Source organism: Haematobia irritans, chromosome 4 (assembly GCF_050003625.1).
Source record: "Haematobia irritans isolate KBUSLIRL chromosome 4, ASM5000362v1, whole genome shotgun sequence".
Taxonomy (NCBI): domain Eukaryota; kingdom Metazoa; phylum Arthropoda; class Insecta; order Diptera; family Muscidae; genus Haematobia; species Haematobia irritans.
In genome coordinates, this window is record NC_134400.1 from 202,028,202 (window position 1) to 202,316,559 (window position 288,358).

Sequence of the window (288,358 nt, forward strand, 5' to 3'; positions counted from 1 at the left end):
TCACACCCGATACGGTGATATACGAGCCATATCTTTTTTACTAAAAATATTATTAAATTTCCTTGTATGTCAGTTGACTACAATTAAATGTATCTACTTAAATCACTCTTTATGAATTGTTGTTATAAATTAAATATACCAAAATAAAGAAGATAGTTAGTAACAATGTCACACCCGCTCCGTTGGAATCACCCATAATTAACTTAATGTTTCCAACTAACTTGATTAAAAAGTTAATTGTATCAATTAATTTATTAATATTATAATCAATCATTATATATAATAATCATTCATTGACATAATTAAGTTAATGTTTCCCACTAACTTGATTAAAAAGTTAATTGTATCAATTAATTTATTAATAGAAAAAAATTCAACTTCAATCAATTTTTTAATTGGATATTTTTTGGTGATAATTTTTTCTGTGTGTATTAGAGGTGTGCACGTGAGTAATATTGGTATTCGTGACTCACGAAAAACTTCGTGACTCACGAATAATTTTATGAGTGATTTACCTATAGAACCTGACTGAAAACATGAGTATGGTTAAAATCGAGTGCGTTATAAAACTCTTACCACGTAGGATGTTACTAAAATTATAAATGAATTCAACTCGTAAGCATTTTATATTCGTAAGCGGGATTATTTTCGTGAGCGTGTTTTTCCGAAATTCGTTACTCACGCACACTCACGAAGATATTATTTTCGTGACTCACGCTCACGCACGACATTTGGTTGGTTAATCACGCTCACGCACACTCACGCCGTTGCCGTCAGCGTGACTCACGACTCACGCGTGAGTCACGAAAATGTTCGTGAGTCACGACACTTTCGTGTCACGTGCACACCTCTAGTGTGTATGGAAAAGTTCCAACGCATTAATTGAGTAAATTGTTGGCTTTTGAAAATAATTATTTCGAAATTTATGTTTTATTTATATTTCATTTACCTATCAATGGTAAAATATCAATAATATAAATATGGTCCCAAACTGAAAACCTATGTTGAGATTGTTATGAAATCTATGCTACCCCAACAAAAATAAAATTGCCAAAACAAAGGTATTGACACTAATGTTGGCAACACAGCAAGAAAACTCAAAAGAAGTCGAATATTTTATTTTGTTGCCTTTTGGTGTTTTTGTCGGTCGGTTGATCGTCGGGTTAGTTTTGTTTTCATTTATTTGTTTTTTTTTTTTGCAAATTTTTTCATATTTTATTGTTTTTATGCTGGTTGTTGTTTTTATGTGTGTACTTCTATAAATATTTGTCATGCCTTACTGGCTGCCGACTCTCGCTATGCTGGATATTGCTTGTTGTTGTTGCTGTTGTTCACTGCTCCAATGTGCTCATCATTTCAATTGCAAACAAAAGCAACAAAAACAGAAAGTTGTATGCTGTGGTGCGGTAGTTTGTTCGTGTATGATGATAATGATGACGATGTTGATTATTACCTAGAAAAAGAATGACCATGAAAATGTTTGCCAAAAATCTACAAAAATCAATATATATACGAACCAACTCATATACAAAAACAACAAGAAATAATACAATAACAAAACTAAGAGAATTATACTTTTACTAATTATTTAATAAAAAAGAATATAACAAACAACAACAATAGTGGCCACTAAAACCAACCTGTATTGGAAAAACTGAAATAATTAACAACAACAACAACAAAAATATATGCAAAATATCAAAACAACTTAAGTGATTATTGCTTGGGCTGGTGGTATTGCGCTGCTGCTACTGCTGCCACGCATCCAAGTCAACCGTCAATACTCAAAGAAATTATAGGGAAACTAGTAGAATCTAATAAAGAACCACAACGTGTATGCATCGCTTGTGATGTGGTGTGGGTTGCACAAATAAATATTGCCGTATGGATATATTCAACTTATTAAATTTGTATGACCACACCAACAACAATAGTTGCTAGCAAAGAAAAACAAAAATCAATAAAAGTGAATCGAAGAACAACAAAAATTATTCTACAAATCATAGAGCAGAAGACGAAACATACAAAAGTCATTATTACGACGTCAAGATGGACGGGCAACGCGCTCGCGACATTCTTACATTGTTGCAGGAGCGCGTCGTCTTCCTTACCGGCGGTAGGGATAGGCGTGGTGGTCCGATCCTATGTTTTCCAGCAACACCACGACGTGATCGTTTGAAACCAGATGATTTGAGGCGACTACTCAGCTATCTGATAATGATACCGAGGTAAGTTTTTGAGACGTTGTTGTTTCAGCGAAACTGAATTGCAATTCTTTGCATTGTTAAGATTCCAGTAAGATAGTTGATGTATTATGTAATCTTTTAGTTTTAAAATCACGTAGAGAATGAAAAGCCAAACCATGTATTGTAATCAACTGATCAGCATACTTCAATTGATTGTTTAAATTTTTAATTACTTCCCAATTGAGGTGGCTGCACTTGGCTGAGCTTAGTTGGGCCAAAACTACTTTGACCTACCGGGTGAGGTTACTTTTCTGCATGTCTATGAGTGGTGGTAGGGCATGATTAACTTTGAAGCTTCTCACTCCTTCCGCTACATTAAACTAATGAATCCTGCTCAGACTTGTCCGATATAGACGATCTCTTTTGTAACACCGCTGGATGTCGTACTCTTGAAAAATAAGATCAATCCTCACATTCCTTGATGGTTTTTTATCCACAAGATGGTTATTAGAATAACAATACTTTGACAATATGTAATTATGTCTATCCACGGAGAGGATCCTAATCTCCACATAAAAATAATCCAAAGCTGCGACAACCAGTCGCAGTTCTAAGGTCAGCTTTCGGACAGATCTTTATGTTCGCCCATATTCGGAATCACAAATCGCAAAATTTTCCTTTGCCGATATTTCCTTATCCCGAAAAAAACTATATTAGCTTAAAATTCCGCAAAATAGTTCTTTTTAAAGAGAAGATTGAATTGAAATCGAATTGAAGTCACGGCCACAGTCAGTGTTGCCAGTATTTTTCGGGCAGAGAATGAAGCCGACCCATTTTTGTCGGCGGCGGCTGACACTAAAGTTTTACCTCTGGCGGCGGCGGCTTGACGGCTAAGCCGCTATAAATTTGTCCATTCGGCGGCGCACAATCATCCATTATAAAATCAATTTGAAGTTATTCGAATGGTAATGAGATTAGTTGTACAACCAATCTTACAATCAAATTTACATTTAGTTAAAATTTTCTGAGCTAAATATTTGCAAAAATGTTATAGCCATTTGAAATTGATTGATTGTAGATGGAAGGTTCAACATTTTGCCAAAAATACTACAATTATTATTATATTTGTCTGATTTAAATCGATATTTTTGATTAATTGGCGGCTTAATTTGAGTCGAGATAAGTCGACATATTTGGAGGCGGCGTCGACTGGCCAAAAATGGTCGGCGGCGACTGAAATCAGCGGCGCGACTCGGCGGCTTCATTCTCTGTTTCCGGGCTCTTGTCCCCAAAATGGAACGCCTTCACCCCCAAAAATCCCCAATTTTATTTAAAATTCCACACAAAAATCCCCAATAAATTTTTGGCCAGTTTTTGAAAAAAGGCAAAGAAATCTACTCTGCTGTAGAAAATCCGTAAAAAATTAAAAATTGGAAAAATATGCAATTTTTGATATACCAGTTTTCGAGTTATAAAAAGATGAAGATTTCACAATACAAAACCAGGAGGCGGGTGCTCAAAATATCCGATACAAGTCCTCATCAGAGATATTTATGGGTATAGAGTCATCGAATGCAAATCATCTTCTAAATACTCGAGAAATAAAAATGGGAGTTCAGTCAACATGTGCAATTTATGAATCAAATCGTAGTTCTAAATAGTCAAAAAATAAAATTAGGTGATCGATCAAAAAAAGTTTTTGTACCGATATGAACTCTATTCTATATGTATGGGATATATTTTCCAAATCTGTGATGTACGCAGATGAGTCCTTAGGAAATAATTTCACAATAGTAAAAAACAAAACCTGTAGACTGGTCGACTGGCGGTGACACTTTGGCAAGTCGAACCTTTTCTTTCTTTCTCGAAAGAGATTCAAACGCTTTGTTTATCCTAAAGAAATTAGGATCAGTCGACCCAAGCACGTTGTCGGCTAAGCAAAGCGATTCCTTAAAATGGGCTCAAGGAATTCTTGAAGCTTGAAAAAGGGAACGATCACCGGATTAGCTGCCATCCTCTAAACGGGATCAAAGATCGTTTGCCTCAGTTGCAAAAGACAGCCTTTCGATGGCTATTATTAATAAAGGAGCATTGGACGGTATGATTCCAAGGCAAAAATGGGGGGAAATTGAGAACGCGATGTCTGGTGTCTACTCAGAGGTGCGGAAAAAGTTTCCCGGACCAAGTCCTCGACGGCAAGATGCTGGATGGTATCAAGGACGATATAAGTTAATAGCTTTTGCGGACCAGAGGTCTATGGATTGCTTTAAAGCTGCATTGATGCTAATTGGTGAAGTTTGGGAAGGAGCCGCTTTGGAGTTAGTCGATAAAAAAGACATACCGGCTAAACCTAGAGCACATGCATGGATACCGGCAAACCCTCCTGATCCTGAGTCAATACTAGAGAGACTAAAAGAATGTAACCCAGATCTTCCAACCGCCGATTGGAAGGTTGGTCGTTTGGATGAGGTGGATGGACCAAGACGACATGCGGTGTTTATATTAAACATAGAGTCGCTGCCACATCTAGCCCAGATCCAAGGACGTGTAAATTATGGCTTTCATGATATCCATATGAAGGTATACAAAAGCGATCAGCCAAAGGATTCCGAAACAGACAAGCCTCCGGTAGAGTCAGCAGTGAAAAAATCTCCCAGCGAAGCCGAAGGAGACATAAAACCTGCAGACTATGGCTCAAACCTCACCAAAGCTGAACCGCGGATTGTGCGAGAGTCACCGAGATCTGTGAAGAGGAAGCCCTTGATGACTCAATTGAAACGGCTGATATGACGGTGGTTGAAAATTTGGATGGTTCTACGGTTCCTCCAGATAAATCTTCACCATTGTAAGGCCGCTTGTGCTGCCTTAAAAGTTCTCCTGATGAAAGGAGACATAGATATAGTTCTTATTCAAGAACCATACATATATAAGAACAAGATCTGTGAATTAAGCACTCCGGGTTTCAAATTTTTGCATAATACCGGTAAAGATATAAATCGAGCATGTATACTTGCTAAAAACGAACTAAACTTGTTTCTGCTTCCTTCATTGAGCAATGCAGACACTGTCGTAGCCAGTCTAGAGATATCCAAATGTAAATATTGGGTATCTTCGGTCTACATGGGACATGATAGGGAGATGCCACCCTGTGCCGTTAAGACCTTAGTTGAGGAGTCACTAAAACCAAAGACAAAACTCATGGGATGCGATGCAAATGCACATCATAGTATTTGGGGAAGTAGTGATACTAATGCAAGGGGAGAGTCGCTAATAGAGTTTATTTTGCGTACTAACCTGGTAGTTTGCAATAAGGGAAATGCACCAACCTTCGTCACCAGAAACAGGCAAGAGGTTTTGGACGTCACGTTGACCTCTCCGGAACTGAATGATAAGATATCTGAGTGGCAAGTTTTGAGGGAACATAGCTTCTCAGATCATCGCTACATAAGTTTCAGATTGGCTGTTCGTACTTCAAAGACCATATTTCCGCCAAATGTTAGGAAAGCTGATTGGAATAGGTATAGGGAATCGTTCAATTTGATGATACCGGAAATGCCAGAGACAAATATGAGCACTGTGCAAGATATCGAACACGCAGTGGAGCGGATTACTAAGGCCTTCAACATGTCACTGAAAGCTGCTTGCCCTAGAGGAAAGCCAAGGGGAAAAAATCTGCCGCCATGGTGGACTACGGAGTTAAGTAATATGAGGAAATCCTGCAGGAAGCTCTTTAACAAAGCAAAGTCCACAAGAGCTCCGGAGGATTGGGACATTTACAAGATGAATCTGAGAGCATATAAACGAGAACTGAGAAGGTCTCAACAAAACTCTTGGGATGATTACTGTAGCAGCATTGAGAATACGTCAGAGGCTTCCAGACTACGGAAGGTACTAGTATCCACTAACACCGCTCCAGGTTTCATTAAAACATCGGAGGGAAATTGGACAACGTCCAGTGAGAAGACGTTGGAGGTACTTTTGGATACACACTTCCCTGGAAATCAGACGGTTGAACCGTGTTCTGGCGGTGTAACAGAGGCTCAGCGGTCGTTTCCTATCGAGGAAATTGTGTCGGAATCTAGAATAAAATGGGCTTTAAATAGCTTTGGACCATTCAAATCCCCCGGACCTGATGAAATTACTCCGGCGGAATTACAAACAGTGGCTGAAAGAATTGTCCCCTGGTTGACGGTGATATATAAACGATGTGTAAACTTAGCATATATTCCAGAAAAGTGGAGGGAAACAAAAGTCGTCTTCATACCTAGAGGTCAGTATTAAGTTCGAGTTTATCCGCTAAAATCGCTAAAGTGAAAACTAAATCAGTAAGAAAAATGCATGAAATTTTCCATATTTGTTGCAACTTTTATTATAACTTAATGGGGAATAGCCCAAAGCAAATTTTCACAAAGTTTGTATTCCTTAAAATGGATTATTAAAGAAAAGTAATCGTGCAAAAATTACGTTTTTAGCGGCTAAACTCGAACTTAATACCCACCTTAAAGCAGGAAAAGCCTCTCACTCGAGTGCGAAGGATTTCCGACCAATCAGCTTATCCTCATTCCTACTTAAGACCCTGGAGAGGATGATAGACATGTATCTTAGAACTAGCGTGGATTCAGGTTTGCTCTCGAAACGACAGCATGCATACTCGAAGGGCAGGTCTACTGAGACCGCATTACATGAACTAGTCAGCTTTATTGAAAGCTCACTATCTGTCAACACACAATCGTGGCGTTTCTAGACATCGATATTAAATGGACTGACAACTCTGAATGTTGATCCAGGTATACTTAGGCTGTTAGACGAACTTCTAATAAAGAGACGTATTTCAGCCACAGTAGGACAAACAAACATACAAAGGTATGTGTACAGAGGCACTCCCCAAGGAGGAGTTCTATCACCTCTTCTTTGGAATGTTGCTATAAACAACCTTCTGGTTTCCCTAAAAAAAGAAAGGATAAAAGTGGTGGCATACACAGATGATGTGGCACTAGCAGTCAGGGGAAAATTCCCATCCACAATCAGAGTAGAATACAGAGAGCTCTCCGGATGACTGAGAAATGGGCGAAAGATAATGGTCTTTCATTTTCTATGGAAATAAAATTTTGTATTCCTATAGGAATACAATTTTTAGAAAATTTTCTATAGAAAAAAATTATTTTTGAAATAAAATTTTGAGAAAACTTTCAGTAGAAAAAAAATTTTAGAAAATTTTCTTTAGAAATTAAAGAAAAAATTTTCTGTACAAAGAATTATATGAAAATTTTCTATAGAAATAAAATAAAATAAAATTTTGCGAAAATTTTCTATAGAAATAAAATTTTGAGAAAATTTTTCTATAGAAATAAAAATTTTCTATAGAAATAATTTTATATAGAAATAAAAATTTTACGAAATTTTCTATAGAAATAAAATTTTGACAAAACTTTCTATAGAAATAAAATTTTGACAAAATTTTCTATAGAAATAAAATTTTTAAAAAAAATTTGACAAAAAATTCAATAGAAATAAAATTTTGACAAAATTTTCTATAGAAAAAAAAATTTGACAAAATTTTCTATAGAAATAAAATTTTCTATAGAAAAAAAATTGACAAACTTTTCTATAGAAATAAAATTTTGACAAAATTTTCTATAGAAATAAAATTTTGACGAAATTTTCTATAGAAATAAAATTTTGACGAAATTTCAATAGAAATAAAATTTTGACGAAATTTTCAATAGATATAAAATTCTGACAAAATTTTCTATAGATATAAAATTTGGACAAAATTTTCTATAGAAATAAAATGTTGACAAAATTTTCTATAGATATAAAATTTTAACAAAATTTTCTATAGAAATAAAATTTTGAAAAATTGAATTTCTTTGATGATTTTAATATTCGTATTATTTCATACGATCCATTCTCGCTTTTTGTGGATGTTGTTCCGTCCAACCTAAAATCGTTAAAACTTTTAAAATTCGACTCAATTACAATTCGAAGAAAAAATTTTTAACTAAGCAGAAAAATTTGAACAAAAACTTAAAAAACAAAGATTTTTCTATGTTTGGTAGATTTGTGGTATAATTTTGGTGGATTATTTTTAGAACGAGTGGCAATCGTGGTAGCTAGTCGCCGCTTCAGCTGCAGTATCCTTATAAATCCTATGCAGACCAGCCAAAATCTCGATTTAATTCATATTCTCATTTTATTTATTTTTTTAATTTCTTTCATTGTAGTTATATTTATTGTTAAATGTTGATTTAAATTTAATTAAAACAAATTCGAGTATAAATCATATTTAGGTCGGTTTACCACAACTGGTACGTCTTTACTTGCTTATTTTATTTCGCATACATTTTTATTCATTCCTCCATAATTCATTGGGGGTATATTGCAATACATTAATACACGAATATATTAAAAAGGTAAATGACATGAATAGTCGATGATGAAGACCGGTTTAGTGAATATTCTAAAATCTACGTTAACAATACCTCCCCCTCATAGGGGAGTAGTGTTGAAACAAAGCATTTCTATTTGTTTGATATAACGTGTCCGAACAAAACAAAATACATTTATATTTTATGATTTGACCCAATTAAAATGTTTGTCTTAAGCTCTGAAAATCCATTCTTAAGGTTAGAGACACCAAGAAATTTAAAACCAAATATTATGATCTGATAGAATTTAATAAGATGGTTTTGGGAAAAAAGAGAATCGACTTCTGATTTGTTTTAAATGACGACTAATCGAATTTCCATGTGGCATAAAATCGAATAAACGGCGTTTGATAATGACTAAAATCAATGACTAGTCAACTGGCATTTGCTCAATTCATCAAGAATGATTTCCCAGATATAGTGTCCAAAACCGGGCTATAAAGCCGATATTGGTGACGCTATAGCTCAAATACGGTAAATGAGACTTTTGAAGTTATTTAAGAATCTTATTTTTGTACTTATTAGATGTTTTCATTTTTGCAGTTTACTTACTGAGATCCATTTGGGATATATTGAAACTTTTATATGACTGTGGAGTTACTAGCGGTTGTCATTTATGGCTCAATTATCGGCGATATAAACCCACGAGTGTTTGGTATGCCCACATATAAAATAATTGACGCCATTTATCCACCACTAAATTTTTCTCTTTTTAAGAAAAAAATTTGTTTCTTTGGAATGCGTCCCACAGGTTAACTTGTTTCCACAAATTTCAATTTTGATTAGCCGAGACACAAACCACACTCAAATTTATCGTGGAGGGTTCTCTGTCACTGGTGCCACAGTTGGTAGAATTCTACCAAAATGGTAATATAGATTTATTTCTGTTTGGTAGATTGGCAGAATTTCTCATGTTTTGATAGATGTCCATTGTCCATAGAAATAAAATGTTGAAAAAAATTTCTATAGAAGTAAAATTTTGACAAAATTTTCTATAGAAAAAAATTTGAAGAAAAACATTTTTGTAGAAAAATAGAAATAAACTTTTGACAAAATCTTCTATAGACATAACATTTTGAAAAAAATTTTCTATAGAAATAAAATTTTGACAATATTTTCTATAGAAATAACATTTTGACAAAATTTTGTATAGAAATAAAACTTTGACACAATTTTCTATAGAAATAAAATTTTGAAAAAATGTTCTATATAAAAAAAAAATTCTATATAAAAAATTTTCTTTTAGCTGTTGTATAGTTGACCTTTTAGTATAATTATTTGTAGAGTTTGTAAGGCTTGAGGACATGTACTAATAAAACAAAATAAAATCTGATTTTTTTATAGTGTTTTATTTTTGTTTTCTTCAAGGAAATTCAATTTTGAATCTGGATGTCCTGTTGTGACTTGCTCGCCACTACGTTTGAATTTACACTCAATACACAATTTTTTATAGAAATAAAATTTTGACAAAATTTTCTATAGAAATAAAATTTTGACAAAATTTTCTCTAGAAATAAAATTTTGACAAAATTTTCTATAGAAATAAAATTTTGACAAAATTTTCTATAGAAATAAAATTTTGACAAAATTTTCTATAGAAAAAAAATTTTGACAAAATTTTGTATAGAAATAAAATTTTGACAAAAATTTCTATAGAAATAAAATTTTGACAAAATTTTCTATAGAGATAAAATTTTGACAAAATTTTCTATAGAAATAAAATTTTGACAAAATTTTCTATAGAAATAAAATTTTGACAAAATTTTCTATAGAAATAAAATTTTAAAAAAATTTTCTATAGAAATAAAATTTTGAAAAAAAATTCTATAGAAATAAAATTTTGACAAAATTTTCTATAGAAATAAAATTTAGACAAAATTTTCTATAGAAATAAAATTTTGACAAAATTTTTTATAGAAATAAATTTTGACAAAATTTTCTATTGAAATAAAGTTTTGACATTTTCTATAAAAAAAATTTTTTGACAAAATTTTCTATAGAAATAACGTTTTGACAAAATTTTGTATAGAAATAAAATTTTGACAAAATTTTCTATAGAAATAAAATTTTGACAAAATTTTCTATAGAAATAAAATTTTGACAAAATATTCGATAGAAATACAATTATGACAAAAGTGACTATAGAAATAAAATTTTGACAACATTTTCTATAGAAATAAAATTTTGACAAAATATTCTATAGAAATAAAATTTTGACAACATTTTCTATAAATTTTTTTTTGACAAAATTTAGAAAAATTTTCAATTTTTTTTGTAGTTTTTTTTGCTTGAATTTTCTAATTTTTTGTTTTGTAGTTTTTGCTTACATTTTCTCCAAATTTTGATAGAATATTCTTGGTTCGAGCGGCAACCGTGCTCTCTGCACCATTTTGACACCATGGATCCAGCTCATCGGCCAGCGTCTGTAACATCAGTGTACGTGATGTTGTGGTCCTGAGGTTGATCAATTTGCTAAGGGGAATGTATGTATCCCTTATAATCCCAGGATTTTCCATCATTTTCCCCAATGTCCAATGTCGACATTTCCGTTAAAATTCGGCTAGTCGATTTTGGTCAGCATCAAAAGCCGCATTTCTAATCGATACGACCTTGCAATATGTGCCTGTGTTTTCGTTCTTTAGGGTCTGTTAAATCTATTCTACATAAAGGCCGGTATTCACCTCTAGCGAAAAATATCATTCCCATAAGAAATGCATTGCTATTTATGCTAACGAAATTTTCGGTAGCGTTCAATTTCGTAAGCTAGTAAGCACCTCTAATGAAAATAACAAGGTTGTCAAATGCATATTTTGGCAGCAAACATTTAATTTATTACAATCACTGTGTGCGTAAAAGTTTTAAAAGGTCTGTAAATAATAAACAATTTGTTTGAGGAATATTTGGAACATATATTAACAATTTTTAAAGGCGATTAGCTGGTTTAAAATTTGTGTACACAGTCCTGTGTTCTTTTGTTGTAGACAAACAAATTTTTGCTACCGAAAATTTCGCTAGAGGTGCATACCGGCCTTAACTTCGGAAAATGTTTATGCTTGGCTTTCTCTAATTTAAAAAAAAAAAATACTTTACCCCCTTTAAATTTGGTATGATTTTTGTATGACCTTGATATCGTATAATTTTTTCGCCAAATTTTGAAATCACAGCAACCAGGAGATGTTTCACTCCTTCTGTTTTTTTGGCATTGTTACCAAACACCAAAAACAATTTATTTGTTATTGAATATAGTCCTCTTATTCATGGTTCCACATTTGGAAATGGTTATTCCTTTGTTGCATTTATTTCCATTAAAAAAAAAAGAAAATTATACAACTTTGTTGTCATTGTTGTTTGTTTTAAACCCTGCCTTACGCACGCTCCATAATGTGCCATAGGTTGTTTTGTTTTGTTTTTTTTTGTACTTTGTTCGTACTTTTGCAATGGAGAAAAACATAAACAAAAAAAATGTATTCTTCCATATATTGGATTTTGCTTGAGCCATTCATTCGTATACGTATTTGGTGTGGTTGGCAAGGAACTGCATGAAACTTATTTAAATTCTGGGAATGCGACAACAACAACAAAAGCATAAAAACAAAATTCATACACCGAGAGAATTTTTGAACTGATATTGACGAATGAGTGTGACGAATGTCCATGGGAGATTGAGTTTAGAGGGTTATCGAACAAACATTTTGTATGCCTGGTGTCCATAACGAGACAATGTACTGTGGGTCCAACAAATTTTAAAATGTTTCTATTATTATGTTATGTTATTTCGTTTTCTCAAAATTTTATTTCTATAGGAAATTTTTGCAATTTTTTTTTTGTTTTATAGAAAAGTTGTGCAAAATTGTATTTCTATAGAAAATTTTTGCAAAATATTATTTCTATCAAAAATTTTTGCAAAATTTTATTTCAATAGAAAATTTTTCCAAATTTTTATTACTATAGAAAATTTTTGCAAAATTTTATTTCTATAGAAAATTTTTGCAAAATTTTATTTATATAGAACATTTTTGCAAAATTTTATTTCTATAGAAAATTTTTGTAAAATTTTATTTCTATAGAAAATTTTGCTAAATTTAATTTTTACAGAAAATTATGTCAAAATTTTATTTTTACAGAAAATTATGTCAAAATTTTATTTTTACAGAAAATTATGTCAAAATTTTATTTCTGTAGAAAATTTTGTGAAAAATTTTATTTCTATAGAAATTTTGTGAAAAAGTTAATTATTTGTAGAGTTTATAAGGCTTGAGGTCATGTTGTAATAAAACAAAATAAAATCGTAGTTTTTTTTATAGTGTTTTATTTTTATTTTCTTTCCAATATTTCGAACGCCATCGTTGTCCGTCTTCAGGGAAATTCACTTTAACAAAAGAAGAAAATTTAACACAAATTAACCAAACAGACAAATGTATTTTAAAATATTACAAAAATTAATATAATTAATATATTGGTTAAATTGTGTTAAATTTTCTTCTGTTGTTAATGTGTTAAATTTTGTTAAATTTCCCTGAAGACGGACAACGATGGTGTTCGAAATATTGGAAAGAAAATAAAAATAAAACACTATACAAAAAAACTAAGATTTTTTTGTTTTATTACAAAATGACCTCAAGCCTTACAAACTCTACAAATAATTATACTAAAAGGTCAACTAACTATACAACAACTACAAGAAAATTTATTTTTTATAGACAATTTTCGTCAAAATTTTATTTCTATAGGAAATGTTCTTAAAAATTTTATTTCTATGGAAAATTTTTGCAAAATTTTATTTTTATGGAAAATTTTGTCAACATTTTATTTTTATAGAAAATTTTGTTAAAATTTTATTTTTTTTAGATTTTTTTTTTAAATTTTATTTCTATAGAAAACTTTCTCAAAATTTTATTTCTATAGAAAATTCTGTAAAAATTTTATTTCTACAGAAAATTCAGTAAAAATTTTGTTTCTATAAAAAATTTTGTAAAAAGTTTATTTCTAAAGAAAATTTTGTCCAAACTTTATTTCTACAATAAATTTTTGTAAAATTGCATTTTTATAGAAACTTTTTGCAAAATTTTATTTCTATAGAAAATTTTTGCAAAACCTTATTTCTTTAGAAAATTTTGTCAATATTTTATTTGTAACGAAAATATTGTCAAAATTTTATTTCTGTAGAAAATTTTCTCAACATTTTATTTTTTTACATTTTTTTTTTTCAAAATTTTATTTCTATGGAAAATTTTCTCAAAATTTTATTTCTATACAAAATTATTGTAAAATTTTATTTCTAATGAAAACGTTGTCAACATTTTATTTCTATGAAAAATTTTGTCAAAATATTATTTTTATAGAAAATTTTGTTAAAATTTTATTTTTTTAGATTTTTTTTTCAAAATTTGATTTCTATAGAAAACTTTCTCAAAATTTTATTTCTATAGAAAATTTTCTCAAAATTTTATTTCTATACAAAATTATTGTAAAATTTTATTTCTAATGAAAACGTTGTCAAAATTTTATTTCTATGGAAAATTTGATCAAAATTTAATTTTATAGAAAATTTTGTCAAAATTTTATTTTCATTCGGTTTGTTTTGTTATTTTCGTTTTTTTTCTTTAATCATTGTTGTTGTTTTTGATTTCAGCTTAAAGCCATGCATTGACTAAATTACAAGTGTAGCCTGACCAACAGAGAAAAATACAGTTTGTCAAATTGATTTGGGCAAAGCCCTATAGACTGCAAGATTGGGCAAGATTGGTTGGATGGACGCACGTTTCGGAATTACCCCATTCCTCATCAGCATCCTCTACTTGCAGCAAAACTATCAACCAATTTTCAAAATAAATTCAGGCAGTTCACTAAACCCAAAAGTGAACCACACTTGAATCTTCCGAAAAAAGGTTTTACATAATAGCCGGCTTATGCCGAAATAAATTCGTACACACATACCTCTTTTCCTTTGCCACCGTCAAATCATCGATTTGAGTGCAGTTGGCTGGGTTTATTTTGAGCGTGCTTCCTCTTTTTTTCCATTCGTTTTGTTTTGTTATTGTTTTTTATAGAAAATGTTATTTCTGTAGAACATTTTTGTAAAAATTTTATTTCAATAGAAAATGTTTGCAAAATTTTATTTTTATAGAAAATTTTGTCAATATTTCATTTCTATTAAAAATATTTGCAAAATTTTATTTCTATAGAAAATTTTGTCAGAAAATCTTAACCCTTTCACTACCGAAATAATACTAATGTTAAAAACTTTATTTCTTCTGTTTTTACTTGCACTAATAGCATGAAGAACAAAAATTGTAATTTTGAGGACCTACCTCAATTATTTCAAGAGCTATATGAGTTTGTTCTGAAAACATTTTGTTTCTATAAAATATTTTTGCAATTTTTTTTTTTCTATAGAAAATGTTTACAAAATTTTATTTCTATTAAAAATTTTTGTAAAATTTTATTTCTATTAAAAATTTTTCCAAAATTTTATTTCTATAGAAAATTTTGTCAGAAAATGTTAACGTACATTATAATCGTCTAAAATTATGAATTTAAAAAGGGATGCCATACAGAGGTTAATGGGTTCAATCCCAGTTTCGACCAAATAACAAAAGGGTTTTCAGCGATGGTTTATCTCATCTCAATAATAATGCTGGTGACATTCCTGAGTATTTCCAAGATTTTTCCTCTAAGTGGTTTCAACCTAATGTGAAACTCCGTTCGGACTCGGCTATAAAATGGATGCCTCTTGTCATTGGGCTAAATATAGAATCAGGCAGCACACGTTGATAAGAAAGGTCAATATCTGTGGTACCACAATGAATTGACCTTAAATAACTGGCAACCACAATACCTAACCTAACCTAAGATTTATTTCGGATTTTATTTTGGTGTTCTAGGACCACTGTTCAACGTTGGTGGATAAGTTTTAAATTCTATTTGCTTGAAATGATTCATCATCACCCAAACAAAAAAAAAAAAACAATGTTGTTGGTGTGTGCAGTTTAATGATCCTTTCCTTTTCGATTTGTTTTTCCCTCTTCTTCTTCTTCCTTTCTTTCGTCATTTTCGTGGGGGGCATTTGGTAGATATAACAAAGAGTCGAGCAAGAAGAATTCTTGCTTTATATGGTAACCAGTGCGAAACGAACAAAGATGTGGAAGTGATTCCCTACATCTTATTCTTCCAATATAGCTCTACTTTCATTAAGAGCTGACTTAAGAATTTCCATAATTTTTTTTTGTTTTGCAAAAAAATTCAACCCCAAAACATAAAATTAAGAATTGGTTTTCGTCAAGACACAGCACAATTGGGCACACATAATATGGATGAAATGATGTTGGTGCCTGTGTATTGGGGCAGTGACAAATGATTTTTCCAAGATCATCTGTCTCTCTGTCTGCTTGCATTTACAGATGCCTATAGAGGGGATGACAACTGGTACAAGGAAATGTTTTCAGATTACAAGAAAAAATTTAAAAAAAACAAAATCTGTAGCCACAATATGTCAACACGTCACACTTGGTCGGAAGATGTATTTTTGGTGGGTGAGTTGCATGAATGGATTTCAGGCCTATGCATATTAGGATCGATAGATTGATTTAGATATGGAGCATAATGGTTGCCACCCGAAATATAAAACAAAAAATATAAAAATACGATTTTAAATGCCCATATTGTTTCCCTTGGTTTAGTGTTGCACAAAAAAAAACTTTTTGTTGTATGATTCAATCACGAAATTATTTTTTATAAATCCCAAATTATTACATTATAAATTTTGACAAAAATTTCTATAGAAATAAAATTTTGCAAAAATTTTCTATAGAAATAAAATTTTGCAAACATTTTCTATAGAAATAAAATTTTGACAAAATTTTCTATAGAAATAAAATTTTGCAAAAAATTTCTATAGAAATAAATTTTTGACAAAATTTTCTATAGAAATAAAATTTTGACAAAATTTTCTATAGAAATAAAATTTTGACAAGATTTTCTATAGAAATAAAATTTTGACAAAATTTTCTATAGAAATAACATTTTGACAAAATTTTCTATAGAAATAAAATTTTGACAAGATTTTCTATAGAAATAAAATTTTGACAAAATTTTCTATAGAAATAACATTTTGACAAAATTTTCTATAGAATAACATTTTGACAAAATTTTCTATACAAATAACATTTTGACCAAATTTTCTATAGAAATAACATTTTGACCAAATTTTCTATAGAAATTAAATTTTGACAAAATTTTCTATAGAAATAAAATTTTTACAAAATTTTCTATAGCAATAAAATTTTTTAAAAATTTTGACAAAATTTTCTATAGAAATAAAATTTGACAAAATTTTCTATAGAAATAAAATTTTGACAAAATTTTCTATAGAAATAAAATTTTGACAAAATTTTCTACAGAAATAAAATTTTGACAAAATTTTCTATAGAAATAAAATTTGACAAAATTTTCTATAGAAATAAAATTTTGACAAAATTTTCTATAGAAATAAAATTGTGACAAAATTTTCTATAGAAATAAAATTTTGACAAAATTTTCTGTAGTAATAAAATTTTGACAAAATTTTCTGTAGAAATAAAATTTTGACAAAATTTTCTGTAGAAATAAAATTTTGACCAAATTTTCTATAGAAATAAAATTTGACAAAATGTTCTATAGAAATAAAATTTGACAAAATGTTCTATAGAAATAAAATGTTGACAAAAAAAATGTTGACCATTCTTCGCACTGGAATGGTGATATTTTTGTAATGGGATTTGACAACAATCAGAATTATATCAATATTCTTATCGGAACTTAATGGGAAAAGTTTACACCAGTCTCCTCTGATATCGATTTCACCCTCTTCAATGGAACATTTTTATGATTCGCTTTGAAACTCCAATCACTAAAAGACATTCTTTGTTTTCCTTCGTTGAAAGATAAAGACACATTGTTCTAGGGTTCAACAGTCAGCTCTATATCTCTCTACGAATGTAAGCTCCCCTAGATTTTATATGGCATTTTTAAAATTCCTTTTCAATTTCCCCTTTCTGAGTTTTTTTTTTGCTTTTCTTCTCCTAGGCCAACCTTAAGTAAAGCTTGGGGCTGTTAAAAGGGTGGAAGGGGAGGGTAGGATAGGGGGAAATGCAAGTAGTTCCCATTTTTGGCTCCACTTCTCGTTGCGCCTTTTTTTTATCAGTCTCCAGCAATGGGCACACAAGTCTTTTGTCAAAACTTTTTTTTTTTTTAATTTCCTTATATACATTCAGAAGCAGCGCGTGACTCTTAGTGCATTTTCAGTTTCTTTTTTTATGTCTGTTCATACCCTGCCACACTGCGTGGAATAGCTTATTATAAATTTGGTCATATGTTTGCAACTTCCACAAGAAGAAGAAATAGACTGATTTCGGTGTCTTCTTGAGTTTTAGTCTAATTCACTTCAAATTTGGTAATTGTGGCAAGTATGTGTTTTCGCTTAGAACCATTTTGTCAAAATTTTATTTCTATAGAAAATTTTTGCAAAGATTTATTTCTATAAAAAATGTTTGCAAAATTTTTTTTCTATAGAAAGTTTTTCAAAATTTTTATTTCTATAGAATACTTTCTGCAAAATTGTATTTCTATAGAAAACTTTTGCAAAATTTTATTTCTATAGACAATTTTGTTAAAATTTACTTCTATAGAAGATTTTGTCAAAATTTTATTTCTATCGAAAATTTTTTGAAAAATTTATTTCTTTAGAAAATTTTTGCAAAATTTTATGTCTATACAACATTTTTGCAAAATTTCAATACTATAGCAAATTTTGGCAAAATTTTATTTCTACAAAAAATTTTTGCAAAATTTTATTTCTATAGAAAATTATTGCCAAATTTTATTTCTATAGAAATTTGTGCAAAATTTTATTACTACCCACATTTTTTGCAAAATTTTATTTCTATATAAAATTTTTGCAAAATTTTATTTCCATAGAATATTTGTGCAAAATTTTATTTCCATAGAATATTTGTGACAAATTTTATTCCCATAGAATATTTATGCAAAATTTTATTTCTGTAGAAAATTTTGTCAAAATTTTATTTCTGTAGAAAATTTTGTCAAAATTTTATTTCTGTAGAAAATTTTGTCAAAAATTTATTTCTGTAGAAAATTTTTTCAAAATTTTATTTCTAAATGAAATTTTCGTCAAAATTTTATTTCTATAGAAAGTTTTTGCAAAATTTTATTTCTATAGAATTTTTTTTACAAAAATTTATTACTTTCGTTTTGTTTGTTGTTGTTGGTTTCTCTCCAATCATTATTGTTGTTTTTTATCTCAGCTTAAAACCATGCATTGACTAAACTACAACTGTAGCTTAACCAACAGAGGAAAAATATGCTTGTCAAATTTATTTGGGCAAAGCCCTATAGACTGCAAGATGGTTGGATGTACAGCTGTTTCGGAATTACCACATTCCTCATCAGCATCCTCTACTTGCTGAAATCAAAAACAACAATAATGATTGAAGAGAAAACCAACAGTAACAAACAAAACGAGTGAAGATAGAGAAAGCACGCTCAAAAACAAACCCAGCCAACTACATTCAAATCGATGATTTGTGTTTGGCAAAGGAAAAGAGATATGCTTGCAAATTTGTTTAGGCAGTAGCCGACTATCAAACCTTTTTTCGGAAGGTTCAAGTGTAGTTCACTTTGGGTTGAGTGAATTACCCGAATTTATTCTGATAATTGGTTGATAGTTTTGCTGCAAGAAGAGGATGCTGATGAAGAATGTGGTAATTCCGAAACAGCTGTACATCCAACCATCTTGCACTCTATAGGGCTTTGCCCAAATAAATTTTCCTCTGTTGGTTAAGCTATACTTGTAGTTTAGTCAATGCATGGTTTTAAGCTGAAATCAAAAACAACAATAAAAATTTATTACTATAGAATATTTTGTCAAATTTTATTTCCATAGAAAATTTTCGCAAAATTTTATTTCTATAGAAAATTTTTGCAAAATTTTATTTCTATAGAAAATTTTTGCAAAATTTTATTTCTATAGAATTTTTTTGCAAAATTGTACTCTATAGAAAATTTTAGTAAAATTGCATTTCTACAGAAAATTTTGTCAAAATTTTAATTCCATAGAAAATTTTGTGCAAATTTTTATTTCCATAGAAAATTTTTGCAAAATTTTATTTCCATAGAAAATTTTATCAAAATTTTATTTCTATAGAAATTTGTTGTTCTAGATCTAGAAAATTGTGTATAATTCATATACTGGTCTATATTCTACGGAAAAGATGTCATTGATTAAGTGTAAATGGGCTCTTAGTTATAGGCATAGGGTGAACTGCATTTTAGACATAGTCAATACCACCATCCTACCACTTAGAACTATCTCCCTTTGAATTAAATTCTGTGGAAATTTCTTATCTGCTGCCCTCCTCAAACACTTCAAGGCATTTAGCTTTGGTGGATGACATACACTGACTGCAATTACTATTACTCTGGTTTGTGTTTTTTGCCTTCCCTATACACCCTCCCTTAACTTATATCTCATGTGCACTTGTGCTTGTCTCTAGCCATAATAATGGTTCCCATTTTTTTATTTGTGTCTTGGTATTTCAATTTTCAATTTCTTCCCTTTTGCAGTGATTCGGCAAAAAATCTGGGTTTTACTGTCATCATTGATATGCGCGGCAATGGAAATTGCTCAACGAATGTCAAGGCCATATTGAAAGTTTTGCAGGAGCATTTTAGTGCCAACATCCATAATGTTGTCATCATAAAACCCGATAACTTTTGGCAAAAACAACGTGCCTCCATATCCTCACACAAATACAAATTCGAGACATCGACCATATCGATTGAGGCCCTTAATAAAATAGCCGAGCCGAGTCAATTGACCAGTGATTTTGATGGCAATCAAATGTACGATCATCAACAGTGGACCGATGCCCGTTTGGCCATAGAGGATTTTTTTTGGCAGGCCAGTGATTTGGCAGATCGCATTGATGATTTGCAAGAGGATTTGCAACGCAATGATTTTGCCGAAGATGTAAATGGGGCTCGCCATGCTCTCGATCATCATAATGAGATGAAGAAGAAGATACTCAAGTTGCCCATAGAGGATTTGGATGTCCAGGGTAAAAAGCTATTGGCCAAAATTAATATGAGTGGTGGTGGCAGTGGTGGAGCGGTAAGTTAGTCAATGGAGTAATTTCAAGAAAGATGGCCATTTAATTTGTCTCTCTTTTTTTCCCCTAGGGAGCTGCTGGTGGTGTTGGTGAATGTGGTGGCAGTGATTCCGGTACATCGTCTCAATCCCAAAATGCCTCGCAAACATTTCGTGTACCCACAAATAATCCCGATATGTCTGCTGCCATTAGTAAGGCCTTACGACAAATTGACCTCATACATTCGGGCCAACAACGTTTACTTACCCTATGGCAACATAAGAAAGTGAAATTGGATCAATGTTTCCAGTGGCGTCTCTTCGAACAGGATTGTGAGAAAATGTTCGATTGGATTCTACACAATAGGGATGTCTTTCAAATGTCCTATGTGGAAATTGGTCACAACTATTCGGTGGCCAAGTCATTGCAAGATGAACATCAAAAATTTGCTGTGGCCTCCATGAATGTTTCGGTTAACATTGATCGCATATTGGCTGTGGCCTCACGGCTCATTGAGTCTCAGCATTATGCAGCACAAAATATTAAGACCCTCGCCACTCGTCTAGATCGAACCTGGAAAGATTTTGCCGCTGGACTAGATGAGCGAACAGCAGTATTACAACTGAGTGTTCTATTCCATCACAAGGCCGAGCAATATTGTAATAGTGTGGCCTCGTGGGCGGCGGCATGTCAGGCCTCACAACCCCTACCCTCAGATATACAGAGTCTCGAAACGGCCATACGGACACATCAGTCTTTATACGAGGCCATGTGTCAGGCCTATACGGAGGTCCACTCCACCAGCAAAAAATTACTTTATCAATTGGATCATCTGGTCCAGGTGTGCAATCAACCACCCCCGCCCGGGGTGCCTGATCATCGAAAGAATAGCAGCTACAATAAATATGGGCGGCAAAATCCTGCGGCCGATTATAGTGAAGGAGCCTCCCATGTACTAGCTGTCATCCATCAGATTCTGGGCCACCATCGTTCCCTGGAATCAAAGTGGCACCAAGAAAAGATTCGTTTGCATCAGACTCTTGCTTTGCGTCTCTTCCAAGAGGATGTCAAACAGGTCTTGGACTGGCTGAAAAATCATGGCGAAGTATTTGTACGCAAGAATACCGGCATAGGCAGGAATCTCCAGAAGGCCAGAGTCTATCAGAAGTCGCATGAGCATTTCGAGAATGTGGCCCAAAACACCTACAGCAATGCAGAGAAACTTTTGGCAGCCGCCGATGAATTGGCCCGCAGTGGAGAGGCGGACCCAAATGAAATTTATTCGGTGGCCCATGAACTGGAGATTCAGGTGGCCAGTTTTGCGGAGCGTGTGGAACAAAGACGGAGACGCCTTGACATGGCTGTAATTTTTTACACCCATGAAAAGGAGGTCACCGCCTGGATTGATCAGCTAAGAGCCGATGTTTCCACCGATGAAACGATGTTGTCTCAGGAGAATCTCGAAGGTATTGAACGCCTTCTGCAGCAGTACAGGGAGCAGCAGGATAATACTCTTAAGGGTTGTATGCAGACCATAGCCCAAGGCGAGGCTCTACTACAGGAGATGCGTTCTCTGGAATATGCCGATACCACTGGATCTCTATCAGCCTTGGAGGCTGCATTGGAGAAATTGTCCAAGCAAAAGGTGGAACTGGAAGAATTGTGGTCGGCCCGTAAATTTCGTGCTGATTTGATTTTACGCCTGCGTTACTTTGAACGCGATGCCATGGAATTGTCATCGCAATTGGAAATATGGTCGGAAGAGTTGCAACACGCTGACCTATCTAGGGATTATCAAAAGGCTGAACAATTGATCCGTATGCACAACGAATCTGTGAGTGATATACAAAATGCCACCTATGAGGTGCTCGAACAGGGCCAAGAGCTACTGCAGATGTTTGAGTCGGCTGGCTTTATTTCCATGGCCGATGCAACGCATACAGCTCAGGCTCGCATTGAGTATTTGCTTAACTTCTTGCGTGAAAGAGAAATTGACTTGGAGGAGCTGTCAGAAGCTAAGAGAGCCAAATTGGAACAAGCTGTTCAGCTTTGTCAGTTCCAGAATGATGCCAACCAAGTAATATCGTGGATTAGAAATGGCGAGGCCATGTTAGTTGCCAGTTTTGTAACGCCAAATAGCCTTCAAGAAGCCGAGCAATTGCGCAAAGAGCATGAGCAGTTTCAGGTGGCCATTGAGAAGACTCATACCTCTGCAGTGCAGGTAAAATATCGGGCCGATGCTTTGATCAATGCCAATCACTATGATCCCCAATCGATACGTGAGATAAGTGATGATGTAACCAAAAAATGGCAACAACTGGTCACCTATGCTGAGGAGCGTCACAAATTGGTGACAGCCTCGATCAATTTCTATAAGACGGCAGAGCAAGTATGCTCTGTCTTGGATAGTTTGGAGCGTGAGTATCGACGCGAGGATGATTGGTGTGGAGGTGGAGGATCCAGTGATAAAGCCCAAACCATTGTCCAGCTAATCTCAAAGCATCAAGAACAAAAAGAGGCTTTCCTCAAAGCCTGTACCCTGGCCCGTCGTACAGCGGAAACTTTTCTCAAATATGCCAATCGATCACAACAGTACTACGAATATCAATCTCAAGGCAATTGTGAAAATCGCGTCAAAACCATTTTGGACAAACTACTCACCCAGGAAAATCAAGTCCTCGAGTTCTGGACTCAGCGTAAAAAATCGCTGGATCAATGTCAACAATTTGTATTGTTCGAGCGTAGCGCCAAACAAGCCATTGAATGGATACACAATACTGGCGAAGCCTATCTATCCTCACGAACAAATCTTGTGGGTAAAACTCGCGAAGAAACCGAAGGTTTGCTCAAAGAGCACAATGAATTTAGGGGAACAGCCAAAGAGACAAGGGAACGTGTTAAGCTGCTAATACAATTGGCCGATAGTCTGGTGGAGAAGGGCCACGCCCATGCCAGTTCAATAAAACAATGGGTGGCATCGGTCGATCAACGATATAAGGATTTCAGCAATCGCATGGATTCCTATCGGGAACAATTGGAGAAGTCGTTGGGCATGATTGGGGAATCGGATGCCAATACCTCAATGAGTTCAGGCATAGGTAAGATGATCTTTGATAAGGCTTTCTTCGTGTAGAGATTATTAAGAGAAACGTACAAAATCGAATATTTTTGGAAATTGGGAAAAGGTCGACTTTTGGATTTTTTAAATGTAAAAAATAAACTTTTTTCATATTTAGAAAATTCGAAAAGTAGGGTTTTTTACAATGATTTTTCGATTTAAAATTATAGAAAATACAGGCCTTTGACTTTTTACAAATTGAAGAAATCAACTTTGAAGAGACTTTCACACCCACTTTTCCAAATTTTGAAAGAAAAAAAATTGACAAGGCGAAATTTTCAAATGTCGAAGATTCGACCTTTTGAAACATTTTGACTTTTCAAAATTTGGTTATTTCCAAGTTAAAAAAGAAACTTTGAAATGTCAAATATTCCAATTAAATTGAAATCAATATTTCCCCTTTTGGAAAAGTCGATATTATAACTTTTCGAATTTGGATAAAATCGTCTATTGCCAAAACAGAAGGGTCGACTTGTCTTGGAGAGGTCGATATTCGGACATTATAAATTTTCGACCTTTAACGTTTCAATATTTTTTTGTTTTCAAAATTTAGGAATGTGGACTTTCAACCTTTTCAAGGTGAATTCCAAAGTTTTTGAAAAATAAAATAAAAGTCTAAAGCAAAATTTTGCAATTTTTTTTAATATTTCAATATTTTTTTTCAAATTTGGAAATGTGAACTTTCAAACTTCGTAAGTTTTTGAAAAATTAAATGAAAGTCTAAAGCAAAAATTTTCAAATGTGAACTTTCAAACTTTGTAAGCTTTTGAAAAATGAAATGAAAGTCTAAGCAAAATTTTTCAAAATTTTCAAAATTTTCAAATCGAAAATTTAACTTTTCCTAATTTGAAAAAAAAATCGACTTGAAAAGTTGAAAGCTTGCTTTTTTAAATTTTAAAAAAGTCATAAAATCGACTTTTATAATTTTGGAATTGGTTGAAAGCTGGCGTTTTCAATTTTTTTTTTAAATAGTTTAAATAGTCTTCTATAAAAAAAAAATTTAAAAGCCGAAACTCAACTTTTCAAATTTTGTTTAAAAATCTATCCACTGGAAAACTTAAACTTTGAAAATTTAAAAATCTACTTTTGCAAAAGTTGACTTTCCCAAATTTGGAGAGTATATTTTTGAATTTTTAAAATTTTGAAAAATGGACTTTTCGATCATTTAAAAATTCTAATGTGGCTTTTTTATCTTTTCGATTATAAGAAATTGAGATTTGACTTTTCCAAATCGAAAAATCGTGTCTTTTAAATTGTAAAAATCTACAGTCAAGTTGACTTCGTTCCTTTTGAAAACAAAAAAAAACAAATTAAAACTCTAACCCCAATTTTCATGAAGCTCCGTTAGTGCTAGGTTAGCTAACGAACTTTTAAACCGTACTATGGACATATCACCACGGGAGCCACCGTGGTGCAATGGTTAGCATGCCCGCCTTGCATACACAAGGTCGTGGGTTCGATTCCTGCTACGACCGAACACCAAAAAGTTTTTCAGCGGTGGATTATCCCACCTCCGTAATGCTGGTGACATTTCTGAGGGTTTCAAAGCTTCTCTAAGTGGTTTCACTGGAATGTGGAACGCCGTTCGGACTCGGCTGTAAAAAGGAGGTCCCTTGTCATTGAGCTTAACATGGAATCGGGCAGCACTCAGTGATAAGAGAGAAGTTCACCACTGTGGTATCACAATGGACTGAATAGTCTAAGTGAGCCTGATACATTGGGCTGCCACATAACCTAACCTAACCTAACCTAACCATCATCTTGCCTATATATTCTATATGCCAGTTAGGAGCTTAACTGCTAAAAAAATTTTCAGTTAAAGTAAATCGGATAGAAGATATTTCCATTTTACTTTCTGTTAACTGGGAGTTAAAGTCTAACGGAGCTAAATGAAAATATTTCTTCAAAATACCGAAAACTTGACTTTTCTCGATTTGAAAAAGTATACTTGAAAAGTTGGAAGTGAGTTAATTTTAAAAAATCTACAGTCGACTTTGATTATAGGAACTTTTTACTTCCTTATACACAAAAAAATTTCACGAACATTTTTCCAATTAAAATTTTAATTGAGTTTTAAAAAATATTCAATTAAAAATTTAATTGATTCAACAAATTTTTTAATTGAAACAAAAATCAATCACAAAAATAATAGTATCAATTAAGTTTTTAATTGGATCAATTAACTGTTTAATTGACCTTCAATTAATTTTTTAATTGATACTATCATTTCTGTGATTGAAGACATTTCAATTAAAAATTAATTGGATCAATTAATTTCGTGATTGAATCAGAAAAAAATTTTTTGTGTGTAGTTTTTGAAAATGAAAACTCGTAAAGTTAACTTTTTCAATATTTTAATTTCAAAAAATTAACTTTTCCTGATTTGAAAAAGTCAATTGGAAAATTTGAAAGCCTGCCTTTTCAATTTTCTTTTAAATATCGAATTTTCTAATTTTGGAAAGTCTAGTTTTTCAAAATTTTAAAAAGCCGAAAATCTTTTTTTTTTAATTTTGAAAAATTTCTATAATTTAAAAAAAAACTACTTCTAAATTTGAAAAACTTAAATTTTGGAAAATTTCTTAAAAGCAAAAAAAAAATTTTTTTTTGAGAATAAAAAAAATGTTTGCAAAAGTCGAATTTCCCAATTTTGGAAAGTAGATTTTTGACTTATTAAAATTTGGAAAATCCTTTTTTATACCCTGCTCCACACTGTGGAACAGGGTATTATAAGTTAGTGCATATGTTTGCAACACCCAAAAGGAGATGAGATAGACACATGGTGTCTTTGGCAAAAATGCTCAGGGTGGGCTCCTGAGTCGATATAGCGATGTCCGTCTGTCCGTGAACACATTTTGTAATCAAAGTCTAGGTCGCAGTTTCAGTCCAATCAACTTCAAATTTGGCACAAGTATGTGTTTTGGCTCAGAATAGATCCCTATTGATTTTGGAAGAAATCGGTTCAGATTTAGATATAGCTCCCATATATATCTTTCGCCCGATATGCTCTTATACGGCCCTAGAAGCCTGAGTATTACCCCAATTCGGTTGAAATTTTGCACAGGGAGTACAATTGGTAGTATAGTCAAATGTGTAAAATTTTATTGAAATCGGTTCAGATTTAGATATAGCTCCCATATATATCTTTCGCCCAATATGGACTAATACGGTCCCAGAAGCCAGAGTTTTACCCCAATTTGGTTTAAATTTCGCACAGGAAGTAGAATTAGCATTGTAGCTATGCGTGCCAAATTTGGTTGAAATCGGTTCAGATTTAGATATAGCTCCCATATATAGCTTTCCCCCGATTTACACTCATATGACCACAGAGGCCAATTTTTTGCTCCGATTTGGTTAAAATTTTGCACAGGGAGTAGAATTAGCATTGTAGCTATGCGTGCCAAATTTGGTTGAAATCGGTTCAGATTTAGATATAGCTCCCATATATAGCTTTCGCCCGATTTACACTCATATGACCAAAGAGGCCAACTTTTTGCTCCGATTTAGTTGAAATTTTGCACAGGGAGTAGAATTAGCATTGTAGCTATGCGTGCCAAATTTGGTTGAAATCGGTTCAGATTTAGATATATCTCCCATATATAGCTTTCCCCCGATTTACACTTATATGACCACAGAGGCCAATTTTTTGCTCCGATTTAGTTGAAATTTTGCACATGGAGTAGAATAAGCATTGTTGCTATGCGTGCCAAATTAGGTTGAAATCGGTTCAGATTTAGATATAGCTCCCATATATATGTATTTCTGATTTGGACAAAAAATTTCAAAATACCAACATTTTCCTTATAAAATCGCCACTGCTTAGTCGAAAAGTTGTAAAAATGACTCTAATTTTCCTAAACTTCTAATACATATATATCGAGCAATAAATCATAAATAAACTTTTGCGAAGTTTCCTTAAAATTGCTTCAGATTTCAATGTTTCCCATATTTTTTTACTAACATTGTGTTCCACCCTAGTCCATTAGCCGATTTTGTAGAAGTCTATCAAATTCTGTCCAGATCGAGTGATATTTAAATGTATGTATTTGGGACAAACCTTTATATATAGCCCCCAACACATTTGACGGATGTGATATGGTATCGAAAATTTAGATCTACAAAGTGGTGCAGGGTATAATATAGTCGGCCCCGCCCGACTTTAGACTTTCCTTACTTGTTAGTTTTGAAAAAGTGGACTTTAGACTTTTCGATTATTTATTTTGAATACACAGACTTTCCACCTTACACAATTTTATTTTTCCACATTTAAAAGTGGCTTTTTCATTTTTTCGATTATAAGTAATGAAAATTCGACTTTTCCAAATATGAAAAAAATTGAGATTTTCCAAAATTGAAAAATTCGATACTTTTTTAATTTTTTTGCCTTCCAATTTTTTAAATTTTTCAAAAGCTCGAAAAAACAGAAAAACTTTTATTTCGACAGTGGATTTTATAAAATTTAAAAAAAATCGATATTTAAATATTTAGATTTTTAAACGTTTTGAGAAGTCGATGTTTGCGATCATTTGAATTAATTAAAAAAAAACAACAAATGTGTTTTAGTCGATTTTGATGATTACAAAAAGTCGACTTCGTCTTTTCTTTTCAAACAATGAAAAAAAAAATAACTTTCTTCTTCTGTTTAGGTTCCTCTACATCCTCAAACGATCGTCATTCAGATCCTACTTTAGAAGCAAAGCTGACTACCTCAACTACCGTCGCCAATAAGGAAATCAATGAAGAAAAACGAAAATCTGCCCGCCGAAAAGAGTTCATTATGGCCGAACTAATGCAAACCGAAAGAGCTTATGTCAAAGATCTGGAAACGTGTATCAAATGTTTCCTCGAAGAATTCCGTTTCGGTCAAGGTGTACCCCAGGCTCTCACCGGCAAGGAGGATATTATTTTTGGTAACATACGCGAAATCTATAATTTCCATCATAAAATCTTTTTGCGTGAATTGGAAAAATATGAGACAATGCCCGAAGATGTGGGCCATTGTTTTGTCACCTGGGCGTGTAAATTTGATATGTATGTGCACTATTGCAAAAACAAACCCACATCGAATAATCTCTTGGTGCAGCATGCTGGCACATACTTTGATGATTTGCAACACAAACATAAAGTTGAACATCCCCTACCAGCATTCCTAATTAAACCGGTGCAACGTATAACAAAATACCAATTGTTACTCAAAGATTTACTATCGTGCTGTGAAGAGAGCCATGGTGAAATCAAAGAAGGTCTTGAGGTCATGTTAAATGTACCCAAGAAGGCGAATGATGCCATGCATTTGTCGCTGTTGGAAAACTGTGATGTCTCCATAGATGGTTTGGGTGAAGTTGTTTTGCAAGATGCATTCCAAGCATGGGATACCAAACAATTGATACGTAAGGGTCGTGAACGTAGGGTATTTCTATTCGAAATGTATTTGCTATTCGCCAAAGAAGTCAAGGACTCTAATGGTTCGGTGAAATATCAATTTAAGAGTAAACTAATGACCACAGGTAAGGAGCCGAGGGGGAGTGGGGACCTTGAGTAATTATCTAAATGAGTTTTTTTTTCTTTAGATCTTGGTATTACCGAACACATTGAAGGCGATGAAACCAAATTTGCTGTGTGGACTGGTCGTTCACCCATGTTGTCCGATTGTCGTATTGTACTTAAGGCCAATAGCTTGGAAACTAAACAGGTAAATATGTTAGAAAACATCTCCATTAAAGTTCCTACAACAGTGAACGTAAACAGTGAAACCTCTCAGAAGTGAACATTCACGATCGCCTAAATTTGGTCCACATTTGGGAGGTGTCCGGTTTTCAGAGCGTCCAAATTATCGCATCAATGTTTTTGTTGGTCTTCTAACAGGTAGATATCGCAAAGCAATGCTTAGCATGCCCGTCTTGCATATCGAGGGTCAAATTTAGAGGTATGCACGTGATACGAAATTGTCGTGATACGTAAGACACGTATGTCGAGTTTTTCAAGTTTTAAATAAAAACGTTAACTGTTCCAAATTTTCGAATATTCGACAAATTCCAAATTTTATAAAATCAAAAATTGAAGACTCGAATCGTTCACTTTTCCAAATTTTAAAAAAGTCGAATACGACCCATGCGAATAAGCTCCTAAGAGCATTTTAGAAAGATAAGTGTTCTTAGATGATGTTCTCCTACAATCACGGTTGCCACTCGAGCCACAAATAATCTTCCAAAATTTTGAGAAACTCTACCAACCAAACAAAAAAAGTCTTCTGTAGAAAACTTTGTCAAAAATTACATTCTAGAGAACATTTTGTCAAAATTTTATTTCTATAGAAAATTTTGTCAAAATTTTATTTCTATAGAAAATTTTGTCAAAATTTTATTTCTATAGAAAATTTTGTAAAAATTGTATTTCTATAGAAAATTTTGTCAAAATTTTATTTCTATAGAAAATTTTGTCAAAATTTTATTTCTATAGAAAATGTTGTCAAAATTTTATTTCTATAGAAAATTTTATTTTTATAGAAAATTTTGTGAAAATTTTATTTCTATAGAAAATTTTGTCAAAATTTCATTTCTATAGAAAATTTTGTCAAAATTTTATTTCTATAGAAATTTTGGTCAAAATTGTATTCCCATAGAATATTTATGCAAAATTTTATTTATATAGAAAATTTTGTCAATTTTTTTTCTATAGAAAATTTTTATCAATTTTTTTTTATAAAAAATTTTATCAAAATTTTATTTCTATAGAAAATTTTGTCAAAATTTACATTCTATAGAAAATTTTGCGAAAATGTACATTCTGTACAAAATTTTGTGAAAATTTTATTTCTATAGAAACTTTTGTCAAAGTCTTATTTCTAATTTTATTTATTTATATAGAAAATTTTGTCATTTTTTTTCTATAAGAAATTTTGTCAAAATTGTATTTCTATAGAAAATTTTGTCAAAATTTTATCTCTATAGAAAAATTTGTGAAAATGTCGAAATTTTATTTCTATAGAAAATTTTGTGAAAATTTCATTTCTATAGAAATTTTGGTCAAAATTGTATTCCCATAGAATATTTATGCAAATTTTTATTTATACAGAAAATTTTGTCAATTTTTTTCTATAGAACATTTTTATCAATTTTTTTCTATAAAAAATTTTATCAAAATTTTATTTCTATAGAAAATTTTGTCAAAATTTACATTCTATAGAAAATTTTGCGAAAATGTACATTCTATAGAAAACTTTATTTCTATAGAAAATTTTATTTCTATAGAAAATTTTGTCAAAATTTTATTTCTATAAAAAATTTTGTCAAAATTTTATTTCTATAGAAAATTTTGTCAAAATTTTATTTCTATAGAACATTTTGTCAAAATTTTATTTCTATAGAAAATTTTGTCAAAATTTTATTTCTATAGAAAATTTTGTCAAAATTTTATTTCTATAGAAAATTTTGTCAAAATTTTATTTCTATAGAAAATTTTGTCAAAATTTTATTTCTATAGAAAATTTTGTCAAAATTTTATTTCTATAGAAAATTTTGTCAAAATTTTATTTCTATAGAAAATGTTGTCAAAATTTTATTTCTATAGAAAATTTTGTCAAAATTTTATTTCTATAGAAATTTTGTCAAAATTTTATTTCTATAGAAAAATTTGTGAAAATTTCATTTCTATAGAAATTGTTGTCAAAATTTTATTTCTATAGAAAATTTTGTCAAAATTTTATTTCTATAGAAATTTTGTCAAAATTTTATTTCTATAGAAATTTTTCTCAAAATTTTATTTCCATAGAATATTTATGCAAAATTTTATTTCTATAGCAAATTTTGTGAAAATTTTATTTCTATAGAAAATTTTGTCAAAATTTTATTTCTATAGAAAATTTTGTCAACATTTTATTTCTATAGAAAATTTTGTCAAAATTTTATTTCTAAAGAAATTTTTTTCAAAATTTTATTTCCATAGAATATTTATGCAAAATTTTATTTCTATAGGAAATTTTGTCAAAATTTTAATTCTATAGAAAATTTAGTGAAAATTTTATTTCTATAAAAAATTTTGTCAAAATTTTATTTCTATAGAAAATTTTGTCAACAGTTTATTTCTATAGAAAATTATGTAAAATTTTTATTTCTATAGAAAATTTTGCCAAAATCTTATTTGCATGGAAAATTTTGACAAAATTTTATTTCTACATGCATTTATCATCTGTGATGCGCATTTAGACTGATTGTCTGTACGAAGTACACATTGTCTGTACGAAGTACTCATATTTTTAAATGATAAATGCATTTAAAAATAAAAACGACTGTACGAAAACAACAAAAACAAAATTTTATTTCTATAGAAAATTTTGTCGAAATTTTATTTTTGGAGAGGAATACGTTAAAAAATTTACCAAAACATCAAGAATTCTACCAATCTATCAAAGAGTACAAAATCTAACAGTTTTGGTAGAATTCTACCAACTGTGGCAACCGTGCCTATAATCCGACCTAAGCAAATAATACCAAGGAGAGAGATTACCGGAGAATCACCAGAGGTAGAGAAATAATCACTCCTCTCCCTGATTGTTTGTTTTCGCTTTGCTTTTCCTTATGATTTAAATTTTTTTTTGTATATTCCCAATACATGGAAGAAAAATTATTCGTATATTCCGACTGAATAGTCTTTAACTGAATTGTTTGCTTGTGTATACAAAAATTTGTAATTTCGTCTATTTTTGTTTTTTTTTCAGGTTTGGGCCAAAAAATTACGTGAAGTCATGCAAGAAACATGTTTCTCAGGCACCTCACTTACCCTGCCCAAATCACCAGCCAAGAATTCTGGTTCATCACAACGTTCCTCTCGTGATCTAGATGATCCATTGACTGAAAACGATCACGATAGATGTTCCCTAGCCAGTTTTGGATCTGGCAATACAACAGATAGTGATAACAAAGTGAGTACAATTGCATTTGCATTTTTAATCGCCAGGATAACAATGAAAATAAACATTCCAACAGTCCGTTATCGAACAAAGTACGTATGGTATTGGATATTTAATGCATCTATCTAATGAACAGAAGGATTTTAGATACTCTAAGCCAAGCATATATTCAAAAATAGGAAGTTTCAGTGCCATTAATCTAAGATCAATAATGTCAATTTTAAATGTTGATCAAGGAATACACGGCATAACATAAGAGAGAAATCCCAACGCCTACACTAGGTCACAAATAATATGCTAGAAACAAATCTGTGATTTGTTTCTAGCATACTTTTTCCCATTGATTTTGACCTACTAAACACGAAAATGAGTTTTAAAAAATTTTCTGTCGATTGGTTTTCGAGATACAAATTTTTAAACTTTTTTTTTAATTTTTAGAGGTACACTTACAATTTTGAGCATATCTTTCGTCTTATTTGACCTATTTGATCCTAGTGCTACTCAAATCAAAGAAAATTGAGCCGTCTACAACTCATTCTTAGAAAATTTTCAAATCGGGTAATTAGTTTGGATTTTGGCGGCTTAAAAAAGTTAAAAAACGGCGTTTTTTTAGTAAAAATATGGCAGAAAAAAACATATAAAAATTCATATAAAATAAAAAACACGATGCTAACAGCATCGATTAGTGAGTGGATAGAAAACGACAACGACATCGACATCGACGACAATGCACGGCTTTCTGAATAAAATGATCAAGTCTGACATCAAATAATTAAACTGAAGATGAAGTCAAGCGATGCGAATTGAAAGTGGAAAGTTTATTGAAATAGGCTAGGGATGACGATCATGCAGACACCATTATGATATATGGCTGAGTAAACTCAATACCTTAAAACATGTGGATACCTATAAGAGGAGAGTATATTTTGGTCACACATTTATCAATTCCCAGCAAAGAAAAATGGAAATTGTTCCACAAACATAAGCGCATCACGGAATCCCCCATCAAATTTTTCCCGCTTCCGATGCAGTCCTTTTGGACATGTCCTATGACAAGCCTATGATTGCAACAAAAAAAGTTAAAATTACCCATTAAAAATGTGAAAAAATCGAGTTTTAAAAAATTTAATACAAAGTCCTTCCTGTGTAGTAAAAATAAAGAAAATCTTTGGGAAGACATTTTTGGAAGTGCTTGTGCCTTTAGAACCACTTCCAGGGCTCCAATACTGTCTTTAGGACATTTTCCCCGTTATATGTGGGGATCATCGGCAGTTACGCCAACCCACACGATTACCAACGACGGCGCATGAGAGTTAAATTTTTGGCTGACCTATTTGGCACGTGAACGCGATCATTTGGTTCTTTCCTGCCTAACTTTTATTGTGCATTGACGAGCTTTTGCACTTTTTTGGAACTTCGATGGCTTAAGATCAAGCTCATTTTTAATATGTGTTGCATCTTTCCTCGCGTCATCTTGAGGCCACCAGCAAGTTTTCTACCACTTCGAGAGGGATTTCGATCAACACCAGTGGATCGAATGATATCTGGTGTTGCTAGCGATTTTTTGTCGGTCGATTTTTTTGATGCGATGCAACACTGCAATTGTCACAGTAATCGTCACTATCATGCTTGAATCTTTTTTTTTTATTTTATTTATTTCAACTTTATTAGTAACATAGCCTCATAGAGGCCCTATTCGTTACAAAATATATTATTGGTTAAACTTCAAATATTTCTTAAACACTAATAATAATAATAATTAAAAATTAAATAAATATGATATCTATAACGTATCTCTATATCCTACTGACAAATCAATTTTAACTTAAAAAAAAAATTTAATGAGACCGTTAATGTGAATTTCATCAAAAAGGACTTTATTTCTGAAAGCCAGAGATCAAAATGATTTTGCCTTTTTTGTAAGCAATAAAATTAACTGTCACTACACAGAAAAAAAAAACTTTTTTGTCTTCAATCACGAAATTAATTGATCCAATTAATTTTTAATTGTAATGTCTTCAATTACAGAAATCAATTATCAATTAAAAAATTATCAATTAAAAAATTAATTGATCCAATTAAAAAATGTATTTGTACTATTAGTGATTATTGTGATTGATTTTTGCATCAATAAAACTTTTAATTGAATATTTGTTTAAAAATCAAATTAAAATTTAATTGAAAAATCTTTGGTGAATTTTTTATCTGCGTAGAATAAATCTGTCTGGATGAAAAATACAATTTTTAAGAAAGTACAAAAAAGGTATTTTTTGAGCGAAAAAGTACTTTTTACTAAATTTCAACAAAAGATTATTTGAATTTAAAAGAAAATAAAATTTTGTTTGTCAACTCCTCCATTTTAAATATTTTTTTTAGTTTTATATCTGCTTACCAGAGCTGGAAGAATTCCACCAAACATGGTATTTTTTTACTGTTTTGTAGATTGGTAGAATTCATGGGACTTCATAAATTTTCTATAGATAAATAAAAATAAATTTTTGGCCAATGTTATATAGAAATAAAATGTTCACAAAATTTTCTGTAGAAATAAAATTTTCGGTAGAAATAAAATTTTCACAAAATTTTCTATAGAAATAAAATTTTAACAAAAAAATTTATAGAAATAAAATTTTGGTAAAATTTTCTATAGAAATAAAATTTTTACAAAATTTTCTATAGAAATAAAATTTTGGTAAAATTTTCTATAGAAATAAAATTTTGGTAAAATTTTCTATAGAAATAAAATTTTGACAAAAAAATTTATAGAAATAAAATTTTGTATAGAAAATTTCCTTTCTATACAAAATTTTTGCAAAATTTTATTTCTATAGAAAATTTTGTCAAAATTTTATTTTTATAGAAAATGTTGTCAAAATTTTATTTCTATAGAAAACTTTTGCAAAATTTTATTTCTATAGAAAAATTTTGCAAAATTTTATTTCTATAGAAAATTTTGTCAACATTTTATTTCTATAGAAAATTTTGTCAAAATTTTATTTCTATAGAAAATTTTGTCAAAATTATATTTCTATAGAAAATTTTGTTAAAATTTAATTTCTATAGAAAATTTTGTAAAATTTCATTTCTATAGAAGATTTTGTTAAAATGTCATTTCTATAGAAAATTTTGTTAAAATTTTATTTCTATAGAAAATGTTGTTAAAATTTTATTTCTATAGAAAATTTTGTTAAAATTTTATTTCTATAGAAAATTTTGTTAAAATTTTATTTCTATAGAAAATTTTGTTAAAATTTCATTTCTATAGAAAATTTTGTTAAAATTTCATTTCTATAGAAAATGTTGTTAAAATTTTATTTCTATAGAAAATTTTGTTAAAATTTTATTTCTATAGAAAATTATGTTAAAATTTCATTTCTATAGAAAATTTTGTTAAAATTTCATTTCTATAGAAAATTTTGTTAAAATGTAATTTCTATAGAAAATTTTGTTAAAATGTCATTTCTATAGAAAATTTTGTTAAAATTTAATTTTTATGGAAAATTTTGTCAAAATTTTATTTCTATAGCAAATTTTATTTTTACAGAAAATTTTATTTTTATAGAAAATGTTGTTATCTCATTTCTATAGAAAATTTGGTCAAAATTTCATTTCTATAGAAAATTTTGTTAAAATTTCATTTCTATAGAAACTTTTGTCAAAATATTATTTCTATAGAAAATTTTGGCCAAATTATATTAAATTTTAACAATTATATAAAATTTTAACAAAAAAATTTATAGAAATAAAATTTTGACAAAATTTTCTATAGAAATAAAATTTTTACAAAATTTTCTATAGAAATAAAATTTTGGTAAAGTTTTCTATAGAAATAAAATTTTGGTAAAATTTTCTATAGAAATAAAATTTTGACAAAAAAAATTTATAGAAATAAAATTTTGTATAGAAAATTTCCTTTCTATACAAAATTTTTGCAAAATTTTATTTCTATAGAAAATTTGTTAAAATTTTATTTTTATAGAAAATGTTGTCAAAATTTTATTTCTATAGAAAACTTTTGCAAAATTTTATTTCTATAGAAAAATTTTGCAAAATTTTATTTCTATAGAAAATTTTGTCAACATTTTATTTCTATAGAAAATTTTGTCAAAATTTTATTTCTATAGAAAATTTTGTCAAAATTATATTTCTATAGAAAATTTTGTTAAAATTTAATTTCTATAGAAAATTTTGTAAAATTTCATTTCTATAGAAGATTTTGTTAAAATGTCATTTCTATAGAAAATTTTGTTAAAATTTTATTTCTATAGAAAATGTTGTTAAAATTTTATTTCTATAGAAAATTTTGTTAAAATTTTATTTCTATAGAAAATTTTGTTAAAATTTTATTTCTATAGAAAATTTTGTTAAAATTTCATTTCTATAGAAAATTTTGTTAAAATTTCATTTCTATAGAAAATGTTGTTAAAATTTTATTTCTATAGAAAATTTTGTTAAAATTTTATTTCTATAGAAAATTTTGTTAAAATTTCATTTCTATAGAAAATTTTGTTAAAATTTCATTTCTATAGAAAATTTTGTTAAAATGTAATTTCTATAGAAAATTTTGTTAAAATGTCATTTCTATAGAAAATTTTGTTAAAATTTAATTTTTATGGAAAATTTTGTCAAAATTTATTTTTACAGAAAATTTTATTTTTATAGAAAATGTTGTTATCTCATTTCTATAGAAAATTTGGTCAAAATTTCATTTCTATAGAAAATTTTGTTAAAATTTCATTTCTATAGAAACTTTTGTCAAAATATTATTTCTATAGAAAATTTTGGCCAAATTATATTAAATTTTAACAATTATATAAAATTTTAACAAAAAAATTTATAGAAATAAAATTTTGACAAAATTTTCTATAGAAATAAAATTTTTACAAAATTTTCTATAGAAATAAAATTTTGGTAAAATTTTCTATAGAAATAAAATTTTGGTAAAATTTTCTATAGAAATAAAATTTTGACAAAAAAAATTTATAGAAATAAAATTTTGTATAGAAAATTTCCTTTCTATACAAAATTTTTGCAAAATTTTATTTCTATAGAAAATTTGTCAAAATTTTATTTTTATAGAAAATGTTGTCAAAATTTTATTTCTATAGAAAACTTTTGCAAAATTTTATTTCTATAGAAAAATTTTGCAAAATTTTATTTCTATAGAAAATTTTGTCAACATTTTATTTCTATAGAAAATTTTGTCAAAATTTTATTTCTATAGAAAATTTTGTCAAAATTTTATTTCTATAGAAAATTTTGTTAAAATTTAATTTCTATAGAAAATTTTGTAAAATTTCATTTCTATAGAAGATTTTGTTAAAATGTCATTTCTATAGAAAATTTTGTTAAAATTTTATTTCTATAGAAAATGTTGTTAAAATTTTATTTCTATAGAAAATTTTGTTAAAATTTCATTTCTATAGAAAATTTTGTTAAAATTTCATTTCTATAGAAAATGTTGTTAAAATTTTATTTCTATAGAAAATTTTGTTAAAATTTTATTTCTATAGAAAATTTTGTTAAAATTTCATTTCTATAGAAAATTTTGTTAAAATTTCATTTCTATAGAAACTTTTGTCAAAATAAAGGGTGATTCTTTTGAGGTTAGGATTTTCATGCATTAGTATTTGACAGATCACGTGGGATTTCAGACATGGTGTCAAAGAGAAAGATGCTCAGTATGCTTTGACATTTCATCATGAATAGACTTACTAACGAGCAACGCTTTCAAATCATTGAATTTTATTACCAAAATCAGTGTTCGGTTCGAAATGTGTTTATCGACAAATTTTGTTCAGCGATGAGGCTCATTTCTGGTTGAATGGCTACGTAAATAAGCAAAATTGCCGCATTTGGAGTGAAGAGCAACCAGAAGCCGTTCAAGAACTGCCCATGCATCCCGAAAAATGCACTGTTTGGTGTGGTTTGTACGCTGGTGGAATCATTGGACCGTATTTTTTCAAAGATGCTGTTGGACGCAACGTTACGGTGAATGGCGATCGCTATCGTTCGATGCTAACAAACTTTTTGTTGCCAAAAATGGAAGAACTGAACTTGGTTGACATGTGGTTTCAACAAGATGGCGCTACATGCCACACAGCTCGCGATTCTATGGCCATTTTGAGGGAAAACTTCGGAGAACAATTCATCTCAAGAAATGGACCGGTAAGTTGGCCACCAAGATCATGCGATTTGACGCCTTTAGACTATTTTTTGTGGGGCTACGTCAAGTCTAAAGTCTACAGAAATAAGCCAGCAACTATTCCAGCTTTGGAAGACAACATTTCCGAAGAAATTCGGGCTATTCCGGCCGAAATGCTCGAAAAAGTTGCCCAAAATTGGACTTTCCGAATGGACCACCTAAGACGCAGCCGCGGTCAACATTTAAATGAAATTATCTTCAAAAAGTAAATGTCATGGACCAATCTAACGTTTCAAATAAAGAACCGATGAGATTTTGCAAATTTTATGCGTTTTTTTTAAAAAAAAGTTATCAAGCTCTTAACAAATCACCCTTTATTATTTCTATAAAAAATTTTGGCAAAATTATATTAAATTTTTACTATACACTAAACTTCAAAATGTGTCTTATTAAAGACTTAAACAACAGTACTTGATATAGACGAAATGGACTGTGTTTTTAGATCAAAAATTATTATTTTTATTGCAAAAATAAAAGATTTGTAACAAAAAAATTTTGTGATAACATTTTAACATTTTCGAAGAAATTCAAAAAACTCTAGTCTGCAACAAGGTATCATAAAACTTCTTAGCATTGACTTATAATTCGTATGTTAGTCCATATGGACCAAAGACAATATACTTTCCTCAGGAACGAAATTTTAGACAAACGAAATTCCCCTTTCTTATAAAATATTTTCTTTTAGGACAAACACACCCAAATTTATGATATGCGATTCAACTATTGTCTCTAATAAAAAAAGGCAGATTCAATAGCTATATATAAACCACATTCGTTTTTGATCAGTTTATATAGATCGAATGAAAATTATTTCTTCATGAGGCGAAGATGCCAAATCTGGGGACCGGTTTATAAACATGGTCCAACATGAACCAATTTTTATACCCTCCACCATAGGATAGGTATATTAACTTTGTCATTCCGTTTGTAACACATTTAAATATTGCTCGACTTAAAACTTGGCACAAGTAGTTGTTATTAATGTAGGTCGGATGGTATTGCAAATGGGCCATATCGGTCCACTTTTACGTATAGCCTCCATATAAACGGACCCCCAAATTTGGCTTGCGATTGCTCTAAGAGAAGCAAATTTCATCCGAATCGCCTGAAATTTGGTACATTGTGTTAGTATATGGTCTCCAACAACCATGCAAAAATTGGTCCACATCGGTCCATAATTACATATAACCACCATATAAACCGATCCCCTGATTTGCCTTGCGGAGCCTCTAAGAGAAGCAAATTTCATCCGATCCGCTTGAAATTTGGTACATGATGTTAGTATATGGTGTCTAAGAACCACGCAAAAATTGGTCCACATCGGTCCATAATTATATAATAGCCCCCATATAAACCGATCCCCCGATTTGGCTTGCGGGGCTTCTAAGAGAAGCAAATTTCATCCGATCCAGCTGAAATTTGGTACATGGTGTTAGTATATGGTCTCTAATGACCACGCAAAAATTGGTCCACATCGGTCCATAATTATATATAGCCCCTATATAAACCGATCGCCAGATTTGACCTCCGGAGCCTCTTGGAAGACCAAAATTCATCTGATTCAGTTGAAATTTGGTACGTGATGTTAATATATGGCCTCAAACACCCACGCAAAAATTGGTGGAAATCGGTCAATAATTATATATAGCCCTCGATCCCCCGATTTGGCTTGCGGAGCCTTTAAGAGAAGCAAATTTCATCCGATCCAGCTGAAATTTGGTTCATGGTGTTAGTCTTTAACAACCATGCAAAAATTGGTTGGAAATCGATCCATAATTATATATAGCCCCCATATAAACCGATCCCCAGATTTGACCTCCGGAGCCCCTTGAAAGAGCAAAATTCATCCGATTCGGTTGAAATTTGGTACGTGATGTTAGTATATGGTATCCAACAACCATGCAGGAATTGGTTCATATCAGTCCATAATATTTCAATTCTGGCTCTCTACGTATCGTGAAAAAAGTCCATCTCGATTCGTAATTATTTGTAGAGTTACCTATAACAGGTTGGCTGATAAGTCCCCGGTCTGAGTTAACAGCTGCAAACACCGCTCAGAATCATCAACACTTTGTTGTGTTTGGTCAAATGTGAGCTGGCGCGTCACCCATTTTGCACAGAGCTTCCGCATATCCAAATATTGATGAATGATATGACCAACACGTTCCTTTGTTATCTTTAAGGCATCTGCTATCTCGATCAACTTCATTTTACGGTCATCCAAAATCATTTTGTGATTTTTTTGATGTTTTCGTCGGTAACCACCTCTTTCGGGCATCCACTGCGTTCACCGCCCTCCGTGCTCATTTCAACACACTTGAATTTTGCATACCAATCAATTATTGTTGATTTCCCTGGGACAGAGTCAGGAAACTCATTATCAAGCCAAGTTTTTGCTTCCACCGTATTTTTTCCCTACAGAAAACAGTATTTTATCAAAACACGAAATTTCTTTTTTTCCATTTTTTTCACAATAACAAAAGTTGCTTCACAAAAGACGCTCTATCTCACAAAATAATATGCATTTAATACTAGCAACGCCATCTATGTGTCAGACCGGGGACTTATCAGCCAACCTGTTACATAACTTTTTTGTCTAATATATACCACGTATAGACTAACTCACAATTTAGTAAACGATGTTAAGAAGTTTTAAGATACCACAACCCAAGTAATTCGATTGTGGATGACAGTCATTGGTAGAAGTTTCTACGTAATCCATGGTGGAGGGTACATAAGATTCGGCCTGGCCGAACTTACGGCCGTATATACTTGTTTTTTTTTTTATGAATTTGTCTCTTTTATTGACTCTTCCAAAAAAGTCAGCGACAACGCTGGTTACAAATAGCCCTCTTATCAGTTATTTCACTGCAAGAAATTTGAGGATATCTCCCACCAAATCCTCATATTTGACACAATTCACTACATGGACGGCGGAAGTACACAGGCAGTTGAATGTCAGAGTCGACGGCGAAAGAATTCCGACCACAAATTACCCCACGATTCTCGGGGTCACATTCGACAGCCTCTTTAAGTCGTCCGCCCATGCAACTGCAATTTGTGATAAGCTTCGCGGTAGAAACAAGGTCCTCAAGTCGCTTGCCGGCAGCACTTGGGGTGCGGACAAAGAAACCTTTTTGACTTCATATAAGTCAATTGGCCGGTCAGTGGTAAACTATGCAGCGCCAGTGTGGACACCTCAAACGAGCGAAACGCAGTGGAATAACATACAAACCTGTCAGAATGCTGCCTACCGTCTCTCCAGCACTCAGCAAAAAAATTTGGAAGTTCTTCCAAAGGCACAACTTTAAAAGCACTTCCGGAAGATGCACTCCCAATGATGTTCTTTATTTTAATTACCCCGGAAGTTCTTTTAATTCAATTTTTTATAACTTGGTTTTTTTTTTCATACTTTTAATGGGTAATTTTAACTTTGTTTGTTTCAAATAGGTTAAAAACACAGTAAGAATTCAAAAAATTTTTTCGAAAAAAATGCTAAATGCAATCTGAAAAAATTGTGAATTGTTGAAAATATTTGTCAGAATGCTGCCTACCGTCTCTCCACCACCCAGCAAAAAAATTTGGAAGTTCTTCCAAAGGCACAACTTTAAAAGCACTTCCAGAAGATGCACTCCCAATGATGTTCTTTATTTTAATTACCCCGGAAGTTCTTTTAATTCAATTTTTTATAACTTGGTTTTTTTGTTTCAAATAGGTTAAAAACACAGTAAGAATCATTGGTACAAATCATTTAAATTTTGTCAAAAAAAATGCTAAATCCAATCTAACAAAAATGTTAATTGTTGAAAATATTTGATGTCAAACGTTTCCGACAAGCGTTAGAACCCATTAAAAATTATAAAAATTATTTATTTGACAAAAATATCACAGAATTTTTTAATTTACATCCAAAACATTGAATTCGTATCACACCTAAAGAAGTGATGCAAATTCAGTGCAACGGCGGCTGTTGAAATGGAGGACTTCCGTCCTATGAAATTCATCGCTTCTGCGTCAATTTCGCACCACTTCCGGATCCAAAAAGAACATTTTCATTACTTTTTTGGCGACGCTTTTTTTTTGCTGGGCAGATCACTCTGGACACACCCCATCTTTGTCGCAGAGTTCCTTGATCTGACTACTAATTGAACTACATAAGCATAGAACAAAATGGATAAAACTACACGCAAAGAAATAATTCTTTCCTCCCAAACGAAATTTTAGACAAAGTTCGTTTCTCATTTGCTTTTCGTTGAAAGGAAGTGTATTTGGAAGAAAAGTATATACTTTTTGTGATAAACGTTTATTCTTTTCCAGGATGCAAAAACAATTTCATAAAGACTACCTCAAAAATTTTTTTTCTAGCTAATTGCATTTTCCCTCACATCTTTCTCACTTCCACGAAGTTTTTTAGTTAGGTTAGGTTAGGTTAGGTTAAAGTGGCAGCCCGATTAAGATTCAGGCTCACTTAGACTATTCAGTCCATTGTGATACCACATTAACTAAAAGTACCTATTACATATGGGCACTTCTAGTTTTAACCGCTGAACCTTCTTGATTATTTTTCTTTGTTGAACCAACCAGATTGTTCCAAAAACATTAGCAGACTGCTTAAGTTAACGTTTTCCAGATCCGCCAGTAATCTGAAGCTATATGCTCCTAAAAGTTGCTTGCGCTTTACACAAAATGCAGGACACTCACACAAGAGGTGTTTAATTGATTCTTTTTCCTCCGCATCATGACAGCTAATACAATAGTCATTACACTTCGCGCCAATAGTTTTTGCAAAATCGCCTATCAGGCAGCGACCCGTTATAGCAGATATCAGGAGTGATATCTGACGTCTCGAGAACATTAGCATATCTAGTGTGCGGTTTAAGTTGAAATGGGGCCATATTTGCTTGGTGTCGTTACAACCCTTGCAATTCTCCCATCGAACATTTGCCATCCTAACAGCCTTCTCACGCAGCATGAGCTTGCAGGTAGCTAGGGGCATACCAACAAATTCCAGTTCCCCTGGAATATGTAAGGTAGTCCCTAGCCTTGCCAACTCATCCGCTTCGCAGTTCCCCGGTATGTTCCTATGGCCAGGCACCCATATTAGGTGAATATTGTACTGCTCAGCCATCTCATTGAGAGATTTGCGGCAGTCGATGGCCGTTTTCGAGTTGAGGAACACAGAGTCCAAGGATTTTATTGCAGGTTGACTGTCTGAGTATATATTAATGCCAATATTTGTTGGAACATTACTTCTCAGCCAATTCGCCACCTCTCTTATTGCTAATATTTCAGCCTGAAAAACACTACAGTGATTAGGTAATCTTTTCGCTATTCGAATTTCCAGATCTTTAGAATATACTCCGAACCCCACTTGTCCATTCAATTTGGAGCCATCAGTATAGAAATCTATATATCTTTTATTCCCCGGGGTCTGTGTACACCACGCCTCACTGTTGGGAATTAGAGTTTCAAACTTTTTGTCGAAAAGTGGTTTTGCCAGGGTATAATCCACTACGTTAGGCACATCTGGCATTATTTTGAGGACCGAACTATGACCGTACATTTTTTCCGACCACAGCGATAGCTCGCGCAACCGCACAGCCGTTGTTGCAGCTGACTGTTTGGCCAAAATGTCTAAAGGCAATAGATGTAGCATGACATTAAGGGAGTCTGTTCCTGTCTTACTAAATGCGCCTGAGATACATAAGCTCGCCATACGCTGAACTTTATCTAAACAAGTCGGTTTCTGAAGTGCCGGCCACCAGACTACAACACCATATAGCATTATAGGTCTAACTACTGCCGTGTATAGCCAATGCACAATTTTTGGTTTTAGTCCCCACTTTTTCCCTATTGCCTTTTTGCACGAGTACAAAGCTACCGTGGCTTTTCTCGCCCTCTCTTCAATATTAAGCCTAAAATTCAGCTTCCTGTCCAAAATAACGCCAAGGTATTTTGCACACTCACCAAAGGGAATTTCAGTACCCCCTAAGGAAATGGGCCTAACCGTGGGAGTTTTACGATCTTTGCAGTACATGACTAGTTCTGTCTTTGCTGGATTTACACCAAGACCATTATCTTTCGCCCATTTCTCAGTCATCCGAAGAGCTCTCTGTATAATATCTCTGATTGTGGATGGGAATTTTCCCCTGACTGCTAGAGCCACATCATCTGCGTATGCCACCACTTTTATCCTTTCTTTTTCTAGGGAAACCAGAAGGTTGTTTATAGCAACATTCCAAAGAAGAGGTGATAGAACTCCTCCTTGGGGAGTGCCTCTGTTCACATACCTTTGTATGTTTGCTTGCCCTAGTGTGGCTGAAATACGTCTCTTTATTAGAAGTTCGTCTAACCGCCTAAGTATACCTGGATCAACATTCAGAGTTGTCAGTCCATTTAATATCGAGCTCGGATGGACATTATTGAACGCCCCTTCGATGTCTAGAAACGCCACGATTGTGTATTCTTTGACAGATAGTGAGCTTTCAATAAAGCTGACTAGTTCATGCAATGCGGTCTCAGTAGACCTGCCCTTCGAGTATGCATGCTGTCGTTTCGAGAGCAAACTTGAATCCACGCTAGTTCTAAGATACATGTCTATCATCCTCTCCAGGGTCTTAAGTAGGAATGAGGATAAGCTGATTGGTCGGAAATCCTTCGCACTCGAGTGAGAGGCTTTTCCTGCTTTAGGTATGAAGACGACTTTTGTTTCCCTCCACTTTTCTGGAATATATGCTAAGTTTACACATCGTTTATATATCACCGTCAACCAGGGGATAACTCTTTCAGCCACTGCCTGTAACTCCGCCGGAGTAATTCCATCAGGTCCGGGGGATTTGAATGGTCCAAAGCTATTTAAAGCCCATTTTATTCTAGATTCCGACACAATTTCCTCGATAGGAAATGATCGCTGAGCCTCTGTTACACCGCCGGAACATGGTTCAACCGTCTGATTTCCAGGGAAGTGTGTGTCCAAAAGTACCTCCAACGTCTCCTCACTGGACGTTGTCCAATTTCCCTCCGATGTTTTAATGAAACCTGGAGCGGTGTTAGTGGATGCTAGTACCTTCCGTAGTCTGGAAGCCTCTGACGTATTCTCAATACTGCTACAGTAATCATCCCAAGAGTTTTGTTGAGACCTTCTCAGTTCTCGTTTATATTCTCTCAGATTCATCTTGTAAGTGTCCCAATCCTCCGGAGCTCTTGTGGACTTTGCTTTGTTAAAGAGCTTCCTGCAGGATTTCCTCATATTACTTAACTCCGTAGTCCACCATGGCGGCCGATTTTTTCCCCTTGGCTTTCCTCTAGGGCAAGCAGCTTTCAGTGAAATGTTGAAGGCCTTAGTAATCCGCTCCACTGCGTGTTCGATATCTTGCACAGTGCTCATATTTGTCTCCGGCATTTCCGGTATCATCGAATTGAACGATTCCCTATACCTATTCCAATCAGCTTTCCTAACATTTGGCGGAAATATGGTCTTTGAAGTACGAACAGCCAATCTGAAACTGATGTAGCGATGATCTGAGAAGCTATGTTCCCTCAAAACTTGCCACTCAGATATCTTATCATTCAGTTCCGGAGAGGTCAACGTTACGTCCAAAACCTCTTGTCTGTTCCTGGTGACGAAGGTTGGTGCATCTCCCTTATTGCAAACTACCAGGTTAGTACGCAAAATAAACTCTATTAGCGACTCTCCCCTTGCATTAGTATCACTACTTCCCCAAATACTATGATGTGCATTTGCATCGCATCCCATAATGAGTTTTGTCTTTGTTTTTAGTGACTCCTCAACTAAGGTCTTAACGGCACAGGGTGGCATCTCCCTATCATGTCCCATGTAGACCGAAGATACCCAATATTTGCATGTGGATATCTCTAGACTGGCTACGACAGTGTCTGCATTGCTCAATGAAGGAAGCAGAAACAAGTTTAGTTCGTTTTTAGCAATTATACATGCTCGATTTATATCGGTACCGGTATTATGCAAAAGTTTGAAACCCGGAGTGCTTAATTCACAGATCTTGTTCTTATATATGTATGGTTCTTGAATAAGAACTATATCTATGTCTCCTTTCATCAGGAGAACTTTTAAGGCAGCACAAGCGGCCTTACAATGGTGAAGATTTATCTGGAGGAACCGTAGAACCATCCAAATTTTCAACCACCGTCACATCAGCCGCTTCAATTGAGTCATCAAGGGCTTCCTCTTCACAGATCTCGGTGACTCTCGCAACAATCCGCGGTTCAGTTTTGGTGAGGCTTGAGCCTGTAGAAACTTCCCGCATATGATTTTCGCCATAGTCTGCAGGTTTTATGTCTCCTTCGGCTTCGCTAGGAGATTTTTCCACTGCTGACTCTACCGGAGGCTTGTCCGTTTCGGAATCCTTTGGCTGATCGCTTTTGTATACCTTCATATGGATATCATGAAAGCCATAACTTACGCGTCCTTGGGTCTGGGCTAGATGTGGCAGCGACTCTATGTTTAATATAAACACCGCATGCCGTCTTGGTCCATCCACCTCATCCAAACGACCAACCTTCCAATCGGCGGTTGGAAGATCTGGGTTACATTCTATTAGTCTCTCTAGTATTGACTCAGGATCAGGAGGGTTTGCCGGTTTTTTAGTTATTAGCACCTTTTTCTGTAATACAAACAATGTAGAAGAAATTATACGATTTTATAAATTTTAAAATTTTTTTTTACCTTTCGCCTGGACGGAGAATCGAACCGCGGACCATGCAATTTGTAAGCCAACACACTATCCACTGAGCTATGTAGCCGTTATTGTCATCAATAGACAATTACCCATATAAGTTATATTTATATAGCATAGCTTGCGGCGCCCACGAGCCGATTAAACAAAGTTTATTTAACAGAAAAATACATTTAGTTGGGCACCGCGGAGCAGTGTTTGCTACGTCCGACTTGCATGCCAAGGGTCGTGGGTTCGATCCCTGCTTTGACCAAAGTTTTTTTTTTTACATATATTCCAGATATGTCCTGAAGACTCCGAAAAAATGTTCAACATTACATTGTAGCATATTAAATTTTGAACTGTAAAATGTGTCTTATTAAAGACCTACAGTCAGAAAAGAACAGTGTTTGATATACGAAAACGAAATGGACTGTGTTGTTGGTTCAAAAATAACTTTTTTTTATTGAAAAAATAAAAATTTTGTAACAAACGAATTTTTTTGGTGATAAAAGTGTATACTTTTCGAAGCAATTCAAAAAACTCTAACAAAAGAAAAACGTTTTCGGTACACGTTTTCCAAACGTTTTTTTCTTTGCGTGTACATTAAAAACTGTTACAACAAATAGCCCTCATGCTAAGATAGACAATAATATCGAAAAAGGACCGCAATTGATATTCGAAAGGATTGGATGTATCTCTAACTCTTACATGGAGATAGCCATTTAAAGTTAAACAATTTAGCCTTAGCAATTTAATGCTGCTAAACAAAATTCTCTCACCACAAACATCTATCCTTCATATAAAACTTTCCTTTTAAACAATGTAAGTAAGGACATTGTCCAGTGCATTAGATATTTCCGTTGTTGCCATAAAAGCCTGTGTATTTTATGGGCCTAACTTTGTTTCAAACAAAACTACGAGTAATCTAATTCTAGAGTACATCCTTCTTTAATGCAAAAATTAAATAGATGATTTTTTTTTCTCTCTCTCTCTGTTAACCTCTCACTTTCTCACACCACAACTCCCACACCAGATTTATGTCATAGTACAGCAAAAACAACAACAACAACAACAACTATACATCCTAGACAAAAAACAAAACACAGAAGTGTATAGAGCCAGCATGTAATGGAATTCGAAATTTGAATACTCCATAATATTGCGACCAACAAACGCGAGATTATGCAGCAGCAGGAGTACATGAAACTGACATACCTCACTTTGTAATGCGTTGAGAAAAGAAGCCAAAGCTTAGCCCTAGAATTTTTAGATGTTTGTATGCAGTAAAAGCATTTTAATGCTCTCTCACTATCTCTCTCTTTTTAGTGAGGCATTAATTTCATATTCTCTTAATGGAATTTTGAAAATTTCTCTTAATGGTCTTAATCTATTGTTCTCTTTGAAAATGTTGTTGTGGTTGTGGTTTTGTTTTGTTTTTTGTTTACTTTGTATGGGGGAATTTGTAAAACTTCCCCAAAGTCAAATATGTTTCTAAAGAACAAAGGGGTGGTTGGGGTTATTGGTAGAACGGTTTGAAGTGTTTGCCGGATATACACGTTTATTAATATTTCATTAGAAATCAAAACCACCTAAGGCGGCAATGTGAATGAGGGTATCATTTTACTACACTCACTCATTGTGTCTTCCTACCCGCACTTTAATTCCCTACCCCTTCTTCGAATCATAGAAATTTATGTGGATTATAATAGATAGTATTTATTAGATACATGGATATAAACTCATACCCTCCTAGCAATACTCATTTCCAGTGGGAGAAAAAAGTATGAGATTGTTATGCCTTGTAGAAGGCCTTGATAAATTTTCATTTTTTTTTTAATATTTGGAAGTGGAATATTTGCTACTTTTGTAGAGACAAAACAATAAAAAAAAAACGTAATACAAACCAATATTCCCAAGGGACTACGGTAAACTTCTTTTATTCAAAAATTAATAAAAGCGTCCTACATATAAAAAAAATAAAATAAGAACTGTTATAAAATTACAAGAAAATGATTTAATATAAAGTTAAACTAATTATAAATAAACCAATAAGAAAAATTTTAATCGGGCCCGGGGTCCCGATTCATCTCGTCCAAAAAGTGAAATTAAATCGTTTGTGTGATTGTTTTTCACAATTTTCGACATGGATTAATTCAATACCAGTGCTTCGATAAACTTAATTCAATTATTGGCGATGAAACTCCGTCCAGGACCAGTGTTTATCGATGCTATGGCAAATTCAACCGATGTAGTAGTTCAATCCAAGACGACTTTCGTGAAGATAAAAAAAAAATGGTTTGCGTTGGATCATATAAAATTTGTGAATCGCTCAAAACAAGGCTTGTGACTATTGGTCTACTAAAGAAATACTCCAAAAATACGATCGCGGTGCTTCGAAACAAGTCTAAGACATCATGACAGGTAATGAACCGTGGATTTACGCGTATTAGGCCGAAATTAATGGGGAATATTTGGAAAACTATATCAAATTTGGTCACTCTGAAAACCGGACACCTCTTAAAAGTGGACATATATTGTGAGACGTTTGCTATATTAACACATTAAAATAAATCTTTTATATCTGGACAATTCCCAACTGTGGGAGTTGACTTCTAAGGGGTTTGAACTTTATTTTAAATGTCAAACAATAACAATATTTTCGTCGTAATTTTTGGTACAAAAATTATTTAGCGTTTTCTCTGGCTTTTTTAGCCTTTTGTTTGGATCATTTTCGATAGAAATAAAATTTTGATAAAATTTTAACAAAATTTCCTATAGAAATAAAATGTTGACAAAATGTTCTATAGAAATAAAATTTTGACAAAATGTTCTATAGAAATAAAATTTTGACAAAATGTTTTATAGAAATAAAATTCTGAAAAAATGTTCTATAGAATAAAATTTTGACAAAATGTTTTATAGAAATTTGACAAAATTTTCTATTGAAATAAAATTTTTCTATAGAACTTTTCTATAGAAATAAAATATTCACAAAATTTTCTATAGAAATAAAATTGTGATAAAAATTTTCTATAGAAATAAAATTTTGACAAAATATTCTATAGAAATAAAATTTGGCAAAATTTTCTATAGAAATAAAATTTTGATAAAATTTTTCTATAGAAATAAAATTATGATCAAAATATTCTATAGAAATAAAATTTTGACAAAATTTTCAATAGAAATAACATTTTGCAAAAATGTTCTATAGAAATAACATTTTGGCAAAATTTTCTATAGAAATAAAATTATGCAAAAATTTTCTATAGAAATAAAATTTTGACAAAATTTTCTATAGAAATAAAATTTTGACAAAAATTTTTATAGAAATAAAATTTTGACAAAAACTTCTTCAAATTGGATATCTTAAAAATTTTTAATTTTCGTGTTAGGTCATAACTGTGAAAGTTCCATGGTGATTAAGTTCTCCTTTTTTCCAGAAGTGGTAACTTTCCCTTGTTAGCACAAGCTAAAATTGTTAAAGCATTAAAAAACATAATTGTTTTTTTAGATTTGATAGAGTTTCGTTAAAAAAAATTTAATAAAATTTCGGAAAAATTTTTAATAGAAATAAAATTTTTGCAATAATTGTTTATAGAAATAAAATTTTGCAAAAATTTTCTGTAGAAATACAGTATTGCAAACATTTTCTATAGAATTAAAATTTTGTAAAAATTTTCTATAGAAATAAAATTTTGACAAAATTTCAAAATTTTGTATAGAAATAACATTTTGATAAAATTTTTATAGAAATAAAATTTTGACAAAATTTTCTATAGAAATAAAATTTTGACAAAATTTTCGATATAAATAAAATTTTGACAAAATGTTCCATAGAAATAAAGTTTTGACAAAATGTTTTATAGAAATAAAGTTTTGACAACATGTTTTATAGAAATAAAATTCTGAAAAAATGTTCTATAGAATAAAATTTTGACAAAATGTTTTATAGAAATTTGACAAAATTTTCTATAGAAATAAAATTTTGACAAAATTTTCTATAGAAATAAAATTTTGACAAAATTTTCTATAGAAATAAAATTTTGGCAACATTTTCTATAGAAATAAAATTTTGACAAAATTTTCTATAGAAATAAAATTTTGACAAAATTTTCTATAGAAATAAAATTTTGACAAAATTTTCGAAAGAAATAAAATTTTGACAAAAATTTCTATAGATATAAAATTGTGACAAAATTTTCTATAGAAATAAAATTTTGACAAAATTTTTTATAGAAATAAAATTTTGACAAAAACTTCTTCAAATTGGATATCTTAAAAATTTTTAATTTTCGTGTTAGGTCATAACTGTGAAAGTTCCATGGTGATTAAGTTCTCCTTTTTTCCAGAAGTGGTAACTTTCCCTTGTTAGCACAAGCTAAAATTGTTAAAGCATTAAAAAACATAATTTTTTTTTTAGATTTGATAGAGTTTTGTTAAAAAAATTTAATAAAATTTCGGAAAAATTTTTAATAGAAATAAAATTTTTGCAATAATTGTTTATAGAAATAAAATTTTGCAAAAATTTTCTGTAGAAATACAGTATTGCAAACATTTTCTATAGAATTAAAATTTTGTAAAAATTTTCTATAGAAATAAAATTTTGACAAAATTTCAAAATTTTGTATAGAAATAACATTTTGATAAACTTTTTATAGAAATAAAATTTTGACAAAATTTTCTATAGAAATAAAATTTTGACAAAATTTTCGATATAAATAAAATTTTGACAAAATGTTCCATAGAAATAAAGTTTTGACAAAATGTTTTATAGAAATAAAGTTTTGACAACATGTTTTATAGAAATAAAATTCTGAAAAAATGTTCTATAGAATAAAATTTTGACAAAATGTTTTATAGAAATTTGACAAAATTTTCTATAGAAATAAAATTTTGACAAAATTTTCTATAGAAATAAAATTTTGACAAAATTTTCTATAGAAATAAAATTTTGGCAACATTTTCTATAGAAATAAAATTTTGACAAAATTTTCTATAGAAATAAAATTTTGACAAAATTTTCTATAGAAATAAAATTTTGACAAAATTTTCGAAAGAAATAAAATTTTGACAAAAATTTCTATAGATATAAAATTGTGACAAAATTTTCTATAGAAATAAAATGGTGACAAAATTTTCTATAGAAATAAAATTTTGACAAAAATTTCTTCAAATTGGATATCTTAAAAATTTTTAATTTTCGTGTTAGGTCATAACTGTGAAAGTTCCATGGTGATTAAGTTCTTCTTTTTTCTAGAAGTAGTAAGTTGTTAGCGCAAGCTAAAATTGTTAAAGCGTTAAAAAACAATATTTTTTAGATTTGATAGAGTTTGTAACTTTTGGTAAAAAAATTTTAATAAAATTTTGGAAAAATAAAATTTTTGCAATAATTGTTTATAGAAATAACATTTTGCAAAAATTTTGTATAGAAATACAATTTTTCAAAAATTTTCTGTAGAATTAAAATTTTGTACAAATTTTCTATAGAAATAAAATTTTGATAAAATTTTTATAGAAATAAAATTTTGATAAAATTTTGACAAAATTTTCTATAGAAATAAAATGTTGACAAAATTTTCTATAGAAATAAAATTTTGACAAAATTTTCGATAGAAATAAAATTTTGACAAAATGTTCTATAGAAATAAAATTTTGACAAAATGTTCTATAGAAATAAAATTTTGACAAAATGTTTTATAGAAATAAAATTCTGAAAAAAATGTTCTATAGAAATTTGACAAAATTTTCTATTGAAATAAAATTTTTCTATAGAAATTTTCTATAGAAATAAAATTTTGACAAAATTTTCTATAGAAATAAAATTTTCCTATAGAAATAAAATTGTGATAAAATTTTTCTATAGAAACAAAATTTTTCTATAGAAATAAAATTTTGACAAAATTTTCTATAGAAATAAAATATTCATAAAATTTTCCTATAGAAATAAAATTGTGATAAAATTTTTCTATAGAAACAAAATTTTGACAAAATATTCTATAGAAATAAAATTTTGACAAAATCTTCTATAGAAATAATATTTTGGCAAAATTTTCTATAGAAATAAAAATATGCAAAAATTTTCTATAGAAATAAAATTTTGCAAAAGGTTTCTATAGAAATAAAATTTTTACAAAAATTTGCTATGGACGAAATTTGTTCATATGTTTTGTTCTATAGAAACATATCGAACAAAGGAAATTTTTCCCCTTTTCGAGTTATAAGGAAAGACTGCATTATCGAAAGCAGCCTTAATGAAAAGCCTCACTTCAAAACGCCTAATTGTAATTCCCCTCATTATATTTTTAAACATCCATACGAATTGATGAGTGTGTATGTATGTGTCTCTGTGTGTGAGTGTGTGTGTGTGTGACGGGAGTATAGCCATCAATTTGTATTTCATTACTAGCAAAAACGACGATAGAAAAAATCCGTATGGATAAGAGGTACTTGGAATAATTTATGCCATAATTCTGTAGAAAAGTAAATTCAATAATCGAAATGGCTTGTGATTGTTTGTTATTCTGAACGTTGTATACTCTAGAGTAAATTTGCCTAATTAGATTAGGTTGTAGAGTTGCAAAGAAACAATAGTAACAACAACAAAAACTATGGCTAAGGACTTCTTTTTGTTCTTTTGTTTCTTTCCAAGCTGTTGATATTAGCTGGATTAGAATGAGAGCAATCATTATGCGTGTGTGTGTGATGTTACGACCTGCTGTTGCCCTATGGCTGATACTCATCCTTGGGAATAGTTTTTTTTCTAGATTACAATTTTGTAAATTAAAAATAAAAAAACAAAAGAATTTGAAAGATGTGTTGAATACACATGGGGCTAAGCCAACCTCTGGTTCCATCAAAACAAAAGTTTCTTAAAAAAATTTGTCAAAATTTTATTTCTATAGAAAATTTTGTCAAAATTTTATTTCTATGAATTGTTTTTTTTTTTTTTAATTTTATTTCTATAAAAAAATTGTTATCAAAATTTTATTTCTATGGAAAAAAATTGTCAAAATTTTATTTCGATAGAAACTTTTGGCAAAAATTTATTTCTATAGAAAATTTTGTCAAAATTTTATTTCTAAAGAAAATTTTGTCAAAATTGTATTTCTATAGAAAATTTTGTCAAAATTGTATTTCTATAGAAACTTTTGTCAAAATTTTACTTCTATAGAAAATTTTGTCAAAATTTTATTTCTATAGAAAATTTCATCAACATTTTATTTCTATAGAAAACCTTACCAAATTTTCATTTCTATAGAAAATTTTTGCAAATTTTTTTCTTTTGTAGAAAATTTTGTCAAAATTGTATTTCTATATAAGATTTTTATTAAAATTTAATTTCTATAGAAATTTTTATCAAAATTTAATTTCAATAGAAAATTTTGTCAAAATTTTATTTCTATAGAAAATTTTGTCAAAATTTTATTTCTATAGAAAATTGTGTCAAAATTTTATTGCTATGGAAAATTTTGTCAAAAATTTATTTCTATAGAAAAGTTTGTCAAAATTTTATTTCTATAGAAAATTTTGTCTAAATTTTATTTCTATAGAAAATTTTGTGAAAATTTTATTTCTATAGAAAATTTTGTCAAAATTTTATTTCTATTTGGGTCATGATTTGATTTCTATAGAAAATTTTGTCAACATTTTATTTCTATAGGAAATTTTGTCAAAATTTTATTTCTATAGAAAATTTTGTCAAAATTTTATTTCTATAAAAACTTTTGTCAAAATTTTATTTCTATGGAAAATTTTGTCAAAATTTCATTTCTATAGAAAATTTTTGCAAAAATTTTTATCAAAATTTAATTTCTATAGAAAATTTCGTCAAATTTTTATTTCTACAGAAAATTTTGTCAAAATTTTATTTCTATAGAAAATGTTGTTAACATTTTATTTCTATAGAAAGTTGAGTCAAAATTTTATTTCTATGGAAAATTTGGTCAAAATTTTATTTCTACAGAAAATTTTGTCAAAATTTTATTTCTATAGAAAATTGTGTCAAAGTTTTATTTCTATAGACAATTTTGTCAACTTTTTATTTCTATAGAAAATTTTGTCAAAATTTTATTTCTATAGAAAATTTTGTCAAAATTTTATTTCTATAGAAAATTTTATTAAAATTTTATTTCTATAGAAAATTTTGTCATAATTTTATTTGTAGAGAAAATTTTGTCAAAATTTTATTTCTATAAAAAATGTTGTCAAAATTTTATTTCTATAGAAATTTTTTTTTCAAAATTTTATTTCTATAGAAAATTTTGTCATAATTTTATTTGTATAGCAAATTTTGTCAAAATTTTATTTCTATTGAAAATTTTGTCAAAATTTTACTTCTATTGATAGTTTTGTCAAAATTTTATTTCTATAGATTTTTTTTTCAAAATTTTATTTCTATAGAAAATTTTGTCAAAATTTTATTTGTATAGAAAATTTTGTCAAAATTTTATTTGTTTAGAAAATTTTGTCAAAATTTTATTTCTATAAAAAATTTTGTCATGATTTTATTTCTATAGAAAATTTTGTCAAAATTTTATTTCTACAGAAAATTTTGTCAAAATTTTATTTCTATAGAAAATTGTGTCAAAATTCTATTTCTATAGAAAATTTTGTCAAAATTTTATTTCTATAGAAAATTTTGTCAAAATTTTATTTCTATAGAAAATTTTGTCAAAATTTAATTTCTATAGAAAATTTGTGCAAAATTTTATTGTATAGAAATTTATTTGGACAAAGCCCTATAGCCTGCAAGAATCTTGAATCTTCCAAAAAAAGGTTTTGCATGATAGCCGGCTTATGCCGAAATAAATTCGAAACAAACAATTTTTTTTTTAATTTTATTTCTATGAAAAATTTTGATAACAATTTTATTCTATAGAAAGTTTTTATCAAAATTTTTTTTCTATATAAAATGTTCTTGTAATGTGATTTTATTGAACAATTTAATTAATAATGTATTATATATATGGTAACGCGCCAACAAGGCATTATTGGGTCAACTTGGCAAAAATTATTTCATAATGTTCAGATAAAATAAAACCAAAAACTATATATGTATGTATAAGAGATGTTAACAATTATTATTATAACAACAACAATTATTATTATTTACATAGAAAATTTGTATCAAAATTTAATTTCTATAGAAAATTTTGTCGAAATTTTATTTCTATAGAACATTTTGTCAAAATTATATTTCTATAGAAAATTGTGTCAAAATTTTATTTCTATAGAAAATTGTGTCAAAAATTTATTTCTATAGAAAATCTTATCCGTAAATTAAAATTCAAAAGCCACCCAGCAAAAACTAGGTAACCACAGCTCATTACAATTGGCATTACCAGGAGTACAACTGTCATTACACGTTGCATTACATTGCGGTGAGTTATAATGACTAACTTGTAATGACAAAAATAAATACTTCTCGGTAATTTTCGAATTGGTATTCTCAAATTTTTATGCAGTTGGTTGTTAATGACTTAATAAAATAAAATAAATGTTGGTACCATTAGGTATAATTATTCACATAATTGAGTTTTTACTTAAAAAATCAAAAAGAATATGTAATGTAACGGTAATTCTGAACATTTTTCCGTTAAGAAATTTTTATCACAAATATCTCATAATAATTGTGCTTTAAATTAATGCTTTAACATATTATGTTTTAAATAAATGCTTCATTCACATTACACTTCCAAAATGCACTTAAACTAGATTTCAAATGCCATTTGCCTTATAAAAAAGGGACTTAAAATCCATTTTTAGTAGATTTCGAACCTAATGTGAATTGACTATTGGATTTATAACGTAATTCACGAATCCAAATCCCTTAAACAACCTACATTTATTTATATTTTAAGTGTGAAATTAATTTGCGTGTAATCTTATTTAGATGATTTATTAAATTTTTTGTTTATTTATACAATATTCGTTTCTACTCAAGTAGTGCTCCTATTGAAGCCATTACTCGCCATATTTTGATCCATTGTAATCGGCGATAGACATCAATATTTTCGAGATTTGGTTGCCTGAGACAATAAGTGGCTATTTTGCAAATTTTTGTGTATCTACGAATAAGTGATTACATGTTAGGTGATTATATGCTCTATATGCACTACTTATTTCATGGCCGAAAGTATGCCTGGAGAGAAGTACTTTCCTCCTAGGACATGCGTATGTAAATGTAATCCGGAGCGATGCCAATTAATAAGTGGTTAATAATTTTTAAATAGGCTTACATGCAAGATTACCGGGTAATGAGAGTTTTTGGTGGGCAAAGTCGCCTTTATGTATAAATTGTGAAAATTTTAAACCAAAAGCCATCCTTAAGACTTATACTTTTTAACGCTTTTTATTAAAATCAAGTTGATCTCAATTAAACGAAATTTTCTTTTATATAAAGATAACCATTTAAAAGCCGGAATTATGCTAAGCAAAAATGACATTTGTATCTTGAGGACATGAAACTTTTGTGCTTGCGAACATTTTTGTTCAGTGTATAAAACTCTTTAAATTATCATTTTTTTTATTCTCTTCCCAATCAATATAAATTGGCTCTATTAAAAAATTATTGATATCTCAATCAATGCTCTAATTTATTGTCTCATATAATTCCATAATCTTTGATAATATTGTAATTCCCAAGAAATTTATAAATGTATTAGGAATTCCTAATCCATTGTATTAATAAATATTCGCTAAAATTCTTCATAAAATCTCACCCTCCGTCCCCTCACCCCGTGCTAATGCATACATACACTCTCACTCTTCCGTCACTTTCATTGTGACGAGATGGTTGGATAACTTCATGCTTATTATGGAAGGAAATCTTCCATCTGTTTGTTGTAATAAACTGAAGTTATATATTTCTTTTATTCTCTAATTTTAAATTTATGATTAATATAACACCATGAAGTTATCATAGAAGATAAATATATTCTCTTGTCTATTCTCTTATAAGGCATCATGTTTACATTTTCTTCTTCTCTTTGTTGTTCTCTAACAAGGCCTCTCCCTCCCTCACTAAAATAAAAGCTCTCTGTTTTGGTGGTTTAAAGCTTTCTATGATTTGTATATATTGGATGCCTTAGTGTTATTGGTGGGCTTAGTGTTGCCAATGTTTGATATGAAGATTTTCACGTGTTCGATTAAACTCAGAACAAAGATTTCGCAGTTATTCCGTGCAAACGTTTTTTTATATTATAGTTCGAAAAAGTGAACTATAATATAATATACAAAATATACAAAAAAATTTCACGAACATTTTTCCAATTAAAATTTTAATTGAGTTTTAAAAAATATTCAATTAAAAATTTTATTGATTCAACAAATTTTTTTAATTGAAACAAAAATCAATCACAAAAATAAAAGTATCAATGAATTTTTTAATTGGATCAATTAACTTTTTAATTGACCTTCAATTAATTTTTTAATTGATACTATCATATCTGTGATTGAAGACATTTCAATTAAAAATTAATTGGATCAATTAATTTCGTGATTGAATCAGAAAAAAAAATTTTTGTGTGTAGGCTTAAGGTTAGTCTTAGATATTTCACCTTGTGCATTCACATATTTCCGCTCTCCGATTTTACATTTAAATTAGAGGTGCGCGAATGATACGAAATTGATGTGACGCGAGTCACATCAATACAAAACAATACACGTGAATGTCAGACAATGGGACGGAATTAAAATTTTTCGTGCGTTAATGTGCATGAGTACAATTTCCTCAAATAACGATCACGAAAAAAAATCACAATCACAATATAATTCTCACTCACATAAAAAAATTGACTTTCAAGATTTAAGTTAACGCTCACGATAAAATGTATACCAAAGAAGAAATTCATGCTCACCATAAAAATTCACATTCACGATAACATTTTTGCTCACGATAAAAATAGACGATCACGAAGAAATTCAAACTCAACGATTTTAATCATGTTTACTATTTCAATCACGGTTTAAATATTTGTTCTATATATATATATTTTTTTTTATAATCGCTATTGGTTCCTTGGTGAGAAATGAAAATGTCCTTTAGTCATGAAAAACGAGAACTGCCGCGTATCATGAAATTTGTCGTAAATCCCAAGAATTGCCATGTATCAAGAACTGTCGCGAATCGTGAAAATTGTTTTGACTGACGAAAGTTGTAGTGAAAGACGAAAGATGTCGTGAATCGCAAGAATTGCCGTCAGTTGACGAAAGTTACCGTGAATTGTGCGTGAGCGCGAGTCTTTAAAAGTTGTTCGTCTGTGAGCCTGCGTGAATAGAACTTTGCATTTACTACCACACATACCGTGCGTCAATGTACGTGAAGTAAAATTGTTTCTTCGTGAGTGTGTGTTAGCGTAGCCCTGGGCCCAATCATACACTATTCCTCGGTTTCTTACACTGTTTGTCTTTCTTGCAGATCCTCTTAGTCTTCTGCTTTGTTTTCTTTTAAAAACGCTTTTAAAAATCACTCAAATTTCAAATCTCATTAAATTGACAACACTGCTGCTTTAGCCGACCATAGTCAATATTGCCAAAAACTATACACGCTCTCACACATTATATTCCCTCTCCACAACCATATAATAATATGCTCAAATACTCACATATATTTTTGCGTATGCAAAACAAATTTTAAGAGAATATTCCCAAAATATTGAGAAGTTTTAGGAGACTGATAGCAAAATACCAGAGTATATAGCATAGAATACCTACTTCAGTGGGTAGAGAGGTGTTTTGGCATGCGATGAAAGCTAATAACATAGAGAATGAGAGAGAGTGAAGAGTGAAAGAATTGCGACAACAAACGACCATGCGACAACAACGACTGACTACCAGCGACCCATTAACTTCTGTGATAAAACCCCAATTCCAGTTGTCGTCTTACAGTTCATGCATAAAGGTCGAACGAAAGTGACATACGGCGGCTCGAAAGCCAAAAAATTTGCACTACGTGTTTTCCGCTTTAGTCTTAATCTATCTAACGGTCGTCTACTAACACTAATACTATTGTGATTATCTCTTGCTCTTGCTCTCGCTCTCTCTGTCTCTCTCTTGTGGACCATCTCTTCATTAACAAAAAAGTCTTTAGCGTTTTTCTTAGCGTTAATGGTACTATTGGTGCTGCTGATGTTATTGTTAATGGTCAATGTTTAATATATGCGAATCAGTGTGTGTGTGTGTGTGTGTGTATGCACTTATTTGAGAGTTCTTTAGGTTGGTGTGTATACAATATATATATTTTTGAGTGTTTGTGCGTGTGTGCAAAACATTTAAGTGGCGGTCAAACGACGGTCAGTTGTTTGGTCATTTGCAAAACACTTGTCGTTGTTGGTCACAAAATATTTTGTGTTGTCGGTGTCGCTCGTAGTCGGTCGTTTATCGGTAACGGCATTCGGTCATTCTGCCACTTAGTCGGGTATTGTTGTTGTTCTTGTTTTTTTTTTCTTTTTTTTCTCTCAATATACAACGACAATTCCTTAAACATTTGACTATCTTAGCCACACTTCTCGGGTGTGAAATAAATTTTCTATGGTGTTTCCGTTTAATAAATATTCATAATGTCGACATTGTCCCCACGGTGTGCTACACTAGAGATTTCTTATGCACAGATCTAAGTGTCCCGAATTAAGTAAAACGCTGCCAATGATATTTTTCATTATCGCCGTTGCCGTTGACCCCCCCACCCCCTCTACATCACTCACTCACTTGCTCATCATCTTGTGTGCGTATTGATTGCATTATTAAAAGGTGCTTGCTTGTGTCTGGTGGCTTTCCTGACAACAACAACAGCAACAACAACAACAACAAAAATTAAATTTACCCTATGTTGGAAGCGAATAAATGAAAAGTGTAATAATAATAATTAATAAATATGAAAAGAACGGCCAGATAAAAATTGAGACAGACAGACGGACATGGTACTCTCCGTCATGCCAAACACTCGCGGCGACATAATAATAACTATATCTGGCATCTTGAATATGCCTCCGTATCTAATCTAAACGACAAAGCTATAAAGAGGAGGCAAACAAAAAAAATAATAAAAAAATAACGCCAATGAATAAAGAAAAAATTAAAAAAAAACCAAGAGGCAAACGATATACTGGACACATGGATGGGCAGATTTAAAAAAAAAAAAATAAAAATAAATAAACAATAATATGTGGTGGCATACAAAACAAAACATATCTTAATATATATGTACCTTCTCCCTGCCCTCCCTACCCCACAAAAAAAGCATTTGTAAAATAAAGTGGCAATGAACTTTACTCCCTTCTCTAACAGTGAAAGGATTTTTTTGAATTAAACTAAAACAAAATCATCAAATAGGGGATTAAAGCAATTTTTTTTTTTTTTTTTTTAATATTTTATTGCCTTCTTGCAACTTATTTAAGGAAAACATTTCTTGCATTTTTTTTGTTGTTGGTGGTGTAAATCCCATTCCACCTAGAAAACTAACTAAATGCTTTTTCATCCCATCCATGTTTTATGTAATCATTGTAAGAAATTTTCACCATGTAATAGCCGAGAGGAAAACTTATTTCAAAAAAAAAAAAAAAAAACTTCTGGGAAGACAAACCATGTTGAGAGTATGAATATGTTTCTTAAGAAATCACATTCTATAACCTACATTTCCCTTAATGGCAATGGAAGATGACCCTTTCGAATAATATGTTCTTGCTGTTTTTTTTTTGGGCCTTAGTCAAGTTTATGCCTTAATATTTTGACTTTGACCGCTGGCGTTTTGAAGAGGCAAACAATCAAAGTAATGAAAATTTTCGTTTTTTTTTTATTATTCTATTGATGGTTTGCTTGGGAAGTTCATGTACTTCTTTTGTGTACACCAGTTCTTTTTGTTCTCTATGTTTTGTGTTTTTGCTTTGGAACATAAGCCTACCAAAAAGGTTAGTGGCTCAGAGAGTAAATAGAACAAAATATTTATTGAGATAATTTTTATTGAATTAGCATTATTTTAATGCCAAAAATTTGATATAGAACATACAAATTGAGTATATTTTTTTTTCCTGGACGGGGACGAAATTTTTGTGTTGGGGATTTGTTGGGGGAATTTTCATAAATTTTGGGATTATTATTTTGTGGGCTCAAGTGCTAATTTATAATTTAACTCAGCTTGTCTAAGAGATTTTTCTACAATTGAGGAGGACTTGGGGCTAAATATTGTCCCCATCATAAGTGTTCATCATTGATTTGGACAATATAAATGTAATGATGATGATGGGTCATTTTCATATTGATCTACACAGAAAAAAATTTACGAAAATTTTTCCAATTAAAATCTTAATTGAGTTTTAAAAAATATTCAATTAAAAATTTAATTGATTCAACAAATTTTTTAATTGAAAAAATCAATCACACAAATTAATAGTATCAATTAAGTTTTTAATTGGATCAATTAATTTCTTAATTGACTGTCAATTAATTTTTTAAATGATACTATCATTTCTGTGATTGAAGACATTTCAATTAAAAAATTAATTGGATCAATTAATTTCGTGATTGAATCAGAAAAATATTTTTTTGTGTGTACCATTCAATGTCATTGCATGAGTATTTAACCTTATTTTTTTGTACATCCTTATTTTTTTTTTTTTGTGCACTAACGTCATCCTTCGTCATTTTGACTATGGCCTATTTCATTTACAAAAATGAGAACTAAAATTTAGTTAATTTTTTTATTCAGTTCATTTTGATTTAATATTAAACAAAAATTCATAAATTCTTTGAATTAGAATAATATAAATTTTTTCAGTTGCCAATCGTCCAAAATACAGTTAGGATCGAAAATAAAATGAAGCCTCGTCATTTTGACCAAGGATGTCTATCTAGGGTAAAAAGTAAATACGTTCGTTCATAAATACATGGTGACCGATACATGGGTTGTATTTCGAAATCTTGATCTTATTGCTGCACGCTAGCTGGTATGACAAACATTCAATATTTTTTATCTGATTATTATTTTTTTTTCAATTTTTTGGGGATTTTTTAAATTTAAATTTAGGGATTGGGGATAAGAGTCAGAAAAATACTGGCAACACTGCTTACAGTCAATTTCTCATATCCGAAACGAACGCTTTCTTTCGACTTTTCGACGCCAAACCACATGATTTTTATACCCACCACCATAGAATGGTGACGGGGGTATAATAAGTTTGTCATTCCGTTTGTAACACATCGAAATATCGATTTCCGACTATATAAAGTATATATATTCTTGATCAGGGAGAAATTCTAAGACGATATAACCATGTCTGTCTGTCTGTCTGTCGCTACAGTCAATGAAGCAATCGTGCTGAAATTTTGCACAAACTCGTCTTTTGTCTGCAGGCTGATCAAGTTCGAAGATGGGCTATATCGGTCCAGGTTTTGATATAGTCCCCATATAAATCGACCTCCCGATTTGGGGTCTTGGGCTTATAGAAATCGAAGTTTTTATCCAATTTGCCTGAAATTGGAAATCTAGAGGTATGTTATGACAATAAAGAGGTATGCGAAAAATTGTGAGTATCGGGTCATGTTTTGGTATAGCCCCCATATAGACCGATCTCCCGATTTTACTTCTTGGACTTCTAGAATCCGCAGTTTTTATTTAATGTAACAGAAATTGGAAATCTAGAGGTATTTTAGAACCATAAAGAGGTGTGCCAAAAATGGTGAGCATCGGTCCATGTTTTGATATGGTCCCCATATAGACCGATCTCCCGATTTTACTTCTTGGGCTTATAGAAACCGCAGTTTTTATTCAATTTACCTGAAATTTGAAATCTAAAGGTATTGTAAGACCACAAATACGTGTGCCAAAAATTGTGAGTATCAATCCATATTTTGGTATAGCCCCCATATAGACCGATCTCCCGATTTCACTTCTTGGGCTTATAGAAAACGCAGTTTTTATTCAATTTACTTGAAATTGGAAATCTAGAGGTATTGCATGACCACAAATACGTGTGCCAAAAATGGTGAGTATCGGTCCATATTTTGGTATAGCCCCCATATAGACCGATCTCCCGATTTTACTTCTTGTGCTTATAGAAACCGCAGTTTTTATTCAATTTACCTGAATTTGGAAATCTAGAGGTATTTTAGAACCATAAAGAGGTGTGCCAAAAATGGTGAGCATCGGTCCATGTTTTGGTATGGTCCCCATATAGACCGATCTCCCGATTTTACTTCTGGGGCTTATAGAAACCGCAGTTTTTATTGAATTTACCTGAATTTGGAAATCTAGAGGTATTATAGGACCATAAATACGTGTGCCAAAAATTGTGAGTATCGATTCATATCTTGGTATAGCCCCCATATAGACAGATTTCCCGATTTTACTTCTTGGGCTTCTAGAATCCGAAGTTTTTATACAATTTGCCTGAAATTGGAAATCTAGAGATATTTTCGGGCCATAAAGAGGTGTGCTGAAAACAGTGAGTATAGGTCCATATTTTAGTGTAGCCCCCATAAGAACGATCTCCCGAATTAACTCCTTGAGTTTTTAGAAACCGTAGTTTTTATCCGATTTGCCTGAAATTGTAAATATTCTGGTATTTTAGGCTCACAAAAACGTGTATCGGATTAAGTTTTTATCGGTTCATTTGATATTGCCTCCATATAGACCGATTTCACTTCTTGAGGGTATAGAAGGCGCACTGATCATGAACATTGCTTGAAACTCTATGTAAAATTTCCACATTTTACTTTTCGGGTGAAAATCTACAGATTTAAGATTTCAAATCAAGACGTTATTTTATAATTTTCTTGCACACTTACAAGAGATGTTAATGATTCCTCTAAAACTCAAACAAAAATGGTACTTATCGAGAATCTGATATAGTCTTCATAGGTAAAAACTTTAAATTTATCTTCAGGAAGTGTACTGGTTGAAGTGCTCTGCTTGATCTGTCCTCAAACCCCCTGAAATTTCAAAGGAAACCCTAATATTTGATTCATGGTGGTGGGTATTTAAGATTCGGCCCGGCCGAACTTACGGACGTATATACTTGTTCTTAATAAATTCAGTTGTTTTGTATGTCCTAATCAAAAGAAAACATTCGTTAGGGATATGAGAATTTCGCTATTAAATTACATCAATCCCTCGATTTATGTCGCCTCGGTTTACGTTGTTTCGATTTACGTCGTCAAATTTTTTGTTCCATCCAACTTCGACCTACGTCGCCATTCGATTTACGTTGTCGATTTTTTTTTCCAACTTTATCAGAAATGCCTTCCAGAAGTGAAATAAGTACCAACGATAATGACATCGAAACATTTATTTCTGAAAATTTTACCGGAAATTCGTCAAATTCTCAATATGAATATAAATGAATAAAAGACTGAATTTTTGATTATATTTGATTATGTACACACGCATACATACATAATTAAATGCACTTGTAAAAGTTTTAGTTTATCGACGGTAAAAGGGGAATTTTCTTTGACGCATTGAAGATATTCCCCCATGACTCAACTGAACGCCCCAAGGCAGAGACTTCAGAAGATGTTGGTACAGGAAGGCGTATGAATTATAAAGATAGATAATGCAGCAGTGCGTATGAATAATATTAAATGTCTGGACTACAGAAGGTATGAAGAATTTTAATGCATAGGACTGTGGTGCGTATGAAGAATGTTTTTTGTTTGTTTGTTAGGACTAGGGTACGTATGATCATTTTAATAGCTAGAACCAATAGGAATAACATAGGGAGCGGACATGGACATAAGCAGGAGGCCCGTTTTCATTGAAATCGAAACAGAATAGGTCTGAATTAATATCTCGACTAAACTACCCAATTAAACCAGATGTTTATATAGGAGTAATTCCGAATTCCGGAACCAATCACGACGTAAATCGAGGCATTACTGTATACCCTGCACCACTCTGTGGAAGAGGGTATTATAAGTTAGTGCCTATATTTGCAACATGCAGAGGGAGAAGGATGTATTTGGCAATTATGCTGAGGACCGCCCCCCCCCCCCCCTGAGTCTGTCCCTGAACACATTATTGCAATTTTTTTGTGTGCAATCGACTTCAACCGAAGAAAACGGTATTTATCTCATTTTTATATCTTTCGCCCGATATACACTTATGGCTCTCATTTTGGCAATATATTCTTGGTTCTTGTACCCAAATCGGGACTCTATCGGCCTCCTAAAAATACCCAGATTAAATTAAAATTCCTTACGAAAATCCCCAAAAAAGGAAAAACCAAAAAATACAAGAATAATAGAGGAAATCCGTAATAATCCCTCGAGAAATATAAATGGGAGTATTTATCAACCAAAATTTACTTCCCATCAAAAAAGAGCTTCCAAAAAAGTAGTTTGGTTCCCCTATTTGTAATTCGGAAGTAGTGTAAATTTGGATCATCTCCAATGAATTTTAAATGGGCTTGTCATAGGAAGGACGTACTCCGTTTTTTTATCCTTTGCATTGCTTTAGAAGTTGGTTGGTTGGAAGTTCATTTGGATAAAGCAATTTAAAAAACTACAAATTTGTTTCCAATTTCGATTTTTTTATTTTTATCAGTAGTTTTGTGTTTGAAAAACTTCTTCGCTTCCACCGGGGTGATTCGCTTCAATCACGACCTTAATTGATCCATTTAATTTTTTAATCACAGTTGTAATTGATCATAAAAAAATACTTGATTTCATTAGCAAATTTCAATTAAAATTTTTATTTGATACAAGTGCAAAACTCAATATATTTTTGATTAAAAACGTTTCAATTACTTTCATAGTTGACTTTTTGTTTTTAGTTTGATTAAAAGAACAATGGTTTGAAATAAGTTTTTAATTAAAAATATTTCCACCACTTTTTTAACTGACTTAGTCTTCCGAGTTTAATTAAAAAGTTAATTGTATCAATTAATTTTTACTTAAATTTTTAAATACATATAGACCAAGCAACTGTTAATATTTCAACGCGAAAATCGAAAATATTGCCGACCTTAAGCTAACATTCATTTTATTTTCATTTTATTTGAAAATTTTCGCTTGATTGAAAAAAAAAAGAAATTCATTCGAAGCTATAAAATGAATTACAAATACCCCGTGTATCGTAAATGTTATATTTGGTATGACGCCGGATAATTTACTATCTTCCAATGTTTGAATTGAAATGTATTCAATATTTAAGGTGCTGTATAAATATTATCATGGCAAAAAAAAAATCAGCTTTAATATCTCTTTCACATTACACTTGCAAAATCCACTTATAATAGATTTCGAGCCTAATGTGTATGAGGTATAAGGTTACATTTATATTTAATGTTTGTACTCTGTGAGCCACTGTATGGTACATTCAAAGATATGAGGCTTGATATTTTTTGCGTCATTTCAATGTCAACATCTCGCTACCGCTGCTGTTCTTGTTCTTGGATGTTTGTTTTTAATGTTGTGTGGACGTCTACGACCACGATGACGACGACGACGAAGTCGTCAGCATTGACAAATACTACTAAGTATCATCCCGCTGTCATATGCCTCTATTCTTGGGATATAGTTTTTTTTTTTTGTGCAACTTATAAACGAAATATCCACATCTATACATTTATACATCCTTCGTCCCAATTTACAATGAGATACAACAGTCGACCTGTTTTCTATTTCTCACACAATGTGATTACGTATACACAATACGAGGGTAGTTTTAAAAATTTTAGTTTATCGACGGTAAAAACGGGAATTTTCTTTGACGCATTGAAGATATTCCCCCATGACTCAACTGAACGCCCCAGGATAGAGACTTCTGAAGATGTTGGTACAGGAAGGCGTATGAATTATAAAGATAGATAATGCAATAGGGCGTATGAATAATATTAAAAGTGTGGACTACAGAGGGTATGAAGAATTTTAATGCGTAGGACTGTGGTGCGTATGAAGAATGCTATTTTTTTTTTTTTTGTTAGGACTAGGGTACGTATGATCATTTTAATAGCTAGAACCAATAGGAATAACATACGTAGCGGACATGGACATAAGCAGTAGGCCCGTTTTCATTGAAATCGAAACAGAATAGGTCTGAATTAATATCTCGACTGAACTACCCAATTAAAACCAGATGTTTAAATACCAGTATTGATATTTCGTCACGGACCAGCCAACTTGGGGGCCCTGGCGCCGCTCATGACCTGTATAAATGTCAATCAGTGCTGGCCTCAGATGGAGTTTATTTATCATTGAAATGAAAATAGCATAGGTCTCAATTAATACCTCAACTGAACTCCCCGAGGCAGACGCTTCTAAAGGTAACATAAATACTGCTAGCATGGTTGCCAATCATGTCAAAAATAATCTACCAACATTTGAAGAAAATTTTACCACAATCTACCAAAGTAAAAAAAAAAACTATTTTGAGGTTTTTTATCAAATCTTTGTTGTTAGCGTGCACCAACAAGTGAAAATTGCTACTTCTACAAAAAGGGAGAACTTACAATGGATTTTGACAGTATGAAATAACAAGAACCTTTTTAAAGATATTGAATTATACGAAGTTTTGTCAAAATTTTATTTCAACAGAAAATTTTCTCAAAATTTTATTTCTATAGAAATTTTTCTCAAAATTTTATTTCTTTCAAAAATGTTCTCAAAATTTTATTTCTATAGAAAATTTTCTCAATATTTTATTTCTACAGAACATTTTCTTCTATTGCTTTTTTTTAAATTTTATTTCTATAGAAAGTTTTCTCAAAATTTTATTTCAACAGAAAAATTTCTCAAAATTTTATTTCTTTCAAAAATTTTCTCAATATTTCATTTATACAGAACATTTTCTTCTATTGCAATTTTTTTTTTCAAATTTTATTTCTATAGAAAATTTTCTCAAAATTTTATTTCTATAAAAAATTTTCCTAAAATTTTATTTCTACAAAAATTAACTTAAAATTTTATTTCAATAGAAATTTTTCTCAAAATTCTATTTCTATTCAATTATATTTTTTCAAAATTTTATTTCTATGGAAAATTTTGTCAAAATTTTAGTTCTATAGAAAATTTGGTCAAAATTTCATTTCTATTGATTTTTTTCTCAGAATTCTATTTCTTTAGAAATTTTGTCAAAATTTTATTTCTATAGAAAGTTTTGTCAAAATTTTATTTCTATAGAAAATTTTGTCAAAATTTTATTTCGATAGAAAATTTTGTCAAGATTTTGTTTCAATTGATTTTTTTTTTTTTAATTTTATTTGTATGTAATTTGTATGTATTGTAATTTACATAAATTGGCCGCTATGTGGCTTCAAATTACATAATGAAAATAAAATAAAAAAAAAAAAAAAATTTGGTGAACATTTTATTTCTATGGAAAATTTGACCAAAATTTTAGTTTTATAATAAATTGGCCAAAATTTTATTTCTATAGAAAATGTTGTCAAAATTTTATTTCTATAGAAAATTTTGTCAAAACTTTAGTTCTATAGAAAATTTGGTCAAAATTTCATTTCTATTGATTTTTTCTCAGAATTTTATTTCTTTAGAAATTTTATCAAAATTTTATTTCTATAGAAAATTTTGTCAAAATTTTATTTCTATAGAAAATTTTGTCAAAATTTTATTTCTATAGAAAATTTTGTCAAAATTTTATTTCTATAGAAAATTTTGCCAAAATTTTATTTCTATAGAAAATTTTGTCAAAATTTTATTTCGATGGAAAATTTTGTCAAGATTTTGTTTCAATTGATTTTTTTTTTTAATTTTATTTGTATGGAAAATTTGGTGAACATTTTATTTCTATCGAAAATTTGACCAACATTTTAGCTCTATAAAAAAATTGGCCAAAATTTTATTTCCATAGAAAATTTTTTAAAAATCTTATTTCTATAGATTTTTTTTTTTCAAAATACAGATTTTTTCAAAAAAAGAATACAGTAGAGCGTATGAATGGTTTTAAAAGTTTGGACTGCGGTGGGTATGATGGATTTTAATGCGTAAGACTGTGGTACATTTGAAGATATTTTTTATAAGACTATGGTGCGTATGAGGAATTTTAATGTGTAGGTCTGTGGTACGTATGAACAATTTTAATAGTTAGAAACTCGCTGATTAATCCAGCTGTTTTACCATCTTTGTTGACAATGATTCTGGAAATTTCCTATAATAATGGGACGTTGCTTGTAATATTCTCTGAATTTTCCAAACTTCCCCTCTTAATCGTTTAGTGCCGCTGTCGGTATGGTCGTAATAGCTCTTCCTATCGTCTCTAGTATACATGTGTGAAAAATCTCATGCACCAAATGGCTTTAGGCATTTATTGCCTTCCTGTCTGTTGGCTACCAAGTGATATATTCTCCAAGATGATGAGGTGTTTTTGTTTTATGGGAGGTTGTATTCATCGCTTTTCTTTGGTGTAGTCGTAGTAGTAGTAGTGGATTTGCATGTTTTTTTGGAAACAATTTTCAATTCCACTTAAAATCTACTTGTACATATATAGATTCTAATGGTTGCTGGATAACAGGAAACATATTGTATGGTATAGTTCAATGATAGACATATTATGGTGAGATATCAATATTTGCAAGGGAAAAGTAAAGATAGAGTAGTAGGATGAAGAATATTCATGAACCATCATTTCTCACTGGTGTGACCTTTGTTGAAGAGGAAATACTCAATAATGTTTGAAGAGGGCAAGGTTACTAATAGTTGTTATATTTATCATCCCCCCTCTCATAATCTATTGTTCTTTTTCATATGAAGGCGTGTGATTAATATTAATAAGAAATATCAGATGCAGATGTTACTGGGAAATTAGTTTTATTGGAAATGAAAAAGAATTGGCGATTATTGGAAAATTTTGATACCATAGAAGCGAAATATTTTGTATTGAACATTTTATATTTGAACATGAAATAAAATTTAACCTAGAAAACGACAACTCTATAGTGTAACAAGAATAAGAAAAAGGTTGGTAGAGGACAGTAGTCGGGATGGTTGGACTGTGGGGCGTATGAGGAATTTTAGAAGTTAGGACTACAGTGCGTATGAAGTTTTTTTTTTTACAGTAAGGACTATGGTGCGTATGATGAATGTTATTAAAAACTTCATCGTTTGTTTGTTCTTTAATGCGATAAATTTTGTATTTTCTAATTGTTTCTCAACAAAATTTTCTATAGAAATAAAAATTTGACAAAATTTTATTTAGAAATCAAATTAAAAAAAAAAATTATAGAAATACAATTTTGACATAATTTTCTACAGAAATAAAATTTTGACAAAATTTTCTATAGAAATAAAATTTTGACAAAATTTTCTATTGAAATAAAATTTTGACAACATTTTCTATAGAAATAAAATTGTGACAAAATTTTCTATAGAAATAAAATTTTGACAAAATTTTCTATAGAAATGAAATTTTAACAAAATAGAAATAAAATGTTGACAAAATTTTCTATAGAAATAAAATTTTCACAAAACTTTCTATAGAAATAAAATTTTGACAACATTTTCTATAAAAATAAAATTTGACAAAATTTTCTATAGAAATAAAATGTTGACAAAATGAAATAAAAATTTGACAAAATTTTATTTAGAAATAAAATTAAAAAAAAAATTTTTATAGAAATAAAATTGTGACAAAATTTTCTATAGAAATAAATTTTTGACAAAATTTTCTATAGAAATGAAATTTAACAAAATTTTCTATAAAAATAAAATTTGACAATTTTCTATAGAAATAAAATGTTGACAAAATTTTCTATAGAAATAAAATTTTCACAAAACTTTCTATAGAAATAAAATTTTGACAACATTTTCTATAAAAATAAAATTTGACAAAATTTTCTATAGAAATAAAATGTCGACAAAATTTTCTATGGAAATAAAATTTTCACAAAACTTTCTATAGAAATAAAATTTTGACAAAATTTTATATAGAAATAAAATTTTGACAAAATTTTATATAGAAATAAAATTTTGACAAAATTTTCTATAGAAATAAAATTTGACAAAATTTTCTATAGAAATAAAATTTTGGCAAAATTTTGCATTGAAATAAAATTTGTGCAAAATTTTCTATAGAAATAAAATTTTGGAAAAATTTTCTATAGAAATAAAATTTTGGCAAAATTTTCTATAGAAATAAAATTTTGGCAAAATTTTTCCATTGAAATAAAATTTGGCAAAATTTTCTATAGAAATAAAATTTTGGAAAAATTTTCTATAGAAATAAAATTTTGACAAAATTTTCTATAGAAATAAAAATTTGAAAAACTTTTCTATAAAAATAATATTTTTAACAAAATTTTCTATTGAAATAAATTTTTGACAAACTTTTCTCTATAGAAATAAAATTTTGACAAACATTTCTCTATAGAAATGAAATTTTGACAAAATTTTCTATTGAAATAAAATTTTGACAAAATTTTTTATAAAAATAAAATTTTGACAAAACTTTCTATAGAAATAAAATTTTGACAAAACTGTCTATAGAAATAAAATTTTTAACAAAATTTTCTATTGAAATAAATTTTTGACAAACTTTTCTCTATAGAAATAAAATTTTGACAAACTTTTCTCTATAGAAATGAAATTTTGACAAAATTTTCTATAAAAATAAAATTTTGACAAAACTTTCTATAAAAATAAAATTTTGACAAAACTTTCTATAGAAATAAAATTTTGACAAAATTTTATATAGAAATAAAATTTTGAGAAAATTTTCTATGGAAATAAAATTTTGACAAAATTTTCTATTGAAATAAAATGTTGGAATTTGTAAAATTTTTCTATAGAAATAAAATTTTGAAAAAAATTTTCTCTATTGAACTAAAATTTTCTCTATAGAAATAAAATTTTGACAAATTTTCTATAGAAATAAAATTTTGACAACATTTTCAATAGAAATAAAATTTTGACAAATTTCTCTATAGAAATAAAATTTTGAAAAATTTTTCTATAGAAATGAAATTTTGACAAATATTTCTATAGAAATAAAATTTTGACAAAATTTTCTGTTGAAATAAAAGTTTGGCAAAATTTTCTATTGAAATAAAATTTGGCAAAATTTTCTATAGAAATAAAATTTTGGAAAAATTTTCTATAGAAGTAAAATGTTGGCAAACTTTTCTATAGAAATAAAATGTTGGCAAGATTTTTTATAGAAATAAAATGTTGGCAAAATTTTCTATAGAAATAAAATGTTGACCAATTTTTCTCTATAGAAATAAAATTTTGGCAAAGTTTTCTATAGAAATAAAATTTTGACAAAATTTTCTCTATAGAAATAAAATGTTGACAAAATTTTCTATAGAAATAAAATTTTAACAAAATTCTCAATAGAAGTAAATATTTGACAAAATTTTCTATAGAAATAAAGTTTTGACAAAATTTCCTATAGGAATAAAATTTTGGCAAAATTTTCTATATAAATAAAATTTTGACAAAATTTTCTCTATACAAATAAAAATTGTGACAAAATTTTCTCTATAGAAATAAAATTTTGACAAAATTTTCTCTATAGAAATAAAGTTTTGACAAAATGTTCTCTATAGAAATAAAATTTTGGCAAATACTTAAGACTGCGGATGAAGATTTTTAATAGTTACGTATTTGGTGCATATAGTGAATTTTAATAACTAGGGTGTATGATAATCAACATTAACCCCATTTTCATGTAGCTCCGTTAGGCTTTAACTGGCAGTTAACAGAAAGAAAAATGGAAATATTTTTTCTCCGGTTAACTTTAACTGAAAAAATTTCAGCAGCTAAGTTTATAACTGGCATATGGAATATATACGCAAGATGACAAATATGTAGATATCACGGTTTAAAAGTTCGTTAGCTAACGTAGCACTAACGGAGCTTCATGAAAATGGGGGTAAGAATGTCATAGAAATATAGATTTATCAGTTAATTTCTTTCAAAACCTAGTGTCTTTTAGATATTATGTTATTTTTTATTATTTTTATTGTAATATGTAAACATTTCCGTTAAATAAAAAAATTTCTGTGCTGGATGTGTCTTCGTAAAATTCGTATCAATGGTTCTTTTTATTATTATTAGAATACACCTGTTTCCATGAACCATCGCACGGGTGACCCTAACTAGCCTCTGCATACATTTTAATAAATTTATTAAATATTATATGCGAATGTCTTATTATTATTTTTTTTGTATACAACTTATGAACTTATACACACTTGCGTAATGTTTTTACCCTCAAAATGGTCAGTGTGTACATGGTGCACCTGGTGGTGATGGTGATATAGCAACCCGCATCAGATTTGATTTTGTTTAAATTTTTAATTATTCTGAGAAAATAATTGGTTATTAAAGATTTGCTTTGATCATTGTACTTTGAATAATCAAAGAACAGAAAAAATTAATTTATTTACAATTAACAAATAATTGGACATATTTAAGATGATCAAAAATTTTAGAATAAAATGACGCATGTGAAAATATTTCTACTTTGGAAAATTTCGTGAAAATGTGAATTTTAACATAAAGATTTTAGTACTTGGTTACGTATGAGTTATAACGATAGAGAAGCCATTAGTGCGTATGATGAACGTTATTAATTAAGACCCCCATACCCCCATTCAGCTAGCCTTTGACATTTTTATTTCTACGTGGTGCACACAAAACAATATCACTAAAATTTTTATAATGCCCATCACCAAAAAAATTTATTTGAAATATTTTAATCGTTTTTATTTTTTCAATTTAATTTTAAGATAATATACCTATATACATATGTCGAATATTGAAAGAAAATTTTTTCAAAAATTTATTTCTATAGAAAATTTTGTCAAAATTTTATTTCTAAAGAAAATTTTAACAAAATTTTATTTCCAAAGAAAATTTTATTTCTATAGAAAATTTTGTCAAAATTGTATTTCTAAAGAAAATTTTAACAACATTTTATTTCTATAGAAAATTTTGTCAAAAAAATTTTTTCTATAGAAAATTTTGTCAAAATTTTATTTCTATAAAAAGTTTTTTCAAAATTTTATTTCTATGGACAATTTTGTCAACATTTTATTTCTATAGAAGGTGTTTTCAAAATTTTATTCTATAGAAAATTTTGTCAAAATTTTATTTCTATAGAAATTTTTGTAAAAATTTTATTTCTAAAAAAATTTTGTCAACATTTTATTTCAATAGAAAATTTTGCAAACTTTTATTTCTATAGAAAATTTTGCAAGCTTTTATTTTTATAGAAAACTTCGCAAAATTTTATTTCTATATAGAATTGCAAAATTTAATTTCTATAGAAAATTTTGCAAAATTTTATTTCTATAGAAAATTTTGCAAAATTTTATTTCTATTGATAATTTTTTTCAAAAAATTATTTCTGTAGAAAATTTTGTCAAAATTTTATTTCTATAGAAAAGTTTGCAAAGTTTGATATCTATAGAAAGTTTTGTTAAAGTTTTATTTCTATAAAACAATTTGTCAAAATTTTATTTCTATATAAAATTTTGCTAAATTTTATTTCTATATAAAATTTTGCTACATTTTATTTCTATAGAGAATATTGCAAAATTTTATTTCTATAGAAAATTTTGCAATAATTTATTCCTATAGAAAATTTTGTTAAAATTTAATGTCTATGGAAAATTTTGTCAAAATTTTATTTCTATAGATATTTTGGTCATAATTTTATTTCTACAGAAAATTTTCTCAAAATTTGAAGTATTTGAGATTTTATCGAAATGTAGATCTAAATACTAAGGGCGTTTTCGATTCGCAAAAAATATGTTGCCTTGGTGTTACACTACTTTTTCCCTCATTGTATTTTCGCCCAAATGATAGTGTCATTCCAAAGTTATTGTTAATTCGTAATATTATGAGGGATACAGGATCCAAAATCTAAGACAGATTTCTTGAAATTTTGCAAAAATTTTCGAGAATGTTGCACTTTTTTACCCAATCGAAGTCGCCATAAGTTGTGCAGAGTATATTATAGTCGGCCGTCCAACTTCAGGCTTTCTTTATTTATTTTTTACTAAAATTGTGTTTCGTCCCATAACGTTAGATTTAAATTTTAAGTATATAGATTTTGTTCAAGTGTATACAATTTCGTCTAAATCGGTTCAGGTTCAAATTCATGAATATGGGAATATAAACCTTTATATAGCTCGCATTTACGGTACGCCCCCCAATAGAACTACAAATTAGTGGTATTAAAATGAGATTTAGTTATATTACTCGGAGTCGGAGTCGAGGCTGATGAAAAATGCTGGAGTCGGAGTCGAGCAAAATTAGCTCGACTCCACAGCCCTGGTTAATACATCAAAATTTCGTCACTGTCATAAACATATTGTGCAAATGTTTACTTTATTAGATTTTCTTGGTTTATACGATTTTTTTTTTTTTGCGGAATTATTATCATAAAATTTGCGAAATTATTCTTTTAAAATTGTATTGTTCCTTTACATTGTGACGTATGATATATTTTAATTATTATAATAACACTCATACGTCACAATGACCAACATGTCCATAAATATGAAATAAAGTGTCCAAGAGATAAAAATCATTTTTTTGCTTATTTGTGATTGATAAACCCAAAGTGTTAAGTTTGAGATAGAATTTGATTTTTATCTCAATTTTTACCAAAGTCCTCCAATTATTAATTTTACAATACTTAAAAATTATCCACAAAAAATTTAAAAATCACGGCAAAACTTATTTGGTATGCTGATGCGTAATAATTAAATAATATTACTCATCCAACATTAAAAAAAGGCCAATAAAAACCACGTAGCCTAAAAGGCCATAATGGATCCGGAAGTGTGGTGCAAAATAGACTCAGAAGCAATGAATTTTACATGGTGTTGTCTTATGGCGAAAGTAATTCCGCTGCATACATTTTGCATTAGTTTCTTCAGATGTGATTCTATTTCAGTATTTCATGAACCAATTTTTGTTTTTAATTTGCTACTTTTTCTAATTTTATAAGATTTTTTTTTGCGGAATTATTTTCATAAAATTTGCGAAATTATTCTCTTAAAATTTTATTGTTCCTGGACATTGTGGCTTATGAGATATTTTAATTATTATTATAACACTCATACGATACAGTGACCAACATGTCCATAAAGATGAAGATGAAGAGTCCAAATGAGAAAAATCAAATTTTTTACTTATTTGTTAAAAAAAAACAAAATTTTTCACTATCATAAAAATATTTTACAAATTTTTTATTTTACTAGATTTTCCAGATTTACAAGATTTTGTTGTTGCGGAATTATTTTCATAAAATTTGTGAAATTATTCTCTTAAAATTTTATTGTTCCTGGACATTGTGGCGTATGAGATATTTCGATTATTTTAATATTACTTATACGACACAGTGACCGACTTGTCCATAAACATCAAATTAAGTGTCCAAAAGATAAAAATTAATTTTATTACTTATTCGTGATTGATGAACCCAAAGTATTTGAGCTTGCCATACAATATGTCTAATAGTGCGTATAATTTATATTAATAATAGTTATTATCACTCTTCAAACACAATGGCCAAACCACCATTACCACTGATATTCAATTCTATAAATGAAAATACATTTGATTTGAGCAAATGTTAAATTTATTCTTCAAATAATTTTTTATTGGTTTCATTCCCCTTTTAATAGTATATTGTAATAGTTGACACTTATAGACAAGAGTCAATGAACTCTTCACAATAATCATCCCTACTACATATATAGACAAGTGTTTTTGTTTTTATTGCTTGGTAAATTCTGTAAAAAATATAAAGCCATCATAAAAACAATTTAATATCCTAATAGGTTATGGGAATTATCCTTTTGTGTGTTGAAAAATATATGTGCTCTATACTTATAGAGGAATTTATCTTTCTCGTGTAGATATTCTTTTAATATTTTATTCCAGATTTTATAAATATCTCTTGAAGATATTCTTCAGATTTTTTTTATATACTTTCAGATGTTTTTTAATTTAATTTTTGTTTTATAAGATTTCTATTGAGTTATTCTATTAAAATTGAATGAAATACGGCATAGTGACCTAATTGCCTACGTATGATATATTTTAATTATTATAATAACACTCATACGTCACATTGACCAACATATCCATAAATATGAATTAAAATGTTCAAGAGATAAAAATCAATTTTATTACCTATTTTTTTACTATTATGCACAAATTTTTTCTTTTCTGGGTTTACAAGATTTTTTGCGGAATTATTCTCATGAAAGATGCGAAATTATTCTCTTAAAATGTTAGTGTTCCTGGACATTGTGGCGTATGAGGTATTTTGATTAAAGGGTGATACGGTCAAAATTTGGTCAATATAAACTTGACGTATTTCTTTCAATTTTGCATTTAAAAAACCTGAACACCCCTCATTGTGAAGGTGTGTGTGTGTAGAATGTTGCTCCTATTTTGATTTTGGAATTCACTCTTCAGTTGTCAAAATGCCGTCCAAGCAAGAAGAGCAGCGTATCAAAATTTTGCTCGCGCATCGCGAAAATCCGAGCTACTCGCACGCAAAGCTGGCAAAATCGCTAAAAGTTGCCAAATCAACCGTTACAAATGTAATAAGAGTGTTTGGGGAACGTTTGTCGACAGCCAGGACGTCTGGATCGGGGGGAAATCGAAAACCGGAAGCCGCTGAGACGACAAAGAGAGTTGCCGGTAGTTTCAAGCGAAACCCTAACCTCTCTCTCCGAGATGCCGCAAATAAGCTGGGTGTATCGTCTACAACCGTGCATCGAACCAAAAAACGAGCCGGACTATCGACTTACAAGAAGGTAGTGACTCCAAATCGCGATGATAAACAAAATACGACGGCCAAAGCGCGATCCCGACGATGCTGACGAAGTTTGACAGCGTGGTAATGGACGACGAAACCTACGTCAAAGGCGACTACAAGCAGCTTCCGGGACAGGAGTTTTATACGGCAAAAGGAAGGGGAAAGGTAGCAGATATTTTCAAGCACATAAAACTGTCAAAGTTCGCAAACAAATATCTGGTTTGGCAAGCTATCTATCTGTACCTGTGGCTTGAAAAACAGCATTTTCATAGCTTCCGGGACTGTCAACCAAGAAATTTACGTGAAAGAGTGTTTGAATAAACGTCTGCTGCCTTTCCTGAAGAAACACGGTTGTTCCGTACTGTTTTGGCCGGATTTGGCATCTTGCCATTACGGTAAAAAGGCCATGGAGTGATACGCCGCCAACAACGTGCAGGTGGTTCCCAAGGACAAGAACCCTCCCAACATGCCAGAGCTCCGCCCAATTGAGAAATACTGGGCTATTGTCAAGCGGAACCTAAAGAAGACCAAAAAACTGCTAAGGACGAGCAGCAGTTCATGGCAAACTGGCTTTCTGCGGCGAAGAATGTGGACAAGGTGTCTGTACAAAATCTGATGGCAGGTGTCAAGCGTGAGGCCCGGCAATTCGGAATTCGGAATTGGGGAAGCGAAAGTCTAACTGAATATTTTTCCTGAATTTTATACTAATCGAACTTGAAAAAGAAATTTAATTTGATTTTTTAAATAAACGATTTCACCGATTTACAGGCTTTTTCCCTTGTCCAAATTTTGACCGTATCACCCTTTATTAGTATAACACTCATACCACACAGTGACCAACATTTTCACAAACATCAAATTTAGTGTTAGAGATATCAAAAATCACTTCAATGTGTTTGATAAACCTAAAGTGTTAAGTTTGATATACTATTTGATTTATATCTCTTATTGAAAATGAAAACAAAATTGTTTCAAAGTACCTCTATTAAGAATTTTATTTACCCAAAAAACTTCTTTGAATTTAGAAATCACTGCAAAATTTAGTTTTGTATGCTGATGCGTATAAGTAATAATAATTAAATAATATTACTCATACAACATATAATGAATCTTCTGAAAGATGGACACCCACAGTCGCCAAAATTTTTTTCACATTTGAGAGGTGTTCAGGTATGAGAGGTTAATTTTAATGTGTTAATATAACAATCGTCCCCAGACAACTGTCCACGTTTGGGAGATTTCAATTTTATTTCCCCAAAAAATACTACCCAATAAAAAAACCCACTTAACCAAAAAGGCCATGATGGACCCAAATAAAATTAGTCAACATATCTTATGAACTCTAGAGTCTTCGAATTGTATTTCCTTTCCTTTCTCTCCCTCTCTCTCTTGTAGATATTTAAATTTTTGATTTCAGATTTTATAAATTTCTCTTAAAGATATTCTTCAGATTATTATTACGGTGTGTATATATATTTATCTGCCTTCAGAGTTTGGTTATTTTATTGGATTCTTTAAGATTTCTGTTGAATTATTCTCTTACAATTGCAATGTGCCATTACATTGTGTCGTATGATTTATTCTAATTGTAATAGCAGCACTCATACGTCACCGTAATCTAATTGTCCATAAAAATCAAAGAAAATTTTGTAGGAGCTAAACATATCAGATTTATTATTTCCTTTGGGCTAAGTAACCAAAAATATGAAGCCAATAAGTCACAATATTTACTAAACATTTTTATGGGATTTTTGTTTTTCAATGTAGAAGCATACCGTTCATTACGAATTTATACGATGGCAATTTTAATATTTGATGAGCTTCATTTTCGAACGGAAATGAGTTAATAAATTTTTAGTGGATATTAGGTAGATCGAAGAAAGAAAATTGTTCTGAACTTTAAAAATAACTATTGCTTATTACCAAGGAAATTGATTTCATAATACCCTTGGTTAGCAAAACAATTAGGAGAATGATATTTTTTGTTCCAGATTAATGTTAAATAATCTTATTGGAGATAAAACCAAAACAATTTCTAGCAATCTTCATTTCTGGTTATTGATAAATATAATTTAAAATTTAAAATTATTATTTAAAAAATATAAAAAAATGCTTATGTTTATAAATAACTCTAAACAATTAATTTCGTAGGCGGTGTCATAACATATGAGTAATATTAATTAAATAATAAATTTATAAAATTATAAAAAAAAATCCTAGAATTTCGAAATTGTCCAAAACAATTCATTGTGTTCGCGGTTGCGTATAAGTAATATTAATTAATTGATAATAATCATACAACATAGTTGATTTGTGGGTAATTTTCCTTTTCTGTGTTAGCAAAACTTTAATAAAAATGAAACTCAAATAACACAAAAAAAAAAACGAAAACAAACCAAAAAATATTAACAACGAAATTTTTGTTTGACGATGTTTTTTTTTTTTTGTTTGAAATTTGAGTTTCATTTTTATTAAAGTTTTGCTCTCACAGAAAAGAATTTTTGTTTTCCAAGAAATATTTAGAATTTTCGTTCGTTTCACTGGCATTTGATTTTTAACTCATGTTTCCATTGATAATTAATACATAAATTTAATTTTCGCAGTAATGAACTAACAAAGTATCGACAACAAACTTGTGCAGAAAGTATAACCTCAGAGTCTTTGAGTCTTAAAAGTTTTGAAATAAATGCGATGAATGAATTACTTGGAGAAATTATTTTCTAATTAGATTATTAAGAGATTTTCATAAATATTTCAAGTAGCTTTGGTATATGGTGACGTATGATTTATATAAATTAGATTGTTAACACTTATACGCTATGGTGGCCTAAATGATTGACTTGAATATATTAGAGTAATAAAAAAAAAAAAAACAAACAAATATAATTTTAAAATATATTATTGTATAGGGACGACGACATAATTTTGTAGTTTAAACTCCCACATTTTGTTGATTGTGCCTATATGGGGTGACGTATGATTTATAATAATTAAATTACTAACACTTAAACGATAGTATGACCCTTAGGGCTTGACTTGAATCGATTACAATTATAATTAGGAATAAATTACGAGAACAGTTTTTCTTCTTTGAGGGAATTAAATGTTTTTAAAATGTGCGAAATTGTTTTATTGTTGCAATATTTGTTGTCATAGAGAATTAATTCAAAAACAATTAGTCTCTAGAGTATATTCAACTTATTATATTTTTAATTTATTATTTATTGTTATACATTCATAAAAAAATATATATTACCGATGGGTAAGAGCAAACTTTATTTGATATGAATAAAATATACACTAAAGATATTAAAACTTGTTAAATTAATTTCTAAAATATTTTGTTTTTGCACATTACTCTGATATTTGGTTTTGTAAATTCCAAGAATATTTGATTTTGCTTTGGTATAGGGTGGCGTATGATTTATATTAATTGAATTGTTAACACTTAGGCAACAGGGTGGACACAGGGTCATGAATAAATAATGAGAATAATTTTGGAATAAATAATTTCTAGGTAATTAACATATTTTTTGTGGAGTCTGCATTTTGATAACAACGTAAATATTTTGTAAAAATTTAAATCTGTAACTACACCATTTTCCATTTTCTAAATTTCAAAGTGTTTTACTTCACAACCACACTCCCAGCCACCATGGAGTATGAGTAATTTTAATTGGAAATTTCAATTAATATAAATCATACGCAACAATTACCAGCCAAGAGCTCATAATAGCCTCTGGAATAATCCACACTAATTAAACATCAATAAAAAGGAAATGAATTCCCATATTAAATTCATATTGCAAATAATTTTTGCGTAAATAATTTATACCATTTGGTTATAGTTTTGAAATTTCCCACTATATATTTATCACTATATATTGATGTTATTTTTTTTTTTACATAGTAAAGCTCAAGCTCAAAACAACTCTCCTCTTTAAATACATGGAAATCATGAAACTAGTCTCTGTATTCCATTATGTAAAATATAATGGCGTGATTTTTATAAAACTAGAATTGCTTTATAACCAATCTGTTGGGGATTTAATTTAGGGAAAATAAAGTTTAAAACAAACCAAAAACAATAATAAAACCACTACAGTATTTAATTCATGTAATTGAAGTGGGTCATTATTCATCTCAGAGTTTGTTAAATTTTCCAATGGTTTAGAATATTCTTAACCATTTTTTTGTTTGTTTTTTCCAATTAAATATTTTCTGAAAAGTGAATTTTTATAGAAAATTTTCTGGAAATTGTATTTCTATAGAAAATTTTCTAAAAATTTTATTTCCATAGAAAATTTTCTATAAAATTTTATTTCTATAGAAAATTTTCTAAAAATTTTATTTCTATAGAAAAAAATGTTTACCAAATTTTATTTCTATAGAGAATTTTCTAAAAATTTTATTTCTATAGAAAATTTTCTACCAAATTTTATTTCTAAAGAAAATTTTCTACTAAATTTTATTTCCATAGAAAATTTTCCGTAAAATTTTATTTCTATAGAAAATTTTCTAAAAATTTTATTTATATAGAAAAATTTCTACCAAATTTTATTTCTATAGAAAATTTTCTACCACTTTTATTTCTATAGAAAATTTTCTACCAAATTTTATTTTTATAGAACATTTTCTAAAAAATTTATTTCTATAGAGAATTTTCTAAAAATTTTATTTCTATAGAGAATTTTCTAAAAATTTTATTTCTATAGAAAATTTTCTACCAAATTTTATTTCTATAGAGAATTTTCTACCAAATTTTATTTCTATAGAGAATTTTCTAAAAATTTTATTTCTATAGAAAATTTTCTACCAAATTTTATTTCTATAGAGAATTTTCGAAAAATTTTATTTCTATAGAGAATTTTCTAAAAATTTTATTTCTATAGAAAAATTTCTACCACTTTTATTTCTATAGAGAATTTTCTAAAAATTTTATTTCTATAGAAAATTTTCTACCAAATTTTATTTCTATAGAACATTTTCTAAAAAATGTATTTCTATAGAAAATATTCTACCATATTTTATTTCTATGGAGAATTTTCTAAAAATTTTATTTCCATAGAAAATTTTCTGTACAATTTTATTTCTATAGAGAATTTTCTAAAAATTTTATTTCTATAGAAAATATTCTACCAAATTTTATTTCTATAGAAAATTTTCTACCACTTTTATTTCTATAGAAAATTTTCTGTAAAATTTTATTTCTATAGAGAATTTTCTAAAAGTTTTATTTCTATAGAACATTTTCTAAAAATTTTATTTCTACAGAATTTTTTTTTTTTTTTTTGAAAATTTTATTTGTCATTATTCATTTCAGATTTTGTTAAATTTTCCAGTGGTTTAGAATATTTTTAGCCATTTTTTTTTTTGTTTTCTCGAGTGAAAATATAAATGTTTTCGCAATTATTTTTTTATACCCTAAACCACATAGTGGTCAGGGTATAATAAGTTTGAACGGCCAAAAAATGTGCCTACCAGAAATATTGATTTTAGACCCCATAAAATATATACCGATCGACTCAGAATCACCTCCTGAGTCGATCTAGCGCTTGGTGTCCGTCCGTCTGTCCATGTATTTGTTGTTCACAGGATTCCGGTCGCAATTATTTACCAATTTTGATGAAATTTGGTACAGGGAGTTTTTCGGGAACAAGGACGAACGCTATTGAATTTGGAAGAAATCGGATCAAATTTAGATATAGCTCCCATATATATGTATCGCACGATTTCGACAAATGGGGTCACGTTGCGTTTGTTCTCAAACGGATCGTCACCAAATTTGGAAAAAAGGTAATCGTTTTCATCGTTCTTCAAGTCTGCAAAATTTCATCTAAATCGGTTCAGATTTAGATATAGCTCCCATATATATGTATCGCCCGATTTTCCCAAATTTGGCCATAAAAACCTTATTTATTAAGCGATCTTACTAAAACTTGGTTTACTCTAATCTTTTATGGTACTGACAATATGTTCCAAAAATAATGGAAATCGGTTCAGATTTAGATATAGCTCCCATATATATGTATCGCCCGATTTTATAAAATTTGGCCGTAAAACCCTTATTTATCAACCGAGAGTGCTCAAAGTTGGCTAAATATTATCTTCTATACCTCTAAATGTATGTGCGCAATTTCATCGAAATCGGTTCAGATTTAGATATAGCTCCCATATATATGTATCGCCCGATTTGGTAAAATTTGGCCGTAAAACCCTTATTTATCAACCGATCGTACTCAAAGTTGGCTAAATATAAAATTTATAAATGTATTATTTAATTAATATTACTCATATGACACCGCCTACGAAATTAATTGTTTAGAATTATTTATAAACATAAGTATTTTTTTATTTATTTTTTAAATATTAATTTTAAATCTAAAATTATATTTATCAATAACCAGAAATGAAGATTGCTAGAAATTGTTTTGGTTTTATCTCCAATAAGATTATTTAACATAAATCTAGAACAAAAAATATCATTCACCTAATTGTTTTGCTAACCAAGGGTATTATGAAATCAATTTCCTTGGTAATAAGCAATAGTTATTTTTAAAGTTCAGAACAATTTTCTTTCTTCGATCTACCTAACATCCACTAAAAATTTATTAACTCATTTCCGTTCGAAAATGAAGCTCATCAAATATTAAAATTGCCATCGTAACATTGAAAAAAAAATCCCATAAAAATGTTTAGTAAATATTGTGACTTATTGGCTTCATATTTTTGGTTACTTAGCCCAAAGGAAATAATAAATCTGATATGTTTAACTCCTACAAATTTTTCTTTGATTTTTATGGACAATTAGATTACGGTGACGTATGAGTGTTGCTATTACAATTAGAATAAATCATACGCCACAATGTAATGGCACATTGCAATTGTAAGAGAATAATTCAACAGAAATCTTAAAGAATCCAATAAAATAACCAAACTCTGAAGGCAGATAAATATATATACACCGTAATAATAATCTGAAGAATATCTTTAAGAGAAATTTATAAAATCTGAAATAAAAAATTTAAAGAATATCTACAAGAGAGAGAGAGGGAGAGAAAGGAAGGGAGATAAAATCCGAAGGCTCCAGAGCTCATAAGATATGTTGACTAATTTTATTTGGATCCATCATGTCCTTTTTGGTTAAGTGGGTTTTTTTTATTGGGTAGTATTTTTTGGGGAAATAAAATTGAAACCTCCGAAACGTGGACAGTTGTCTGGGGACGATTGTTATATTAACACATTAAAATTAACCTCTCATACCTGAACACCTCTCTAATGTGAACAAAATTTTGGCGACTGTGGGTGTCCATCTTTCAGAAGATTCAATAAATGTTGTATGAGTAATATTATTTAATTATTATTACTTATACGCATCAGCATACAAAACTAAATTTTGCAGTGATTTCTAAATTCAAAGAAGTTTTTTGGGTAAATAAAATTCTTAATAGAGGTACTTTGAAACAATTTTGTTTTCATTTTCAATAAGAGATATAAATCAAATAGTATATCAAACTTAACACTTTAGGTTTATCAAACACATTGAAGTGATTTTTGATATCTCTAACACTAAATTTGATGTTTGTGAAGATGAGTGTTATTCTAATAAAGGGCGATACGGTCAAAATTTGGACAAGGGAAAAAGCGTGTAAATCGGTGAAATCGTTTATTTAAAAAATCAAATTAAATTTCTTTTTCAAGTTCGATTAGTATAAAATTCAGGAAAAATATTCAGTTAGACTTTCGCTTTTCCAAATCCGAATTGCCGGGCCTCACGCTTGACACCTGCCATCAGATTTTGTACAGTCACCTTGTCCACCTTCTTCGCCGCAGAAAGCCAGTTTGCCTTGAACTGCTGCTCGTCCTTAGCAGTTTTTTTTGGTCTTCTTTAGGTTCCGCTTGACAATAGCCCAGTATTTCTCAATTGGGTGGAGCTCTGGCGTGTTGGGAGGGTTCTTGTCCTTGGGAACCACCTGCACGTTGTTGGCGGCGTACCACTCTATGGCCTTTTTACCGTAATGGCAAGATGCCAAATCCGGCCAAAACAGTACGGAACAACCGTGTTTCTTCAGGAAAGGCAGCATACGTTTATTCAAACACTCTTTCACGTAAATTTCTTGGTTGACAGTCCCGGAAGCTATGAAAATGCTGCTTTTCAAGCCACAGGTAAAGATGGCTTGCCAAACCAGATATTTCTTTGCGAACTTTGACAGTTTTATGTGCTTGAAAATATCTGCTACCTTTCCTCTTCCTTTTGCCGTATAAAACTCCTGTCCCGGAAGCTGCTTGTAGTCGGCTTTGACGTAGGTTTCGTCGTCCATTACCACGCAGTAGAACGTCGTCAGCATCGTCGTGTACAGCCTCCGGGATCGCGCTTTGGCCGTCGTATTTTGTTTATCATCGCGATTTGGAGTCACTACCTTCTTGTAAGTCGATAGTCCGGCTCGTTTTTTGGCTCGATGCACCGTTATAGACGATACACCCAGCTTATTTGCGGCATCTCGGAGAGGTTAGGATTTCGCTTGAAACTACCGGCAACTCTCTTTGTCGTCTCAGCGGCTTCCGGTTTTCGATTTCCCCCCGATCCAGACTTCCTGGCTGTCGACAAACGTTCCCCAAACACTTTAATTACATTTGTAACGGTTGATTTGGCAAATTTTAGCGATTTTGCCAGCTTTGCGTGCGAGTAGCACGGATTTTCGCGATGCGCGAGCAAAATTTTGATACGCTGCTCTTCTTGCTTGGACGGCATTTTGACAACTGAAGAGTGAATTCCAAAATCAAAATAGGAGCAACATTCTACACACACACACACACCTTCAAAATGAGGGGTGTTCAGGTTTTTTAAATGCAAATTGAAAGAAATACGTCAAGTTTATATTGACCAAATTTTGATCGTATCACCCTTTATTTCAATAGACTTGGTTTATTTAACCACAATCGGTATGGGTTCTTTTTTTTTTTTAATTTAACAAACATCACATTTCTTCTATGAGTATTTCTCAATTTTATTATGTCATTCTAGATTCGAGAATTTCATTTTGTAAACATTGAAATGTTTGACTATCGTTATAATATAAAGTTTTTATATAAGTGTTCAATGTTCTTCGACATAGTCATAATCGGGACCACCGTGAGGTATAAGTAATTTTAATTCAAAGCGACATTGTACGAATATTTCTAGATTTATTGAAGTCAGGACCGAAATTTCATATTGTGGCTATAAATTTTTTATTTTCTAGACCCTGAAATCTTTATGGGGTAACAAAATTAATCATATTACTACATATAGGTTATTTGTAAATTATATAAGATTGAAATGGAAATAAAATTTGCCTTTGTGCAAAAATCAAAATAAAAAAAATTACAATCTGAGCCACCATGAAGTATGAGTAATTTTAATTGAAAATTTCAATTAATATAAATCATACGCAACAATTGCCTTGCCCAAGAACATTCAATATGCCTCTGGAATGCATACGAAAGAAAAGCAAATAAAGAAATGAATTCACATATTAAATTTTTGTTGCAATCCCTTCATTCATATTGTAAACAAGTTATCCCCTTTTAGCTATAGTTTTGATGGAAATTTCCCAGAATTAATTGTAACTATTGAACCATATTGATATTTTCTTGTTTTACATAGAATAGCTAAACCTCAAAACATTTCTCCCCTTTCCTATGAATATGAAAAACTAAAATATTTTCATTGGTTATATGAAAATGAAAACTATGCAGCTATTCTCTACATTCCATTATGTAAGTTCGAATTGTTTGATTGATATTAAATTGTTAATCAAATAGAATTACTACTAAATAACCAATCTTTTGTGGATTTAATTGTGGAAAAAGTAAAGTTTTATGCAAACAGAAAAAAATGTAATAAAACCACTACAGTATTAAATGTAATAAAACCACTGCAGCAATTGAAGTGAGCCAGTTCACGTTTTTGTTAAATTGTCCAATAGTTTTTTTACATTTGTTGATTTTTTGTTTGTTTAAATAAATCTTTCTTTACCAATTAAAATTACTCATTCGCCTGAAAATGAATTTAATATCTTATGCTATTTCAATGTACAAAAAAAAAAAAATAAAACATTGTGTGTCTTCAATCAAGAAATTAATTCATCCAACTAATTTTTTATTGAAATTCCTTCCATCACAGAGATGTTGGAATTAATCACCAACGTTAATTTTAAATTTAAAAATAATTTAATATTTTTAAAATTTTACAAAATTTTAATTTGGTGATAAATGTTTCTGTGTAGTACTCTGATCATAATGTTGTATATAAGAATCTTTTCTTTAACGAAACGATTTGAAAGGATGAACAAACCAAATAAATGACTGATTGTCACAGTCATTTATTTGGTTTACTGTTTACTCATGTATGCAATTTGAAAGCTTTTGAAATAATCCATACAAATATGTCCAAAGGTCATAATAGCAGAATTTTCTTAAAATTAATAAGATATACTGCCTATGCCTAGGGACAGTTAAAGGGTATTCATGTGTGTGTGTGTAATTTGGAACATTTTAACGTCATATGATTGTAATCTTATTTTTGTAGAAAAATTTCTGAAAATTTTATTTCTATAGAAATATTTTATGAAAATTTTATTTCTATGGAACATTTATTTCTATAGAAATATTTTATGAACATTTTATTTCTATAGAACATTTTCTGAAAAGTTTATTTCTATAGAAAATTTTATTTCTATAGAAAATTCTCTGAAATTTTTATTCCTATAGAAAATTTTCTGAAATTTTTATTTCTATAGAAAATTTTCTGAAATTTCTATTTCTATAGAAAATTTTCTGAAAATTTTATTTCTATAGAAAATTTTCCGAAAATTTTATTTCTATAGAAAATTTTCTGAAAATTTTATTTTTATAGAAAATTTTCTGAAAATTTTATTTCTATAGAAAATTTTATTTCTGTAGAAAATTTTCTGAAAATTTTATTTCTATAGAAAATTTTCTGAAAATTTTATTTCTATAGAAAATTTTCTGAAAATTTTATTTCTATAGAAAATTCTCTAAAAACAATTTATTTCTATAGAAAATTTTTAAATTTAAATTTTATTTCTGTAGACAATTAAAAAAAAATAAATATTTCTATAGACAAAATGAAAATTTGAATATTTCTATAGACGAAATGAAAACCTAATTTCTATAGACAATTTTCTGAAAGTCTAATTTCTATAGAAAATTTTCTGAAATATTTTATTTCTATCGAATTTTTTTTTGAAAATTTTATTTCTATAGACAATTTTTTGAAAATTTTATTTCTATAGACAATTTTCTGAAAATTTTATTTCTATGGAAAATTTTCTGAAAATTTTATTTCTATAGAAAATTTTCTGAAAATTTTATTTCTATAGAAAATTCTCTAAAAACAATCTATTTTTTCAGAAAATTTTCTGAACATGTTATTTCTATAAAAAATTCTCTAAAAATAATTTATTTCAATAGAAAATTCTCTAAAAACAATTTATTTCTATAAAAAATTATTAAATTTAAATTCTATTTCTGTAGATAATTTTTTGAAACAAAAAAAAAAAAAAAATTCTATAGACAATTTTCTTAAAACCTAATTTCTATAGACAATTTTCTGAAAATCTAATTTCTATAGAAAATTTTCTGAAATATTTTATTTCTATCGAAAATTTTCTGAAAATTTTATTTCTATAGAAAATTCTCTAAAAACAATTTATTTCTATAGAAAATTTTTAAATTTAAATTTTATTTCTGTAGACAATTAAAAAAAAATTAATATTTCTATAGACAAAATGAAAATTTGAATATTTCTATAGACGAAATGAAAACCTAATTTCTATAGACAATTTTCTGAAAGTCTAATTTCTATAGAAAATTTTCTGAAATATTTTATTTCTATCGAATTTTTTTTTGAAAATTTTATTTCTATAGACAATTTTCTGAAAATTTTATTTCTATGGAAAATTTTCTGAAAATTTTATTTCTATAGAAAATTTTCTGAAAATTTTATTTCTATAGAAAATTCTCTAAAAACAATCTATTTTTTCAGAAAATTTTCTGAACATGTTATTTCTATAAAAAATTCTCTAAAAATAATTTATTTCAATAGAAAATTCTCTAAAAACAATTTATTTCTATAAAAAATTATTAAATTTAAATTCTATTTCTGTAGACAATTTTTTGAAACAAAAAAAAAAAAATTCTATAGACAATTTTCTTAAAACCTAATTTCTATAGACAATTTTCTGAAAATCTAATTTCTATAGAAAATTTTCTGAAATATTTTATTTCTATCGAAACTTTTCTGAAAATTTTATTTTTATATAAAATTTTCTAAAAATTTTATTTCTATAGAAAATTTTCTGAAAATTTTATTTCTATAGAAAATTTTCTAAAAATTTTATTTCTATAGAAAATTCTCTAAAAACAATTTATTTCTATAGAAAATTTTTAAATTTAAATTTTATTTCTGTATACAATTTTTTTGAAAAAAAAAAATATTTCTATAGACAATTTTCTGAAAACCTAATTTCTATAGACAATTTTCTGAAAATCTAATTTCTATAGAAAATTTTCTGTAAATTTTATTTCTATAGAAAATTCTCTAAAAACAATTCATTTCTGTAGAAAATTTTTTTGAAAAAAAAAAATATTTCTTTGAAATAATCCATACAAATGGGTCCAACAAAGGTCATAATAGCAGAATTTTCTTAAAATTAATAAGATATACTGCCTATGCCTAGGGACAATTAAAGGGTATTCATGTGTGTGTGTAATTTGGAACATTTTAACGTCATATGATTGTAATTTTATTTTTGTAGAAAAATTTCTGAAAATGTTATTTCTATAGAAATATTTTATGAACATTTTATTTCTATAGAACATTTTTTGAAAAATTTATTTCTATAGAAATATTTTATGAACATTTTATTTCTATGGAACATTTTCTGAAAAGTTTATTTCTATAGAAAATTTTATTTCTATAGAAATTTTTATTTCTGCAGACAATTCTCTGAAATTTTTATTCCTATAGAAAATTTTCCGAATTTTTTTTTTTGAAAATTTTATTTCTATAGACAATTTTCTGAAAATTTTATTTCTATGGAAAATTTTCTGAAAATTTTATTTCTATAGAAAATTTTCTGAAAATTTTATTTATATAGAAAATTCTCTAAAAACAATCTATTTTTTCAGAAAATTTTCTGAACATGTTATTTCTATAAAAAATTCTCTAAAAATAATTTATTTCAATAGAAAATTCTCTAAAAACAATTTATTTCTATAAAAAATTATTAAATTTAAATTCTATTTCTGTAGACAATTTTTTGAAACAAAAAAAAAAAAATTCTATAGACAATTTTCTTAAAACCTAATTTCTATAGACAATTTTCTGAAAATCTAATTTCTATAGAAAATTTTCTGAAATATTTTATTTCTATCGAAACTTTTCTGAAAATTTTATTTTTATATAAAATTTTCTAAAAATTTTATTTCTATAGAAAATTTTCTGAAAATTTTATTTCTATAGAAAATTTTCTAAAAATTTTATTTCTATAGAAAATTCTCTAAAAACAATTTATTTCTATAGAAAATTTTTAAATTTAAATTTTATTTCTGTATACAATTTTTTTGAAAAAAAAAAATATTTCTATAGACAATTTTCTGAAAACCTAATTTCTATAGACAATTTTCTGAAAATCTAATTTCTATAGAAAATTTTCTGTAAATTTTATTTCTATAGAAAATTCTCTAAAAACAATTCATTTCTGTAGAAAATTTTTTTGAAAAAAAAAAATATTTCTTTGAAATAATCCATACAAATGGGTCCAACAAAGGTCATAATAGCAGAATTTTCTTAAAATTAATAAGATATACTGCCTATGCCTAGGGACAATTAAAGGGTATTCATGTGTGTGTGTAATTTGGAACATTTTAACGTCATATGATTGTAATTTTATTTTTGTAGAAAAATTTCTGAAAATGTTATTTCTATAGAAATATTTTATGAACATTTTATTTCTATAGAACATTTTTTGAAAAATTTATTTCTATAGAAATATTTTATGAACATTTTATTTCTATGGAACATTTTCTGAAAAGTTTATTTCTATAGAAAATTTTATTTCTATAGAAATTTTTATTTCTGCAGACAATTCTCTGAAATTTTTATTCCTATAGAAAATTTTCCGAATTTTTTTTTTTGAAAATTTTATTTCTATAGACAATTTTCTGAAAATTTTATTTCTATGGAAAATTTTCTGAAAATTTTATTTCTATAGAAAATTTTCTGAAAATTTTATTTATATAGAAAATTCTCTAAAAACAATCTATTTTTTCAGAAAATTTTCTGAACATGTTATTTCTATAAAAAATTCTCTAAAAATAATTTATTTCAATAGAAAATTCTCTAAAAACAATTTATTTCTATAAAAAATTATTAAATTTAAATTCTATTTCTGTAGACAATTTTTTGAAACAAAAAAAAAAAAATTCTATAGACAATTTTCTTAAAACCTAATTTCTATAGACAATTTTCTGAAAATCTAATTTCTATAGAAAATTTTCTGAAATATTTTATTTCTATCGAAACTTTTCTGAAAATTTTATTTTTATATAAAATTTTCTAAAAATTTTATTTCTATAGAAAATTTTCTGAAAATTTTATTTCTATAGAAAATTTTCTAAAAATTTTATTTCTATAGAAAATTCTCTAAAAACAATTTATTTCTATAGAAAATTTTTAAATTTAAATTTTATTTCTGTATACAATTTTTTTGAAAAAAAAAAATATTTCTATAGACAATTTTCTGAAAACCTAATTTCTATAGACAATTTTCTGAAAATCTAATTTCTATAGAAAATTTTCTGTAAATTTTATTTCTATAGAAAATTCTCTAAAAACAATTCATTTCTGTAGAAAATTTTTTTGAAAAAAAAATATTTCTTTGAAATAATCCATACAAATGGGTCCAACAAAGGTCATAATAGCAGAATTTTCTTAAAATTAATAAGATATACTGCCTATGCCTAGGGACAATTAAAGGGTATTCATGTGTGTGTGTAATTTGGAACATTTTAACGTCATATGATTGTAATTTTATTTTTGTAGAAAAATTTCTGAAAATGTTATTTCTATAGAAATATTTTATGAACATTTTATTTCTATAGAACATTTTTTGAAAAATTTATTTCTATAGAAATATTTTATGAACATTTTATTTCTATGGAACATTTTCTGAAAAGTTTATTTCTATAGAAAATTTTATTTCTATAGAAATTTTTATTTCTGCAGACAATTCTCTGAAATTTTTATTCCTATAGAAAATTTTCCGAATTTTTTTTTTTGAAAATTTTATTTCTATAGACAATTTTCTGAAAATTTTATTTCTATGGAAAATTTTCTGAAAATTTTATTTCTATAGAAAATTTTCTGAAAATTTTATTTATATAGAAAATTCTCTAAAAACAATCTATTTTTTCAGAAAATTTTCTGAACATGTTATTTCTATAAAAAATTCTCTAAAAATAATTTATTTCAATAGAAAATTCTCTAAAAACAATTTATTTCTATAAAAAATTATTAAATTTAAATTCTATTTCTGTAGACAATTTTTTGAAACAAAAAAAAAAAAATTCTATAGACAATTTTCTTAAAACCTAATTTCTATAGACAATTTTCTGAAAATCTAATTTCTATAGAAAATTTTCTGAAATATTTTATTTCTATCGAAACTTTTCTGAAAATTTTATTTTTATATAAAATTTTCTAAAAATTTTATTTCTATAGAAAATTTTCTGAAAATTTTATTTCTATAGAAAATTTTCTAAAAATTTTATTTCTATAGAAAATTCTCTAAAAACAATTTATTTCTATAGAAAATTTTTAAATTTAAATTTTATTTCTGTATACAATTTTTTTGAAAAAAAAAAATATTTCTATAGACAATTTTCTGAAAACCTAATTTCTATAGACAATTTTCTGAAAATCTAATTTCTATAGAAAATTTTCTGTAAATTTTATTTCTATAGAAAATTCTCTAAAAACAATTCATTTCTGTAGAAAATTTTTTTGAAAAAAAAAATATTTCTTTGAAATAATCCATACAAATGGGTCCAACAAAGGTCATAATAGCAGAATTTTCTTAAAATTAATAAGATATACTGCCTATGCCTAGGGACAATTAAAGGGTATTCATGTGTGTGTGTAATTTGGAACATTTTAACGTCATATGATTGTAATTTTATTTTTGTAGAAAAATTTCTGAAAATGTTATTTCTATAGAAATATTTTATGAACATTTTATTTCTATAGAACATTTTTTGAAAAATTTATTTCTATAGAAATATTTTATGAACATTTTATTTCTATGGAACATTTTCTGAAAAGTTTATTTCTATAGAAAATTTTATTTCTATAGAAATTTTTATTTCTGCAGACAATTCTCTGAAATTTTTATTCCTATAGAAAATTTTCCAAAAATTTTATTTCTATAGAAAATTTTCTGAAAATTTTATTTCTATATAAAATTTTCTATAATTTTTATTTCTATAGAAAATTTTCTGAAAATTTTATTTCTATAGAAAATTTTCTGAAATTTTTATTTCTATAGAAAATTTTTTGAACATTTTATTTCTCTAGAAAATTTTCCGAAAATTTTATTTCTCTAGAAAATTTTCCTCTAGAAAATTTTCTCAATATTTCATTTCTATAGAAAATTTTCTCAATATTTTATTTCTATAGAAAATTTTGTTTTTAGAAAATTTCCTGAAATTTTTATTTCTATAGAAAATGTTGCCCAAATTTTATTTCTATGAGTGTTTCTCAATTTTATTATGTCATTCTAGATTCGAAAATTTCATTTTGTAAACATTTTGTAACATTGATTGACTATCGTTATAATATAAAGTTTTTATATAAGTGTTCAATGTTCTTCGACATAGTCATAATCGGGACCACCGTGAGGTATAAGTAATTTTAATTCAAAGCGACATTGTACGAATATTTCTAGATTTATTGAAGTCAGGACCGAAATTTCATATTGTGGCTATAAATTTTTTATTTTCTAGACCCTGAAATCTTTATGGCTGGGTAACAAAATTAATCATATTACTACATATAGGTTATTTGTAAATTATATAAGATTGAAATGGAAATAAAAATTGCCTTTGTGCAAAAATCAAAATAAAAAAAATTACAATCTGAGCCACCATGAAGTATGAGTAATTTTAATTGAAAATTTCAATTAATATAAATCATACGCAACAAGAACATTCAATATGTCTCTGGAATGCATACGAAAGAAAAGCAAATAAAGAAATGAATTCACATATTAAATTTTTGTTGCAATCCCTTCATTCATATTGTAAACAAGTTATCCCCTTTTAGCTATAGTTTTGATGGAAATTTCCCAGAATTAATTGTAACTATTGAACCATATTGATATTTTCTTGTTTTACATAGAATAGCTAAACCTCAAAACATTTCTCCCCTTTCCTATGAATATGAAAAACTAAAATATTTTCATTGGTTAAAAATTTTATTTCTATATAAAATTTTCTATAATTTTTATTTCTATAGAAAATTTTGTGAAAATTTTATTTCTATAGAAAATTTTCTGAAAATTTTATTTCTATAGAAAATTTTCTGAAAATTTTATTTCTATAGAAAATTTTCTGAAATTTTTATTTCTATAGAAAATTTTTTGAACATTTTATTTCTCTAGAAAATTTTCCGAAAATTTTATTTCTCTAGAAAATTTTCCTCTAGAAAATTTTCCGAAAATTTTATTTCTCTAGAAAATTTTCTCAATATTTTATTTCTATAGAAAATTTTCTCAATATTTTATTTTTATAGAAAATTTTGTTTTTAGAAAATTTCCTCAAAATTTTATTTCTCTAGAAAATTTTCTGAAAATTTTTATTTCTCTAGAAAATTTTCCGAAAATTGTATTTCTCTAGAAAATTTTCCTATAGAAAATTTTCTCAATATTTTATTTCTATAGAAAATTTTCTCAATATTTTATTTCTATAGAAAATTTTGTTTTTAGAAAATTTCCTGAAATTTTTATTTCTATAGAAAATGTTGCCAAAATTTTATTTCTATAGAAAATTTTGTAAAAATTTTATTTCTGTATAAAATTTTCTGAAAATTTTATTTCTGTAGAAAATTGCCTAAACATTTTATTTCTCTACAATATTTTCTCAATATTTTATTTCTATAGATAATTTTGTGAAAACAATTTATATAGAAATAAAAAAAGAAAAAATTCTGAAATTTTCGTTGCTATAGTATGTTGCAATGCGGATTAATTTAATTTATCATAAATAAATTTTGTTTTAACACAAATATTTGATCAAATATTAAATCTTTAAAAGTTCTGGTTTCCTTTCGAAAGTTAAATACCCTCAATTGAGCTTCAATGTACACGAATGAATGAGCAAGTGAGTGGAGTGAGTAGGTAAGCCACTAAATCTCCAGAGGACAAATTTCCTGGTTCTTGGGGCGAATAAATACAAGAAAAAAAATATATGCATAAATAATTTCAAATCCACAATCCCCAACAGCGCTTACACAAACTACTCTCTTATAGAAATGCACAGTAGTCCATGGATGATCGTCATCATCATCATCATGGCAATGAGATAATAACTTATGTGAGATATTCGGTTTTCTTTACAAGTGAATGTGAATTAAGTTAATTGAAATTAAATGAGAACAAACAAATCTTATATGGAATTGGTGCACAAACAGTAAAAGCAACAACCTGAAAACAAATGCTACGGACAGTAGGGCTCTCATTGCTTATGGCAACGGGGACGACGACAACGACATCTTCATTATCATAGTAATCTATACCGCGCGCATTGCAGTAACACAATGAGAGTCCAAGGGTTAGAATAAAATTTATGAAAAAAATTTAAAGTTTTATTTTTATTTTTTATTTATTTTAAAGTGAAGCCAAGGAAACGTGAAGCACAAAGAATAAATACCAAAAAAATAAGCTCTAAGCTTGAAAAAAATAAATACGTACTGTGATTAAGTAATAGCCAATCTAAAGAAGAAAAAACTAAAATCTAAGGAAATCCTAATTTTCAAAAATTAAAACAGAAACAATATTTACTCAAACCGTCCGTATTTTTTGGAAGTTAATTATCTAGAGTAGTTTGTTAAATAAACCCCCACAATGAAGAGCGTGAGAAATTTTTTCGTTGAACGCCTACATAGCATAGATCATTCGGATCCAGCTGGTGGTGGTGGTGATACTAAGACCGATTCCACTGGAAGTTGTAAAAAGAAAGACAAAGAACGAAAACGCTCATCGATGAAACAAAAAAATTGCGATGAAACCTCAACAGGAACTTCAGTATCCGGTGAAGATTCTCCCACCAAACATGAAAGTGATTGTCATACTCCACTACAATCATCGGCTCCTGCCACTGTATCAGCTGATAAATCTTTCACATCCCCCTTTGAATTTTCCACAACCGCCTCCGCAGTGAATAATAAACCAAATAAAACTCGTCGAAAAATATCTTTACCATGGGGCCGACAAAGTAGTGTGGCCAAAAATTTAGGTTTATCTCGACAACATACCATCGATACACCCAACTCGTTTCGTTTATTCTCACGGCAATCCAGCAATCAAATCAAGGTTTGCAATTGAATTTTAAATATTTTTACATGTATATCTGTGTGAGAGTGTATGTGTCTCTGTATGTGTATGTACTTGAATATTTATAAAAAAAACTTAAATAATGACCAAATTGAATTTTGAAAATATTAAAAGTTTGTGACAAACATTTTCTATAAGAATAAAATTTTTACATTATTTTGTATGGAAAACATTTGCAAAAACTTTCTATAGAAATCGTAAAAATTTAACAAAAATTGTCTATAGCAACTTTTACAAAACGTTTCTATAAAAAACTTTCATAAAAAAATTGTGCAAATATGTTTAAAAATTATTTTTTTTTTAATTTTTAGAAAATTTTCTATAGAAATAAAATTTTCTATGGAAATAAAATTTTGCAGCAAATTTTCTATGGAAATACAATTTTCTATAGTAATACAATTTTCAGAAAATTTTAAAATTTTAGAACATTTTCTATAGGAATACATCTTTTCAAAAAAATTCTATAGAAATAAAATTTTCAGAAATTTTTCTATAGAAATAAATATTTTTCTATAGAATAATTTTGCAAAAATTTTCTATAGATATAACATTTTAAGCAAATTTTCAAAAAAAAAAAAAAAAAAACAATTTTCAAAAAAAAAAAAAAAACAAAACAAAACTAAAACAATCTATAGAAATAAAATTTTCAGAAAATTTTCGTTAGAAAGAACATTTTCAGAAAATGTTTATAGAAATCAAATGTTCACACAATTTTCTATAGAAATCAAGTGTTCAGAACATTTTTTTTTTATAGAAATCAAATGTTCTATAGAAATGAAATTTTCAGAAAGTTTTCTATAGAAGTACAATTTTCTATAGAAATAACATTTTGACAACATTTTCTATGGGAATAAAATTTGGACAACATTTTCTAAAGAAATAAAATTTTGACAAAATTTTCTATAGAAATAGAATTTTGACAAAATTTTCTATAGAAACAAAATTCTGAGAAAATTTTCTATAGAAACAAAATACTGGGAAAATTGTGTATAGAATTATAATTTTAAGAAAATTTTCTTATAGAAATAAAATTTCTAGAAAATTTTTTATATAAATAAAATTTTTAGAAAATTATCTATAGAAATAATTTTCTATAGAAATAACATTTTGACAACATTTTCTATGGGAATAAAATTTGGACAACATTTTCTAAAGAAATAAAATTTTGACAAAATTTTCTATAGAAATAGAATTTTGACAAAATTTTCTATAGAAACAAAATTCTGAGAAAATTTTCTATAGAAACAAAATATTGGGAAAATTGTGTATAGAATTATAATTTTAAGAAAATTTTCTTATAGAAATAAAATTTCTAGAAAATTTTTTATATAAATAAAATTTTTAGAAAATTATCTATAGAAATAAAATTTTCAAAAAATTTTCTATGGAAATAAAATTTGCAGCAAATTTTCTATGGAAATAAAATTTTCAGAAAATTTTCTATGGAAATAAAATTTTCAGAAAATTTTCTATAGCAATACAATTTTCAGAAAATTTTAAAATTTTTATAAAATTTTCTATAAGAATAAATCTTTTCAAAAAATTTCTATAGAAGTAAAATTTTCAGAAAATTTTCTCTGGAATTAACCGTTGTTCTATAGAATAATTATGCAAAAAATTTCTATAGATATAAAATTTTAAGCAAATTTTCAGAAAAAAACAATTTTTCAAAAAAATTCTATAGAAATAAAATTTTCAGAAAATTTTCGTTAGAAAGAACATTTTCAGAAAGTGTTTATAGAAATCAAATGTTCAGACAATTTTCTATAGAAATCAAATGTTCAGAACATTTTTTTTTAAAGAAATCTAATGTTCAGAAAATGTTCTATAGAAATAAAATTTTTACAAAATTTTCTATGTGAACAACATTTTCTGTAGAAATAACATTTTCAGGAAGTTTTCTATACAAATAAAATATTCTATAGAAATAAAATTTTGACAAAATTGTCTATGGACAATTTGGACAACATTTTCTAACGAAATACAATTTTGACAAAATTTTCTAAAGAAATAAAATGTTCATTTTTGGTTGAGCAGCTTTTGTATCATTGAATTTGTTAAAACATTCCTACATTTCGAAATGATAATTTATAAACACAGTGAGAAAAGAGTATAAGTTACATGCAATACCATAATTTAGTGTAGGTTCTCCATTATTAGTCGTTCACTACCTTTATTTGCACCCGCCAAAATTCTTGCTAAAATATCCGAAATAGTATCCACTTTTTATACCCTTCACCACTACTGTGGTACAGGGTATAATAAGTTTGTGCATTTGTATGTAACGATCGTCTTAGAATTAAGTTCTGAGTCGATTTAGCGATGTCCGTCTGTCTGTCTGTATATGTAATTTTGTGGGCAAAGTACAGCTCGCAGTTTAAGTCCGATCGTCCTCAAATTTGGCACAGAGTTTTACATTGGCTCAAAGATAATCGCTATTGATTTTGGTATAGCTGTCATATATTTATCACCGATCTGGTCATAATTGACGTATTTATCAACGTATTTTCTCAAAATTTCGGCCAGCCAAATATTTTGGGACTTTCGTAAGATGTGCAAAATATCAGCCAAATCGGTATCGATTTAGATATAGCTCCCATATATATCTTTCGTCCGATTTGAACTTATATGGCCTCAAAAGCCAGAGTTTTGCCCTGATTCGCTTCAAATTTTGCAAGGAGTACGTTTAATAGTGTTGTTAATTGTGCTAAATTTGGTTGAAATCGGTTCTGATTTAGATATAGCTCCCATATATACCTTTCGTCCGATTTCGACTAATATGGCGTCAAAAGCCAGAGTTTTGCCCTGGTTTGCTTAAAATTTTGCACAAGGAGTACGTTTAAGAGTATAAGTCAGTGTGCTAAATTTGGTTAAAATCAGTTCAGATTTAGATATAGCTCCCATATATATTTTTCGCCCGATTTAGACTCATATGGCCTCAAAAGCAAGAGGTTTGCCATGATTTGCTTCAAATTTTGCACAACGAGTATGTATGAGTAGTATCGTTAAGCGTGATAATTTTGGTTGAATAGCTCCCAAATATATCTTTCGGCCGATTTACACCCATATGACCACGGAGGACAAAATTATTCTCCCATTTATGTTTTTTGCTGAGATAGCAGGATTATTATTCTAACTATGCATGCCAAATTTGGTCAAAATCGGTTCATATTTAGATATAGCTCCCATATATATGTACGCCAGAGTGGGGAAAATATGGTAGAATGTTTCATATATTAGACCCATTTTCAACGAGAGTTTCCTCCAATTGATTCGATAGTTTCCACATAGAATACATTTAATATGATATTTAAGTGTGTCATCTTGATCTAATATACCCACATTTTACACAAAATTCTGTGAAATTTCTACAGAAATAAAATTTTGACAACAATTCTCTATAGAAATAAAATTTTGCAAAAGTTTTCTATTGAAATAATATTTTGGAAAAGTAATTCGCAAACGCATATTTTCCTCCTTAAATATATGAAAACATTATTTTCTCTCCGTGTAGCAATAATCTCCCTTAGTAACAATTTCTGCGAAAGTGAAATTGTCTGAAGAGTCATAGATAGTTAGGTTACGATTTTAAATTTCTGATCATAATCTTGACAATGTCAGTTCGTGGTTATGTGGTAATAGAGAATTTAATTTTATTTATTTATTTTTTTTTTTTGAAGTAATGGAATTTAAATATGTCAATTATTAATCAGAAATTGTGTTGCGATAAAAAAACCACACATACATTTATGTTTATCATTTTTTTTTGTGGGATACTAATTCCATATACAAGTTCTTATTAAAAATACAATCTAATGAATTTAAATTATGTGTATAATAGAAAATTAAACAAAATTTATTTTAATTTAAGTAAATGAAAAATATAAATATAACATCATATTTCCTAATTTTCTTTTTATGAAAATTCCTGTTTTCATAGTCTCCAGAAATTTCCTATAGAAATAAAATTTTCAAAAATAAAATTTTGACAAAATTTTCTATAGAAATAAACTTTTTATAAAATTTTCTATAGAAATAAAATTTTGACAAAATTTTCTATAGAAATAAAATTTTGAGAAAATTTTCTATAGAAATAACATTTTGACAAAATTTTCTATAGAAATAAAATTTTGACAAAATTTTCTATAGAAATAAAATTTTGAGAAAATTTTCTATAGAAATAACATTTTGACAAAATTTTCTATAAAAATAAAATTTTGACAAAATTTTCTATGGAAATAAAATTTTGAGAAAATTTTCAATAGAAATAAAATTTTGAGAAAATTTTCTATAGAAAAAAATTTTGACAAAATTTTCTATAGAATTAAAATCTTGAAAAATATATTTCTATGGAAATAAAATTTTCTATAGAAATAAAATTTTAGCAAAATTTTCTATAGAAATAAAATCTTGACAAAATTTTCTAAAGAAACCAAATTTTGACAAAATGTTCTATAGAAATAAAATTTGGAAACATTTTTAATAGAAATCAAATGTTGCTAAAATATTTCTATAGTAATAATGAAAAATTTCAAAAATCTTCTATAGAATTAAAATATTGCAAAAATTTTGTATAGAAGTAAATTTTTGACAAAAATTTCGATATAAATAACATTGTTAGAATAATTCCTATATAATTACATTTTAACAAATTTTCTATAGAAATAAAAAATAAAATACAGAAATAAAAAAATAATTTAGTAATGCATTTTTTTGTTTTTCGGTAGATTTCCCAATATCGATTAAAACCTCATTTTAAATCGCTGTTACTATATTATTCTGTCCCGTCCTCCCACCTAATACTGTTAAATCGTTTGTCAAACGTTCCAAAGCAACGTCCTTGTCGACTTACAATTTTATTAAATTCCATCTTCAATCTACACGTGTCCTTCGCTTCAGATGTTCTTAGTTTCTATTAAAGTCTTTGAGAGCTATTCCATCAATGTGGTTGGAAGGATGTGTGAGTGTGGGATGCATGTTTGAATGAAACCATGGTGGATGTAATGTTCGAGAGAGCAAAGGAAATTTCCTATGTCACTTGTATTAGTAAACCTCAATCTCTTCCAATAAGATGTCATACAAATCTAATGTGTGTAGTTGTTAGTATGTTAAAGTAATATTGGCTTGTGTACCCAAATTTCCTCTAACTTATCAGGTTTTTTATATCTATGGTGGGCATGGCATGGGCTTATTCGAAATAAGGATATCATGTAAACACCATGTTATTGATAATGATGCTCTTCCAGGTATATGTTTCGCCTCATGTTGATATGAATAAGTGGGGGGTTTGTGATATGTTTCTGTTGATGACAGCTCCCGTTTTTTGTCTATGTATATATTTCTTTATTTATAAACTTGAATTCAAAATGAATACCAATATTCGTGTGTTCACTCATATATAGATATTAGATGGGGCTGAATATAAGGAGTCATTTATGCAGAAACATTGTTTGTTGTTGCAAATATTTGAAACTGCTTAAGGCTATTCTATAGAATAGAAATACAATTTCTCTAGACATAAAAAGAAATACAATTTTGGGAAAATTTTCTATTGAAATAAAATTTTGAGAAAATTTTTTATGGAAATAAAATTTTGAGAAATTTTTCTATAGAAATAAAGTTTTGAGATAACATTCTATAGAAATAAAATTTTGACAAAATTTTCTATAGAGATAAAATTTTGACAAAATTTTCTATAGAAAAAAAATTTTGACAAAATTTTCTATAGAAATAAAATTTTGGGTAAATTTTCTATAGAAATAAAATGTTGACACAATTTTTTATAGTAATCAAATTTTGACAAAATTTTTTATAGAAATAAAATATTGCAGAAATGTTCCATAGGAATAAAATTTTGCAAAAATTATCCAGAGAAATAAAACTTTGACAAAATTTTCTGTTGAAATAAAATTTTGACAACATTTTCTATAGAAATAGAATTTTGACAAAATATTCTATAGAACAAAAATTTTGACGAAAATTTTCTATAGGAATAAAATGTTGACAAAATTTTCTATAGAAATAAAATGTTGAAACAATTTTTTATAGTAATCAAATTTTGACAAAATTTTTTATAGAAATAAAATTTTGGGTAAATTTTCTATAGAAATAAAATGTTGACACAATTTTTTATAATAATCAAATTTTGCCAAAATATTTTATAGAAATAAAATTTTTACGAACTTTGCTATAGGAATAAAATTTTGGGTAAATTTTCTATAGAAATAAAATATTGCAAAAATGTTCCATAGAAATAAAATTTTGCAAAAATTATCCATAGAAATAAAACTTTGACAAAATTTTCTATTGAAATAAAATTTTGACAACATTTTCTATAGAAATAAAATTTTGACTAAATATTCTATAGAACAAAAATGTTGACGAAAATTTTCTATTGAAAGAAAATTTTGACAAACTTGTCTATCGAAATAAAATTTTGAGATAACATTCTATAGAAAGAAAATTTTGACAAAATTTTCTATAGAAATAAAATTTTGACAAAATATTCTATAGAAATAAAATTTTGACTAAATTTTCTATAGAAAGAAAATTTTGACAAACTTGTCTATCGAAATAAAATTTTGAGATAACATTCTATAGAAAGAAAATTTTGACAAAATTTTCTATAGAAATAAAATGTTGACAAAATATTCTATAGAAATAAAATTTTGACTAAATTTTCTATAGAAGTAAAATTTTGACAAACTTGTCTATAGAAATAAAATTTTGGGTAAAATTTCTATAAGAATAAAATTTTGAAAAAATTTTCTATAGAAATAAAATTTTGTGTACATTTTCTATAAGAATACAATTTTGAAAAAAATTACTATAGAAATAAAATTTTGACAAAATATTGTATAGAAATAAAATTTTGACAAAATTTTCTATAAGAATAAAATTTTGACGAAAATTTTCTATAGAAATAAAATTTTGACAAAATATTGTATAGAAATAAAATTTTGACAAAATTTTCTATAGGAATAAAATGTTGACGAAAATTTTCTATAGAAATAAAATTTTGACGAAAATTTTCTATAGAAATAAAATTTTGACATAACATTCTATAGAAATAAAATTTTGGGTAAATTTTCTAAAAGAATAAACTTTTGAAAAAATTTTCTATAGAAATAAAATTTTGTGTAAATTTTCTATAAGAATACAATTTTGAAAAAATTGACTATAGAAATAAAATTTTGACAAAATATTGTATAGAAATAAAATTTTGACAAAATTTTCTATAGGAATAAAATTTTGACGAAAATTTTCTATAGAAATAAAATTTTGACAAAATATTGTATAGAAATAAAATTTTGACAAAATTTTCTATAGGAATAAAATGTTGACGAAAATTTTCTATAGAAATAAAATTTTGACATAACATTCTATAGAAATAAAATTTTGGGTAAATTTTCTAAAAGAATAAACTTTTGAAAAAATTTTCTATAGAAATAAAATTTTGTGTAAATTTTCTATAAGAATAACATTTTGAAAAAATTGACTATAGAAATAATATTTTGACAAAATTTTCTATAGAAATAAAATTTTGACAAAATTTTTTATAGAAATAAAATATTTACGAACTTTTCTATAGAAATAAAATATTGCAAAAATGGTCCATAGAAATTAAATTTTGCAAAAATTTTCCATAGAAATAAAATTTTGCAAAAATTATCCATAGAATAAAACTTTGACAAAATTTTCTATTGAAATAAAATTTTGACAACATTTTCTATAGAAATAAAATTTTGACTAAATATTCTATAGAACAAAAATGTTGACGAAAATTTTCTATAGAAATAAAATTTTGACAAAATTTTCTATAGAAATAAAATTTTGACAAAATATTCTATAGAAATAAAATTTTGACTAAATAAAATTTTGAGGAAAATTTTCTATAGAAATAAAATTTTGACGAAACCTTTCTATAGAAGTAAAATTTTGACAAACTTGTTTATAGAAATAAAATTTTGGGTAAATTTTCTATAAGAATAAAATTTTGAAAAAATTTTCTATAGAAATAATATTTTGACAAAATTTTCTATAGAAATAAAATTTTGACAAAATTTTTTATAGAAATAAAATATTTACGAACTTTTCTATAGAAATAAAATATTGCAAAAATGTTCCATAGAAATAAAAATTTGCAAAAATTTTCCATAGAATAAAATTTTGACAAACTTGTCTATAGAAATAAAATTTTGACGAACATTTTCTATAGAAATAAAATTTTGACAAAATATTATATAGAAATAAAATTTTGACAAAATTTTCTATAGAAAAAATTCTTGGCAAACATTTTCTATAGAAATAAAATTTTCTATAGAAATAAAATTTTGACGAAAATTTTCTATAGTAATAAAATTTTGATGAAATTTTTCTAGAGAAATGCAATTTTTTTAATTCGTTTTGTTTTGTTATTGTTGGTTTTTTTTCCTTTAATCATTGTTGTTGTGTGTTTTTTGTTTTTTTTTATTTTAACTTAAAACCATGCATTGACTAAACTACAGGTGTAGCTTAACCAACAGAGGAAAAGAATGTTTGTCAAATTTATTTGGGCAAAGCCCTATAAACTGCAAAATGGTGGGATGGACGTACGTTTCGGAATCACGGAGCCACCGTGGTGCAATGGTTAGCATGCCCGCATTGCATACACAAGGTCGTGGGTTCGATTCCTGCTTCGACCGAACACCAAAAAGTGTTTCAGCGGTGGATTATCCCACCTCAGTAATGCCGGTGACATTTCTGAGGGTTTCAAAGTTTCTCTAAGTGGTTTCACTGCAATGTGGAACGCCGTTCGGACTCGGGTATAAAAAGGAGGTCCCTTGTCATTGAGCTTAACATGGAATCGGGCAGCACTCAGTGATAAGAGAGAAGTTCACCAATGTGGTATCACAATGGACTGAATAGTCTAAGTTAGCCTGATACATCGAGTTGCCACCTAACCTAACCTACCACATTCCTCATCAGCATCCTCTACTTCCAGCAAAACTATCAACCAATTATCAGAATAAATTCAGGCAGTTCACTAACCCAAAAGTAAACCACACTTGAACCTTCCGAAAAAAGGTTTTACATGATAGCCGGCTTATGCCGAAATAAATTCGTACAAACATATATCTTTTCCTTTGCCACCGTCAAATCATCGATTTGAGTGCAGTTGGCTGGGTTTATTTTGAGTGTGCTTCCTCTTTTTTCGGAAGGTTCAAGTGTGGTTTACTTTTGGGTTAGTGAACTGCCTGAATTTATTCTGATAATTGGTTGATAGTTTTGCTGCAAGTAGAGGATGCTGATGAGGAATGTGGTAATTCCGAAACGTGCGTCCATCCAACCATCTTGCAGTCTATAGAGCTTTGCCCAAATAAATTTGACAAACATTCTTTTCCTCTGTTGGTTAAGCTACACCTGTAGTTTAGTCAATGCATGGTTTTAAGCTGAAATAAAAAAATAAAAAAAAAAACAACAACAATAAATAAAATTTTTATAAAATGTTCTATAGAAATAAAATTTTGACAAAATTTTCTATAAAAATAAAATTTTCACAAAATGTTCTATAAAAATAAAATTTTGACAAAATTTTCTATTAAAATAAAATTTTGAGAAAAATTTCTATTGAAATAAAATTTTGAGAAAAAATTCTATTGAAATAAAATTTTGCAAAAATTTCTATTGAAATAAAATTTTGCAAACATTTTCTATAGAAATAAAATTTTGCAAAAATTTTCTATAGAAATAAAATTTTGCAAAAATTTTCGATAGAAATAAAATTTTCAGAAAATTTTCTATAGAAATAAAATTTTCAGCAAATTTTCTATAGAAATAAAATGTTCAGAAAATTTTCTACAGAAATAAAATTTTCAGAAAATTTTCTATAGAAATAAAATGTTCAGAAAATTTTCTACAGAAATAAAATTTTCAGAAAATTTTCTATAGAAATAAGATTTTGACAAAAGGTTCTATAGAAATAAAATTTTCACAAAATGTTCCATGAAAATAAAATTTTTACAAAATTTTCTATTAAAATAAAATTATGAGAAAAATTGCTATTGAAATAAAATTTTGACAAAATTTTCTATAGAAATAAATTTTTGATTATATTTTCTATAGAAATAAAATTTTGACATAATACTTTTAGTTTGAAATCGAACCTGCCTAAGGCATCCACTGCATACATAAATTTCATGCATACAGGTGACTGTTGGAATGTTGTGTTTTTTTATCGTTTTATTCCACTCTCTCATATATGTAGATATATATTTTTGAAGAGTAAAATCATTGGTGCGTGTGATTAAATATAGAATTAATAATTATCGATTTTTTTTTCTCTCTCCTTTTTTCCTCATCTCAAATATATAGATTGGTTCACATGAAGCCACATGGGTAATCGCTGATTACATTGCCACTACGGGTTCAAATGAACTTAGTGTAACCAAAGGACAACAAGTTGAGATTGTTGAAGCACCCACAGCAAATGAACCAGATTTTTGTTTGGTCCGTCTCAATCCCCAATGTGATGATGCAGCAGTGCAAGAGGGTTTGGTGCCCGTATCCATACTTAAGCCACCACCAGGTTCGCATAAATCAAGTTCAACGCGCAAGGATAAGAATGATAGCAACAACCTACAAGATCAAAGTGAGTTTATTGTAATTAATATGCATTTGTTTTTATGAATTATTAATAATAATTATTTATTAATTTATTATTTTATTAATAATAATTATTTATTAATTTATCATTTTATGTTTTTAATTTTCAGCAAATAATCGCAGTAAACCTGATCCTCTTACATCATCAACAAAACGAAGAGGTCTTGGGGGGTAAGTTATCTTGTTATTTTGTATTTTATATTTATTTAAATTTAAAAAATATATGGCCTAAAGATAGGCTTCATGTTTTTATTGCAGTTAACTTGTGCTACATGGAAATTATATTGTGTAATGCCTAAAAGTAGGCAACAATTTTTTCAAATATTTCACAGCGGTTTTTTAGTACTAAATTCATCAGATATCTACGAGTGACACATATTACATGTATCCCATTTATTTTATTGGGATAAAGATCCACTGGATTATTATCTATGTTGCCTCTGATCTATATATGAAATTCAGATCTGTTCCCTTTACTCAAAACAATATTTTATATAAAATTGTTTAAGCTTTATTGCATCGAAGTAGGGAATTGCTCTAGCCTAATACATATCCAGACAATTTTGAATTAGGTTACGTTAAAGGACTCACTTAGACCGACTCGTAAAGGCCTTTTTCTATTATATGAGGATGGTGAGTTTCATCACAGACAATTACTCCGAATTGCTATGTTCAATTGCTATTAAAATTCTTATAACTACATCGTATATGTGAGGTTTGACATTTTAACACCAGTAAGATGATCCTGGAAGAATCAGAGGAAAATAACTGCTACTCCGATGGATCGAAGATAGTACACTGATAGAAAAAGTTTCGTTATATTAACGAAATGTATCATTAAAAGTGAGCCAATGAAACAAATTCGTTAATACAATGAAATTTTTCGTTATTATAACGAATTTTCCATTGATCAACGTAACGTTTCGTACTATTGACGATTTATTTCAAATTTTTCGTTATAACATATCAATCGTTGGCTCAATTTTAATGACATTTTCTTTGTGTGTAGGCTGCATGTGAGAGGGCGGGACTGGGCGTAAATGTAGAGGACTCAGATGCCGAGTTCCCATACCGATTACCAGACTATATAACTATACTGCAGACAGAAGTCCGTGCCATTACGTGTAACGACGTGTTTTCATCCATGCTGGGATAGACTTTCGCGACTCCTCTTAATGTGTGCTAAACTCCTCTTTACCATCCTCTGGGAGCTTAACTCCTTTTAATATCCTGCTCGGAGCTTAACTCCCCTCAATACCCTGCTAGGAATTCAAATCCTCTTAATACACTACTGCGTGCTCAACTCCTTTAAACCCACTCCTGGTTACCTTGGTCGTGTATAGCTCCACTCCAGACCTCTTTCCACATACCAACTGCCCCTTCTCTCCTTTTATAGGCAACAGCTACATTACAAATACGCACACACCCTCACATAATGGATATCAGCTGTCAGTCAGCTGACAACCGAAGCAACCATAGACCAAGGAAGGTATAGACAACGAAAGTGAATCACAGAGCTGTAGTTTGTCTGCACACCGTAGATGGCTCTTTTTCGTCTGCAATTGAGTGATTTTTAAATTTGGCTTCAATTTGTTTTCTTTCGTTTGTTCTTTTGATGAAACACCAAATATTGGAAAACATGTAAAATTCTATACATCCACATCTTTTTTGTGATGCAAATTGACTGATTTGTACGGTAATTCTCGTTTTCGTTTTGAGTCACTTGACTGCGCAATTGAGTGGAATGAATGCGCACTGCAAATAAACAACACCATGGTGAATTATCAAGGTATGTCTCTATTTTAATTGGTCTATGAAGCAACACTGTGTTTACATCTATTATCCTATAGATGGCGTTCACAAGTGTCTGTTAAATTCAAATTTAGGACGGATCAAAATAATCTCTGCTAGATTGTAATATAGGTATAAAATATTATTAAAAGGAATATCTGTGGACATCTTTTACTTTTGTCACAAACGAAATGTGTTAAATGGCTCGGAAATAACACAAGGACACAAAAGTGAATATTTTCACATATTACCAGCGAGCAATGAAGACAATAGCAGACATTCGATCGAGTACCGTATTGGAATGCAAAATCATGATCGGAAAAAGGCAGGATCCCGGGACATCCCGGAATAAAGGGTGATACGGTCAAAATTTGGTCAATATAAACTTGACGTATCAATATTTTGCTCGCGCATCGCGAAAATCCGAGCTACTCGCACGCAAAGCTGGCGACAGCCAGGATGTCTGGATCGGGGGGAAATCGAAAACCGGAAGCCACTGAGACGACAAAGAGAGTTGCCGGTAGTTTCAAGCGAAACCCTAACCTATCTCTCCGAGCTGCCGCAAATAAGCTGGGTGTATCGTCTACAACCGTGCATCGAGCCAAAAAAACGAGCCGGACTATCGACTTACAAGAAGGTAGTGACTCCAAATCGCGATGATAAACAAAATACGACGGCCAAAGCGCGATCCCGGAGGCTGTACACGACGATGTTGACGAAGTTTGACTGCTTGGTAATGGACGACGAAACCTACGTCAAAGCCGACTACAAGCAGCTTCCGGGACAGGAGTTTTATACGGCAAAAGGAAGAGGAAAGGTAGCAGATATTTTCAAGCACATAAAACTGTCAAAGTTCGCAAAGAAATATCTGGTTTGGCAAGCCATCTTTACCTGTGGCTTGAAAAGCAGCAATTTCATAGCTTCCGGGACTGTCAACCAAGAAATTTACGTGAAAGAGTGTTTGAATAAACGTCTGCTGCCTTTCCTGAAGAAACACGGTTGTTCCGTACTGTTTTGGCCGGATTTGGCATCTTGCCATTACGGTAAAAAGGCCATGGAGTGGTACGCCGCCAAAAACGTGCAGGTGGTTCCCAAGGACAAGAACCCTCCCAACACGCCAGAGCTCCGCCCAATTGAGAAGCGGAACCTAAAGAAGACCAAAAAAAACTGCTAAGGACGAGCAGCAGTTCAAGGCAAACTGGCTTCTGCGGCGAAGAAGGTGGACAAGGTGGCTGTACAAAATCTGATGGCAGGAGTCAAGCGTGAGGCCCGGCAATTCGGATTTTGAAAAGCGAAAGCCTAACTGAATATTTTTCCTGAATTTTATACTAATTGAACTTGAAAAAAAATTTAATTTGATTTTTTAAATAAACGAATTCACCGATTTACACGCGTTTTACCTTGACCAAATTTTGACCGTATTACCCTTTAAGAGGAAACGCAAATGAGCTGAAGTTAAGAGCTAGGACACATAGGGAAGTGAAGTTAGAGATGCAAAACCAATAGAGGAAACGCGGGCCAATGCAACGGTCGGAAGAGCGACGAAAATACTATTGGTTGACCCAGATAAGATAAAGACTGGAGAGCTACTCAAGCAGAGTAGGACGACAATCAGGAGGACCAAGGCAATTATGACCGGGTATTGAGAGCACATTTGTGTCGATTACTAGCATCAGAGGATGGTGCATGTAGTATGATAAGACTTTCCCTTAACTGGGCAAAATGTTAGTTAACATGAACGACGAAGTGAGAGCCCAGTATTCGGCTTGATATACTGGCTTAAGTGTGTGGCAACCGACATGAGTCTGGGCGACTTAAGCAACTGGCATAGCACCACTTTGATCTATCTAGACACTCGGCTTGTCAGTAACGAGTCGACCACCAATGGGTAGGAAAAATGGTCATATGAATCGCTTCTATATGCATGTCTCAATGCCACCTTATTCCCTGATTGTCAATTAGGCACGTGATTGATAAGAAATATGGAACGTAAGAGACGAATAAGTATCCTACTAAGAGTATCAGAGGGTACCCTACAAGACATGGCATAATTTGACTGAATAATCCCTCAGCACTATATCAGGTACGAGTAAATACTCATAAAGGGTAAGTACTCTATCCTTGCCAGTGATTGATTAGGAAAACGAAGAGAAAATATAAAAAATATATGTACGAAAAGGACGACTGAATGTGGAGTCTCTGTACGTCAGTTATATCAGACTAGCAGGCGGTTTATCGTATTCACTCACCCTATGATCCATTGCAAAAGTAGGAAAAATCATCTTCCGAATCGCTCAAGCCTTAATTTCCCCAACACTCAAGTTCGCAACCATTCTAGGTTATCCATCAATTATTTCCAACCAGGATGCTTGTAGATTGTTATCACCTGGATTAGGTGAGGTAATTCACTGTATATCCAACCGATCTACTTTCCTACGAAATTCGCCTGTGTTTATGCATCAAAGCCTACTTGCCTATGTTTCTTATGAAAGATAGATTTCGTCACATTGTAGTGCATTGTGTAGGCAGAAGGGAGAGAATTCGGGAACAAAGAAAACCTGACTTCTTTTTTTCGGACAAAAATGTCTAAAAATTCAGGGATATATGATCACTGTACATAATTCAGGAAGTCAAGAGGGGGTCTGGGCGGGGGGCTAAGAATATCCGGTTCATATTTGAGATGAAGAGAATCGCGATTCCACTTTCCAACCTGACCTATTTTACACATAGCAGTCCCTAGTGACAAAGAATCTGGCTCCTCTTTTAGACAAAGAAATTTCAACTCCTCTAAGAATTCATGGATTTATATCCAACGTACACACTCCACGTAGTCGGGAGGGGCCGTTGTGCCAAAGAATACACGATTCATCTTTGAGACTGAGAGAATTCCGATTTCACTTCCAACTTGACCTATTTTACTCACATGGGAGCCACCGTGGTGCAATGGTTAGCATGCCCGCCTAGCATACACAGGGTCGGATTATTCAGCGGTGGATTATTCCACTTCAGTAATTCTGGTGACATTTCTGAGGGTTTAAAAGCTTCTCTAAGTGGTTTCATTGCAATGTGGAACGCCGTTCGGCTGCATAAAGGAGTGGGAGCCACCTCAGTAATGCTGGTGACATTTCTGAGGGTTTCAAAGCTTCTCTAAGTGGTTTCAATGCAATGTGGAACGCCGTTCGGCTGCAAAAAGGAGTGGGAGCCACCGTGGTGTAATGGTTAGCATGCCCGCCTTGCATACACAAGGTCGTGGGTTCGATTCCTGCTTCGACCGAACACCAAAAACTTTTTCAGCGGTGGATTATCCCACCTCAGTAATGCTGGTGAAATTTCTGAGGGTTTCAAAGCTTCTCTAAGTGGTTTCACTGCAATTTGGAATGCCGTTCGGACTCGGCTATAAAAAGTAGGTCGCTTGTCATTGAGCTAAACATAGAATCGGGCAGCACTCAGTGATAAGAGGGAAGTTCACCAATGTGGTATCGCAATGGACTGAATAGTCTAAGTGAGCCTGAAATATCGGGCTGCCGCTGGACCTAACCTAACCTACAAAAAGGAGTTCCCTTGTCATTGAGCTTAACATAGAATCGGGCAGCACTCAGTGATAAGAGAGAAATTAACCACTGTGGTATCACAATGGACTGAATAGTCTAAGTGAGCCTGAAATATCGGGCTGCCGCTGAACCTAACCTAACCTTACTCACAGCATCCAGTATGTTCTGGGATTTATGTCGACCGTAAGTATTGTAGTCATAGCTGCAAAATTGACCAATGCAGACTATGAGTCCAGGGATTTAGGTCCAAGATGCATACTCCACGCCGAGAGAGTGACAAAAAATGGCTTACTTTTTCAGACAAATCTTTGTGCGATACCTCTCTTCAATTTGGCTTATTTTAATCATAGCAGCCTAAGAATTCATGGATTTATATCCACAGTACATACTGCACGTAGACGAGAAGTGGCCAGGGGGGCAAAGAATATAAGGTTCATCTTTGAGAAGAAGAGAATCCCGGTTCCACTTTCCAACCTGACATATTTTATTCATAGCAGCCAGAGAGTTTTATGTCCTCCGTACATACTCCACGTAGTGCAATGGTTACATAGGGTCATGGGTTCGACCCCAGATTCGACCGAACACCAATAAGTTTTTCAGCGTGGGTTATCCCCTCTCAGTAATTCTGGTGACATTTCTGAGTGTTTCAAAGCTTCTCTAAGTGGTTTCACCGCAATTTGGAACGCCGTTCGGACTCGGCTATAAAAAGTAGGTCGCTTGTCATTGAGCTAAACATAGAATCGGGCAGCACTCAGTGATAAGAGGGAAGTTCACCACTGCGGTATCGCAATGGACTGATTAGTCTAAATGAGCCTGAAATATCGGGCTGCCACTGTATCTAATCTAACCTACTCCACGAAAGGGACCCAGTAGACAAAGTTTAGGTTAGGTTAGGCATCTCTTTTTAGACAAAGAAACTTGAAACTCGTCTTTCCAACTTGACGTATTTTAATTATAGTGTACTATGAATTCAGGGGTTTTTGGCTACGAAGCACGCCTCACGATGTTAAAGGGGAGATCGTTTCCTCCTTCCAGTGAATTAATACACCTTGTAAACTTGTGGCCTCTATCACTCTATACTATAACAAGGATATTTGAAGAATCTATTTCAACAAATGTCACTTAAAAGGTTACTATACATGGTACTACAATAACAGAAAACTTAATCTCCATTAACATTGATATAGGAATACCAAAAGCTATAAAATAGAAATACCAGGAAAAAGGTTCATAGTCTAAGTGTGTGTAAGGAAATATATCAAGGATAATTTTATTGTATCTTTCCTAAGGAAAAATAGACACACAGACAGACGGACAAACAACATGAGGGTAATAAAGGAAAAAGGTCAACAGAGAAAATGTGACAATATTTTCCATTCTAGATTTACAAAAAAAAAAAAACCAATTGAGTGATTCCTCCATGACATTGACAATGGATAATAGAGGCAAGACACTTGGTTGGTTATTAAACCATTGACAATTACCCTTTTCGATGGTAACAAGGAGCCATTTTACAATTGCCTGTTTGAGATTTTCAGTTTTTTTATTCGGTATGCAAACTCTTTCTACCTTGAAAAAGTCATGCATACCCAATTTCCATATAGCCTCAGTCACAATAACTAAATAAAAATTTGAAAAAAGCAACTTTTTTGATTGCAAGTCCTTTTTTTGCCATTCTTCATACAAATACGTGAGTATAGTATAGTCACTCAGAACTAACTTTCATGGTACAATGTTCCGTGTATTTGTATGCATTCAGCAACAAAAAAAAACTAATTTCATTAGTTTAACTTAGAATTGCTTTGGCAAACAAGAGAGCAAAAACAAGCAGGAAGCCAGATCTTCTAGTACAAACAAATTCAACAATTCAAATCCTTGTTATAGTTTCCGCACAAGCTGACAAGCACCACCTCCTACCAACGGCCTTCTCTTCCATCTACCACTGGAAGTGATTGCTTTATTTAAGCAAACTATTACTTCCTTTGAGGGTTTTTTCTATTCTGTGAATTTTTTTTTTTATAAGGATTTCTATTTTGTTTGCTAAAGTGTACATGTGTGCTCCTCCAAAGGCACTTGCTTAGTTCTATGGGGGTCCTTAGAAAAGAAATTGAAAAGATTTTGTCTCTCTCTCTGTTCTATTCATTGTGGTTATAAACACGGTTGCCACTCGATCCAAAAACAATCTACCAAAATTTTACCAAAAAAAGTCTTATTTTATAAAAATTTTATTTCTGTAGAAAATTTTGTCAAAATTTTATTTCTATAGAAAATTTTGTCAAAATTTTATTCTATAGAAAATTTTGTCAAAATTTTATTTCTAAGACAATTTTGTCAAAATTTTAATTCTATAGAAAATTTTGTTAAAATTTTATTTCTATAGAAAATTTTGTCAAAATTTTATTTCTATAGAAAATTTTGCCAAAATTTTATTTCTATAGAAAAATTTGTTAAAATTTTATTTCTGTAGGAAATTTTGTCAAAATTTTATTTCTGTAGAAAATTTTGTTAAAATTTTATTTCTGTAGAAAATTTTGTCAACATTTTATTTCTATAAAAAATCTTGTCAAAATTTTATTTCTATAGAAAATTTTGTCAGAATTTTATTTCTATAAAAAATTTTGTCAAAATTTTATTTCTATAGAAAATTTTTGTCAAAATGTTATTTCTATAGAAAATTTTATCAAAACTTTATTTCTGTAGAAATATATTTTTCAAAATTTTATTTCTATAGAAAATTTTGTCAAAATTTTATTTCTATAGAAAATTTTGTCAAAATTTTATTTCTAAAGAAAATTTTGTTAAAAATGTTATTTCTATAGAAAATTTTATCAAAATTTTATTTCTATAGAAAATTTTGTCAAAATTTTATTTCTATAGAAAATTTTGTCAAAATTTTATTTCGATAGAAAATTTTCTCAAAATTTTATTTCGATAGAAAATTTTCTCAAAATTTTATTTCGATAGAAAATTTTGTCAAAATTTTATTTCTATAGAAAATCTTGTCAAAATTTTATTTCTATAGAAAATTTTGTCAAAATTTTATTTCTAAGCAAATTTTGTCAAAATTTTATTTCTATAGAAAATTTTATCAAAATTTTATTTCTATAGAAAATTTTGTCAAAATTTTATTTCTATAGAAAATTTTGTCAAAATTTTATTTCTCTACAAAATTTTGTCAAAATTTTATTTCTATAGAAAATTTTGTCAAAATTTTATTTCTATAGAAAATTTTGTCAAAATTTTATTTCTATAGAAAATTTTGTCAAAATTTTATTTCTATAGAAAATTTTGTCAAAATTTTATTTCATTAGAAAATTTTAAAAAAATTTTTTTCTTTCGAAAATTTTGTCAAAATTTTATTTCTATAGAAAATTTTATCAAAATTTTATTTCTGTAGAAATATATTTTTCAAAATTTTGTTTCTATAGAAAATTTTGTCAAAATTTTATTTCTATAGAAAATTTTGACAAAATTTTATTTCTATAGAAAATCTTGTCAAAATTTTATTTCTATAGAAAATTTTGTCAAAATTTTATTTCTATAAAAAAATTTGTCAAAATTTTATTTCTAAGCAAATTTTGTCAAAATTGTATTTCTATAGAAAATTTTGTCAAAATTTTATTTCTATAGAAAATTTTGTCAAAATTTTATTTCATTAGAAAATTTTAAAAAAATTTTTTTCTTTCGAAAATTTTGTCAAAATTTTATTTCTATAGAAAATTTTATCAAAATTTTATTTCTGTAGAAATATATTTTTCAAAATTTTGTTTCTATAGAAAATTTTGTCAAAATTTTATTTCTATAGAAAATTTTGACAAAATTTTATTTCTATAGAAAATCTTGTCAAAATTTTATTTCTATAGAAAATTTTGTCAAAATTTTATTTCTATAAAAAAATTTGTCAAAATTTTATTTCTAAGCAAATTTTGTCAAAATTGTATTTCTATAGAAAATTTTGTCAAAATTTTATTTCTATAGAAAATTTTGTCAAAATTTTATTTCTATAGAAAATTTTATCAAAATTTTATTTCTATAGAAAATTTTGTCAAAATTTTATTTCTATAGAAAATTTTTTCAACATTTTATTTCTATAGAAAATTTTGTCAAAATGTTATTTCTAAAGAAAATTTTGTCAAAATTTTATTTCTATAGAAAGTTTTGTCAAAATTTTATTTCTATAGAAAATTTTGTCTAAATTTTATTTCTATAGAAAATTTTGTCTAAATTTTATTTCTATACAAAATCTTGTCAAAATTTTATTTCTATAGAAAGTTTGGTCAAAATTTTATTTCTATAGAAAGTTTGGTCAAAATTTTATTTCTATAGAAAATTTTGTCAAAATTTTATTTCTATAGAAAATCTTGTCAAAATTTTATTTCTATAGAAAATTTTGTCAAAATTTTATTTCTAAGCAAATTTTGTCAAAATTTTATTTCTTTCGAAAATTTTGTCAAAATTTTATTTCTTTCGAAAATTTTGTCAAAATTTTATTTCTATAGAAAATTTTGTCAAAATTTTATTTCGATAGAAAATTTTCTCAAAATTTTATTTCTATAGAAAATTTTGTCAAAATTTTATTTCTATAGAAAATTTTGTCAAAATTTTATTTCTATAGAAAATTTTGTCTAAATTTTATTTCTATACAAAATCTTGTCAAAATTTTATTTCTATAGAAAGTTTGGTCAAAATTTTATTTCTATAGAAAATTTTGTCAAAATTTTATTTCTATAGAAAATTTTGTCAAAATTTTATTTCTATAGAAAATTTTGTCAAAATTTTATTTCTATAGAAAATTTTGTCAAAATTTTATTTCTATAGAAAATTTTGTCAAAATTTTATTTCTATAGAAAATTTTGTCAAAATTTTATTTCTATAAAAAAATTTGTCAAAATTTTATTTCTAAGCAAATTTTGTCAAAATTTTAATTCTATAGAAAATTTTGTCAAAATTTTATTTCTATAGAAAATTTTGTCAAAATTTTATTTCTATACAAAATTTTGTCAAAATTTTATTTCTATAGAAAATTTTGTCAAAATTTTATTTCTATACAAAATTTTGTCAAAATTTTATTTCTATAGAAAATTTTATCAAAATTTTATTTCTATAGAAAATTTTGTCAAAATTTTATTTCTATAGAAAATTTTGTCAAAATTTTATTTCTATACAAAATTTTGTCAAAATTTTATTTCTATAGAAAATTTTGTCAAAATTTTATTTCATTAGAAAATTTTATCAAAATTTTATTTCTTTCGAAAATTTTGTCAAAATTTTATTTCTATAGAAAATTTTATCAAAATTTTATTTCTGTAGAAATATATTTTTCAAAATTTTGTTTCTATAGAAAATTTTGTCAAAATTTTATTTCTATAGAAAATTTTGAATCTTGTCAAAATTTTATTTCTATAGAAAATTTTGTCAAAATTTTATTTCTATAAAAAAATTTGTCAAAATTTTATTTCTAAGCTAATTTTGTCAAAATTGTATTTCTATAGATAATTTTGTCAAAATTTTATTTCTATAGAAAATTTTGTCAAAATTTTATTTCTATAGAAAATTTTATCAAAATTTTATCTTGTCAAAATTTATTTCTATAGAAAATTTTGTCAAAATTTTATTTCTATAAAAAAATTTGTCAAAATTTTATTTCTAAGCAAATTTTGTCAAAATTGTATTTCTATAGAAAATTTTGTCAAAATTTTATTTCTATAGAAAATTTTGTCAAAATTTTATTTCTATAGAAAATTTTATCAAAATTTTATTTCTATAGAAAATTTTGTCAAAATTTTATTTCTATAGAAAATTTTGTCAACATTTTATTTCTATAGAAAATTTTGTCAACATTTTATTTCTATAGAAAATTTTGTCAAAGTTTTATTTCTATAGAAAATTTTCTCAAATTTATATTTCTATAGAAAATTTTGTCAAAATCTTATTTCTTTAGAAAATTTTGTCAAAATTTTATTTCTATAGAAAATTTTGTCAAAATTCTTTTTCTATGGAAAATTTTGTCAAAATTTTATTTCTATAGAAAGTTTGGTCAAAATTTTATTTCTATAGAAAGTTTGGTCAAAATTTTATTTCTATAGAAAATTTTGTCAAAATTTTATTTCTATAGAAAATCTTGTCAAAATTTTATTTCTATAGAAAATTTTGTCAAAATTTTATTTCTAAGCAAATTTTGTCAAAATTTTATTTCTTTCGAAAATTTTGTCAAAATTTTATTTCTATAGAAAATTTTGTCAAAATTTTATTTCTATAGAAAATTTGTCAAAATTTTATTTCTATAGAAAATTTTGTCAAAATTTTATTTCTATAGAAAATTTTCTCAAATTTATATTTCTATAGAAAATTTTGTCAAAATCTTATTTCTTTAGAAAATTTTGTCAAAATTTTATTTCTATAGAAAATTTTGTCAAAATTTTATTCCTATAGAAAATTTTGTCAAAATTTTATTCCTATAGAAAATTTTGTCAAAATTTTATTTCTATAGAAAATTTTGTCAAAATTTTATTTCTATAGAAAATTTTTTCAAAATTTTATTTCTTTCGAAAATTTTTATCAAAATTTTATTTCTATAGAAAATTTTGTCAAATTTTTATTTCTATAGAAAATGTTGTTAAAATTTTATTTCTATAAAAATATATTTTTCAAAATTTTATTTCTATAGAAAATTTTGTCAAAATTTTATTTCTATAGAAAATTTTGTCAAAATTCTATTTCTATAGAAAATTTTGTCAAAATTCTTTTTCTATGGAAAATTTAGTCAAAATTTTATTTCTATAGAAAGTTTTGTCAAAATTCTATATCTTTAGAAAATGTTGTCAAAATTTTATTTCTCTAGAAAATTTTGTCAAAATTTTATTTCTTTCGAAAATTTAATTTTGTCAAAATTTTATTTCGATAGAAAATTTTGTCAAAATTTTATTTCGATAGAAAATTTTGTCATAATTTTATTTCTATAGAAAATTTTGTCAAAATTTTATTTCTATAGAAAATTTTGTCAAAATTTTATTTCTATAGAAATTTTTTTCAAAATTTTATTTCTTTCGAAAATTTTTATCAAAATTTTATTTCTATAGAAAATTTTGTCAAATTTTTATTTCTTTCGAAAATTTTATCAAAATTTTATTTCTATAGAAAATTTTGTCAAAATTTTATTTCTATAGAAAATCTTGGCAAAAGTTTAGTTTTTTTATTTCTATAGAAAGTTTGGTCAAAATTTTATTTCTATAGAAAATTTTGTCAAAATTTTATTTCTATAGAAAATCTTGTCAAAATTTTATTTCTATAGAAAATTTTGTCAAAATTTTATTTCTAAGCAAATTTTGTCAAAATTTTATTTCTTTCGAAAATGTTGTCAAAATTTTATTTCTATAGAAAATTTTATCAAAATTTTATTTCTATAGAAAATTTTGTCAAAATTTTATTTCTATAGAAAATTTTGTCAAAATTTTATTTCTATAGAAAATTTTCTCAAATTTATATTTCTATAGAAAATTTTGTCAAAATCTTATTTCTTTAGAAAATTTTGTCAAAATTTTATTTCTATAGAAAATTTTGTCAAAATTTTATTCCTATAGAAAATTTTGTCAAAATTTTATTCCTATAGAAAATTTTATCAAAATTTTATTTCTATAGAAAATTTTGTCAAAATTTTATTTCTATAGAAAATTTTGTCAAAATTTTATTTCTATAGAAAATTTTGTCAAAATGTTATTTCTATAGAAAATTTTGTCAAAATTTTATTTCTATAGAAAGTTTTGTCAAAATTTTATTTCTATAGAAAATTTTGTCTAAATTTTATTTCTATAGAAAATTTTTTCTAAATTTTATTTCTATACAAAATCTTGTCAAAATTTTATTTCTATAGAAAGTTTGGTCAAAATTTTATTTCTATAGAAAGTTTGGTCAAAATTTTATTTCTATAGAAAATTTTGTCAAAATTTTATTTCTATAGAAAATCTTGTCAAAATTTTATTTCTATAGAAAATTTTGTCAAAATTTTATTTCTAAGCAAATTTTGTCAAAATTTTATTTCTTTCGAAAATTTTGTCAAAATTTTATTTCTATAGAAAATTTTGTCAAAATTTTATTTCTATAGAAAATTTGTCAAAATTTTATTTCTATAGAAAATTTTGTCAAAATTTTATTTCTATAGAAAATTTTGTCAAAATTTTATTTCTATAGAAAATTTTCTCAAATTTATATTTCTATAAAAAATTTTGTCAAAATCTTATTTCTTTAGAAAATTTTGTCAAAATTTTATTTCTATAGAAAATTTTGTCAAAATTTTATTCCTATAGAAAATGTTGTCAAAATTTTATTCCTATAGAAAATTTTGTCAAAATTTTATTTCTATAGAAAATTTTGTCAAAATTTTATTTCTATAGAAAATTTTGTCAAAATTTTATTTCTATAGAAAATTTTTTCAAAATTTTATTTCTTTCGAAAATTTTTATCAAAATTTTATTTCTATAGAAAATTTTGTCAAATTTTTATTTCTATAGAAAATGTTGTTGAAATTTTATTTCTATAAAAATATATTTTTCAAAATTTTATTTCTATAGAAAATTTTGTCAAAATTCTATTTCTATAGAAAATTTTGTCAAAATTCTTTTTCTATGGAAAATTTAGTCAAAATTTTATTTCTATAGAAAGTTTTGTCAAAATTCTATATCTTTAGAAAATGTTGTCAAAATTTTATTTCTCTAGAAAATTTTGTCAAAATTTTATTTCTTTCGAAAATTTAATTTTGTCAAAATTTTATTTCGATAGAAAATTTTGTCAAAATTTTATTTCGATAGAAAATTTTGTCATAATTTTATTTCTATAGAAAATTTTGTCAAAATTTTATTTCTATAGAAAATTTTGTCAAAATTTTATTTCTATAGAAATTTTTTTCAAAATTTTATTTCTTTCGAAAATTTTTATCAAAATTTTATTTCTATAGAAAATTTTGTCAAATTTTTATTTCTTTCGAAAATTTTATCAAAATTTTATTTCTATAGAAAATTTTGTCAAAATTTTATTTCTATAGAAAATCTTGGCAAAAGTTTAGTTCGATAGAAAATCTTGGCAAAAGTTTAGTTCGATAGAAATTTTTGTCAAAATTGTATTTCTATAGAAAATTTGTGATGTACCTCTTCGCTGGAGAGTAATACCAAAATATATATACACAGAGAGAGTATTAAGAAAATAAGAGGACGAAAATTTCTCTTCCAAAAAAACAACAAATGTCAACCGTATAGATGTCGCACAAGGCATCGGCAGTTATAATTTCAATTGTCTGCCAAAAAATTTAATAGAATGAAAGGATTTATATAAAATAACATTTGTTACTACAAAGTAGGTTCTAAATCCTATTTTTCTTACGTTTCATAAGGCCGGCAGAGAACTGAACTGGGTGACGCCGACTCAAACTGTATGATATTTGAGAGAAGCGCCGACAAAAAATGAATGACATTAGACAAATTTCCTCATGACTGCCACCTACTGTCGCAGTTTCGTTCTCTTGTTTTCTTAATACTCTCTAGTATACAATTCTACCAACCTACCAAACAGTCAAAAATCTACCATTATGGTAGAATTCTACCAATTGTGGCAACCTTGGTTATAAATGCCAAGCAAGTGGATCTCATGAATATTTTCTGATTTTGTTGTTGTTAAACCCTTAGAAAGTAACCAACTATAGAAACTGAGATTTATATATGGTGAGTGTGATTTCCGTTTCACTCATGTCTTGATTGTGATTAAATTTAAAGCAAAACAATGTTAAATTGAGGAAATGTCAAGCAATATTTAGTTTTTTCTACGGGGGGAAAACAGAATTAAATGAAAATATGGTGGTGGGTATAAAAACATTCTTAAAATCATAATATGATTAGAATACTTTTAGGCACTAATGAATTAACCCCATGAGAAACACATTAAGTGTCAAGTGGCCATTAATTTTTATAATACTAGAAAAAAGCTTAGCATAACCTTAGGCGAAATTTTATCTTTACATTTGAAGCAATGATATGTAAGTAACGAATATGTTGTCCAAGAATTTGGAAATTCTATTTTAAAAAAGATAGTAGTCGACTCAATGAAATGCCACATGCAAGGATGCACAAGCACCCAGTATTGGGGATATTCTCCATGGATGGGGGCGAAATTTTTGTTACTAAATTCAAAAAAGAAAACTATCATCTCTTTTCCACGGCATTTGGGCTAGAAACGGACACAGGTCTTTATTTTGTGATCCTAAGTACTAATTTATAATTTTACTTAGCCAGGCTAAAACAATTCTACAGTTATGAAATCATTTCGTGAGGACTCGGGCCTAAATGTTGCCCACTCATCAGTGTTCCTCACTGCCTTGGACAATATATCCTAGAAATATATATTGATCTACCACCCAATTGTATTACTTTAGTGTTTAGAAGTAAATTTTCGATTATCCAAGTCCCATTATTATTTTACGAGTATTTGGAAGACAATTACTACTATCCTGGACTTTGTTCAATTTTTAAATTATTACCGATATTTTCCGCAAAGCATATTTCTTTATTTTTTTGCATTATAGCTTGTCAAGCATTTATTGGGGATCTATGTGAGGAATTTTAGTTTGGGGATAAAAGTGTCCCTATCGGGGATAAAAGTATCCCAATTGTGGATAAGAGTCAGAAAAATTCTGGCGATATCTTCATAAAATGGCGCTATACTCTCATTTATTATCACATTTTGATGAACGAAGGCTTTCATTCCTTTCAACCTAATAGGTTCAAGTAAAAAAAGAAATAACCTGGCGGAACATAGTTAGCATTTGGGATCGCTCAACAATACATGGCATAACATCCATTAATCCTAATGAAATATATATCTAAAGCCAAATTGAACACAAAAATTTAAAAAATACGATTTTTTTAGTGAAATGTTCGCTAATAGAAACTTTTTAAATTTAGAATTAATTTTGTGGCAATTTAATATTGATTTTAGCATTTTTTAGCATTATTTCAATGTTGATTTAGCAGCAACATTTTTTGAGATGTGATCATACTTTCCACGGCGTCTTCTACAGCCTTGATATTTACTCTCTCTCTTTCTCTCTATAAAAACGAGAGTATAGCTGACACTCTTTGTTCTTGATGGCAAACCCGTTTCGCGTTTCATTTGTAACAAATGATATCCACGACTATCAGTTCTATCTATTGCGTTAAAATTTGTTTTTAATAAAATAGCGGTATGTCTTCACTACGACACGATATATAATATTTTCTCTCCCCCCTTTAACGAGAATATAGCTCACAATTTATTTATTTATTTCTCATTTCCTTAGTAATCAATGGTAGCCATAACTATCAGCACCATTTACAGCCTTAAAATTTATGTTAAATAACATAAGGGCCTGTGTTTAATTTACTGTTATCAGCGTCACCTACAACTTTGATATTTCCTCTCTCTCTATATGAAAGGGAGTATAGCTTACTCTTTGGGCTTGATGACTATTAAATTTCGTTTTTCATGTGTAATCAATGAATGCGACGACTATTAGCGTCATCTACAGCTTTGATATTTGCTCTCTGAACAAAAGGGAGTATAAGTCACTCTCTTTGATCTTCATGACAGAGGCCTGTTTCCTTGTTAATCAATGGTGCCCCACAGCTATCAGCTTTATTTACATTTCGCAGTTCTTTGGTAATGAATGATTCCCGTGGCTATTAGCATCAACTACAGAATTGTTATTTGCTCTCTCTCTCTCTTTTATTAAAAAAGAGTGTAGCTCACTCTTTGGTCTTGATTACCACCGTGTTTCACGTTTCTTTGGTAATCAATGATCCTCACCTTCTCTCTTTTGTCCACGACAATCAGCGTCATCTACATCTTTGACTTTTCCTATAAATAAAACAGAGCTCAGACTTTAGTTCTCTTTTTCGCATATCCATGGTTATCAATGATAAATATAACCAATTTTCCATATCGAAAATAACTGTTGCTACATTTCTTGTTCCAGCGATTGTTTTTTCACATTTCAATTATAATTGCTAAGGAACGTTGAAGTACTATTAACACCTACTGCTACTCCATATCGTTACCTGCCACTTTGATTTATCAATTTACGATGTGTTTGTGGGGTGGTGCGAGGAGAGGAGGGGGCTTGTAAAAAACAAAGATTGACGATGACATTAGTACTTTTGTACGTGTTTTTGGTCGTTGCTATAGGCACTTTTATGGTGGATGATGATGGTGGGTGGCATATGATATATAAATACTTATTGTTATTATTAATATTATTTATAAATGTTTACATTGTTTTTTTCTGTTTTTTTTTTTTTTTTTTTTTGGTAAACAAGATATAATGTAATTTTCATATGCATACACGTGATTTGATTACAAATTTTACACCAACATCAACGACAAGGTAATATTGGTCCTGTCATTGCGAATGATATCAGGTGTGTAGTATAAAGCTATTCACTATTTTTTGCATGAAATGGGAAGGCTTTAATTATTATAGTTAGAATAATGCGATTAAGGTCAAATGTGCACTGTTTTGTTTAATAAATTGTTGCAATTTTAAAAGCTAATTACACCTCATTAGTAGAAGCACAGGTTCTTAGTGCTTTGAGACAGTTGATTTTCACAATTTTCGCTCTACTTTTTTTTTATAGAAATAAAATTTGGACACAATTTTCTATAGAAATAAAATTTGGACAAAATTTTCTATAGAAATAAAATTTGGACAAAATTTTCTATAGAAATAAAATTTTGACAAAATTTTCTATAGAAATAAAATTTTGACAAAATTTTCTATAGAAATAAAATTTTGACAAAATTTTCTATAGAAATAAAATTTTGACAAAATTTTATATAGAAATAAAATTTTGACAAAATTTTATATAGAAATAAAATTTTAACAAAATTTTCTATAGAAATAAAATTTTGACAAACTTTTCTATAGAAATAAAATTTTGACAAACTTTTCGATGGGAATAAAATTTTGACAAAATTTTCTATGGGAATAAAATTGCGACAAAACTTTGTATAGAAATAAAATTTTGACAAAATTTTCTATAGAAATAAAATGTTGACACAATTTTCTATAGAAATAAAATTTTGACAAAAATTTCTGTAGAAATAAAATGTTGATAACATTTTCTATAGAAACAAACATTTTTACAAAATTTTCTATAGAAATAAAATTTTGACAAAATTTTCTATAGAAATAAAATTTTGACAAAATTTTCTATAGAAATAAAAATTGGACGAAATTTTCGATTGAAATAAAATTTTGACAAAATTTTCGATAGAAATAACTTTTTGACAAAATTTTCTACAGAAATAAAATATTGACAAAATTTTTTATAGAAATAAAATTTTGACAAAATTTTTAGAAAATTTTCTATAGAATTAAAATTTTGAGAAAATTTTCTACAGAAATAAAAATTTGAGAAAATTTTCTACAGAAATAAAATTTTGAAAAAATTTTCTAAAGAAATAAAATTTTGACAAAATTTTATATAGAAATAAAATTTTGACCAAATTTTCTATAGAAATAAAATTTTGACCAAATTTTCTATAGAAATAAAATTTGGACAAAATTTTCTATAGAAATAAAATTTGGACAAAATTTTCTATAGAAATAAAAATTGGACGAAATTTTCTATAGAAATAAAATTTTAACAAAATTTTCTATAGAAATAAAATTTTGACAAAATTTTCTATAGAAATACAACTTGGACAACATTTTCTATAGAAATAAAATTTGGACAAAATTTTCTATAGAAACAAAATTTTGAGAACATTTTCTAAGAAATAAAATTTTGACAAAATTTTCTACAGAAATAAAATTTTGACAAAATTTTCTATAGAAATAAAAATTGGACGAAATTTTCTATAGAAATAAAATTTTGACAACATTTTCTAGAGAAATAAAACTTGGACAAAATTTTCTACAGAAATAAAAATTTGAGAAAATTTTCTACAGAAAAAAAATTTTGACAAAATTTTCTATAGAAATAAAATTTTGACAAAATTTTCGATGGGAATAAAATTTTGACAAAATTTTCTATGGGAATATAATTGTGACAAAACTTTGTATAGAAATCAAATTTTGACAAAATTTTCTATAGAAATAAAATGTTGACACAATTTTCTATAGAAATAAAATGTTGACAAAAATTTCTGTAGAAATAAAATGTTGATAACATTTTCTATAGAAACAAATATTTTTACAAAATTTTCTATAGAAATAAAATTTTGACAAAATTTTCTATGGGAATAACATTTTGACAAAATTTTCTATAGAAATAAAATTTTGACAAAATTTTCTATAGAAATAAAATTTGGGAAAATTTTCTATAGAAATTAAAATTTAGAGAAATAAAATTTTGACAAAATTTTCTATAGATATAAAATTTGGACAAAATTTTCTATAGAAATAAAATTTTGAAAAAATTTTCTATAGAAATAAAATTTGGACAAAATTTTTTATAGATACAAAATTTGGACAAAATTTTCTATAGAAATAAAATTTTGAGAAAATTTTCGATAGAAATAAAATTTTGACAAAATTTTCTATACAAATAAAAGTTGGACGAAATTTTCAATAGAAATAAAATTTGGACAAAATTTTGAGAAAATTTTCTACAGAAATAAAAATTTGAGAAAATTTTCTACAGAAATAAAAATTTGAGAAAATTTTCTACAGAAATAAAATTTTAACAAAATTTTCTATAGAAATAAAATTTTGACAAAATTTTCTATAGAAATACAACTTGGACAACATTTTCTATAGAAATAAAATTTGGACAAAATTTTCTATAGAAACAAAATTTTGAGAACATTTTCTAAGAAATAAAATTTTGAGAAAATTTTCTACAGAAATAAAATTTTTACAAAATTTTCTATAGAAATAAAAATTGGACGAAATTTTCTATAGAAATAAAATTTTGACAACATTTTCTAGAGAAATAAAACTTGGACAAAATTTTCTACAGAAATAAAAATTTGAGAAAATTTTCTACAGAAAAAAATTTTGACAAAATTTTCTATAGAAATAAAATTTTGACAAAATTTTCGATGGGAATAAAATTTTGACAAAATTTTCTATGGGAATATAATTGTGACAAAACTTTGTATAGAAATCAAATTTTGACAAAATTTTCTATAGAAATAAAATGTTGACACAATTTTCTATAGAAATAAAATGTTGACAAAAATTTCTGTAGAAATAAAATGTTGATAACATTTTCTATAGAAACAAATATTTTTACAAAATTTTCTATAGAAATAAAATTTTGACAAAATTTTCTATGGGAATAACATTTTGACAAAATTTTCTATAGAAATAAAATTTTGACAAAATTTTCTATAGAAATAAAATTTGGGAAAATTTTCTATAGAAATTAAAATTTAGAGAAATAAAATTTTGACAAAATTTTCTATAGATATAAAATTTGGACAAAATTTTCTATAGAAATAAAATTTTGAAAAAATTTTCTATAGAAATAAAATTTGGACAAAATTTTTTATAGATACAAAATTTGGACAAAATTTTCTATAGAAATAAAATTTTGAGAAAATTTTCGATAGAAATAAAATTTTGACAAAATTTTCTATACAAATAAAAGTTGGACGAAATTTTCAATAGAAATAAAATTTGGACAAAATTTTGAGAAAATTTTCTACAGAAATAAAAATTTGAGAAAATTTTCTACAGAAATAAAAATTTGAGAAAATTTTCTACAGAAATAAAATTTTCTACAGAAATGAACTTTTCTACAGAAATAAAAGTTTGAAAAAATTTTCTATAGAAATAAAATTTTTAGAAAATTTTCTATAGAAATAACATTTTTACAAAATTTTCTACAGAAATAAAATTTTGAGAAAACTTTCTATAAAAATAAAATTTCTATAGAAACAAACATTTTTACAAAATTTTCGATAAAAATAAAATTTTGACAAAATTTTCGATAGAAATAAAATTTTGATAAAATTTTCGATAGACATAAAATTTTGACAAAATTTTCGATAGACATAAAATTTTGACAAAATTTTCTATACAAATAAAATTTTGACAAAATTTTCTATAGAAACAAAAATTTTTACAAAATTTTCTAAAGAAATAATATTTTGACAACATTTTCTATTGAAGTAAAATTTGGACAAAATTTTCTATAGAAATAAATTGTTGAGAAAATTTTCTATAGAAATAAATTGTTCAGAAAATTTTCTATAGATATAAAATTTTGACAAAATTTCCTATGAAATAAAATTTTGACAAAGTTTTTTATAGAAATAATATTTTGACAATTTTTTTTTAGATTTAAAATTTGGAGAAATTTTCTAGAGAAATAAAAACTACTCCAAATGAATTCAAAATAATATCTTCGACATTTGGAGTATATTTTATGCCTTTTAAATATTAACGCCGCTAGTGTGTGAGTAAACAGCCTATGTGATGTAATAAGTTGTAATAAAAATACAAATTATTCTTGAATTTATTTTTTATACAACCCAGCCTAGTTCAAATTCAGATTTGTACGACCTACATGCAATAACGAAATTATCCCCTCCCCTCCTCCCTCACAGGTTATGTTTCACGTTGGCGCAATTTCTAACAATTTGCAAAACCTGTTCATTACTTTATTAAAACATATACTGGTAAAACTTGCATGTGGGAAAGATTGTTCTTTCCGAGCTCTATAATTAAATAGACAGTAAATAACTACCATGATATCCAAGAACCTGGAACAACATCGTCATGTATAGCAAGGTTGCTTCTCTATCTCTGTCCCTCTTGCTTTTGGGCTTTCTTTTCCCATGAATTTTTAAAACATGTATAATTTATTTAGTTCCACTTTTAGTTTTAGTGGCACTTCTCGTTTTAGGTTATAACGCTTAAAAGTTATTTTCATATTAAATTTTTATCCAGGTTATGGAGTAGTATCTTTGTGACTACCTGCCTGCCATGAGTTAGTTTAATAAAAAAATTATAAATGAGGGAAATTTTCAAAATTACTACTCTTGTCAGCGAAATTGCATGAAAGCAATGAAATACAACAATAGCCATTTAAACAAAACACACTGTAAAAAAATCGTTCCAAAACAGTGCTAAACTCACTATACCAAACGATACCTAACAAAAAGTCTCATTATCAAATAGCCTTGGATTTCTATAGAAAAATTTCTCAAAATGTTATTTCTATAGAAAATTTTCTCAACAGTTTTTATTTAACGAAAAATTTCACAAAATTTTATTTCTATAGAAAATTTTGTCAAAATTTTATCTCTACAAAATTTTATTTCTCAAAATTTTATATTTAAAGATAAATTTCAAAAAAAATTATTTCTGTAGAAAATTTTGTCAAAATTTTATTTCTATAGAAAATTTTGTCAAAATTTTCCTTATACAATTTTTTTTCTACATTTTTTCCTAAAGGAAATTTCCTCAAAATTTTATTTCTATATAAAATTTTGTCAATATTTTATGTCTAAAGAAAATTTTGTCAAAATTTTAGATCTATAGAAAATTTTGTCAATATTTTATTTCTATAGAAATTTTCTCAAAATATTATCTCTATGAAAAATTTTGTCAATATTTTATTTCTATAGAAAATTTTGTCAAAATTTTATTTTATTTCTTTATTTCTATAGAAAATTTTGTCAAAATTGTATTTCTATAGAAAAATTTGTCAATTTTTTTTTTCTATAGAAAATTTTGTCAAAATTTTATTTTATTTCTTTATTTCTATAGCAAATTTTGTCAAAATTTTATTTCTGTAAAAAATGTTCTCAAAATATTTCTATGGAAAATTTTGTCATTATTTTATTTCTATAGAAAATTTTGTCATAATTTTATTTCTATAGAAAATTTTGTCAAAATTTTATTTCTATAGAAAATTTTGCAAAATTTTATTTCTATAGAAAATTTTGCAAAATTTTATTTCTATAGAAAATTTTGCAAAATTTTATTTCTATAGAAAATTTTGCAAAATTTTATTTCTATAGAAAATTTTTTTAAAACTTTATTTCTATAGAAAATTTTGTCAAAATTTTATTTCTATAGAACATTTTGTCAAAATTTTATTTCTATAGAAAATTTTGTCAAAATTTTATTTCTATAGAAAATTTTGTCAAAATTTTATTTTATTTCTTTATTTCTATAGAAAATTTTGTCAAAATTTTATTTCTATAAAAAATGTTCTCAAAATATTTCTATGGAAAATTTTGTCAATATTTTATTTCTATATAAAATTTTGTCATAATTTTATTTCTATAGAAAAGTTTGTCAACATTTTATTTCTATAGAAAATTTAGTTAAAATTTTATATCTACAGAAAATTTTGCAAAATTTTATTTCTATAGAAATTTTTTTCAAAATTTTATTTCTATAGAAAATTTTTTCAAAATTTTATTTCTATAGAAAATTTTGTCAAAATTTTATTTTTATAGAAATTTTTGTCAAAATTTTATTTCTATAGAAATTTTTTTTTTGTTTATTCTTAGATCTGCTCTAAACTGGGTTTTCAAGGTTTTCAATGAGATACAACAATAGCCATTTAAACAAAATACACTGTAAAAAAATCGTTGCAAAACAGTGCTAAACTCTCTATACCAAACGATACCCAACAAAAAGTCTCATTATCAAATAGCCTTGGATTTCTATAGAAAAATTTCTCAAAATGTTATTTCTATAGAAAATTTTCTCAACATTTTTTATTTAAAAAAAAATTTCACATATTTTATTTCTATAGAAAATTTTGTCAAAATTTTATCTCTACAAAATTTTTTTTCTCAAAATTTTATATTTAAAGATAAATTTCAAAAAAATATATTTCTATAGAAAATTTTGTCAAAATTGTATTTCTATAGAAAATTTTGTCAAAATTGTATTTCTATAGAAAATTTTGTCAAAATTTTAGATCTATAGAAAATTTTGTCTAAATTTTATTTTATTTCTTTATTTCTATAGAAAATTTTGTCAAAATTTTATTTCTATAGAAAATTTTGTCAAAATTTTATTTCTATAGAAAAGTTTGGCGAAATTTTATTTCTATAGAAAATTTTGTTTAAATTTTATTTTATTTCTTTATTTCTATAGAAAATTTTGTCAAAATTTTATTTCTATAAAAAATTTTTCTCAATATTTTATTTCTATAGAAAATTTTGTCAAAATTTTATTTCTATAGAAAATTTTGTCAAAATTTTATTTCTATAGAAAAGTTTGTCAAAATTTTATTTCTATAGAAAATTTTGTCAAAATTTTATTTCTATAGAAAATTTTGTCAACATTTTATTTTTATAGAAAATTTTGTCAAAATTGTGTTTCTATAGAAATTTTTTTTTATTTTTGTTTATTCTTAAATCTGCTCTAAACTGGGTTTTCAAGGTCTCTGAAAATGCAAAGAAAAGATTTTTTTTTTCATATGTATATCCGGCGTTTCGTTGGTGATTTCCAACCTCTTTTGGAATGAATTTTTATTGAAATATTTAGTCTTTTGTCATAGTTTTTATTAAATTGTAAAAATATTCATTAGGATAATAGTTTTTTTAGTGTAATTTTAAATGACCAAATCGGTTTGCTTTACGTATATCCTGTAATCCGATATTCGTAAACATGACGGGGCAACAATGTGCAGGATATTTTTTTTTAATATTTAATATTAATAATTTCTTAGTGTAATTTTAAATGACCAAATCGGTTTGCTATACGTACATCCTGTAATCCGATATTGTTTAACATGACGGGGGCAACAATATGCAGGATATTTCAAGCATGGACAAAAGTTGATATTAAATTACAATTTAATTAAAGTATAAAATACGCTAAGGGCATATGCGCCATTGTAGTTCAGCAAAAATATTTCAGATAAATTAATTGTAATTTAATAAAGTTTTACAAGTTTTGTTTCGATACGGAATAGGAAAATTCAATTTTGCTTGGATTTACGATTTTATTAGCGTATATTGAAAATATGTTAACTATTTAATTAATATTGGCATGCAATAGGGTAAACTATGGTTAGCAAAATAAATTATTTTGAACAGTAGTTAGGATCAATATATACCAAATACCAATAACTGGTCGATATAAATTCAAATTGATTTCAAATGATTATTCAAATTGATTTCAAATGATAAAGGATTACAAAGATCTCTTATGATTATTTTAACAAATTGCGTTTATTATGTGTATGGGAATATCCCTTTGTTGTGTTCAGTTAAGCATCTTCTACTTGAGATTACAAATATCTCGATATAAATAACTACAATGAATTGTGGTTAGGAGCACATAGAGATTTTCTGCACACTCTCCTATTTATTACATAGCAATGAAATCAAAAAGAAATAGAAATAAATCAATTGTGCTGTGAAATCACACATTTAATAGTGATAATTACAACGATAAATACAATTGTGTACCCAGCAGTAGAATTAGGAGTATATCAGGCGTTTTCTGTTGTCCCCAACACACATACAGTAGACATTCAAGACACATACATAGGTGTTTGCGTTCCGATTTACATATGGAGAGGCATGGAAAGCCCTCTCTCGCCATATGCAGCCATTAAATAATGCAAACAACTGTGTTATTTTGGAATGTGTTTAGAATAAAAAAAATAAAATTATATATGTTTGGTATATATATATTATTATATTAATTAATTTAATTAAACATTAATTAATTGAATTGGCTTGTTTACTTACTCAATTTTCACCGCCACCGATTTCGAACCTGGATCTCTTGTTTGCTAGACTTGTCTTCTCAACACTCTCCTCCATCGCCTGCTATTATAGGTTGATGCAAAACACCCCACATAAGTCTTTATAAAATAAACAACTGCACACTTTCATTTTACTGTTAGTCATGTTATCATCTTTGAGATGAGATTTTACTGAGAAAAAATTTAAAGAGACAAAAAGAGTACATTACACTTGCATTCTACTGTTAGTCATGATGATTACTCTGAGAAAGCAAGTTTACGTGTATTGAGATTTTACTGAGAGTAATTTGAAGAGACAAATGCAGGCAACTTTACAAATTCGTTACTACTCTGAGAAAGCAAGTTTACGTGTAATGATATTTTACTGAGAGTAATTCGAAGAGACAAAAATAACATAACAATTGAATGCTGCTGTTTGCCATGATTACTACTCTGAGAAAAAAAGTGATACATGATTTGTTTGTGCTACTAAACAAATCGATTCAGATTTATGTATATATCCCAGATCTATATACATTTTTCGCCCGATATGGTTTTATCAAGTTCGAGAGGCTAAAAATTTCACATTAATTTTTGGAGTGAATCAATGTGCTGATTCAGAATGCTCTTTATCATCCCTGTTATAGGATCTTTGCAGTGTATATCTATCTCCCTCTATTGGGGAATGGAATGAAGAAGAGAGAATGTCTGTTTTTGTATTCTCATTTGGATTATGGCGTTGTATGTGTGTCAATATAAAACGTAGACTCCAACTCCTCTTTTCAAACTAATCTAAGCTATCGTTTTATTTCCTACTCTAACCTCTCTTACAATTGTTGATGCATCACTTAGGTGCATGTGAATTTCTAGCCCCTTACTCTTTTACCAATACAAAGGACAATTGTAAACGATGGACTTAATTATCAATGGCAAGCAGGAATGCTAACCATTTTATCCTGGCGGATCTCGTTCATAAGCAAAAAAGGTGAAAACCTTTAGAAAACTGTAAAAAAAAAACATTTTGGCTTAAAACAAGTACTTTGTCGAAGCTGATTCAGTACAATTTCAAGAATGCTATTTTTCATCCCATCTCAAATTCCTCTACTGGGGAATGTAATGGAGAAGAGAGAATGCCTGTTTTTTGTATTCTCATTTCAATAGTGTCGCTGTATGTGTGTCCATATAAAGCTTAGACGACTGCGACCGTAGACATTATAACATATAGATGAGCCATGGGTGTCAAACTATGTTTGACAGTTCCGAAGATTACACCCAGAGAAGGAATATGATCACCTCAAACATATTTTAAGAGCAAAATGTTATTTTTGGTTGGTGACCATGTAACATGGTTTTCGCAACCATGTTATTTTCTCGGAAATCATGTATCTGATTTCGGGAAGCAGGTTATATTTGACGAGAAAATGATATTTTAGTGACAAACATGTTACATGGTCACCATACAAAAATAACATTTTGCTCTTGAAACATGTTTGAGGTGATCATATTCCTTCTCTGGGTGTAAGAATAAACGAGAAAAATAAGAGCACGCTTACAATCTCTTTCGTATTCCTTTTTGTAGTTTGCCAATTTTACACAAAATTAGAACGTTTATGATGCACCAGAGGATTTATAAATAAATTAATATATTAAAAGTTCATATTTGAAAAAAAGTTGTGACCAAAACCGCGAAAATACGAAATTTAATTTTGAGCAGCATTGCTCTTTACGAACAACTCAAAAGCAAATGCACGCAAATTAAATGTGTCCGCTATTTATAATTTTTAGAGTTTAGTTGATATCTGAGAAACGTTGACATTTAGGGCAGAATAACTGTATATAGAGTAATTATGATGAAAAAGTACCAAATGGCTCGGGGTCGTGCCACGGTGCTTTTGGCAGTCGAAATGTATAAAAAAAAGTGTCAACTTTATCAACCCTGATCCAACTCAGATTTCTCTAGTGGAGAAAATGGAGAAGAGAGAATGTCTGTTTTTGTATTCTCATTTGAATTGTGGCGCTATATGTGTGTCGATATAAAGTGTAGACTAAAGGTCTGCACAAGTATGCTTGAAAGCGATTTCAAATGGCTTGAATTTTTATAGAACATTCAAAACATCAGCGCTTCGCAAAACAAACCGAACAAATACATCGTTCGACGGCAGCATGGCTTGAAAACACAAGCACAACAAAAGGCAATCGAAACCAAAGCAAGCATAACAAATATCAAATACATGTTGCATAGAACATGTTGCTACTTGGGTTATAAATGTTTTGCGTGGGTTATGCATGTTCTACAGAACCTCAAGCAGCACAGCACATTGGTGTGATTTAATTTTGTTTATTTCTAGAGTCGAACTTTTAGGATAAAAATGAAAATAAATTACATTGACTTTCAATTTTAATTTATTTAATTTATTTTATATATAAACAGGCGGTACTATGCTTCTGTTTCACAAAACCACAAATAAAACTGCAAAAATAATATAAACTTACGAACTTATTTGGAAAATCTAATATAGCTTGAAAGAAAATGGCATCACAAAATAAATGGTAAACTTAGTACCGCCTTTAATGAAAAAAAAACTTACGTTCGGGGAATCCATGGCTTGCAAAATTTTCCTTGCACACACACACACACATTTCAATGACTACGCACCAACTGTCCCAGCATTTAATTTTTTGCTTTCAGCTCTTTTAGAAGATGTTTCAAGCATAACAAAATGTTGCAAACACTTCAGAACATGCATACAGGTTATATAATGCTTGAAACTTTGATGCTTGGTTTCGAATAGAACCTTCAAAACATCGTTCGTTTGCAACCAAATATGGGTAGGTTATGTTCTGATATTTGTTTTATTTGATGTTTGAATGTTTTGCTTATAGCTATGTTTTGAAAGTTCTATTCATGTTGCAGAACATTTTGAAATTTGAAAATTCAAATATGCTTGTGCAGACCTTTAGTGTAGACTCCTACTCCTCTTTACAAACTAATCTCGTTCTCTTTCCTACTCTAACCTCTCACGTAGGAGCATGTGAATTTCTATCCCCTTACTCTTTTTACCAAAATACAAAGGACAATTGAAAACGATGGAATTAATATATCAGCACTGCATGACAATATGTTCTTCTGTATTTCACCTCATATCTTTTGTATTCCACCAAAATGTTGAACTTGTATTATTGGCATTGCAATTAGAGGTAGTTTTTTTCTTTCACATTAAATGTTTTACAAATTGTAAAATGTTCAACAACTAACTACAAAACCAACAACCTCATATCGAAATGTTTAACATCTACTACTGATGAATATTTAATAGCAATAGCAACTGCAAAGAACGGGCAAAGAAACACTAAAGAATGAAATTGGACCAAAAACGGAATTCAGTTATTTAGTCAAAGTTTATAAAATAGAAAGTAATTTTACTCGGTCAACTAATGGATATTAGAAAAATTATTTATATTTTGGTGCTACTACATAATGGATACTACAAAATGGTAAAGGGCAAATTGATGGCTAATAATATAACCCAGGAGAGATATTCGAGACAACTTCAAGAGGATATTTGACAATATATGAAATATATAAAAAATCAAATAGATTATGAATATATGGTAATAAAGAGTGAGAGATCAACACAATGTATATTTGAAGATATGTTAGAAATATTGCAAAACGAAGAAGACGAAGCAAAGCCCTTGATAATATTGGATAAAGAATTAGCTGATGTCTCTAACAATATGGAAAGAAAACATTCACGGAATGGTATTATCCTAAGTTGTTGGTCCAAAAATACAATTCCCCTAAAATTAAGCGAATCATTAATGGGCCATTTCATATGGATTACAAGCGATATGGATATGAAAAAAATTTGTTTACACTTTAAAGATGAAATACAAATAAGCAATTTCATCATGGACATCAACTCTTTGAGAGATCAACATTTAATACATATATGCAATAGACGAAGACCTTTGGAAATTAAATCCTCAATGATAGCAAAATTACATTATATCGGTATAGGAGATCTAACGGGAATAGATATAGTTACAGAATCTGATCAATTACCTCCACGCAGTATTTTATATCGAAATGCTGAAGGACATTTGAAATTGGAAGGTTATATAGGCAATTGTATCGATACATTTGCCTCACGCTATAATGCTACATTGATTATAAGACCGCCCAAAGATATGGGGCTAGCTATATTCTACAATATACTATTGGATAAAATAACTGAGGGCCATTTGGATGTGCCATCTGTTGCAACACCATATCCGCTGGTTATAAATTCTACAACAAATATTGATTATTCTTATCCCATAGAAATATTGGAACTATGTTATATGATTCCATTACCACGTCTCATGGAATTCAATCATGTCTATACCTACATCATAGACAAATATGTTATGCTGATTATTTTCATATTAATCCTCATCTATGGTATACTCTTTACAATGGGAACCACCAAGCGTCATTCTTGGTTTTTATTGGAAATTTTGGTAAATGACAAAAGTATACGTGTTCTTTTGGGTCAATCATTTGTTATGCCTACGAAACCTGGCCCCTTTATGCAATACATATGTTTCCTACTCTGCTATACCAGTCTTATTATTTCTACATCATATCAAGCCTATTTGCAATCGAATCTTATACATCCCGCCTTGGAAAGACGCGTAGAAACCTATGAAGATATTCGTAGAGTAGGTTTGAAAATTGCCATAAGTCCCCAAGAAGCAAATTTCCTAGATCCTTCGATATTGTCAATATATTCGGATATCTTTGAAATCATGGAACCCTATTATAAATTTCTTAAGCTACGTGCCTCTTGGAATACTCATTATGTCTATCCTGTTTCCTATACCCGTTGGTTAGCCTTTAATGAACAACAAAGTATATTCCAAAGGACATTATTTTATTATTCTCAGAAATTGTGTTTGGATAAACAATACCCTCTATCTGTACCGATGCGTCAAGATTTACCATTTAAACCACAATTTGATCAACATATTTTGAGGCTTTGGCAAATGGGTTTTATGCAGCATTGGATTAAAAATAATTTTCTTACACTGGTCCGTATGAATTATACCAAAATGGAAGATTTGAGTACACCCGAAATAAAAGCTGATGCTATAGAATTGAATGATCTCAAATGGTTGGCATTATTTTTTGCTGGATCTTTGGTGTTGGCATTGTTTATTTTTATAGCTGAATTGATAGTCTTTAAAAAAGAAAACAAAAACATTCAAAATAAAGGGATTCGATAATCATTAGATGTTTTTTTGTATCTTGCTGTATAGTTATTGAATTAAATTTATTGTGAATTGTTAATAAATCCAAACTTAACGACATAGGTTTAATAGATAGGACTTTATATTTACGATTCTTTCACTCTTTATATTTTACCCACACTGATAATTGTATTTTTTTTTCTTTGGGTTATTCGCTTTGTATTGCTACTTTGGTAACTTATCCTCATTGTGAATTTTATAGCGTGCTGAATGGATATCAAATGAAAGTTATTGTGAATTGTTTTTAAATCTGTAATTAGCAACGTTGGCTTAATTTACATTTACTATGTTTTCTCTATGTCCACAGTAAGTGAGCATCATCTCTTCTCAAAAAAACTTAAATTGTATATCATTACACACACACACACTACAATTTGTAATTTTTTTTTCTGGGTATCATTTCCTCATTGTGAATTTTGTAATATAGTGAAATGTTATCAATATTAACTTATCGTGAATTGTTAATAGTATGACTACATCAATTCTTTCACTCATTTTCTACATTCTCTATATTCATTATGGTGAGCTTTAACGATTTTGTTCTCTTCTCAATAAAACTTAAATTGTATATCACTACCCATACACTACAATTTGTATTTTTTCTTTAGTCTCTTTGTATTACTTTTTTCGTAATTTTTCCTCATTGTGAATTTTGCATTATGCCGACTATTCGTTCACTCTCACCATCTCTCTCTACACTCATTACCTTTAGCAATAACGATTTTGTTCTCTCTCAATAAAACTGAATTTGTTTATCACTACCCCACACACTCACATTTGTATTTGGTTTTTGGAGTACTCTCTTTGGATTTACATTAATTCTTCCACTCTCTTCTACACCGATTATGGTCAATATCAAAAATTTTGTTCTCCTTAATAAAACTTAATTTTTATATCACTACCCACACATACATTTACTATTCGTTTACTCTTTCTGTACATTCATTATGGTGAGCATCAAAGATTTTGTTCTCTTTTCAATAAAATTGAATTTGCATATCCCTACACCCACACTTGTATTTGGTCTTTGGGTACTCTCTTTGTGTTTCTATTTTGACGATTTTTCCTAATTGTGAATTTTGTATCTTGCTAAATAGTTATCGAATGGAACTTATTACAAATAGTTAATAATAGGACTTTACATTAATTCTTTCATTCATTCTCTACACTCATTACCTTTAGCAATAACGATTTTGTTCTCTCTCAATAAAACTGAATTTGTTTATCACTACCCCCACACTCACATTTGTATTTGGTCTTGGGGGTACTCTCTTTGTATTTCTATTGTGGTAATTTTTCCTTATTGTGAATTTTGAAAATTAACGAATTGAACTTATTGTGAATTGTTAATAAATCCAAACTTAGCAACGTAGGTTTTAATGGATATGACTTTACATTTAATATTTCTTTCATTCTTTCTCTACATTCATTACGGTGAGCATTAACGATTTTGTTCTCTTCTTAATAAAAATGAAATTTTATATCACTACGCACACATCCGCATTGGTATTTGTCTTTTTCTTTGGGCTACTCTCTGAATTAATTCTGTCCACTAATACTAAAAGAAAGATTCAAGACTTGGCGTCTATCAAACTATGCTCTTCTTCATCAAGATCTCATCGTCCCTTGCTAACGCCCATTTAGAAGAAGCCACCCTGTTCAATTACACCCAGAGAAGGAATATGATCACCTCCAACATGTTTCAAGAGCAAAATGTTATTTTTGGATGGTGACCATGTAACATGTTCTCTGCAACCATGTTATTTTCTCGGAAATTATGTATCTGTTTTCGGAAAGCATGTTATGTTTGCCGAGAAAACAACATTTTTGCGACAAACATGTTACATGGTCACCATCCAAAAATAACATTTTGCTCTTGAAATATGTTGGAGGGATCATATTCCTTCTCTGTGTGTACTAATTAGAATATTTCGAAAAATTCCCTATTTTTTATTGCATAACATATTTTATTACAAATAATTATAAATAGTTTATTTTTAGTATTTTATACAAAATAAAATTAATTATAGTGTATTAGTGTTTCACAATTGAAATAATTTATAAAAAAAAATATTATGTGTATCAGGGTTTATCCAACAAAAATTTAAAGCTCGATCGAAGAATCGGATTCGGCATTCAGCCAAAAATCGATAATCGGCCTTCGGAGTCAAGAAGCCGATTAACCGAAACCGAAGCCTTTTCAATAATTTATTTCATATCGAATTGTCCCTGAATTTGTCTCAGTCAAAAAACCCAGTGCAAATAAAACGTAAAAAAAAATATAAAATAAAAATTAAATTAAAAATTATAAAACTCTTTGTTACAAACAAAATATATGTAAAAAATTTTGTTAATAAAGAAAATAAAAAATATAATCCTTGTTTGTCATTATAATATTAAACTACTTAATTTTGAATACTAAACGGTCTGTTAGTGTTTAAAGAATATTATAAGACATGGACTGAATTACCTTTTATTGGTGTTTTTTTATGCCTCTGTTGAATAAAATATGCCAATATTGAACTAAAACATAGCAAATTTCTTTAACCCTTATATTACGTTACGGTCATTTGATGACCCACATCGTATTTTTCATCAGCGCATTTCATACTGTTGGAATATAATTAAAAGTTCTTACTACTCAGCAAGAATTCAGTATATGTCAACAATTCATGCACTTACTAGTAAGAACTTTTATTTATATTCCAAAAGTAAGAAATGAGCTGATGAAAAATACGATGCGGGTCATCAAATGACCCTAACACAATTTTAAGGAGTAATTACAATTTTCAAGGAAATAATCGGCTTCGGCTGGTCATTGTTTTTTGGTCGAACATCGGCTTCTGCCAAAAAAACCGATTCGTTTGAACTCTACAAAAATTAATTATTTGATATTTTCTCGTTTTAAAAAGTTTAGTAGCCCAATTCTAAATATTCGCTGGGCAATGCATTCCTTGGGAATTCATTTTCCCTGGGAATAAAATCCTCCTATTCTAAAACGTAGGGAAAGAACAAGGAAGAATAGGAAAAAAATGCTCAGGGAATTGTAATTCAGAATTGAGCGCTATATGATAAAATTCAAATATTTTGGCCAATTCTCAATTTTTTTAATTTTATTTATAATTATTTGTACTGTAGAAATGTTGCCATTGTGTCCTTTGCACGCTCTCTTTCTCTCGTTTTCAATGCAAAACCGTAAACCATAATAATGAACGATATTTATATGACAGTATCTCCATATACATGTATGGTGTAGTAAACATATGAATTCCTAAAAAATGTATAAACAAAAAAAAATCTAGAAGTTATTGGTAATTTGTAATTTTGTTTTTTCTTTCGCTTTGTTTATTTTCCTTTGATTCGTTATCATTTTATAGTGGATTTTTCATATATTTCGAGTTCGTTATTAAATGCTTCTTCTGTGACTACGACAGCAAAACGATATTACTCAAAAGTCTGATAAGTTTTTTTTTCTCTCTCTCTCGCTATTTTAAATTTATGATTAGTCATAATGGACTGTGGCTGTAAGTTGATGTGACTTACTGACCAATAAACAAAACAAAAACAAGAAAAGAAAAACCAAACAAAATGATCATAGAATATTAGCAAATAAATCAAGGAAAAAAACTCATTTCCATATGCATATGGTTATATTCATGCCATGCGGAAAATCGAAGCTGTAATTTTTAATACAAAACTACTGTTTTTAGGAGGGGTAAAGGGTGTATTTACTTGTATTCTCTATTTGCATAAACAAACAAACCAAACTTTACAATTCTGATAAACTTTTCTCTATTTCCATATGGTTTTGCGGTTTAATAAAGAAATCTTTTTTTTGTTACTAGCTCAAGTAAACAAGAAGTGAAATAGAGAGAGAGAGAGAGAGAGAGTAACAGAGAGGCAGAGAAAGTAAAAGAGTATGTAGAACATAGATGAGGGAAATGCGGTTTGAATATGCTGTTTGTTTACAATGGCGATTTCTGGTGTGTGTGTGTGTGTGCGTGTAGCACACAATTGACTTTGATTCAAAACGATTGGCATCGTTTAAAAATTTTGGTTTACGTTTGACCATGTGGCTAAGGGTAAGTGTTGTGGGTCAAGTGAGCTATCTAACTCGTAAAACGTTTGTACTTATTGTTGTTCCCTCGGTAGTATTTAACACGCAATTTACTTCAATCACCAAAAGGTAATGCTTGTACTATGCTGGTTTTTTTTTTGTTACAAAATAAGTAGAAAAGCATTTTGTGAAGATTGATGGGATAAAACATTTGATTTTTTTTTCGAGTTGGGTTTACTTGCAATGGATCATTTTGTTAATTTTAGGAAATATGAAATAAACGATATCCGATTGGGATAAAATTTGTACTATACACATACAGGCTTACATACAGGATACCCAGCAAAAAATGGAGCACTATTTCAGCAGGATTGTAAGGGAGAGAGGCAGTACCAACTGCTTACAAAACAACCGAATCAGCGCTGATTTTTGTGGGCGATGTCCCGATTTAGAGCAGCTTCTACATAGCGCTGATATAATTGCTCATTTTAATAGAAACGTTGCTCAGAAGTGATATATAATCTTGAGTATATCATTGTTGGCGTGAAGGAAAACATCACTACCTTTCATGCATCTATACTGCATGAATTGATTGCAATAACATAAACGAATGATCATAAACTAGTTTCATTACTCGTTTACGTTATTGCCATCGATTCATGCAGTCTGGATGCACTGCCTACTTTATTGTATACCAAAAAGCGCAACTAAACTCTTACTGCTGAAGTATTTTTGCTGGGTAGAGGTTTACACACACACAATTTGAGCGAGATTGATCATGGACTCTATCCCCCATATTTTGATATTCGGAATGGCAAATCGGAACAATGTATTTGGCAACACTGGTTCAAAAACAGCTGGCGCATGAATCATCTTACAAACGAACGACGCTTGCAATTTATTGAATTTTATTATTAAAATGTGTGTTCTCTTAAGAAAGTTCATCGCACGCGAACTGTGTTCAGCGACGAATTTCATTTTTGGCTTAAGGGGTACGTAAATAAGCAGAACTTGCGATTATGGAGTGAAGATCAGCCAGATGCATTACAAAAGCTACCAATGCACCTAGAAAATGTCACAGTATGGTGCGGTTAATGGACTGATTGCATCATTGGGCCGTAACTGTGAATGAGCTCTACAGTGAGATGATATCCCACTTTTTTTTTTTTGCTCCCAAAATGCAAAAGCTTGACTTGTTCGTTCGGCGACTATTTTATTTCACTTAGATAATTTGATTTGAATATTTGATTTTTTTCTATTTCATTTTATTCCACACTCGGACAATTGGTCAATTGGCCGCCTAGATCGTGCTATATAACGTCTTTTGGGGGCTTAAAATGCTCATGTTAAAGCTCATATCTATACAGAAAAGCCCGCTTCAATTGAAGGTATCGGTTAAACATTTATTCGTGAGATATAGAGCTCGACCGAAGCGGATTTTTTTGTGGTTGAAGTCAATGTTCGGCAAAAATGTAATAATCGGCCAAATCTGTTTATTTTACTGAAATTTTTACTTAAAGTAATTTGGCGTCTTTTAGTTCAATATTAGCATAATTTATTAAACAAAGGCATAAAAAACTACAATAAAAGGTAATTCAGATCATATCTTATAATCTTCTTTTAGAACTTGATATTATGACGAACAAGTTTTTTTTATAAATTTTTTGTTTTAGGATTTATTTGTACTAGGTGTTTTGACTGAGACAAATACAACACTGTGATAATTCGAAATAAAATAAATTATTCAAAAACTTCGTCTTCAGTTAATCGGCCTCTTGACGCCGAAGGCCAATTCTTGGCCGAATGCCGAAGCCGATTCTTTGGTCGAGCTCTAGTGAGATGCCGCACATCTCACAACGATATGGCTGAGCAGTACAAAATTCGCCTAATATGGGTGACTGGCCATAGGAACATACCGGAGAACTGCGAATCGTATGAGTTAGCATGAAAACGTTTCCTTAAGACTTTTTGAAAAAAAATATTTTTTTTTTAATTTCGAATCATTTTTGATTTTTATACCCTTCACCACAACTACTGTGGTACAGGGTATAATAAGTTTGTGCATTTGTATGTAACGCCAAGAAGGAAAAGTCTGAGACCCATCGTTTAGTATACCGATCGTCTTAGAATTAAATTCTGAGTCGATTTAGCGATGTCCGTCTGTCTGTCTGTTGATGTATTTTTGTGTGCAAAGTACAGCTCGCAGTTTTAGTCCGATTGTCCTAAAATTTGGTATAGGGTCCTGTTTCGGCTCAAAGACAATCCCTATTGATTTTGGAAAAAATCGGTTCAGATTTAGATATAGCTGCCATATATATTTTTCACCGATCTGGTCATAATTGGCGTGTATATCAACCGATCTTCCTCAAATTCCGTACATCCGAATATTTTATGAGTCTCGATAAACTTGCAAAATATCATCCAAATCGGTTCAGATTTAAATATAGCTCCCATATATAGCTTTCGCCCGATTTACACTCATATGACCACAGTGTCCAATCTTTTACTCCGATTTAATTGAAATTTTGCACAGGGAGTAGAATTAGCATTGTAGCTATGCGTGCCAAATTTGGTTGAAATCGGTTCAGATTTAGAGATATCTCCCATATATAGCTTTCGCCTGATTTACACTCATATGACCACAGAGGCCAATTTTTTGCTCCGATTTAGTTGAAATTTTGCACAGGGAGTAGAATTAGCATTGTTGCTATGCGTGCCAATTAGGTTGAAATTGGTTCAGATTTAGATATAGCTCCCATATATATGTTTTTCTGATTTGGACAAAAATTGTCAAACTACCAACATTTTCCTTGTAAAATCGCCACTGCTTAGTCGAAAAGTTGTAAAAATGACTCTAATTTTCCTAAACTTCTAATACATATATATCGAGCAATAAATCATAAATAAACTTTTGCGAAGTTTCCTTAAAATTGCTTCAGATTTAAATGTTTCCCATTTTTATACCCTTCACCACTACTGTGGTACAGGGTATAATAAGTTTGTGCATTTGTATGTAACGCTAAGAAGGAAAAGTCTGAGACCCATCGTTTAGTATACCGATCGTCTTAGAATTAAATTCTGAGTCGATTTAGCGATGTCCGTATGTCTGTCTGTCTGTCTGTCTGTCTGTCTGTCTGTCTGTCTGTCTGTCCGTCTGTCTGTTGATGTATTTTTGTGTGCAAAGTACAGCTCGCAGTTTTAGTCCGATTGTCCTAAACTTTGGTATAGGGTCCTGTTTCGGCTCAAAGACGATCCCTATTGATTTTGGAAAAAATCGGTTCAGATTTAGATATAGCTGCCATATATATTTTTCACCGATCTGGTCATAATTGGCGTGTATATCAACCGATCTTCCTCAAATTCCGTACATCCGAATATTTTATGAGTCTCGAAAAACTTGCAAAATATCAGCCAAATCGGTTCAGATTTAGATATAGCTCCCGTATATAGCTTTCGCCCGATTTACACTCATTTGCCCACAGAGGCCAATTTTTTGCTCCGATTTAGTTGAAATTTTGCACAGGGAGTAGAATTAGCATTGTTGCTATGCGTGTCAAATTTGGTTGAAATCGGTTCAGATTTAGATATAGCTCCCATATATATGTTTTTCTGATTTCGGCAAAAATGGTCAAAATACCAACATTTTCCTTGTAAAATCGCCACTGCTTAGTCGAATAGTTGAAAAAATGACCCTAATTTTCTTAAACTTCTAATACATATATATTGAGCGATAAATCATAAATAAACTTTTGCGAAATTTCCTTAAAATTGCTTCAGATTTATATGTTTCCCATATTTTTTTACTAACATTGTGTTCCACCCTAGTGCATTAGCCGACTTAAATTTTAAGTCTATACATTTTGTAGAGTCTATCAAATTCTGTCCAGATCGAGTGATATTTAAATGTATGTATTTGGGACAAACCTTTATATATAGCCCTCAACACATTTGACAGATGTGATATGGTATCGAAAATTTAGATCTACAAAGTGGTGCAGGGTATAATATAGTCGGCCCCGCCCGACTTTAGACTTTCCTTACTTGTTTTTTACTAAAATTGTGTTCTACCCTAGTGCATTAGCCAACTTAAATTTTGAGTCTATAGATTTTGTAAAAGTCTATCAAATTCTGTCCAAATCGAGTGATATTTAAATGTATGTATTTGGGACAAACCTTTATATATGGCCCCCAACACATTTGACGGATGTGATATCGTATCGAAAATTTAGATCTACAAAGTGGTGCAGGGTATAATATAGTCGGCCCCGCCCGAGTTTAGACTTTCCTTACTTGTTTTTTTCAAAAAGGCCCTCTTTTGCTTTTAACAATGTTTTTTTTTTCGAAAAAAGATATAGCGTATTTTCTCTATGCTAGTACCTACATTTTACGCACTATAACAAAACCGAATCTAATTGAACCCGATCGAATTTATACAACACGAAACGTTATAATCTTTTTTTGGCTACACATGATAGATGTTTAATTTTATATTGATCAAAAAAAGTTTTTGTTTTCAGTGTACATCCATAAATCGTATAGATTTACAATTGTTATTAACAATAGTCTCCTTTGTAAACTAAAATATTACTTCATGTCCACTATTTATTGAATGGTTGGCAACAAAAATTTATTGGTTTCTCTCTCTCCCTCTCTCGTTAAATTTTCATTTATAATGATAACAAATGATATGATCAATGACATGTGATTTGTTTGCTATTCTCTATTTTTTGAAGATAATATCAATTTTTCTAAATAGACCATTAACTCTCTATAACCATTAACTCTCGCACATTTGAACACTTGTTTTTTTGTTTTTCTTTCTCTCCGTATCCCATAATAGCTGTTCTCTCATTCTCTCTCACAAAAATCAAGCCTTAAATATTTTGACACATTTTCATTGTATATGGAGGATTACGTCTAATAATATGGCAAATGTTGAAGAAGTAATTGAAATTGTATTTGATTTCCGTTGCTTCTCGTTAATTTAATTGCATTTCATTTGCAACATGCAATGACAATATTTTCAATTGAATTCCTACAACAATGATTTTATTTTATATCTAACATTCTCTATAGCAGCCGAACGGAACAGTGGTTAATGCGTACACAGAAAAAAATATCACCAGAATATTTCCAATTAAAAAGTTAATTGAAGTTGAATGTTTTTTCAATTAAAAAATTAATTGATACAATTAACTTTTTAATCAAGGTAGAAACATTAGGTTAATTAAGTCAATGATTGAACATTTTAAAATTTTTAATTAAAAAATTAATTGATAGAATTAACTTTTTAATCAAATTCAGAAGACTAAGTCAGTTAAAAAAAGTGATGAACATTTCTTGATCAAAATAAAAACTCTAAGCCAATTCAGAAAATAGTTAAAAATAGTTACCTTTTTAAATAAAAAATTAATTGGGGTTTGCATTCAAAATCAATTAAATTTTTAATTGAATCAATTAAAAAATTAATTGAAAATTGCTAATGACATCAATTATTTTTTTAATCAAGGATTTTTTCTATGCCCTATTAAAACTGTGATTGATACTATCATTTTCGTGATTGAAGACATTTCAATTAAAAAATTAATTGGATCAATTAATTTCGTGATTGAATCAGAAAAATATTTTTTTGTGTGTAATAAAACAAGGGATGGTATTTTCTCCATAAAATGAAATCTTTGACAAAAACGGATGTCATTTCAGAGAAATTCCTTTAAGGTAAATTAAGCGAATAAACAACGTAGGTGTGGATGCCATGACATCTTATAATACAGGTCTTTGACTATTTACTCTGTTGGCATAAAAAATTAGTAATTCCTGGATTAATGATACAAATACGTCACCTTTACCGTCAAATTTAAGAATAGTCTAAGAACGATTTATTATGGTGTAGTATATTTTCGTAAAAGGAAATTATTCAAATTTCAGTCACCTGCAACCTGCAACCTGCAACCTGCAACGTCTATAGAAGACTCTCTCTCATCTCTCAAGCTTCTTTGCAAAAGATTATTTCCTTAAGCGTTGGTTCGTTCCAGAATGTTATTGCAGTATTTATCATAACAAATTTCAAAAAAATTATAATATAAATAAAGTTGCCTATCCATCCCACTGTGTTGTAATGATCTATTCTTCTGCTATATATCAATATTAGATTTCAGTTTTTTTTTTTGCTTTATTTCTCTACAAATGACATATTCTCTTTTTAGCTGTCATTGTAATGTTGTCATCATTTCTTCCTTTCATAACGGTCAAGAAAGAAAAAAAAATGGCACTGATGTTTGCATGAGTCGCTAAGAGTTATATGATTGGGGTTCTATATGACCGAGTGTGTGTGTGTGTGCGTACAGAGAGTATATAGGATTTTCTTGAACATGAGGCTATTCACTTGCTTACTCACTTTTTAATCAGTTAGTTGTGTTTTTAACGTGACGAAAAAAACGTTCTACACGGAACTGGAGCAATCGGAGCCGGTGTGATAAACTCAAAGTAAAGTGAAAAAAAACAAACAAAATAGCCATTAAAGCTCTAGCATTGTTGTCGTTGTTCTTATTGGCAAATAAAATTCGAAATGTTTAAATTGTTGTTAACACTTGTGCTATTTAATTGTCAATTGTCATTGTTATGTGTTAACGCATAGCTAGAGAGAGAGATAGCCAAGCCTAGTAACTAACAACCCAGCAGTCTGCCAATCAACCCACTGTGAAATAAACAAATAAAGGCAAATAAAGTGTGATTGTGATACGGTTATTATTATCACCTATTAGTCCATAGGCCGATTGTCTTGGAAATACAAGTTTTTACAAAAAAAAAAAAAGACAAAGAGTGCTACCTGTCTATAGTTCAGTTACAACCTCTCTCTCTCTCTCAAGTTTTTATCTACCACGGTGGTGTAAAAAAGTAGTTTCATTGAATTTGTGCGAATGTGCATGTGTGTGTGTACAGGTGTAGGTGTTTAACTAAAACCACATAATGTACGATAATTCCGGTATAATCAAAAGGCATAACGCAACAATGCAACACAAATCATTGTCAATGCCCTGTGGCGGCTGTAAAACGGATAATTTTTCCTGTTTTTGTTGTTCCGATGATAATCAGACGAATGGCCATCTAGAGGAGCATCGTAAATCATGGTATCAAATGTATGTGAAATTTATTATTCTAATTAGCATAAAACTTTGTTAATGAGATATTAATATCGAAAATAGCCTAAATCAAAATGGGTGAAATTTGTTTACCCAATTTCTAAATAAAAGATGTGTACGAAAAACAGCAATTATTTCATAAACCAGGTAAACAGAAATCCTACAAAAATTTATTTAGATTCCAAAATTCTCTTTTTCATCACCAGCAACGATGCAATGCAAAATTTGTGTTTTGTGGACACAAAATAAAAACTCATTCAGCCTCTTTCGAAATAGACAGTACAGAAAAATTTAAGGCTTAATTGAGCATTGCGGCTATATTCGGTAGTAGTTAGACCTATAATGGAATTATTGGCAATTGACTATTTAGATGGACGATTTAAGAAACGTTTAGCAAGGCAGAAACAGATTTCCTTAATTCCATGTTGCATCTATTGTCCTTAGATAAACTGGCTTCAATTTCTATACAGATAGTAGGGAGTGAGGGGAAGTAGGTATTGGTATCATATACCCCCCCCTGCGGAATCACAATTCATAAGAATATATTTTTATTATAACGAAAAAAACCGAGTTTCCTCCCAATTTCAATTTCAAATTATCCCCTCTCAGTAATGCTGGTGATATTTCCTAGTACTTCAAAGCTTCTCTAAATGATTTCACCGCAATGTGGAACGCCGTTCGGACTAGGCTATAAAAAGGAGGTCCCATGTCATTGAGCTAAACATGGAATCAGTCACCAGTTCACCACTGTGGTATCACAATGGACTGAATAGTCTAATAAGTGAGAAATATCGGGCTGCACTATACCTAACCTATACTAACCTAATCTACAAAACAACCATACTCCGTCCACTCAACCCTCCATAAATTTCTTTGACAGTGTAATCCTCAACTTGAAAACAATAGTTTTCGTTTCGTTTATTAATACAATAATTACATTACATAATTATGTTGTCCACAATAATCATCTTATATGAATCATTCTTTGGATTTTTTTTTGTTATTTATTTTTTGCTCCATATAATCCAAGGGAATTCCGGGAGTAGAGACGATTAAAATGTGAGAACATTAATATCAATATCAATAAAATTTAATTGTAATATTACATTAATGAGAAAAAATTAACTATAAATCTTATTGAAATATTGAATTGGGAATTTGTTTATTCTCCGAATTAATGTAAACTCGATATCTCTAGTATTGTACACTAAAGGCCTACACAAGTCGTCTCAAAACATATATATGTATCAAAATATTTGTCCTTATTGAGAATAATTACTGAAAAGTATTTTCTCCCAAAGACTCATTCCAAACATCTCCTAAAAACTTCAGCATTTGTTCGCTTACTCTACTCTAACCAACCACCACCATTTCATATTTTAAGTTAGTGATGTAAGTAGGTGAGAGATGGAGAATTTAAGAAGCAGAATAGAGTGATCGCATAGCCAAGCCAAGCAAAGAGAATATCAAACAACTTTTCTATGTATGTTTCGTGTCCCGAGTAGAGGTGTGCATGTGAGTAATAGTTTACTCACGCACACTCACGCACGATATTTTTTGGTAGGACTCACGCTCACGCACACTCACGAAAAGAAAAATTGTACTCACACACACTCACGCACGAAAACGTCGTGACTCATGAAAAATACCGTGACTCACGAAAAATATCGTGACTCACGAATAATTTTATGATTAATTTACCTTACCGAAGTGTCTGAAAATATGAGCATTATTAAAATCGAGAGTGTTATTAAACTCTTAACATCCCAGGTGTCACTATAATTGTAATAGAATTTAACTCTTAAGCGTTTTATGTTGGTGTGTAGGAATATTTTCGTGAGTGTAATTCGTTACTCACTCACACTCACGAGGATATTATTTTCGTGACTCACGCTCACGAACGACATTTTGGTTTGTTAATCACGCTCACGCACACTCACGCTGTTGTCATGAGCGTGACTCACGCACGAATCACGAAAATTTTCGTGAGTCACGACAATTTCGTGTCACGTGCACACCTCTAGTCCCGAGTTTTTGTTGTTTGTAATATTTAGAAGAGACGTTTGCCTTTTAGGATGTTGTATTTATTCTAGCGACACGTGTATCAATGAAAGTATTTAGATTGTTTTGGATATGCAAAGAGCAAAGCTTAGGAGTAGTTAGTGCATTTGTGATATTAAAATACACACTCTCTTTGATCATGGTGAATTCCGACTACAGTTACTATTTGTCCTCTCATTTATACTCGCATGTCTTGATCACGGTTGCCACTCGAGCCACAACTAATATACCAAAATTTAAAGAAAATTTTACCAAAGTACTACAAAAAAATATTTTGGTCAAAATTTTATTTATATAGAAAAATTTGTCAATTTTTTTTTTTTTTACTTTGTCAAAATTTTATTTCTATAGAAATTTTTTTAATTTTTTTCTATTTATGTTCCTCTTACTTGGAGAGGAATATTTTACAAAATCTACCAAAACATCAAGTATTCTACCAATCTACCATTTTTGGTAGGATTCTACTAACTGTCGAATAGAAAATTTTTTCCACATTTTAATCTATAGAAAATTTTATCCACATTTTACTTCTATAGAAAATTTGGTCAAAATGTTATTATCATAAAAAAATTTCTAAATTTTCCCATATGATTAAGCTATCAGACCTAAGGTTGATTTCCGCAAATAAAAAGACTTTGCATTGCATTGTTCCCAACGTTTCGACAATTTTTGTTTTCTTCATCAGGGGAATTCGTCTATTAAATAAAAACACACATAATTTTGTACTCTTTACAACACCATAAACATTTCCACTTCTAATATTATTTTAATTTAAATTACAATGAATAATAGTATACACGAAACATATAAAATATAAATTAAAACTAATATCACAGCCGGGGTGGGGTATTGCAACACTGTAAGCAGCACTTATGTTGTCCATATCTTCTTTTAAGTTCATTGTTCGTCTTATATTTTGTTGTATTCTTAAGCTTTCAATTGTCAATCGTCAACCTCAAAATTTTATTATCATAGAAAATTTTTATTTTTATAGAAAATTTTGTCAATATTTTATTACTATGAGAAGTTTGTCAAAATTTTATTTCTACAGAAATTTTTGTCAGAATTTTATTTCTATAAAATTATTATCAAACTTTTATTTCTATAAAACATTTTGTTTGTTTGTTAAAGATGTCATAGAAAATTTTATTTCTGTAGAAATTTTTGTGTAAATTTTATTTCTGTATACAAAAAAAATTATTTCTATAGAAAATTTTGCCAAAATGTTATTTCTATAGAAAATTTTCTCGAAATTTTATTATCATAGAAAATTGTGTCAATTTTTTATTTTTATAGAAAATCATGTCAACATTTTATTTCTAAAGAAAATTTTGTCAAAATGTTATTTCTATAGAAATTTTTTTCAGAATTTTATTTCTATAAAATTTTTATCAAAATTTTATGCCTATAGAAAATTTTGTTCAAATTTTATTTCTATAGAAAATTTTATTCAAATTTTATTTCTATAGAACATTTTGTCAAAATTTTATTTCTATAGAAAATTTTGTCAAAATTTTATTTCTATAGGAAATTTTGTCAAAATTTAGTTGTATAGAAAATTTTAATGCGATAGAAAATTTTGTGAAAATTTTATTGTGATGGAAAATTTTGTCAAAATTTTATTTCCATAGAAAATTTTGTCACAATTTTATTTCTATAGAAAATTTTGTCTAAATTTTATTTCTTTAGAAAAATTTGTCTAAATTTTATTTCTATAGAAAATTTTATCAAAATTTTATTTCTATGGAAAATTTTGTCAATATTTTATTTCTATATAAAATTTTCTCAAAATCTGATTTCTATAGAAAATGATGTCAAAATTTTATTTCTATAGAAAATTTTGTCAAAATTTTACTTCTATAGAAAATTTTGTCAAAATTTTACTTCTATAGAAAATTTTGTCAAAATATTATTTCTATAGAAAATTTTGCCAAAATGTTATTTCTATAGAAAATTTTCTCGAAATTTTATTATCATAGAAAATTGCGTCAATTTTTTATTTTTATAGAAAATTATGTCAACATTTTATTTCTAAAGAAAATTTTGTCAAAATGTTATTTCTATAGAAATTTTTTTCAGAATTTTATTTCTATAAATTTTTTATCAAAATTTTATGTCTATAGAAAATTTTGTTCAAATTTTATTTCTATCGAACATTTTGTCAACATTTTATTTCTATAGGAAATTTTGTGAAAATTTAGTTGTATAGAAAATTTTATTGCGATAGAAAATTTTGTGAAAATTTTATTGTGATGGAAAATTTTGTCAAAATTTTATTTCCATAGAAAATTTTGACAAAATGTTATTTCCATAGAAAATTTTGTCAAAATTTTATTTCTATAGAAAATTTTGTCTAAATTTTATTTCTTTAGAAAAATTTGTCAAAATTTTATTTCTATAGAAAATTTTGTCAAAATTTTATTTCTATGGAAAATTTTGTCAATATTTTATTTCTATATAAAATTTTCTCAAAATCTGATTTCTATAGAAAAAGTTGTCAAAATTTTATTTCTATAGAAAATTTCGTCAAAATTTTACTTCTATAGAAAATTTTGTCAAAATTTTACTTCTATAGAAAATTGTCTCAAAATATTATTTCTATAGAAAATTTTATCAAAATATTATTTCTATGGAAAATTTTGTCGAAATTTTATTTCTAAATTTCATTTCTTTACAAAAATTTGTCAAAATTTTATTTCTATAGAAAATTTTGTCAAAATTTTACTTCTATAGAAAATTTTCTCAAAATATTATTTCTATAGAAAATTTTCTCAAAATATTATTTCTATGGAAAATTTTGTCAAAATTTTATATCTATAGAAATTTTTTTCAAAATATATTATTTTATTGTGATGGAAAATTTTGTCAAAATTTTATATCCATAGAAAATTTTGTCCAAATTTTATTTCTATAGAAAATTTTGTCTGAACTATAGAAAGTAGATGATAATTGATAGCTACTGTGATCTGTGTGAACTTATATCAAATGTAATTTTAACAGGTTGGCTGATAAGTCCCCGGTCTAACAAAGAAAAACACATTTTTTTGTCAAAATTCGTTTTTATTATTCAACATAGTTCCCTTCAAGAGCGATGCAACGATTATAACGACCTTCCAATTTTTTGATACCATTTTGGTAGTACTCCTTCGGTTTTGCCTCAAAATAGGCCTCAGTTTCGGCGGTCACCTCTTCATTGCAGCCAAATTGTTTCCCTGCGAGCATCCTTTTGAGGCCTGAGAAGAAGAAAAAGTCGCTGGGGGCCAGCTCTGGAGAATACGGTGGGTGGGGAAGCAATTCGAAGCCCAATTCATGAATTTTTGCCATCGTTCTCAATGACTTGTGGCACGATGCGTTGTCTTGGTGGAACAACACTTTTTTCTTCTTCATATGGGGCCGTTTTGCCGCGATTTCGACCTTCAAACGCTCCAATAACGCCATATAATAGTCACTGTTGATGGTTTTTCCCTTCTCAAGATAATCGATAAAAATTATTCCATGCGCATCCCAAAAAAACAGAGGCCATTACTTTGCCAGCGGACTTTTGAGTCTTTCCACGCTTCGGAGACGGTTCACCGGTCGCTGTCCACTCAGCCGACTGTCGATTGGACTCAGGAGTGTAGTGATGGAGCCATGTTTCATCCATTGTCACATATCGACGGAAAAACTCGGGTGTATTACGAGTTAACAGCTGCAAACACCGCTCAGAATCATGAACACGTTGTTGTTTTTGGTCAAATGTGAGCTCGCGCGGCACCCATTTTGCACAGAGCTTCCGCATATCCAAATATTGATGAATGATATGACCAACACGTTCCTTTGATATCTTTAAGGCCTCTGCTATCTCGATCAACTTCATTTTACGGTCATTCAAAATCATTTTGTGGATTTTTTTGATGTTTTCGTCAGTAACCACATCTTTCGGGCGTCCACTGCGTTCACCGTCATCCGTGCTCTTTTCACCACGCTTGAATTTTGCATACCAATCAATTATTGTTGATTTCCCTGGGACAGAGTCCGGAAACTTATTATTAACAAGCCAAGTTTTTGCTTCCACCGTATTTTTTTCCCTTCAGAAAACATTATTTTATCAAAACACGAAATTCCTTTTTTCCATTTTTTTCACAATAACAAAAGTTGCTTCACAAAAGACGCTCTATCTCACAAACTAATTAACTTACAGACGTCAAATTTTGACCCGAATCATTTGAAGGTTGGTACTATATAAAAATAATATGCATTTAATACTAGCGACGCCATCTATGTGTCAGACCGGAAACTTATCAGTCAGTTATCCATGCCATTCTCTATTCTTTCCTGTTCTCCCATAAATTTCATTTTATATTTGACCAAGTTGACGTATAAGTAATATTATTAGAATATATATTCATGTAACGTATACGTACTATATACGATTTTGTATTATTATAATGTATACGCAGATTTGTACCCATAGATGGAATATCAACAAAACCCCGTTTTTTACGAAGCAATCCCAATTATAAATTAAAATTGAATAGTTATTACCATGATCGGATTAAAGAAACCTCCTAGAGCCGAAACTATATTTCTCTTTTGAATTTATCTTTATAAAAATACAAATATTATACTTGACACTCTTTGCCGTGTCTTCTTTCTATGAATTTTATGTCTTTTTATATTCCATATATCCGGTTATTGTGTATGTCAGGAAATCGCTTATTTTCCTATTACCCCCTATAGATAACCTTAGTATAGCCTTAGGGTTATACATATTGTGTCATTTCTTAAACGCCTACCATTCATCTATTCTAGTTAATGTTGACAGTTTGTTTTTTTTTTTTTTTACTTTCCTAATTTTCTATGAATCTAGGAAAAAATATGTGTTTGGTATTATGGTTAGAAAAATAAAATATGAGTTTTTCTATTTGTTTGTACAGGGCTTGAGGCAATATTGTCTTGAAATAATGAACCAAAAAAAATATGTAGGTTATATACTGCCAGGCTTTTGTGGATAACCAACTAACTAGCAATGGTGTCAAACGCAGGCAGGCATGCTATGCGAAAATACAAAGAGATATGATGATGGCCATCATGACAACTAGAACCTGGAACTACTATTAAACCATAAATTAGAGCAGTCCGTCAGAGTAAACTAATTCCGTTACCAGAATAATACTCCAAAAAAAGGAAATTAAATATTTTTCATGAATTTCATAATATTCTTTCGGTTCTATTCGTATACACATACATGTACACAGAAAGAAATTGGAATTCAAGCAATATTTCTCTTATTCACTTCGTTTTTAAAAATTATTATAACCCTGCAAAATATCATCGGGCACACAGAAAGAATTTCAAAAATATCTAGCAATCTTACAGAAAATCTCTGTAGAAACACCTACATTAATTGGATTAATTATTTTTTTTTTAACCAACTGCTATGGTGTTAATGTCATTTCCATGATTGAAAAAAAAAAACAAGTAAGGAAAGTGTAAATTCGGGCGGGGCCGACTATTTTAAACCCTGCGCCACTTTGTAGATCCTCATTTTCGATACCATATGAAATCCGTCCAATGTGTTGGGTGCTATATATAAAGGTTTTTGTCCCAAATACATACATATAAATCTGACCCCATCTGAACAAAAGTTTATATTCTATAGACTTAAAGTTTAAGTCGGCTAATGCCCTGAGATAGTACACTATGTTAGTAAAAAACAAGTATAAACGGCCGTAAGTTCGGCCAGGCCGAATCTTATGTACCCTCCACCATGGATTGCGTAGAAACTTCTACGATAGACTGTTATACACAATCGAATTACTTGGGTTGTGGTATCTTAAATCGTTTTCTAAATTGTGAGTTAGTCCACACGTGATATATATAGTAGACAAAAATGTATGTAAGTCTACAAATAATTACGAATCGATATGGACTTTTGCACGGTACGTAGGGAGCCAGAATTAAAATATGGGTGACGCTTATATGGGGGCTATATACAATTATGAACTTGATATGGACCAATTTTTGTGTGATTGGGGATCGATTTATCTGAGGGCTATATATAACTATAGACCGATATGGACCTAGTTAGGCATGGTTGTTAACGGCCATATACTAGCACAATGTTCCAAATTTCAACTGACTCGGATGAAATTTGCTCATCCAAGAGGTTCCAAAACCAAATCTCGGGATCGGTTTATATGGGGGCTATATATGATTATGGACTGATATGGACCACTTTTGGCATGGTTGTTAAATATCATATAGTAAAACCGCGTACCAAATTTCAATCAGATCGGATGAATTTTGCTTCTCCAAAAGGCACCGGAGGTCAAATCTGGGGATCGGTTTATATGGGACTGTTATGGACTGATATAAACCAATTCATACATGGTTGTTGGATACCATAAATTAACATCACGTACCAAATTTCAACCGAATCGGATGAATTTTGCTCTTCCAAGGGGCTCCGAGGTCAAATTTGGGGATCGGTTAATATGGGGGCTATATATAATTATGGACCGATTTCGACCAATTTTTGTATGGGTATTTGAGGCCATATACTAACACCATGTACCAAATTTCAGCCGGATCGGATGAAAATTGCTTCTCTTAGAGGCTCCGCAAGCCAAATCGGGGGATCGGTTTATATGGGGGCTATATATAATTATGGACCGATGTGGACCAATTTTTGCACGGTTGTTAGAGACCATATACTAACACCATCGGATGAAATTTGGTTCTTTTAGAGGCTGCGCAAGCCAAATCGGGGGATCGATTTATATGGGGGCTATATGTAATTATGGACCGATATGGACCAATTTCTGCATGGTTGTTAGAGACCATATACTAACACCATGTACCAAATTTCAGCCGGATCGGATGAAATTTGCTTCTCTTAGAGGCTCCGCAAGCCAAATCGGGGGATCGGTTTATATGGGGGCTATATATAATTATGGACCGATGTGGACCAATTTTTGCACGGTTGTTAGAGACCATATACTAACACCATGTACCAAATTTCAGCCGGATCGGATGAAATTTGGTTCTTTTAGAGGCTGCGCAAGCCAAATCGGGGGATCGATTTATATGGGGGCTATATGTAATTATGGACCGATATGGACCAATTTCTGCACGGTTGTTAGAGACCATATACTAACACCATGTACCAAATTTCAGCCGGATCGGATGAAATTTGGTTCTTTTAGAGGCTGCGCAAGCCAAATCGGGGGATCGATTTATATGGGGGCTATATGTAATTATGGACCGATATGGACCAATTTCTGCATGGTTGTTAGAGACCATATACTAACACCATGTACCAAATTTCAGCCGGATCGGATGAAATTTGCTTCTCGTAGAGCAATCGCAAGCCAAATTTGGGGGGTCCGTTTATATGGGGGCTATACGTAAAAGTGGATATGGTCCATTTGCAATACCATCCGACCTACATCAATAACAACTACTTCTGCCAAGTTTCAAGTCGATAGCTTGTTTCGTTCGGAAGTTAGCGTGATTTCAACAGACGGCCGGACGGACGGACATGCTCAGATCGACTCAGAATTTCACCACGACCCAGAATATATATACTTTATGGGGCTTAGAGCAATATTTCGATGTGTTACAAACGGAATGACAAAGTTAATATACCCCCATCCTATGGTGGAGGGTATAAAAATGGGATACATTTTAATCTGAACCAATTTTGATGCAACTGTGTAAGTGTATTTATGATTTATCGGTCACTTTTACAAATTTTCGACTTAGCAATGGCGATTTTATAAGGAAAATGTGGGTATTTTGGCCATTTTTGCCTAAATCGGAAAAACATATATGACATGCATACTTAGTATTTTAATTATACTCCCTGTGCAAAATTTCACGTAAATCGGACTACAACTTTCACCTCTGTGGTCATATGACGGAAAATCGGGCGAAAGATATATATGGGAGCTATATCTAAATCTGAACCGATTTCAATAAAATTTAGCACACTTGACTACACTACTAATTGTACTCCTAATGCAAAATTTCAACCAAATTGAGCTAAAACTCTGGCTTCTGGGTCCATATAAGTGCATATCGGGCGAAAGATATATATGGGAGCTATATCTAAATCTGAACCGATTTCAATCAAATTTTGCACACTTGACTATACAACCAAGTGTTATGTTTGTGCAAAATTTCAAGCAAATCGGTATAAAACTCTGGCTTCTGGGTCCATGCAAGTGCATATCGGTCGAAAGATATATATGGGAGCTATATCTAAATCTGTACCGATTTCTTCCAAAATCAATAGGGTTCTATTCTGACCCAAAACACGAACTTGTGCCAAATTTGAAGGCGATTGAACTTAAACTGCGACCTAGACTTGGATCACAAAAATGTGTTCACAGACAGACGGGCGGACGGACAGACGGACATGGCTAGATCGACTCAGGGACCCACCCTGAGCATTATTGCCAAAGACACCATATGTCTATCTCGTCTCCTTCTGGGCAGAGAATGAAGCCGCCGAGTCGCGCCGCCGATTTTAACTGTCGCTGACCCGTTTTTAGCAGTCGACGCCGCCGCCGAATACGTCGACTCATCTCGACTCAAATTTAGCCACCAATTAATCTAAAATATTGATTTACATCAGAAAAATTTAATAATATTTGTTATAGTTTTTGCCAAAATTTTGAACTTTCCATCTTCATCTAATCCAAGTTGCTAGAATAGTTTTACAAAAATTTAGCTCAAAAAATTTGAATGAAATGTAAATTTGATTGTAAGATTGGTTGTACAACTAATCTCATTACAATTCGGAAAACTTAAAATTGATTTTATAATAGATAATTTTGCGCCGCCGAAAAGACAATTTTTTATCGGCTTAGCCGCCAAGCCGCCGCCGCCAGAGGCAAAAATTTAGTGTCAGCCACCGCCGACAAAAATGGGTCGGCTTCATTCTCTGCTTCTGGGTTTTGCAAACATATGCACTAACTTATATACCCTGTTCCACAGTGTGGCGCAGGGTATAAGAAATAATATGAAGTTCATTTAAACTAGAGGTGTGCACGTGAGTAATAGTTTACTCACGCTCACGCACACTCACGACTGAAAAATCATACTCACGCACGATATTTTTTGGTAGGACTCACGCACACTCACGAAAAGAAACTTTGTACTCACGCACGAAAACGTCGTGACTCACGAAAAATACCGTGAATCACGAAAAATATCGTGACTCACGAATAATTTTATGATTAATTTACCTTATCGAAGTGTCTGAAAATATGAGCATTATTAAAATCGAGAGTGTTATTAAACTCTTAACATACCAGGTGTCACTAAAATTGTAATAGAATTTAACTCTTAAGCGTTTTATATTGGTGAGTAGGAATATTTTCGTGAGTGTAATTCGTTACTCACGCACACTCACGAAGATATTATTTTCGTGACTCATACACGACATTTCGGTTTGTTAATGACGCTCACGCACACTCACGCTGTTGTCATGAGCGTGACTCACGCACGAATCACGAAAATTTTCGTGAGTCACGACAATTTCGTGTCAAGGGCACACCTCTAATTTAAACCAAATAATGACTGGAAACACCGAAATTCCATTATAATTATATTTTAAATATTTTTTTAGTGTACTCATGAGCTATACGTCGATATGTGTTCACTCAATATTGTTTGGCACTGTATGGCTTACAGCTACCAGCTAGCTAGCTACTACCATTAAATCCCAACATATATTGGGTAGTGGAAAAAATTTTGCCGTATTTTGCCAATAGATGTGATTAGAGTTATATACGTCAACCACATTGTGCCATATCATATGGATTTGGAAATGTGGCATTTTAAACACCATTTAGTACACTAATGTTCCTCTTCCATTCTTTAAAAAAAAATCAATGTTAAAAATGCAACTTGTTCTGGTCAACCTATCGTTGAAAAAGTCGATGTAATTATGGAAAATATTGGTCAGTTGTATGTCTTAAAAGTAAGAAGTCTAATTTAAAAATTATACAACTCTATACAAAATCTCTTTATTATTTTTATTTAATTTTTTTTAGAAATACGAAAAATTTTTTTTTCGACTACCCAATATAACAACTCACAGCCAGGCAATATTTCATATAGGTTGCCCCGTTAGAGGCTTTTGAACAAGTTTTCAATTTTTTTTTGGGTGGGTGTGTTTATTTATTCTATTTGAAGCCCGCTGTTCTGTCGATGTTCCCAGTATTCATCACAAAATAAACAAGACAGACCCAAACACACAAAACAACTCTCTTGCATTGACTAGCTGTAAACCACCACTAGCCTATATGACAACAGACTCATATATTGTACACATTTCCTTTTCTGTCATTTTTCTTTAGCCGATATTTTGAGGATTTCAAGCTAAACGAGATCCCAAACAACATCAACAGTTTTTTTTCTGGTTTGTCACCAACTCAACTCATTGTCATTGAGATTCTCGGTGTTTTGTGAGGTCCTCGCACAAAGTAAGATGACTCGAATATGTGGTTTTATGTATGTGGTAAAGATGTATATGTAGATATATACACATACACATGGACATATATGTATATAAAACATCGTATAGGCACACAGAGAAAATCATTTTTTAATGATAATCACAACCACACATACAGCAATTTGAAGGGCAATTTAAATACTTAAAATAATTAACCGACACTACTATAATATATTTTCCACATTAATGCCAGGGATTGAACCCCACCATAACACTTTCGACGTTTAGGTTATACTGTTTAGTGGGAAAAATATAAGTGTTCTAGAAGGTTTGTTTGTAGTATTTATTGGTGGTTGGGTGAATAAGTTATATGGAAAGAGAGAGAGAGAGAGAGTACTAACAATTATGAGAGAGAGTTTGCTTTATTGAAGGTTTCAAAAGACTGTATGATAATTTGCTCTCTATATAAAGGATTTGTAATTAAATTATAAGCCGATAGCCTTTGTAGCTAGTGCTAGTTTTTAATTTTGTAATAAATGATAAAAAGAATTAATTAACATAAAAAAAGCTAAATTACATTTTAGACAATTACATGTCGAATTTCACTCATTGGAAATTTAATAAACTTTGTGTTGTATTTGTTCCGTTCGCCAATGCTCTGGCAGTACTTGTTTTCACTACAAACTCAAAATTCACTCAAAATTCCTTAATACACACACACAAACTATTGATCCCAAGTCCAAGCTTATTTCCATAGAATCCATAAAACAAATGAAGTTGACAAAATAATATTTTAATAAATTTAATTTAATTCAAAGGAATAAAATGAAAGACAACAAAATAAATTAAATTAAATTAAAAAACATTAATTACAGTAGTGGAGCAAATTCTCTTAAACTAAGTAAAATTACCAAACATTATTTTTATAATTAATATCATTTAATTTAATTGTTTTCGAAAGAAAGATTATAAAGACTGAAGCCATGTTGTAACCACGGTTGCCACTTGTGCCAAAATTAATCTACCAAAATTTCAAGGAAATTTTACCAAATATCTACCAAATTAAAAAAATCCTATTTTGGAGTTTTTGAAAGAAATGTTTTCGAATGAAAGGTTTTATTTATTTTATTTTTATAGAAAATTTTTGTCAAAATTGTACTTCTATAGAAAATTTTGTCAAAATTATGTTTCTACACACAAAAAAAATGTTTCTGATTCAATCACGAAATTAATTGATCCAATTAATTTTTAATTGAAATGTCTTCAATCACAGAAATTAAAAAATTAATTGAAGGTCAATTAAAAAATTAATTGATTCAATTAAAAAATTAATAGATACTATTAATTTTCGTGATTGATTTTTGTCTCAATTAAAAAATTTGTTGATTCAATTTAAATTTTTAATTGAATATTTTTTTTTTTAAACTCAATTAAAATTTTAATTGGAAATTTTTCGTGAAATTTTTTTCTGTGTATAGAAAATGTTGTCAACATTTTATTTCTATAGAAAATGTTGTCAAAATTTTATTTCAATAGAAAGTTTTGTCAAAAATAATTTTTTCAATTTTTGCAAAATCTACCATTTGTGGCAACCGTGTTTGTAACCCATTTTTACAAATGTATGTTGTATTGAGTTGGTATATGTGCTATAACAACAATACGCCTGTTCTTAAGAATTTGAATGCCTATAACGAAATGTTTACAGAAGCCGAGTAACTGAGATAGAAAGAATTATTTTTGGTCCAGCTTTAATAGTATTACGGAGATTTGTGATATTACCGAGTTCACAGTTTACTGTATATAAATGTTTTTGTATACAGTACTAACGTCATTTGAAGCCATATAACCAGTGTTGCCAACTCCCCAAGGCCAAAAAGCACCAAACAAAATATTCTAAATTCTAACATACCACCTTCCACCACAAAATCGAAAATGCTCTACTAAAAAAAAAATAATAAAAAAAAAAACCTTCCGAAGATGTATTATAGAACTTTTGTGAATTGAATTTCAAGAAGTTAAGGTGGGTATTATTAGCCGCTAAAATAGTAATTTTTTCACAATTACTTTCCTTTAATAAATCATTTTAAGGAATACAAACTTTGTGAAAATTTGCTTTTGGCTACTCCCCATCAAGTTATAATAAAATTTGCAGCAACTATGCATAATTTTATGCCCATTTTTACTGATATAGTTTTCACTTTAGCGCAAAACTCAAATTTAGTACTCACCATTATGAACCGCTATTCAAGTATACACCTTCATCAGTTTTAATGCTTTCGTCAAATTCATTTTGATCAGTGATGTTTTTCAACTTTCAAAATATTAATATATGGAAGGAGTCTATTGCTTATTTAAGTTGTGCGTGCTTATGTGGATTTAATACTAACGTTTTTAATGACATCTTTATCAAATTCAAAAATTCGACATTCATGACTCGACTTTCCTACAGAATACCCAAAATGACAATATTAATTAAAAAATAATCAATACCAACTTCATAACAATCGAATTCTATATTTGGCAATAAATTTCAGTTTCTTCGGCTCTTGAAAGTCTAATCAAAATTTTTGTATCTATTAAACTTAATACTGTTCAAAATAAAAAAAGCACCAAAAGCACTAAATGAAAATGCCAGAAAGCACCAAGTTGGTGCTTTTTTTGAAAAGGCACCAAAAAGGCAATTTGGTGCCTTTTAGAAATCAAAAAGCACTAAATTTTGTGCTAAAAGCACCAAATTGGCAACACTGCATATAACGGTTAGAGAAACTGAATAACTGAGAGAGAGAACAATTGTGATTGGGCTAGTTATTGTAGTATTACGGAGATCACAATTTATACAGTACTTGCAAAATTATTGTATACAGTACGTTTTTTTTATAATTTTTATAGAATGGTGACGGGGGTATAATAAGTTTTCAATTCCGTTTGTAACACATCGAAATATCGATTTCCGACTATATAAAGTATATATATTCTTGATCAGGGAGAAATTCTCAGACGATATAACGATGTCCGTCTGTCCGTCTGTTGTAATCACGCTACAGTCTTCAATAATGAAGCAATCGTGCTGAAATTTTGGACAAACTCGTCTTTTGTTTGCAGGCAGGTCAAGTTCGAAGATGGGCTATATCGGTCCAGGTTTTGATATAGTGCCTATATAAACCGACCTCCCGATTTGGGGTCTTGGGCTTATAGAAATCGTAGTTTTTATCCAATTTGCCTTAAATCTAGAGGTATTTTATGACCATAAAGAGGTGTGCCAAAAATGGTGAGTATCAGTCCATGTTTTGGTATAGCCCCCATATAGACCGATCTCCCGATTTTACTTCAATTTACCTGAAATTGGAAATTTAGAGGTATTGTAGGACCACAAATACGTGTGCCAAAAATGGTGAGTATCGGTCCATATTTTGGTATAGCCCCCATATAGACCGATCTCCCGATTTTACTTCTTGGGCTTATAGAAACCGCAGTTTTTATTCAATTTACCTGAATTTGGAAATCTAGAGGTATTGTAGGACCACAAATACGTGTGCCAAAAATTGTGAGTATCGGTGCATATCTTGGTATAGCCCCCATATAGACCGATCTCCCGATTTTACTTCTTGGGCTTATAGAAATCGTAGTTTTTATCCAATTTGCCTGAAATTTGAAATCTAGAGGTATTTTAGGACCATAAAGAGGGTGCCGAAAATGGTGAGTATCGGTCGATATTTTGGTATAGCCCCCATATAGACAGATTTCCCGATTTTACTTCTTGGGCTTATAGAAACCACAGTTTTTATTCAATTTACCTGAATTTGGAAATCTAGAGGTATTGTAGGACCACAAATACGTGTGCCAAAAATTGTGAGTATCGGTTCATATCTTGGCATAGCCCCCATATAGACCGATCTCCCGATTTTACTTCTTGGGCTTATAGAAACCGCAGTTTTTATTCAATTTACCTGAAATTGGAAATCTAGAGGTATTTTCGGGTCATAAAGTGGTGTGCCGAAAACGGTGAGTATCGGTCCATATTTTAGTATAGCCCCCATAAGAACGATCTCCCGATTTAACTCCTTGGATTTCTAGAAACCATAGTTTTTATCTGATTTGCCTGAAATTGTAAATGTTCTAGTATTTTAGGCTCACAAAAACGTGTATCGGATTAAGTTTTTATCGGTCCATTTGGTAATGCCTCCATATAGACCGACTTCACTTCTTGAGGGTGTAGAAGGCGCACTGATCATGAAAATTACTTGAAACTCAATGTAAAATTTCCAGATTTTACTTCTACAGATTTAAGATTTCAAATCAAGACGTTATTTTATAATTTTCTTGCACACTTACAAGAGATGTTAATGATTCCTCTAAAACTAAAACAAAAATGGTTCTTATAAATCCAGAATCTGATATAGTCCTCATAGGTGAAATCTTTAAATTTATCTTCGTGAAGCCCTAAGGAGGGCTTGAGGACTTGAGGTATCGTAACATGAAAGAAAAAATGTTTGGGCTAAGGTCAACTTGACTTTAACAATTCAGAAAAATTCTTTAAATTTAATGAAATTGTCTTTAAATTGGTTGTCTTTTTGCATCTTGACTACAAAGCAAAAAATCGTTCAAATATAAGACACGTTTTTCAAAACTTTATTTTAAAGAAGTTTTTTACTTGAAACATAGCATAATTTCTACTGGAAGTCGAGTCTTAATTTGGAAAATAAAGTTATCGTCAACTCGTTTTTAAAGGACTTTGATAGCATATGAAGAAAAAAAGATGAGAAAGCGAAAAATTAAAATTTGCTTCCTAGAAGCAAGTACACAAAACCCAAATTTAAAAGAGAATTGTGTCTTAAAAGTATCCTTACTTGTATTCTCCGCTTCTTTGGCTCGGAATCAATACCAAATTTTTTAAAGTAAAGACAAAATCTTTGGAACCGGGCATGCTTTTTTTTTCAGTGTAGAATATTAATAAATTTAAATATTTCCTTCTAATTGTATATTAGAAATTTCTTTCAGTGTATGAAATTGCAATTATGTTTGCTAAAATCATCATAATCCATCATACAAAAGACAACAAGTTGAATTTTTCGGTCAATTATCTAGTTTCACACAATATATTCGCTCATTTAGTCAATAATACATATAAAATATATGGAGTGTGTACATAAAATTATATACATATGTTATTATTTGTATTATTATTATTGTTATTATGTATTATTACGAATTTTGTTTGGTTTCTTGGTTTTTTTTCTCCTATTGTCCATATAATTAAAGAATTAGTCTATGTGATTAGAGAAAGAACGGAGGAGAGAGAGAGAGCGGGAGCAATAGAGAATAACTACAGTTTGTAGAGAAAAATAATATCAATAGTTTATCCTGTTGCTTGTTTTATGGCCTTCGATAAATCATCGAATGTTTCCGACAGTGACAACGACGACCACCACAAATTCGCCGGCTACCCTTAGGAGACAAAGGCAAAGAAAGGTTCCGTTCGTCGTTAGATATTGGTAGTAGATGTTAAAATTTGTCGCTGCTCTAGGTTTTATATGGAGGGTGGGTGTGGCGGCAGCTAGATTATTGAATAGACGAATGGATGGAGTATTTGATGTGGTCAATGGTTGATAGTTTCACAAAAGTCGTAAAACATTCACTACTAATGATGGCGGAATTGCAAAAAGGAATAATAAAAAAAAAAACAACACAGCAATTCGTCATGTGGAAAGCCAACAAGTTGTTGCTGCCAATGACGATGACGGCTATATACATAGTTGGCGGAAACTTATTTGCAAATCATTGTGGCAGTTCTTAAAGTGTAGGTGCTTGAGAAAGTGGCAAGTTTTTGGACAACGCTTCAAAAAACCCATTAGTAGATCTGTAAAACATATTGATAGTTTTCAAAAATATAAAATATAGTAAATATTTATGATAATGATTTTGTTGTAAAAGTGAAAAATGTTTATTTAAATTTCAATTTATGAAATATTGATTATTTAAATGTGTAAACTTGTATCTTATATTAATTTTATCTTATTTTTTTTTTTTTTTTGTTTCTTTTAGGCGTAAATGGTTACCACAAATTGGTCGCAAGCCAACACAGAATAAAGTTGAGAAGACTCCAGAGAAATTATTGGTTAAAAAATCCTCAGAAAAGAACTTCAAGGTAAGTGTGATTATGAAAAAAAAAATTGAATTTGTTTGTTAGTATTGAAAATAAAAATAGCATTAATCAAGGAATTTATCCGGAAGACAATAACTCATAATGATCCATTATATTGGTCCTATAACAATAAATGACACATGAAATCAGTTTATATTAGGGCTATTAGGCTACAAACCTGTGATACTTAAAAGTAAACCATTAAAATAAAATTAACAAAATAAATTGTTAAGCTAAAAATATTAAATTAAATAAAAATATTAAATAAAAATAAACTAAAATTAAAAATCGTCAAAATTAAAAACAACATAAAAATTAAATTTTATGTAGGTAAGGTTGGAGAGAAGGTCCTTACTGGCCTAAAATGCCCATTCTGATCCAGGCGGTCCTTTATGGCCCATTTTAAGTACAAGATTACATTTGATGAAATAATTCAGAGTTATATTTTGTAAGATCCCGGTTGCCATTAGCTGTGTAAGTAAGTAAATGACAACAATTCTTTGATAGAATTGCTATTTACTTAGACCACTATAGGTCCATTGTGATTCCTCAAGATATTTTTTTTCAATTTCTTCTTCCTGAAGTGGTCTCCTTTAAAATCTCTCAAGAGCTTCCTTAAATTTGCTTAAAACATCAAACGCCCTAATAAAGCCGAATATATTCCTTAACCTACACACCTGCAGATGGGTGAGAGACTGAAAGAAAAAGGAGACTAGTTTCTTCTCAAGAATATAGCTGCACTGAAAAAAAATATTGTCGTGAGGTCAAAGATTTCATGTCTTTAAAATACGAATACAAATTTTGCTTAGCTTTGAAGACGCATTTCTCTAAAATAAAGTTATTTTCCTTGTCCAAAAGTCGATAAACTTTTCAATGAAGTCGTATTGTCCTTATAATTAAGTGATTTGACTTAAAAATGGGTATCTTAACATGAAAGAAAAAATTTATAGGCTAAAGTCAACTTGACTTTATTAATTCAGAAAAATTCTTTAAATTTAATGAAATTGTCTTTAAATTTGTTGTCTTTTTGCATCTTGACTACAAAGCAAAAAATCGTTCAAATATAGGACATGTTTTTCAAAACTTTATTTTAAAGAAGTTTTTTACTTCAAACATAGCATAATTTCTACTGGAAGTCGAGTCCTAATTTGGAAAATAAAGTTGCCGTTAACTCGTTTTTAAAGGACTTTTATAGCATATGAAGAAAAACAAACTTTTCTATAAAATTAATTTTTAAACAAAATTTTCTATAGAAATAAAATTTTGTAAAAAATTTCTATAGAAATAAAATTTTAACAAAATTTCTATAGAAATAAAATGTTAACAAAATTTCTATAGAAATAAAAGTTTGCAAAAATTTTCTATAGAAAGAAAATTCTGGAAAAATTTTCTATAGGGAGAAAATTTTTCAAAATTTTTTTATAGAAATAAAATTGTGCAAAAATTTCCTATAGAAAAAAATTTTTCTATAAAAATAAAATTGTGACAAAATTTTCCATATAAATAAAATTTTGACAAAATTTTCTATAAAAATAAAATTTTGTTAAAATTGTCTACAGAAATACAATTTTGACAACATTTTCTATAGAAATAAAATTTTGACACAATTTTCTATAGAAATAAAATTTTGACAAAATTTTCTATACAAATAAAAATAAAATTTTGCAAAAATTTTCTATAGAAATAAAAATTTGCAAAAATTTTCTATAGAATGAAAATTTTGCAAAAATATAGAACTAACAGTTTGCAAAAATTTTCTATAGAAAGACAATTTTGCAAAAATTTTTATACCCTTCACCACTACTGTGGTACAGGGTATAATAAGTTTGTGCATTTGTATGTAACGCCAAGAAATAGTGGTCATAGACCCATCTTTTAGTATACCGATTGGCTTAGAATTAAATTCTGAGTCGATTTAGCGATGTCCATCTGTCTGTCCGTCCGTCCGTCTGTCTGTATATGTAATTTTGTGCACAAAGTACAGCTCGCAATTTAACTCCGATCGTCCTCAATTTTGGCACAGGGCCGTTTCTTGGGACAGAGACAATCGCTATTGGTTTTGGAAAAAATCGGTTCAGATTTAGATATAGCTGCCATATATATATTTATCCCCGATTTGGTCATAGTTAGCGTGTTTATCAACCGATTTTCTTGAAATACCGTACATCCAAATATTTTATGAATCTCGAAAATCTTGCAAAATATCAGCCAAATCGGTTCAGATTTAGATATAGCTCCCATATATATCTTTCGTCCGATTTGAACTTATATGGCCTCAAAATCCAGGGTTTTGCCGTGATTTCCTTCAAATTTCGCACAAGGAGCACGTTTGGTAGTATCGGTAATTGTGCCAAATTTGGTTGAAATCGGTTCAAATTTAGATGTGGCTCCCATATATATCTTCCGTCCGATTTGCACTCATATGACCAGGGGGCCAAAGTTATACTGCCATTTACGTGAAATTTCGCATAGATAACCGATTTAAATTTTAATTCTAGAGATTTTGTAGAAGTAAAAAAATGTCTCCTTTATGTTATATAGCTTCCAGCAAATGTGAAGTAGTTGAGATGGTAACACAAATTTTGCCCTACATAGTGGTGAAGGGTATAATATAGTCGGCACCGCCCGACTTTAGACTTTACTTACTTGTTATAGAAATAAAATTGTGCAAAAAATGTTCTATAGAAATAAAATTTTGCAAATTTTTTTCTATCGAAATAAAATTTTGACAAAATTTTCTATAGAAATAAAATTTTCTATAAAAATAAAATATTTAGCTTTTTTATTTGACCTTTGGAAAATGTGAAATTTTATTTCTGTAGAAAATTTTAACAAAATTTTATTTTTATAGAAAATTTTCTTAAAATTTTATTTCTATAGAAAATTTTGTTAAAATTTTATTTCTACACACAAAATTTTTTTTTTCTGATTCAATCACGAAATTAATTGATCCATTTAATTTTTAATTGAAATGTCTTCAATCACAGAAATGATAGTATCAATTAAAAAATTAATTGAAGGTCAATTAAACAGTTAATTGATCCAATTAAAAAATTAATTGATACTATTATTTTTGTGATTGATTTTTGTTTCAATTAAAAAAATTGTTGAATCAATTAAATTTTTAATTGAATATTTTTTAAAACTCAATTAAAATTTTAATTGGAAAAATTTTCGTGAAAATTTTTTGTGTGTATAGAAAATTTTGTCAAAATTTTATTTCTATAGAAAATTTTGTCAAAATTTTAATTTTATAATTATTGGGATTTTTCGTTTGGCTTGAGGTCATGATAAATAAAAATTGCTGGTGTAATTACTTTTCATTGTTTTATTATTGAAATAAATAGCAATATTTAATACACAGAAAAAATATCACTAAAATATTTCCAATTAAAATGTTAATTGAAGTTGAAAATTTTTTCAATTAATAAATTAATTGATACAATTAACTTTTTAATCATGATAGAAACATTAAGTTAATTAAGTCAATGATTGAAAATTTTAAAATTTTTAATTAAAAAATTAATTGATACAATTAACTTTTTAATCAAATTCTGAAGACTAATTCAGTTAAAAAAAGTGCTGATTTTTTTTAAATTTTTAATTAAAAATGTATTTCAAACAATCATTTGTTAATCCAAATAAAAACTCTAAGCCAATTCAGAGAGTAATTAAAAATATTTACCTTTTTTAATTAATAAATTTATTGAGTTTTGCAATCAACATCAATTAAATTTTTAATTGAATCAATTAAAAAATTAATTGAAATTTGCTGAAAAAATCAATTAATTTTTTAATCAAGAATTTTTTCTATGCCCAATTAAAACTATGATTGATACTATCATTTTCGTGATTGAAGACATTTCAATTAAAAAATTAATTGGATCAATTAATTTGGTGATTGAATCAGAAAAAAAAATTTTTGTGTGCAGGCTCAATGAGATTCATGTGTGGACTTTGGGAAAGTTTAGTGTCTTTTATACAACATACCATATCTTGGCATTTAAAGCAGACAGCTTGGGGTCATTATCTTGGTAAAATTCATAATTTTTACCAAGCACAAATTTTAAAGCATTATCATTTAAATTAATTGGTGCGTTGGGGGCTTACGCCCCCCAAACAAATTTTAGGCCCCCAGAATATTTATCGGTAAAAATTTTTTAGTCGCCATAACTTTGAATTCGAGCATTATTTTAATATATAACATTATATATGTGAAATCCTTTATATTACACAACACAAACATTTCAAACAAAAAGTCACTTATCCCAGCGAAAATACTCGATGAGAGGAGAAAAGTAATCTCTGGATTGTGGTAGAGTGGGTGACGTTCGTTTTTTATGAGCTCTATAGTTTTTTCGCCAAATTCGATTCGGAGCACTTTTTTGCAATTTTCTTATATTTGTTTTTTACAGTGGTCGTATGAAGTTGGTATGTACTAGAAAGTTGTTCATAATTTTATAGACTACATTTCTTCCCTTGATTGTTTTGTACAATTTTCAATAGTTCAAGTGCTGTGGTCGAAAAACAGGAAAAAGTGATATTTTCCCACATTCTTGTGGTTTTGAGAATGAAGATTAAATTTTTCCGACTAAATATATTCAGCATTTTTGTCGGCCGAGTCAAGAGCTACAACTTTGCTGAAGATTGCAAAACAAATCACACCATTTTCCATTTTTCGGCCATACTAAAAATAGAAGAAAATTGCAAAACAGTGTTCAAAATCGAATTAGGCGAAAAAACTATATAGGTTCATAAAAAACGAACGGCAACAAATCCAGGAAAATTAAGAAATTACTTTTCTCCTCTCATCGAGTACTTTCGGCTGGGATAAGTGATTTTGTTTGTTTGGAGTCAAAAAGCCGCAGAAATAATGGAAAATATGTTAAAACTGTTTTTTACTTATTATTTTTTTAATTTAGCTGCTAAACTTGAACTTAATACCCATCTTTAGGGAAAACTACAACACTCAAAAAAGTGACCTTCCAGTGCTCTAAAGCGAAGTTATGGCGATTATTAACATATGTTTTAGTAAAAATTTCTTCAATATGAGAAAGTTTCCTTGACTTTAATAATTTTGTGTGTATATTAGCAATATTAACTAAAAAAGCTGGACAAGGTAAATATTATAAAGATTTACTGAATTCGTATTGCCCACAAAATAGCTCTGAATTTCTATTGTGAACTCCAAGATTTTTCCTTCAAACTGCGAAATGTTCATTAACAAGTAAAAACAAATATAATTGCAGAGTATGTCTAATAAAATTTCTTGAATTTGTCGAAATATATTTACTTCTTTTGTCATATCGGCGTAATAGCGGGATTTGTAATAAAGGTTAGTTAAAATTTTCCACAGTTTCCTTCGTAGTGGGTTCATATTTCGTTGAGTGTATAAATTATTCTTTCCACTTTCTGATAATGCACTGTACGCTACTTCGTGGTCTATTTACTATTTCACCAAAATTTTTGCTGAGCTAAATTTAAATTTTCGTGACTCACACAGTCAAGAGTCACGATGAAGGCAATAGCGTGAGCGTGATTAACAAACCAAATGTCGTGCGTGAGTCGCCCTAGGACATAAAACGCTTACGAGTTGAATTCATTTACAATTTTAGTGACAACTTGGATGTTAAGAGTTTAATAACGCTCTCGATTTTAATCATGCTCATGTTTTCAGACACATCGCTAAGGTAAGTAAATACTCATAAAAAAATTATTCGTGAGTCACGACATTTTTCGTGCGTGAGTAAAGTTTTTCTTTTCGTGAGTGTTTGTGAGTCCTACACAGAAAAAAATATCACCAAAATATTTCCAATTAAAAAGTTAATTGAAGTTGAAATTTTGTTCAATTAATAAATTAATTGGTACAATTAACTTTTTAATCAAGATAGAAACGTTAAGTTGATTAAGTCAATGATTGAAAATTTTAAAATTTTTAATTAAAAAGTTAATTGATACAATTAACTTTTAATCAAATTCAGAAGACTAAGTCAATTAAAAAAGTGATGAACATTTTTTTTAAATTTTTAATTAAAATTTTTTTCAAACAATCAATTGTTAATCCAAATAAAATTTCTAAGCCAATTCAGAATGTAATTGAAAATAGTTACCTTTTTTTAATTACTAAATTTATTGAGTTTTGCAATCAACATCAATTAAATTTTTAATTGAATCAATTAAAAAATTAATTGAAATTTGGTAATGAAATCAATTAATTTTTTAATCAAGAATTTTTTCTATGCCCAATTAAAACTGTGATTGATACTATCATTTTCGTGATTGAAGACATTTCAATTAAAAAATTAATTGGATCAATTAATTTCGTGATTGAATCAGAAAAAAATTTTTTTGTGTGTAATAATAATGAAAAGCAATTACACCAGCATTTTTCATTTATCATGACCTCAAACCAAACGAAAAATCCCAATAATTATAAAAATAAAATTTTGACAAAATTTTCTATAGAAATAAAATTTTGACAAAATTTTCTATAGAAATAAAATTTTAACAAAATTTTCTATAGAAATAAAATTTTAACAAAATTTTCTATAAAAATAAAATTTTGTTAAAATTTTCTACAGAAATAAAATTTCACATTTTCTAGTAAAATATTGACAAAATTTTCTATAGAAATACGATTTTGACAAAATTTTCTATAGAAATAAAATTGTGACAAAATATTCTATAGAAATTAAATTTTTGATCAAATAGAAATGAAATTTTGACAAATTTTTCTATAGAAATAAAATTTTTATAGAAATAAAATTTTAGCAAACATTTTCTATAGAAATAAAATTTTGGCAAAAATTTTCTATAGAAATAAAATTTTTACAAAATTTTCTATAGAAATAAAATTTTGGCAAAAATTTTCTATAGAAATAAAATGTTGACGAAAATTTTCTATAAAATAAAATTTTGGCAAAAATTTTCTATAGAAATAAAATTTTCACAAAACTATATAGAAATAAAATTGTTACAAAATTTTCTATAGAAGTAAAATATTGACGAAAATTTCCTATAGAAATAAAATTGTGGCCAAATTTTCTATAGAAATAAATTTTTTACAAAATTTCGCATAGAAATAAAATTTTGACAAAAAATTTTTATAGAAATAAAATTGTGAGAAAATATTCTATAGAAATCAAATTTTTGATCAAATAGAAATTAAATTTTGACAAAATTTTGTATAGAAACAAAATTTTGACAAAATTTTCTATAGAAATCAAATTTTGACAAAAATTTTGGTAGAAATAAAATTTTGCAAAAATTTTCTATAGAAATAACATTTTGCAAAAGTTTTCTATCGAAATACAATTTTGCAAAAATTTCCTATAGAAATAAAATTTGGCAAAAAATTCCTATAGAAATAAAATTTTGCAAATAATTCCTACAGAAATGAAATTTTCCAAAAATTTTCTAAAGAAATAAAATTTTGCAAAAAATTCTTATAGAAATAAAATTTTGACAAAATTTTTTATAGAAATAAAATTTTGAGAAATTTTCTGTAGATTTGTACGACAATATATTTTTTTCGTTTACGATTTTAAATTCAATATAAAAAATATTTTTTATTTATCCATTTCATCCATTTAATATTTATTTGTTTTTTCTTTGTTATGATTTCAGTTGCCATCCAAACAAATGGACGATTCCAATACATCACAATTATTGGCAACGGCAAATACATCACAACTCAATACATCACAGCAAGACTATGAAGCTGAAGAAGAAGTGGGCTTGGAATTACCACCACCGATGAAGCCCATACATGAGCCACATTTGATGGCAAATGGACCGCCAACTTTTGCCAAAGACATAATGAAGGATAACTCTTCGGTAATGGTAAGTAAATATGCAATTTTTCGAAGAAAAACAATAAATTCTTGAGAACGATGTTTATCGTAAGGTATGGAGATGGGTGTGGACGCAACTCGAAATTGTAGAGATTGATGACAACTTTCGTGACTCATGTTTTTGCAATCTTAGGTTAATTAAATTCGTGTGATACAAAAATGAGAGGGATTTTTAATGAGAGACATTTTCCATACATGATAGAGGAGATCTTTTGTGCAGTGTTGGTAACTATTGAGAAATAGCTAGACCAAATAAAATTTATAGCAAAAAAAAAATGTACATGTTTTAACAATTAACAAGGGAAAATATCAAAATGAAAATTATATATCTTTTGTATTAAAATTGATAAACATTTACTATTTAATAATACGGTGGCATCTAATAAATTAGTATCTAAAATGTGGTCAGATCTTTACATACCTAAGTGTGAAACTTTTGTGTCTCTCTTTAAGCCAAGTTCACTCCGTTAAATGAGTTCTGCATTAAGGGAAATAAAAACGGACTAACACGGTAGCCATACTAAGGGTCACGGGTTCCCTTATCAATTTCGACCGGGCACTAACAAATTTTTTAGAGGTCATTTATTTCCGCCGCTCGAACTAGGCTATAAAAAGGAAGTTCCTTGTCATTTCAATCAAATACGAGTATGTAATCGGCCAGCACTCGGAGAGAAGTTTACCACATCTGGTATAACAATAAACTGAGTAGTCTTCAAATAACTGCCACTATTGCAAACCCAACCATAATTGAAAGATTTTCACTTAAAATTAATTGATTTAATAATGCAAGTCAAAAAGGATTAAATTGTTCTCCATGAGCGTGAACTTTCAATGGAAATAACGTACGTGAGCTGTAAGTTTCAATCGTGAGAATGTGTATTACTCACTCACATATCTCTAATGCTAATGAATATTTTACATTATGCTACCGTCTCTTTACTATTATGATTTTTCCTTCGAAATGGAAAATCTTTGTGTTACCACTACCATTCCATCTCTCGCCCGCCCACCCAAAATAATAATGAAGAAATCGGTCGGTCGGTCGCCCACCATTAACATCCTTAATTGCGTTGTAAAATAGGAATAATATCAATTGAATTTAGTTGCTGTTGTTGTTACTACGAAGCCAGACACTTTTGCGGTAAATTAATTAGTGCGGTTTTCTTCGAACTCATAATTAAGGAGAGCACATTTTCTTTTCTGCAACTGTGGAGATTTTCAATGACAATGTGAAAAATTACACCCAAAAAATTTTATTATTTTCATGGAATTTTTTTTGCCACCTTCTTAGATTTTTTTGGCAAATTCTAAATATTTCTGATATATTGATTTTCAGCTACCTTAAAAACATTTGCAGTTTTTTGCAATTTTCTCCTTTAATGAAGTTAAGCTCAGTTCAAGAGAAACTATTGGAAATTACTTGTGGCAGTTTTTCGGTGAGAAAACACAAAAGTGTTACACTGAAGGAATAATGTCTCTAGCTAAAAACACTCTCAGAGAGTATATTCCAATATGTACTCATATTATCAGTGATGCCAATTTAGCTATTTTAAAGCTAGCTCTCGCCCTTTTTTGTGATATTGAGTTGCTAGAAAAATTGTAAAATTGATATTAGCTAGAAATCTAGCCATTTTTGATTTCATTTCAGCTATTTTCATTATATTTAAAATATGGATTACTGCTTTTATCGGTTTAACACTTTAAAATCAGAAAAAAATCTATTTCTATTTTTGTTTTCTCCCACCAGGAAATAATTACCTTATTCGACGTTTCTGATATTATATGTTCTTCTGTTTTTTTTTACATAAAAAGTAAAAAGAAAATCAAATTGTTGTTTTAACTCCTTAATTTTAATTTTTTTTTTTAGATTTAAATTCGCTTGAAATGATTACCATAGTATTGAAGCGGTTCCAATTTTTCTAGAACGCGACCGATAACTTCTTTTCTAAAAAAAAAGTGTTTGTGTAGAAGCGTAACATAGAATCCCATGTATTTCCGACCTAAACTATTCATGAAATTCAAGAAAATTGTAATTTTGACTCTAGCTGTTACAAAATGTAGATTTGCTTCCCACATGAATTTGTCTGTTTTACCAAATTTCTAAAGATTAAAATATTTCGTCAAAAGTATTGTACCATGAAAATTGATATCGCTTCAAAAGGTACTAACATAAATTATTCTCGGGGCTATTACGGTATTGACCATGGTAAAAAAGTATTGAAAAAAATACTATGGTACTGCATTTTCCCATCCATATACTCAACACTCTAAACCTATTTCATCACCATCAGTGTGACCAAATCAAACAAGTTTTCTAGCTAAATCAGCATTAAAGTAATGCTAAAAAATTAATAAAATGCAAAAAAAAAAAACTTAAAAAAGTGAACCCTCTATTTCACTAAAACCAATTTATCTTTATTTTTGTTCATTTAACTATTATGTTTGGGGAAAGTTTCCTTTACTCTAATAATTTTTTGAGTATGTTAGTTAAATGAAGTAAGAAAGGGGAAAAAATTATAAACAAATGAAGCATAAAGATTAACTAAATTCGAGTCTCCCACAATAGAGTTCAGAATTTCTTAAAATTTGTAAATTGTACTAAAAATGCTCCCATCTTGAACTTCGTATGGCACTAAAGACATTCTCGCAATGTTGAACTTAAATTTTTTCTTTCAAACTACAAAATTTTCTTTAATAAGTGAAAAATAATAATTTTGTCAAAAAAATTTTCTTGAATTTATCGAAAATTATTTACTTATTTTTGTGAAATCGGCGTTTCTTTCTAATAAAGTTCGGTTAAAATTTTCTAAAATTAATCTATTTTTTTTCTAAAATCAACTCGAATTTTTTTTCCTGGTGGGTTCACTGTTTTTTCAGTATAGCATATTTGAAAATTTTCAATAAAATAATGCAAAATATGTTAAATTTGTATTTACAAAATTTTAATATTACTGCTAAATACGTAAAACAAATGATAAATTTGACTAAAAAATGCTAAAATGGTAACGCCACCATTAATTGCATACTCTCTCTCTCTCTCTTGCATTCTCTGCTTCCTATACATAAAATTGTAACATAAAATTGTAGAGAAGTTATGTGCGTATGTTCTGTTAGTTGCAGCGTTGCCACAATGAATTTTTATTTTGGCCCAACAGTTTTCCGAAATGGGACCAAAATTCGTACCAGCGGACCATTTTTCCAAATTAAATTAATATCATATAAAAGTTAAAATTTTTCCAAAATTTTACTCGATAGAAAACTTTGTCAAATATTTATTTCTATTCAAAATTTTTATTTACATTAATTTCTATAGAAAATTTTAACAAAATTTTATTCCTATAGAAAATTTTGTCAAAATTTTATTCCTATAGAAAATTTTGTCAAAATTTTATTTCTATAGAAAATTTTGTCAAAATTTTACTTCTATAGAAAATTTTGTCAAAATTTTATTTCTATAGAATTTTTTTTCCAAATTTTATTTCTATAGAAAATTTTGTCAAAATTTTATTTCTATAGACAATTTTGACAAAATTTTATTTCTATAAAAAATTTTGTCAACATTTTTTTTCTATAGACAATTTTGTCAAAATTTTATTTCTATTAAAAATTTTGTCAAAATTTTATTTCTATAGAAAATTTTGTCAAAATTTTATTTCTTTAGAAACTTTTTCTCAAAATTTTATTTCTATAGAAAATTTTGTCAAAATTTTATTTCTATTAAAAAATTTTGTAAAAGTTTTATTTCGATAGAAAATTTTCTCAAAATTTTATTTCGATAGAAAATTTTGTCAAAATTTTATTTCTATAGAAAATTTTGTCAAAATTTTATTTCTATAGAAATTTTTTTTCCAAATTTTATTTCTATAGAAAACTTTGTCAAAATTTTATTTCTACAGACAATTTTGTCAAAATTTTATTTCTATAAAAAATTTTGTCAAAATTTTATTTCTATAGAAAATTTTGTCAAAATTTTATTTCTTTAGAAATTTTTTTCTCAAAATTTTATTTCTATAGAAAATTTTGTCAAAATTTTATTTCTATAGAAAATTTTGTCAAAATTTTATTTCTAGAGAAAATTTTGTCAAAATTTTATTTCTATAGAAAATTGTTTCAAAATTTTATTTCTACAGAAAATTTTGTCAAAATTTTATTTCTACAGAAAATTTTGTCAAAATTTTATTTCTACAGAAAATTTTGTCAAAATTTTATTTCTATAGAAAAATTTGTGAAAATTTTATTTCTATAGAAAATTTTGTCAAAACTGTATTTCTATAGAAAATTTTGTAAACATTTTATTATTTCTATAGAAATTTTTGTCAAAATTTTAATTCTATAGAAAATTTTTCAATATTTTATTTCTATAGAAAATTTTGTCAACATTTTATTTCTATAGAAAATTTTGTCAACATTTTATTTCTATAGAAAATTTTGTCAACATTTTATTTCTATAGAAAATTTTGTCAACATTTTATTTCTATAGAAAATTTTGTCAAAATTTTATTTCTATAGAAAATTTTGTCAAAATTTTATTTCTATAGAAACTTTTGAAAAATTACAGATTTGACGAAAATGGACTAAAACCAACCAAATTCCAAATTCCGACCATCGGACCAAATTTAAAAAATAATCATTTTTGGACCAATTTTGGTCCGATCAGACCAAAATGGCAACGCTGCACAGTGTCGTGAGGGCGGCCAAAAATCAAAAATATCACTGCACTAGTTTTTAAAAAATGTTGACTTCGTTTTACAAACAACACTTCATTTATGTTAAATCAAAAGGAATTTTTAAAAACGTTATATTTCCAAAAAGTTATGAGCATGCAAAGTTAATAGTTCTAGTAAAAAAAATATCGATATATAAAAATTATAAAAATTACCCAAATTTAATTCGGTAAGTTAAAATAAAAATTGTCGGTAAAGCAGTATAATTTAGGATTGCATAAACGTGTTAGAATATAATGATATGGCAACTCGCTATTTTGGCTCATTTGGTGGATCATATGGGGTTTAATTAACCGTTACACCGAATGTAAACAAAAAACGAAAATCGAAGTTTGTTAAAAACATTCAAGTTCAGTGGTGTGTAAAAAAAACACCAAAAAACACTTTTTTAATATTTTAATATAATATTTGGGCAAGTATGTGGAGTATAAAAAATTTAGTTTCGCGTCCCCGTTCATCCCCCTTTCATTTATTCTTTAAATTTTCAGTATCGAGACAGGTGGGAATTTGACAAATTACGCTTGGTATTACATGCCAGCCACAGTTCATAAAATTCTTGTTCATGGTGTATAATTCATAAAAAATTTAATTTAATTTAATTTAATTTAATTTAATTTAATTAAATTAAATTAAATTAAATTAAATTAAATTAAATTAAATTAAATTAAATTAAATTAAATTAAATTAAATTAAATTAAATTAAATTAAATTAAATTAAATTAAATTAAATTAAATTAAATTAAATTAAATTAAATTAAATTAAATTAAATTAAATTAAATTAAATTAAATTAAATTAAATTAAATTAAATTAAATTAAATTAAATTAAATTAAATATACTAATCAAAAATCCATCAAGGACAAATCAAGCCAACTTTGGTTCAATTCCAACAACAATTTTGGAAAATATAATTTTTTGTTGAATTCAGGATATATGGGAGGTGGGCGTGTCCTTTGAGATAATTTCACATAACTCATCACAGTTATCAGTAATATATCAGAGATAAATCGAGCCAAATTTGGTTCAATTCCAAGAACAATTTTGGAAAATATAAGGTTTTTTCATTTCAGGATATATGAGAGGTGGGCGTGTTTTTTGAGATAATTTCATATAACTCACCACAGTTATCAGTAATATATCAGAAATAAATCGAGCCAAATTTGGTTCAATTCCAAGAACAATATTGGAAAATATAAGATTTTTTCATTTCAGGATATATGGGAGGTGGGCAAGTCCTTGGGCCGATTTTCGCAAAACTTCGTTTTTTTCATTTCCTACTTATAATAATAATGTGTACCAATTTTCATTCTTCTACGATAACTCCTTCTATTTTTGGCCGCCGTTTATATGAAAACACGACACTGGGCGCTGGTTAGTTGTCAAAATCTACACTATAACTCGACCGGAGAATTCGCTTTGGTTTAGCGATACCTTAAAGGTCGTTTTGTGATAGCACTTTTATAGGCATATATACGCATTAAAACTATGCGTTCTCTCTCATAATTACAAATATAATCAATTATTATTACAAACAAAATCAATTAAAATTTGATATCGAAATACGAATGGACATTTTCATCTACTCAATATTTGATACCAAAAGTAATTTTGCTCAGTGTATCAGCTCAATTGTTTACTTTCTTTGAAACTATTGAATATGTATGTGTTTGTATGTGTGCCCAGTCCACGAGTAGCTGGTGAAACCCTTTCCTCCATTAAATATGCGCATATTGAAGTGAAATTCATGGAATTTTTCAATGAGCTTTATTTCCATTCGAGTGATTTTTATTTTGTACCTAATTAAGAAAGATCCTTTGATGGATTATTTCCATAGTTTTGTTTAGTTCATATATTTACGAACTTTTTCTAAGTGGAGATTATTTTAAAATATTTTTAATTAGTCGAAGGCCAAATAAATTTTATGTGGGGAAATTCAAACACCTCAGGACCCTTAAACGTAATTTTTACTATCGAATTTTACTATTTTACTATCGAAAAAAAAAAACAATATTGAGTTAATGCGAAAGTTTTGTAACCTAAAAAGTATTAAGATAAAAATTATTATTTTCTAATAAATGTTTTTGGTTTTTTATGTTTTGACGGGTGATCGGGAATGAAACTCCTTTTCGCTTTGAGGTGAGTACTAAGTTTGAGTTTAGGCGCTAAAGTGAAAATTAAATCAGTAAAAAAAGGCATAAAATTATACATATTTGTTGCAGATTTCATTATAACTTGATGGGGAATAGCCCAAAGCAAATTTTCGCAAAGTTTGTATTCCTTAAAATGGAGTATTAAAGAAAAGTAATCGTTAAAAAATTACGATTTTAGCGGCTAAACTCGAACTTAATACTCACCATTAGGATTAGAAATTTAATGAGAAAAACGAAAAAGAATCATATAGACAATTTAGATTTTTTAAGTCTCATAATAATTTCTATTCAAGTATTGTGGCAATTTTTGCAACCATAACTATTACGTTTGGCAATAATTTGTTCACTTTAAGGTGTTTCAGTTCGCGGGTTTTGATTTTTTTTGCAAATTTTATCGGTGTAGTAAAAAGAAATTTAATATTTTTGCCTAAAATTGAAGGCTTTAATTACCATAGTCAGAATTGTCCGTTTTCCATAAATATGCGCCATATATGCCTTTCTCATAGATGAAATTTCGATAATCGATTTCCACAAGTCCCTCTCGAAGAAACAATTGGCCGCCTAAAAGTATGCAAGGAAAATTTTCTATCATAAGAAAAATTATATTTTTATTTTGTTCTTTTCGGCGTATATTTTTTTTTTTAATAAAAAAATTGAAAAATGTGAACATTTTTCAGATATGAACTCAACTATAAAAATTATCAAAAAAGGGACATTGAAGAAATAAACATATAACAAAATGAGGATATTTTAGTTTTTATTACAATATATCAAAATGTTTGAGAGGTATTTTGTCCACGCCACATTCGTCCGCAAATGTAAAACTTGAAATGTGATTTTTTCCGCCACACTGAGGAAATAAAATTTTGACAACATTTTCTATAACAATAAAGTTTTTCATATAGAAATAAAATTTTTACGAAATTTCCTACTGAATAAAACTTGGACAAAATTTTCTTTAGAAATATAATTTTGACAAAATTTTCCATAGAACTACAATTTTGTCAAAATTTTCTATAGAAATAAAATTTTGTCAAAATTTTCTATAGAAATAAAATTTTAATAAAATTTTCTATAGAAATAAAATTTTGACAAAATTTTCTATAGAAATAAAATTTTGACAAAATTTTCTATAGAGTAAAAATTGGACAACATTTTCTATGGAAATAAAATTTTGACACAATTTTCTATAGAAATAAAATTTTGACAAAATGTTCGATAGAAATAAAATTTTGACAAAATTGTCTATAGAAATAAAATTTTGACAAAATTTTCGATAGAAACAAAATTTTGACAAAATTTTCGATAGAAATAACATTTTGACAAAATTTTCTATAGAAATAAGAATTTGACAAAATTTTCTATAGAAATAAGAATTTGACAAAATTTTCTATAGAAATAAAATTTTGACAAAAATTTCTATAGAAATAAAAATTTGACAAAATTTTCTATAGAAATAAAATTTTGACAAAATTTTCTATACAAATAAAATTTTGACAAAATTTTCTATAGAAATAAAATTTTGACAAAATTTTCTATAGAAATAAAAATTTAACAAAATTTTCTATAGAAATAAAATTTTGAAAAAATTTTCTATAGAAATAAAATTTTGACAAAATTTTCTATAGAAATAAAATTTTGACAAAATTTTCTATAGAAATAAAATTTTGACAAAATATTCTATAGAAATAAAATTTTGACAAAATTTTCTATAGAAATAAAATTTTGACAAAATTTTCTATAGAAATAAAATTTTGACAAAATATTCTATAGAAATAAAATTTTGACAAAATTTCCTTTAGAATAGGAAAATGGACAAATTTCCTAAAGAAATAAATTGTTGACAAAATTGTTTATATAGATTAAATTTTGACAAAATTTTCTATAGAAATAAAATTTTGACAAAATTTTCTATAGAAGTAAAATTTTGACAAACTTTCTGAATAAATTTTTGCAAAATAATAATTTTTTGGTAAGATTTTCTCCAAATGTTGGTAGATTATTTTTGTCTCATGTTTCGACCATGACTGCAATGGTTCGCATTATTTTAGTACGCGATCTATAACTTCTTATCTAGAAAGTGTTCGTGTGAAAGCGTAATATAGAAACAAATGCGTTTTGCGACTAAAACATTGTTGAAGTTCAATAAAATCGTGTTTTTGACTATGGCTTTTACAAAATCGAAATTTTCTTCCCGCATGAACTTGTCACAATGGACTGAATAGTCAAAGTGAGCCTGAATCTTAATCGGGCTGCCACTTTAACCTAACGTACTAAATCATTCGCGGGATACTGCGGTACTGACCAGGGTTAAAAAGAGTATTGAAAACAGTACTATAGTACTGCATTTTCCATCCCTGATCTATCTCCGTCGCCTTCTTTGTCATTATTCTCTCTCTCTCTCTTTCTGACATTTCTAAACAAATATATTCTAAAGAAATATATGTATAGATGTTCTAACATATTAATATATGTCACAAACATATTATACTAGTTTATGAAAATTATATGTTTGCACCTAAATATAATGTGTCAAAAAATTTTATTCGAAACATATAATTTTTGAAACGAAACATATGAAAAAAACAGTATTTCTCGTCCGTGTACATATTTTTGGTGTTTTTGGTCATGCGAGAGTTGGCATCTCTGGCCACATGACTTCTTGAGTTAAACCATTTTTATTTCTTAGTCATAAGGAAATTGATAAACCATGGTACTTTTTCCTTTGGAGCACACGTGAAATTAATTCTCTGCTTTCATGTGTGACCTCACTTGTGTGGCAAATTTGTTTAGCAATAAACTCAACCTCATAATAACATACACACGGTCTTAAAGGGAAATCCCCTTTTAGCTTAAATCAAAAGAGGAAGATAGAAAAAAAATCCATTGTTTACTTAATTACTGTGGGCGCATAATTGGGGATACACGAACATAATTCTTCACTAAAGAAAGCACCTTTCTAAGAGCATTTACGTCAATATTACTCCTCATACAAAATTTGTTTTCCTGAATCTACGTTTGTTGTTAGAATGGAATTTCTAAAGAAGAATTTTATAGAAATTTCTTTGTTTTCCAGTATTCGTAGAATCAACTTCGCCTTCCCTTGCCTTCCCTCCCCTCCACATAAATTTATGTCTTGTCCAGCTAAACAGAAGGTGTATATTAACCACAATTTTAAAACAAACAACAAAAAAGAAAATTGTATGAACCTTGTATTTGTAATAATTATTTCTATTTGTAGTATAATTCCATATTCTGTTATTGTTCATTACAAAATCTTTTTCGACCGATGAGATATTTAAATTCTACATATGGAAATATTTAGTCAGGTGTCCAAATATGATCGAAACCAAGCGGAGGACGAAGTGTATTTGTGATAGAAAGGATAGTGACGAAGGGGATAAAATGGAAATGAAAATTTTAATTGATGCTAAACAATCAGAAGAAGCATTTTTAAATAGATTTAAGTTTAAACTATGAAACTACCCAGTAGTGGTAGTATGAACTTGTAGAGGTTTTTATCGAGGCCTTTTTTAAGATATTTTGAAAAAATTTAAAATTCAATCCAAAATGTAAAGAAGACAGGTGTTTTTGGAATTTAGTTGATTTATAATTTTGTTATTATTCATTAGATTTTTTTTTAACGAAGAGATACTCAAGTTCAACATGTGGAAATATTCAGGTGGTGTCCAAGTTGGTTAAAAACATGATGCAGACGAAATGTTTTTATAATGAAAAGTTAGTGACGAAGGAGATAAAATGAATATTTTTAATTGATGCTAAACAAACAGAAGAAGCATTTTTAAATACATTTATGTTTAAACTATGAGACTACCCAGTAGTGATAGTATGAAATTTTACAGGTTTTTATTGGGGGACCAAAATACCGAGAAGACCTTTGTTTCAGAATGCCACATTTTTATCAGTTCTCTTTATTGGAATTTTCAATGTCGACGTTTCGACCCTTCGATTTTTTGAAAATTTTCAAAAGTCATCTCTTGAACCTTTCGAACTTTTGAACATTTGAAAAGTTGACAGTTCGATTTTCCCTTTTTTTTAAATTTGATAAGTCACCTTTCGATGATTTCAAAATTTAGATAAGTCTCAACCTTTTGATTTTTCCACCATTTGGAGATTAAAACAAAAAAAAAAAGTCTTCTTCGACCTTATGAATTTCTTAAAATGTAGAAAATTCCAGATAGAAAACATTTTAATGAAATTTTCTTGTGTATATATGTATTTTAAGGCAGCAATTGGTTACTTCCATTCTTTTAGTTGCAGGTCTCTGTTTCTAAACACATATATGTTTATAGGCTATTTCCAAATTAATATATGTTTGCAACCAAGCAAACATTTTAGGTCCCAAACATAATATGTTCTAACATATTAACATATATGCCCCAAACATGTTATACTCGTTTATGAAAATTATATGCTTGCACTTAAAAATATTGTGTTAAAAAAATTTGAGTTCCAAACATATAATTTTTACACCCAAACATATGAAAAACAGTCTTTTTCGACCGTGTGAATAAGAATTTTTCGACTTTTTGAAAAGTCTATATTTTTATACCCTGCGCCACACTGTGGAACCGGGTATTATAAGTTAGTGCATATGTTTGTAACACCCAGAAGGAGACGAGATAGACACATGGTGTCTTTGGCAATAATGCTCAGGATGGGTCCCTGAGTCGATATAACCCTGTCCGTCCGTCCGTCCGTCTGTCTGTGAACACATATTTGTGATCAAAGTCTAGGTCGCAATTTAAGTCCAATCGCCTTCAAATTCGGCACAAGTTCCCGTTTTGGGTCAAAATAGAACCCTATTGATTTTGGAAGAAATCGGTTCAGATTTAGATATAGCTCCTATATATATCTTTCGCCCGATATGCACTTATATGGACCCAGAAGCCAGAGTTTTACCCTGATTTGCTTGAAATTTTGCACAAACATAACACTTGGTTGTATAGTCAAGTGTGCAAAATTTGATTGAAATCGGTTCAGATTTAGATATAGCTCCCATATATATCTTTCGCCCGATATAGACTTATATGGCTCCAGAAGCCAGAGTTTTAGCCCAATTTGGTTGAAATTTTGCACTAGGAGTACAATTAGTAGTGTAGTCAAGTGTACTTAATTTTATTGAAATCGGTTCAGATTTAGATATAGCTCCCATATATATCTTTCGCCCGATATAGACTTATATGGCTCCAGAAGCCAGAGTTTTAGCCCAATTTGGTTGAAATTTTGCACTAGGAGTACAATTAGTAGTGTAGTCAAGTGTACTTAATTTTATTGAAATCGGTTCAGATTTAGATATAGCTCCCATATATATCTTTCGCCCGATATGGACTAATATGGTCCTAAAAGCCCGAGTTTTGGCCCAATCTGGTTGAAATTTTGCACAGAAAGTAGGTTTAGCATTGTAGCTATGCGTGCAAAATTTGGTTGAAATCGATTCAGATTTAGATATAGCTCCCATATATATCTTTCGCCCGATATGGACTAATATGGTCCTAGAAGCCAGAGTTTTGGCCCAATTTGTTTGAAATTTTGCACTAGGAGTACAATTAGTAGTGCAGTTAAGTGTGCAAAATTTGATTGAAATCGGTTCAGATTTAGTTATAGCTCCCATATATATCTTTCGCCCGATATGGACTAATATGGTTCTAATAGCCAGAGTTTTGGCCCAATTTGGTTGAAATTTTGCACAGGGATTAGATTTAGCATTGTAGCTATGCGTGCCAAATTTGATTGAATTCGGTTCAGATTTATATATAGCTCCCATATATAGCTTTCGTCCGATTTACACTCATATGACCACAGAGGCCAATTTTTTACTACGATTTAGTTGAAATTTTGCACAGGGAGTAGAATTAGCATTGTAGCTATGCGTGCCCAATTTGGTTGAAATCGGTTCAGATTTAGATATAGCTACCATACATATGTTTTTCTGATTTCGACAAAAATGGTAAAAATACCAACATTTTCCTTGTAAAATCGCCACTGCTTAGTCGAAAAGTTGTAAAAATGATTCTAATTTTCCTAAACTTCTAATACTTATATATCGAGCGATAAAACATAAATAAACTTTTGCGAAGTTTCCTTAAAATTGCTTAAGATTTAAATGTGTCCCATATTTTTTTTTTACTAACATTGTGTTCCACCCTAGTGCATTAGCCGACTTAAATTTTGAGTCTATACACGCAGAGAAGAAACATGATTGTCACAATCATATTCGAAGAGCAAAATAATATGATAGGAGCTATTTTTGCGGCGACCATGTAACATTTTAACCTGCAACCATGTTGGCTCAGTGAACATAGTTCTAAGAAAAATGTAATTGTCCTCATCTAAAATGTTATTGTATTGATAAAAAGAATTTTGTTTGAATGAAAAGGCAATGGTCACGATTTAAAATGTTATGGTATTCATTAAAAATGTTTTTCTCCTAGTTAATAGAACATGGTCACAACCTAAAATGTTTTGATCTTTATGAAAAAACTTTTTTCATCGTCGAAAAAAGGACGCCACTTGAGAAAAGAAAACACAAAATTAATTTTATTTGTTTGTTTTTATTTATTTATAAACTAATTCATTGTTTATTTGTATTTATAATGCCGTTCAAGCAAACATCATATATTTTTACACACTCTATTTTATTTCAATTTCAACAATAAGTAATTATTCCATATTTACATCGAGCTCATCAAATGTACAAACGCAGACATCATGTAACTGCAAATAAAAATAAATTATACCATATAGCAAAATGCAGAACAAAAAAACAGGTACATTTTTTTCAATTACACTTCCCTTTTTTGTGTTCACATAAAACCACGTGCCACTTCTGAATAAATAAATTAACACAAAACACAGTAAATCCGTATTCTCCGTCCATTCCAAGAAACAATCAACACACGACTGACGCGCAAAATGAAAATCGTGTGTACCTGCTCAATGTTTTTATAAAATTCTTTTCGCTGCAAACAATTTAAAAAATTAAATGGTCACGAAAAAATGTAAATGGTCTTTATGGCCATGTAATGGTTCTAGACATGTCTATAGTTAACCTATATACTTTTTCCCTGTTAAAAAGTAAAAAAATTGAATGATTTAATGGTCTCAAATTCTATCATTTAAATGATAGAACATGTTTGCGGTATTTGAGAACCATTCAAATGCTTATTGCCACCATACATTTTTCTCCGCTCGAAACCTATTTTAACAAAGACAAAATACATGGTTTTCGCGGCAATTACATGCTCTACATAAGCATTAAATGGATGCGGCAACCATGTCCAAACATGGTTTTTCTGTGCGTGTAGATTTTGTAGAAGTCTGTAAAATTCTGTCCAGATCGAGTGATATTTAAATTTATGTATTTGGGACAAACCTTTATATATAGCCCCCAACACATTTGACGGATGTGATATCGTATCGAAAATTTAGATCTACAAAGTGGTGCTTACTTGTTTCCTTATAATTAAGTGATTCAAAATAAAAATGGGTATCTTAAACTGAAAGAAAATTTTGTTTGACTAAGGTCAACTTGTCTTTAATAATTGTGAAAAAAAAATCTTCAAAAGTAAAGAAATTGTCTTTAAATTTGTTGTCTTTTTGCATCTTTACAACAAAGCAAAAAAGCGTTTAAAAATAGGAGACGTTTTTCAAAACTTTATTTTAAAGACAATTTTTACTTAAGACATAGCATAATTTCTACTTGAAGTCGAGTCAGAATTTCCAAATTTAAGTTGTCGTTAACACGTTTTTAAAGGTCTTTAATTGCACACGAAGGAAAAAACTGAAAAAACGAGTAAATTAAAATTTGCTGCCTAAAATCAAGTACGCAAGACTTAAATTTAAAAGATAATTCTGCCTTAAAAGTATCCTTACTTCAATTCTCTGCTTCTTTGGCTCAGAATAAATACCAAAATCATTGGAACCGGGCATGCTTTTTTTTTCAGTGTATTGGGCCTTTTATAAAGACATCCACTAAATCCATCCATAAAAAAGCGTTTAAAAAAACTTTATTTTAAAGACAATTTTTACTTGAGACATAGCATAATTTCTACTTGAAGTCGAGTCAGAATTTCAAAATTCAAGTTGTCGTTAACACGTTTTTAAAGGACTTTAATTGCACACGAAGGAAAAAACCTGAAAAGACGAGTAAACTAAAAAACTGAAAAAACGAGTAAGTTAAAATTTGCTGCCTAAAATCAAGTACGCAAGACTTAAATTTAAAAGACAATTCTGCCTTAAAAGTATCCCTACTTCAATTCTCCGTTTCTTTGGCTCGGAATCAATACCAAAATCATTGGAACCGGACATGCTTTTTATCAGTGTATAGGGCCTTTTTTAAAGACATCCACTATTTTCCCCCTGTGAATCTAATAAAAACAAGCAAATTTGTTAATTGTTCTCTTCTGTAAAATATTCTTCTGGTCCATAGCTGTGTATGTGGGTGTAGGTATCTTTATGTTTATATATATGTACATAAATATATTCTGTTTTTCTATTGTTTATTTTTTTTTTTTTTTTGCATTGTTGTTATTTTAAATCGGAATAAACCACAAACACTTAGAGTAAAATGCTATGATACCACCACCCAAGATAGTCTGCAACAATAACAAAAATCATTGCAAAACCAACACGAGGAAGATTATCATCATTAGGGCTCCGCCGAAGAAAAATCTCTTCCATATAATTTCAATCGTAATAACGATAATGGCAAAATTCCAGATGGTCAAAATGTAAATAGTAATTCCTAAAAATTGTTAAACTTTTGTTTTATTTACATCAGCATCTGGCTCATTCATCATCACCAGCCGCCTTTGTTGCAAAAAAAAAAAAACTATAATGGTGCTCTAGCCATCACAACGTGTCTGCCTATACAAATGTTGCGCGTTGACATCCATTTAAATATTCTTGTTTATTTTTCAAATAAGTAGCCAGAGAAATATTTTAGTTTCATAGAAAACATTTTCAATGCGTTGTCATCATAGTCGTCGTAAATCAAATCACCTCCCCTCCATTATCTCTTGCTCTCTCTCTCTCTCCTCTTCGAGCGTTTAACGCCATCAATGGCAAATTTTGACTATAAAAAATTAGAACTCATCATCACGACCATCAGATTGGGTAGACATTTGGCACTTATGCAAACACGTGATATATTAAATGATAACAATACAGAAAATTTCAATTTTGAAGGATTATTAATGTTTTCAAAGTCATTTCTAACCAAAACAAAAAATATGTAATTTTTTTTTATAACACCACGGAAAATATTGGAAAAAGTGATGTGTCTCATCATTTTTGAGTCCTCTGGAAGATGTATTCGATGCACAGAAAAAAATATCACCAAAGTATTTCCAATTAAAAACTTAATTGAAAATTAATTTATACTATTAACTGTTTTAATCAAAGTCGGACTACTAAGTTAGTCAAAAAAAAAATGATTGAATTTATAGAAATTTTGTCAAAACTTTATTTCTATAGAAAATTTTGTCAAAACTTTATTTCTATAGAAAATTTTGTCAAAATTTTATTTCTATTGAAAATTTTGTCAAAATTTTATTTCTATAGGAAATTTTGTCAATTTTACCAGCCACCAACTGCACTCAAATCGCTGATTTGACAGTGGCAAAGGAAAAGAGATAAGTTTGTACGAATTTATTTCGACATAAGCCGGCTATCGTAAACCCTTTTCGGAAGGTTCAACTGTGGTTCACTTTGGGTTTAGTGAACTGCCTGAATTTATTCTGATAATTGGTTGATATTTTGGCTGCAAGTAGAGGATGCTGATGAGGAATGTGGCAATTCCGAAACGTGCGTCCATCCAACCATCTTGCAGTCTATAGGGCTTTGTCCAAATAAATTTGACAAACATTCTTTTTAATCTGAAATAAAAAACAACAATAGTGATTGAAGAATAAACCAACAATATTTTTTTTCAAAATTTTATTTCTATAGAAAATTTTGTCAAAATTTTGTTTCTATAATTTTTTATTCGAAATTTTATTTCTATAGAAAATTTTGCCATAATATTATTTGTATAGAAAATTTTGTCAAAATTTTATTTCTATAGAAAATTTTGTCATAATTTTATTTGTAGAGAAAATTTTGTCAAAATTTTATTTCTATAAAAAATGTTGTCAAAATTTTATTTCTATAGAAATTTTTTTTTTCAAAATTTTATTTCTATAGAAAATTTTGTCATAATTTTATTTGTATAGCAAATTTTGTCAAAATTTTATTTGTTTAGAAAATTTTGTCAAAATTTTATTTGTATAGAGCATTTTGTCAAAATTTTATTTGTACAGAAAATTTTGTCAAAATTTTATTTCTATTGATAGTTTTGTCAAAATTTTATTTCTATAGAATTTTTTCCTTTTTTTCAAAATTTTATTTCTATCGAAAATTTTGTCATAATATTATTTGTATAGAAAATTTTGTCATAATTTTATTTGTATAGAAAATTTTGTCAAAATTTTATTTGTATAGAAAATTTTGTCAAAATTTTATTTGTATAGAACATTTTGTCAAAAATTTATTTATATAGAAAATTTTGTCAAAATTTTATTTGTATAGAACATTTTGTTAAAATTTTATTTGTATAGAACATTTTGTTAAAATTTTATTTGTATAGAAAATTTTGTCAAAATTTTATTTCAATAGATTTTTTTTTTTCATAATTTATTTCTATAGAATTTTCTTTTCAAAATTTTTTTCAATAGAAAATTTTCTCAAATTTTATTTCTATAGAAAATTTTGTCAAAATTTTATTTCAATACAAAATTTTGTCAAAATTTTATTTGTATAGAAAATGTTTCAAAATTTTATTTCTATAGAAAATTTTGTCAAAATTTTATTTGTATAGAAAATTTTGTTAAAATTTTATTTATATAGATAATTTTGTCAACATTTTATTTCTATAGAAAATTTTGTCAAAATTTTATTTCAATTGAAAATTTTGTCAAAATTTTATTTGTATAGAAAATGTTTCAAAATTTTATTTCTATAGAAAATTTTGTCAAAATTTTATTTGTATAGAAAATTTTGTTAAAATTTTATTTATATAGATAATTTTGTCAAAATTTTATTTCTATAGAAAATTTTGTCAAAATTTTATTTGTATAGAAAATTTTGTCAAAATTTTATTTGTGTAGAAAATTTTGTCAAAATTTTATTTGTATAGAAAATTTTGTCAAAATTTTATTTGTATAGAACATATTGTCAAAATTTTATTTATATAGAAAATTTTGTCAAAATTTTATTTGTATAGAAAATTTTGTCAAAATATTATTTGTATAGAAAATTTTGTCAAAATATTATTTGTGTAGAAAATTTTGTAAAAATTTTATTTGTATAGAACATATTGTTTATAGGCTATTTCTAAATTAATACATGCATTAGCGTAGCTAGACAATTTTCCTAGGGGGGGCTATAGCCCCCCTAGCTAAAAATGTATAGACTGAGCTTATAGGTTCAATTATTGTTTTATTTCATAAAAAATAATAAAAAAATAGACATCAAAATAATATATAATAAAGCAACTAAAAGTAGTTCCACACTTTTCCCAGCAAAAAAAAATTGGGATTTGTTTTAAAGGCACAACTTTAAAAGCACTTCCAAAAATGTCCTCACAAAGAAGTTAATTATATTAACTACACAGGAAGTTTTTTACTTCAGTTTTTTTCATATTTTAATGCGTAATTTTTGTTTTCTTTTTTCAAATAGTTTAAAAAAAGAGTAAGAATAAATTAAATCGTAAAAATTATTCAAATTTTGCCACAAAAATGCTAAATCCATTATAGAAAAATCGATAATTTTTGAAAATATTCAAACAAGCGTTAGAATGCATTAAAAATCATAAACAAATATAAAAATTATTATAAATTATTGTTTCTTGAAGCTCGAGGTCTTTATAAATATTTATATAATTCTAACAAAAGGTCGACCAAAAATCAAATAAAAAACGAATAAATAAAAATTATTTATTTGAGAAAATATCACACAATTTTTTAATTCACATTCAAAACTCTGAATTGGGATCACACCGTAAGAAGTGATGCAAATTTATTACAGAGGCTGTTGAAACGGTGGACATTCGTTCTATGACGAGTTCCTATTACATTCATCGCTTCTCCGCCAATTTTGCACCACTTCCGGACGCAAAAAGAACATTTTCACTTCTTTTTTGGCGACGCTTTTTTGCAGCATTATTAAGATATTAATTTATGAAAGAATAGTTTTAATACCTTACTATTTTTTAATTAAGATGACTAAACCAGTCTAAACAATATAATAAAGGAGCTTTACAGCCTGTTTCTGTATGTCGAATGAGCTCTGTCGATCGACTAAAATGGAAACAAACAGCTGAATTTATAACAAAAAAACAGCTGTTTCTATGCATTTCAGTCGATCGATTGAACTCGTTCGACATACAGAAACAGGCTGTTAGTTATTCAACTAAACCATAAGTTCAATCACAGCTCTATTTCATAAATATCAAACTTCAAACATTGCCATCGGCAACTGCTACCACAACCCAAGTAATTCGATTGTGCATGAAAGTCTTTAGCGGAACTTTGTGCGGTTGTACACTGAAAAAACAGTGAACCCACCAGGAAGAAAACTATTGATTAATTTTAGAAAATTGTGAATATTTTTAGAAGTTTTTAACTAAACAGTATTACAAGCGCTGGCATCGCGCCGATATCACAAAAATAAGTAAATATTTGTCGACAAATTCAAGAAAATTTATTAGACATAAATAATTTTTTTCACTTTTTAAAGAAAATTTTGTAGTTTGAGTTCAAAATTGCAAGAATGTCTTTAGTGACATACGAAGTTCATAATGGACACTTTTGTAGTAAAATTTACAAATTTGAAGAAATAATGAACTATTTTATGACAAATACGAATTTAGTAAATCTCCATCCTTAACTTGTGTATAATTTTTTCCCGTTTTTTAGTTCATTTAACTAACGTACGCAAAAAATTATTAGAGTAAATGAAACTTTCGCCAAATATAATAAGTTCATGAACTAAAATATAGTTAAATTGGCTTTAGTGATGTAGTGAGTTCACTTTTTTTTTGAGTGTATATACTTGTTTAATTTTTATAAAAATGTAAAATCGTAAATAGGTTTTCAAATTCTGGAGGGGGCTAAACTTTTTCTGGGGGGTCTAAGCCCCCTCCCCAGAGACCTTCCTACGCTTATGAATATATGTTTGCATCCAAGCATATTATATTTACAAAAATGTTATGTCCCAAACATAATATGTTCTAACATATTAACATATATGTCCCAAACAAATATTGTGTTAAAAAATTTGAGTTTCAAACATATAATTTTTACATCCAAACATATGAAAGACAGTCTTTTTTGTCCGTGTATTTATAGAAAATGCCCAAAACAAGACTACCCCAAAAAGATGAAAATTTCCCTCCCAAAAAAAAAACTATGGAAAATTATACACAAATTTTGAAAAATTCCACAAATCATTTATGAAAAATCAGCCATTAAATATAGTGGATATGTCCACATAAAACAGTATATTTTTCTTTTGCATCGGAATCTTCATCCATATCTAGGAAAAATACCTAAAAAAAAAAGAGAAAAATCCTAATATGAAGAAAAGATAAAAACTATTAAAATAATGGTGAGGAGTAATTTTTAATTCTTCTTAAATTTGAATTTAAAATTTTTCGAAAACCATGAAAATTTCCCATAAACTTTCACTAGTTCTCCAGAGCAGTGTTTAAGTTACCGCGGTGATCCCGTCAATCAAAAAATCAATCACATGTCCGATTTTTTTTTTTGTTATATACTATCTGCATAAAACAATAGATAAATCATTCTCACAGCCATGCGATATGGATAAATGTTTCTCAAAAAATCAAAAAAAAAACAAAAACACACAAAATAGAAAGAAGAAATTCAACAACCTTTTGTAGCGTTATCTATAAACAAATAAATACAAGGAAAACATACTACGTACCTCGCGATGAGTGGGCCAGCCGGAACGGACTGAACGCACGAAGATACCAAACTCACAAAAGCAAAAATTCTAAATTCATCCATTCAACGTGAAAAAAAAACTACATTTTGCAAAATTATAAACTTGATATTAAAATCAACATCTCATGCCGCATTCTGCAGTCAGTCCATTGTTTGATTTGCTTACGATGAAATGTGGTAGTGATCGACCGTGTGGTGTGCTGGGTGTTGTTTTTTTTTAAATAAATGCTAACTAATTCACCCATTTCTTATTTTGGAATATAAAGAAAAGTTTAATGTGACGCTGTTGTTATTTGTTCTTTTTATCTTAAAAAAAAAAAAAAAAAAAACAAATAAATTTCGTCAGTTTCGTTTTTGGTTGCAAAACAAAAAAGTTAACTCCCTCAACCATACAATTGTAGATAACAACAAAATGAGTTGTTTATTTCCCTTTCTACTGGTAGGTTGTAACTTCAATTGACACGGAATTCATTGCAAAAAAAAATCAAATAGTGAATTTTTAAAATATGTGAATTTTTCCCAAGTGTGTGTGTGTGTGTACGTGTTGCTTGCATGCCTAGAAATTAATTTTCAATCGAGTTTTGATACTTACTATCCATCCATCCATCACAAATCCATATAAGGCCCAAGCATTGCGGCACATATTTTGAATTTAAAGTGAAACGTAATAAATCTGGGTTTGCATATTCAAAGTCACGTTTATTGTGAAAAATAAATCATTTAAAAAAATTTTAGTTGTGATAAAATCCACTTTTTCTCCTTAACTATTGTGGCCATAGATATTTTAGTATGTACATTTATCTGAAGAATAAAATTAACTTGAGTAGCTAAGAGAATTAAAATAAAAAATAAAGTGAAAAAAAAACACAAATTTCAAGGCACCAAAAATTATAAAAAGCCAAACAATATTCAAGGCATCAAAAATCAAATAAAAAGAACCAAAGGTGTAAATTAATGAATATGAAAAAAAAAAATCTCAAAATCCACAAAAATAGAAATAAACAAGTATATACGGCCGTAAGTTCGGCCAGGCCGAATCTTATGTACCCTCCACCATGGATTGCGTAGGAACTTCTACTAAAGGCTGTCATCCACAATCGAATTACTTGGGTTGCGATAACACTTGCCGATGGCAAGGTATCGTAAAACTTTTTAACACTGTCTTCTAAATTGTAAGTTAGTCCATAAGGGGTATATATTAAACAAAAAAAAGCCGATTAAATACCTATATAATTCAGTTTGACAAAATTTTCTATAGAAATAAAATTTTGACAAAATTTTCTATAGAAATAAAAACTTGACAAAATTTTCTATAGAAATAAAATGTTGACAAAATTTTCTATGGAAGTAAAATGTTGACAAAATTTTCTATAGCAATAAAATTTTGACAAAATTTTCTATAGAAATAAAATGTTGACAAAATTTTCTATAGAAATAAAATGTTGACAAAATGTTCTATAGAAATAAAATGTTGACAAAATTTTCTACAGAAGCAAATTTTTTACAAAATTTTCTATAGAAATAAAATTTTGACAAAATTTTCTATGGAAATAAAATGTTGGCAAACATTGCTATAGAAATAAACTTTTTCCAAAACTTTCTATAGAAATGAAATTTTGACAAAACTTTCTATAGTAATAAAATTTGACAATTTTTACATGGCTGTTAGAGGCCATATACTAACGAAATGTACCAAATTTCAACCGCATCGGATGACTTTTGCTCCTCCAAGAGGCTCCGGAGGTCAAATCTGGGGATCGGTTTATATGGGAGCTATATATAATTATGGACCGATATGGACCAATTTTTGCATACTTGTTAGAGACCGTATACTAACATCAGGTACCCAATTTCAAACGGATCGGATGAATTTTGCCCCTCCAAGAGGCTCCGGAGGTCAAATCTGGGGATCGGTTTATATGGGAGCTATATATAATTATGGACCGATATGGACCAATTTTTGCATGGTTGTTAGAGACCATATACTAACACCACGTACTAAATTTCAATAGGATCGGATGAATTTTGCTCATCCAAGAGGCTCCAGAGTTCAAATCTGGGGATCGGTTTATATGGGAGCTATATATAATTATGAACCGATATGGACCAATTTTTGCATGCTTGTTAGAGACCGTATACTAACATCAGGTACCCAATTTCAAACGGATCGGATGAATTTTGCCCCTCCAAGAGGCTCCGGAGGTCAAATCTGGGGATCGGTTTATATGGGAGCTATATATAATTATGGACCGATATGGACCAATTTTTGCATGGTTGTTAGAGACCATATACTAACACCACGTACTAAATTTCAATAGGATCGGATGAATTTTGCTCATCCAAGAGGCTCCAGAGTTCAAATCTGGGGATCGGTTTATATGGGAGCTATATATATTTATGGACCGATATGGACCAATTTTTGCATGGTTGTTAGAGACCGTATACTAACATCAGGTACCAAATTTCAACCGGATCGGATGAATTTTGCCCCTCCAAGAGGCTCCGGAGGTCAAATCTGGGGATCGGTTTATATGGGGGCTATATATAATTATGGACCGATGTGGACCAATTTTTGCATGGTTGTTAGAGACCGTATACTTAGACCACGTACCAAATTTCAACCGGATCGGATGAATTTTGCTGCTCCGGAAGGCTCCGCAAGCCAAATTTGGGGATCGGTTTATATGGGGGCTATACGTAAACGTGGGCCGATATGGCCCATTTTCAATACCATCCGACCTACATCAATAACAACTACTTGTGCCAAGTTTCAAGTCGATAGCTAGTTTCGTTCGGAAGTTAGCGTGATTTCCACAGACGGACGGACAGCCGGACAGACGGACAGACGGACAGACGGACAGACGGACAGACGGACGGACGGACGGACATGCTTAGATCGACTCAGAATTTCACCACGACCCAGAATATATATACTTTATGGGGTCTTAGAGCAATATTTCGATGTGTTACAAACGGAATGACAAAGTTAATATACCCCCATCCTATGGTGGAGGGTATAAAAATTTAATAACAAAAATAAAACTAAAACAATTTGTGATTACACGAAGAGAAAAACATGGTTATGGTGACCACATTAAAAAAGGCTTATCATCATAAAAAATTAGGACCTATTTACATGACTAACATTTTAATATATTTTGTTGTCATAATTTTCAATTATGCTATTACTAAATATTATATGGTCAATGTTAAAAAAAAATTATCTCCAAGAAAACTAGTTTTCAAGTAAAAAAAATCATGACGATCGTACTCAAATTAATAATAATAATAATCTTTAATTGCACAGAAAAAAAAATCATGAAAATTTTTCCAATTAAAGTCTTAATTGATTTTTATAAAATATTCAATTAAAAATTTAATTGAGTCAACAAATTGTTTAATTGAAACAAAAATCAATCACAAAAATTAATAGTATCAATTAATTTTTCAATTGGATCAATAATTTTTTTAATTGGCTTTCAATTAATGTTTGATTTCTGTGATTGAAGACATTTCATTAAAAAATTAATTGGATCAATTAATTGAATCAGAAAAAAATTGTGTGTGGCTCTATGAGGGTGTTAGGCTCGAATGAATAATGCATCGAAAAAAGAGAAAATTTAACCAAATCATTTATGAAAACAAATCCCAATATAATAAAAAAAAAAAAAACTCATTAAACAGGACATTTTTCTTTCGCATCAAAATCTTCATCTTTATCTGTGCAAAAAAAAACTGAAAAGCTATGGCTCTAAATCTTGTAAAAAATTAATAAATAAATGCTAATAAAAATACATAACATACCACGAATGAAGAAAAAAATTAAAATTCCCCCCAAAAACCTAATATAGAAAATTCTTCAAAATTTGTGAAAAATTAACTAAATTATTAAAGAAAAAAGTTTGCTAATGCAATATTCACCCAATATAATAGAAAATTACTTTTTCGGAATCTTCAGCCTTATTAAAAATGTGCCCGAAAATTATGAATCAAATGATGAATACCCTCAAAAAATCCTCCATCTCCTCCAAAACTTAATATAAAAATTCTTCTAATGTTGTGAAATATTTTCCAAATCTCGAAAGAATTAATCCGCGGTTAAATATGCCCCCCTCCAATAGAATGAAAAATTTCTTATAATTTTGGACATTTTTCTTTTGCATCTTCTCCTTATCTACATAGAAAAAAAAATTTCACGAAAATTTTTCCAATTAAAATTTTAATTGAGTTTTAAAAAATATTCATTAAAAAATTTAATTGATTTAACAAATTTTCTAATTGAAACAAACATCAATCACAAAAATTAATAGTATCAATTAATTTTTTAATTGGATCAATAATTTTTTCATTGTGATTGAAGACATTTCAATTAAAAAAATATATATTTTATGGGTTCTAAAATCAATATTTCTGGTAGGCACATTTTTTGGCAGATCAAACTTATTATACCCTGACCACAATGTGGTTTAGGGTATAACAAGTACCCAGCAAAAAAAGCGTCGCCAAAAAAGTAATGAAAATGTTCTTTTTGGATCCGGAAGTTGTGTAAAATTGACGCAGAAGCGATGAATTTAACATGGGCTTGTCATAGGACGGAAGTTCTCCATTTCAACAGCCGTTGCGCTGAATTTGCATCACTTCTTTAGGTGTGATCCGAATTCAATGTTTTGGATGTAAATTAAACAATTCTGTGATATAAAATAATTTTTATAAGTTTTTATAATTTTTAATGGATTCTAACGCTTGTCGGAAACGTTTGTCCTCAAATATTTTCAAAAATTCACAATTTTTTCAGATTGGATTTAGCATTTTTTTCGACAAAATTTAAATGATTTGTACCATTTTATGAATTCTTACTCAGTTTTTAACCTATTTGAAACAAAAAAAGTTAAATCACCCATTAAAAGTATGAAAAAACCAAGTTATAAAATATTGAATTAAAAGAACTTCCTGGGTAGCTAAAATAAAGAACATCATTGGGAGTGCATCTTCTGGAAGAGCTTTTAAAATTGTACTTTGGAAGAACTTCCAAATTTTTTTGCTGGTTATATACGGCCGTAAGTTCGGCCATGCCGAAACTTATGTAGCCTCCACCATGGATTGCATAGAAACTTGTACTAAAGACTGTCACCCACAATCAAATTACTGGGGTTGCGATAACACTTGCCGATGGCAAGGTATCTTAAGACGGGATATACGAGTATATTAAACAAACAAAAAAAAAGCCGATTAAATACGTATATACCCAGCAAAAAAAAGCGTCGCCAAAAAAGTACTGAAAATTTTCTTTTTGGATCCGGAAGTGGTGCAAAATTGACTCAGAAGCGATGAATTTAACATGGACTTGTCATAGGACGGAAGTCCTCCATTTCAACAGCCGGTGCACTGAATTTGCATCACTTCTTTAGGTGTGATCCGAATTCAATGTTTTGGATGTAAATTAAAAAATTCTGTGATATTTTGTCATATAAATAATTTTTATAATTTTTTATAATTTTTAATGGATTCTAACGCTTGTCTGACGTTTGACCTCAAATATTTTCAAAAATGCACAATTTTTTCAGATTGGATTTAGCATTGTTTCGACAAAATTTTAATAATTTGTACCATTTTATGAATTCTTAAACTGTTTTTAACCAAATTGAAACAAAAAAGTTAAAATTACCCATTAAAAATATGAAAAAAAGTATGTTATAAAAAAGTGAATGAAAAGAACTTCCTGTGTAGTTAAAATAAAGAACATCATTGGGAGAACATCTTCTGGAAGTGCTTTTAAAGTTGTGCCTTTGGAAGAACTTCCAAATTTTTTTGCTGGGTAGTTCAGTTTGACAAAATTTTCTCTAGAAATAAAATTTTGACACAATTTTCTATAGTAATCAAATGTTGACAACATTTTCTATAGAAATAAAATTTTAACAAAATTTTCTATAGAAATAGAATTTTGACAAAACTTTCCATAGAAATACAAATTTGACAAAATTTTCTATAGAAATAAAATTTTGACAAAATTTTCTATAGAAATAAAATTTTGACAAAATTTTCTATAGAAATAAAATTTTGACAAAATTTTCTATGGAAATACAATTATGACAAAATTTTTTACAGAAATAAAAATTTGAGAAAATTTTCTGTAGTAATAAAATTTTGAGAAAATTTTCTATAGAAATAAAATTTTGGTAGATTATTTTGGGGAACGGCTATATATAACTATAGACCGATATGGACCAATTTTGGCATATTTCACCACGTACCAAATTTCAATCGGATCGGATGAATTTTACTCCTCCAAGGGCTTCGGATGTCAAATATGGGGATCGGTTTAAATATATATGGACCAATTTTTGCATGGTTGTCTCTAACATTTACTAACACCATGTACCACATTTCAACCGGATCGGATGAATTTTGCTCCTCCAAGAGCTCCGGAGTTCAAATCTGGGGATCGGTTTATATGGGGGCTACATATAATTATGGACCGATATGGACCAATTCCTGCCTGGTTGTTAGAGACCATATACCAGCACCATGTACCAAATTTCAACCGGATCGGATGAATTTTGCTCCTCCAAAGAGCTCCGGAGTTCAAATCTGGGGATCGGTTTATATGGGAGCTATATATAATTATGGACCGATATGAACCAATTTTTGCATGGTTGTTAGAGACCAAATACTAACATCACGTACCAAATTTCAACCGGATCGGATGAATTTTGCTCCTCTAAGAGGCTCAGGAGGTCAAATCTGGGGATCGGTTTATATGGGGGCTATATATAATTATGGACCGATATGGACCAATTTTTGCATGGTTGTTAGAGACCAAATACCAGCACCATGTACCAAATTTCAACCGGATCGGATGAATTTTGCTCCTCCAAAGAGCTCCGGAGTTCAAATCTGGGGATCGGTTTATATGGGAGCTATATATAATTATGGACCGATATGAACCAATTTTTGCATGGTTGTTAGAGACCAAATACTACCATCACGTACCAAATTTCAACCGGATCGGATGAATTTTGCTCCTCTAAGAGGCTCAGGAGGTCAAATCTGGGGATCGGTTTATATGGGGGCTATATATAATTATGGACCGATATGGACCAATTTTTGCATGGTTGTTAGAGACCATATACCAGCACCATGTACCAAATTTCAACCGGATCGGATGAATTTTGCTCCTCCAAAGAGCTCCGGAGTTCAAATCTGGGGGTCGGTTTATATGGGAGCTATATAAAGGGTGATTCTTTTGAGGTTAGGATTTTCATGCATTAGTATTTGACAGATCACGTGGGATTTCAGACATGGTGTCAAAGAGAAAGATGCTCAGTATGCTTTGACATTTCATCATGAATAGCCGAACGATCTGCCACAACGTCGAATTTTCAGTGAATGGGCCCTAGAAAAGTTGGCAGAAAATCCGCTTTTTTATCGACAAATTTTGTTCAGCGATGAGGCTCATTTCTGGTTGAATGGCTACGTAAATAAGCAAAATTGCCGCATTTGGAGTGAAGAGCAACCAGAAGCCGTTCAAGAACTGCCCATGCATCCCGAAAAATGCACTGTTTGGTGTGGTTTGTACGCTGGTGGAATCATTGGACCGTATTTTTTCAAAGATGCAACGTTACGGTGAATGGCGATCGCTATCGTTCGATGCTAACAAACTTTTTGTTGCCAAAAATGGAAGAACTGAACTTGGTTGACATGTGGTTTCAACAAGATGGCGCTACATGCCACACAGCTCGCGATTCTATGGCCATTTTGAGGGAAAACTTCGGAGAACAATTCATCTCAAGAAATGGACCGGTAAGTTGGCCACCAAGATCATGCGATTTGACGCCTTTAGACTATTTTTTGTGGGGCTACGTCAAGTCTAAAGTCTACAGAAATAAGCCAGCAACTATTCCAGCTTTGGAAGACAACATTTCCGAAGAAATTCGGGCTATTCCGGCCGAAATGCTCGAAAAAGTTGCCCAAAATTGGACTTTCCGAATGGACCACCTAAGACGCAGCCGCGGTCAACATTTAAATGAAATTATCTTCAAAAAGTAAATGTCATGGACCAATCTAACGTTTCAAATAAAGAACCGATGAGATTTTGCAAATTTTATGCATTTTTTTTTTTTTTTAAAGTTATCAAGCTCTTAACAAATCACCCTTTATAATTATGGACCGATATGAACCAATTTTTGCATGGTTGTTAGAGACCAAATACTAACATCACGTACCAAATTTCAACCGGATCGGATGAATTTTGCTCCTCTAAGAGGCTCAGGAGGTCAAATCTGGGGATCGGTTTATATGGGGGCTATATATAATTATGAACCGATATGGACCAATTTTTGCATGGTTGTTAGAGACCAAATTTCAACCGACCCAGAATATATATACTTTATGGGGTCTTAGAGCAATATTTCGATGTGTTACAAACGGAATGACAAAGTTAATATACCCCCCATCCTATGGTGGAGGGTATAAAAATGATGATGATGGGAAATGGCCTACTTAAAATTCCATATGAAAAATTATATAAATTAGAATATGTTGTTACCTTTATTTTGATTAATTTAATTCATATTTTCTCTTTTTTATTTTCTTTTGCAGGCCAGTTCAGGCAAAATGGATGGACTATCGGAGATTGAACAAATTGTAAAAGAAAAGACAGTAAGTATTAATGTACCCCCTTCCCTTTTATTGTATTATTATTATTATCATTTTTGTTTTGTTTATTAATTTCCAATCATTTCTTCAATTATTTTAGGAAAGACATGAAGAAAAATCAAAAATTCTCAGTGAATGCAGTAGTAATCGTAGCGGTGGCGCTACAGCCAATAATAGTAGTAACAATGATTGTACGGGTATTGCTATGGGATCGGAAACCATCGATACGATCTATCCGAGCTGTGACAATAACACCAATACAGCAGCACCAACATCATCAAGCGACAATAATGATGAAGTAAATTATAATTTTTAAAATATCATTTTGAATTTTATATAAACTTAAGCAAAAACCGTCCCCCCCTCCACTCAATCATAGACACATAACACAACACAACAGCATGCGGCCGAGGCAAATGATCATGATTCGTCTATACAAAAGCACAGGTTTCCTGCTCTAGCCGAACTTTTGTCGACGGAAGAAATGTATATTAAGGATTTGGGTGATATTGTTAATGGGTAAGTAAATAAAGCAAATAAAAAAACCTAAAAGGAAACAGAGGGATAAGGGGTCTCAAGAGACCCTATTTCTAAACTCCAAAAAAACAAAATACTATGTACAAATTTTTAAAATAATCTTCATGCTGATTAATTTGTTTCATTTATCTTTGTATAGGTATATAATGGAATTACGGAGTGTTAATAGTGAAATACCTTTGCCTAACGACTTGAGAGGACCCAAAGGACAAATTGTATTTGCCAATATTGAAGCCATCTATGAATGGCATCGAGAGTAAGTAAATATAGCTGTTTAACAGTTCATGAAGACCTATTTTACAGAACTCGAGAATAAAATGGGAAGGGCTTTCCGACATTTAAATTTTGAAGTTTAAAAAAACTTCGAATTTTGTCTTCGCCTCTTGCCATTATTGAAAAATAAACTATTGCCGAAAGCGACTTTTTGGATAAATATTTTTTTTTTACTTTTCTATCTTTTAATTAATTTTTATGGCTTTAAAAGTTCTTTAGCTTCGTTTTTGTTTCATAAAAAATCTATTAGTCTGGACATAATCGAAATAAAACATAGATTTTGGGCCACATTAATGGTGGTATAGTCGATTTTTTAAAACCATCAAAAATTTAAAAGAATTGGGAGATTACAAAACATAGATTTTTCGACCATGCAAATTTTGTGACCTTTGTTAAAAAATGTGTCCCGGGACAGACGAACAAACAACGCTAAATCGACTAAGGGTGCGGCATTCAACATTTTTGCAAGTCATTCTGTGCCAATTGAAGGCTATTCGACGCATGACCCATCAAATCAATGTTTTTTGTGCTCACAAATGCAGTTAGTTTGACCAGATGAGTGTAAGCCTACATTGTCGTGGTGAAGAGTGGTCCGTCTTTGAAGGTTGAATTCGTACCTCTAAGAATAATTTGTCCTGTGTTTTTCTAGTGGTACGATTCCAACATCTTCAGTTATTCCGTAAAAAACCAGACGATCATTTCCTTGGAAGTGCTACGAGCGCTATCAACTTTTGTTCGATTTGGCTCATCTTGAATTACCCATACAGTCGACTGATATTTACTTTCGGCCTCAGGCCACGGTTGCCACTCGAGCCAAAATTTGGAGAAAATTTTACCACAAAACTACCGAACAAAAAATCTTATTTTTGCAAAATTTTATTTCTTAAAAAATGTTGTCAATTTTTTTTATAAAAAATTTTCTAAAAATTTTATTTCTATACAAAAATTTTGTCAAAATTTTATTTCTATAGAAAATTTTCTCAATTTTTTTTTCCATTTCTGGGCTCAGACCACGGTTGCCACTCGAGCCTAAAATAATCTACCAAGATTTGGAGAAATCAAAAACTCTTATTTTACAAAATTTTATTTCTATAGAAAATGTTGTCAAAATTTTATTTCAATAGAAAATTTTGTCAAAATTTTATTTCTATAGAAAATTTTGTCAAAATTTTATTTCTATAGAAAATTTTGTCAAAATTTTATTTCTATAGAAAATTTTGCCAAAATTATATTTCTATAGAAAATTTTGTCAAAATTTTATTTCTATAGAAAATGTTGTTAAAATTTTATTTCTATAGAAAAATTTTATTTCTATAGAAAATTTCTTCAAAATTTTATTTCTACAGAAAATTGTGTCAAAATTTTATTTCCATAGAAAATTTTATCAAAATTTTATTTCTATAGAAAATTTTGTCAAAATTTTATTTCTATAGAAAATGTTGTTAAAATTGTATTTCTATAGAAAATTTTGTCAAAATTTTATTTCTATAGAAAATTTTCTCAAAATTTTATTGCTATTTATAAAAATTTCTCAAAACTTTATGTCTATAGAAAATTTTGCCAAAATTTTATTTCTATAGAAAATTTTGTCAAAATGTTTTAATTTTTATATATAATTATATCTCACCATACCTGGTTTGATCCAAAGTGGCCACAAACACACGTACACACGTCTATAAAATGTCAAAATTTTATTTCTATGAATATTTTATTTCTATAGAAAATTTTGTTAAAATTTTATTTCCATGGAAAATTTTGTCAAAATTTTTATTCTTTAGAAAATTTTGTCAAAATTTTATTTCTATAGAAAAATTTGTCAAAATTTTATTTCTATTTTTTTTTATTTCTATAGAAAATTTTGCCAAAATTTTATTTCTATAGAAAATTTCTTCAAAATTTTATTTCTATAGAAAATTTATAGAAAATTTTATCAAAATTTTATTTCTATGGAAAATGTTGTTAAAATTTTATTTCTATAGAAAATTTTGTCAAAATTTTATTTCTATAGAAAATTTTCTCAAAATTTTATTTCAATGGAATATTTTCTCAAAATTTTATTGCTATAGAGAAAAATTTCTCAAAATTTTATGTCTATAGAAAATTTTGCCAAAAATTTTTTTCTATAGAAAATGTTGTCAAAATGTTATAATTATTATATATAATTATATCTCATCATACCTGGTTTGATCCAAAGTGGCCACAAACACACGTCTATAAAATGTCAAAAATTTATTTCTATGAATATTTTATTTCTATAGAAAATTTTGTTAAAATTTTATTTCTATTGAAAAATATGTCAAAATTTTATTTCTATAGAAAAAAATTGTCAAAATTTTATGTCTATAGAAAAATTTGTCAAAATTTTAGTTCTATAGAAAATTTGTGAAGTATCTGTTAGTAGAAGAGGAATAATTTGCAAAATCTACCAAAACATCAAGAACTCTACCAATCTACCAAACAGTAAAAAATCTACCATTTTTGGTAGAAACCTACTAACTTTGGCAACCATGGCTCAGACTCGTAAATCCATGACTCATAACCTATCACAATGTCATAGACGTTCGAAGCACCGAGATAATATTTTTGGAGCATTTCTTTTGACCAAATCGAGCGATTGACAAATTGTGTGAGATCTAACGCGAACAAATTTTTGTGACAGTCCATGCAACTGGTCCCACTAAGCCTAAGGTTGTCTAATCTCACGATAGCTCACATCACCATCTTGCAATATCAGTTGGCGCATAGCATCAATGGTATCCGCAACAACTGATTTTGGACGACTCTCAGGAAATTCGTCTTACAGTGAAATACGACCTCGATACCATCGATAAACACTGGTCCTTGAAGGAGCTTCATCGCCAAAACTTGAATTAAGTTAATCGATGATGTTGAAAATTGTAAAAAATATGTACGATTTAATTCCATTTTTTTGGCGAGATGAATGTTTTAAGTCGTTGTAAACAACGCTGCTTTAATTTCCCCTTTTCTACTCATACAAAAAAATTCTGATTCAATCACCAAATTAATTGATCCAATTAATTTTATAATTGAAATGTTTTCTATCACCGAAATAATAGTATCAATTAAAAAATTGACTCTATTAATTTTTGTGATTGTTTTTTGTTTCAGTTAAAAAATTTGTTGAATCAATTAAATTTTTAATTGAATAGTTTTTAAACTCAATTAAGACTTTAATTGGAAAAATTTTCGTAAAATTTTGTTCAGATAATTGAAATTAATCTTAAAATTTTTCCATTTTTCTTCCCATTTATTATTACTATTATTTAGCTATTTTCTTAAGGCCTTGGTACAAAGCCAAAAAACTCCTGCTGAATTGGGTACCATGATTAAACGCTATGAGAATAAATTCCAAATGTATATAACCTATTGCAATAATAAACCTAAATCGGAACATATTGTCACAGAACATGCTCAATATTTTGATTTAGTGCGACAGAAATTAGGTCATCGCCTGGATGTAAGTATATCCCTTCTTGTGATAAGTGTCTAGCAAATTAACGTCAATTTCTCCCATTTTCTTATTCATTCAAATATTATTCAATACCTCAAAAAAAAAATAGCTAAGTGATCTGCTCATAAAACCTGTGCAAAGATTAACCAAATATGTCCTACTTTTGAACACCATAACAAAACAAATTGAACAAGCTGGAATGGTTGAGGATATTGCCTGCATGAAAGAAGCTTGTAATGTAATGAATGTAAGTATGAGATAATATTTATTTAGATTTAACTATGGTAACCGCATACCTTGTTTTTCGAATGTAGAAGAAAAATAGGTAACATATTTAATTTTTTTTTTTTTTATATGAAACGACCAACGACAAATAGTCGAGGGCGTTATTCATCAGTATTTTTTTTATTTTACCACATTTTTTATAAACGATTTTATTTATTTTTCCTTTTTTGTCTTTTCTAGGCCATATGCAAAGATGTTAATGACATCATGGTTCTGAGGCGTCTCAAAAATTTCGATGGTAATATAACGGCCCAAGGTAAATTGCTTTTACATGGCCCTCTTACCTGCTTGGAGAATGGGAAAAATGCCACGGAACGAAAAATGCGTGAATTGCATGTATTTCTCTTTGATCAGGGGATATTTTTCACCGAAAGACATAATTCGAAAATACAATTTACCAGTCCTACCTACATATATCGATCACATATTCAAGTAAGTATACAAAAAACTAAAGAAAACAATTTCAACAAAAATAAGTCGGCTATCGACAGCAATAATTTTGAAGTCAAAATTTTATTTCTATCGAAAATTTTGTCAAAATTTTATTTCTATAGAAAATTTTGTCAAAATTTTATTTTATAGAAAATTTTTTCAAAATTTTATTTCTATAGAAAATTTTTTCAAAATTTTATTTTTATAGCAAATTTTGCCAAAATTTTATTACTATAGAAAATTTTATCAAAATTTTATTTCTATAGAAAATTTTATCAAAATTTTATTTCTATAGAAAATTTTGTCAAAATTTTATTTCTATAGAAAATTTTTCCAAAATTTTATTTCTATAGAAAAATTTTCAATTTTGTTTTTCTTTAGAAAATTTTGTTAAAATTTTATTTCTATAGAAAATTTTGTCAATGCTTCATTTATATAGAAAATTTTGTCAACATTTTATTTCTAGAGAACATTTTGTCAAAATTTTATTTCAATAGAAACTTTTGTCAAAATTTTATTTCTATAGAAAATAAAAAAAATTGGCAAAATTTTATTTCTATAGAAAATTTTGTCAATGTTTTATTTCTATAGGAAATTTTGTCGAAATTTTATTTCTATAGAAAATTTTGTCAAAATTTTATTTCTAAAGAAAATTTTGTCAAAATGTTATTTCTATAGAAAATTTTGTCAAAATGTTATTTCTTTCGAAAATTTTGTCAAAATTTTGTTTCTATCGAAAATTTTGTCAAAATTTTATTTCTATAGACAATTTGGCAAAATTTTATTTCTATCGAACATTTTGTCAACATTTTATTTCTATAGACAATTTTGTCAACATTTTATTTCTATAGAAAATTTTGTTAAAATTTTATTTCTATAGAAAATTTTGTAAAAATTTGCAGTCTATAGGGCTTTGCCCAAATAAATTTGACAAGCTTACTTTTCCTCTGTTGGTTAAGCTACACTTGTAATTTTATTTCTATAGAAAATTTTGTCAAAATTTTATTTCTATAGAAAATTTTGTCAAAATTTTATTTCTATAGGAAATTTTGTCAAAATTTTATTTCTATAGAAAATTTTGTCAAAATTTTATTTCTATAGAAAATTTTGTCAAAATTTTATTTCTATAGAAAATTTTGTCAAAATTTTATTTCTATAGAAAATTTTGTCAAAATTTTATTTCTATAGACAATTTTGTCAAAATTTTATTTCTATAGAAAATTTTGTCAAAATTTTATTTCTATAGAAATTTTTGTCAAAATTTTATTTCTATAGAAAATTTTGTCAAAATTTTATTTCTATAGAAAATTTTGTCAAAATTTTATTTCTATAGAAAATTTTGTCAAAATTTTATTTCTATAGAAAATTTTGTCAAAATTTTATTTCTATAGAAAATTTTGTCAAAATTTTATTTCTATAGAAAATTTTGTCAAAATTTTATTTCTATAGAAAATTTTGTCAAAATTTTATTTCTATAGAAAATTTTGTCAAAATTTTATTTCTATAGAAAATTTTGTCAAAATTTTATTTCTATAGAAAATTTTGTCAAAATTTTATTTCTATAGACAATTTTGTCAAAATTATATTTCTATAGAAAATTTTATCAAAATTTTATTTCTATAGAAAATTTTATCAAAATTTTATTTCTATAGAAAATTTTTCCAAAATTTTATTTCTATAGAAAAATTTAAAATTTTGTTTCTTTAGAAAATTTTGTCAAAATTTTATTTCTATAGGAAATTTTGTCAAAATTTTATTTCTATAGAAAATTTTGTCAAAATTTTATTTCTATAGAAAATTTTGTCAAAATTTTATTTCTATAGAACATTTTTTCAAAATTTTATTTCTATAGAAAATTTTATTAAAATTTTATTTTTATAGAAAATTTTGTCAAAATTGTATTTTTATAGAAAATTTTATTAAAATTTTATTTCTATAAAAAATTTTGTCAAAATTTTATTTCTATAGAAAATTTTGTCAAAATTTTATTTCTATAGAAAATTTTGTCAAAATTTTATTTCTATTGAAAATTTTGTCAAAATTTTATTTCTATAGACAATTTTGTCAAAATTTTATTTCTATAGAACATTTTTTCAAAATTTTATTTCTATAGAAAATTTTGTTAAAATTTTATTTTTATAGAAAATTTTGTCAAAATTTTATTTCTATAGAAAATTTTGTCAAAATTTTATTTCTATAGAAAATTTTGTTAAAATTTTATTTTTATAGAAAATTTTGTCAAAACTTTATTTCTATAGGAAATTTTGTCAAAATTTTATTTCTATAGAAAATTTTGTCAAAATTTTATTTCTATAGGAAATTTAGTCAAAATTTTATTTCTATAGGAAATGTTGTCAAAACTTTATTTCTATAGAAAATTTTGTCAAAATTTTATTTCTATAGAAAATTTTGTCAAAATTTTATTTCTATAGAAAATTTTATCAAAGTTTTATTTCTATAGAAAATCTAAATCTGTCCATAAATCGCGATTAATAATTGTAAAATTAGATATAATGCATTTGGACGTTAATTGCCAGTTTCGGTATCAGGCTAACATGAAATATAATAAGCAACGAAGAGCCCGTCGTAAAACTATAGGAAATTTTGTCAAAATTTTATTTCTATAGAAAATTTTGTCAAAATTTTATTTCTATAGAAAATTTTGTAAAAATTTTATTTCTATAGAAAAATTTATCAATATTTTATTTCAATAGAAATTTTTTCCAAAATTTTACTTCTTTAGAAAATCTTTTCCAAAATTTTACTTCTATAGAAAATGTTGTCAAAATTTTATTTCTATATGAAGTTTTTTTCAAAATTTTATTTCTATAGAAAATTTTGTTAAAATTTTATTTTATAGAAAATTTTGTCAAAATTTTATTTCTATAGAAAATTTTGCCAAAATTTTATTTCTATAGAAAATTTTGTTAAAATTTTATTTTTATAGAAAATTTTGTCAAAACTTTATTTCTATAGGAAATTTTGTCAAAATTTTATTTCTATAGAAAATTTTGTCAAAATTTTATTTCTATAGAAAATTTTGTCAAAATTTTATTTCTATAGAAAATTTTGTGAAAATTTTATTTCTATAGAAAATTTTGTCAAAACTTTATTTCTATAGAAAATTTTGTCAAAATTTTATTTCTATAGAAAATTTTGTCAAAATTTTATTTTTATAGAAAATTTTGTCAAAACTTTATTTCTATAGGAAATTTTGTCAAAATTTTATTTCTATAGAAAATTTTGTGAAAATTTTATTTCTATAGAAAATTTTGTCAAAATTTTATTTCTATAGGAAATTTTGTCAAAATTTTATTTCTATAGGAAATTTTGTCCAAATTTTATTTCTATAGAAAATTTTATTTCTATAGAACATTTTTTCAAAATTTTATTTCTATAGAAAATTTTGTTAAAATTTTATTTTTATAGAAAATTTTGTCAAAATTTTATTTCTATAGAAAATTTTGTCAAAATTTTATTTCTATAGAAAATTCTGTCAAAATTTAACTCGAAATCAATAACAAAATCCTTAAGGGTAGGTCAAAATCTTGGATCCAAGTGATGTTTTTTTTTTTGAGTCCAGTTAAACGTCTCCAACCAAGAGGTTTCATTGTATACATTTATTTATTGTTTTATTATTTGTTACTAAAATCTATTTTATTGTCTCTCTTTTGGTTATAGGTTAACAAAATGCAATTGGAAGAATTACCTAATAATCGTTTCCTGCTAAAATCCATTGATCCCAATCGACCAGATTTAAATATGATATGCTATGCAGCCACAATCGATTCACATCGTGAATGGTTGGATACCATACGCAAACAATTACAATTTCAACATGATTTTCTTAATGCCCTAATAAGGCCCATTGCCTATCAGCAGCAGCAACAACAACAGCAGCAGCAACAACAAACCAAATTAAATCACGAGCAGCTATAGCTAAATAATGATTATTGAAATAAATAACAAAACAAATCAATCAATCAATGGCTCCAGCATAGCATAGTTTGCAACAACATCCAAGAATCAGAACAACAACAGCACTAGAATACTTTGGAAAAATAATGGTAGTGATTACATTAAGCTCTAAAATTCACTACAACTAAGAGAAAATCAATCCAAACAAAAAAAAAACAAAAGTCAAAACGTTTCCACCTTTGTTCCCAAGAAAATCTATATCTTTTAATTTGAAAACAATTTGGGGGACAAACCAGAAAACTATTAGAAAAAATACAAAAAAAATATAAATTAACTATATTTTGTGGATTTGCAATCAAAAGAAACAAAAACTCAACATTTTAAATGTGCACTCTAAATTATAAAAAAAAGAAAAACTCAATATTAGAAGAAACAAAATCAATTTACCAAATCGACAAAAAACAACAACAACAATCCAGAATATTTATGCAAACTTTATGTGTGCTCAGTTATTATACTCAGTTAACAAAAATTATAAAGTAGAAGGAAGAACAAGCAAAAAAAAAAATAATTAAAAAACCTTCCCCTTTCTCCACCCCTTATTATATATAACAAAACTATTACAACAACAACAAATTGTTCTAATGTAAATTATTAAAAGAAAAAAAACAAACAAACAAATCTATGTTTAGTCGTATTCAACCAAACAACCTATCATCAAAATCAATCACATTCATATGGTATATGTGGAATCATATGGTAACCTAACCTAATACATTAAAAATATATATATATATATAGTTTTGTATGTTGTTGGCAGGAAGAACAAGAATAAACCAAGGGTGTGGGGGATGAGTTGAAATTGCATTCTGCGACAAGACATAACAAAACTCGTTAGAATGAATGAATGTAGGCGAATTACAAAAAAATGAAGAAGTATTACTTCAATGCAATTTAAAGTTGTCTTTTTTTACAATTAATTTTAATTTTTTTAACATTATTGTATGTTTATTTTTTTATGTTTTAAGAGTCAACCGGCCGGCCAGTTAGCCATGTCGCTCCCAGTCATATAGAAATAAGAAAGAGAAAAAAATTCCCCCAGCTTATAAAAATTAAAAAAAGGACCAGACACTCTATATAGATATACAAAGTTACAAGAATGACACTAGAGATGTGTATAAAAACAAAAGAAATAAATAAACAAAAAGAAAAAAAAAGAACAGGCAGATAAATCAAATTTACAAGAAGAAAAAAACGATAAAAAGTATTTAAAGTAATGGCCATAATTTTAGCTTATACTAAATAGGTTTTGCTTCAATCAATTAAAAAGAAATATGTACATATATGTTTTCCACAAATTAATGTAACATTTTGTAAGCTTCCAATAAACCTAACAAACTTACCACACTCTGTAAACCGGACACCTCTAAAAAGTGGACAAGTGAACCGTGAGCAACCTCTCATAAGTAGACACCTCCCAAATGTGGACAATATTAAGGCTACACACAGAAAAAATATCGCCAAATAAAATTTGAAATTGGATTAAAAAAAAAATATTCAATAATAAAAATTTAATTGGTTCAACAAATTTTTTAATTGAAACAAAAATTAATCACAACAATTAATTGTATCAATTATTTTTTGTAATTGGAACAATTCATTTTTTTAATTGACTTTGATGATTGATACTATCATAGAAGATATTTCAATTAAAAATTAATTGGATCAACTTAATTCGTGATTGAAGACATAAAATATTTCTTTTTTTTATTTTTTTTTTCTGTGTACCTTAAGTGTCCACTTCTGAGAGAATTGTAATGTATTTCCAAATTTTTTTTTGAATTCAAGTACAGTGAAACCTCTAAAAGGTGGACACTCACGCTCACCTAAATTTTGTCCATCTTTGAACGGTGTCCAGGTATGAGAGGTTAATTTTAATGTGTTAATATAGCAAACGTCCAGTTTTCAGAGTGTCCTAGTTTGTAATTTTTAAAGTCAGCTGCATTTATGTTGAAAGTGAGACTTACCCTCAAATTGATCTCTCTTGTGATTATGAGGCTGTTAGAAATTATGTAAAAATTAAATCTTTTTCAAATTAAAAACAAAATATTTTAAAAATTGGAATTTTTAGTAAATTCGTTATGTAAATTTTTTACTCTTAAAAAAATCATCAAAATCTGATTAGTAAAACATCGAATTTTCAATTAAAAAAAAAACATGATAAAGAAAAATCTGTAATTTGAAAAGATGGAAATTGTGTTTTAATTTTCGAACATTATAATTTTGCAACTATGACAACAATTTTTTTTTTAACTTCTGATTGGTACAAACATCGAATTTTCAATTAAAAAAAAAAAAAACAAGGCAAAGAAAAATGTGTATTTTCAAAATATGGAAATTTTGACTTTTTCAATTGTTATGATTTTCGAACATTTAAAATTTTTCAACTATGACAACAAAATCGTTTGGGAAAAATTAAAAAAATAGAATGAATCAATTATGACAAGCAATTCCACCAAGAAAAGAAAAAATAAAGCGACTTTTGGATCCATATATATATATTTTTTTAAATGAGTCAACAAAATCTTTAAACGAAATTATATAAATATTTTATTTTCTCATTTGAATATATTCATATAAATAAATGATCATTTATTTTTTTCCTATAAACACAATATCATTTATTTATTATTAAATTATCATTTTATTACTCACATATATCACAATAATTAATGAAACAAATCTGTATTTTTAAAATACGGAAGATTTTTCTATTTTTGTTTTTTTTTTTTTTTAATGAGTCAACAAAATCGTTATCGAAATTTTGTAATTATTTTATTTTCTCATTTATTCGTATAAATAAATGATCATTTATTTGTTCATATAAACAAAATATCATTTATTTATTATTAAATGATCATTTTATTATTCACATATATCACAATAATTAATTAAACAAATCTGTATTTAAAAAAACGGAAGATTTTTATTTTTCTATTTTAGTTTTTTTTTTTTTTGAAATGCGTCAACAAAATCATTATCAAAATTTTGTAATTATTTTATTTTCTCATTTATTTATTCGTAAAAGAAATGATCATTTATTTGTTCATATAAACAAAATATCATTTATTTGTTATTAAATGATCATTTTATTATTCACATATATCACAATAATTAATTAAACAAATCTGTATTTAAAAAAAAAACGGAAGATTTTTATTTTTCTATTTTAGTTTTTTGTTTTTGTTTTTTTTTTTTTTTTTTTTTTTTGAAATGAGTCAACAAAATCATTATCGAAATTTTGTAATTATTTTATTTTTTTATAAATAAATATTCGTAAAAGAAATGATCATTTATTTGTTCATATAAACAAAATATCATTTATTTGTTATTAAATGATCATTTTATTTTTCACATATATAACAATTTTAAAATATGGAACATTTTTATTATTCAAGCTTTTATAATTTTGGAAAAATTTAATTATTCAACTATGACAGTCAATTTGTTTAGGAAAAGAAAAACTATTATGTGACTAATCTTCTTTGTGTGAAATAAGGCAATCAAATCAATGTCGAAATTTTATGATCATTTTATTTCCTCTTTTATTCAACTATGAAATATAAAAAGCCGGCTAGGAATACAAATTCCATGCTCTGAAAGAATAAATAAAAAAAAAATACTTAGAAGTCACCGAAAAAAGTCAAAGTCGAATTTTATTAATATTTTTATTTATTTCTTTTTTTTTTTTCAAAACTCAGTCTAAACGACCTTTTATGTTGGCCAAAAACTAATTTCAACAGGATAGCGGAAAATTTGACTGTAAATGTTTACCACACATTCACAGTCAATTTTTCGGTTATCTTGTTGATATTCGTTTTTGGGCCCATATAAAAAAAAAAGATCGATTAGACTCAATTTTATAAGGACATTCCAACAAAATTTCCGCAAGTTATGACATCTAAAATCCACTATTCTTGAAAATGTCTAATCGACTTTAAAAATTAAATAAAAATCTAATCAACTCAAATTCACCATTCGAAAAGGTATCGAAAATCGACTAATGGAATTTCAAGAAAAAAAATCGAAGTCGAAAATGAATGAATGAAATGCAGCTCTTTTTGTACAAACAATTAATCAAATTATTCGCATGTCAAGATATTTTTGTTATTGAAAAAGTCAATTTTTTTAAATGTCGAAAAATTTAGGAAAAATTTAGGAAATATCTCAAATCCACTAATGGAAATTGTGGAAAATCAAATTTTCTAATGAAATGAAAGTCTAATCACTTCAAATACACCAATCGACTTTTTGTTGGTCAAAATCAATTAAATGACGATGTACACTTAACAAAATCGATTCGGTTTTGATAATTTTTAAAATGACATGAAAACGTTTTTTCATATTGATCAAATGCCAAATCAAATTTTCTAATGAAATGAAAGTCTAATCACTTCAAATACACCAATCAACTTTTTGTTGGTCAAAATCAATTAAATGGCGATATATACTTAACAAAATCGATTCGGTTTTGATATTTTTTTAAAATGACATGAAAAAGTTTTTGTCATGTTGATCAAATGCCAAATGGGAAAGACAATTTTTTTTGAAAATTCGATCTCACAGCCGATTAGTCTAGGACTAAACCTTTCGAATGTAGTAATCAAATCAAATCCACTAATCGACTTTGTTTGTTAAAATCGATTAATCAATAATCGACCAATGGACTTTGATCTTATACCAAATGATCTGCAAACATGTTTTTCGTGTTAACCAAATGACATATGAGAGTCGATTTTGGAAAATTAGGACTTTCGACTATGAAACCCGTTTATCATTTTTCACTAATATACAGTCGATTCCTTTTTTGTAGAGCAAAAATCTGCTATTGCTATTTATCGAAATCGACCAATCGATTTTTTTCTTTCAAAATTAACACATATCCACTTATCAATTGTTTAGATTGACCAAAATCGGGTAAAGACTAAAATACTTTAATGAGTTGAAAACGATTCTCCATATTGACCAAAATCAATTCGTCGACTTGGTCAAAGTCAATTAGTCGTTTTAAAGTCGATTTTTTTTTTGCTATTTATCGAAATCATCCAATCGATTTTTTCTTTCAAAATTAACACAGATCCACTTATCAATTGTTTAGATTGACCAAAATCGGGTAAAGACTAAAATACTTTAATAAGTTGAAAACGATTCTCCATATTGACCAAAATCAATTCGTCGACTTGGTCAAAGTCAATTAATCGTTTTAATAACCCATTTCAAAAAAATTAAATATTGATATCTTGACAGCCAAAAACATAAAAACAAAAATCGAAAAAGTAGTTTATTCATATTTTTAGAAAATTCGAATTTGCTAAATCAGAATTTTCCAAATTAAAAAAAAATAGAAAAAAATTCCATTTCCAAAGTAATGAAACATAGATTTAAAAAATAATTGAGGAAGTTTGCACTCATTTATATAAAACATTTTGTCATTATCCTTTCTAATGCGAAGTGGCAAATATATAATATGATCTAATTACAATATATCTTCAAAAAAATGATTGCTTCAAGCAAAACCTATTTAAGCTAAGAAATAATTGTGGCCAATACAAGTTATGTGATTTTAATGAGCGTGTGTGTGTGTATGAACATGTGAGTTCTCGCTTTTCTTCAATTAGACACAAACTTATATATTTAAAAAAATATATATATATATAGAACACACATAACCTCATACATATATCTAACTACTGTTTTAGGTTTCCAAGAATTTTGCATTTGCATTATAAAACAAACTAATAAAAACGAAAACAAAACAAACTCCATATCCGACATATTAAAATCATCCCTCCTCCTCCTCTTCTTATCCCATTAAGCTCTCATATTAATCATAAAAATTGAATACAGAAAACTAAATAAAATGAAACAATTTTATTTACAATACAAATACATGCATCGTATATACAAGAAACCCATGTTTACTTTTGGTTTAGCTCTAATTTTAGTATTATTACTATTATGAAATATAATTTGAATGTAAACGAAAATTAAGTTGAAGATGATGATAATGATGAATTATATTCTTTTGTATTTATAATTTATATACATAAACTATTATTATTAATATTACGATTATGTTTATGCTTATTTTTGTATAATAAGTAATTTTTAAGTGCTATCTGAGTGATTCTAAATAATAAGTATTTTATTATTATTACTATTATTATAATAATTATTACAAAACATACCCTACACATAAACATTTTTTAAATGATTTTATTTGTAATATTTTTTCTTTTTTCTTTCGAATAACTCAAAGTTTTTTTAGAATTAACATAAATTATAACAATAACATTATACATATAATATAATATATTATAAAAAAAAATAAAAAACTTAAATAAAAATATACATATGAAATACAAAATTATTAAATGAGTGTTGAGTATTGCTTAAATTAGCCTGATTTTGAACTAGAATTAGTAAACAAATTATGACCAAATTTTCTATAGAAATAAAATTTTGACAAAATTTTCTATAGAAATAAAATTTGTTGTTGTTTTTGATTTCAGCTTAAAACCATGCATTGACTAAACTACAAGTGTAGCTTAACCAATAGAGGAAAATAATGTTTGTCAAATTTATTTGGGCAAAGCCCAATAGACTGCAAGATGGTTGGATGGACGCACGTTTCGGAATTACCACATTCCTCATCAGCATTCTCTACTTGCAGCAAAACTATCAAGCAATTATCAGAATAAATTCAGGCAGTTCACTAAACCCAAAAGTGAACCACACTTGAACCTTCCGAAAAAAGGTTTACACGATAGCCGACTTATGCCGAAATAAATTCGTACAAACATATCTCTTTTCCTTTGCCACCGTCAAATCATCGATTTGAGTGCAGTTGGCTGGGTTTATTTTGAGCGTGCTTCCTCTTTTTTCATTCGTTTTGTTTTGTTATTGTTGTTTTTTTTTTTTTTTTGCTGCAAGTAGAGGATGCTGATGAGGAATGTGGTAATTCCGTTAAGATACACTTATAGTTTACTCAATGCATGGTTTTAAGTTGATATCAAAAACAACAACAATGATTAAAGAAAAAACCCAACAATAACAAAACAAAACGAAATAAAATTTTGACAAAATTTTCTATAGAAATAAAATTTAGGCAAAATTTTCTATAGAAATAAAATTTTGACTAAATTTTCTATAGATATAAAATTTTGACACAATTTTCTATAGAAATAAAATTTGGAAACAATTTTCTATAGAAATAAAATTTTGACTAAATTTTCGATAGAAAAAAACTTTCTATAGAGATAAAATTTTGACAAAATTTTCTATAGAAATTAAATTTTGACAAAATTTTCTATAGACATAAAATTTTGACAAAATTTTCTATAGAAATAAAATTTTGGCAAAATTTTCTATAGAAATAAAATTTTGAAACAATTTTCTATAGAAATAAAATTTTGACTAAATTTTCGATAGAAAGAAAATTTTGAAAAAAAAAACTTTCTATAGAGATACAATTTTGACAAAATTTTCTATAGAAGTAAAATGTTGACAAAATTTTCTATAGAAATAAAATTTTGACAAAATTTTCTATAGAAATAAAATTTTGACACAATTTTCTAAAGAAATAAAATTTTGACACAATTTTCTATAGAAATAAATTTTTGACACAATTTTCTATAGAAATAAAATTTTGACAACATTTTCTCTAGAAATAAAATGTTGAAAAAATTTTCTATAGGAATAAAATTGTTGACAAAATTTTCTATGGAAATAAAATTTTGACAAAATTTTCTATAGAAATAAAATTTTGACAAAATTTTCTATAGAAATAAAATGTTGAAAAAATTTTCTATAGAAATAAAATGTTGACAAAATTTAAAAAATAAAAAAAATTCACAAAAATTTGATCAAAACTTTAATTTTTTGTTTTTGCTAATTTTTGCTAAATTTTTCTTAAAATTTTGGTAGATTATTTTCGGATCGAGTGGCAACCGTGGTGTAAACATCATAGTTTTTTTGTTTTTTCTTTGGCTATCAATATGTCAAGATTCTTGCCCACAAAATAGCATTTGCGGGAAGCTTGCGACCAGCCGCTCTAAAGGCAACAAAGGAAAGGTTTTTTTTATCGCATCGCATTATTGGTGCTAAACAGTGGATCCACTACGACAATCCCGTATGGCGATTCCGCTCATGCTTCAACATCGTCGACAATGCCGAGTATTCATGGAAAGAAGATTATGCTGTGTATTTGGTGGGAATCCTTTGAGCTGCTGCAACCGAGAACACAAAAGCTTTGTATCAAACTAAATTGATGCGTTTGAGTCGAGCAATGCGCGATAAAAGGCCACAATATTTGGAATATTTGCTATTTTAGATTACCACTTGTTCCGATTGATGACCAGGCTGATCAGCATTTTCCTTCTTATGAGGAAGCCGAAAATGGTTCGATTCGCGGACTGAGTCAAAAGACGAGTCGTTCTTTCGTCGTTCACGATTGTATTACAATATCTATCCAGCAAAAAAATTGGAAGTTCTTCTAAAGGCATGAATTTAAAAGCACTTCCAAATATGTACTCCCAAAGATGTTCTTTATTTTAACTACACACGAAGTTCTTTTGATTCAATTTTTTATAACTCGATTTTTTATATTTTTAATGGGTATCTTTAACTTTTTTGTTTCAAATTGGTTAAAACAGAGTAAGAATTACTAAAATATTACAAATTGTTCAAATTTTGTCGGAAAAAAATGCTAAATCCATTCTAGAAAAATTGCGAATTTTTGATAATGTTTGAGGTCAAACGTTTCAGACAATGGCAAAATTGTCTATCGAAATGAAATTTTGACAAAATTTTCTATAGAAATAAAATTTAAACAAAATTTTCTATAGAAATAAAATTTTGACACAAATCTTTTTAGAAATAAAATTTTGACAAAATTTTTGTTTAGAAATAAAATTTTCCAAAAATGTTCTCTAGAAATAAAATTTAGACAAAATTTTCTATAGAAATAAAATGTTGACAAAATTTTCTATTGAAATAAAATTTTTCGTTTTGTTTGTTATTGTTGGCTTCTCTTCAATCGTTATTGTTGTTTTTTTGTTTTTTGATCTCAGCTTAAAGCCATGCATTGACTAAACTACAAGTGTAGCTTAACCAACAGAGGAAAAGTATGCTTGTCAAATTTATTTGGGCAAAGCCCTATAGACTGCAAGATGGTTGGATGTACAGCTGTTTCGGAATTACCACATTCCTCATCAGCATCCTCTACTTGCAGCAAAACTATCAACCAATTATCAGAATAAATTCGGGTAATTCACTCAACCCAACGTGAACTACACTTGAACCTCCCGAAAAAGGGTTTGATAGTCGGCTACTGCCTAAACAAATTTTGACAAAATTTTCTATAGAAATAAAATTTTGACAAAATTTTCTCTTGAAATAAAATTTTGACAAATTTTTTCTATAGAAATAAAATTTTGACAAATTTTTCTCTAGAAATAAAATTTTGACAAAATTTTCTATAGAAATAAAATTTTGACAAAATTTTTTTTTAGAAATAAAATTTTCCAAAAATTTTCTCTAGAAATAAAATTTAGACAAAATTTTCTATAGAAATAAAATGTTGACAAAATTTTCTATTGAAATAAAATTTAAAAAAAATTTTCTATAGAAATAAAATTTTGACACAAATTTTTTTAGAACTAAAAATTTTGACATTTTTTTGTAGAAATAAAATTTTGAGAAAATTTTCTATAGAAAAAAAATTTTGCAAAAATTTCCTATAGAAATAAAATTTTGCAAAAATTTTCTCTAGAAATAAAATTTTGACAAAATTTTCTCTAGAAATAAAATTTCGACAAAATTTTCTATAGAAATAAAATGTTGACAAAATTTTCTATTGAAATAAAATTTTGACGAAATTTTCTATAGAAATAAAATTTTGACAAAGTTTTCTCTTGAAATAAAATTTTGACAAATTTTTTCTATAGAAATAAAAGTTTGACCAAATTTTCTATAGAAATAAAATTTTGACAAATTTTTCTATAGAAATAAAATTTTGACAAAATTTTCTTTTGAAATAAAATGTTGACAATTTTTTTCTATAGAAATAAAATTTTTACAAAATTTTCTGTTGAAATAACATTTTGACAATTTTTTTCTATAGAAATAAAATTTTGACAAATTTTTCTATAGAATTCCTCAAAAATTTATATCTTTGAGGAAATTTTCTATAGAAATAAAATTTTGACAATATTTTTTATATAAATCAAATTTTGACAAATTTTTCTAAAGAAATAAAATTTTGACAAATTTTTCTATAGAAATAAATCTTTGAGGAAATTTGCTATAGATATAACATTTTGAGAAAATTTTCTATAGAAATAAAATTTGTTTAGGCAGTAACCAACTATCAAACCTTTTTTCGGAAGGTTCAAGTGTAGTTCACTTTGGTTTGAGTGAATTACCCGAATTTATTCTGATAATTGGTTGATAGTTATGCTGCAAGTAGAGGATGCTGATGAGGTATGTGGTAATTCCGAAACAGCTGTATATCCAACCATCTAGCAGTCTATAGGTATTTGCCCAAATAAATTTGACAAGCACACTTTTCCTCTGTTGGTTAAGCTACACTTGTAATTTAGTCAATGCATGGTTTTAAGCTGAGATCAAAAACAACAATAGAAATAAAATTTTGAGAAAATTTTCTAAAGAAATAAAATTTTGCAAAAAAAAGATCTTTTTGTTTGGTAGGTTTTTGGTAAAATAATTTCCAAATTTTGGTAGATTATTTTTGGCTCGAGTGGCAACCGCGGTTGGGCATCGTAGTTCAGTAAAATGATCGCTCACATTAACTGTTTTCCGATCAGTGAACTAGTTGGGCCAGTTAGTTCACTAGTTCATTGTCGGTCAATGACCCGTTCATGTAAATTTTTCATCCAGTTCATCATGGATGAGTATTAGCTTCAGCGTTGATCTATGTATCCCACAAAAACACCTACGAAAAGAATCCCGAATAACAAAAAAGTGCGATATGAGTGTATAGATAAAAAATAAAATTTCCGTCATTGCGAAGAAAAGAAAAGGAGAAGAATTCAAACCGATACAGTGTTCTTGATAAGATCAACTGACATGATGAACGGAAAGAACGATTGATGCGAACTAGTTCATCACGTTCATTTCATTGACCTAGGTCTCCGCTAGTTCCTACCCAACTCAAAAACTTGTACTTGGCAATACCAGTTGATTTTCATTGATTAGATGTTCTGAATAGAACCTCAATGTAATTAGTATGACTACGCATTAAAATGTTAAAATGTCAACGTTAAAAAAAACCATGACGATCGTAGTCAAATTAATAATAATAATAATCTTTAATTGCACAGAAAAGAAATCATGAAAATTTTTTCCAATTAAAATCTTAATGGAGTTTTAAAAAATATTCAATTAAAAATTTAATTGATTCAACAAATTTTTTAATTGAAACAAAAACCAATCACAAAACTTAATATCAATTAATTTAGTATCAATTAATTTTTTAATAGTATCAATAAATTTTTTAATTGGATCTATTAACTTTTTAATTGACTTTCAATTAATTTTTTTAATTGATACTATCATTTCTGTGATTGAAGATATTTCAATTAAACATTAATTGGATCAATTAATTTCGCGATTGAAGGCAAAAAATATTTCATTTGTGTGTAGCTTTGTAATTTTGATTTAAGTAGATATATAAGGCATGGTTACATATTATAATGGAATAAAATTGAAATTAAGTTATTAATTCCTCATACAAACTTTGTATCCAGCGCTAAGAGAGCACAGTCCTATTATTAAAATTAAAACGATTTGTTTTTTATTATGTGTATATGTAGGTAGAACTACTTATCCAGCTAGATAAACCAGCAAAAAAATAATGTTGTGATTGTCAAATGAAATGGATGTAAGTGAATATATGGTAAATAATAGGAAAAAATGGTGAAAAAATATCGTACTACACATAAAATTTAAAAATAGAAGAACATTTGGTGGATGAAACTAAAACACCAATATTATTTTTTTACAGCAGCAACATCAACTTACTGTGCAAAAAGAAAATAGAATATTAGATTTCAATAAAAGGAAATAAAAACCGATAAAACCAAATGAGGTTTTGATTAATAGAACAATGACTATTTGTATACATTTAAGTACATAAACATTTGCACACAAAAAATGCAAAAACCACAAGCGATATTTCAAAATACCACTTTTCAATAATTCATAGAAATATACATATACTTATTATATAAACTCAATTGTTAATATTATGCTAAACCAATTCAAATCTATGTATTAAAAATAATATAATACTATAATTTCATACAACTATAAAATAAAATCAAAACAATAACAAACATTATATGAAAGAAAAAAACTATTTCAATTATTTTAAAGGAAAGATCATAAGTAGATATGGTTGTGTTCAATTATTTACATTGTACGTAAGTATATATAAAATAGGCCCCTTTCGTGATAAATATAAAAAGTAAATGGATTGGTTTTAAGGGGTTTGTACCACGGTTGCCATAGTTGGTAGAATTCTACATAAAATGGTAGATTTTCTACTGCTTGGTAGATTGGTAGACTTCTTGTTGTTTTGGTAGATTTTGCAAAATATTCCTCTCCCACTAAGAGGTATTTTTTTCTACAGCAATAAAAATTTTCTATAGAAATAAAATTTTGACAAAATTTTCTATAGAAATAAAATTTTGACAAAATTTTCTATAGAAATAAAATTTTGACAAAATTTTCTATAGAAATAAAATTTTGCCAAATTGTGTAAAGAAATAAAATTTTGACAACATTTTCTATAGAAATAAAATTTTGACAAATATTTTATAGAAATAAAATTTTGACAAAAATTTTTATAGAAATAAAATTTGGACAAAATTTTCTATAGAAATAAAAATATTACAAAATTTTTGATAGAAATAAAATTTTCTATAGAAATAAATTTTTGACAACAATTTCTATAGAAATAAAATTTGTACAAAATTTTCTATAGAAATAACATTTTGACAAAATTTTGTATAGAAATAAAATGTTGATAAAATTTGCTATTGAAATAAAATTTCGACAACAATTTCTATAGAAATAAACTTTGGACAAAGTTTTCTATAGAAATAAAATTTTGACAAAATTTTTTATAGAAATAAAATGTTGATAAAATTTTCTATTGAAATAAAATTTGGACAAAATTTTCTACATAAATAAAAATTTGACAAAATTTTCAATAGAAATACAATTTTGACTAAATTGTCTATAGAAAACAAATTTTAACAAAATGTTCTATAGAAATAAAATTTTGACAAAATGTTCTATAGAAATAAAATTTTGACAAAATTTTCTATAGAAATAAAATTTTGACAAAATTTTCTATAGAAATAAAATTTTAACAAAATTTTCTATAAAAATAAACTTTTGAAAGAATTTTTTATAGAAATAAAATTTTGACAACATTTTTTATAGAAATAAAATTTTAACAAATTTTTTTATAGAAATAACATTTTGAAAGACTTTTTTTCTATAGAAATAAAATTTTGACAAAATTTTCTATAGAAATAAACTTTGGACAAAATTTTCTATAGAAATAAAATTTTGACAAAATTTTTTATAGAAATAAAATGTTGATAAAATTTTCTATTGAAATAAAATTTGGACAAAATTTTCTACATAAATAAAAATTTGACAAAATTTTCAATAGAAATACAATTTTGACTAAATTGTCTATAGAAAACAAATTTTAACAAAATGTTCTATAGAAATAAAATTTTGACAAAATGTTCTATAGAAATAAAATTTTGACAAAATTTTCTATAGAAATAAAATTTTGACAAAATTTTCTATAGAAATAAACTTTTGAAAGAATTTTTTATACAAATAAAATTTTGACAACATTTTTTATAGAAATAAAATTTTAACAAATTTTTTTATAGAAATAACATTTTGAAAGACTTTTTTTCTATAGAAATAAAATTTTGACAAAATTTTCTATAGAAATAAAATTTTGACAAATATTTTATAGAAATAAAATTTTGACAAAAATTTTTATAGAAATAAAATTTGGACAAAATTTTCTATAGAAATAAAAATTTTACAAAATTTTCGATAGAAATAAAATTTTCTATAGAAATAAATTTTTGACAACAATTTCTATAGAAATAAAATTTGTACAAAATTTTCTATAGAAATAAAATTTTGACAAAATTTTCTATATAAATAAAATTTTAACAAAATTTTTTATAAAAATAAACTTTTGAAAGAATTTTTTATAGAAATAAAATTTTAACAAATTTTTTTATAGAAATAACATTTTGAAAGACTTTTTTTTCTATAGAAATAAAATTTTGACAAAATTTGCTATAGAAATAAAATTTTGACAAAATTTTCTATAGAAATAAAATGTTGACAAAACATAAATTTTGACACAATTTTCTAAAGAAATAAAATTTTGACAAAATTTTCTATAGATATGAAATGTTGACACAATTTTCTACAGAAATAAAATTTTGAAACAATTTTCTATAGAAATAAAATTTTGACAAAATTTTCTATAGAAATAAAATTTTGAGAAAATTTTCTATAGAAATAAAATTTTGAGAAAATTTTCTATAGAAATAAAATTTTGCAAAAATTTCCTATAGAAATAAAATTTTGAGAAAATTTTCTATAGAAATAAAATTTTGCAAACATTTTCTATAGAAATAAAATTTTGACAAAATTTTCTCTAGAAATTAAATTTAGACAAAACTTTCTATAGAAATAAAATAAAATTTTGACAAAAATTTTTTTTAGAAATAAAATTTTGACAAAATTTTTTATAGAAATAAAATGTTGATAAAATTTTTTATAGAAATAAAATGTTGATAAAATTTTCTATTGAAATAAAATTTTGACAAAATTTTCGATAGAAATAAAATTTTAACAAAATTTTCGATAGAAATAAAATTTTAACAAAATTTTCTATAAAAAAAAATTTTAACAAAATTTTTTATAAAAATAAACTTTTGAAAGAATTTTTTATAGAAATAAAATTTTGACAACATTTTTTATAGAAATAAAATTTTAACAAATTTTTTTATAGAAATAACATTTTGAAAGACTTTTTTCTATAGAAATAAAATTTTGACAAAATTTTCTATAGAAATAAAATTTTGACAAAATTTTCTATAGAAATAAAATGTTGACAAAACATAAATTTTGACACAATTTTCTAAAGAAATAAAATTTTGACAAAATTTTCTATAGATATGAAATGTTGACACAATTTTCTACAGAAATAAAATTTTGAAACAATTTTCTATAGAAATAAAATTTTGACAAAATTTTCTATAGAAATAAAATTTTGAGAAAATTTTCTATAGAAATAAAATTTTGAGAAAATTTTCTATAGAAATAAAATTTTGCAAAAATTTCCTATAGAAATAAAATTTTGAGAAAATTTTCTATAGAAATAAAATTTTGCAAACATTTTCTATAGAAATAAAATTTTGACAAAATTTTCTCTAGAAATTAAATTTAGACAAAACTTTCTATAGAAATAAAATTTTGACAAATTTTTCTATAGAAATAAAATTTTGACACAAATTTTTTTAGAAATAAAATTTTGACAAAAATTTCTTTTAGAAATAAAATTTTGACAAAATTTTTTATAGAAATAAAATGTTGATAAAATTTTTTATAGAAATAAAATGTTGATAAAATTTTCTATTGAAATAAAATTTTGACAAAATTTTCGATAGAAATAAAATTTTAACAAAATTTTCGATAGAAATAAAATTTTAACAAAATTTTCTATAGAAATAAAATTTTAACAAAATTTTTTGAATAATTAGCTGGAGATTGATAATAACAATTGCACCGTGGTGGGTTTATATTTGCAAAGGTGATTTGACGATCTCTAGTCAAAGAAGACAAAAGCGGCAAATATGTCTTGCTACGCAATATCAGTAAAGGATCGAAAACATCCATTCAGTCGCAACATGCTGATTGATTCGAAGAAAAGCAAAAATAAGACAATTTTAGTTGAATTCAATTGTGGAATTTATTATTTAGAGTTCCTCACCAGTATCGATCTTAAATGTAAATGGCCGTTCTGCTCGCCATTTCAGTTTTTGGTATGTTATGTTTCATTTTCATTTTTATAAGATTTCTTATTTCTGACATTTCAATTTTGGTAGATAATAATAATTCACAATAATTCTAGCTACCATGTTTCATTGTGTTCTTACAAATTTAGATATATAATTCAATATTTAATAAGGCGTAACAAAATGAGTTTTTAAATTAAATTAAAAATAAAACTATTTTTTTTAATTATGTAAAAAATTAATTTTTTGACATTTTTATAGAAATAAAATGTTGATAAAATTTCTATAGAAATAAAATTTTAACAAAATTTTCTATAGAAATAAAATTTTGAAAGAATTTTTTATAGAAATAAAATGTTGACAAAATTTTTTATAGAAATAAAATTTTAACAAATTTTTTTATAGAAATAACATTTTGAAAGACTTTTCTATAGAAATAAAATTTTGACAAAATTTTCTATAGAAATAAAATGTTGACAAAACAGATATGACATTTTGACACAATTTTCTAAAGAAATAAAATTTGACAAAATTTTCTATAGAAATAAAATTTTGACAAAATTTTCTATAGAAATAAAATTTTGACAAGATGTTCTATAGAAATAAAATGTTGACAACTTTTTCTGTAAAAACAAAATTTTAACAAAAATTTCTATAAATTTAATATAAAACAGTTCTTTCGAATAAAGCAATATTTTTGTATATACAAACCATAAAAAGTTGATCAACAACTTCAAAATAGTTTTTTTTAATTTGTAAGGTTTCTTGAAAAAAAAAATTAAATTTTGGGGGATTATTTTTGGCACGAGTGGCAACCGTGATACTAATACGGTAGATATAAAATGAGGTATAGCTCCTACATTTATGAAATCTCTAGCAAAAACTTGCTGTTTCTCTATCAGACAACTGTCAAATGCATTGTCTCTTTTGTTGGCTCTAAACGTGTAACGTGGAACAGAGCTAATATCGTCATTTTTGGGGCAAAACTCGGAAAATCGGCATTTGCTACTTTTTGGTTAAAAAATCGTCAAAATGCCAATAAATCCGAAACTTGGCAGCCCTGCTCTGAATGCCATTAACACAGGGTTGCTAAACATAGCAAAATCTATTCCCATTTCAAGTACCCTTTTAGGCAACCTTACACAATGACAGTGAACGGCGTCAATTTTTACGATGCCGGTCCCGATATATGTCCTGAGGGCATATGATCGTCTTCTTCTTCAATTATCGCAATTAGGTGGATTCGTAGTACCCTTTTAGGCAACCTTGCACAATGACAGTGAATTAATTTAATTTTAGTAATACGAATTGCAATTTGTGCAAATTGTTGCAGGGAGATACAATTAAAATTTGATCAATACTGCAATTTGATCAAATACAATTATCGATGGAGAAGCATATATCGAAAATAAAGGTGCCCTCTGAATATGAGGCCATCTATAAGGATGAATGTGTTTATTCGTATGATAATCCGGAATCTCCCACCGGTTTGTATGTTAGCTTGACAAGCTTTTTGGGATTTGGCGAAGAATATGTTGGCAAATATGCCGAAAAGACCGGCAATTGTGTTTTTCTACATATACGACGAGAGAAAATCGCCAAGGAAGATGATCAAGTGAAAAGTGGTGATGAGGCTGGACCTGAACGTAAGATAACACGTTTGGCCATTGGTGTTGAGGGCGGGTACAATGATGCAAATACCAAAAAATATGACTACAAGGATCATTATAGTATTGTGGTAGCACCAGATATCCATACCAAACTACCCTATCCAAATAATGATTTTCCATTAATTCTCACACAATCGGTGGAGGCAATTTTGGCCCAAGAGTCGGCTATATCCAAATTGGAAAAACAAACGTTAACCGGTAAGATAACAGAAGAATGTGCAAAACAATCGATTTAATGGTTGATGTCCTTTTTGTTTTTGCAGGAACTTGGGATGGAGAAGTACGTCAAGTTTCAAAGTATTCCGAAAATCTTACACAGCTTAATAATGGCAAAAAGATACCTCCATCTGGTTGGAAATGCGAGAAATGTGATCTCACTAATAATTTGTGGCTGAACTTGACAGACGGTTCAATTTTATGTGGTCGGAAATTCTTCGATGGGTCTGGGGGAAATGATCATGCTGTCGAGCATTATCGTGAGGTAAACTATCCATTGGCAGTGAAACTGGGTACAATTACCACAGACGGCAAGGCCGATGTATTTTCCTATCCCGAAGATGATATGGTTATCGATTCCAAATTGGAGGAACACTTGGCCCATTTTGGCATTAATATGGCCGCCATGAAAAAGAGTGAAAAATCTATGGTTGAACTTGAATTGGAAATCAATCAGCGTATAGGCGAGTGGTCTTTGCTCACGGAAAGTGAAAGCGAATTACAACCTCTCTCCGGTCCTGGATACACAGGGATGCGTAATTTGGGTAACTCATGCTACATCAATAGCGTCATGCAGGTTTTATTTACATTGCCAGATTTTATCACCAGATTTGTTGGTCAAGGGGCGGAAAAATATTTCGATGAGTTTCCCTCGGATCCTGCAAATAATTTCAACATTCAAGTAGCCAAATTGGGCAATGGTTTATGGAGCGGCAAATACAGTAGCATTGCTGAAAACTCATTGGATTCGGAGAGTACCGGAATATCACCTGCTATGTTCAAGAATCTCATTGGCAAAGGTCATGTAGATTTTGGAACAAAACAACAACAAGATGCCTATGATTTCTATTTGCATTTTATCAATTTGATGGAGCGTAATTCACGCAATCAATTCAATCCCATCGATAGCCTTACATTTGGTGTCGAAGAACGAGTACAGTGTATGGCCAGCAAAAAGGTTAAGTACACTCAACGTGAGGAATACTGCCTACCATTGGTCATACCCTTGGAGAAGGCCACAAATCTCGATGAAGTGAAAGAGTATTTGGAGAAAAAGGCAAATTGCCCTGGGGCAGCAACAAATGATAAAGATGTGGTTAGGCATAAGGTTCCATTGCAAGCTTGCCTCGATAGATTTTTCGCTGATGAAATTATCGATCAATTCTATTCGTCAGCCATTAAAGGTACAACTACAGCTAAGAAAACCGCTCGATTGGTAAATATGCCTGAATATTTGATGATGCATTTACGTAAATTCACTCTATCCGATGATTGGGTACCCAAAAAACTTGATGTTTCGGTGCAAATGCCAGACGAGTTAGACATTTCCAATTGGCGTTCTGGCGGAAAACAAGCCAACGAAGAAGAGATGCCTGATGCAGAACAAACAAAACCGGCATTTGTATTTGATGAAAACACCATCTCTTCACTTATGCAAATGGGCTTTCCCCAAGATGCCTGCAAACGCGCTGTATACAATACAAAAAATTCAGGACCCGAAGCAGCCTCAAATTGGTTAATGGAGCATATAGGAGATGCCGATTTCTCCGATCCATTCGTTCTGCCAGATTCTACACCAGCAGGAAATGTTTTTGTACCCAATCCAGAAAGTTTAGCTATGTTGATGAGTATGGGATTCGATGAACGTCAAGCGACAAAGGCTCTTAAAGCTACAGATGGAAACGTTGAACGTGCCACCGATTGGATATTTTCGCATGTTGATGATATGGATGTGGTAGAAGATGTAGCTGCTGAGGCGACCAATCACAGTGGTTCCAAGAAATCGTATCGGGATGGTAGTGGTAAATACAGACTGGTAGCCTTTATCTCCCATATGGGTACATCAGCCCAAGTTGGTCATTATGTTTGTCACATAAAGAAAGATGGCCAATGGGTTATTTTTAATGACAGCAAAGTGGCTCTATCCCAAAATCCACCAAAAGACTTAGGCTATCTGTATTTGTACAAACGTGAAGACTAAAAAAAAATCCATTAACCTCGAGTGTTCTGCCTCCCTAGTCTTTGGTCAATAACATCTAATGCTTTTTTTATATATAACCACATTTATGCGGCTTTCGATTACAGATTAAAATAAAAAGAAATTTTATATATCCATACTGGTGTAGTAGCATTTTGTATTACCTAAGGTTTCAAGAATTTCTTATCCATTCTAATCAAACAACATTTCATTATTGTCGATGACTCGCTCATCAATCAACTCTTCTAGAGAGTTGAGTTCCGATTTATTTTGTGGTTTCATGGGGAAAGAATTCAATTATTTTTCTTAGAACTAATTTTGTTTTTGGTTACAGCATTTACTACGTCATCAAGTTTTTGGGCAAACGATTCAAATGAAAATTTCTGTTGTACACGTTTATGGCCCATAACACCCATTCGTTCTCTTAGGCGATCATCTTTGAAAACTGTGGCCATGGCTACAGAAAAATCCACCTCTCTGGGTTCACATAATATGCCAGTCGAATTGTGTACTATTGTCTCTGTGGGCCCTCCCGAATTGACCGCTATCACTGGTATAGACATGTACATGCCTTCCAAAGGCACAATACCAAAATGTTCATTAGCTGGTGTATAGAGAAGACATTGGGCCATGTGTAATAACATATATTTTTCATCATCCGATGGAGATTTGAGTAGAACTACATTTTCTTGTAACTGCTTCTCTTTGACCAATTCATCCAGTTCTGTATAATGTTCAACATTTTCCAAAACTCTTGTATCATAACCACCAGCCACAATTAGACGGCAGCGTTTCCAATCACTGGCACTCAATGTTTTACTTAACTGGCAGAAAGCTTTCAAAGCCAAAGGATGGTTCTTTTTCCGTTCGTAACGATTTATGTCGAGAAAAACAAAGGCATTTCTTGGAAAATCTACGGGTGCAGAGGACAAAAATTCTGCCTCGTTCGAAAGCATTTTATGCTGCATATCATCAAAGTATTTCGTATTTAGAGATGGATACAATACATCTGGAACTACATTTAGGCGACGAAATGTTTCCTGGAAAACACGCAGTGTGAACTTTGAGTTCACCAAGGTAACGTCTGATAATCCAATGGTAAGTTCTTCGAGCAAATTTAGGGGAGCTCTATACAATTTCTTTAGGCATCCACCTTCGGCACTTAATAACTGGTCTGGAAAATGACAATAGAAAACAATTTTTGGACGGCCTCTGGCCATACGTAATATGGGAATGCCTATTGAAATCTGATCGCAAAATATCACATCGTAATGATCCTTATTGCATAAATAAAACGAAGCAAAAAAGGCCGCATACAACATTCGAAAATATGCACAAAAAGCATAGAAACGCCCAAAAATTTTCCGGGGTAACCAATCGCCAACTACCTTCACCTCAAAACTACCATCCATTGTTTCCTTGAAGCAGTGACCAGGATCATGGTGATTTGTAAGAAAACTGACTTCATGTCCACGCACTTTCAAGGCCAAAGCAGCATCCACCACTAGACGTTCGGCCCCGCCTATACCAAGATCAGGATGAAGAAATAAAATTCGTACCATTTCTTATTGGAATGTTTATCTTTTCCCACATCAATGTTTGATGTTGTTTTGTTGAACGTCGGCAATTAAATATTCTGATTAATTTATTCTTTGGAGTATTTAGTTTAGCATTAAAACACCCAATGACCCTCTAGGGAAAATTCGCTAAACTGTATGTTAAAGGGGCGTTTACATTGATATTACTTCATGAGTAAATTTTTATACTACGTTCACACTAGGTACGAAATTACGATTTGTAGCGCCAACATTTAGCAACATTTAGCACGTTTTCGCACGAAAAATTGTTATACTCCATATAAAAACGTTAGCAGAATAAATGCGAAATCTTTTTTTAGCATTTTCAAAGGAATGTTAACTTATTTATGCAAAATAATATGCCTGCCTATTTTTTCGTGCAAAAAATACAGGGTTGTATAAATATGTGTCTGAAAATGCTCAAAACAAAGATTTCGCATTTATTCCGCGCTACGTTTTTTTATATGGAGTATAACAGTTTTTCGTGCGAAAACGTGATCTTAGTACTAGGCTTAAACGAGGATTTTGGCCGAAATCCTCCTAGATCTCAGTAGATTTGCAATAGGCAAATATCAGCTGGCTCGTAGAGAATTTCAACAAAATCTCTTTCAGAATCCCCTATACTGCCTTGTACAACTGTGGTTTTAGTACCAAAAATGCGCTTTTTGCAACCCTGCCCCAATTTTCCTTGTAGATGAATGTGTGTGTGGGTGTCCACATACGGGTTTGTGTTTGTATTGATATATTTACAAACAACTGTCAAATCCTCAAATCTACGAAATCTCGTTATTTTTCCAGTCCGAACACTTGAGATTTGTAAAGAGATTTTGGTTCTAAATAGCGAGATTTCGTGTCTAGTGCGAACGTAGTATTACGGAGATAGATGAAGATATTCGGTTTTCGAAGAAATGAACTTAATACTAATACTAAGCATTATAGAGAACTTGAAATTAGAGCAAACCAATGTTATCCACTCGTTGTTATAATTAGAAAACGAACATTCTAATGGTGTTTTCTTTTCCGAAAAAAGTGCTTTGCCTTCATCCCTGCCAACATTTTTTGAATTTGGGGGCGCTTCTGAGAATCCCCAGTACGTTGAAAACAATCATATACGATATCAAAAACTCGTCGGAAAAGCGCCGTCACTATTGAGAAGTTGTACCACGCCAAGTTACTACAAAAAGGTTTCGCATGAGTGCAATTATTAGGTGCCTTTATAGATCAATTTAGAACGACGCCAATAAGAGACCCTCCAAACAATCAGAAAAAGCACATTTTAAGATAGTGGTAAAAGAATCATTGTGGTCGAGTAAAACACGTTTGTTTAGATATTTAATAATTTGATTAATTATTTACAAATTCTTAAAAATATAACATTTATACCACTATCACATCACATTTAACATAATTTTTTGCATTAATGATGAGGTAGAGTTACAAGTAGCGAGTTACATGTTGCGGCGTCTATCAGCCAGTGTTTTTATTCGATGGAGGCAGCGTGTCTGTAAAATATTTGAAAAACAATCACTTTATTCCATTTGGAAAATCAAAAATTGTTCACCAATATACCTTTCACAATTTTAAGCGTAAAATCTATGTTTTCAGAACTTTATTTTCGTTTTTATTTAAATAAAATATAACAAGCTGGTTGCGCTTGGCGTTTCACAAAAAATAAAATGGCTTTTGTAAAAGTAGTGATGGCAAAATACATGTATGAAGTACATTTTTTACTTTATGATATGCTGCCCCCCATCACAGTAGGATGGTTGTAGTGACATTTACGAGTCTGTGGTAGCGATGAAGATGAAATGGAACTTTGAAATGCTGGCAGGGATGTTGTCTGTACAGAATGCGCACTTTTAAAATGTTGCCAGCAATCTAAAAAATGCTGTCGTTTCAGCAGGCAGAAAAGAATTCAAAAAAGAAACAGGGCAATCGCAGCACTCTCGTTTGTCGGCGGTGCTGAAAATGCCCGCACTTTGCTTCTATGCGTGGCGCTATTCTAACAAAAGAATTCGAAACCTTTTCGCACTTTTGCCTGTTTTTTTAGAAAAGAACCTAAAAAGTACATTTTCCGGGCAATATGCAAAAAAAGTGGGCATTTTATACAAGAAAAGAAAACGCCATAAGTGTGTGTGGGATTTGTATTTTGTAAACAACTTGGGTATTAATATATGTACAGCGATGAAAGCAGTTTTATGAAATCTCATATTTATACACTTGAAAGGCGCTTATTGGGCATAGTTAATTGTTTTCAAATAAACGCATAATAAGTTAGTTTAAAAACCTTTTAATTTAGAAGTTGCACTAAATTAGTGCAACTTCTCAATAGTGAGGGTTCTTTTGCGATGAGATATAGACATCGTATATGACTGTTTTCGACGTGATGGGGGTTCCAAGCAGTACACCCATAGAAAAATTATTACCATACGGTCTCAAAACGATACCGCCCTGCCAGCATTTCAAAGTTCCATTTCATCCTCATCGCTACCACAGACTCGTAAATGTCACCACATCCATCGCGAACTGTGATGGGGGAAGCAAATCAAAAAGTACAAAATGTACATGAAAGTATTTTGTCATCACTACTGTTAGAAGAGCCATTTTATTTTTTGTGAAACGCAACCAGCTTGTTATATTTTATTTAAATAAAACCGAAAATAAAGTTCTGAAAACATAGATATAAAGCTTAAAATTGTGAAAGGTATACAGTGAACAATTTTCGACTTTCCAAATAGAATAGTGATCGTTTTTCAAATATTTTTCCAGGCACGCTGTCTCCATCGAAAATAAACAAACTGGCTGATAGATGCTGCAATATGTAACTTGCTACTTAAAACTCAACATCATTCTGTTATTAATGCAAAAAATTATGTTAAATGTGATGAGATAAACCGAAAAATGTTATATTTATAAGAAATTATAAATGTTTAATCAAATCAATAAACATCTACACAATCATGTTTTACTTGACCACAATGATTCTTCTACAATTACCTTAAAATGCACTTTTTCTGATAGTTTGCAGGGGTTCTTATTGGCGTCCTTCGAAATTGATCTAAATAGGCACCTAATAATTGCACTGATGAGAAACTTTTTCGTAGTAACTTGGCGTGGTACAACTTCTCAATAGTGACGGCGCTTTTCCGACGAGTTTTTGATGTCGTATATGATTGTTTTCGACGTAGTGGGGATTCTCGGAAGCGCCCCCAAATTCAAAAAATGTTGGCAGGGCGTACGTTATTGATAGTTAGCCAACCCCGTATGGTACAATATCAATACCAAATGGTACAGCTGGTGCGCAAAGCATGAAAGTACCTTTCGGTATTATGAAAGTACCAATATGGTAAAGAAAATAATACCTAATGCGCTTTACAGACTATCAGTTATTCCGGACGGTATGTCGGTGTTTGTCAAGAATCTTACAGTGTGTCGGATCGATACGACTGGTCGGCGATGACTAAATAATCGGTAAATGTGTTATCGATCCCATAAACAACAGTATCGATTATGCCTTCGGACTTAACTTATAATGTGCGCAATAAATGGGATATGTTCGACACGAGGACTGTCGTCCGGAATAACTGATAACTGATAGCGCATAAGCAGTATCGATTATGCCTTCGGACTTAGCTTATATTGTGCACAATATATGGGATATGTTCGACACGAGCACTGTCGTCCGGAATAACTGATAGTCTGTAAAGCGCATTTTATGTCCCGTGTGAATTAAATCGATTTTGCACTTTTTCAAAACAAGAACGAAATCCAAAAAACGGCAGCACTGGTTCTAATCACTTTATGGAATTGCCAGAGTGAAAATCGGTTTGTTTATCAAATGCTCTATGGTGTCACTTTGATCCTATCGTTGCACGTGTTTGGCAGTTTTTGTTAAGGAAAATATTTAAAATGGTAAAAGTTCAGAAACCGACTCCAAAAACTTTGAAAGATGCTCCTAAAAAGCAAAATAAAAATAACAACCATGGCATTAAGAAGGAAAAAACTGGAAAGGATCCCAAGGTGGCGGTTGAGACAAAGAAAGCCAAAACAAAGTTAATCGAAAAAGCTGTCCAAGAAAAACAATTGGATCAAGTGAAACCCATGAAAAAGAAAGATGCTGCTGCCAAGGAACAGAAAGAGGGAAAGAAAAGCCAGAATAAAACAAATCAAGGGACAAAAACTAAAAGTACAAACAATGCTTCAACACCGGCAAACAGTAAGAAGGCTTTGAAGACTAAAAATGAGGCTGAGAATACTAAAACGATAGCTAATGACAGCAAGGCAAAATTGGAATCCAATAAAGCGGATACAAAAGCGAAAGCTACACCAGCAGTTACTACAAAACCAAAACTAAGTAAGAAACAAAAGAAAGACCTTAAAAAAATTGCCCAAAAATCGTTAAAGAACAAAAGCAAAAATGACCAAAAATCCCAAACAAAAGAAGGAAATACGGAAGCAAAAACATCGAAGCCTTTAAAAAATAAAAAACCAAAAACTAAAAAGCCACAACAGAAAAAGAAACCCAAAGTTCCATCTGTGGAATTCGAGCAGCAGCCCTTCGATGAGGAAAAATTCAATAAAGTCGTAAATGAGGAAAATATCAAGAAAGTAGCAAAGGCTCTCAAAAAATTGGTAGAGAAAGAGGTCAGCGAGAAGAAAACTTCAATATTCAGCGATTTCAGATACTTCTTGAATGTAAGCAGCTACAAAATCCCTAATTGTCCTAAACGTATGGTCAAACTGTAAGTAAAAAAATGTGGTTTAAAAATTTTATTGTATTTGTACTCACCAACTTTTTTCCCCGATAGTAATCTAAAACACTCTTTGGTGGATCCAAAGGAAGACGATGTTGTTATTATTGTGCCAGATTTAGAGCGAGGAGCCAAAGTCGACTATGAGCCCACCATACAGCATTATGAGGATGCTTTTCGCGAAGCTGGTGTATCAAATCTAAAAATTGTACCCTTCAATCAATTACGCAAAGAATGTACAACATTTGAGGCCAAACGAAAATTTGCAAACACCTATGATTATTTCTTGTGCGATGGCCGTATTGTGGGTCATGTCGTTGGTTTTTGTGGTAACAATTTCCAAAAACCACGTACCACATTCCATGCTGTACGTTTGAATGATCCCAAAACATATAAACAAGAAATTGAGCGTTCTTTGAAACGTTCTGCATATAAACAATTGAACAAAGGTGACCTCACCTCAATACCCGTTGGTAATCATCGCTATACCATAGACCAATTGGCCGATAATATCCAGATGGTAATTAATCAATTGAAAACCCTTTATCCTGGTGGTTTGGGTAATGTACGACAAATGCATATGAAAATTGATATCACTGGAACATCTTCTATGCCATTGTATGTAAACTTAGCTGGGCCTCCTGCGGAAACACCAAATGTTGTTGGTTTGCGTGAACAACGTATGCTTAAGTTGAAGAAGGAAGCCAATGACGTTTTGGAACAGTTTAATTTGAGTAAATCAGGAGAATTTGTTAAGCTTGATAAGAATCAGGTGGAACGTAAGCGTCAAATTAAACAGGCACGCCAAGCTTTAATAGTTGCCGATGGTGAAACTCAGGAGACTCCTTCGAAAAAAGCCAAAAGATATCACAACGAAGAGGCCGACAACAATGAAAAATCAGAAGATGAGGAATCGGATGCAGAAGAAGATTCGGCAGAAGAGGATGTAGGAGAGGAAGATTCCCAAGCAGAGGAAGACGGAGAGGAAGATTCTGAAGAAGAAGAGGAAGATGATGATGATGAATAAGCAAGATGCGCTATACTTTATGACTTGTTCTGTTCTCATTTTACTTCTCTAATCCATAAGATTTAAATTGATTATCCTGATGTATTTTATAGCATGTGATATGATGATAATTTTTGATATTTGGTGTAATCAGACATCAGATGTCAATATTTTTTAGATTATTTGGAGCAAATTTTCAATACTGATTACATTAACTTTTTCATGGAGGAGAACATTTTGAACAGGAAGGTTCATGAATATAGTTTTTTAGTAAATTAAGTTAGTTTTATTGGACCTGTATTTTAATTATGCTTTTTTTTATTGATATTGAAAATTATCAATATAGATACTTATGTATGATGAAAAACATAATACTTCTCTTATTTTCTTGCAATGGATGGAGCGAGCTAGGGATTGTAACGAAAATCAAAAGTCGACTTTTCAAAATTTGCAAAAGTGGGTTTTTTTATGTTATCTAGTTGACTTTTCGATGTTTCAAAATTTTAAAAAGTCAATTTTTTTGTAATTTTGGGCTTTCGAAGACAGTGTTGCCAGTATTTTTCTGATTCTTAAACTTACCAATTCGTACCTGTCGAACAATCAACACACCTACGTTTCCTTCTTACTCCGACTTCGAATTTGCGTGTATTAGACCAGTTGATGTTTTTAACATCTAATGCTGTGGGATGAATTGCATTCCACCAACAATTCATAAAAATATATTTGCCACTGCTACTTCCATTTATTACTGATATTTTCAATTAAATTATAGCAAGAAGCATTTTTCCAAATTTTTGGAAGCATGCGAACATCGTGCCTATACCGAAGAATAAAGATGGAACTGAATATCGCCCAATCTCTATTTTGCCCTATCTTTCTAATGCATTTGAAAGACTAATACACTCGCAAATGTCAGATTATCACCCATGTTCGGACAAAACGTGAAAATTTGGTGTTTTTAATTCCACGTTCTTTTTTGAACTTTTCTGTAACCAGCTGGGTTGCACAAATCACCCAAAAATTCACTAAGGCGGAAATCAAAATAAGTGGAATCAATAGACATATTTAATAATTAATATATATTATTTTTATATCTTGCGCCACTCTGTGGAACAGGGTATTATAAGTTAGTGCATATGTTTGTAACACCCAGAAGGAGACGAGATAGACACATGGTGTCTTTGGCAATAATGCTCAGGGTGGGTCCCTGAGTCGATATAGCCATGTCCGTCTGTCCGTCTGTCCGTCCGTCCGTCTGTCTGTGAACACATTTTTGTGATCAAAGTATAGGTCGCAATTTAAGTCCAATCGCCTTCAAATTTGGCACATGTTCCTAATTTGGGTCAGAATAGAACCCTATTGATTTTGGAAGAAATCGGTTCAGATTTCGATATAGCTCCCATATATATCTTTCGCCCGATATGCACTAATATGGACCCAGCTGCCAGAGATTTATACCAATTTGCTTGAAATTTTGTACAAACATAACACTTAGTCGTATAGTCAAGTGTGCAAAATTTGATTGATATCGGTTCAGATTTAGATGTAGCTCCCATATATATCTTTCGTCCGATATGGACTTATATGGCCCAAGAAGCCAGATTTTTGGCCGAATTTGGTTGAAATTTTGCACTAGGAGTACAATTAGTAGTATAGTCAAGTGTGCAAAATTTGATTGAAATCGGTTCAGATTTAGATATAGCTCCCATATATATCTTTCGCCCGATATGGACTAATATGGTCGTAAAAGCCAGAGTTTTGGCCCAATTTGGTTGAAATTTTGCACAGGGAGTAGATTTAGCATTGTAGCAATGCGTGCCAAACTTGGTTGAAATCGATTCAGATTTAGATATAGCTCCCATATATATCTTTCGCCCGATATGCACTTATATGGACCCAGAAGCCAGAGTTTTATCCCGATTAGCTTGAAATTTTGCACAAGGAGTAAAATTGGTAGTATAATCATGTGTGCCAAATTTGATTGAAATCGGTTCAGATTTAGATATAGCTTCCATATATATTTTTCGCCCGATATGGACTTATATGGCCCCAGAAGCCAGAGTTTTGGGCCAATTTGGTTGAAATTTGCACCAGGAGTACAATTAGTAATATAGTGATGTGTGCCAAATTTGATTGAAATCGGTTCAGATTTAGATATAGCTCCCATATATATCGTTCGCCCGATTTACACTCATATGATCACAGTGGCCAATCTTTTACTCCGATTTAATTGAAATTTTGCACAGGGAGTAGAATTAGCATTGTAGCAATGCGTGCCAAATTTGGTTGAAATCGGTTCAGATTTAGATATAGCTACCATATATATGTTTTTCTGATTTCGACAAAAATGGTCAAAATACCAACATTTTCCTTGTAAAATCGCCACTGCTTAGTCAAAAAGTTGTAAAAATGACTCTAATTTTCCTAAACTTCTAATACATGTATATCGAGCGATAAATCATAAATAAACTTTTGCGAAGTTTCCTTAAAATTACTTCAGATTTAAATGTTTCCCATATTTTTTTACTAAAATTGTGTTCTACCCTAGTGCATTAGCCAACTTAAATTTTGAGTCTATAGATTTTGTAAAAGTCTATTAAATTCTGTCCAACTCGAGTGATATTTAAATGTATTTGGGACAAACCTTTATATATAGCATCCAACACATTTGACGGATGTGATATGGTATCGAAAATTTAGATCTACAAAGTGGTGCAGGGTATAATATAGTCGGTCCCGCCCGACTTTAGACTTTCCTTACTTGTTTTAATTAAAAATGATGCAGTTTTAATGAAACTCATGTATTAAATATAAAACATTTCAAATTTTTTATGCGAGTACTTTTTTTAACCGGAAATACACCCATCTTGGACATAATTCAACTTTCACCAAGACCTTTGCAAGTGATTTGATTTCACGAAAATTCCGGTGAAAGTGGATTGTAGGACACGAAAATCGTGGAATTGATTCACATTCACCTGGAAGTGGATTTGGGAACATGGGCATATATCTCAAGTCATAATTTGTTGTACTATAAGAAATCTGGATTCAGAGCAAAACATAGTTGTATTACTGCGCTTGTTGATGTTGCTGATGATGTACGATCGGCGATGGACGATGGTCTAATTACATGTCTTACACTATTGGATTATTCTAAAGCCTTTGACTGCGTAAACCATGATATACTGTGTTCAAAACTAAAACGCCAATTCAATTTTTCTCCTTCTGCTCTATCCTTAATTCGGTCTTATTTATGGAAACGTACTCAATCAGAAAAAATAAATAATTTAACTTCCAGACCACTGCTCGTTAGCTCGGGGGTGCCTCAAGGATCCATTTTGGGCCGCTTCTCTTCTGCTTGTATATTATGCAATCTACAAATTTGTTTAAAATACTCTCAGTTTCACATTTATGCTGATGACGTGCAGGTCTATCTAATTTGTAAAAGAGACGAGCTTACGTCTGGAATTGACAAACTCAATCTGAATCTTTATAATATTAGTGAATGGGCGAACGAAAACAATCTCCATATTAATCCGAAGAAATCTAAAGTGATGATTGTGAGTAACCGCACTCAAGTTGTCTCTGACGAAGTGCGAGTAAAAATTGACGGTGAATATATTGAATGCGTTAAAAACTCCAAAAATCAGGGAGTAATCTTCAACGAATCACTAACGTGGAATGACAATATTTGTGCCATTGCTGGGAAAGTATTTGGTATGCTACGCACTCTTCGCCAAACTCAGTTCTATACACGTCAACATATACGTATGCTTCTAGCAAAGTCTTACTTGATGCCAATTCTTCTCTGCGGCTATGAATTATTTTGTAACTGATACTGTTAGTAAACGTCGCCTTGAAAATTCATTTAGTGCCATTATCCGATATGTCTATGGAATCAAATGTTTTGATAGCTGTCCTAATTTCAAAAGTAACGTATATGGCGTTGACTTTTCCAAACTCTTGAAAATAAGAACTTTAATCGTCCTGCACAAAATCGTTTACACAAAAGAGCCTATCTATCTGTACAGCGAATTACGATTCGGAAGAACAAACAGAAGAATGTTGATTATACCACAACAGTACCAACTCTTTGTGTCCGAATGGCATTTCTTCCATATTGCTACCCGCCTTTGGAACTCATTACCATCCATCAAGAAATCCATGTTTAATTATTTTTCAAAGTCATGGTAGCTTTCTATTGTCTTCACTGAGTTTTTAAATTTAAAATTTAACTTTTATAACATTTATTTTTACCTTTAAATTCTTGCTTTTATTTTTTTTTTTCATTTATTTACTTTTTTTGGTTTTTGTCCATAAATTTTGTTTTAATTAATTATTTATTAATTTAATTAAATTCTTATTTATTTTTTCTATTATTATTATTTTATAAATTTCTTGTTTACTATCATCTCGTTAACTAGCAATCAACTAGACTCACATACTGTAATTATAAAATTATTAATATCTTGTTGTTTCGAGTTTCACATCGAAATTCAATCAATTCAAATTCTGAAGTTTCTGGCTATTGTCCCCAAATTAGGACGCTTTCGCCGCTAAAAACCTCAAATTTATTTTTTTTAATCAAAATCAGTAATATTTTAAAAATTGAACAAGTATTTAATTTTATCATACCAGCTTGCGATCTGCCATAAGATCAAGATTTCGAAATACAACTCCGGGACACAGGTGATCGTCGTCCAAATGTTCGGGAAATGAAAGTGGTAGAATTTATGAACGTAAGCAATAATATTGGATGGAGAATTAATATGAAGGTGAACCACCTTCATCATTTCTATATTTATGAGATATATTATTCCTGAAGTCGCCCTCGCTTTTTGTCGCTTTTCGGCTGTCGCCACTACCCTGCCAACATTTTTTGAATTTGACGGTGCTTCTGAGAATCTCCACCACGTCGGAAACAATCGTATACGATATCCAAAACTCGTTGGAAAAGAGCCGTCACTATTGAGAAGTTGTACCACGCCGAGTTACTACAAAAAAGTATCGCATGAGTGCAATTATTAGGTACCTTTTTAATAAATTTAGAACGACGCCAATAACAGCGCCTTAAAACAATCAGAAAAAGTGCATTTTAAGATAGTTGTAAAAGAATCATTGTGGTCAAGTAAAACACGATTGTTTAGATGTTTATTAATTTCATTAAACATTTATAAATTCTTATAAATATAACATTTATACCACTATCACAACATATTTAACATAATTTTTTCATTAATAATAGAATGATGTTGATTTACAAGTGGCCAGTTACATGTTGCAGCGTCTGCCAGCCAGTGTTTTTATTCACGATGGAGGCAGTGTGTCTGTTAGGAGATATGAGCAAAAGAAGTTTTTCATATAAAAATTTTGATATTTTTTAGAATTTCGATGGAATTTTTGATTTTTTTGGGGTGGTCACGAATTAATCTCCTGTTCGCTCTAGGACGCTTAGTTTAGGAGATATGAGCAAAAGAAGTTTTACATATAAAAACTTTGATTTTTTTAAGGATTTCGATGGAATTTTTGATTTTTTGGGGGTGGTCACGAATTAACCTCCTTTTCGCTCTAGGACGCTTAGTTTAGGAGATATGAGCAAAAGAAGTTTTTCATATAAAAATTTTGATTTTTGTCAGGATTTCGATGGAATTTTTGATTTTTAGGGGTGGTCACGAATTAACCTCCTTTTCGCTCTAGGACGCTTAGTTTAGGATATATGAGCAAAAGAAGTTTTTCATATAAAAATTTTGATTTTTTTAGGATTTCGATGGAATTTTGGATTTGTGGGGGTGGTCACGAATTAACCCCCTTTTCGCTCTAGGACGCTTAGTTTAGGAGATATGAGCAAAAGTAGTTTTTCATATAAAAATTTCATTTTTTAAGGATTTCGATGGAATTTTTGATTTTTTTGGGGGTGGTCACGAATTAACCTCCTTTTCGCTCTAGGACGCTTAGTTTAGGAGATATGAGCAAAATAATTTTTTCATATCAAAATTTCATATTTTTTAGGATTTCGATGGAATTTTTGATTTTTTGGGGGTGGTCACGAATTAACCTCCTTTTCGCTCTAGGACGCTTAGTTTAGGAGATATGAGCAAAAGTAGTTTTTCATATAAAAATTTCATTTTTTAAGGATTTCGATGGAATTTTTGATTTTTTTGGGGGTGGTCACGAATTAACCTCCTTTTCGCTCTAGGACGCTTAGTTTAGGAGATATGAGCAAAATAATTTTTTCATATCAAAATTTCATATTTTTTAGGATTTCGATGGAATTTTTGATTTTTTGGGGGTGGTCACGAATTAACCTCCTTTTCGCTATAGGACGCTTAGTTTAGGAGATATGAGCAAAAGAAGTTTTTCATTAAAAAATTTCATATTTGTTAAGATTTTGATTAACCTCCTTTTCGCTCTAGGACGCTTAGTTTAGGAGATATGAGCAAAAGAAGTTTTTCATAAAAAAATTCATATTTTTTAGGATTTTGATGGAATTTTTGATTTTTTGAGGGTGGTCACGAATTAACCTCCTTTTCGCTCTAGGACGCTTAGTTTAGGAGATATGAGCAAAAGAAGTTTTTCATATAAAAATTTCATTTTTTTTAGGATTTCGATGGAATTTTTGACTTTTGGGGGGTGGTCACGAATTAACCTCCTTTTCGCTCTAAGACGCTTAGTTTCGGAGATATGAGCAAAAGAAGTTTTTCATATAAAAATTTCATTTTTTTTAGGATTTCTATGGAATTTTTGATTTTTTGGGGGTGGTCACGAATTAACCTCCTTTTCGCTCTACGACGCTTAGTTTAGGAGACATGAGCAAAAGAAGTTTTTCATATAAAAATTTCATTGTTTTAGGATTTCGATAGAATTTTTGATTTTTTGGGGGTGGTCACGAATTAACCTTCTTTTCACTCTAGGACGCTTAGTTTAGGAGATATGAGCAAAAGAAGTTTTTCATATAAAAATTTCATATTTTTTAGGATTTCGATGGAATTTTTGATTTTTTGGGGGGTGGTCACGAATTAACCTCCTTTTCGCTCTAGGACGCTTAGTTTAGGAGAAGTTTTTCATATAAAAATTTCATTTTTTTAGGATTTTGATGGAATTTTTGATTTTTTGGGGGTGGTCACGAATTAACCTCCTTTTCGCTCTAGGACGCTTAGTTTAGGAGAAGTTTTTCATATAAAAATTTCATTTTTTTTGGGATTTTGATGGAATTTTTGATTTTTTGGGGGTGGTCACGAATTAACCTCCTTTTCGCTCTAGGACGCTTAGTTTAGGAGATATGAGCAAAAGAAGTTTTTCATATAAAAATTTAATTTTTTTATGATTTCGATGGAATTTTTGATTTTTGGGGGTGGTCACGAATTAACCTCCTTTTCTTTCTAGGACGCTTAATTTAGGAGATATGAGCAAAAGAAGTTTTACATATAAAAATTTCATATTTTTCAGGATTTCGATGGAATTTTTGATTTTTTTGGGGGTGGTCACGAATTAACCTCCTTTTCGCTCTAGGACGTTTAGTTTAGGAGAAGTTTTTCATATAAAAATTTCATTTTTTTAGGATTTTGATGGAATTTTTGATTTTTTGGGGGTGGTCACGAATTAACCTCCTTTTCGCTCTAGGACGCTTAGTTTAGGAGATATGAGCAAAAGTAGTTTTTCATATAAAATTTTCATATTTTTTTGGATTTCGATGGAATTTTTGATTTTTTTGGGGGTGGTCACGAATTAACCTCCTTTTCGCTCTAGGATGCTTAGTGTAGGAGATATGAGCAAAAGAAGTTTTTCATATAAAAATTTCATTTTGTTAGGATTTCGATGGAATTTTTGATTTTTTGGGGGTGGTCACGAATTAACCTCCTTTTCACTCTAGGACGCTTAATTTAGGAGATATGAGCAAAAGAAGTTTTTCATATAAAAATTTCATATTTTTCAGGATTTCGATGGAATTTTTGATTTTTTTGGGGGTGGTCACGAATTAACCTCCTTTTCGCTCTAGGACGCTTAGTTTAGGAGATATGAGCAAAAGAAGTTTTTCATATAAAAATTTCATTTTTTTAGGATTTCTATGGAATTTTTGATTTTTTGGGGGTGGTCACGAATTAACCTCCTTTTCGCTCTAGGACGCTTAGTTTAGGAGATATGAGCAAAAGAAGTTTTTCATATAAAAATTTCATTTTTTAGGATTTCGATGGAATTTTTGATTTTTTGGGGGTGGTCACGAATTAACCTCCTTTTCGCTCTAGGACGCTTAGTTTAGGAGATATGAGCAAACGAAGTTTTTCATATAAAAATTTAATTTTTTTAGGATTTCGATGGAATTTTTGATTTTTTGGGGGTGGTCACGAATTAACCTCCTTTTCGCTCTAGGACGCTTAGTTTAGGAGATATGAGCAAAAGAGGCTTTTCATATAAAAATTTAATTTTTTTTAGGATTTCGATGGAATTTTTGATTTTTTGGGGTGGTCACGAATTAACCTCCTTTTCGCTCTAGGACGCTTAGTTTAGGAGATATGAGCAAAAGAAGTTTTTCATAAAAAAATTTCATATTTTTTAGGATTTCGATGGAATTTTTGATTTTTTGAGGGTGGTCACGAATTAACCTCCTTTTCGCTCTAGGACGCTTAGTTTAGGAGATATGAGCAAAAGAAGTTTTTCATATAAAAATTTCATATTTTTTAGGATTTCGATGGAATTTTTGATTTCTTGGGGGTGGTCACGAATTAACCTCCTTTTCGCTCTAGGACGCTTAGTTTAGGAGATATGAGCAAAAGAAGTTTTTCATATAAAAATTTTGATTTTTTTTAGGATTTCGATGGAATTCGATGGGTATGAGCAAACGAAGTTTTTCATATAAAAATTTCATTTTTTTGGGATTTCGATGGAATTTTTGATTTTTTGGGGGTGTTCACGAATTAACCGCCTTTTCGCTCTAGGACGCTTAGTTTAGGAGATATGAGCAAAAGAAGTTTTTCATAAAAAAATTTCATATTTTTTAGGACTTCGATGGAATTTTTGATTTTTTGAGGGTGGTCACGAATTAACCTCCTTTTCGCTCTAGGACGCTTAGTTTAGGAGATATGAGCAAAAGAAGTTTTTCATATAAAAATTTCATATTTTTTAGGATTTCGATGGAATTTTTGATTTCTTGGGGGTGGTCACGAATTAACCTCCTTTTCGCTCTAGGACGCTTAGTTTAGGAGATATGAGCAAAAGAAGTTTTTCATATAAAAATTTTGATTTTTTTTTAGGATTTCGATGGAATTCGATGGGTATGAGCAAACGAAGTTTTTCATATAAAAATTTCATTTTTTTGGGATTTCGATGGAATTTTTGATTTTTTGGGGGTGGTCACGAATTAACCTCCTTTTCGCTCTAGGACGCTTAGTTTAGGAGATATGAGCAAAAGAAGTTTTTCATAAAAAAATTTCATATTTTTTAGGACTTCGATGGAATTTTTGATTTTTTGGGGTAGTCACGAATTAACCTCCTTTTCGCTCTAGGACGCTTAGTTTAGGAGATATGAGCAAAAGAGGTTTTTCATAAAAAAATTTCATATTTTTTAGGATTTCGATGGAATTTTTGATTTTTTGGGGGTGGTCACGAATTAACCTCCTTTTCGCTCTAGGACGCTTAGTTTAGGAGATATGAGCAAAAGAAGTTTTTCATATAAAAATTTCATTTTTTAGGATTTCAATGGAATTTTTGATTTTTTGGGGGTGGTCACGAATTAACCTCCTTTTCGCTCTAGGACGCTTAGTTTAGGAGATATGAGCAAAAGAAGTTTTTCATAAAAAAATTTCATATTTTTTAGGATTTCGATGGAATTTTTGATTTTTTGGGGGTGGTCACGAATTAACCTCCTTTTCGTTCTAGGACGCTTAGTTTAGGAGATATGAGCAAAAGAAATTTTTCATATAAAAATTTCATCTTTTAGGATTTCAATGGAATTTTTGATTTTTTGGGGGTGGTCACGAATTAACCTCCTTTTCGCTCTAGGACGCTTAGTTTAGGAGATATGAGCAAAATAAGTTTTTCATAAAAAAATTTCATATTTTTCAGGATTTCGATGGAATTTTTGATTTTTTGGGGGTGGTCACGAATTAACCTCCTTTTCGCTCTAGGACGCTTAGTTTAGGAGATATGAGCAAAAGAAGTTTTTCATATAAAAATTTCATATTTTTCAAGATTTCGATGGAATTTTTGATTTTTTGGGGGTGGTCACGAATTAACCTCCTTTTCGCTCTAGGACGCTTAGTTTAGGAGATATGAGCAAAAGAAGTTTTTCATATAAAAATTTCATATTTTTTAGGATTTCGATGGAATTTTTGATTTTTTGGGGGTGGTCACGAATTAACCTCCTTTTCGCTCTAGGACGCTTAGTTTAGGAGATATGAGCAAAATAATATTTTTATATCAAAATTTCATATTTTTTAGGATTTCGATGGAATTTTTGATTTGTTGGGGGTGGTCACGAATTAACCTCCTTTTCGCTCTAGGACGCTTAGTTTAGGAGATATGAGCAAAAGAAGTTTTTCATATAAAAATTTCATATTTTTCAAGATTTCGATGGAATTTTTGATTTTTTGGGGGTGGTCACGAATTAACCTCCTTTTCGCTCTAGGACGCTTAGTTTAGGAGATATGAGCAAAAGAAGTTTTTCATATAAAAATTTCATATTTTTTAGGATTTCGATGGAATTTTTGATTTTTTGGGGGTGGTCACGAATTAACCTCCTTTTCGCTCTAGGACGCTTAGTTTAGGAGATATGAGCAAAAGAAGTTTTTCATAAAAAATTTCATTTCTTTAGGATTTCGATGGATTTTTTGATTTTTTGGGGGTGGTCACGAATTAACCTCCTTTTCACTCTAGGACGCTTAGTTTAGGAGATATGAGCAAAAGAATTTTTTCATATAAAAATTTAATTTTTTTAGGATTTCGATGGAATTTTTGATTTGTTGGGGGTGGTCACGAATTAACCTCCTTTTCGCTCTAGGACGCTTAGTTTAGGAGATATGAGCAAAAGAAGTTTTTCATAAAAAAATGTTATATTTTTTAGGATTTCGATGAAATTTTTGATTTTTTGGGGGTGGTCACGAATTAACCTCCTTTTCGCTCTAGGACGCTTAGTTTAGGAGATATGAGCAAAAGAAGTTTTTCATATAAAAATTTCATATTTTTTAGGATTTCGATGGAATTTTTGATTTTTTGAGGGTGATCACGAATTAACCTCCTTTTCGCTCTAGGACGCTTAGCTTAGGAGATATGAGCAAAAGAAGTTTTTCATATAAAAATTTAATATTTTTTAGGATTTCGATGGAATTTTTGATTTTTGGGGGTGGTCACGAATTAACCTCCTTTTCGCGTTAGGACGCTTAGTTTAGGAGATATGAGCAAAAGAAGTTTTTCATATAAAAATTTCATATTTTTTAGGATTTCGATGGAATTTTTGATTTTTTGAGGGTGGTCACGAATTAACCTCCTTTTCGCTCTAGGACGCTTAGTTTTGGAGATATGAGCAAAAGAAGTTTTTCATATAAAAATTTCATTTTTTTAGGATTTCGATGGAATTTTTGTTTTATTGGGGGTGGTCACGAATTAACCTCCTTTTCGCTCTAGGACGCTTAGTTTAGGAGATATGAGCAAAAGAAGTTTTTCATATAAAAATTTCATTTTTTAGGATTTCGATGGAATTTTTGATTTTTTGGGGGTGGTCACGAATTAACCTCCTTTTCACTCTAGGACGCTTAGTTTAGGAGATATGAGCAAAAGAAGTTTTTCATATAAAAATTTCATATTTTTTAGGATTTCGATGGAATTTTTGATTTTTTGAGGGTGATCACGAATTAGCCTCCTTTTCGCTCTAGGACGCTTAGCTTAGGAGATATGAGCAATATAAGTTTTTCATATAAAAATTTAATATTTTTTAGGATTTCGATGGAATTTTTGATTTTTGGGGGTGGTCACGAATTAACCTCCTTTTCGCTCAAGGACGCTTAGTTTAGGAGATATGAGCAAAAGAAGTTTTTCATATAAAAATTTAATTTTTTTAGGATTTCGATGGAATTTTTGATTTTTGGGGGTGGTCACGAATTAACCTCCTTTTCGCTCAAGGACGCTTAGTTTAGGAGATATGAGCAAAAGAAGTTTTTCATATAAAAATTTCATATTTTTCAGGATTTCGATGGAATTTTTGATTTTTTGGGGGTGGTCCCGAATTAACCTCCTTTTCGCTCTAGGACGCTTAGTTTAGGAGATATGAGCAAAAGAAGTTTTTCATATAAAAATTTCATATTTTTTAGGATTTTGATGGAATTTTTGATTTTTTGGGGGTGGTCACGAATTAACCTCCTTTTAGCTCTAGGACGTTTAGTTTAGGAGATATGAGCAAAAGAAGTTTTTCATATAAATTTCATATTTTTTAGGATTTCGATGAAATTTTTGATTTTTTGGGGGTGGTCACGAATTAACCTCCTTTTCGCTCTAGGACGCTTAGTTTAGGAGATATGAGCAAAAGAAGTTTTTCATATAAAAATTTCATATTTTTTAGGATTTTGATGGAATTTTTGATTTTTTGGGGGTGGTCACGAATTAACCTCCTTTTCGCTCTAGGACGCTTAGTTTAGGAGATATGAGCAATATAAGTTTTTCATATAAAAATTTCATATTTTTTAGGATTTCGATGGAATTTTGATTTTTTAGGGGTGGTCACGAATTAAACTCCTTTTCGCTCTAGGACGCTTAGTTTAGGAGATATGAGCAAAAAAAGTTTTTCATATAAAAATTTCATTTTTTTTAGGATTTCGATGGAGTTTTTGATTTTTTGGGGGTGGTCACGAATTAACCTCCTTTTCGCTCTAGGACGCTTAGTTTGGGAGATATGAGCAAAAGAAGTTTTTCATATAAAAATTTCATATTTGTTAGGATTTCGCTGGAATTTTTGATTTTTTGGGGGTGGTCACGAATTAACCTCCTTTTCGCTCTAGGACGCTTAGTTTAGGAGATATGAGCAAAAGAAGTTTTTCATATAAAAATTTCATATTTTTTAGGATTGCGATGGAATTTTTGAGTTTAGGCCACGAATTAACCTCCTTTTCTCTCTAGGACGCTTAGTTTAGGAGATATGAGCAAAAGAAGTTTTTCATACAAAAATTTAATTTTTTTAGGATTTCGATGGAATTTTTGATTTTTTTGGGCTGGTCGCGAGTTAACCTCCTTTTCGCTCTAGGACGCTTTGTTTAGGAGATATGAGCAAAAGAAGTTTTTCATATAAAAATTTCATATTTTTTAGGATTTCGATGGAGTTTTTGATTTTGTGGGGGTGGTCACGAATTAACCTCCTTTTCGCTCTAGGACGCTTAGTTTAGGAGATATGAGCAAAAGAAGTTTTTCATATAAAAATTTCATATTTTTTAGGATTTTGATGGAATTTTTGATTTTTTGAGGGTGGTCACGAATTAACCTCCTTTTCGCTCTAGGACGCTTAGTTTGGGAGATATGAGCAAAAGAAGTTTTTCAGATAAAAATTTCATATTTTTCAGGATTTCGATGGAATTTTTGATTTTTTGGGGGTGGTCCCGAATTAACCTCCTTTTCGCTCTAGGACGCTTAGTTTAGGAGATATGAGCAAAAGAAGTTTTTCATATAAAAATTTCATTTTTTTAGGATTTCGAAGGAATGGTCACGAATTAACCTTCTTTTCGCTCTAGGACGCTTAGTTTAGGAGATATGAGCAAAAGAAGTTTTTCATAAAAAAATTTCATATTTTTCAGGATTTCGATATAATTTTTAATTTTTTGGGGGTGGTCACGAATTAACCTCCTTTTCGCTCTAGGACGCTTAGTTTAGGAGATATGAGCAAAAGAAGTTTTTCATAAAAAAATTTCATATTTTTAGGATTTCGATGGAATTTTTGATTTTTTGGGGGTGGTCACGAATTAACCTCCTTTTCGCTCTAGGACGCTTAGTTTAGGAGATATGAGCAAAAGAAGTTTTTCATAAAAAAATTTCATATTTTTTAGGATTTCGATGGAATTTTTGATTTTTTGGGGGTGGTCACGAATTAACCTCCTTTTCGCTTTAGGACGCTTAGTTTAGGAGATATGAGCAAAAGAAGTTTTTCATATAAAAATTTCCTATTTTTCAGGATTTCGATGGAATTTTTGATTTTTTGCGGGTGGCCGCGAATTAACCTCCTTTTCGCTCTAGGACGCTTAGTTTAGGAGATATGAGCAAAAGAAGTTTTTCATATAAAAATTTAATTTTTTTTAGGATTTCGATGGAATTTTTGATTTTTTGGGGGTGGTCACGAATTAACCTCCTTTTCGCTCTAGGACGCTTAGTTTAGGAGATATGAGCAATATAAGTTTTTCATATAAAAATTTCATATTTTTTAGGATTTCGATGGAATTTTTCATTTCTTGGGGGTGGTCACGAATTAACCTCCTTTTCGCTCTAGGACGCTTAGTTTAGGAGATATGAGCAAAAGAAGTTTTTCATATAAAAATTTAATTTTTTTTAGGATTTCGATGGAATTTTTGATTTTTTGGGGGTGGTCACGAATTAACCTCCTTTTCGCTCTAGGACGCTTAGTTTAGGAGATATGAGCAAAAGATGTTTTTCATACAAAAATTTAATTTTTTGTAGGATTTTGATGGAATTTTTGATTTTTTGGGGGTGGTCACGAATTAACTTCCTTTTCGCTCTAGGACGCTTAGTTTAGGAGATATGAGCAAAAGAAGTTTTTCATATAAAAATTTCATATTTTTTAGGATTTCGATGGAATTTTTGATTTTTTGGGGGTGGTCCCGAATTAACCTCCTTTTCGCTCTAGGACGCTTAGTTTAGGAGATATGAGCAAAAGAAGTTTTTCATATAAAAATTTCATATTTTTCAGGATTTCGATATAATTTTTGATTTTTTGGGGGTGGTTACGAATTAACCTCCTTTTCGCTCTAGGACGCTTAGTTTAGGAGATATGAGCAAAAGAAGTTTTTCATATAAAAATTTCATATTTTTTAGGATTTCGATGGAATTTTTGATTTTTTGGGGGTGGTCACGAATTAACCTCCTTTTCGCTCTAGGACGCTTAGTTTAGGAGATATGAGCAAAAGAAGTTTTTCATACAAAAATTTAATTTTTTGTAAGATTTTGATGGAATTTTTGATTTTTTTGGGCTGGTCACGAGTTAACCTCCTTTTCGCTCTAGGACGCTTTGTTTAGGAGATATGAGCAAAAGAAGTTTTTCATATAAAAATTTCATATTTTTTAGGATTTCGATGGAGTTTTTGATTTTGTGGGGGTGGTCACGAATTAACCTCCTTTTCGCTCTAGGACGCTTAGTTTAGGAGATATGAGCAAAAGAAGTTTTTCATATAAAAATTTCATATTTTTTAGGATTTTGATGGAATTTTTGATTTTTTGAGGGTGGTCACGAATTAACCTCCTTTTCGCTCTAGGACGCTTAGTTTAGGAGATATGAGCAAAAGAATTTTTTCATATAAAAATTTCATATTTTTTAGGATTTTGATGGAATTTTTGGATTTTTTTGGGGGTGGTCACGAATTAACCTCCTTTTCGCTCTAGGACGCTTAGTTTAGGAGATATGAGCAAAAGAATAAATTTTTTTTGGGATTAATTAATTTTTTAGGATTTCGATGGAATTTTTGATGTTTTGGGGGTGGTCACGAATTAACCTCCTTTTCGCTCTAGGACGCTTAGTTTAGGAGATATGAGCAAAAGAAATTTTTCATATAAAAATTTAATTTTTTTAGGATTTCGATGGAATTTTTGATTTTTTGGGGGTGGTCACGCATTAACCTCCTTTTCGCTCTAGGACGCTTAGTTTAAGAGATATGAGCAAAAGAAGTTTTTCATATAAAAATTTAATTTTTTTAGGATTTCAATGGAATTTTTGATTTTTGGGGGTGGTCACGAATTAACCTCCTTTTCGCTCTAGGACGTTTAGTTTAGGAGATATGAGCAAAAGAAGTTTTTCATATAAAAATTTTGATTTTTTTTTAGGATTTCGATGGAATTTTTGATTTTTTGGGGGTGGTCACGATTTAACCTCATTTTCGCTCTAGGACGCTTAGTTTAGGAGATATGAGCAAAAGAAGTGTTTCATATAAAAATTTCATTTTTTTAGGATTTCGATGGAATTTTTGATTTTTTGAGGGTGGTCACGAATTAACCTCCTTTTCGCTCTAGGACGCTTAGTTTAGGAGATATGAGCAAAAGAAGTTTTTCATAAAAAAATTTCATATTTTTTAGGATTTCGATGGAATTTTTGATTTTTGGGGGTGGTCACGAATTAACCTCCTTTTCGCTCTAGGACGCTTAGTTTAGAAGATATGAGCAAAAGAAGTTTTTCATATAAAAATTTCATTTTTTTAGGATTTCGATGGAATTTTTGATTTTTTGAGGCTGGTCACGAATTAACCTCCTTTTCGCTCTAGGACGCTTAGTTTAGGAGATATGAGCAAAAGAAGTTTTTCATATAAAAATTTCATATTTTTTAGGATTTTGATGGAATTTTTGATTTTTGAAGGTGGTCACGAATTAACCTCTTTTTCGCTCTAGGACGCTTAGTTTAGTAGATATGAGCAAAAGAAGTTTTTAATATAAAAATTTTGATTTTTTTTAGGATTTCGATGGAATTTTTGATTTTATGGGGTGGTCACGAATTAACCTCCTTTTCGCTCTAGGGCGCTTAGTTTAGGAGATATGAGCAAAAGAAGTTTTTCATATAAAAATTTTGATTTTTTTTAGGATTTCGATGGAATTTTTGATTTTTTGGGGGTGGTCACGAATTAACCTCATTTTCGCTCTAGGACGCTTAGTTTAGGAGATATGAGCAAAAGAAGTTTTTCATATAAAAATTTCAATTTTTTAGGATTTCGATGGAATTTTTGATCTTTTGGGGGTGGTCACGAATTAACCTCCTTTTCGCTCTAGGACGCTTACTTTATGAGATATGAGCAAAAGAAGTTTTTCATATAAAAATTTCATATTTTTTAGGATTTCGATGGAATTTTTGATTTTTTGGGGGTGGTCCCGAATTAACCTCCTTTTCGCTCTAGGACGCTTAGTTTAGGAGATATGAGAAAAAGAAGTTTTTCATATAAAAATTTATTTTTTTTAGGATTTCGATCGAATTTTTGATTTTTTGGGGGTGGTCACGAATTAACCTCCTTTTCGCTCTAGGACGCTTAGTTTAGGAGATATGAGCAAAAGAAGTTTTTAATATAAAAATTTTGATTTTTTTTAGGATTTCGATGGAATTTTTGATTTTTTGGGGGTGGTCACGAATTAACCTCCTTTTCGCTCTAGGACGCTTAGTTTAGGAGATATGAGCAAAATAAGTTTTTCATAAAAAATTTTCAAATTAACCTCCTTTTCGCTCTAGGACGCTTAGTTTAGGAGATATGAGCAAAAGAAGTTTTTCATATAAAAATTTCATATTTTTTAGGATTTCGATGGAATTTTTGATTTTTTGGGGGTGGTCACGAATTAACCTCCTTTTCGCTCTAGGACGTTTAGTTTAGGAGATATGAGCAAAAGAAGTTTTTCATAAAAAAAATCATTTTTTTAGGATTTCGATGGAATTTTTGATTTTTTGGGGGTGGTCACGAATTAACCTCCTTTTCGCTCTAGGAAGCTTAGTTTAGGAGATATGAGCAAAAGAAGTTTTTCATATAAAAATTTCATATTTTTTAGGATTTTGATGGAATTTTTGATTTTTTGAGGGTGGTCACGAATTAACCTCTTTTTCGCTCTAGGACGCTTAGTTTAGGAGATATGAGCAAAAGAAGTTTTTCATATAAACTTTTTGTTTTTTTTTTAGGATTTCGATGGAATTTTTGATTTTTTGGGGGTGGTCACGAATTAACCTCCTTTTCGCGTTAGGACGCTTAGTTTAGGAGATATGAGCAAAAGAAGTTTTTCATATAAAAATTTTGATTTTTTTTAGGATTTCGATGGAATTTTTGATTTTTTGGGGGTGGTCACGAATTAACCTCCTTTTCGCTAGTTTAGGAGATATGAGCAAAAGAAGTTTTTCATATAAAAATTTCATATTTTTTAGGATTTCGATGGAATTTTTGATTTTGTGGGGTAGTCACGAATTAACCTCCTTTTCGCTCTAGGACGCTTAGTTTAGGAGATATGAGCAAAAGAAGTTTTTCATATAAAAATTTCATTTTTTTAGGATTTCGATGGAATTTTTGATTTTTTGAGGCTGGTCACGAATTAACCTCCTTTTCGCTCTAGGACGCTTAGTTTAGGAGATATGAGCAAAAGAAGTTTTTCATATAAAAATTTCATATTTTTTAGGATTTTGATGGAATTTTTGATTTTTTGAAGGTGGTCACGAATTAACCTCTTTTTCGCTCTAGGACGCTTAGTTTAGTAGATATGAGCAAAAGAAGTTTTTCATATAAAAATTTTGATTTTTTTTAGGATTTCGATGGAATTTTTGATTTTATGGGGTGGTCACGAATTAACCTCCTTTTCGCTCTAGGGCGCTTAGTTTAGGAGATATGAGCAAAAGAAGTTTTTCATATAAAAATTTTGATTTTTTTTAGGATTTCGATGGAATTTTTGATTTTTTGGGGGTGGTCACGAATTAACCTCATTTTCGCTCTAGGACGCTTAGTTTAGGAGATATGAGCAAAAGAAGTTTTTCATATAAAAATTTCATTTTTTTAGGATTTCGATGGAATTTTTGATTTTTTGGGGGTGGTCACGAATTAACCTCCTTTTCGCTCTAGGACGCTTAGTTTAGGAGATATGAACAAAAGTAGTTTTTCATAAAAAAATTTCATATTTTTTAGGATTTCGATGGAATTTTTGATTTTTTGGGGGTGGTCACGAATTAACCTCCTTTTCGCTCTAGGACGCTTAGTTTAGGAAACATGAGCAAAAGAAGTTTTACATATAAAAATTTCATTTTTTTTAGGATTTTGATGGAATTTTTGATTTTTTGAGGGTGGTCACGAATTAACCTCTTTTTCGCTCTAGGACGCTTAGTTTAGGAGATATAAGCAAAAGAAGCTTTTCATAAAAAATTTCATATTTTTTAGGATTTTGATGGAATTTTTGATTTTTTGAAGGTGGTCACGAATTAACCTCTTTTTCGCTCTAGGACGCTTAGTTTAGTAGATATGAGCAAAAGAAGTTTTTCATATAAAAATTTTGATTTTTTTTAGGATTTCGATGGAATTTTTGATTTTATGGGGTGGTCACGAATTAACCTCCTTTTCGCTCTAGGGCGCTTAGTTTAGGAGATATGAGCAAAAGAAGTTTTTCATATAAAAATTTTGATTTTTTTTAGGATTTCGATGGAATTTTTGATTTTTTGGGGGTGGTCACGAATTAACCTCATTTTCGCTCTAGGACGCTTAGTTTAGGAGATATGAGCAAAAGAAGTTTTTCATATAAAAATTTCATTTTTTTAGGATTTCGATGGAATTTTTGATTTTTTGGGGGTGGTTACGAATTAACCTCCTTTTCGCTCTAGGACGCTTAGTTTAGGAGATATGAACAAAAGAAGTTTTTCATAAAAAAATTTCATATTTTTTAGGATTTCGATGGAATTTTTGATTTTTTGGGGGTGGTCACGAATTAACCTCCTTTTCGCTCTAGGACGCTTAGTTTAGGAAACATGAGCAAAAGAAGTTTTACATATAAAAATTTCATTTTTTTTAGGATTTTGATGGAATTTTTGATTTTTTGAGGGTGGTCACGAATTAACCTCTTTTTCGCTCTAGGACGCTTAGTTTAGGAGATATGAGCAAAAGAAGTTTTTCATATAAAAATTGTGATTTTTTTTAGGATTTCGATGGAATTTTTGATTTTTTGGGGGTGGTCACGAATTAACCTCCTTTTCGCGTTAGGACGCTTAGTTTAGGAGATATGAGCAAAAGAAGTTTTTCATATAAAAATTTCATTTTTTTAGGATTTCGATGGAATTTTTGATTTTTTGGGGGTGGTCACGAATTAACCCCCTTTTCGCTCTAGGACGCTTAGTTTAGGAGATATAAGCAAAAGAAGCTTTTCATAAAAAATTTCATATTTTTTAGGACTTCGATGGAATTTTTGATTTTTTGGGGTAGTCACGAATTAACCTCCTTTTCGCTCTAGGACGCTTAGTTTAGGAGATATGAGCAAAATAAATTTTTCATATAAAAATTTCATTTTTTTAGGATTTCGATGGAATTTTTGATTTTTTGGGGGTGGTCACGAATTAACCTCCTTTTCGCGTTAGGACGCTTAGTTTAGGAGATATGAGCAAAAGAAGTTTTTCATATAAAAATTTTATATTTTCTAGGATTTCGATGGAATTTTTGATTTTTTGGGGGTGGTCACGAATTAACCTCCTTTTCGCTCTAGGACGCTTAGTTTAGGAGATATGAGCAAAAGAAGTTTTTCATATAAAAATTTCATATTTTTTAGGATTTCGATGGAATTTTTGATTTTTTGGGGGTGGTCACGAATTGGGGGTGGTCCTTTTCGCTCTAGGACGCTTAGTTTAGGAGATATGAGCAAAAGAAGTTTTTCATATAAAAATTGTGATTTTTTTTAGGATTTCGATGGAATTTTTGATTTTTTGGGGGTGGTCACGAATTAACCTCCTTTTCGCTCTAGGACGCTTAGTTTAGGAAACATGAGCAAAAGAAGTTTTACATATAAAAATTTCATTTTTTTTAGGATTTTGATGGAATTTTTGATTTTTTGAGGGTGGTCACGAATTAACCTCTTTTTCGCTCTAGGACGCTTAGTTTAGGAGATATGAGCAAAAGAAGTTTTTCATATAAAAATTGTGATTTTTTTTAGGATTTCGATGGAATTTTTGATTTTTTGGGGGTGGTCACGAATTAACCTCCTTTTCGCTCTAGGACGCTTAGTTTAGGAGATATGAGCAAAAGAAGTTTTTAATATAAAAATTTTGATTTTTTTTAGGATTTCGATGGAATTTTTGATTTTTTGGGGGTGGTCACGAATTAACCTCCTTTTCGCTCTAGGACGCTTAGTTTAGGAGATATGAGCAAAAGAAGTTTTTCATAAAAAAAATTCAAATGAACCTCCTTTTCGCTCTAGGACGCTTAGTTTAGGAGATATGAGCAAAAGAAGTTTTTCATATAAAAATTTCATATTTTTTAGAATTTCGATGGAATATTTGATTTTTTGGGGGTGGTCACGAATTAACCTCTTTTTCGCTCCAGGACGCTTAGTTTAGGAGATATGAGCAAAAGAAGTTTTTTATATAAAATTTTTGATTTTTCTTAGGATTTCGATGGAATTTTTGATTTTTTGGGGGTGGTCACGAATTAACCTCCTTTTCGCTCTAGGACGCTTAGTTTAGGAGATATGAGCAAAAGAAGTTTTTCATAAAAAAATTTCATATTTTTTAGTATTTCGATGGAATTTTTGATTTTTTGGGGGTGGTCACGAATTAACCTCCTTTTCGCTCTAGGACTCTTAGTTTAGGAGATATGAGCAAAAGAAGTTTTTCATATAAAAATTTCATATTTTTTAGGATTTCGATGGAATTTTTGATTTTTTGGGGTAGTCACGAATTAACCTCCTTTTCGCTCTAGGACGCTTAGTTTAGGAGATATGAGCAAAAGAAGTTTTTCATAAAAAAATTTCATATTTTTTAGGATTTTGATGGAATTTTTGATTTTTTGAGGGTGGTCACGAATTAACCTCCTTTTCGCTCTAGGACGCTTAGTTTAGGAGATATGAGCATAAGAAGTTTTACATATAAAAATTTCATATTTTTTAGGATTTCGATGGAATTTTAGATTTTTTGGGGGTGGTCACGAATTAACCTCCTTTTCGCTTTAGGACGCTTAGTTTAGGAGATATGAGCAAAAGAAGTTTTTCATAAAAAAATTTCATATTTTTTAGGATTTCGATGGAATTTTTGATTTTTTGGGGGTGGTCACGAAATAACCTCCTTTTCGCTCTAGGACGCTTAGTTTAGGAGATATGAGCAAAAGAAGTTTTTCATATAAAAATTTCATATTTTTTAGGATTTTGATGGAATTTTTGATTTTTTGAAGGTGGTCACGAATTAACCTCTTTTTCGCTCTAGGACGCTTAGTTTAGGAGATATGAGCAAAAGAAGTTTTTCATATAAAAATTTTGATTTTTTTTAGGATTTCGATGGAATTTTTGATTTTATGGGGTGGTCACGAATTAACCTCCTTTTCGCTCTAGGACGCTTAGTTTAGGAGATATGAGCAAAAGAAGTTTTTCATATAAAAATTTCATTTTTTTAGGATTTCGATGGAATTTTTGATTTTTTGGGGGTGGTCACGAATTAACCTCCTTTTCGCTCTAGGACGCTTAGTTTAGGAGATATGAACAAAAGAAGTTTTTCATAAAAAAATTTCATATTTTTTAGGATTTCGATGGAATTTTTGATTTTTTGGGGGTGGTCACGAATTAACCTCCTTTTCGCTCTAGGACTCTTAGTTTAGGTTAGGTTAGGTTATGTGGCAGCCCGATGTATCAGGCTCACTTAGACTATTCAGTCCATTGTGATACCACAGTGGTGAACTTCTCTCTTATCACTGAGTGCTGCCCGATACCATGTTAAGCTCAATGACAAGGGACCTCCTTTTTATAGCCGAGTCCGAACGGCGTTCCACATTCCAGTGAAACCACTTAGAGAAGCTTTGAAAACCTCAGAAATGTCACCAGCATTACTGAGGTGGGATAATCCACCGCTGAAAAACTGTTTGGTGTTCGGTCGAAGCAGGAATCGAACCCACGACCTTGTGTATGCAAGGCGGGCATGCTAACCATTGCACCACGGTGGCTCCCTCTCTTAGTTTAGGAGATATGAGCAAAAGAAGTTTTTCATTTTTTTAGGATTTCGATGAAGTTTTTGATTTTTTGGGGGTGGTCACGAATTAACCTCCTTTTCGCTCTAGGACGCTTAGTTTAGGAGATATGAGCAAAAGAAGTTTTTCATAAAAAAATTTAATTTTTTTTAGGATTTCGATGGAATTTTTGATTTTTTGGGGGTGGTCACGAATTAACCTCCTTTTCGCTCTAGGACGCTTAGTTTAGGAAACATGAGCAAAAGAAGTTTTTCATATAAAAATTTCATATTTTTTAGGATTTTGATGGAATTTGTGATTTTTTGGGGGTGGTCACGAATTAACCTCCTTTTCGCTCTAGGACGCTTAGTTTAGGAGATATGAGCAAAAGAAGTTTTTCATATAAAAATTTCATATTTTTTAGGATTTCGATGGAATTTTTGATTTTTTGGGGGTGGTCACGAATTAACCTCCTTTTCGCTCTAGGACGCTTAGTTTAGGAGATATGAGCAAAAGAAGTTTTTCATAAAAAAATTTAATTTTTTTTTGGATTTCGATGGAATTTTTGATTTTTTGGGGGTGGTCACGAATTAACCTCCTTTTCGCTCTAGGACGCTTAGTTTAGGAAACATGAGCAAAAGAAGTTTTTCATATAAAAATTTCATATTTTTTAGGATTTTGATGGAATTTTTGATTTTTTGAGGGTGGTCACGAATTAACCTCTTTTTCGCTCTAGGACGCTTAGTTTAGGAGATATGAGCAAAAGAAGTTTTTCATATAAAAATTGTGATTTTTTTTAGGATTTCGATGGAGTTTTTGATTTTTTGGGGGTGGTCACGAATTAACCTCCTTTTCGCTCTAGGACGCTTAGTTTAGGAGATATGAGCAAAAGAAGTTTTTCATAAAAAAATTTCAAATTAACCTCCTTTTCGCTCTAGGACGCTTAGTTTAGGAGATATGAGCAAAAGAAGTTTTTCATATAAAAATTTCATATTTTTTAGGATTTCGATGGAATTTTTGATTTTTTGGGGGTGGTCACGAATTAACCTCCTTTTCGCTCTAGGACGCTTAGTTTAGGAGATATGAGCAAAAGAAGTTTTTCATAAACAAAATTCATTGTTTTAGGATTTCGATGGAATTTTTGATTTTTTGGGGGTGGTCACGAATTAACCTCCTTTTCGCGTTAGGACGCTTAGTTTAGGAGATATGAGCAAAAGAAGTTTTTCATATAAAAATTTTGATTTTTTTTAGGATTTCGATGGAATTTTTGATTTTTTGGGGTAGTCACGAATTAACCTCCTTTTCGCTCTAGGACGCTTAGTTTAGGAGATATGAGCAAAATAAATTTTTCATATAAAAATGTAATATTTTTTAGGATTTCGATGGAATTATTGATTTTTTGGGGTGGTCACGAATTAACCTCCTTTTCGCTCTAGGACGCTTAGTTTAGGAGATATGAGCAAAAGAAGTTTTTCATATAAAAATTTCATATTTTTTTTGATTTTGATGGAATTTTTAATTTTTTGTGGGTGGTCACGAATTAACCTCCTTTTCGCTCTAGGACGCTTAGTTTAGGAGATATGAGCAAAAGAAGTTTTTCATATAAAAATTTCATTTTTTTAGGATTTCGATGGAATTTTTGATTTTTTTGGGGTGGTCACGAATTAACCTCCTTTTCGCGTTAGGACGCTTAGTTTAGGAGATATGAACAAAAGAAGTTTTTCATATAAAAATTTTATATTTTCTAGGATTTCGATGGAATTTTTGATTTTTTGGGGGTGGTCACGAATTAACCTCCTTTTCGCTCTAGGACGCTTAGTTTAGGAGATATGAGCAAAAGAAGTTTTTCATATAAAAATTTCATATTTTTTAGGATTTCGATGGAATTTTTGATTTTTTGGGGGTGGTCACGAATTAACCTCCTTTTCGCTCTAGGACGCTTAGTTTAGGAGATATGAGCAAAAGAAGTTTTTCATAAAAAAAAATCATTTTTTTAGGATTTCGATAGAATTTTTGATTTTTTGGGGGTGGTCACGAATTAACCTCCTTTTCGCTCTAGGACGCTTAGTTTAGGAAACATGAGCAAAAGAAGTTTTTCATATAAAAATTTCATATTTTTTAGGATTTTGATGGAATTTTTGATTTTTTGAGGGTGGTCACGAATTAACCTCTTTTTTGCTCTAGGACGCTTAGTTTAGGAGATATGAGCAAAAGAAGTTTTTCATATAAAAATTGTGATTTTTTTAGGATTTCGATGGAATTTTTGATTTTTTGGGGGTGGTCACGAATTAACCTCCTTTTCGCGTTAGGACGCTTAGTTTAGGAGATATGAGCAAAAGAAGTTTTTCATATAAAAATTTTATATTTTCTAGGATTTCGATGGAATTTTTGATTTTTTGGGGGTGGTCACGAATTAACCTCCTTTTCGCTCTAGGACGCTTAGTTTAGGAGATATGAGCAAAAGAAGTTTTTCATATAAAAATTTCATATTTTTTAGGATTTCGATGGAATTTTTGATTTTTTGGGGGTGGTCACGAATTAACCTCCTTTTCGCTCTAGGACGCTTAGTTTAGGAGATATGAGCAAAAGAAGTTTTTCATAAAAAAAATTCATTTTTTTTAGGATTTCGATGGAATTTTTGATTTTTTGGGGGTGGTCACGAATTAACCTCCTTTTCGCTCTAGGACGCTTAGTTTAGGAAACATGAGCAAAAGAAGTTTTTCATATAAAAATTTCATATTTTTTAGGATTTTGATGGAATTTTTGATTTTTTGAGGGTGGTCACGAATTAACCTCTTTTTCGCTCTAGGACGCTTAGTTTAGGAGATATGAGCAAAAGAAGTTTTTCATATAAAAATTGTGATTTTTTTTAGGATTTCGATGGAGTTTTTGATTTTTTGGGGGTGGTCACGAATTAACCTCCTTTTCGCTCTAGGACGCTTAGTTTAGGAGATATGAGCAAAAGAAGTTTTTCATAAAAAAATTTCAAATTAACCTCCTTTTCGCTCTAGGACGCTTAGTTTAGGAGATATGAGCAAAAGAAGTTTTTCATATAAAAATTTCATATTTTTTAGGATTTCGATGGAATTTTTGATTTTTTGGGGGTGGTCACGAATTAACCTCCTTTTCGCTCTAGGACGCTTAGTTTAGGAGATATGAGCAAAAGAAGTTTTTCATAAAAAAAATTCATTTTTTTAGGATTTCGATGGAATTTTTGATTTTTTGGGGGTGGTCACGAATTAACCTCCTTTTCGCGTTAGGACGCTTAGTTTAGGAGATATGAGCAAAAGAAGTTTTTCATATAAAAATTTTGATTTTTTTTAGGATTTCGATGGAATTTTTGATTTTTTGGGGGTGGTCACGAATTAACCTCCTTTTCGCTCTAGGACGCTTAGTTTAGGAGATATGAGCAAAAGAAGTTTTTCATATAAAAATTTAATTTTTTTAGGATTTCGATGGAATTTTTGATTTTTTGGGGGTGGTCACGAATTAACCTCCTTTTCGCTCTAGGACTCTTAGTTTAGGAGATATGAGCAAAAGAAGTTTTTCATTTAAAAATTTCATATTTTTTAGGATTTCGATGGAATTTTTGATTTTTTGGGGTAGTCAGGAATTAACCTCCTTTTCGCTCTAGGACGCTTAGTTTAGGAGATATGAACCAAAGAAGATTTTCATAAAAAATTTCATATTTTTTAGGATTTCGATGGAATTTTTGATTTTTTGGGGGTGGTCACGAAATAACCTCCTTTTCGCTCTAGGACGCTTAGTTTAGGAGATATGAGCAAAAGAAGTTTTTCATAAAAAAATTTCATATTTTTTAGGTTTTCGGTGGAATTTTTGATTTTTTGGGGGTGGTCACGAATTAACCTCCTTTTCGCTCTAGGACGCTTAGTTTAGGAGATATGAGCAAAAGAATTTTTTCATATAGAAATTTAATTTTTTTAGGATTTCGATGGAATTTTTGATTTTTTTGGGGTGGTCACGAATTAACCTCCTTTTCGCTCTAGGACGCTTAGTTTAGGAGATATAAGCAAAAGAAGTTTTTCATATAAAAATTTCATATTTTTTAGGATTTTGATGGAATTTTTGATTTTTTGAGGGTGGTCACGAATTAACCTCCTTTTCGCTCTAGGACGCTTAGTTTAGGAGATATGAGCAAAAGAAATTTTTCATATAAAAATTTAATTTTTTTAGGATTTCGATGGAATTTTTGATTTTTTTGGGGTGGTCACGCATTAACCTCCTTTTCGCTCTAGGACGCTTAGTTTAAGAGATATGAGCAAAAGAAGTTTTTCATATAAAAATTTAATTTTTTTAGGATTTCGATGGAATTTTTGATTTTTGGGGGTGGTCACGAATTAACCTCCTTTTCGCTCTAGGACGTTTAGTTTAGGAGATATGAGCAAAAGCAGTTTTTCATATAAAAATTTAATTTTTTTTAGGATTTCGATGGAATTTTTGATTTTATGGGGTGGTCACGAATTAACCTCCTTTTCGCTCTAGGACGCTTAGTTTAGGAGATATGAGCAAAATAAGTTTTTCATATAAAAATTTCATTTTTTTAGGATTTCGATGGAATTTTTGATTTTTTGGGGGTGGTCACGAATTAACCTCCTTTTCGCTCTAGGACGCTTAGTTTAGGAGATATGAGCAAAAGAAGTTTTTAATATAAAAATTTCATATTTTTTTAGGATTTCGATGGAATTTTTGATTTTTTGAGGGTGGTCACGAATTAACCTCCTTTTCGCTCTAGGACGCTTAGTTTAGGAGATATGAGCAAAAGCAGTTTTTCATATAAAAATTTAATTTTTTTTAGGATTTCGATGGAATTTTTGATTTTATGGGGTGGTCACGAATTAACCTCCTTTTCGCTCTAGGACGCTTAGTTTAGGAGATATGAGCAAAAGAAGTTTTTCATATAAAAATTTCATTTTTTTAGGATTTCGATGGAATTTTTGATTTTATGGGGTGGTCACGAATTAACCTCCTTTTCGCTCTAGGACGCTTAGTTTAGGAGATATGAGCAAAAGAAGTTTTTCATATAAAAATTTTGATTTTTTTTAGGATTTCGATGGAATTTTTGATTTTTTGGGGGTGGTCACGATATAACCTCATTTTCGCTCTAGGACGCTTAGTTTAGGAGATATGAGCAAAAGAAGTTTTTCATATAAAAATTTCATTTTTTTAGGATTTCGATGGAATTTTTGATTTTTTGGGGGTGGTCACGAATTAACCTCCTTTTCGCTCTAGGACGCTTAGTTTAGGAGATATGAGCAAAAGAAGTTTTTCATAAAAGAATTTCATATTTTTTAGGATTTCGATGGAATTTTTGATTTTTTGGGGGTGGTCACGAATTAACCTCCTTTTCGCTCTAGGACGCTTAGTTTAGAAGACATGAGCAAAAGAAGTTTTTCATATAAAAATTTCATTTTTTTAGGATTTCGATGGAATTTTTGATTTTTTGAGGCTGGTCACGAATTAACCTCCTTTTCGCTCTAGGACGCTTAGTTTAGGAGATATGAGCAAAAGAAGTTTTTCATATAAAAATTTCATTTTTTTAGGATTTCGATGGAATTTTTGATTTTTTGGGGGTGGTCACGAATTAACCTCCTTTTCGCTCTAGGACTCTTAGTTTAGGAGATATGAGCAAAAGAAGTTTTTCATATAAAAATTTCATATTTTTTAGGATTTCGATGGAATTTTTGATTTTTTGGGGGTGGTCACGAATTAACCTCCTTTTCGCTCTAGGACGCTTAGTTTAGAAGACATGAGCAAAAGAAGTTTTTCATATAAAAATTTCATTTTTTTAGGATTTCGATGGAATTTTTGATTTTTTGAGGCTGGTCACGAATTAACCTCCTTTTCGCTCTAGGACGCTTAGTTTAGGAGATATGAGCAAAAGAAGTTTTCCATATTAAAATTTCATATTTTTTAGGATTTTGATGGAATTTTTGATTTTTTGAAGGTGGTCACGAATTAACCTCCTTTTCGCTCTAGGACGCTTAGTTTAGGAGATATGAGCAAAAGAAGTTTTTCATATAAAAATTTCATATTTTTTAGGATTTTGATGGAATTTTTGATTTTTTGAAGGTGGTCACGAATTAACCTCTTTTTCGCTCTAGGACGCTTAGTTTAGTAGATATGAGCAAAAGAAGTTTTTCATATAAAAATTTTGATTTTTTTTAGGATTTCGATGGAATTTTTGATTTTATGGGGTGGTCACGAATTAACCTCCTTTTCGCTCTAGGGCGCTTAGTTTAGGAGATATGAGCAAAAGAAGTTTTTCATATAAAAATTTTGATTTTTTTTAGGATTTCGATGGAATTTTTGATTTTTTGGGGGTGGTCACGAATTAACCTCATTTTCGCTCTAGGACGCTTAGTTTAGGAGATATGAGCAAAAGAAGTTTTTCATATAAAAATTTCATTTTTTTAGGATTTCGATGGAGTTTTTGATTTTTTGGGGGTGGTCACGAATTAACCTCCTTTTCGCTCTAGGACGCTTAGTTTAGGAGATATGAACAAAAGAAGTTTTTCATAAAAAAATTTCATATTTTTTAGGATTTCGATGGAATTTTTGATTTTTTGGGGGTGGTCACGAATTAACCTCCTTTTCGCTCTAGGACTCTTAGTTTAGGTTAGGTTAGGTTATGTGGCAGCCCGATGTATCAGGCTCACTTAGACTATTCAGTCCATTGTGATACCACAGTGGTGAACTTCTCTCTTATCACTGAGTGCTGCCCGATACCATGTTAAGCTCAATGACAAGGGAGCTCCTTTTTATAGCCGAGTCCGAACGGCGTTCCACATTCCAGTGAAACCACTTAGAGAAGCTTTGAAAACCTCAGAAATGTCACCAGCATTACTGAGGTGGGATAATCCACCGCTGAAAAACTGTTTGGTGTTCGGTCAAAGCAGGAATCGAACCCACGACCTTGTGTATGCAAGGCGGGCATGCTAACCATTGCACCACGGTGGCTCCCTCTCTTAGTTTAGGAGATATGAGCAAAAGAAGTTTTTCATATAAAAATTTCATATTTTTTAGGATTTCGATGAAATTTTTGATTTTTTGGGGGTGGTCACGAATTAACCTCCTTTTCGCTCTAGGACGCTTAGTTTAGGAGATATGAGCAAAAGAAGTTTTTCATATAAAAATTTCATTTTTTTAGGATTTCGATGGAATTTTTGATTTTTTGGGGGTGGTCACGAATTAACCCCCTTTTCGCTCTAGTTTAGGAGATATAAGCAAAAGAAGTTTTTCATAAAAAAATTTCATATTTTTTAGGACTTCGATGGAATTTTTGATTTTTTGGGGTAGTCACGAATTAACCTCCTTTTCGCTCTAGGACGCTTAGTTTAGGAGATATGAGCAAAATAAATTTTTCATATAAAAATGTAATATTTTTTAGGATTTCGATGGAATTATTGATTTTTTGGGGTGGTCACGAATTAACCTCCTTTTCGCTCTAGGACGCTTAGTTTAGGAGATATGAGCAAAAGAAGTTTTTCATATAAAAATTTCATATTTTTTGTGATTTTGATGGAATTTTTAATTTTTTGTGGGTGGTCACGAATTAACCTCCTTTTCGCTCTAGGACGCTTAGTTTAGGAGATATGAGCAAAAGAAGTTTTTCATATAAAAATTTCATATTTTTTAGGATTTTGATGGAATTTTTGATTTTTTGGGGGTGGTCACGAATTAACCTCCTTTTCGCGTTAGGACGCTTAGTTTAGGAGATATGAGCAAAAGAAGTTTTTCATATAAAAATTTTATATTTTCTAGGATTTCGATGGAATTTTTGATTTTGTGGGGGTGGTCACGAATTAACCTCCTTTTCGCTCTAGGACGCTTAGTTTAGGAGATATGAGCAAAAGAAGTTTTTCATATAAAAATTTCATATTTTTTAGGATTTCGATGGAATTTTTGATTTTTTGGGGGTGGTCACGAATTAACCTCCTTTTCGCTCTAGGACGCTTAGTTTAGGAGATATGAGCAAAAGAAGTTTTTCATAAAAAAAATTCATTTTTTTAGGATTTCGATGGAATTTTTGATTTTTTGGGGGTGGTCACGAATTAACCTCCTTTTCGCTCTAGGACGCTTAGTTTAGGAAACATGAGCAAAAGAAGTTTTTCATATAAAAATTTCATATTTTTTAGGATTTTGATGGAATTTTTGATTTTTTGAGGGTGGTCACGAATTAACCTCTTTTTCGCTCTAGGACGCTTAGTTTAGGAGATATGAGCAAAAGAAGTTTTTCATATAAAAATTGTGATTTTTTTTAGGATTTCGATGGAGTTTTTGATTTTTTGGGGGTGGTCACGAATTAACCTCCTTTTCGCTCTAGGACGCTTAGTTTAGGAGATATGAGCAAAAGAAGTTTTTCATAAAAAAATTTCAAATTAACCTCCTTTTCGCTCTAGGACGCTTAGTTTAGGAGATATGAGCAAAAGAAGTTTTTCATATAAAAATTTCATATTTTTTAGGATTTCGATGGAATTTTTGATTTTTTGGGGGTGGTCACGAATTAACCTCCTTTTCGCTCTAGGACGCTTAGTTTAGGAGATATGAGCAAAAGAAGTTTTTCATAAAAAAAATTCATTTTTTTAGGATTTCGATGGAATTTTTGATTTTTTGGGGGTGGTCACGAATTAACCTCCTTTTCGCGTTAGGACGCTTAGTTTAGGAGATATGAGCAAAAGAAGTTTTTCATATAAAAATTTTGATTTTTTTTAGGATTTCGATGGAATTTTTGATTTTTTGGGGGTGGTCACGAATTAACCTCCTTTTCGCTCTAGGACGCTTAGTTTAGGAGATATGAGCAAAAGAAGTTTTTCATAAAAAAATTTCATATTTTTTAGTATTTCGATGGAATTTTTGATTTTTTGGGGGTGGTCACGAATTAACCTCCTTTTCGCTCTAGGACTCTTAGTTTAGGAGATATGAGCAAAAGAAGTTTTTCATATAAAAATTTCATATTTTTTGTGATTTTGATGGAATTTTTGATTTTTTGGGGTAGTCACGAATTAACCTCCTTTTCGCTCTAGGACGCTTAGTTTAGGAGATATGAGCAAAAGAAGTTTTTCATAAAAAAATTTCATATTTTTTAGGATTTTGATGGAATTTTTGATTTTTTGAGGGTGGTCACGAATTAATCTCCTTTTCGCTCTAGGACGCTTAGTTTAGGAGATATGAGCAAAAGAAGTTTTACATTTAAAAATTTCATATTTTTTAGGATTTAGATGGAATTTTAGATTTTTTGTGGGTGGTCACGAATTAACCTCCGTTTCGCTCTAGGACACTTAGTTTAGGAGATATGAGCAAAAGAATTTTTTCATATAAAAATTTAATTTTTTTAGGATTTCGATGGAATTTTTGATTTTTTGGGGGTGGTCACGAATTAACCTCCTTTTCGCTCTAGGACGCTTAGTTTAGGAGATATGAGCAAAAGAATTTTTTCATATAAAAATTTCATATTTTTAGGATTTCGATGGAATTTTTGATTTTTTGGGGGTGGTCACGATTTAACCTCCTTTTCGCTCTAGGACGCTTAGTTTAGGAGATATGAGCAAAAGAAATTTTTCATATAAAAATTTAATTTTTTTAGGATTTCGATGGAATTTTTGATTTTTGGGGGTGGTCACGAATTAACCTCCTTTTCGCTCTAGGACGTTTAGTTTAGGAGATATGAGCAAAAGCAGTTTTTCATATAAAAATTTAATTTTTTTTAGGATTTCGATGGAATTTTTGATTTTATGGGGTGGTCACGAATTAACCTCCTTTTCGCTCTAGGACGCTTAGTTTAGGAGATATGAGCAAAAGAAGTTTTTCATAAAAAAATTTCATATTTTTTCAGGATTTCGATGGAATTTTTGATGTTTTGGGGGTGGTCACGAATTAACCTCCTTTTCGCTCTGGGACGATTAGTTTAGGAGATATGAGCAAAAGAAGTTTTACATATAAAAATTTCATATTTTTTAGGATTTCGAAGGAATTTTAGATTTTTTGGGGGTGGTCACGAATTAACCTAAGTTTCGCTCTACGACGCTTAGTTCAGGAGATATGAGCAAAAGAAGTTTTTCATATAAAAATTTAATTTTTTTAGGATTTCGATGGAATTTTTGATTTTTTGGGGTGGTCACGAATTAACCTCCTTTTCGCTCTAGGACGCTTAGTTTAGGAGATATGAGCAAAAGAAGTTTTTCATATAAAAATTTATTTTTTTTAGGATTTCGATGGAATTGTTGATTTTTTGGGGGTGGTCACGAATTAACCTCCTTTTCGCTCTAGGACGCTTAGTTTAGGAGATATGAGCAAAAGAAGTTTTTCATATAAAAATTTAATTTTTTTAGGATTTCGATGGAATTTTTGATTTTTTGGGGGTGGTCACGAATTAACCTCCTTTTCGCTCTAGGACGCTTAGTTTAGGAGATATAAGCAAAAGAAGTTTTTCATATAAAAATTTCATATTTTTTAGGAAGCAAAAGAAAAGAAGAAGTTTTTCATATAAAAATTTATTTTTTTTAGGATTTCGATGGAATTGTTGATTTTTTAGGACGCTTAGTTTAGGAGATATGAGCAAAAGAAGTTTTTCATAAAAAAATTTCATATTTTTTCAGGATTTCGATGGAATTTTTGATGTTTTGGGGGTGGTCACGAATTAACCTCCTTTTCGCTCTAGGACGCTTAGTTTAGGAGATATGAGCAAAAGAAGTTTTACATTTAAAAATTTCATATTTTTTAGGATTTAGATGGAATTTTAGACTTTTTGGGGGTGGTCACGAATTAACTTAAGTTTCGCTCTAGGGCGCTTAGTTTAGGAGATATGAGCAAAAGAAGTTTTTCATATAAAAATTTCATTTTTTTAGGATTTCGATGGAATTTTTGATTTTTTGAGGGTGGTCACGAATTAACCTCCTTTTCGCTCTAGGACGCTTAGTTTAGGAGATATGAGCAAAAGAAGTTTTTCATAAAAAAATTTCATATTTTTTCAGGATTTCGATGGAATTTTTGATGTTTTGGGGGTGGTCACGAATTAACCTCCTTTTCGCTCTGGGACGATTAGTTTAGGAGATATGAGCAAAAGAAGTTTTACATATAAAAATTTCATATTTTTTAGGATTTCGATGGAATTTTAGATTTTTTGGGGGTGGTCACGAATTAACCTAAGTTTCGCTCTACGACGCTTAGTTCAGGAGATATGAGCAAAAGAAGTTTTTCATATAAAAATTTCATTTTTTTAGGATTTCGATGGAATTTTTGATTTTTTGGGGTGGTCACGAATTAACCTCCTTTTCGCTCTAGGACGCTTAGTTTAGGAGATATGAGCAAAAGAAGTTTTTCATATAAAAATTTATTTTTTTTAGGATTTCGATGGAATTGTTGATTTTTTGGGGGTGGTCACGAATTAACCTCCTTTTCGCTCTAGGACGCTTAGTTTAGGAGATATGAGCAAAAGAAGTTTTTCATATAAAAATTTAATTTTTTTAGGATTTCGATGGAATTTTTGATTTTTTGGGGGTGGTCACGAATTAACCTCCTTTTCGCTCTAGGACGCTTAGTTTAGGAGATATAAGCAAAAGAAGTTTTTCATATAAAAATTTAATTTTTTTTAGGATTTCGATGGAATTTTTGATTTTATGGGGTGGTCACGAATTAACCTCCTTTTCGCTCTAGGACGCTTAGTTTAGGAGATATGAGCAAAAGAAGTTTTTCATAAAAAAATTTCATATTTTTTCAGGATTTCGATGGAATTTTTGATGTTTTGGGGGTGGTCACGAATTAACCTCCTTTTCGCTCTGGGACGATTAGTTTAGGAGATATGAGCAAAAGAAGTTTTACATATAAAAATTTCATATTTTTTAGGATTTCGATGGAATTTTAGATTTTTTGGGGGTGGTCACGAATTAACCTAAGTTTCGCTCTACGACGCTTAGTTCAGGAGATATGAGCAAAAGAAGTTTTTCATATAAAAATTTCATTTTTTTAGGATTTCGATGGAATTTTTGATTTTTTGGGGTGGTCACGAATTAACCTCCTTTTCGCTCTAGGACGCTTAGTTTAGGAGATATGAGCAAAAGAAGTTTTTCATATAAAAATTTATTTTTTTTAGGATTTCGATGGAATTGTTGATTTTTTGGGGGTGGTCACGAATTAACCTCCTTTTCGCTCTAGGACGCTTAGTTTAGGAGATATGAGCAAAAGAAGTTTTTCATATAAAAATTTAATTTTTTTAGGATTTCGATGGAATTTTTGATTTTTTGGGGGTGGTCACGAATTAACCTCCTTTTCGCTCTAGGACGCTTAGTTTAGGAGATATAAGCAAAAGAAGTTTTTCATATAAAAATTTCATATTTTTTAGGAAGCAAAAGAAAAGAAGAAGTTTTTCATATAAAAATTTATTTTTTTTAGGATTTCGATGGAATTGTTGATTTTTTAGGACGCTTAGTTTAGGAGATATGAGCATAAGAAGTTTTACATATAAGAATTTCATATTTTTTAGGATTTCGATGGAATTTTAGATTTTTTGGGGGTGGTCACGAATTAACCTCCTTTCGCTCTAGGACGCTTAGTTTAGGAGATATGAGCAAAAGAAGTTTTTCATAAAAAAATTTCATATTTTTTAGGATTTCGATGGAATTTTTGATTTTTTGGGGGTGGTCACGAAATAACCTCCTTTTCGCTCTAGGACGCTTAGTTTAGGAGATATGAGCAAAAGAAGTTTTTCATAAAAAAATTTCATATTTTTTCAGGATTTCGATGGAATTTTTGATGTTTTGGGGGTGGTCACGAATTAACCTCCTTTTCGCTCTAGGACGCTTAGTTTAGGAGATATGAGCAAAAGAAGTTTTACATTTAAAAATTTCATATTTTTTAGGATTTAGATGGAATTTTAGACTTTTTGGGGGTGGTCACGAATTAACTTAAGTTTCGCTCTAGGGCGCTTAGTTTAGGAGATATGAGCAAAAGAAGTTTTTCATATAAAAATTTCATTTTTTTAGGATTTCGATGGAATTTTTGATTTTTTGAGGGTGGTCACGAATTAACCTCCTTTTCGCTCTAGGACGCTTAGTTTAGGAGATATGAGCAAAAGAAGTTTTTCATAAAAAAATTTCATATTTTTTCAGGATTTCGATGGAATTTTTGATGTTTTGGGGGTGGTCACGAATTAACCTCCTTTTCGCTCTGGGACGATTAGTTTAGGAGATATGAGCAAAAGAAGTTTTACATATAAAAATTTCATATTTTTTAGGATTTCGATGGAATTTTAGATTTTTTGGGGGTGGTCACGAATTAACCTAAGTTTCGCTCTACGACGCTTAGTTCAGGAGATATGAGCAAAAGAAGTTTTTCATATAAAAATTTCATTTTTTTAGGATTTCGATGGAATTTTTGATTTTTTGGGGTGGTCACGAATTAACCTCCTTTTCGCTCTAGGACGCTTAGTTTAGGAGATATGAGCAAAAGAAGTTTTTCATATAAAAATTTATTTTTTTTAGGATTTCGATGGAATTGTTGATTTTTTGGGGGTGGTCACGAATTAACCTCCTTTTCGCTCTAGGACGCTTAGTTTAGGAGATATGAGCAAAAGAAGTTTTTCATATAAAAATTTAATTTTTTTAGGATTTCGATGGAATTTTTGATTTTTTGGGGGTGGTCACGAATTAACCTCCTTTTCGCTCTAGGACGCTTAGTTTAGGAGATATAAGCAAAAGAAGTTTTTCATATAAAAATTTCATATTTTTTAGGAAGCAAAAGAAAAGAAGAAGTTTTTCATATAAAAATTTATTTTTTTTAGGATTTCGATGGAATTGTTGATTTTTTAGGACGCTTAGTTTAGGAGATATGAGCATAAGAAGTTTTACATATAAGAATTTCATATTTTTTAGGATTTCGATGGAATTTTAGATTTTTTGGGGGTGGTCACGAATTAACCTCCTTTTCGCTCTAGGACGCTTAGTTTAGGAGATATGAGCAAAAGAAGTTTTTCATAAAAAAATTTCATATTTTTTAGGATTTCGATGGAATTTTTGATTTTTTGGGGGTGGTCACGAAATAACCTCCTTTTCGCTCTAGGACGCTTAGCTTAGGAGATATGAGCAAAAGAAGTTTTTCATAAAAAAATTTCATATTTTTTAGGATTTCGATGGAATTTTTGATTTTTTGGGGGTGGTCACGAATTAACCTCCTTTTCGCTCTAGGACGCTTAGTTTAGGAGATATGAGCAAAAGAATTTTTTCATATAAAAATTAATTTTTTTAGGATTTCGATGGAATTTTTGATTTTTTGGGGGTGGTCACGAATTAACCTCCTTTTCGCTCTAGGACGCTTAGTTAGGAGATATGAGCAAAAGAATTTTTTCATATAAAAATTTCATATTTTTTAGGATTTCGATGGAATTTTAGATTTTTTGGGGGTGGTCACGAATTAACCTCCTTTTCGCTCTAGGACGCTTAGTTTAGGAGATATGAGCAAAAGAAGTTTTACATTTAAAAATTTCATATTTTTTAGGATTTAGATGGAATTTTAGACTTTTTGGGGGTGGTCACGAATTAACTTAAGTTTCGCTCTAGGGCGCTTAGTTTAGGAGATATGAGCAAAAGAAGTTTTTCATATAAAAATTTCATTTTTTTAGGATTTCGATGGAATTTTTGATTTTTTGAGGGTGGTCACGAATTAACCTCCTTTTCGCTCTAGGACGCTTAGTTTAGGAGATATGAGCAAAAGAAGTTTTTCATAAAAAAATTTCATATTTTTTAGGATTTCGATGGAATTTTTGATTTTTTGGGGGTGGTCACGAATTAACCTCCTTTTCGCTCTAGGACGCTTAGTTTAGGAGATATAAGCAAAAGAAGTTTTTCATATAAAAATTTCATATTTTTTAGGATTTAGATGGAATTTTAGATTTTTTGGGGGTGGTCACGAATTAACTTAAGTTTCGCTCTAGGGCGCTTAGTTTAGGAGATATGAGCAAAAGAAGTTTTTCATATAAAAATTTCATTTTTTTAGGATTTCGATGGAATTTTTGATTTTTTGAGGGTGGTCACGAATTAACCTCCTTTTCGCTCTAGGACGCTTAGCTTAGGAGATATGAGCAAAAGAAGTTTTTCATAAAAAAATTTCATATTTTTTAGGATTTCGATGGAATTTTTGATTTTTTGGGGGTGGTCACGAATTAACCTCCTTTTCGCTCTAGGACGCTTAGTTAGGAGATATGAGCAAAAGAATTTTTTCATATAAAAAATTCATATTTTTTAGGATTTCGATGGAATTTTTGATTTTTTGGGGGTGGTCACGAATTAACCTCCTTTTCGCTCTAGGACGCTTAGTTTAGGAGATATGAGCAAAAGAAGATTTTCATAAAAAAATTTCATATTTTTTAGGATTTCGATGGAATTTTTGATTTTTTGGGGTGGTCACGAAATAATCTCCTTTTCGCTCTAGGACGCTTAGTTTAGGAGATATGAGCAAAAGAATTTTTTCATATAAAAATTTAATTTTTTTAGGATTTCGATGGAATTTTTGATTTTTTGGGGGTGGTCACGAATTAACCTCCTTTTCGCTCTAGGACGCTTAGTTTAGGAGATATAAGCAAAAGAATTTTTTCATATAAAAATTTCATATTTTTTAGGATTTTGATGGAATTTTTGATTTTTTGAGGGTGGTCACGAATTAACCTCCTTTTCGCTCTAGGACGCTTAGTTTAGGAGATATGAGCAAAAGAAGTTTTTCATAAAAAAATTTCATATTTTTTCAGGATTTCGATGGAATTTTTGATGTTTTGGGGGTGGTCACGAATTAACCTCCTTTTCGCTCTGGGACGATTAGTTTAGGAGATATGAGCAAAAGAAGTTTTACATATAAAAATTTCATATTTTTTAGGATTTCGATGGAATTTTAGATTTTTTGGGGGTGGTCACGAATTAACCTAAGTTTCGCTCTACGACGCTTAGTTCAGGAGATATGAGCAAAAGAAGTTTTTCATATAAAAATTTCATTTTTTTAGGATTTCGATGGAATTTTTGATTTTTTGGGGTGGTCACGAATTAACCTCCTTTTCGCTCTAGGACGCTTAGTTTAGGAGATATGAGCAAAAGAAGTTTTTCATATAAAAATTTATTTTTTTTAGGATTTCGATGGAATTGTTGATTTTTTGGGGGTGGTCACGAATTAACCTCCTTTTCGCTCTAGGACGCTTAGTTTAGGAGATATGAGCAAAAGAAGTTTTTCATATAAAAATTTAATTTTTTTAGGATTTCGATGGAATTTTTGATTTTTTGGGGGTGGTCACGAATTAACCTCCTTTTCGCTCTAGGACGCTTAGTTTAGGAGATATAAGCAAAAGAAGTTTTTCATATAAAAATTTCATATTTTTTAGGATTTAGATGGAATTTTAGATTTTTTGGGGGTGGTCACGAATTAACTTAAGTTTCGCTCTAGGGCGCTTAGTTTAGGAGATATGAGCAAAAGAAGTTTTTCATATAAAAATTTAATTTTTTTAGGATTTCGATGGAATTTTTGATTTTTTGAGGGTGGTCACGAATTAACCTCCTTTTCGCTCTATGACGCTTAGTTTAGGAGATATGAGCAAAAGAAGTTTTTCATAAAAAAATTTCATATTTTTTAGGATTTCGATGGAATTTTTGATTTTTTGGGGGTGGTCACGAATTAACCTCCTTTTCGCTCTAGGACGCTTAGTTTAGGAGATATGAGCAAAAGAATTTTTTCATATAAAAAGTTAATTTTTTTAGGATTTCGATGGAATTTTTGATTTTTTGGGGGTGGTCACGAATTAACCTCCTTTTCGCTCTAGGACGCTTAGTTTAGGAGATATGAGCAAAAGAAGATTTTCATAAAAAAATTTCATATTTTTTAGGATTTCGATGGAATTTTTGATTTTTTGGGGGTGGTCACGAAATAACCTCCTTTTCGCTCTAGGACGCTTAGTTTAGGAGATATGAGCAAAAGAAGTTTTTCGTAAAAAAATTTCATATTTTTTAGGTTTTCGGTGGAATTTTTGATTTTTTGGGGGTGGTCACGAATTAACCTCCTTTTCGCTCTAGGACGCTTAGTTTAGGAGATATGAGCAAAAGAATTTTTTCATATAAAAATTTATTTTTTTTAGGATTTCGATGGAATTTTTGATTTTTTGGGGGTGGTCACGAATTAACCTCCTTTTCGCTCTAGGACGCTTAGTTTAGGAGATATAAGCAAAAGAAGTTTTTCATATAAAAATTTCATATTTTTTAGGATTTTGATGGAATTTTTGATTTTTTGAGGGTGGTCACGAATTAACCTCCTTTTCGCTCTAGGACGCTTAGTTTAGGAGATATGAGCAAAAGAAGTTTTACATATAAAAATTTCATACAGTCGAAGCTCGGTTTAACGAATATCCCATTTAGCGAAAATCCAATTTAACGAACGTCCAAATTCCTAACATTGAGTATTCTAAATAACGAACGGTTGAACAAAATTTACGTTCGATTTAACGAAAACGCTTTTAATCTTAAGAAAATTGACAACTAAAAACCAGCAATATTTCACGATTTTGAGAGTGGCTTAAGTCCTTCGGAAATGTCCACAAAGTACGGCATTCCCAAGATATTTAGATTCCATCAAATGTTTGGAAACACAAATTCAATGGCCGGATAACTAGGTAAATTTAGGTTAGATAGAGAGACAGCTTCGCTACGGAAAATGGATATACCAGTCCCAGACCTGGTCGAAACGTATGGACGGGACCGATCATTTTAACACGGGTTTGTCATTGACTGTGTACATTTACACTGTAGGACACGGCTTGAACTCATTCCAAAAGACACGACCTAGGAGAACTTTTTGAGAAAATTTTGGAATATGCTGACCCATTGGTAAATGTCTAGATCCAATCAATAGAGAATATAAATAAATAAATTATATGCAAATCTTAAACCTGTGACAAACTGGAGCACTGGTACTTGTCCTGTGATAGGTGGTAATATGCACCAAATTTTCGTAGGATCGCCAGTTGGGCAGGTGGTGAATTTTTCTCTTATTAATGAGTGCTACCAGATTGTATATTTACCTCAATGACAAAGAACCTCCTTCTTATAGCTGAAGAGAAACTATGAAATGCACAGGAATATCAGCATAATTACATAGAGGGATAAATTACCGCTGAAAAACTTTCTTGGTGTTCGGCCGAAACTGTAATCTAGCGTTGAGAGTACATCTATGCCGACAGGAGCAGCAGAGTAATAGTGTAATAATAGTTATGCCTGGCCCATCTTGAAACTGGGGACTGGAAACAAATCAGGGAATTCGTCTAAGAAGATATTTGCATGGGTGTATACAGGCTCTCCTGAGACAGCGAATCTTGGATCCTCTTTTCAACCTAACCTAGATATGTATATCAAGCTCATCAGTTTTTAAGGATTATTATACCCTCCATCATAGGATGGGGGTATATTAACTTTGTCATTCCGTTTGTAACACATCGAAATATTGCTCTAAGACCCCATAAAGTATATATATTCTGGGTCGTGGTGAAATTCTGAGTCGATCTAAGCATGTCCGTCCGTCCGTCTGTTGAAATCACGCTAACTTCCGAACGAAACAAGCTATCGACTTGAAACTTGGCACAAGTAGTTGTTATCGATGTAGGTCGGATGGTATTGAAAATGGGCCATATCGGTCCACTTTTACGTATAGCCCCCATATAAAGGGACCCTCAGATTTGGCTTGTGGAGCCTCTAACAGAAGCATATTTCATCCTTTCCGGCTGAAATTTGGTATGTGGTGTTGGTATATGGTCTCTAACAACCATGCAAAAATTGGACCACATCGGTCCATAATTATATATAGCCCCCATATAAACCGATCTCCAGATTTGGCTTGCGGAGCCTAAAAGGGAAGCAAATTTCATCCGATCCGGCTGAAATTTGGTACATGATGTTGGTATATGGTCTATAACAACCATGCAAAAATTGGTCCATATCGGTCCTTAATTATATATAGCCCCCATATAAACCGATCCCCAGATTTGGCTTGTGGAGCCTCTAAGAGAAGCATATTTCATCCGATCCGGCTGAAATTTGGTACATGGTGTTGGTATATGGTCTCTAACAATCATGCAAAAATTGGTCCACATCGGTTCATAATAATATAGCCACCATATAAACCGATCCCCAGATTTGGGTTGTGGAGCCTCTAAGAGAAGCATATTTCATCCGATCCGGCTGAAATTTGGGACATGGTGTTGGTATATGGTCTCTAACAACCGTGCAAAAATTGGTCCACATCGGTCCTTAATTATATATGGCGCCCATATAAACCGATCCCCAGATTTGGGTTGCGGAGCCTCAAAGAGAAGCAAATTTCATCCGATCCGCCTGAAGTTTGGTACATGATATTGGTATATGGACTCTAACAACCATGCAAAAATTGGTCCACATCGGTTCATAATTATATATAGCCCCCATATAAACCGATCCCCAGATTTGGCTTGCGAAGTCTCCAAGAGAAGCAAATTTCATTCAATCCGGTTGTAATTTGGAACATGGTGTTACTATATGATCTTTAACAACCGTGCCAGAATTGGTCCATATCGGTCCATAATTATATATAGCCCCCATATAAAACATTCTCCAGATTTGACCTCCGGAGCCTCTTGGAGGAGCACAATTCATCCAATCCGGTTCAAATTAGGCACGTGGTGTTAGTATATGGTCGCTAACAACCATACCAAAATTGGTCCAATCACACAAAAATTGGTCCATATCGGTTCATTTCTATAGAAAATTTTGTTAAAATTTTATTTCTGTAGAAAATTTTGTCAAAATTTTATGTCCACTTTGTCAAACTGAATTATATACGTATTGGATCGATCTTTTTTGATTTAATATATACCACGTATGGACTTACATACAATTTAGAAGATGGTGTTAGGAGGTTTTAATATACCTTTCCATCGGCAAGCGTTACCGCAACTTAAGTAATTCGATTGGGGATGGCAGTGTTTAGATGAAGTTTCTACGCAATCCATGATGGAGGGTACATAAGCTTCGGCCTGGCCGAACTTACGGCCGTATATACTTGTTTAAAGTAATATTTTTTTAAATGCCTGCGTAGTTTAATTTTGCCACATGCTTCTGAATTTTTACTCACCTGGTAAAAAAACTACGATTTTCAATAAAAGTTAACATTTAATATTCCCGTTCGATTTAACGAATATTTCTAAATAACGAAAGGGCCTGACAATATATCGTTCGTTAAACCGAGCTTCAACTGTATTTTTTAAGATTTCGATGGAATTTTAGATTTTTTGGGGGTGGTCACGAATTAACCTCCTTTTCGCTCTAGGACGCTTAGTTTAGGAGATATGAGCAAAAGAATTTTTTCATATAAAAATTTATTTTTTTTAGGATTTCGATGGAATTTTTGATTTTTTGGGGGTGGTCACGAATTAACCTCCTTTTCGCTCTAGGACGCTTAGTTTAGGAGATATAAGCAAAAGAAGTTTTTCATATAAAAATTTCATATTTTTTAGGATTTTGATGGAATTTTTGATTTTTTGAGGGTGGTCACGAATTAACCTCCTTTTCGCTCTAGGACGCTTAGTTTAGGAGATATGAGCAAAAGAAGTTTTACATATAAAAATTTCATACAGTCGAAGCTCGGTTTAACGAATATCCCATTTAGCGAAAATCCAATTTAACGAACGTCCAAATTCCTAACATTGAGTATTCTAAATAACGAACGGTTGAACAAAATTTACGTTCGATTTAACGAAAACGCTTTTAATCTTAAGAAAATTGACAACTAAAAACCAGCAATATTTCACGATTTTGAGAGTGGCTTAAGTCCTTCGGAAATGTCCACAAAGTACGGCATTCCCAAGATATTTAGATTCCATCAAATGTTTGGAAACACAAATTCAATGGCCGGATAACTAGGTAAATTTAGGTTAGATAGAG

General features: G+C 29.3%; 5 protein-coding genes and 1 long non-coding RNA gene across 6 annotated transcripts; 4 read left to right on the top strand and 2 right to left on the bottom strand.

Moving 5' to 3' along the window:
- Positions 1–1,158: 1,158 nt before the first annotated feature.
- Positions 1,159–1,770, bottom strand: LOC142234684 (uncharacterized). The gene is made up of 2 exons (XR_012721680.1): positions 1,641–1,770; positions 1,159–1,453 (listed from the first exon to the last, which is right to left on the bottom strand). It is a non-coding gene; the product is annotated as an uncharacterized LOC142234684 (long non-coding RNA).
- A 27-nt stretch (positions 1,771–1,797) lies between these two features.
- trio (trio Rho guanine nucleotide exchange factor) lies at positions 1,798–219,445 on the top strand. Its single transcript, XM_075305861.1, has 18 exons — positions 1,798–2,228; positions 20,234–20,780; positions 20,849–23,855; positions 28,519–29,379; positions 29,443–29,564; positions 32,589–32,792; positions 109,440–109,716; positions 109,841–109,901; positions 170,804–170,906; positions 178,530–178,745; positions 208,256–208,315; positions 208,413–208,610; positions 208,692–208,831; positions 208,989–209,105; positions 212,411–212,600; positions 212,704–212,841; positions 213,060–213,311; positions 216,993–219,445. The coding sequence occupies exons 1-18, from the start codon at positions 2,050–2,052 to the stop codon at positions 217,248–217,250; spliced, it is 6,930 nt and encodes a 2,309-aa protein (XP_075161976.1). The 5' UTR covers positions 1,798–2,049; the 3' UTR covers positions 217,251–219,445.
- On the top strand, positions 113,321–142,698 carry LOC142233404 (uncharacterized). The gene is made up of 5 exons (XM_075304302.1): positions 113,321–113,409; positions 138,646–138,724; positions 138,789–138,891; positions 139,361–140,957; positions 142,620–142,698. The coding sequence occupies exons 1-5, from the start codon at positions 113,321–113,323 to the stop codon at positions 142,696–142,698; spliced, it is 1,947 nt and encodes a 648-aa protein (XP_075160417.1).
- Positions 219,446–234,626: 15,181 nt separating the features above from the next.
- Usp5 (ubiquitin specific protease 5) lies at positions 234,627–237,383 on the top strand. Its single transcript, XM_075308166.1, has 2 exons — positions 234,627–235,248; positions 235,314–237,383. The coding sequence occupies exons 1-2, from the start codon at positions 234,768–234,770 to the stop codon at positions 237,245–237,247; spliced, it is 2,415 nt and encodes an 804-aa protein (XP_075164281.1). The 5' UTR covers positions 234,627–234,767; the 3' UTR covers positions 237,248–237,383.
- Positions 237,384–237,450: 67 nt separating this feature from the next.
- On the bottom strand, positions 237,451–238,950 carry Alg2 (alpha-1,3/1,6-mannosyltransferase Alg2). Its single transcript, XM_075308167.1, has one exon. The coding sequence runs from the start codon at positions 238,804–238,806 to the stop codon at positions 237,538–237,540; it is 1,269 nt and encodes a 422-aa protein (XP_075164282.1). The 5' UTR covers positions 238,807–238,950; the 3' UTR covers positions 237,451–237,537.
- Positions 238,951–242,658: 3,708 nt separating this feature from the next.
- On the top strand, positions 242,659–244,950 carry LOC142233686 (ribosomal L1 domain-containing protein CG13096). Its single transcript, XM_075304686.1, has 2 exons — positions 242,659–243,563; positions 243,630–244,950. Exons 1-2 carry the CDS (start codon positions 242,731–242,733, stop codon positions 244,597–244,599), a joined length of 1,803 nt encoding a protein of 600 aa, XP_075160801.1. The 5' UTR covers positions 242,659–242,730; the 3' UTR covers positions 244,600–244,950.
- The last annotated feature ends 43,408 nt before the right edge of the window (positions 244,951–288,358 follow it).

Bases quoted from the DNA above. Each gene is read 5' to 3' on its own strand.
- Usp5 (XM_075308166.1), top strand. From the start codon at position 234,768: ATGGAGAAGCATATATCGAAAATAAAGGTGCCCTCTGAATATGAGGCC. The intron at 235,249-235,313 runs GTAAGATAACAG...TTGTTTTTGCAG, and splicing joins GGAAAAACAAACGTTAACCG to GAACTTGGGATGGAGAAGTA.
- trio (XM_075305861.1), top strand. From the start codon at position 2,050: ATGGACGGGCAACGCGCTCGCGACATTCTTACATTGTTGCAGGAGCGC. The intron at 20,781-20,848 runs GTAAGTTAGTCA...TTTTTCCCCTAG, and splicing joins GTGGTGGCAGTGGTGGAGCG to GGAGCTGCTGGTGGTGTTGG. The intron at 212,601-212,703 runs GTAAGTATATCC...AAAAAAAAATAG, and splicing joins AATTAGGTCATCGCCTGGAT to CTAAGTGATCTGCTCATAAA.
- LOC142233404 (XM_075304302.1), top strand. From the start codon at position 113,321: ATGAGTCTGGGCGACTTAAGCAACTGGCATAGCACCACTTTGATCTAT. The intron at 138,725-138,788 runs GTAGACTCCTAC...CCTCTCACGTAG, and splicing joins TGCTTGTGCAGACCTTTAGT to GAGCATGTGAATTTCTATCC. The intron at 138,892-139,360 runs GTATTTCACCTC...AAAATCAAATAG, and splicing joins GCATGACAATATGTTCTTCT to ATTATGAATATATGGTAATA.
- LOC142233686 (XM_075304686.1), top strand. From the start codon at position 242,731: ATGGTAAAAGTTCAGAAACCGACTCCAAAAACTTTGAAAGATGCTCCT. The intron at 243,564-243,629 runs GTAAGTAAAAAA...TTTCCCCGATAG, and splicing joins CCTAAACGTATGGTCAAACT to TAATCTAAAACACTCTTTGG.
- Alg2 (XM_075308167.1), bottom strand. From the start codon at position 238,806: ATGGTACGAATTTTATTTCTTCATCCTGATCTTGGTATAGGCGGGGCC.